Source organism: Neopsephotus bourkii, unplaced genomic scaffold (assembly GCF_033783945.1).
Source record: "Neopsephotus bourkii isolate Nb327-2 ecotype Australia unplaced genomic scaffold, CSIRO-AGI_Nbou_v1 NB_1031, whole genome shotgun sequence".
Taxonomy (NCBI): Eukaryota; Metazoa; Chordata; class Aves; order Psittaciformes; family Psittacidae; genus Neopsephotus; species Neopsephotus bourkii.
This window is the reverse complement of record NW_026901520.1, coordinates 85,138-371,655: the sequence shown is the minus strand read 5'-3', so window position 1 is coordinate 371,655 and position 286,518 is coordinate 85,138. Positions and strand designations below refer to the sequence as shown.

The window sequence follows — 286,518 nt, the reverse complement described above, 5'->3', positions numbered from 1 at the left end:
CAGTTAAGGAAGCCCCAGGCCAGTCCTGTACTCACAGCACTCCTTGTAAATTCATTTTCTGCAAGTTGCAATACCACAAATAGAAAGAAATAAAACAATAACCAGATCTCCCCATTTCACCCTTTCCAGATACAAACCAGCTGGCTTTCTGTGCTCATTTGTAAGGACAAGACTAGTCTCATTTCACCAGATGCAGGCTTTTTAGTCATGAGCTACAGGCAATTCTGAGGAGGAGACATCAACACCACTTTGGTGTTGCAAAAAGGCACAATCTAAGGCAGCTGCTGCAGAAAATGAGCCACAGCGACAGGCTCCACTGGGTTGTGAACAAAAATAAGATATTTTCCATCTGTGAGTAGGTGGAAAGCAAGGGATCTCAAAGCTCCTTACACTAGAGCAGGAAACAGAACATTAACAGCGCTAAGGAACAGAAACTACAGAGAATTCTGCCACATTGATGGGTTTTGAGATCCTGCCCCAAATTATTCAGGCATTTTGTTGGGGAGTGGGGGTGACGCAGGAAGCACATGGATAAACCCCAGGACTTTTATCTTCCGAGTGAAGTCAGAAATTAGCTACCCTGTAATAACAGGATTTCCAGGTATCTCCAAGTGTTTTCTGTATGAAGTATGGCACACGTTACTCCAGAACATCATTAAGGTCCATTAATTTACCCACTTCCCTGAATTTCACTGCGTTGATAGCAATGAAGAGCCCTGCACCAACCTTCATCAAAATTCAAAGCTTTGCGATTGAAGATTTTGCATTTAAACCCTCATCACAAAAGATTATCCACTGCCTGCTTCAGAAAACAACGTTAAGGGACCTAATTCCACAAGGCAAAACCTGGGTCCTCGCCCCTGATAACGAAAACAGAGGGAAAACACGAAGCTCTTTGCTTCAAGCGCCCAAACAACACAGAGATGGAGCGGAACACCCAGATCTCCGCAGAGCTTAAGTTTAAGCGAAGGTGTTTTCGAAGCAAGGGAGTACTCTGAACTCCGGCCGAAGATGGTGGTACGTGTTTATTAACCAGCAATTGCCCTGGCGAGGCAACAGCGCCGGCCACGATTTTTGTTATCTAATTAGATTAGCAAGTGGCAGTTATCAAGTAAACAAACTACACTCCACATAATAAACAGATTTCTTAATCAACTTCGCGACGGTGCCCATGGTATCGGATACAAGCGCTTTGGAGCGTCGCACCGGGGTTAACGGAGAGCAGCAACCTGGCTCGACAGCGCCGAGGCGCACAAAGGAGCCCAGAGCAAAGCTCTCGCCGAGGAGAGCGGGGCGGGCACGGCTGCACCGCGCGGGGGAAAGCAGAGCCCGCTCTCTCCTCGGTGCCGAGGTTTCCGGCATCGCGGACCCGTTTCGCTGCGGCGGGCTCCGGGCTCCGCAGCCACCGTCTCGGCCACGGAAGCGGAGCGGCCTCTGCCCCTCCCGGCGCTGCAGCGGCGATGAGGACCTCGGAACCGCAGATCCCCCTATAACCTCCGAACCCCAGCTCCCGGTTCCCCCGTCCCTCACAGCTCCGGGCCCCCGGCGCCGCCCACCCCCGCCCGCTTTGTTCGCCCGCTGGGGCCGCCCCCGCGGCGGGGATCGGTCCCGGCAGGCCCCGCGCCGCCCCCCCCCGCAGGACCCGGATGGAGCCGCAGACAATGAGGACGGCGCCCGGGGAGGCCCCGCCGCGCAGGCCCCGCTCCCGCGGGGAAACGGGAGGGGGTGGTGCACCCGGCGGCGCCTCGGGGGAGGGGGCGGCTCCCCCCGCCTCCCCGCAGGGACAGCGGCCGCAGCGGCGTCCCGCGCTGCGCGCCCCGCCTCACCTGCGCGCAGAGGAAGGCCGCGGTGCGCCCGTCGCTCCGAGCTGCCCCTCCGCCCCCGCTGCTCCTCGCTCCGCTCCGCGCCCGCCGCCCCGCTCGCTCCCAGCGCCGCAGCCCGCCGGACGTGAGGTCACTTCCGCTACCTGCGTGACCCCACAGGCACCGCCCCTCTCCCCGGAAGCGGTGAGGGGGAATGCCGGGAACTGTGGTCCGGGCCGGCCGCCATTTCGCGCAGCGGCGCGGGGCACGCCGGGAAGCGCAGTCCCGTGGGCAGGACGAGCCTCCATCTTGTGGCACCGGCTGCGCGGGAACGAGCGGATACCGTAAAGCTAACCGCTTTCAGCCGCACCTGGCTGGGGAGGGCCCCGATCCCTCTGGGCACTGCCGCGGGCCGCGCTACCCAGGAGGAGACCTGCCCCATCGTGCCCTGCCCTCCCTCGAGGGCTCCTGCAGGCTCCCTGAGGGGACAGCACCGAGCCCTGGGCTCCACCGAGGGACAGGCGATTGAATACCTTGTGCTAAACGCGGCCCTCGCTAACGAGATGTGTCCGCACTGGACTCACGCACTTCTAAACAGCGTGTAGTAGGAAACGGGACATAATGGACGCTCTTTTGTAGGACCATACTGAAACCCTAGTTACAAAATGAGTTGAAAGAACAGTTTTTAATCTCTCCTTTGTCATCCCCACCTTTTTTGTTAAGGTGGAAATGACTCCTTCAGACAGGACCTGCTAAAACCGCTGTACAGCGGCAGTGATCAGAGCCATGTCCTCCCCATCCTCGCAAATGCTTTGCCTAAGTATGACCTATTCCACTCCTCTTAAGAGGAGTTAAACACCGCAGTTAAAAGCCCATTGCTCCATCCCCTCTGACTGGCTCTGGAGTTAGGCAGCACCACACAACCTCCCGGACTCAAACCCCCCTCGGGATGATGGACTTGTGGGATAACCCCTGCCAGGAGCCACCCACCGCAGGGCATGCCCCTGTGCGCAGTAGGTGAGGACTGCGCTGTGCAGGGGCCGGCAGCCTGGGGTAACGGCGGCCCCCTCCGTGCTGAGGAGCTGTGGGGGCTGTTGAGGCTCACAGCGCCCAGCCCCGCTCCACCACCTGCCAGCCTGGAAGGGCTCCTGTGCCGGGAGAGCGTGGGCAGCCCCGCCGGCAGCCGCGGGGCTATGCGAGGAGAGGGCTCATTCACACTTCTCGGCTCAGCCCTCCGCTTCCTTCCTTCCTTCCTTCCTCCTCCCTTGCAGTAAGGGAGAACCGGGTGCACACAGCCTGGGGTTTCTCAGGTTCTCTGGGGACAGGCTCCTGCTTACACTGCTTTTTATTGCTCACCATTACTAACTTGCTTCCAGGGCCTTCAAGGTTCCTCTACAGCCTGTCATGCACTCACTAAATGCTTACCTCCATGCCAAGTACAACCTTAGAATAACCCTGCAAAGATCATCCTTAAAAAAATCAAGCCTCCCATGCTAAAACTACTCATAGTTCACAGCTATTTCCAATTCTGTTTTATATGAAGTCCAACATGATACCTGGCTTTATAATGGAGGCTTCTCCTTCTACTTATGGTCCTGTTGTGCCTGTGCTGAACTGCACATACAGTGCAGAGGCAACAGCCTCCACAGTCACTTTTCCAAGTTGAAATTCATGTATGAAAGGTGGCATCTGAATTGCAGAACACCTAATTCATACTCCAGGCCTGCTGCTCCTCACCCCTGGACAGAGCAGATGCAGTTCTGAAGAGCGTGCAGCCTGTGGCAAGAGCACATACCCATCTGCCCTCAAGACCGAGTTATTCCAATGCCTTTTCATCAGAAATCAGCACAAGGCACAGAGCTGCGGACTGGTTTGGGTTGAAGGGTCCTTAAAGCTCATCCAGTTCCAGCCCCTGCCATGGGCAGGGACCCCTTCCACTGGAGCAGCTTGCTCCAAGCCCCTGTGTCCAACCTGGCCTTGAACACTGCCAGGGATGGGGCAGCCACAGCTTCTCTGGGCACCCTGTGCCAGCGCCTCAGCACCCTCACAGGGAAGAGCTTCTGCCTAAGAGCTCAGCTCAGTCTCCCCTCTGGCAGGTTCAAGCCATTTCCCTTGCCCTGTCCCTACAGGCCCTTGTAAAAATAAATCTCTCCTCATTACAAAGGTATCTTGCAGCAGCAGGTTTGGTTTGACTTATTTTGTGGTGTGTAAAAGCATCATGTTGCACGCATACAGGTGTAATGACTTACATACAACTCATCATGGGTCTGAAATAACAGGCATCCCTGCCACCACCCAAAACTGAGAGCTGGTAGGAGTGAGGAGTATTCTGACTCTTCAGTTGGGCTATGCCCCAACTCCTCTACACCTGGGAATTGTTTGTTTGGATACCAGACATGATGTAACATCCTCCTGCAGTTTAAACCGCAGCACTTACACAGGTACACAGGTTAGCACCTACAACAGGCTGAGGAGCGAGATCACAAACTGCACAGCTGCTTACAGGGCAGGTGGTGGTTAAGGAAAGGATACTTTAAAAATAAACCCCACATTTCCATGCGTTATTCTGAACTGCATGGTGTAAGGAAACTTAAAATGCATGGGGGAGGTGGAGATCTTCAAAAGGAATTCTTATCTACCATCTTTAGAAAGGGGGATGACTACCAAGCACTTGACTGCTTTGAAGTCAAGTCCTCTGCTTGGCTGATGAACTAAGCAGCGTCTTGGAGGCAGATGAATGACAAGCATCATCATCATGAACATGAGGGGGCCAAGCACATCCCTCTGCAACATAGTCAAAACAACTGACCCCAGGGCTGCTGCTGCTGCTGCTGCTCCGTCAGGGGCATAGGAAAGGTGGGGAGGAATTTTAAGACTGCATCTCTGCATTGCCTTTAATTGATTTCACACAAATACACACAGAATTTAGCACAACTGATGAGCACAGCGTGCAAAGCAGTAACTTAGCTCTGTGAAAGGGCAAGAATGAGTCACTGCAGGGTAAGATTCCCTAATTTGGATGTGCCATTTGAATAAAATCTGCACCACGAGCTGTGCATTAGCACTGCACCACTATGGAGTCCCCAGGGGAACTGCTGCCATCGCAGTAGGAGATATCTAAGTTATACTTTACTGTTGCACAAAAGGGATCACACCTTCCCTTTCTGTGAGGATCCAACAGCAGGAAGTTGGAACTGGAAAGACAAGTTATCAAGACTTCACCTCCACAAACCCATCTTGTATCTGCTAGAGGTATTTGCTTAACTAAATTAACCATCAGGGTTCAGCCTCCAACATCTGAAACCCCTTCTTTGGCACTGAAGCTTCCCTCAAGTTCAGGCTGGAGGAGGCAGCCCTAGCCCTGCTTATCCACATGAACATGCTGTGTCGTCAGCTTCAGCTTTGACGGAGATGCCATTAACAAATAAGACTGTCAGCAGAATATACCTGTCAGTGTTTTAACAAGTGATATTTTAATTTGTTTGGAACCAAAAGAGGTTTTAGGAAAGAGAACGAAAAAGTTATGCAACAAGCTGCTAACTCACAGGTGTTAAAACATGCAGGTTTTAAAAAGAGAGCTAGAGGTTCAGTGGGGTATCATGAACACAGGAGTCAAGAGCTCAGTAACACACTGGTTAACATGCCAAACAGCTATAACAAAGTACTGGCGCCTAGCTTTATTTATTGGTAAATCACTTTAGTAACCTGAATTCACAAATAAGCAGTAAATAACAAAAACTACAGATAAACACAGGTTACACATGCAAATAGTCCTGTCCACATCTCACATGTGCAGGTAACATTAAGAGCACAATTCTAAAGATTCTTGACAAAACCAGATTTTAAACAAAACTGGGTTTAAAATGCAGGTATGAAAAAATTACATGTGAAGAATATAAAGATACTTTTTTACAGTTCAGGACTCGAATGCTGCTTTTGGGTGTACTAGAGATGTACGACAGCTACAGGATTCAAGTAAAAGCAGGAAGAGCTCAAGGAAATAATACTGGTCAGAGAAGAACAGGCATTTACTTTGCACTAAATATACACGGAGTAGCTGAATAAGAAAATCTATCAAGAGCTTAGGGGGCAAAAAAAGCACAAAGTTCTAAAGCTGACTAATTGCTAATTCTCCTATTAGCTATATAACAGCAATGACATTAAGAGAAACTGCAATTCAACATTTAAAAATGGAACTTACATTGAAAGACTTTTCAAAAGTGAAATGCAATGACAGCCTTACACTGGAAATTAAATACCTGCTAGGCTCAGACTGAAACATGGAATGTTCTAGAGAAACTAGAAATACAGTGTTACTTTTGATATTTTATTGAGAATGGAATTGAAAGACAATTTCTAAAGCTCCAAAGTAGCAAATTCCACTTAAATGAAGAAGTTTTCTTCCCATAGATGAGCCTCCCACAAAGGTGCAAGATTCTTTTCTTTAATAGCTCGAAGTCTCAAAACGAAAGCTTGCTGCCATTCTCACATGAAGAACAGATTTCTGTCATTAACTTAACTGCATATGCTTTTTGCTGCAACATTTAACACATGAACAGACCTATAATGCCTACTGTATCTCACTAAAACAAAAAAGAATACAGTATTTCCATCTACTACTGGTACTGCTTTTATAAAAGATTAACATTAAAAACAAAGCCACTGTTTTCCTTACATCCTTTCTTCCTTCCTTTTAAGCTTCTTTCTTTTGCCTGTGGTCTTCTGCCATTTTATCCAGAATTTTCTGTTAAAAGAAAGCAATCAGATTTTGGATATATTTAAAGAGTTTCTCACAGTCACAACATCAGTAACAGAAACATAAACCCAATTCTGAAGTTGTAACAGCTGTGAATATTAACTGCAAAGTTTGTAACTAACAGCCTGGCACTTCTCTGTACGCTGAAGTGGAGCTCCTCTGAAGCACCAACTTGTTACCATGTCACTGAACACACAGCCTGCCAGCAGGAAACACCGAGGGGCAGCCTCTGCCAGCCTCTCCTTCCCTACTGGCTGGCAGGCCCAGAGAATGACTTCTGATTGTGTTATGGCATCAAGTCAGTGACTGTGCCACTTACCTGGTCAGAATTTGTCATCTGTAAGATCAGGGACAAAACATCTCCCCTCTCTAGAGAAAGAGTTATTTGGAAGTTGGAGGAATTTGTTACTGCTTCAATTACATTTGGTAACGGTATCACTTCATCTCTTCCTTTACTCTTACTGCTCTCACAGTGACCAAGACTCCACAAAAGCTGCATTTCCACCCCTCCTTCCCTCCCCAGTTCTAAAAGCACACCAGTGTTAGGAAATCATTCAAGCACAGCTCGCTAGTTACTTGTGCCATGGATAAAGCAAATCAAATCAGGTGTAAGTGGTAAAGTTAATAACTTGGGATTACTTCCCCCACTTCCCCTTTTACATCAAGTCTTTAAAGTCCCATAACCAGGTACCTCAATGGAAAATAAAAAGAAAACAAAACACGCTATGTGGTGATGGATGAGGTGGGGTTTCTTACTACAAGACCGTGCATGGGAATTGATTTTCTGATCTGCTCCTTGACAATGTTGTTTGCTTTGTGCCATTTATTTGTGCCATCTGCCTTCCAAGGTCCTGTATTTTTGTAGGGTTCCCTATTATTGCAAGGGAGAAAGCAAAGATTTGAGTGGCATCTGCCAAATGATTTGGCATCTGAGGTGCCACTTTCCTTTCAGACCACCAGGGTCTGCTTTCAACTCAGTAATCAACTGGGATTAAGTCGCTTTATGTGCACATTGCATTACTATGAGAGTTTTGTTTAGGATTTCCCTTTCTCAGAGGTGGTATTTAAAAGCAGCTCACAGTACACAAAGATAGAGCAGCAGCATTATCACTTGTGCCATGCAATCATGTGATACCTAACCCAACTGGGAATTGTAAAACATGCTCACAAAATCAGAAGTTGCAAATATGGATGTTTTCCTTTTTAAAAGATATAAAAACTTCAGGTTAAGCTCTGTTGACTGGTTAAAACCACTCTCAAAGGGACAACTGGAAGGGATTTGAGTCATCTGTATTTATTCTGCATCACTACTGCTAAGCCTGGCCTTGACTGCAATTTGAATGCCCTCTTTAATCCAGGTTTAAAAACAAAAATGTTGGAGCCCATCTTTAAAATGTGGATCCTGTGTATTCTAGTCATGAGATGAGGTTTTGAAGAGGTCTAACTTGAGTTAGAAGTTACAGAATAGCCAATTTCCACTCCCTGAACAGCTTTTCTCTTCCTCAGTGCAGTCTCATTCAGATCTACTCCCCAGGAAAGAATCACGCCATTTAAAATGAACAAGTTTTTGCCTTACCTTCAACTTTTGATAATGAGGAAGGCTGCTGCAATGGGTCTTTTTTGCAACATCTTCATTTGTGTAGAACAGGGAACACAATTTGCAATAAAACCCTGTTTTGGGTACCACATAATTCACACCTAGAGAAGTAAACACCACAAAATAAACTAAGAGATCTACTCTACATCATTTCTTTTCATGTCATATGTTATTTCAGCTGAATCTTAAAACCATAATTCACTTTACATTAAAAGCTGCTTTATCTTTCAAAGTCCTTGGTTTAGTTTAGTCAAGCCAGGGCCTACTAACAACTAAGTATGTGCAGGCTCTTCTTGAATTTTAAAGTTTAAAGTCAGTCTTTCATCTTAAGGGTCCATTTTATTGGTTCCTTAAAAAGAACAACGTTCTGGGATCAGTTTTGAGTTCTAAGTATTTAGTATGAATCTGAACTATCACCACTATTGTGATTGGTGCCTCTAATTGAATCTGTGTCACTAAAATACACCTCTTCAATTTAATTTCTACCTAAAGGAAAGTGTTATGGAGAACTGTATGGAAATAAGGGGAAAAAAAGAAAGGAAATACTAGGGTTAGAGGAGGAGTGAAGAAGGGGAGAAGAGTGGGAAGCCCTAAAATGAAAGGCTCAGAGGCAATGTGTTGCCAGAAATAAAAGGCAGATGAAATGAGAAATGCTACTGCAATGCACAGAGACATATCTGAGAAGAAACGGAAACAGCCTTACCAACAGGGATGTTTGGCTGGTACGGCCCAATCCTGAATTCGTCTGGAACGAGAGCTTTCTCTTGGACACTCTTTGTTTCCTGTTCATCCTGGGTGTCTGTGTTTTCATGGGCATTTTTCTCGCTATCCTGTGTTGTTGTGGTGTCTGAAGCTTCAACGCTTTCAGCCTTCAAGTTATCTTCAGGTTTGGTTCCATTTTCTAGGGTTTCATTTTCCTGCTCTGCCTCCTCAATCTTGTCTACCTTGATTTCTGCCAAACTATCATCGTTTTTGGCAGCAGCTTTCACCACCAAGCCTGACTTGCGGAGTTTCTGATGATCTGAGTCTTCTTCATCACCAACCTCATCCAGAGTGACAAAGCCTTCCATGCTCCGTGGAAAGCCTCCCACGTAGCGCTGTCAAGAAAATGGTTTTCCTTACGTCAGCTTATTCTTAACATGTTTCCCTCAAACAGTTTTCAGTTTCAGAAGAGAAAGATCTTCTCCAAACTCCCTGGAAAACCACCCGAAGTTCTTCCTTCAAGACCTACCTCACTCACTGAAGATGTTACTCAAGCAGAAGCATCACAGGGCTCCCACTAACCCAGGATCAAGAGTTCTGTTTTAGAACAGAATAAATTCATGGGTTTTTTTTTTCATCAGGAGGGCTTGCTGTTTTATCATACCAACATCTGACCTTCTACTTGGCAATTTCAGCATTACTCTTTTTACTCTGATCTTACTTTTCTGAAGTCCTTTCAACAAGAGTATTTTAAGTGGAACTCATTTTGGAAACAAAGCTTGTGCATTCCCATCTGAGACTATTCCACAAGATTCTCAAACTCATAAAAGGTAAAACTTTACCAGATCAATTTGGTGCCCATTAATAACAGGGAAGTACATTAAAAAAACACAACAGAGCTCTTTTCCAACCAGTAGAAAACTTGGGAGGTTCTGCATTAAAGAACAAAAAGCCAACCCAAAAGCACCAACCACCCAAACTGTGGTGGTCTCTTAAAATCCAGCTTCATTATAAGACAGTGATTCTGTCTGAGTCCTGATTTTTGGGACACATTCCTGCCAGAAATACCAGTATTCCACAGGCTTAGCTAACAGCAGTCCTGAGTAGCACTGAAACAGCACTGAGCTGTTTGGCGCATCTGTGCTCTAAGGATACGGGTCTTCAAGGAAGCAAGCTTGGGTTTTGAGGGTGTTTATCATAACAGGCAGCCCACAATAAGAAATAATCACTGCTGGTAGGAGTCTATGTAACTAGCATCCTGCTCAAATGATCCTCCAGGGTCAAACCCATGCACCCTTCAGTAAGAATAAGGAACACGCATAACTTGTTTGCAAAATAACATTCCAAGTCAATAAAGATACTAAAACCTTGCATGCTTCTGCACAGAACCGAGTAGGAATCAAAAGAGCAGCTCTTAGGGCATAAAGACCCATGGAGAGTGTGGGGTTGGCTGGGAGAAAAAGGGAATTTGCAGCAAGCAGATGACTGAATACACCTTGAAATTATTCCCCACCACCACCTTCCACTGGAAATGGGCCTTGGCTAACTGCAAATGGACTTCCCTCCCTTTCCAGGTAAGCATAAAGCGTAGATGCACATACAACTTTGTATGCACAAATGTTAACCTCAAGTCCCAACACCTTTTTGAATGTCATCCTTCTGCTCTGTGCTCCAAGAGTAACTGCAGCCAATCTCACTCGAGAGATAGCCGAGAGATACTCAATACTCCTGGCTGCTCAGTGTTATTCAAAAAAGGGGAGAAGAAAAATGGGTAGAAGCCCCCAGGTTAATAGTTTTATACAGAAACAGGGATTTATAATCATTTCCATTTCCAAGTTGCATCCAATGGGATGTTCCTTCTTCTTCACAAGAGCTTTAGCACCTATTTCTCCTCAGACAGTTTGCATGCAAGTGTTTTAAAGACCCACAGAAGGAGACCTCAAATGGAAAGTACTGTGGTGTGCTACTCGAGCTAGACAGGAGTTTACACACTTGGGTACCTTGCTATACAATTACCTTCTTAAGCTTCTTCTTTGCTGCTGGATTGGTTGCAACGTTCCCCTCTGTTTTTACGGTCACATCATCAGGTGTGTCCTTTTTCTCTTCAGTAGTCACATCAGCTAAATTGGCAACATCTGCATCATCTCCTGCTGAGCTCCCACTTTCCAGCAGTGCTGCTGCTTCCTCCTCATCCACTAGCAGCTCATCTTCAGACTCCAGGAGTAAACTGGGCTCATCTTGGTCTGTCTGTGTAGCGCTTTTAGTGCCTGACGGCTCAGCAGCGTCATCTTGTTTCTCCTCTTTCACTTTATCTTCTACATTGCCACTTTCAGGTTTCTGAGTAGCATCTGGTTTAGACTTCTTATCACTTGGAGAATCTTTGCTGTCTGGAGAATACGTTCTCTTTCTGCAAAGAACAAAGGACACTTCCCTGTAAACCTTAAAAGAGCCCAGAAACCACGTTACAAAAAAAGTCAGGGTCTGTTTTTCTAGACAAGCCTGAAATATTGTGTCTTAGTTCAGCAAACGAGAGGTTGAGGGATCCCACTCTTCAAATATGCAAAGGGCTGCTGCAAGGAGGAACTGTCCTTACAAGACAGGACAACTGCTCATGGGTTTAAATTGCAGGAAGGCAAAACTAACCGAGGGCTGGAAAACATTTCCTGAGGAGCCTGAACAGGCCGTGGGACCTCATCATTAGAGGAAGAGGACAGGCAGCAAAAGAGAAACACTTAATCTCAGGGCACAACAAACAGCAGTCTGATCTCAGAGCTTGCCTGGATTCTTTTGTCTAATTTCTATGCTCTGGATTAGGTGTTTTCGTATTTCTTTAAGCAACACTATGCTTCAGCAATGGGACATTACCTGGCTTTATCCTTCTTCAGCAGTTCAACTCCCTTGTTTGGAATCTAAAATGAAATAGTAGAATGTGTAAGGCACAGCAGAGGTGTTGATAGAGGTGTTGCAGCACACAGACAGCACACTAGCCAAGCACTTCCAACTATCTTACTCCACAGGTACTCTCACCATGCCCTCCTACCAAGCAACTAAATTGCTATCATGTTAGACAGGACCTTACCCAACCAAAACCCCTATGTCTTTGTTGACAGCAATTATCAGGTATTCAGCACAAAACAAATGGGATACCCTGAAAAAACCATGCACAATTCCTCTTTTGCTTGTGAACCGGTGCAGTGTGGTGCAGGCAATGGCACAAATCAGTCAATCTGTTCTCTTTCTCCTTAGTAGTGGAAAAGCTTTAGCAGTTTCACATCACTTATTTACAAGTTACTGAACAGGAAATTCCATTTGTATGGCAGTAGCATGGCCAGTAATTCAGTGCACTGGCAAGTATTAGAATTTGCCCCAGAGTGTTAATTTCTGGTGCATGACCATGTGGAATCGTAAGATTTCTTCACCACCACAACACAGAAAGCTTATGCTTTTGAGACAGCGTGACAGCTCAGATTTCTCCTGCTTTTCTCCCTGATGTCCTAATCTGACAGAGGAGGTTTTGTAAGTACAGTATTAGCCTGGTCTTATGTCAGGAAAAAAAGCAGCTACCGGCCAACCCTTCCCTCCTTATGTGAGCTGCACATGCAAAGGTGCAGTTACAGATCTGAGCTTTCACAAAGCTTATTCTTAAAAATGAGGTAAGACAATCTACCTATCTAGGTAGTTGGGGTCGGTGTCCACAGTAGGAAACAAAAAGCTTTCTGGTGCTACAGAGAAAGGTTTTGGTTGGCATCCAACACAGGAAACCCATTCTGTTGTAATACCTGGTAGTTTAAAAAGGAGTCCCTAATGACGTTGTCTTTTTTTTGCTGTACACAAGAGTATATGTACAATGAAATGGATAAACCCCCCAGCAGTTGTGAAAGGAAAAGCCAAGAGTTAAGTGTACAACATATAAGTACATAGTTCTGCTGCCCAGCTGGATTTTACTCACTGACCATTTTCAGAAGGGGCAAGTGAAATGCCAAACATTACAGAGTGTTCTAAACTGAGACATTTTCATTCAAATCTACACCAATTTCTCCAAAATCTGAATTCTACTAGCTGGTTGGCTTGGTTGAATCTGAAAGGAGAAGTCTTGCTTTGTTCCAGGCCTCCTAACATCCCACTCACATCCAGTGACTGCACTTAAGGAGCCAGAAAACACTGAAGCAAATCCTTCAATTTTACCTGTGGCACTGAATTTCCAGCAAGAGACAGCTCTCTCCTACTTTATACCTTCAACTGCAACTAAAGAACTAAACCTACTACCTACCCTTAACACTAGTTTCTTGTATTTTTCAGACAGATCCACTTTCACACATCTGCCTTGGAACCAAAGCGCTTTGTTGGCACAATGCTCCACCATAGCTAAAGCATCTTCTCTGGTCTCCATCTCAATGAAAGCCTGGAAATATTAAAACACATTTAAAATTACTCTGAAATGCACAACATTCCTGCAGGCAAAGTTATTTAACTTTAAACACAGCACGTCCAGAGTTTGAAATGAAACTACAAGATTCAGACCCAACCTCTCCAAACATTCACAATTTACCAAAGCGCTTGATTCCAAATGAAAGGCTCCAAGGAGACCTCAGAGCAGCTCCAGTGCCTAAAGGGACTGCAGGAAACCTGGAGAAGGGCTCTGGACAAGGGCCTGTAGGGACAGGCCAAGGGGAATGGCTTGAACCTGCCAGAGGGGAGACTGAGATGAGCTCTTAGGCAGAAGCTCTTCCCTGTGAGGGTGCTGAGGCGCTGGCACAGGGTGCCCAGAGAAGCTGTGGCTGCCCCATCCCTGGCAGTGCTCAAGGCCAGGTTGGACACAGGGGCTTGGAGCAAGCTGCTCCAGTGGAAGGGGTCCCTGCCTGTGGCAAGGGTTGGAACTGGGTGAGCTTTGAGGTCCTTTCCAACACAAACCAGTCTGGGATTCTATGAGACAAAAAGCATCTGGACAATGAAACTCACATATTTGGTGTTTAAGTATCTGGGCATTCCAGGGTAGCCAAGACACTCCCCATTTTGTTATTTTTCAAGAGAAGGTGGGAGCATCAGCTCGTCTGTGAGCCCAGCTCTGGGAGCTGCTCCTCTGAGAAACAAGCCTACAGCACACTGAGTTTGCTGAAAAAGCTTTTAAAAAGTCATCTGGGCTAGAGTATCACCGGCAGAGAGAAGAAAGCTGTTCCTGCATCCAGCTTACACAGCAAGGGTACTTCTAGGACTCATGTACGTACACATCCAAAACATTCTACTAGCCACAGCAGGACTGCTTTTAAGAATCAGAAATCAAGGGCAAATGAAAGACGTGAACAGACTCCACTCTTGCACATTTCATAGGTGATGTTTTTTCAGCCTTAAAAACCCCAAGACTCCTAAAAATCTGCATAACAACCAAAATTAAGCCTCTATGGTAAATGTATCATCTTCACAGCTGAGGCCTGTGCTCTTTTTAAAGCAGCCCCCGTTCCAGTAACATTTTGCAGGAAGCTGATAGCCAAGCACCACCTACACAGACCTCTAATCATTTCCATCTTTTTGCTAGAGCAGAGAGGCTCCACATGTCCCAGTGAAAGGCAGAGCATTTCTCCACAGTGAAACACCTCTGTTTCCAGCCCTCAGGCCTGCCTGTCCCTAGGGCTGTTACCTGGCTTTTCATTCTCATGAGGATGTAGTTCTTAATTTTCCCATAGGGTTCAGCCAGTTTGAGGACTGCGTTGTCAGAGTAGCCCGAGTGAGGCAAGTTGCTGAGGTGAATCACACGCCCAAGCTCTGGTTTTGGGGGCTCAGTTTTCTGGTCAGGTTTCCCCTCAGGTTTCTAAAATCAAAGAGGGAATGAAGTTTTTTAAGGACATACTCCATAAAATATACATGGGCAACTGTCGCATACAGCTGAGGAGTCCATAAATTCAGACTAAATTAAACACGAGTGCCTCAGAACAGTATCTGCCCCAGATCAAAATTAGGCGCTGCTAAAACAAAAATGGTTTACCTTTATTCTCTTGTATTTCTGGGACAGGTGGACCCTCACTGGTTTACCAAACACCAGTGCAGGTGTTGTTGAGTAGTATTCCACTGCAGCCTGGGCATCTTCAGTTGTTGACATCTCAATAAATGCCTGAAATCATACAAATGACCAAACTAAGTGCTACTCCTTCAAGAATTCATACTTTTGTTTCAAATACTAAGCTCTCCCTTGCTTTCGTATAAAAACTGATGCATCAAAAGTGGAGACTGCTTTCTGGTTACAACGTTAGCAGACCTGCAGGGCCTGGCATGGATTTCACATAGTTTCTTCAGGTGCACAAATACAACTACTTGTTTACATTCCACCTAGATTTGGATTCAGAACATTCAATTGCTTCCTGTTCTTTCCCTCCTGTGGCAATACTGGCTTTTTCCACACTTCAAAACACAACACTCTATAACCCAAACTAAGGCCAAGCAGGTTTCCAGAGAGTATGAGAACAAGACAGGAATTTGCAAGCACAGGGTGTTTTTGAGCACTCAGCCAGTAAGCCCACCGAGGACACTGAGCAGTGCCAGCAGCAGTACTGAAGGGCCTCACCTTACCTCATTGATTTTGTTTAGGATCAGATGATTTGTAATTATTCCAAACGGCTCCACAAGCTGAAGCAGCTGGTATCTCAAGTTCTTTCCCCTCTGGAAGTCCATGATGTGAACAACTCTGCTTGTTTCCTGTTGAAGACAAAGCATGCATCACAGGATGGAAAGAAAATGTCTATCAGCAAACTCTAAATAGAGTCTGTCAAGGCTCTGCTCTACTTAGGTTGTATTTTTATAGTAGTAACCAAAATGAGATGCATATAATAAAAGCACTGAAGCTCCAGGGATTCCACAGAGGAGGATGCCTTGCAGTGCCAAAGCTGTCTGTGTGTTCACATCCCGCAGCTTCCTTGTTAACAGAATGTTTGAATGGGGTCTGTACAGTTTGGAAACTGTAATTCTGTTGAGTACATGGCACAGTGGAACCCCAGTCTTATTCCAGAGCTTCAGTATATCCACACAAATAAATCCTAAACCCTTGCTTTTAAGGACTTTATGAAAGCAAAGTATATAATATAAAACTGTAGTTTTCAAAAACCCCTAAACATCAAGCTTTTAATACTAACCACTCTGCCCTTCTGCATGTGTCTCGGTCCTTGCATATTTCCGTTTCCAGCTCCTAAGAAATGAGAGAAGGAGCAAGCTTAGTTCAACCTGTAAGACTGGTGTTAACGTGTCCCATGTTCACAAGTTCTTAAGAGCTAGAATCATAGATTAGATACAGAATCACAAAATCAAGTTAAGTCACTTGTAATACTAAACCAGAATGACATCAGATTTTAAAACCCAATTATTTCCTTACAGTCCAAAAACGATGTTTCAACAATCTTGTAACTTGAGGTCTCCCTTCCTCATCATTCTGTTCAGTTAACTTCACTGAAAAAGCTTGTCATTGTCTAAGCCCAACCAGTAACTCAGAACCATGCAGCTGCTTGCTCACTCCCCCCACTTCTTCCTCATTCAAAAGAGCATAACTCCCACAGGTTGAGATAAGAACAGTCCAGTAACTAAGGTATAACACAAAACCACCATTGCTACCACCAATAATCAGGAAAATAACAAAAGGAGAGATTAAAACTGCTCACCACCTGCTGACCGATGCACAGAGTCCAACCCAAGCAGTGATCTGGGTTGTTTGGGTAACTCCCCCCAGTTTCTATACTGGGCATGACATGCAGTGGTATGAAATACCCCTTTGGCTAGTTTGGGTCAGGTGTCCTATCTCTGGGCCCTCCTTGGCTTCTTGTGCCCCTCCTGACTGGCAGAGCATGGGACTGAAAAGTCCTTGATCAGGGTAAGCATTATTTAACAACTGAAAACATCAGTGTTATCAGCATTGTTCTCAGACTGAAGTTGAAAACACAGCTGCACCAGCTACTAAAAAGGAGAAAAATAACTGCTACTGCTGAACCCAGGACAAAGCTGCATTTACTGATGTGGAGAAATAGCTGAGAATAAGTAAAACCTGCTGGAAAAAACCCCACCTCTTCTGTTTTGGAGATTTGCCATAGCAAAAGGTCCCAAAGATGCGAGATCTCTTTAACCCTGATACACTTTTTAAGTTGGGGTTCTAGGTGTAGAAGACACTGCTAGATTTAGCCCAAGCCAAACACCAATTCTATCAGAATACCTAAGAAAGCCTCTCCAATAGTTGGGCTCAAAGTCAAGTCTGAGATGGTTTGGGAAGTTAGCAGTATTATTTTAATGAAATCTGGTATGAATGCATCTATCATCTAAAAATTCCTTTAAAGTATGTGCAATGCTTGTGCTCTCTCAGGATACCTACATCAGTTGATTAGCTTTGCTCTTTTAAAAACTATTTCAAAGGTAGGAAGTAACAACTTCAGGCAAATCAACTATTTTGTAGCCTGCCTTCATGCCAAGAATCCATCTTCCCATTCCCCACTTGCTGCTCAAATCTATTTGTCAAATTAATTTGAAACGAAGTGTGTGTGTGGGGGGGGAACACTCAGGACGTTGAATTCTTGCAAGCCCCACGAAAAACAAAACCCACCAACATGCAGCGATGTCAAATCAGAGGCAAAAACCTTCCAGACACAAAAAAATGCAAGTCCAACCCATGTGTGGATTAACCAAGTGTAGATAATAACGCAGCCAAAATGATGTGGCTGGTAGTTAACAGATGGCAGAAAGGGGGAAGTATGGGGTCTGTACGAGTCTTTGGCCAGGGAGGGAGTCCAGTATTTCAGTTGCAATGCTCAGAAAAATGTTTTAATTTATCAGTGGTTTAGAACAAGAAGAGCAAAAAAAGTATCAAGAACTTATGTCTTGTAGAAGTAGGTGCCAGCTGCTGCTACCTCTTGGCCCAACAGGAGGTCCTCCAAGGTGAAAGGGAGGTGGTGGTGGTCCCAGAATTCCTGGTGCAGGGTTTGTGGATTGCTGCAACATAAAGGGATCACCCCTAGAAAGAGGGAAAAAGCATTTAATTTTAAAGCAAGAAACTGAAGTCTTCATTCCCAAACCCCCTGATTTTTGCAGAGCATTTAAGGAGAAGCCAGTTTTAGCTACTTTTACTGGTGCTCTTTTGCTAGCAGAAAACAAAGGGAGGTATCAGTTTGAAGGGGAGGTGTGTTCTTTCACATAAAACATTACAAATGTCTTTAAAACTCATTTCTACTTACATCCCATGTCCTGAGTCACTGTCAGGATTCCATTCTGGGTAACTGAAAAGAAACAAACGACCAAAATTAAGAAAACTCGCCTCTACCTATGTAATAATTTTCCTACAAGTAGTGATCCCTTTCCACATTAACAGATTAAGTACACGGTAACTCTGCCCAATACAGGACCACCGCAGGAGACTTCTCTGCTGACAGAAGAGAAGTGCTGCTCTTAAAGAGAAGCTTCCTCCACTGCAGGTAACATGTCTGCCACTTTATAATACAAATCGTATGGAATGTTTCACAACAGAAATTGAGAAGCTGGTGTGACTACTACAAAATTCCATGTTTTTTTCAGCTGTTCAGATTGAACGTTCCATGTAGACCAGCAGGATTGAGAAGTTATGAACAGAAATCCCTTTTGTCCTGAAGATGCTCTTTTAAGATGTTTTACTCCACAAGAGGCATACACCATGTTTTCTAAGCCTGCTTTGTGCAACATAATTGACTATTAGAGTGCTGGAGCAGCTCTGCTATGGAAACAGGCTGAGAGGGCTGGGTTTGTTCAGGCTGGAGAAAAGGCAGCTCTGGGGGGACCTAAGAGCAGCTCCCAGTGCCTAAAGGGGCTGCAGGAAACCGGGAGAGGGGCTTTGGACAAGGGCCTGTAGGGACAGGACAAGGGGAATGGCTTGAACCTGCCAGAGGGGAGACTGAGCTGAGCTCTTAGGCAGAAGCTCTTCCCTGTGAGGGTGCTGAGGCGCTGGCACAGGGTGCCCAGAGAAGCTGTGGCTGCCCCATCCCTGGCAGTGTTCAAGGCCAGGTTGGACACAGGGGCTTGGAGCAAGCTGCTCCAGTGGAAGGGGTCCCTGCCTGTGGCAGTGGGGTTGGAACTCTATGAGCTTCAAGGTCCCTTCTAACCCAAACCATTCCAGGACTCCATGATTACAAGCTCCTACATGCCCTCATGCCACAAGGGTATTTACTGTACTCAGAATTCATACATTTCAAGCAGCAGTTGACAACGTCGGCTGTGAGTTGCTCCATTGATATGATGGTTCCACTCCTGCAGCAAAGTAAACAAGAATTAACAGCCCCATTTGGGAAGCCAGTTTTAACAAAGCAATGTTCTACAGCGCAGGACCTTCTGTTCTAAGCTCAAGTATCAAAATTCACAGATAAAATCTTTCTATAGCGCTTTCAAGAGACACTGAAACTGCACCCACCTCTTAACTCCTAACCTGGGTGAAAAGGTGTCTGATGAACAATGCCTTGAGATCTATGGGCTTATCCTGCCTCCAAGGTGCAAAGCTTACCAGGGGAACTGCTACAGCAGACATGCACATCACTGTGCTTGCAACTTTTGTAACTGGATACTGAGGTCGTTTTTGTCCTCAGTAACTTTAGAATTTCCTCCACTCTCTGCTTCATTCCTCAGGCTTTTAAAGGTTAACGTGAACAAGCACTCAGGTTTTCAGAACCATAAAGCAGCCAAGAAACTGCAAGGAATTCAGAAAGGAAAGACTGAATGAAATCAAAGTGCATAGCTGGGGACAAACCACAAGTGTACAGGAGAAATGTAAAAATATAGAACCATTTGAGTGGAATAATCGGGGAAAAAATGAGATCTAAATCAAGATGGCACAAAGCAGGAGTAACATCATTATAATTTAACCAAATCACCAGGTGAAACTCCTGGTTCTGGCTTTAGCACTAGAATGGAATGAGGGCCTTCTGCTTTCTCTTTGCAGACTTTTGTCATTACAAATGGAGTTCTTTATTCGAGAGTAGGGCAGGCAGGGAGACTCCTGCTTCAGCCAAGCACAACGTGCCACACCTCCACTTGCTTACAGTCTTACAAGTAACAGTAATAACTTGTGTTATACTGGCATCTGTAAAACTGTGACTATGGATCCTGCACCAGCAACTGTTTTCTGTCTCTTTTTCCATGTGTATTTCTGCACAGAACCCACAAATGATGTTTCTCCTAATCCCTCATCTTTCCTGCTGTTTAGTTTCCACCACTCTACATCCATCCCTCTGGGTACAAGGAGGGACTCCCGAGGCCTCCTAAGGGTTCCATATGCTACATGTCTACCCTGTACTTTCCAAAGGAGAAAAACCTGGATTTAACATCTCCCATCGTGTTGTTAAGCTACTTCACAATATTACTCCATAATACACAGAATATAACATGGAGCAAGATGAAACCTTCATTTATTTTTCAGATACAAGAACACAACTTTCTTGTTAACTGCACAATATCTAGGAACTGCAACTATAAATTAATAAATACAATGGCAATTAGGATAAAAATTCCCCAAGCCTACCTAGGATGCATTTACTACCCAAAAGAAAGTTTCTTCAGTTCAAGTTGCTAACTAGTTTTAGCACTACCCTCCAGAAAAGAGTTCTTTCAACACTAAAAACCCCTTTAAATTTGGGTGCACAACCTGTAAAGCCTCAGTGGCAAATTCTGGTAGACATAACATGCTTTGAAGTTATCTTAAATAAATTATAAGCTGAAGCAGAGGTTATCTGCAAACTAAAGGCAAAGTTTGGGAGATGTAATTCTCATGCCATTTCAAATGCCTTTACAGATCTGACATGTAACTTAGGATCCCCCCCGCAGAACAACAATGGCTCATCGACCTTATTAAGTTCTTAATGTGGAATTTCCTCCCTGCCTCTACCCAGTCTAAAGTGTCACCCCTCCAAGGTTTCAGGGCACTAGATACTGACAGATGCTGAACACAGTTAAGGTACATAAAATCCGAGCTGAGGTTCACAGAACTCAGATTACCTTTTGCCTCAATGGATACAAGCAAGAGGGCAAACTGTTCTTCAGAAAATCAGGCCAAACTTAAGCACCTAATTTTAGGCAGCCCTCTATTAGGGACAGGGCCATGCTTTCCCTTTGGGATGTACCACCATTCCGAGTGCTTAACCTCCAAATTCATCTGCTCGTGTTGCAGCAGCCTTTTTCCTTGGCAGAGAAAATCCCTCCACAGCTAACACCTCGCTCCTTCAGAAAGGGATCAGACTGACAGAGTGCCTAGAGAAACTGGGGCACAATTTATCTCACAATTAGACAGAAAACAAACTGGGCCTTAAAATATCCACACATTAATTGAAAGCAGCAGTTAAGAACATGGATAAATAAAAAAAAAAAAAAGCAGAGGATTAGGCTGCCAGTGAAGGGTGTTTATCCCCTTGTTCAGGCTTCAAACACACCTTGCACTGTCATACCCTTCCAAAAAATCCATATTTTTATTTGGAGGTGGGAAAAATGAGATTTTGGTAGTGCAGTAATTGTACACTGTCCCAGCTAAGAAAAGCATTCCCTTTCTGCTTTCCATACATTTTGGTTCAGATCAGATTACAAGTGCAACTGGATTCAATTTTGTGGGAGACACAAAATAAGATATTCTGTAACTGTCAGGTATGCAAAGCAGAGGAAAAAAGGAGAGAAAGAGAAAAATTCTTATGGTGACATGATTTCTGCTATTAGAAACAAAGCCCAAATGTGGGTCATAAGACACAGATGATCCAATCTCAAATATTTTATGGTGTACTAGCAGGTTAAGTCAAAGCATGTTCCTAAAAACTGGATGGGTTTACATGTTACAGAAGAAGTTACAGCCACTTCAAGTTATGCTGTCAAAAGAATTTGGTATTTCTCATACCTGGGAAGATATTTCACACTGGATTTCCTTTCAGCAGATCTGCATACCAAAGCAAACTAAGAAGCACGAGGCTTTAAAATAAAGTGCTAAAAAGAACCCTACTTACAGGATTACTGGTTGCCATCTTCAAGGGCCTCAGAAGTTTATGTTTTCAATCTAACCAAATGAAGTCCTGTTACAGACCTGAGCATGGCATCTAAACTGTTAACACTTAAAACCTTCTATGAAAATAAAGGTCAAATACAGGAGACAAGAAACCCGAATTACTGTGATTATTTTATATCGAAAGCAATTAAAGCAACACAAGTTCATAAACTGTCAGATCAGCTGGAGTCATACAGCGTGTGGCTCTAAGGCTGGTTTGATCGTTTCCTTGCAGGGACAGAGTAACTCTCATGTGTCAGATCAGATGTACAGAAGCAGCGCTTTTTGAGAGGTAACTGTAAAGAAACGGTTAGTAACAGCAATTCCACATTGTATCCATTTTACAGTAACAGCATGTATTATATGTGCATTTGAAGGTTAATCAGCTGCTAATTGTAAGAGGGACACTGCATTAGCCAATTGAACTGCCTGGTGTATACTGAAAACCAGCAAGATGAGTAAAACTGGAAAAGCTCAAAAGTGAGAAGGCTCTGAAAATAACATCTGGATACACAGGGATACATCTGGAGTAACCTGCTACCGCTGCAGAGAGCTGAGCTACTCGTGGCTAAACTAAGAGGGAAGTCTCAGCATAACCGAATATACCCGAAGATCCACTCTACTTGTGAGCCAAGTAAAGAACGCTACTAGGAACACAGTGCAGGATACTGCAACAGCAGACTGATTGCTGGGAGAGTCTACAGGGAGAGATGCAACATGTGACAATAAAAAGTGAGTCTGAAGTGTCTAAGAAAGTGAAAAAGGAGAAAAATGACGACAAATTTCAGCCATAGTATGAGATAAAGTGTTAAAGTGAAATTAAAAAGGCAAGAATGAGCTAATCTAAAACGTGGTTTTTACTTTTGCAATTAAGTTCCAGGGCTCTACATTAACTCTTTCCCTTTGGACAGGGAAAAAGCAGAACTGTGCAAGAATGCATCTTAACTACATACAAATCAGCAATCAAGACAGATGCGGAGGAGAGCTGAAACTAGCTTCCTGAACAGCACAGCAGATACACTGCAACCCCCCCCAAACCAACAAAACAATAAACACCCCACCCCAAACCTGCATGAATGCCAGATGTTTGGTGGTTAAGAGAACATGTAGATGTAAAATATAAATAAGATATCCCAGTAGACGATAGCTGTTTGACTTGAAGTTAAGCAATCTGGGCAAACAAAACACATTAATGTAAAGCCCTGGTTTACAATGTTTGTTAACAATTACCGTGTAAATAATCAAGTGCCTTTTTCACTGTCAAACCAACTTGCAGATCATTTCAAAAGCAACCAGGCTATAGAAATCATTAAGGAAATAGGTAAAAACAGAACAGATACTACAACGTAAAGGAAAATAGAAGTATCTGGTGCATAACTCACCTTATTAGAATGAACGGGCATATCACATATAGAGCACAGATGGGGATAACCCTTCGGTAAGAATCCATGGAAGTCTTCAATATTGCTATTTGGAGGAGCACCTCTCTTTTTCTCAAAGAGAGATCTCTCGGGACCAGGACCACGACCCATTCTCTCATACTCACTGTCAAATTTATGATAGTTATGCGAAGTCTCACCATAAAAAGATTCATCCCTACACCTTTCTCCATCTCTTAATCTGTCATCTTCATAATCCATTCTGTCATAATAACCAGATTCTTGAGAACGACTTCCATGGTCATAGTCAACCACTGGGTTGAGACTAGGACCACGATCATCAAAGCTATCTCTTCTAAAATGCCTTTTTTCTTCCCAATCATCCCTAGGTACTCTGTATGGTGGTTCCCGTGTGGATGATCTGCCATCTCTACCATAACCTTCTTCAGCTCTCCTCCTTTTAAGTTGTAGAAGGATCTGAGGCAAGTTTTCAGGAGTAATCTTGTCCTCGGGATAGCGACTCAGTTCATCTAAGTCTCTAGCAGACAGACCAAAGCTGGCCAAAATGTTAGTGGCCTGGTCTGCATCTCCACGGTGCTGAGAAGACAAAGGGAGTGGACCTCTACTTCCAATGTTAAATATAGACTGCAAATTATGGGAAGAGGTACTACCGGAAGACAGTGCACTATGAGATCCTTGTTGGTTCAATGAAGAACTCATTCCAAGATTCATTAAGCTAGCAAGGCGTGCAGTACCCTGGTTCATCCTTCCAAGAGATGCTGGCATATTTAAAGACTGGGTAGCAGCAGCAAGAAGGCCTATTCCTGCAGAGAGGTCACGCCCATGACCTTGTGAATCCCTACTCAGAGATGACTGCTGGAATGACTTGGACATTGTAGAACTACAGCTTGTCTACTTTATGGATCAAAAAATATTTCTTTTATTATTATTGTTTTGGTTTAAGATGGCTGAAAAGAGAGCTCACACTAGAAAGCTAGGCAAACTTCACTTCAAAAATGGTAACGCCAAGAAAGAGGATCAATAATGACTGCAGATCTTCTTCAAGCTGAGAAACACCAGACAATTCTGTAGAAAAACAAGCAGGTTTAGTCATAAATCCCTTTAAACAGATGCAGTTTTAAACTTATGCATCATGTTGATCTAAAAAAAACATTAAAAGATCTCAATCTTACAAGGCTTTTATTACATAACTTAACAGATTCAAGAGGCACCCAGAACCTACATATATTATTTCAGATAAAAACACAGCAGTGCTTCCTATACATACTGCTCCTCTTCCACAAAAAGCTACCTTCTTACTGAAGACAAGTGAATTTTGGAAGTTTGGGATGTCTGAGAGCATCCAAAGTTTACAAGCATGTAAGCCTTGATCTCGGGTTAATGGCTTTGTTTATACCCTACGTTACTATATAGAGAAGACCACAAAAAAAATCCCCGTAAGCCCACAGAATCCAAGATGACTTTGGCATATAACACATTTGAAAATGAAACCTATACCACCACAGAATAGGACGAAAGGAAGTTAAAAGTAATTGAAGCTTGGGCAAAAAGTTTCTGCTGTAAGATCTGGTAAATAAGACCAAACATAATATTCACTCTTTATGCAGTAAAATTCCAATTACTGATGTGAAGACAGATGTGAACAAGAAAACAAGGTTTAATTTTTGTGGGAAGTAAACAAGACCTCTTACTCAAATTGCAGTTATGCTGTTAACAGCACTTCAGAAGGGATTCTTTACTCTGTTACAGTGCAGCTCTGCTATCAGCCTGTACTCTCAGGCCTCAAGCTAAACAAGGTTAGGCTTAGTACTGGGATGGGAGTTCCAAGGAAAACCCTGCTCCAGCAGAAAGAGACACCAGGTGAGTCAGGAGATAGCACAATGCCCCCAGCCAGTCCTCAGGACAATGGTGTGGTGTTCCTGTTTCATACCAGCATGCCAATTCTTTGGTTCAGGCCCAGCACTTTGATACCATGACCACATGTGGTAGTTAAAGATCCTAAGATGTCACCTGTAAGAGTTACATCCGCTCTGTGTCCTACTAAAATACTAAGCTAGGATTTCAATATTTGGATCAACTTGAAGTTTTAACTAAACAGTATATCAATACCCACAGTATATTTTATGGTACAATGGATATATTGCATAAAATATTCAGGTCTTTTTAAGTGCAGAGTAGAAATACCCTGTAATTCTTCCCCCCATCCTCTTTCAGCCCTGGGACAGAGGCACAAAATTGAAAGCAATTCAACACACATGAAAACATGTCACCAGGAACACATTCTTGGGTCCCCCGTGCAGTAAAGCCCCTTTCAATCTCTGCAGTTTTTGTTTCTCCAGCACTGCCCCTCAGACACATGTAGAACACAGAACTGACTGCAAAAAGAAACAGGCACAAACTGCGTAGCTCCAAATGAAACCAGCTTCTAAGAGAAAAGGCATGCCTGGGGAGGAACGGGAAGGATAAAATGAAAGCAAGGATTTTCCCTTTAAGAGACCAGCTCTGCAGAAGGCAATTTCTCTTGTACTGGAAACGGAAGAAAAAAGGTCAAGGTTATGAGCAGGTCTCTATCCCGACTGCCTACTCAATCTAGAGTCCTGCTTCAATAACACACAGGGGGGGTTTTGACTTTTAAGTTGGATCACACTTGGGTTTTCTTTCTGGGTAGCAGCATGTTATAAAATTACTCATTTATGTAGAAAACCAATGAATCCTATGAGAGATACATAACTAAGATACTGCTTCACACAGTTTGCTACATACCCTGTTACCAGCATAGCTAAACTTGTATTTCAGCTATGCTTTTAAGATCTGCATACCATGGAGTCACTTAAAGTAAGCTTGAGTATGTAACATTAGGTTAAGAGATTGAGAAACATGGGGATGGAAGTTTAAAAGTGTCAGAGGCAGAGGACAGAAAGCTTCAGAGGAAAACAGTAAAACAAGAATACAGGGAGAGCAGAGAAGGCAATTCTAAGTGAGATAGCCAGCACGAGCTGACCACACTGAAGGATCCCTGAATAGGAAGCCTTTAAGAATTATGTTGCAAAAGTAAAGACTTGAGTTCAAACATGAGAGAAATACTAATATTCACCTGGGCGCCTGTTTTATCTTACACACATTCAGTAATCTTCAAAGTACTGAACGGTAATCCTACAGGTTAATCCTTACTCTTTCCATTCTTACATATAAATTCCCTTGTAGCTCATTCACACACTTACAGAATGGCTTAAAACTGAACTTACGAGGTTCTTCATAACATCAGGTATTCCAGAAGGCTTTATGAACCTGGCCCTCACAGTGATTCACAGCAGAGTCAGGAAAGGCACGGAGCATCCTGCCATTAATGCAAGGTCTTGCACCATTCAAGTTCTCACTAGATCAGGAAAGTTCTCCATTGCCCTTTCTCTTTGAACAGATGCTCACTAATCCTCCTGTCACAGCTTTCAATTGGCAATTCACTGTCTGCTGCGCTGCAGAGATTAGCAGATAACAAAACCTAGTCTGGCATGGACCTGGGTTGCAGAGAACCTGATGACATGCCATGAGGTGACCCCGTGTACAGAGGGAGGTTTTACATAACCAGGCTTGGCTGCTGCAAACACCCATAGGGGACAGAAGCAAAGGGAAAAATAAAACCAGGAAGAGGTGGAAGGGGGACACAGACAAGACAAGGAAACAGTGACAATCTTATGAAAAAGCATGAAGGGACAGTAAGACAGTATGATGAAGACAATGTAATATTGGCCAGTGAACTGCCCTGCACCTCATTAGATACTAGAGTGGAGTCCTTACAAAAACAAGAGTCCTCACAAAATCACTACCACATCACTGTCATCTTGCAATAGCTGTTGCAATAGCTACTCCTACCCCCCCACTCTTTAAGATTAGATGAAGTCAACAACAATGCAAAGTGGGGAAAACCTCTAAAAATCATACCAAAGAATGTTTAACTTCCACATGGCCAGGTTTAACAAATTATTCCAAGATAACGTTTCTTGCTTTGCTCACATTCTGAAAGCTTTCATGTCAGCACCTGGTAGAGACAGGCTCCCATGGACCCATGCCAGCTTTAAGCGAGTGTGCCATCCACTGAGTCACAGCAGCAAGATGAGTCTGACTGAACAAAGCTGTCTAAAGATCCAGACATGATTTAGCAGAGTACAGAGTGTTATGCTAATTGTTCTTCATGTCATTTCAGCTACCCTGGGAACAGACAGGCTTTCAGATATACATTTTTAAGAGCTGTGGACAGAAATTTGGCCATATTAAGATTTGAAAACATACAATATGAAGCAATCTTGAAACAAGTTGAAAGTCAAAATGTTGTTATTAGGTTTCCAAACAAATGCAGACAATGAAAAAACACCCACATTTTGTATCTACAAGTTGCAAAAGAATTTTCTGTAAAGCAGACAACAAAACCAAGAAATCTGAATCCTACAAGAATACACTGGGACCAAACAAAGGCCAAAATGAGGCCGATTTTCAAACCCTACAGAAGGTTTTTCTTTTTGTATAAAACTCATTATAAACTTCAGTAAAATTGACAGAACTGCCTCAATATAAGTGCTAGTTTTGTTCCTGAAAACAGTTCAATTCAGTGAATTCTTGGGACATGTTGATTGTGCTGCACATGACAACTTAAGATTATCATCTTTTGTGGAATACCAGGAGGCTGAAAATTGTTCCCTTGCTCCCTAATTGTTCTACTGACCGGGGTTCTTTAACCTGTGCATACATATGATGGCTTTAACATGAAGCTTGCTCTTAGAACTCATGTTTTCCCCCATTCCTCTTCCATTTGTTATAGGAAAGTCACCAAAATGAAAAATCCGTTTTCACCTTCTAGTCAGTTTCACTTTCACCTCAAAACCAAAATTTCTCAGAACACACACTCAATTTCACCAAATCAAGCTCAATTCTGTTATAAGCGTGAATTAACCTGCAAGCTGAAAAAACACCCTCCCAGTCTGTAACAACACAAGGCTTCTGAAGACCGCACACCCTTGGGAAAAAAGTCTCAGAGAAATCTCACATCCTGAGTTCTTGCTCTTTGGATAAAAACCTATGGATTCTTCTTCTCCATCCCTGTTGCAGGAACCTATTCTGCTATGAAGAATTCATGTGGTTCTTAGCAAAGCCATCTCCAAGGTTATCGGCAGAAGAGATCCAAAAGCTCAGCTGACAGATTTAGAAGGACAGCTCCCCATGTTGTGCTGAGAACTGATGGTGTGAAAATCGAAACTCAAAGGAAATGAGGAGCAGATGTCTTCCAGCTGCTGACTGACCAAGCATAAGGGATTTGACGTCTAGAGGATTACTTTAACTTGGACAATGCAGAAAAAGCCACTATCTTTCCAGAGGCGAAGGAGGAATTGTGTTGCAGCCTTACACAGAGAAAAGGCACATGACTGTTTCAGGTAGGAGGGTTCAGAGAGGTTTCACAAGCAAGAAAACAACCCATTGTGTTCAACTGATCTTCAAAGGTCATGCCCTCAAAATTCAAGCAGCACTGGCACACTGGATGGAAGTGCTCTTCTGGTGTGCAGATTAGCCAATCTGTTCCAGGCAGAACAACTGGAAGAGTTTCAGCTCTTACAATTATGTTCATCTTCATCTCAGTGACTTGCTTGACCAGAGGGGCACATAAAAACCTGAGATATGAAGTTACTATAACAGAGGACTGGTTCAGACCGGAAGTATTACATATAAAAAAAGACTTATTTATAAAAGGGGTATTAAAATGACTAGTTTAGCAATTAAAAATCTTAGAAGATTTACAGTTTTTTAAGACTTGAATGCACAAAAGAGCACTGTAAAAGATGCTGAATTCCTGTTTCTGCTCATTAGAGAATCTAATAAATTCCAGCAGCCTTCTTTTTGTAAGAGTACCTGGAAAAAGCACACTTATTCCTTTACAGAAACAACAGAAGTACAAAAGAGTCTAAGGAACAGTACAGAAATAATAAGATAGGCACAAAAATGTGCATTTTTAGAAAAGGAAAATAGAAACATCCAGGAACATATAGAGTAACTGCTGTCATGTGCACTCATTACCTCTATGGCTTCTAGACACTCTTTCCTACTAACTGCAAGGCTACTCTTGGCAACTACCTTTGAGCTCCAACTCCGCAATAAGGTGGATGCACACAGGTTCCAGCACTTACAAAAACTCCGTGAGGCCATCAAAGCTTGGTTCAAGAGAAGGGCTCTGCCAAAACCAGTCACAGTGGAATAACGTAGAATCTTAGGCTGGAAGATCTGGTTCATGCAGTGAGGATGCAATCGCTGTTCATTCACATCAGTGCTGCAGATGAACAACACCCTCACAGGCACCAGAACTTGGACATCAACCACAGAACACACCATAATTATATCCTAAAAATAACAGGTGTAGCAATTCAAAGAGAGACCAAGTCAGAGAGTTGATCACTGTAACAGAGAACCAGTTCTACCTTTGTTTTTTTTCAAGCAAAACAGAACACTTTTGTATTCTGCTGATTAAAAAGCTTCTGACTAGTACAGGGAACATAAGTCTGATGCCTCCAAGCATTTCCAGAGTTGGGATAAAATCACATTCTTTCCCAGCTGCGATCTTGCATGCGGTTGTTGAGAGGTATTCTATTGCAGAGGAGAATCAAGGGACTGTTTCGGTGCTCAAAATAAAACTCTTATTCAAGTTCTGACTCCACAATACAGTACTTCAACACTTGCAAACTAAATGAGTTCAGAAATATTGTGAGGAATTTGCTTTTGTTTTCAAGACTTGTTGACTCAGAGCACACACAGGAAGAACGCAGACAGCAGAGAGGCTATGAAAATGCAGTCATAAAGTAATAAAGGAACTGAATGGAAGTAAATTCTTCACAGTTTTCCTTCCAACAGCTTTCCTCCAGATTTGCTGAGCTACCCACAACACTTCAAGCATTACATTACAAAATACCTTCACATTCACCAGAACTCTCTGCAGAGATGGGTGCCAGTCACAGAGAAGGGCAATGGACAATATTTACATATTTATTTCCAACCAAATTAATAAGCATCTTTATTTAGGTGTAGTCCTGAACGAAGCAGGTGGCAATCACATCTCAGCTGTATGGATCGTCTTATCCATACAAGATCCATATAAACTCCAGAGAGTTTGGACTCTCAGAGACTGACCCTTCTTCTCCTTAACTGGTTTTTAGTTTTTACCTTTAGGAACATTGATATTCACATTTTAAGGATGGATTTAGGAATTCCTCTTGGGTGATTCTTCCCATCATTTTAGTGCTGGGATGTATGTATTCCCTAGGTATGTGCAAAACACTGGAAATGGCAGACAGCTTCTCTAAAACCAACACATGCAAAAGGCTCATAGCATCACCACCTCACCAGAATCGTGAGGAAGCAATCACAGTTCTTGCACGTGTTGGTCAGATTTCATCACCTTTACTCAGTGCACAACATGAAAGTGCTGAGACTGGGTTACCACTGAGCAGACACACGCACAGGCTCAAGTGGTAGCATCCTCACTCAAATCTAATTATTCCACATAATTCAGTAATGAATCATTATGTGGGTTTACTGATAAAATTCAAGACAGATCTTTCATTTCTCAGTAATACAAGTGCTAATATAGATCACACTACATTTTGAGCAAAATAATGTATGATTTTAATATACTGGTTTCAATGTATTAACATGTTTCAAAAGTCAGGAAGATTAAGCCACTGGATCAACATTCTGTATAAAGCAGCATCAGGAACAAACACTCCCTTTTCCTCTTCTGAGGCACGAAACCCACACAGACTGCTTGAAGAGACAGTTTTCCACAAGAACCACTCCCTACCTACTCTAGAAAGTCAAGACCACCTAACTCCACCAACAGCTCAGAAAGCCTGAAGAATTTAAGGCTGAGTAAAATGAATAAAGACTATTCAATTGTTTGAAACAGTAACAAATACTTTTTTCCCAAAGGTATGATTCATGGGAAGAAGCCTCACATTTAGAAGAGGGATTTTTCAGCTTTCTTTCTACAGCATAAATGCTTCATTTATCAGAACAAAGCAGCTCTTCAGGTTCCCAGAAAGTTCTTTACAACTTTTATGCTTCTTTTCAGTATAAGTGAACTTCAAATCTCATTATTTTGACTTTGGAAACAAAATATATACCTCAAAGACAGAGAATATTATTAATCCACCACAGGAGGGAAAAAGATATAAAAAACCCTTCACCATGATGTGTTACCACAGCTAAATCGTATGAAAGTGAAACTGAGTAGAAAGGGTCAAAGGGATGCTCCCACTGCCAGTGTTCTTAAGGCTCAATTCATTAATTGTTAATGCCAGAAAAACATCAAACCCGGCAGGTTTTGAGACTAACAGCTTTCAAACACTTTCAAGATTATGGATATGATGTTCAGCTTCCAAGTGCACGTCTGGGGGGCTGGGGAGGAGATACGCTGACTCCGAGGCTACCACAAGCGCTCCCAGGCCCTGCGTTGAAGCTCCACTCAGGGGGCGAAGCGTGGTTTTAGCTGGGATCATCCCTAAAGACACGTTTTACGTGCGGAAACACTGAGCAGCCGAGAGGAAACCCCCCCCCTCCCCGCGCTCAGCAAGCCCCGCGCCGGGGCAGGGGGCACCAGAGCCGCGGGGCTTTGTTCGGGCCCGATGGACGCCGCAGTACCGCCGGGCGGGGGCGCTGCGGGCGGCCGCGGGGCAGCTCTGGGGCCGCCGCACCGGGCGGGCCAGGGCCGGCACCTCCGCATGCGCGCTGCGGCCGCGCACCAGGCCCGTCCCCCCCCACCCCGCGGCCGTTCCTAACGGACGTTTTCCTCCCTCCCCCTCCCTCCCTCGCGGAGCGGCAGCCGCCAGCCCCGGTTGTTAACGTGGCGGCGGGCCGGAGGGGGGGGGCCGCAGCGCCGCTCCTACCTGCGGGCCAAGGGGCGGTGGAAAGGGACCGCAGCGGCGGCGGCGGCTCCCGTTCGGAGGGGGAGGGGGGGCGCGGAGGGGTTGAGGGAGGGACTCAAGGTGGGAGGGGGAGGCGGCTGCAGGCCTCGCCGCGCTCGCGAGAGCACGCCCGCCCGCTCACGTGCCCGGCGGCGGCCGCCCCGCTCCGCGCCGTTCCACTCCGGTCCGCGCCGCGCCGCTCGGCTGCTAACGACCGCCCGGTCCGCTCCGCTCCGCCCTCCGTGTGTGGATGTGGATGTGGCCCGGGAGGAGGAGGGGAAGAGAGGGGGGAGGCACCGGTCTCGCGAGAGGTGGGAGCTGCTCACCCTGCTCTCGCGAGATCCTCGCCGAGCTGCGCAGCGCCAGCCCGCCGCTCGTCCCCAGCTCATTGTCCGCGCGCTCCCGCGGGGGCAGATGGGAAGGCGCTTGGGGGCGGGGCCTAGCGGCTCTCGCCTGGCTCCGCCCCCTTCCCCCCCTCCCATCCCCCGTAGCGGGGGGACGCGGGTTCGCGGCGGCCCTCAGTCTTGGTGGCTCCGTCAGTGCCTGCTGGCAGCTTGCCTTCGCCGGATGAGCGCGGAGTGAGGGCCGGGGAGATAATTCTGAGGTCGGTGCCTTCTGAAACGCAGGCTTCCGCAGCAAGAAACTCTCCAGCCGCGGCAGATGAAAACCCGCCTCACACAGAGCCAGTCTCCCTCAGGGACCGTGTCTCCCGCTTACCGTTACTTGAAGCGGGGTAGCAGGCAACGCTGCCAAAATGCCTTAGTGTGTATTTGCCCGAGGTAGTAAGAATTCCTGGCTCTCCGGCCCCCAAAAGCGTTGTTACCTTTGTGACGAGGCAGACACTCGGGCCCTGACAACTCAAGCCTTAAGGGCTGCTCCCCTCAGCAGAGTGATGGTCTTGCCGTCCCTGAAATACCTAGTGAGCTCCCAGTGCCTATTGCGTTCATTAGAAGCTTCTGGTAAAAACCCCTACAGCTCATGTGCAAGGAGCCCCTTTTCATCTGAGCCAACATTGCCACCTTGCGCTGCTCTGAGGAAAGCTCACTTTTCCCCTGCTCCCCCTAACCGGGTAGGTTCCGTGACCCAAGACCAGCCGGGCAAACAGCTACCCGTGATTTGGAATCCTTTCGTAGTCAGTACCTTCCTTTCCAGTTTAACGTTGTGGCCGTAGAACCGGGGAGCTGCCGCTTTACAAAGGTGAGGGTGTGCGGCTGAATCCAGCCTCCGGGGAAAGCCTGCCTTTTGAATGGATCACTGCCTGATTTTTCTCCTCTATGCGCCTGGAGAGCAAAATCAAACCATCACACAGACGGTATTTTACAGAAAACCCAGGGCACCGGTACAAAATAGGTGTTGAAATCAAATGAAAGGGCTCAGAGAACAATTGCGAGGAATTCGGCTCCCTTAACAAGCCCAGGATAAAAAAACAATTAAGTGCTTGAAACCAAACACATAAATCGAAGTTAACTGTGCCTCTGCCCAGCTACTGCAGAGCAGTAAAAGCAGAGCAAAGCACCGTGATGAAATGTAAGCCATCCAGCCACTTCTGCCCAGTGAAAGTCATATATAGACTGCAAAACATACAGTGCTAATAAACAGACCCATAAATCATGCCAGCGTTGCCTGAGCAGCAAACTGGGTCTTGCTCCATTTCCCTGGCTTTATTTCAGCGCCAGTATTTTGTACGTCTTGAACCCCGTGGGTTCTCTCTCAATTTCCTTTGTCGCCCTTTGGTCCAGGCACCAAACTGAATCATGTTGTCCTTAATCGATTGCCTCTGTGCCGCAGACAGGGCCGTACAGCACTGACCATCACTGCCCTGCAAGCACGGCTGCTGCGGTAGGATGCAGAGCACCACTTCCCAAAGCCTGTGCTCGTGCTGATCACTGGAGAGCGTTTATGACATCCTTGTGCGGTGGTTTTTATTGCCAGTACGTGCACAAAGCCTGTTGCATCTGGGGAAAAAAGCAAAGCCCCTGCTGCTTCCTGAGAAGTGCAAGGCTCCCAATATACACCATGCCCCGAGCAGAGCTCTGCAGTTGTTCCCAAGCACTCTGATGGGATAATCTCGCCCCTGCCAGCAGACTTCCTCCATCCCTTTCTACTGCCTTTTTGGTTATAGCACAACCAGGCCTGCAAATCTTGGCTTCAGCCCTGAGATGAATGTAGTAGAGCTTTCTTGCAGGAAGTTTTCCAAGGAAATAAGCCAGTTGTATATTTATTGTCCATACAGCACAGGCTTTGTGTGCCTGAGCATATATTGTCCCGTTCTGATGATTTAGGGAAAGAGCTGGTTGAAAAACCTAGAGTCCAGCTGCAAGGCCCCCAAGCTTCCCTCCTGGGCCCGTATGGGGGAGAGGAAGATGCTCAGTACAGTATAAACCCATAGGAAACTTGTTATTAGCCTTGCAGGTGGAACTTGTTAATATAGAAACAGTAAAGTTATATTAATGAACAACTTCAGCTGAAAATACCCCACCCTTTCTCCAGTAATGTTGAATTCTTCAACAATTCTGTCTAGAGTATAAAAAATGCATATTCATTAATCAGTGGTATTCAAGTGGTGGAAAGGGCTAACACAGAATCGGAGAATGGTTCATCTAAGGACCAGCAGCATCAGGGACAGCTCAGAATCAGGAAAGCCGTGAAAAAATTCAGCACTACCTCATTTGTACTGACTTTGTGAGACACACACCTATTTGACATAAACCATCGGTAACCTGACATGCGCTGGTGCTTTATCAAAAGCCTCGGATTTATATCCAGCCACCAACCACCTGAATATGCTGATGCTGTTACACTCCTGCAGTGTACAGCAGCAGCCTCGGGCCCACACTTGGAGTTTAGTTCACATATAGAGGCACTTCATCTACAGCAGCACCTACAGCAGGGTAATGGCATTGTGACATGGCTGACCACCATTGAACCATGTTTTAAAAACTGAAAACGCAAGTTTTAGCCTAAAGAACTCCTAAGCTTGGATTATTTCACAAACACACAGTTCTGCATAAAACTGCACTGAACCCCATGGGTCAGGCATCTTGGTAAGAGCTCCCATGCTCTGATTACAGCCACTTTGGAGTTTCAACACCATTTTTGTCTAAGTGGAACATTTCTGTCTGAATGTGTCATTGCTGTCTCTGCCCTCCCCATCAGTTCTGATGTGTTTTACGTATTTACAACCTTTTCCAACTCCCCAGTTTTTAATGGGCTTCACCTCCCCCCAGGCCTAGGCATGGGAGATAACAAGAAATTCCTCCATCTTGGGAACTGAAGCATGCAGGGGGAATCTTGTGAACTTGTACTGGCTGTGCATGCAACAGAAACAGGAACACCACCCTAATTTCCTTGACAGAAAACTGTAGAAATCTGATGTCGTTCAGAGTGCTAGAGGAAAGGGAACCTTGGTAAGAATCTCCCCTTGGGGCAAAAGCTATGGTGGAGTTTGTGCACAGCAGGAGGGGCAGCAGCCTTCCTGTGCCCCATTCCTTTTCTGGCTTTTTTATGTGGAAGTTGTCCATGCCCATGGCAGGGGTTGGAACTGGATGAACTTTAAAGTCCCTTCTAACCCAAACCATTCTGGGATTCTATGACCCAACAGCATTAAGATACACTGAAAACCAAAATGAGCAAGTTTAAAATAAGTAAGTTTAATAAATAGAGGACATATAAAACCAAGTATTTTTAAACAAGCAGTAGAGGGCATTAACATTTAACAGATTGGACATGCAATTCTTGTTATAGCTTGCCCTGCAACCACCTTTGATGTTTCAAGTTCCTACATCAAGATCCTCAAGCTACTACATCCATCCTTCTCTGGTACTCCCATTTAAATTGTGGACAGCAAGTTTCCATCTTCTCAATGTCTTTCAAATGGGTATCTTCAAAGCAGCACGGAAAGCTTGTTTCTTCTGACAATAACTGCTGCTCCAGCAAACCCCCACCTACAGAGAAACATGCAAACCATTTGCCTGTCATTAAAAATCATACAGTTCACACAAGCATCTCTAAAGGCCCCAAATTCAAACTTTAACCCTGACCAGTTAATTAACTGACAATAATTTTTATATAAAAGATGCAGTATTAAACCAAATGTTTGCAACAGATGTTTTATTTTCTGACTGCAGATTGTCTGCATCCAATCTAGGATTAACTCCACTGAGGAGGAGTTACTCCACTCTCAAGCATGCAGAGCACTGCCAAAACCTGGCACCAGCCAGTGCCAGAACAGCACTGGCAGTGCCAGGAGTGTGTTGGCAAGCACTTTCCTCTCCCAGCAGTATAACACTATCACAGGCACTGAGCAGCAATGGGTAGCTGACTACTGCTGGGTCAAACAGAACCCAAAATTGGGATTTTAGAGGACAGAAAGATCCAGGAACACATTTTAACAGCTTTCCAATACCTAAAAGGGCAACAAGAAACCTTGGAGAGGGGCTTTGGACAAGGGCCTGTAGGGACAGGCCAAGGGGAATGGCTTGAACCTGCCAGAGGGGAGACTGAGCTGAGCTGTTAGGCAGAAGCTCTTCCCTGTGAGGGTGCTGAGGCGCTGGCACAGGGTGCCCAGAGAAGCTGTGGCTGCCCCATCCCTGGCAGTGCTCAAGGCCAGGTTGGACACAGGGGCTTGGAGCAAGCTGCTCCAGTGGAAGGGGTCCCTGCCTGTGGCAGGGGTTGGAACTGGGTGAGCTTTAAGGTCCCTTCAACCCAAACCAGTCTGGGATTCTGTAAGTACAGCCCCAAAAGTACACCCTCTGGTGATGTGGGCCTCGCTTCTAACACCCCATCAGGGCTTCCATCAGCAACAGGCAGCACTGTGGGCTTCACTGGATAAGCCAGCTTATTATTTGCACTGCAGAGCACCAGAGGCTGGCCCAACAGCCCTCTCACAAGCCCGCAGAGGCCATTTTGTCTACTTGGTAAGGCACAGCGACCCCTCTTTTTGCCCCTCTCCCCCACCGACGCATGAGAGGCCCCACCACGTCTCCAGAGGCTCCCGGGCTGTACCTTGTGTCTCGCACGTGGATCACCCCTTTACAGCTCCTCCACACAGGCACATGCTGGCTCCCATTGCTTCAGCCTCCTCCATAAGACGCCTCCTTTTGCTGCTTCCACCCCCTGCAAAGCTCGGGGCTGGCAGAAGGCAGGCCCCTGGCAGCACCAGCTACCCGAGGGCGGTCTGCTCCCTCCGGCCAGCCCTGCCGCCGGGGCCCTTCCAGCCACAGCAACCCCTCCGCACGTACAACAGCCGCGGACCGGCTGGAAGCCCTGAAGAGAGCACAAGAGAAACATCGCTTCAAATAGTCAATTAATTAAATCTGCATTAATAGAGCTGAACAGCTGGGAGCTGGAATGGGGAAAAATAATAAATCAAAGCGAATAATAACCTAAGAAATTGCTACTAAGCGGCACAGCCTGAACAAACCACCCTCCAGTCCCAGGCCTCGGAGGTTATCCCCCGGCGCGGGCACGGCCGCCGTTCAGCCATTAGTAACCATTACATACGATATAAAAGGGGAACATTTGGCACGGAGTTTCCGACCCACAGCCCCGGGGGGTGATGCTCCCCTGGTCTCCAGCATGGGTGTCGGAAAGACCCGTGGCGGCAGGCCCGGAGCCTCCACTCGCCGCCTCCCCTTCCCTCACCTCATGGCGGCCGCCGGCCCCAGCGCCACAGCCGCAGCCGCACCAACTTCTCTCGGCGGCGCTAAAGAAAAGGGCCGGGCCCTGCCGCGCCGCTGAGGTGGTTCCGCAGGCACCGCCCCGCCCGCCTCGGCCGCTCCCCTGGGGCGGGCCCGGACGCGGGGCCCGGGAGAGGCCTTCGGGGCAAGGCGGGGAAATAAACTCGGTAACGGCCGTAGAGAGGTTTGTGGGGGAAGGGACCTTAAAGCTCATCCAGTTCCAACCCCTGCCACAGGCAGGGACCCCTTCCACTGGAGCAGCTTGCTCCAAGCCCCTGTGTCCAACCTGGCCTTGAACACTGCCAGGGATGGGGCAGCCACAGCTTCTCTGGGCACCCTGTGCCAGCGCCTCAGCACCCTCACAGGGAAGAGCTTCTGCCTAAGAGCTCAGCTCAGTCTCCCCTCTGGCAGGTTCAAGCCATTCCCCTTGGCCTGTCCCTACAGGCCCTTGTCCCAAGCCCCTCTCCAGGTTTCCTGCAGCCCCTTTAGGCACTGGAGCTGCTCTAAGGTCTCCCCTTCAGGAGCCTTCTCTTCTCCAGGCTGACCCAGCCCACCTCTCTCAGCCTGGCTCCAGAGCAGAGCTGCTCCAGCCCTCACAGCATCTCCATGGCCTCCTCTGGCCTTGCTCCAACAGCTCCACGTCCCTCTTGTTCTGTTGACCCAGAGCTGGTGAAATCTCATGAAGGAGGAGAGGCAGCCGAAGCAGCATGGCTCTCCCTTTGTCTCCTCTACTCAGGGGCTGACAAAATGCTGGTGTCAAGTATTGGCTTGTATCTCATCACACTGTTCTTGTAGGAACAAACACACTGTGCTACCATCTCCACAATTAAAGGTATAAAAGTACTTTATAACAGAGCCCTGCTAATGCCCCAAAGATGCTCTGTGGTTGTGCTGGACTTGCAGCCCCTGGAGTACATAGGGCAGTAATGGCCACGGGACACAGGGCTGGCAGACACTGCATGGTTGATAAACTTCCCTTGGAGCACTTCACTGAATTCTCTTCCCTGTCTTGCAGCATTGCTCTTCCTCTTGCTCCAGGCACTCACTGTGCTGCACAAACACTACTGAGCCAATGTCCGATGGGATGGAAGGACCATGCTGCCGACCCTGCCACACTGAGGCTGGAGAAGAGCAGTGGTGTGGGGCAGGCAGCGATGCCCTGGGCACAGGCAGTTTTGGAGTGAGGAGAAAGGGAAGAATAGTGGCAGGAGCTCCAGACATCGCTTACACTGTGGCGTGTCCCATCCAGGCTGGTAGCACACAGATCTTCGAAGCACTGCAGCTCCATGCCAGTGCAAGCCTTTGAGCAGATGCACTGTGCCAGCAGGCAGGGGCTCATGTCCTGCTTTAACCCACCCGGCGCGGAATCTCTTGGATGCAATTCCTCCTTTATTCTGTAACCCAGCAATGGGTGACATGGTCTAGTGTGAGGTGACCCTGACCATGGCAGGGGGTTGGAACTGAATTATCTTAAGGTCCTTTCCAACCCAAACCATTCTATGATTCTATGATTTGCTCAAAAGGGGTTAAACAGGCTGCTGGAGCCTGTTGATTGCTCTGAACACAAATGTGCTGGGACATGGGGAGTTCAAGGAAGGCTGTGTCTAGACTAGAGGAGCTCTTCTGAATGCTGGCTGGGTTTTGTTTTGTGGTAACTTCTCTCTAATTCTTCTTGAAACGAAGCGTCTCAGTCCCTTCAGTCCCCAGCACAGCACTTGCAGGAGAAAGGTATTTAGCTTCCACCAGGCTGAGATGAGCAATAGGCTGAGCGGGGACCTCAGCATCAAGGAACAACGTGGTGTTTCCTGACACCAGCCTGGGGTACGGGGCAGGCCAAGAGAGACGAAACCACCATGAAACCAGGACTCACACTGTGGTGGACACCTCTGGGGTGTTGCTCCAGGTCTGGAGGCAGGCAGGAGGAGGGGCTGCCCAGGTGGGTGCTGTTTCCAGTCAGTGTGGCTGTGCTCAGCCCTGCAGAGCAGTGGTTCTGGCCACGATGCTGCAGTGTGGACTCCAAGCATGGCACTGCTGGGCTCAGCCTGCTTCAGAAGCCCCTTCTCATACCCCTGGAGAGATTAAGCTGATATGGAGAGCACACTCACCAGGAAGCTGTGACAGAAAAGGGCTTTAGTTTGAACCCACAGCAGAGCCCTTGTGTTTCACCTGATGGGACACATTCACCCAGAGTTCACAAATAACATGGAAGAATTTGCTTGAGGCCCCCCCTGAGATAAATTGATGCTCCCAGCCCAGTTTTGAGAGTGGAAAGCTGTGCAGGAACATGGGGAAATCCATGCTGTGAAGTGAGAGGCTGGTCCTGGCATCGAGAGTTGCTGAATTCTGGTATTTGGCATCCAGAAAGCTCTTGAAGTATCTCCCTGGTCCTGCTGAAAACATCTTACTACAAGAGGCATATTAATTTGGGGCCCACGCTGCGCTAATGAGTGGTACAGCTGCCAAACTGGAGCTGCAGCTTAGGGAGCCTGCTTCGGGTCTGGAGCTCATCATCCATCCCTGTCCGCGGGCATGTGCGCTCAGCCACAGGCGGTGAGACCTCCACTAGCAAAATCATGAAGTGCTCCCTGCATCTGCTATTCCCTGTCCCTTGACCATGCAGCTTTCCATCATCCCTGGATCTTCCAGAGATGCCCCATCCCTGGCAGTGTTTCAGGCCAGGCTGCATGGGGCTTGGAGCAAGCTGCTCTAATGGAACGTGTCCCTGCCCATGGCAGGGGTTGGAACTGGATGAGCTTGAAGGTCCCTTCAACCCAAACCAGGCTGGGATTCTGTGACTCTAAAGCAACTGACTCCACTGCTCAGCACCAGGCTCTCTCCCCTCATGCAGCCGTGGCTGTCCTGAGCAGAACGAGCCCAGCACTTCCCAGGACAAGGCACCCCTCATGCACCAGCATAGACACATCCAGGAAGAACAGCTTGGACTGAAAAAAAGACCAAGAAGCATTTGAGAAGACAGAGATGGAGTGGATGTTTGCCTAAGGCAAGAGACAGCTCCAGCAGTGCTTCACTTTGAGACAAGCCCAAGCTTCGAGAGCCCAGACTACAGGAGCAGCACCAAAAGACCTTGAAATGTCTCACTGGAGCACAAAGCCCTGGTGAAAACCTTCATTTGACTGGATCCCAAGTGAGAGAGGTCATAGCTGCACTGCTGTGGCTGGCCACGGATACAGAGCCCTGGGCAGTGTTTGAGGTGTCAGCTGGGGAAGGTGGAGCTGGGTCTCTGTCGCAGCGAGTTATTATTGTGCCCTTGGCACCCACGGAAAAACACAGGTCTGCTTCTTCAGCCTGGAAGAAGTGGCTTTTATAGCCATATAACTGAGCTAGAGAGAGAAATATTAACGGAATGAATTATTTCCACTCTCTCAAAGCAAGAACAGGGACTTTTCAATCACAGATTTTCTCTTAGCCCCTGACTTGTTAAACTGGGCTGCTCCTGGGCTACCAACCGCCTGAGCAAGAGCCACAACACACTTAATGACTCCGCAGAGGGCACCCTGACTTCCCGGCTGTCATCACAAGATGGCATTGCAGACCTAAAAGCCAGTCCGGCTCTGCTAATGCTCAGAGATCTTTTCCAGGCCCTGTGGTGTCCAGCCCCAGAAGAAGCTGTGGACTTAACCCTGACTGCTGAGCTCCTCTGCCGGCTCTCAGCCCCGACACTTGCTTTTAATCACATCACTTTAATGTCAAGGCTGTGCTTTAAGCACACAGCAAGTGGACTGCAAAGCTGCTGCTGTTATTCCTGTAAGGCATGAGCCATCTAATTGCACTGATTTAAGCTAGTTATAGTGTTGACAGTTAATGGCACGCAGGGTGCTTTCATCTTGTGCAACACCTCCAGCTCTTCCAGGGCCTCTCTGTCCTGAGGAGACTCTGCTAATCAGAGCAAGTGGTGAAGTAGTTTAAGACATGGCTAAATGGGCAAGTTCTGAGAGAAACACACCCCGCTCTTTCCATTGCAAAGCACTCTCTGATGTAGAACTGTCATTTGGTTGCATGAGAATGACTTGGGAAAGCAAGGATATGTCTCTCAGTAAGTTATAGCTTTAAAATAACAAAAACTTGCTATTCTTAAATGTTTCTTAAAAAATAAAGCTTTAAGTGCACAAAGCCATGATGCAGAGTGCTGTCCCCGCTGCCACCTCTGACCTCATGGGGATGCTGCCTGCCCACCCATTGTGTGACCCACAACAAACAGCCATGCTTGGTCCCATAGAGAAGCAGCTCCAGCCCCACACCTTGCTCCACCACCTCAGGAGAAGGCACCAACAATGGACTGAGCTCACACAGGGTTGTGCTCCCCTTCAGCCCTGGTTACTGATACCAAAGGAGGCAATGCTTCACCCACCTCAGGCTACCACAGCTGTACTCACTAAATGGGCAGTTCTTCTTTGCCAAGGACTATATGCAGTTTGGACCAGCCCCATTTGACCAACAGTGCTTATCAACCCTGACAAGCCTCAGCTGGCACCCATAGGATAGGAGCTTTCTTTCTCTCCTGAGTGATGCTGTGAGAGTGCCTGGCTCCAGCTCTGCTACTGAGTGTACCCCTTGGTTCCTGAAAGGACCCTCAGGCACATGTTGTAGCTGTATTTCCACCTCTCTTTTCTGGATGAGTTATGGACCTATATTGCAGTTGTACCTCCAGCTTTGCTCTTGGCTCATCTCCTCTGTCCTGAGTGGCCTCTGGATCTGGGCCATTGCAAGCTGCACCTGGGACCTGGTGTGCTCAGACCTTGTAGGACTGGGCCTGCTGCTGTGGATGGTGTTTCTGTTGAGGTCATCTTGGCTCCCCTTCCCTTAGGGAGCAGCCAGCCCTTCCTGCTGGGCCCATCATCTTGTTGCAGGAGAGTAAGTACAAAACCTGGTAATCTCTACGCCACCTCTGCTTCTCTGTGGACCTGCCTGGGTTTCAGTGGAAGGGAAGTGTTCTGCTATGGTATTTGGTGGATGTATCAGGAGATGAAGGAGCAGGGCTGGGTTAACATGTTCCTGTATGTGAGTGGGTGCTCCAGGCTTCATTCATCCCCCAGTTGCTCCCTGTGAGAAGCAGCCATGATCTAACTGCATGTTCTTCCCTGGCCAGAGGCCCTGCAGCCTGCCACCAGGGCTTAGTACTTGTCTGTCCTGATATATCAGTGTCTGTGCTGTTCCTCAGGTGAGAGCTCCCCCTGGCACCACTGCCCTGGGGATGGCAGTGGGGCAGGATCTGTTGCTGAGCTGCCTGTGGGGCTGTAGCTGGGTATGTCCCTCTGAGCAGCATATGAGCAGCTCCCTTCACTGGGGAGCTGGAGAGCAGCCTCCTTTGGCCCAGAGGAAAGAGCAAGCAGAAAAGCTGATATAAACCAAAGCCAATATGCCGATGGGGTGGCTGTGCCAGCACTGAGTCCAGTGCTGCTCCATAAGTGGCTGGGCAGGGGCATGCCCTGCCTTAACCTCCCTCCCTGCCTCCATCCCTACTCCCCTCCTGGGCAGTATCTTGCTGCCAGAGCCTGGGTTGTCTTGCTGTCCAGCATGTGCTCGGGCACATGAGCAGCCCATGTTGTTCCCCTCTGTTCTTGGTTGAAACTGCTGCAGTGATTTATTTTTCCAGTTCATCCCTGGCAGGGCCCTGGGGCTCTGCTCCTTCCCCTGCTGCACAGCTTCTCCCTGGCTGTATCTCCTTCTCTGGTGTCCCCTTCTGCTGCTCCTACTGAACCTCTGGTTTTTATCACTTCTCTCCCTTCCTCAGTGCTCCCATCCAGAAGACAGAGTGCAAACTGCAATTGCTGTTATATGGGGCCTTTCATCCAAGGGGAATGGCTTGAACCTGCGAGAGGGGAGACTGAGCTGAGCTCTTAGGCAGAAGCTCTTCCCTGTGAGGGTGCTGAGGCGCTGGCACAGGGTGCCCAGAGAAGCTGTGGCTGCCCCATCCCTGGCAGTGCTCAAGGCCAGGTTGGACACAGGGGCTTGGAGCAAGCTGCTCCAGTGGAAGGAGTCCCTGCCCGTGGCAGGGGTTGGAGCTGGGTGAGCTTTAAGGTCCCTTCAACCCAAACTGTTCTATAATCCTAAGCAACTTCCCTCAGTGTGATGCATGTGATCTGCTAATCTTATGGAGGAGGATCCCCTGGGACATAAGACACCTCTGGGATCTGTAGCAGATTGCATCAAGCTGCCGGGTCTCTCTCAATTGCAAATGTACAAGTGGTGAATTAGCTGCCTTGCCCCTGAGTGTGGGCATCGCATACTACAATAATCAACCACAGTTGCTCTGTTGTACTTGTGGTGGGGAGATTCTGGTCTCGTAAAGCCTAGCTTGAGCCCCAGGCTCACCTCTAGCCAGTGCTGGCACTGGGAGTGAGATGCTGTGAGCATGGCCCATGTACCCTGGGCTTGCTGATGAGCAGGCATGCAAGGAAAAGCACCAGCCCAGGATGTTAGAGATAAGTTCACTAGAAACAGCTTATTCCATTAAAGGAAGGAAAAAACCTATTCTTAATTAGGATGGAAACCCCCAGATAAGCTGTTTTTAAAAGAAAAAGCCTAAAAATATAATTTTTGCTTTGACTTGAAAACTAATTTTGCTCCTCAGACTGTCAGATAAAACACAGTTGAAGTGATGCTGCATTTCACAACAAAAATATCCCTTTTCGTCTTGAAAACGCTGAAATGGGTTTTCAAAATTTTCACCATTTACCTCCCTTCTAAAAAACTCTTGATTACATTTTTTCCCAACAGCTTTAATGGGAATTAACAATTCCACCTGATTCATGGCTGGATGGGAAGCAGGTGGACCCCACTGCCCCCTCTGCTCTGGGGCTTCCAGACAAGCCCCAGTTTAAACTTCCACACCATTTTAGCCTTGTCCAGGCACTGGAATTTATTTTCTTTCCTTCCCCCCCCTTCTTTCTCCTCTGAGGATCAGTTTTTACCAGTGCAGTCTCTCTACCAGGCAGAGAACTTCACAGTGAGTTGAGATCACATTGATTTCTTGAGGAAGAAGCCGCATACTAATTTTTCCTATATTGTTCCTATATGAAAAGCAGGAAACAGCTTGAGGAAGGCAGCTGGGTGTGCAGATTTGGTGTTCACCTGCCAGACATGGACCTGCTGCAGTGAGTCCAGAGGAGGCCACAGAGATGCTGTGAGGGCTGGAGCAGCTCTGCTCTGGAGCCAGGCTGAGAGAGCTGGGCTGGGGCAGCCTGGAGAAGAGAAGGCTCCTGAAGGGGAGACCTTAGAGCAGCTCCAGTGCCTGAAGGGGCTGCAGGAAACCTGGAGAGGGGCTTGGGACAAGGGCCTGTAGGGACAGGCCAAGGGGAATGGCTTGAACCTGCCAGAGGGGAGACTGAGCTGAGCTCTTAGGCAGAAGCTCTTCCCTGTGAGGGTGCTGAGGCGCTGGCACAGGGTGCCCATCTCTTTTGCTTGTGTTTGCTCTCCAGGATGACCTGGGGATGGCAGCACCCACTGCTCTTTGCCACCCAGTCTCCCCAAAAGCTTCACCCTGTGGTCTCCAGCAGGCCCTGCTGCTCCTGGGCAAGGCACATTTGGCCTTGTTGATGTTTTACAGGGCTGTTTTCCTTGATGCTGGTAGGTATTGTGAGGAGCAGCAGAACGCACTGTAGTTGGTACCGAGCAATCTCCAGGTAATGGGTGTCATGGCCACTTGTGCTATAGTGAAAAGGAGCTGCAAAGGCTTTGCTGGACAACTTCAGAGCATACAGTGCTGGGCATTGGTGATGGCTGATGACTCAAAGCCCATTTTTGCAGGGAATAACAGTTCATAACCATTTCCTTTAAGAGTGTGACACTGCTGAGATTTATGGTCTCCTTGCTTCTACCTTATGGGAAGTGTTTTACTAATAGTCCCTATTCTTGCTCCCAAACCTGCAAGTGCTGTGGTGTGGGGATGCTTTAAATGCAGTGTAGAGGAGGTGACAGCACAGGATGTGGCTCCCAACTGGAGCAGCAGAGTTGGGAGCTTCCAGGAGCTTTCCAAGACTCTGCAGTGTTGAGCCCTGTGACTGTATGCATGGTCCTGTCTGCTTGGACACCTGGAAAGGCTCCTGCTCAGGGCAGAGATCCCTGGCGATGCTGCTGCCCTCGTGGTCCCAGCCTGGTCCCCTCTGAGCTGGTGGCACTGTAAACTTGATGTTCCCTTCACACCGCTTACATACCTGCCAGGTCCCTCTGCTCTTGCTATAGGCTTTATTCTCCTCTCCTTCTAAATCATTTGTCCATAGCTTAATAGGAAAGTGGATTTGAATTGATCACCATTGCTGCCCTATCTAATTTAATCCAAACCTGATATCAAACAGGAGTGAGGGAAGCCCAGTGGGAAGCCTGCCTGTGGCAAGCCACTTGGCTGTGATGAACAGTGTAGTTAATAGCTTTAATGAAATGCTGGAGTCACACAGCACTGCAGGGCTCTCAGCATAAGGCAGAGCCTGCCCTTGCCCCGAAGCTGAACACCCGGGCTCCTCCAGGGCCAAGCTTCCTGTGGATGTGCTCCAGAGGGAAGGGAGAGCCATCAGGGACTGGCCACCCGCCGGGATCCCAGCCCTGCGCTGTGCCACTGCTGCACGGGGAGCAGCTCACCTGGGCACACTGGTGCTCTGCCCCTGGCATAGCCTCTCCACAGGCAGGGATGGCCCCTGGGTTCCTTACATCCCATGTACTGTTCCTGAGCTGCCGAGGGATGGATGGCAAAAGCCCTTGGATGAGTTCTTTATGTTTTTCAGACACTGACTGAAATTGCATTTGGGCTGGCGGTGATGAGAGGCTGTGAGATTCAACTGATCCTTCTGCCAATTCAGAGCTGATGTTGATCTGGCAGAACTGCTCCTACAGAAGCCCCCATGTCCCAGCACACAGAATGGGCATTTTTAAAAGCAAGCAGCCCTTGGCACCATCCCTGCAGTGAATGCAATTGTCTCACCTCCAGCTCCTGCCTGGGAAGCATCAATCCTTGAAATCAAGTAACTAGGGCCAGTTAAAAGGCAAGGGGAAGCTTTATTTGCTTTACTGTGACAATGAATCATACTGTGGTTCAAGCAATTTGGCTTGTGCTGAGCAAGGGCAAGTTTTGTATCATCCTGCCTGGGGGGGGACCAAGCTCTCCCTGCTGCTGAGGTGTAGGACTGGCCTAGCTGAGCCTAGTTCACTGTTAACCTTGTGAAGCTCTTGGCTGAGAAGGCACCAGTGCTGTTTTGCAGGGAATAACCCATTTCTCCTCCTCAACTCTCTAAATTTCCTCTTTTCAACATCCCTGCACTATTAATAAAGGAAGACTGAGGTGCCTGTGGCTCTGAGCTTGCAGGCAGCCTGTGTGAGCTGGGCAGTGGTACCTGTGGTCTCTACCTGGCATAGGAGAACAGGCATGCCGGGGCGCAATGCTCTCCCCATAGAGATGATCCCTGAATCCCACCCCATGCAAGGCTGACAAGCCCTGAGCAAAGTTTACCCTTAAAAGTAGGTATTTAAACACAAGGAACCAGCTGAATTCATCTGTTGCTGCTGTTGGATGCAGTGCTGTGGGATCAGTGGCTCTGTACCCGTTAACGCTTGGGGCCACTTATGATGCCCAGAAGTGGCTGCAAACAAAGACAAGCTGAAGTCTGATGGATTAATACTGCCTCCCACCAAAGCAGCCTGTGATCCATCAATTACCTATCTCTTAGTCCTTTTCTCCATCCTTTTACAATCTAAATAGCACATTTTATAGTCACTGCTAAGTGATGTGATCAACATCAATTACCTACTAAAAGAGAATAAAGTCTTGATTTAAAATTAAGTGCTGCATTTTTGCCATGTTCTTTATATGTAGCCAACAGAATAATTGCAGTGACATAAAAACTAATTGCACAACTCCACAATTAAGCCTCCCTCCTAGTGCTGTGATTGTCTTTAAGTACGTTGATGAAAAATTACTCCCAGCCCCAAATTACTCTCTCACACCCATCTTTTCCAATACCTTTGGAAAAAACCCTCTGCTCCAACAGATCAAACAGAAGAACTTGAAATGCAAAGGATAAGACATGCAGAGCGTGTTTCTAGTCTCTTTGATGTGTGAGTGGTTTCAGACAGCAGGATTAGGAAGGTATCACCCGAGGATGCAGCTGTGCTTTTCCCAAAGCAAGACCTCTCAGGCCACCTGGTGCTGTCGTGAGGCCGGAGCCCTGCTGCAACCAGAGGGAAAAGCCTCTTCTCTGGGCTTCAGAGAGGCCAGCCCTGCCTGCCTGACTGCCAGCCTTGGGTTTGGTGCCTGGAGGGGTTTTACTGCTGCTCCTGCTGTGCCTGACAGAGAGGGCTCAAGGTGGATTCAGAGGTGGCTGATCATCCAGTCAGTGCTGATCCACTTGGCAGGAAGAAGGGGAAGGGCAGGATCCAGCTCCCCTGCCCCCTTGGGGAGACCACAGCAGAGGTGGATGGATGGATGAACCCTGTCCTGAGCTGAGGGGGGAGGAGAAGGAAGAGGCTGGAGTACAGCAGTGCTTTCATGCATCTAAAGGCCAGGAGTTATGACTTGCCAGATATCACATAGCTGCCTGAAAAATCATAAGCCCCACTAAAAATCATAAACCTCAATAAATCTGTGGAGCACTCCTGATGGGCACTGTGGGCTTTGACTCCACATTCCAATTTTGAGGTGTTTACATCCAACCTAGAAAGACTGAGAACATTTCATTTACTGGAAATGAAAGCTGGGATTTGCTGACAATCAATTTCCTGCTCCAGGATCTTGTTGGGTGCCAGCAGCAGCAGAGCATGGCACATGGGTGAGCCACTGGCCTAGGGGACAGCTGCAGCTTTCCACTGCTCCATACCATCCCATCAGCTGTCACTGCTGCTGAGCAGCCTTTGCTAGATAATTAAGCCCTGCAGGTTTAATTTGGAGGCTGGCAGGGTGGTTTTGGCCACTGTCTGGTGTTCAGTGGAGCCCATGGGCATCCTGGCGCACCAGCTGCTCCTCAGCCCAGCCCTGATGGGGGTAAGGGTTGCATAGCTGTGGCTTTCCCACTTTTTCTGCAACGGCATCACCCATAGAATCACAGAATCCCAGCCTGGTTTGGGTTGGAAGGGACCTTAAAGCTCATCCAGTCCCAACCCCTGCCACAGGCAGGGACCCCTTCCACTAGAGCAGGTTGCTCCAAGCCCCTGTGTCCAACCTGGCGTTGAACACTGCCAGGGATGGGGCAGCCACAGCTTCTCTGGGCACCCTGTGCCAGCGCCTCAGCACCCTCACAGGGAAGAGCTTCTGCCTAAAAGCTCATCTCAGTCTCCCCTCGGGCAGGTTCAAGCCATTCCCCTTGGCCCGTCCCTACAGGCCCTTGTTCAAAGCCCTTCTCCAGGTTTCCCCTTTAGGCACTGGAGCTGTCACCGGTGGGAAACTCTTTGCCATCCAATTGTAACCAGCTCGGTGCTGTGACCCGGGGAGGCAGAAGGCAGCCACGGGCTCACTCTGGCCTGCGCTCACCGCAGTCCCTCTACTTCCAGCTTCGGTGGGTGCGGAGGAAGCGCACGGACCCCTCGCCACCTGTGAGCAGTACAGGCGGGCCGAGCTGGGGCAGGCGGCCCTGCGCTCACACGCGGCCCAGGGCCCTCCGGCCCCCATGGGGCTGTGGGGGGCAAAATCTGCAGGCGCGGGGAAAGGGGGAGGGGGAATAGCACGGCAGGGGGCGGGGCCACTGGGGCGGGGCCGCGCAGCATCCACCAGCTCTGATTGGGTAGGGCGGGGCCGCGGCATCGGCATAGGCCAGCGCGGATGGGGCGGGGCTGGGCGGCACCTGCGCAGTGCGGAGCGGTGAGTGGGGGGGGGGAGGGCGGCCGGGAGCGGGACGGGGCTGCGCTGTATTGACACCCCTGGGCCGGGCCGGGCCGGGCCGCGCCGGGCCGCGCCGCGCCGCGCCGCACATGGCCCGTGAAGGGGCTGGGCCGCCACCTCCCGTAGGGAACGTGTCCCGCCGGTGCCATTGCCTCGAGGGGAGCCGGCGGTGAGGCCTGGTCGGGGCCGGTGCTGCTCTTCGTGCATAGCGGCACGGCCCAGGCGCTGAGGGCGCAAGGCCCGGGCTTTGCGGCTGGTGCTGGTGCTGAGGTGATTCCCCCTTCGCTCTAACGCCGGGGCTCGGCCTGCGCCGGGCCGGGCTGGGCGGTGAAGGCAGTTGCCTGGCAGCGGTGTTCCGGAAGTGAGCGGCAGCCGGGGCTCTGTGGTGGGCGCCTGCCGGCAGGGTGTGGAACAAGGTGCTCGGCGGACAAGAGGCCCTTTCGCTGTGCGGGTTTAAACACGAGTTCAACCAAACGGGAGTGGTTTGGGTCCGCCTTGAGCACGAGGGCGGGCTGGTGACCCCGAGCCCCCTGTGTACCCGGGTGGCTGTGGTGTGGTTCTGCACTGTTAAAAGTGGGTTTATCTGCAGCGTACGTGCTTGGTAGTCGAAGGGTTGAGTTTTAAACTGCTTAGCTATATTGGCACAAGCTTGCATATGGCTCTCTTGCCGGGGAACTAATGAAATTACTGTTAAACAAAGCCAGGGAGTGAAAACTGAGCAAGTGGAATTTTGTATATAAACACTGTTTGGAATATTGCCTTCAGATGTTTGTGGTTGCCTAAGGCTCGCGTTAGAAGTAATCTTTGACAAAGCATCAACACTACCCACCTCTCAAGATAGCCGAGGTTTACACTGACAGGTTCTGCAGGCACACTTTCTGAGGGGCAAGTTAGTTATTTTTACAGTGTTTTGCTGCTAGAACTAACCCAGTACCAATAGGGTTGAGAGGCGAAAAGTATGGCTTTACACTGATAGTGTTTCATTCGCTTGCCAGAGGAGTGTAATCTGCATGGGCATTGCTGTGGGTTGAGCTGTCTGGGTGAGGAGGCTGCTGCAGCACACAGCCCTGGTAGGAAGCCTTCTAAGTGCAGATAAGTGTCTCTCTGGTGTTAGACACACCCTGTCGTTTACAGAACCTGGTTTCTGCTCTGTGTGAGCCTCTTGAATTAATTTGTGCTCTGGCAGTAGCATTATTAAAGGATGGACTTCCTTTGCTCCTCTGTTTCCTTCCGAACCCTGCTTTAAAATGACCAGCCTGGATGGTGTTGGTGTTTTCCACAGCCTCCAAAGCATTCCTGTGGTGAAAGCATCCGAAATACTGTCCCAGGCACTTTTCTGTGGAGGTGAGAGCAGTGTCAGCGCTCCGTGTGGCCACATAGTTACTGCATCTGAAGGGTTACAAACATGATCCTTTAAAAGGAATAAGCTGGAAACCAGCAGTTCCTGGTGAGCTGTCAGAGCAGCCCTTGAACCCACAGCTCCATCCCCGCACCCCAAAGCAGCACAAAACCAGTGTTTGTGCTAATGCTTGCTGCCTCCTCCCTCTTTATAGTTGAGAATCTCTTTGTCCTGAGCAATAAACGACCTGAAAACCTCTCCAGCACCCCCAACCTCTCTCTGCTTTTACTTGGCAAAGAGGTGGAAGAATACTTGCGTGCAGCTGAGGTCAAGCTGGGCCGGTGTGGCTCAAAACACACCTCAGCTACGCAGGGAGTATTTGTGAGGCACTGGATTATTGGGATAAATTTAGGGATAATAGTCAGCCTTTCTATGTGCTAATCCTCTCTGCTACTGACGCCCTCTCTGGCTTTTATAACCCACCTCTGCTCTCTTAACCACTCAGCTTTCCCCTCTGAGCAATGATGTTTAACTTGCACTCGTGAAGTAGGTGAATCAGCTTTAATTAGTGTTTGTTGAGCACTTTGTTGGTAAGTTCCCTATAAAGCTGGTTACTATTTCTTATGAGCACACAGATATTCTTAGCACCTGCAGTGAAAAATGACACAGCACTGGGGATCTTCTGGGAAACAGCCCCTGCAAGGAGACGGTGTGTGCTACCAAAGGCTTTGTCAGCTCTCTTCTGGCTTTGGTTCACAAGGCAGCTTGCTGCTAAAGTGCTGACTCAAATGCGCCCCAAAAACACTGGAGGCACTGGGAAATCTTCAGTGTCCCTGGAAGTCAAGCCCTGCTTTTGTAGAAGATCTGTAGCTCTTGCTCCTTTGCTGGGTTTCTTGCGGAGCCTTTGCTCAGGGTTTGGTGCTGCTCTGTGTGTGTGTGTGCCATCAGCTGTGCAGGCAGAGCGCCTCACCCTTGCTTCGAAATGCCTTGTTTCAATGATTCAGCAAGTGCTGCCTTAAGTTATCCTGTCTGGGGTAGGGAGGGCTTGGGTGGGTGATGACCCTTATGGGCTGCACCCATCATACAGAACTGTTTGGTTGTCAGAGGGGAAGGGTAGGGCTCTGTCCTTCCCTGTGGGCAGCCAGGGTCAGTATCCCTCCCCCTATCACACAAGCAAAGGAGTCTTTGCCACCAAAGCTGTGTGGTGGCAAATCAAACTGAAGAACTTTGTGAAGGGTAACGAAGACATGAATTGGAAGGGCTATGGCTGTGGTCATTCTGCAGTGCTGTGTGGGTGCCCTTTGGGCAGGATGAGGAGCTCTGTTGTATTTTGGGGAGAGAAGGCTGTTAATTTAGCTCAGAGTTGTCACCGCCATAGTGGTGTAGGGGTGGCCAGCCGGAGGATGCTAAAATGAAATGCAGGGCTGGAAAAGCCTCCCAGTCCATGCCCCTGTCTTGAGGGGAGATAACCGGCTTCAGACGGGACAGCAGTGGGTGTTAGTGCGGATTTACATGGGGTAAGTTCCCTCTGGGACTTGATGAAATTCCAGCCTGAAAGAGGTTGACACCTTGTCTAACTTGCCCTTACAGCGAATGAAGCCGGTTGCATTGTCCCTTGCCTTCATAAAAGGGCAAGCCCAATGGGTGGTTCTCCTTGAATGCCAAGAGCTGGTAATGACCCTGAAGGGAGCAGGGATGGAGAAACCCTTCAGCAGCTGTGTGGAGCTGTGTTTTACACTGGGTGAGACCCAGTCCTGGGCATGGCCTTGCAGTGCAGAACTGGGAATTTTATGTTCTTAAATCATAGAATCCCAGCCTGGTTTGTGTTGGAAGGGACCTTAAAGCTCCTCCAGTTTTAGAGGCAAACTAGAGCAGCTTGCTCCAAGCCCCTGTGTCCAACCTGGCCTTGAACACTGCCAGGGATGGGGCAGCCACAGCTTCTCTGGGCACCCTGTGCCAGCGCCTCAGCACCCTCACAGGGAAGAGCTTCTGCCTAAGAGCTCAGCTCAGTCTCCCCTCGGGCAGGTTCAAGCCATTCCCCTTGGCCTGTCCCTACAGGCCCTTGTACCCAAGCCCCTCTCCAGCTTTCCTGCAGCCCCTTTAGGCACTGGAGCTGCTCTAAGGTCTCCCCTTCAGGAGCCTTCTCTTCTCCAGGCTGCCCCAGCCCAGCTCTCTCAGCCTGGCTCCAGAGCAGAGCTGCTCCAGCCCTTGCAGCATCTCCATGGCCTCCTCTGGACCTGGTCCAGCAGCTCCATGTCCCTCTTGTGCTGCTGCCCCGGAGCCGGATCAGGACGGGGGGGGGGGGGGGGTTAGCTCTTCGGAGCTCTGGTGTCACAGTGCTGACACACATTGCATTTTACTCCAGTCCCTGGTTTTCCTCGGTATCACCTCTTGTCTAGAGAGCTTCCCCCCTGTGCTGCATTAGTGTGCTTGATCCTTGGTTTTGCTGTTTCCAAGTGTGATTCTCTGCATTGTTGTCTTTGTTTTCATTGATTCATGGGTGTTTTTGGACCTTTTCTTCAGTTTGTCAATTCCTATCATGACCTCTGGAGTGCTCCCAGCTCTTAACTGCTGGGCATCCTTTCAGCTTTTATAAAAGGACTTTATCTTTCATCGCTCAGGCCATTAATGAAAAGAATGAATAGAAGCAGACCTGGACTGAGCTCTCAGGGCCTGTACGTGCGGTTTTCTCCTGCTGTGACAGGGAATCGTTGATCCCCTGAAGTGTGTATGTGGAAATTGCTTTGTTGTGTGTTTTATTCCTTAATAATAAGCAGTGTACCTCATTAAGGTGAGCTTGTTCTTCTGATTTACCCTCAAAGTGTTGGATGGATAGAGTGAAAAGTCTGCTTTAATGTCATGGTGCTAGTTGGAGGTGTGATGGGTAGATCTCTCTAGGTGGGGATTTGTGCCCCATTTCTGAAGACTTAAGAGATTTTTAAGAGCTTTTAAAGAGCCTCATGTAACTGGGGCTTCTTGCTAGTGCTCACTAGGACTAGCATCAACTGAGAGCTCCCTGGGTGTCTGCTGTGGTAGCAGAGGGAATGCATGGGGGCAGTTTGTGCCCATAGCATCCTGCTTCCCATTGTTTCTCCACAGATCTGTCCTCAGTGGAGTTAGTCATGTTTGTGTGACTAAGGTAGTAAAAATACGTGTTCCTCCTCAAGGAATTCCAAGTTCCCCATGTGGTTGCTCTGCTCTGGAAAAAGTAAAAAGTTGCTTGCTCTGGACAAGTTACTTACACTCATTTTTATCCCCAGATAGCGTGCCGCTGTGGGAGCAGTTGCAGGAGCCTCCTTCCACCAGGGCTCAGTGTGGACTAATCATAAGGAAAAGGAGTTACCTTAGCTGAAGAAAACATCACTATCCAACCAGGACCAGCTCTGACCACCCCTGAGCTCTGTAAGTACCAGGCTGCTGTGTCCACCTTTTTGTGCTTTAAGAGCTCTGTCCCTTTCTGAAGTGCTTTTCCACCTGCTCTACCATCTTTGTGTATTGCTGTAACAGTGGGGTGAACTTTGGACCCCACTGAATTCAAGGACAACGCAGGATTCCTTTATGGTTGTCATCTCTTCGACCTCTCAAGGTTGGTAACTTGAGGTACGTGGCCACAGTTGTTCACTCAGGCTGTGCTTTGTGGGCATCAGCAATGGGATGGAGAAGCTGTGCCCTGTTTATTCTCCTTTAGTGGTCCACGGCTGATGGTGGGTGCCCTGAGTCAATTTCAGTTCCAGGGGAGAAAGTTCAGCTTCCCTGAAGCATTCCTGTGGTTTCTGTTGGATCCTTACTTTGGGGGGGGGGTCTGTGTGCTGTAGTTAAATACTAGCAGAAAGGTTGTGTTCCACCCCAGGTTATGCCTGAATCTTGGTGGTGGAAAAGTCCCAAGTCCAGTTTGCAAAGCCCATTGGGCTTTGTGAGGTGCAAAAAGCTGTATTTTATTCTAGAAGGGTGTGTGCTGATAATGCAATAGGATTTTCAGTCAGCAAGTTTGAGTCCTGATTATTCTGCACAGTCAGACACCTTGCCTGAGAATTCAAATGCCTGCTGTGGAGATAGGAAAAGGGAGGTGGAAGGATGACTTGGAAACCTGTGGGTCACTGGGCTGGGTGGGAGGAAGATGCCTGTGCTTCATCCAAAGGAGATACCGAGCCAGGTAAATGCCTTTAAGCATCTAAAGGAAAATGAGGATTTTTTTTTTTTTAACAGCTGCCTACTTTAAACCCAAATAGTTTCTTTAATGAGAGATTTTTAAAGGTTTAACTGTTAATTTTAGAAGTTTTATTTCAAGCATGCTTCCACAAAATTAACTTTTTCCACGCAGAAAGCTTTAATGTCTTCCGTGTTGGTACTCATTTGCAAGGAATCTATGCACAATTATTTCTTATGTACCAGTTAAGTCTATCAGCCAACAGATGTCAAGTGTAGCAAAAATGCTATAATAATATTATGGTCTAATAATAGTTATAATGATTCTAATTACCTGGCACGGCTTTCCAGAGAGGCAGGCTCAGGAATTAGTGCAAAGGAGATGTTTAACCTTGAACTGCAGAAGCAGGGCGCTGTCAGAGGTGCATGGGCTGCACCCCTGCTCCCTGGCACGCATCCCATTCCCTTTATTTCCTCCAGCAGACTGAGAGTAGCCATCTAGTCTGGTTTAAATGTTCAGGCCTCATTCTTGGTGTGTTCAGAGGTGACGAGCAGTGCTGTGGATGAGCACGTTTCTTGAAAGACCTGTGAATGTGAATGACCTGGTCATTTTTAACCTTGTGGTGTGTTCCTTCTGCCTGATGATTGCAGCCAGCACAGATTGCTCTCACCTCAGGAAGGCTGCAGGAGGCTCAGCAATCTTCATCTTTTATGCAGGCTGGTGGTGCTGCTTTCAAGTGTCAGGGAGGCTTTGGCACTTCTGCGCTGTCTGCTGATGGCAGAGGGGGTGTGAGGCTGTCCGGGTGAGCAGCTGGGAGGTGTTTATGCCGGTGGAGGCTTTGCTGTAGGAGGTGAGGAGGACATGTCAGGTAGGAGCCAGGACCTGGCTGGTGCATGAGTGCTGTGCTTCCTTCAGCAGTTGTTCCCTTACAGCCTTATCGGAGCCTCCATCCTACATGAAGGAAGGATGCTCTGTGTGCCAGTCACTCCCAGTACCCCTCTATCATCATGTTTTTTCCTTTAGGAAGAATCCTGGGCTGAATTTTCTGTATTCCATTGTTTTTTGCCTTGCTATGTGCTGTCTGGTGCTGGGGTCCCAGTGCTCATTACTATTGTAGGTCTGGTAAGGTGATGTGTAATGGGTTACCCTTTGCTGCAGCTGTATGTTTTAATGTGATAGGAAGTTGGTGTCCCTGATTAACAAAGGAGAATGCTTTCTGCAGAGGAAGCCTCACATAGACTGGACGTTGACAGCTTGCAATGATTATATGCCAGGTGGAATGGTTTTCCTCTAAATCATAGTTTCACCTGCTGATGAGAACTCATCAGGACCTGTGGGAACTTGGCTGTCAGTTACTGATCCCTGGCATGGGCAGCAGCTGTGAATCTTTTACTGTCTTCCTGTAGAATGGACCCAGAGGTACCCTTTTAAGGTTTTCCTCTTTATTTCCAGCCCACTTCTCCCAAGATCCCTGTGTGCCAGCATGCAGGACACCCTTCTTCAGGGCTTAGGGTGATGAGAGGTCTGCCTTCTTCAGCCTTCTGGGGAGGTTTGCCTGCTTGCTGGACACAGACCTCCACTGGTGCATCCCTGGAGGTGGGACCATCCGAGCTGCAGGGGACAGCCTTTTCCAGGCTCACAGGTGCTAACAGGCTACTCTTGTTTAGAGAAACCAACTTCTCAGAGTAAATTATTTGTCAAAGAACACTTGGCATCACCCCAGATGCAATTAAGGAAAAGAGAGATCTTGAATCTCTTCAAGCCTGAGCTGTAAGGCTCATGCAATATTCACTTGCTTTTTAATGTGCTGCTTTGCTTTGTTCAGCATCAGGCATTGCTGCTAGGATCAGCGCTGACTCACTGACCTGCTTGTGCTTTTACTTACCCTGACAAACCGAAGCTCCCTTTGCTTTTCTCCTCCCTGCAAAAGCACTACATTTCTCATCCTGCCACAAGAGCACCTTTCTGCATCCCTTTTCTTAGCTCATAGAGTCCAGATTTGCACTGCTCTGAGTTGGCTGCAAGGTTGCCCAGAGAAGCTGTGGCTGCCCCATCCCTGGCAGTGTTCAAGGCCAGGTTGAACAGGGCTTGGAGCAAGCTGCTCTAGTGGAAGGTGTCCATGCCTGTGGCAAGAGGATGGAACTGGATGAGCTTTAAGGTCCCTTCCTACTCAAACCGTTCTAGGATCCTGATTCACTTCCCTACATCTGGTACAGCTCTGGCTGGGTTTCCAAAAGGTGATCAGAGCTCCCCTGTGGGCAGAGGAGTGCTGGCACCTCCCCAGCTTGCCAGGCTGTGCCAGCCACCTCAGCCCCTGGATGGGGTGACATCCTCGGGGATGCTGCCTGTTCTCTGCTGCCGCTGGTGCGTTCTCTCTTCTTCTGGTTTCTGGTACACGGAGAACTGTCTCAATGAGGTCTAGAAGAGCCCTCTGGCACCTCTTTACCTCCACACTGCCTCCATGTCTCGTTTCAGACTTCACCTGTAAACTGTTTGCCTATGCTGAGCACCGTGCTTCTGAGTTTCACTCTGCAAGAATATGATTTAATTTGTAGATGTTTTTGGATGGTATTTGAATAATACAGTGTGAAGCTGTATTTCATTTACTGCAGTGATCACCTAATGCAGGCTGATTGCAAAGGCAGGCTGTGCACTACTGTGGGCTTTAATTAAATTTTGTTTTTCAAATAAGCATCAACAGACAGACAATAACAAATGGTGGACAATACGCATACAGAACAAAGTCACTCTTTTCCAAGACTGTGGAAGTGAAAATGTATAGCCCTTAAAATGGACTTGGCCTGCTCACAACTTCTGCTTTAGTGCAGTTACTCACTTGAGGGTTTTTTTTCCCCTCCTTCTTACTCTTAATTAAGTTTATTGATCTCTTCCTGCCCACAAAATAAACTGTTACACTATGGAAAGCTTCCATCAGGAGCCTTGGGTGATCTAAGTTCTGCTGCGAGCTCTGCACTTGGTTTTAAATGTTGCATTGTTGCTTAATGTGTTATGGCTTGTAGAGATGGGACCTCCTCAGGGTTATAAAACTGAAGGGCTTGTTCCTTCTGGAAGGAACAGGGGCTGGAGGGCTGGAGATGCTTGTTCCTTTGAGGGAAGAAGAGAGCTGCACTCTGGGAAGATACCCCCGCAGGCCTGATCCAGCTCTGGGGCAGCAGCACAAGAGGGACCTGGAGCTGTTGGAGAGAGTCCAGAGGAGGCCATGGAGATGCTGCGAGGGCTGGAGCAGCTCTGCTCTGGAGCCAGGCTGAGAGAGCTGGGCTGGGGCAGCCTGGAGAAGAGAAGGCTCCTGAAGGGGAGACCTTAGAGCAGCTCCAGTGCCTAAAGGGGCTGCAGGAAACCTGGAGAGGGGCTTGGGACAAGGGCTTGTAGGGACAGGCCAAGGGGAATGGCTTGAACCTGCCAGAGGGGAGACTGAGCTGAGCTCTTAGGCAGAAGCTCTTCCCTGTGAGGGTGCTGAGGCGCTGGCACAGGGTGCCCAGAGAAGCTGTGGCTGCCCCATCCCTGGCAGTGCTCAAGGCCAGCTTGGACACAGGGGCTTGGAGCAAGCTGCTGCAGTGGAAGGTGTCCCTGCCCATGGCAGGGGTTGGAGCTGGATGAGCTTTAAGTTCCCTTCCAACACATACGAGTCTGGGATTCTATGAAATGCCCATCTCTGGTGTCTGGAAGTGACATGTTCCCCCTCTGGCTTGGGGAGGTTGCTGGGAGGTAAAAATAATGTTGCATCCTGCATTGTTCTCCCCAAATCTGGAATAAGCAAGTGGCTCTTGAGTGCATTTTGTTCATTTTCTTCCAGCAAATGGGGAGGAATTAAATAGAAAGTAAATGCAGAGAAGCTTGGAAGGTCTGCTCTATGTCAGCAGGAGGCTGTTGGAGTCGTAATGGCACTCACAAGTGTTGCACTTTTACAAGTTAAAGAAATTCATCAGTGACAATGGGATTGGGCTCCTTTGGTTGGGTTTATGCAAGGCATTGCTTGAGGAGCAGAGTGAAGTTGCTGGCTGAATCATCCTTGAGTTCTGGCTGGTTTCTGGTACTTAGTGTGGGCTTTGTTCTCCCTTAGCACTTGAGAAATTTCCCATTGTTTAAAACAGAAGCAGCATTTGCTGAGGAGTTGGGTGCAGGTGCCCTGGGCTCCTGCAGCACAACAGCCCTTGGTTTCTCTCTGAAATCATTCCAAGTCAGACAGCTGGAAAGTAAGGAAAGGTAATACCCCTTCATCCTCTGATCAGAGGTGTGAGCTCAAGCCATGTCCTGGGTTGCTGGCTAAAGCTTTACCTGCCTACAAATGGACCCAGGGCCATGTAGTGGTTTGGCTGGGGGCGAGCACTGGCCATGCCTGGTGTTGGCTCTGCTCACCACTCCCTGTCATGGTTGAAGCCCAGCCGGTAACTCAGCACCACTCGCTCACTCTGCCCCTTTATCCCCCCCTCCTCCCGACAGGATAGGGGGAGAATGGAAAGGATGTAAATCTCATGGGTTGAGATAAGAGCGGTCCACTAACTAAAGCATAATACAGAACTACCACTGCTACTACTGATAAGGGAAATAACAAGGGGAGAGAATAGAAAACTAAAAGGGGAAAAGGAAACAAACAATAAACACAAGTGATGCACAGTGCAACTGCTCTCCACCTGCTGATTGGTACCCAGCCTGACCCAAGCAGCCATCAGTCCCTTCTGGATAACTCCCCCCAGTTTATATGCTGGACATGACGTGCTGTGGTATGGAATACCTCTTTGGCTAGTTTGGGTCAGGTGTCCTGTCTCTGCTTCCTCCTGGCTTCCTGTGCCCCTCCTCACTGGCCAAGCATGAGATTGAAAAGTCCTTGATCAGAGTTAGCGCTACTTAGCAACAACTCAAAGCATAGGTGTGTTATCAGCCTTGTTCTCAGACTGAAGCTGAAATGCAGCACTGCACCAGCTCCTAAAAAGGAGAAAAATAACTGTTAGAGCTGAACCCAGGTCACTGCCCCAAAGCTGTTGGGTGGGAATGGGAGCACATAAAGCCTGGGCGAGGCAGTGGAAGCCTGGCTCTCGCCTGTCATCTCTGCAGCTGTAAGTGCCTGAAAAGCATCGCTGTAAATGACAGACTTGTGTCTGGTAACCTCCTCCTCCGTGAGCTCTCAGTTTAACACTTCCTGCTTTCCGGTAACAGCCTGTGCTTTGCTGCTTGCTGGGAGGCAGCACCACAAGAGTGTCACAGCTCTCCTGGTGCACGTACTGCCGTGCTGATGGGCGAGATGCTCATAGGAAGCAGCAATCCTGTCCAAAGAAGGCTGGCCAGGTGGGCTCCTGTGCTTGATGCCAGTGCTGTGGCTGGAGAGGGGTCCTGGTACAGATAAAATGGTGTCTAAACATAGCTTACCATGAGGCATCAGATGCTCTTTAAATAAATTTTGGGGAATAAAATCCCCACACAGCTGAGGTTTGTGCTGGTGCTGCTGGCACCAAGGGGGATGCCCTGTGCCTATTGCCTTGTTCTTCCCTTGCTCATTGCTCCAGGCTGCCAGGTTTTCCCTTTTCTCGCTTCTTTTTGTTGATAGGTACTGTCACTCAAGGCTCTGTTGCTGGGTTTGGGGCAGGCAGTTATGTTTTGGTGTCTTGAGGCAGCATCCCCTGCTTCTCTTGTCCTCCTTTTGGCTCTCTTGCCTTTCTTCTGCTGGCTCTCTCTTTGTCATAAGCTGGTCCGGGAACCTTGGGGCTCTTGCATAGAAGTCTCTTTGGGGCCATTATTCTGTTTCTGTGGAAGGAGTGTTTTTTCTGGCTATGGCAGGGTTCAGGTGGCTGACCCCGGATGAAGCCTGGTGGCATCTGCAACATCTGGAGCCAGTGGTGGAGCCTGGGGGGGAGAGTTTGTGCTCTGTGCACATCAGGAAGCACTTGAAGTGGGTCTTTGCAGGAGTGATTTGGGTTCCCCATAGCACTGCCTGGCATGATTCAGTCTTGCAGATGTGCCCAGAGCAGGGCTAGGAGCTTGTCCCCTTGCCCAGTAGGAGAACAGAGGGAGAATGATGTGCTGGGGAGTCCAGGGCCTGTGCTTTAATGGTTCGTGTAGGACCATGCAGCAAACAGGCGACCCATGAGGGTACTTGACATAAGGTCTGGAATGACACAAGCCCAGAGCATGGGAAGCTCAGGAATGAGCAAAACCACCCTGGCTCTAGAACCATGTTAAAGGGAAAAAAGTAATGTGTATTTAGTTCTTGAGAATTCATTCAGTGAGCATGAGGCTGGCTGGGAGGGGAGGAGTGCTTGCTCAGGTGGATGATGATCCGTCGCAGCACAGTACCGCGCCAAGGCTCTTTGACAAACATTACCCTTCCTAATGTCTCTCTAGGATGAGTGAGATGCTGTGCCACCAGATGAGGAATGGGAAGTTCCTGGACTATGCAGAGCTTCAGCCCAGAATGATAACTTAAGCACTGAATTCCTTTTGATACTAGATCCAGTTGATGGCTGCCTCCATGGGAGCACTGCACAGGAACAGGTTGTGTTGTGCTGCTGTGTTTTAAAGGCGAGAAGTGCGCTGGTTCCTCAGCACTCGGATCTGACACCGGCCAGCTAGGTTTCTTGGATTTCTCCTTTGGAGTTTGGCAGCCGTCTGCTTCAGGGAGTACAGTGGCCTCACCAGGGTTTATTTGATCTGACACATGACAAATTGTTTCTGCTGGCGGGTAGCTCAGGCACAGTCTGTTTAGCTGGCACCGCGGCTGTGCGGGCACTGGGGAAGCTGGGGAAGGCAGCCTGCCCTCATCCTCCTCCTCCTCTTGGAAAGCATCAGTGGAGGGGGTGTTGTTTTAGCCCATCTCCTGTTCCAGCCTCTTTTCCTCTCGTTAAGTTGTGCTGTTTGCATAGATTGTCATCTTGCTCTGGAGCCAGGCTGAGAGAGCTGGGCTGGGGCAGCCTGGAGGAGAGAAGGCTCCTGAAGGGGAGACCTTAGAGCAGCTCCAGTGCCTAAAGGGGCTGCAGGAAACCTGGAGAGGGGCTTGGGGCAAGGGCCTGTAGGGACAGGCCAAGGGGAATGGCTTGAACCTGCCCGAGGGGAGACTGAGATGAGCTCTTAGGCAGAAGCTCTTCCCTGTGAGGGTGCTGAGGCGCTGGCACAGGGTGCCCAGAGAAGCTGTGGCTGCCCCATCCCTGGCAGTGCTCAAGGCCAGGTTGGACACAGGGGCTTGGAGCAAGCTGCTCCAGTGGAAGGGGTCCCTGCCCATGGCAGGGGGCTGGAGCTGGGTGAGCTTTAAGGTCCCTTCCAACCCAAACCAGGCTGGGATTTTGTGATTGTTGATGTTGGTTATGTGCTGGGTGTTCTTGCAGATGCTTGTTGTGTTTCTTCTTCTGCTTCAGTGTACAGGGCTGAAGGGAGCCTGCAGGTCTCCAACTGGGTCCAGTTGCTGTTAAAGACACTTTATTAAGTTGCCTTTTTTTAGGGCAGCCTTTTAATGCTGCAGTGAAGAGTGGAATGTTACATTCCTCAGCAGAATAAGAAGTATATGTCCCCTGTGAGATAATGTAAATACATTTTATCTGTTGTATTACCTGCTGTTTTGAGAATATGTTCCCTAAGCAATTTTAATCTAGTTTTCCAGAGTTGTCTCAGATGGGAAATCACTCCTCTTTGCAGCTTTGGGAATAATTACTTGTCAAATCATAGAATCCCAGACTTGTTTGGGTTAGAAGGGACCTTAAAGCTCCTCCAGTTCCAACCCCTGCCACGGGCAGGGACACCTTCCACTGGAGCAGCTTGCTCCAAGCCCCTGTGTCCAACCTGGCCTTGAACACTGCCAGGGATGGGGCAGCCACAGCTTCTAGAGATGTTTGTGAGAGACCATTTCACAGCCGTGTGCAGGGACAGACCCACTGATGTGTGCCCTCCCCACACAGCGCCCTAGACCCCCTGGGCTGGCTCAGTTCTCCTTCCCCTGTGATTCCAGAGGCAAGCCCTGCAGGCATTAGGTTTGTGGGCAGCTGGGGCACACCTGGAGCACTGGGATGAGGCAGGAGGCTGAAGGTCAGGTCTGTTCATCCACCCGAGTGGTGCTTTGCCTCCTGAAGTGCTTTGCCTGCAGTGCCTGGCTGCTGTTATGAAACAGAAATCAGACAGGACAATAAGGGAAGCAGTTTGTCAGCTGTGCCCCTTTTGTCCAGCCGCTAAAAGCCAGTTCAGAGATTTTTGGGGCAGTGCTGTTTGCTTTGGTCCTTTTTTTGCTCGCTCTTTAAGTACAGACCAGAAGAGCTGGGGACTGGAGGCCACTGTACTTATAATTTGGTCCTGAATAGCAGAATAAATGTGCCATTTAATGCATAAATGACAGGGTCCTTGCCTTGGAAGAAGTATGCAGAATGACCCTGATGCTGCCAGCCCTTTTGTATGTCCCTGGCCTGTTCTGGGTGCACTGAGATTTCTCAGTCCCTGGATAGGGGTCAGTGCCAAAGCTTGTCTCAGTGTGTGACATCTGCGATCGCTGGATGTCACCAGTTTCAAGGCTGTCATTGAAACAGCCTTGATTCACGTGGCAGCTTTATTTAGGTGGCAGCTGATGTGGCAGCTCTGCAGAGCAGTTTGTCCACAGTGTGGTAAAATCTGCTCGCGGGAGGGCACAGCTGAAGTCTGTGATCTCTGTGGGAGAAGACCCCTCCGTACGAATGAGACATTGGCACAGGGTGCCCAGAGAAGCTGTGGCTGCCCCATCCCTGGCAGTGTTCAAGGCCAGGTTGGACACAGGGGCTTGGAGCAAGCTGCTCCAGTGGAAGGGGTCCCTGCCTGTGGCAGGGGTTGGAACTGGGTGAGCTTTAAGGTCCCTTCCAACCTGAACCATTCTAAGACTGATTCTGTTCCTGTGCCCTGGCAGTGCTGGGATGGATTTGTTATCTTCCCACCTCATGTGGCAAGATGAGACTGTGCACCACCAGAATATGGAGGAAGTTGCTCAGGATATTCTGCTGTCTCACAGCAGAGAGAAAGTTGCTGCAGATACATCTTCCATCGGAGCTTAGAGTGTGAGTGACTGACGGCCTACAGTTAGCTCTTGGAGAAGGCAGAGAGACGTCAGGAGTTCTTGGCTTTGCAAATAACTGTACAGCAAAGGCCAAGAAATGAAGAGTGAAAAATCACTGTATCCTTTGCCTGCTGCTTCCCAGTGCTGGGGTGCATTGTGCCGTGTTTGCAGAGGCAGCATATGCAGTGGCAGTTGGGATTGCCAAGGAAAGGAGCCCTCATGGGCTGGTGCTTCTCAGCTGCTGAGATACATCAGTCTGAAATCATAGAACCCCAGCCTGGTTTGGGTTGGAAGGGACCTTAAAGCTCATCCAGTCCCAACCTGTGCCACAGGCAGGGAACCCTTCCACTGGAGCAGCTTGCTCCAAGCCCCTGTGTCCAACCTGGCCTTGAGCACTGCCAGGGATGGGGCAGCCACAGCTTCTCTGGGCACCCTGTGCCAGCGCCTCAGCACCCTCACAGGGGAGAATGGCTCTTTATAGGCTATTACCTAATAAAAACATATTCCTTTCAAGTGACTGTGCCTCTTGCTGTTGGCCCAAGCTGTGGATGACAAACTGGGGGCCTTTTCTTTCTGAACAGCAAGCTGCTGAGGTTACAAACATGGTTCTTCTTCCTTGGAAGAGTAGGTTGTGGAGGAGAACCACTCAAATCTGGTTGCATCTCTGTTGTGCTCCTTCCCCAGTCTAGGTTTTGGGTTGCTGGAGTGTGCTTGTGCTGTGGCTGAGGGTCAGTGGGACAAAGCTAAGGTTCTGCTCCTGAGTGAACCCCTCCACTCTGAAGAGCAGTGAGCCCAGTCATGGAGCTCAGGAGGGACCTGCAGGCTGGGAGCAGTCCTGTCCTGGAAGGTTTACTGCTTCCGTGGGTGTCTCTTTATGGTCTAGACTCATAGTTCAAATGTCTGCAGTGATGTGGTTGCTGGAGCCGTCCCCGGAGAGGAGCCAGGGATGTGGACCTGGGAGCTCTGGAGCGTGGTGGCCGAGGTATTTGCAGGAATGCTGTTTCATAACCTCTGGGATTCATGAGATGTACTGAGGCAGGTTCCCTGATTTGGTACCATGTTATAGGGCTTCAAGGTTGAGGAGCTCTTTGAAGCACCAATACAGCTTGTTCTGCCATGACAAGGTGGCAATAAGTGGCAGCGTGACTTCTCTTCCCCGAGGAAAACACTCTTTTGCACACATCACAAGCCGTGGCTCTGCTGCTGTGTGAAGAGACCAGACAGATCTCTGAGCCAGGTGCGCCGTGGGACATCAAAGTCTGCCTGTCTGAAGCCAAGATGCTGAGGAACTCCAGCTCAGTGTCCTTCATGCCTAGGCAGCAAAAGGAAGGAAGCCTTCTGAACCAGGAGCTGTTTGGAGAATCAAAGCTGTGCTTAGCAGAGGCCGAGGAGGCAGAAGGCAGGATGAGAGCAGGAAGGCTGCAGCCCCTGCAGGATGATTTGAGCCATCTCATAACAGCAGTCAGGCCTCTAGCGGGGTCTGAAACCTTCTCCTCTGCTCTGCAACTCTGGCCCCAGGGAAGCAGGCGTGCAGGGAGCAGTGCCTGTGCTTGGCCAGAGCCGTTCTGTGGTGCCTGAGGGGCTGTTTAGTTACAGGGATGCTGCACTGTCACATTTCACGCTGTTTCTTCCATACATTGCTAAAAGTAACATCTAAAATAGCTCAGAAAGGCAAAAAACCACTCCCCAAAGTAGAGGTGGCAGATGATGATGAACGGGGAAAGGGAAGGAATGGTGTTCTCTTTCAGCTTCCCTGACTGTGCGTTGCTTCTGCATTTGCAGCCCTTGGAGCTTTTTGCTATTTTAAATGTCCTTAGGAGAAAACCTGCTGAATGAATGCTGCCTGCTGCTGGCTGCCAGTTCCCTTTGGTTTCAGACTGGGGAGGCTCTTGTGCTCAAGAAGCAAGACTTGCTTTTTAATCTTGATGGGAAATGCCTGGGTAGAGGAATGGGAATTAAGAGAATTGCTTCTAGATGATCACACTGGCAGTCTCTGAGATCTCTCTTTGTGCTTATTACTGTCCCAGGGCTTATTTAATTCCATAAGAAAAGTATAATAGAACCCCAGCCTGGTTTGGGTTGGAAGGGACCTTAAAGCTCACCCAGTCCCAACCCCTGCCACAGGCAGGGACCCCTTCCACTGGAGCAGCTTGCTCCAAGCCCCTGTGTCCAACCTGGCCTTGAACACTGCCAGGGATGGGGCAGCCACAGCTTCTCTGGGCACCCTGTGCCAGCGCCTCAGCACCCTCACAGGGAAGAGCTTCTGCCTAAGAGCTCAGCTCAGTCTCCCCTCTGGCAGGTTCAAGCCATTCCCCTTGGCCTGTCCCTACAGGCCCTTGTCCCAAGCCCCTCTCCAGGTTTCCTGCAGCCCCTTTAGGCACTGGAAGACTGGTACATCCTCTAAGTGCTTTAACAGTACTTACGCAGTGAAAATAGCAAGTGTGGGTAATGCCTTTCATTCCAGCATGTGAAGATACAACTGCAGACCTTGGTGGAAGGAGGCCTGCAGTTCCCTTGGTTATAACTGTGGTGTCTATGTTGGGAGTTGAGCAACTGAGCCCCAGTGTGGGGAATGTCTTGTCTGGATTCACACTTGAGATTCAGAGCAAACCAGGAGTGGTCCTGAGGGAGCCTGCTTGGCAGTGGGTCATGTTCATCCCTAGACGGCTCCTTATTCCCCTCCAGAGGGGGGGGGGTTAAGATTTCTTTGGTGGGACATTATTCAGGTTGTGGTGCCAGTGGCTGTTGTGGCAGCTCCTGAGTGGGTTTGTCCCGTGTGGCAGGTCCCAGTGCCCCTCTGCCTTTTCAGCTGGGAACTTGCCACATAACTGGAAGCATGGGGTGATCCCAGCTTACTTGCAGGGGAGGTCCTGAGTGGAGCATTCCACTGGGTGTCCTGTGCAACTAATCCTGTGCCATGGCATGTTAATCCTGGCTGCAGAGCTGGAGCCACACATTTGCTGCCCACATACCATGGGGCTCCCTGCTGTGACCTGTACCTGTGGGTTGTCACCTCGAGTCAGAGCTGTCACCACTGCCGGGTGCACTGCGGAGAGGTAAGGAAATGCATTTTCATCAGCTTCCCAATTCACTGTTCCTGGCAGATGGATGGGGCTGCTGGAGCAGCCCTTGGCTTGTTGGGGCTGCAGCAGCAGGTGTCCTCGGCACAAGAGGGATGGCAATCCAAATGGGAAGCCTCTGGGCTGAGCTGCAGGGACAGGCTGAGATACAGACCTAGGGGATGGGTGCTTGTACTGTGGTGTGGGTGCTGCTGTGGGGTTTGTGGGGCTGATACATCAGTGTTGCTAGACTGAGCCTGCATTTTGCTTTGGGTTTTTTAACCTCTTAATTGAGTCCCTTTGTAGGGAAGCTGGCACCTGACAGGGGAAGGAGGTTGTTACTCGATGTGAGAGCCATGAGTGAATAGCAGGAACTTGGACAATATAAAAAGCTGTTTCCAGAGAGGCTGGGAATGTGCCAATTAAATCCTTGGCTCTCTCTGAACCCAGCAGCAGTGGGATGTGAAAGTGCTCTGTGACCTGGCTGGTGCAGTGCATGTTTTGTTTCCTGCTAGGCTCTCCACGCTTGGGAAAGCAGAGGGGGGGTAAAATAACCCCATGCTGGGTGCTGGCAGACTCCCAGGTTAGTCACAGCCAAAGCATCACCTTGTAAATAGAGGCTAATGGAAATGCTGGATCCATGTGTGGGGAAAACTGTCCCTTGGTTGTATGTGCTGTGCATGGGAAACTGCAGCAAGGAGCAGGGGACAGGTAGCGGCAGGAGGAGAGAGGTGTTCCCAGCTGGGGTTTGCGGTGATGGGAAGCATGAGGAAGGGGAAAGCCAGCTCACATGGCTGAGGTCAGGCTGCATTCAGGAAGATGCTTGTTCTGAAGATCCCTGTACATCCCTTATTTCATCCTTTAGGACTGGGCAAGTCCTAAATTGGTGCATATCAGCTCCCATGCTCTGGTATGGACCCAGAGGTGCTCGCTACCCCCCAGGCTCTACAGTGAGGGTGTCCTGTGTGTGCAGGTGGCTGCAGAGCAGCTGCCAGAAATACAGCTTCATGTGGTTTGATGATAGAGTACTGTGATCTCTGAGCTGTGCTGTGCTTTTGTGTGCTTCATCCTGAGCTGAGCAGAAGGTCCCCGTGTGGATCCAGGGCTCTCCAGTGTGGACATGCTGGCTGCAGCCCCTGGAATCAGGGATCTTGCTGTGTCCTGGTGGAGAGTGGTCCCTTCTGCCATCACTGCTGCTGAGTGGGGGAGAGGGTGAAGGCAGCCTGGCTTTGACTTGAAACCATCCAAGTACAGAGCTGAGCTCTTGACCTCTGGAGAGCAGCGTTTTCTGTGGATGCTGTTCCAGAAGGGATTAAGTAAGTAAATTAATAGACTAAATGATGGTTTATGTTAAGTTGTGTGAGGCTGTTTTTGTGGACAACAAGCTCAGAGGTGCTGTGATGGGATGAGCTTTACGGTCCCTTCCAACCCAAACTAGTCTGTGATTCTACAATCCTTGCTGTGTGGGTTCTCTGTAGGCAGCCAAGTATGGGAAGGTGTTCCCACAACTCTTCCCTTGTGTAGGAGTGTTTTTAACACACCAGAGCAGAGTCCTAGTAGGAGTAATGATGAGGAGCAAGCAAGAAGAATAAATGTTTTTTAAAAGCCATTTCCTAAGCGGTATCCCCAGCCTGCTCTGTATTACAGCTGCGCCCTCTCCGTGGTGTCGTGTGAGGTGTTTGCAAACAACCCGTGCTCCCTGGCCTGTCATTCACCCATGAGTGTGGGGCTTTGTGCCTGTATGGCACCCATGGGCAGGGGTTGGGGTCTCTCGGTGCAGTGGGTTCCTCCCTGGAGCTGGGGATGCCCACTGGAGGCACAGTGTGCTTTCCCCACAGCAGGACCCTGTGCTGCTGAGAGCATCCCAAATGCAGCAGGAGCACATACACCATCAGATCTCAAAGGAAGCTGCACAGAGCCTGCGCCAGTCCAGAGCAGTGGGACTGTACTCAGAGAAGTGTGTTCCTGCTGGTTTGTCCTGGGAGAACTGAGGACAAACAAACTGGGGCTCCACTGGGGGCATTGCACAGGTCCCTGGAGGTAGAAGCTCTTTGTTATGTTTAGTTTTGCTGTTCAGGACTCTTCTCCTGCTCTGCATAACATCATAGAATCACAGAGCGGGTTGGGTTGGAAGGGACCCTAAAGCTCATCCAGCTCCAACCTCCTGCCGCGGGCAGGGACCCCTTCCACTAGAGCAGCTTGCTCCAAGCCCCTGTGTCCAACCTGGCCTTGAACACTGCCAGGGATGGGGCAGCCACAGCTTCTCTGGGCAGTAACCATCCCCAGGGAAACAGGTAGGGAAGGACATGACTGTGAGCGTGGTGAGGCACAGAGGATGTGAGAAGTTGTCTTATTCTGTTTCCAGTTTCCAGAGGAAATCCAAGAAATCCTATGTTTCATACCAGAAGCCACATTGCACTGTGAGTGCAATGACCATGTACTGCCAGGGCAGGGAGAGATGAAGCAGGTCTTCTGGATTGAGACCTGCTAAGCAGGCACGTGGTCATCTGGGCTTGTGTCCACCAAATCATGGGTATTTCCAGGGTTTTCTTAGCTCTGTTTGTGATCACCAGGAGCCTTTGTGTCTCTGTGCCTCTGGGAAGAAGGGAGATGATTGTATTTGCAGATTGATCCTGCTCCTCTGTTTGAAAGCAGAGTTGTGCAGACCTGCAGAAGGGCAGTGTCCTGTGTGCCTCCTGGTAATCCTCTGTTTGTCCACAGCTGATTCTTCTCTTACACACAGCGTGAAGTGCAGATTCAAACCTCCTCTTTGCCTGTCAGTGTAGCTGCCGTCGTGGGATGAGGAGAAGGGGGGACTGCTGGCCACGGGGTGTTCCCCAGGTGTCTGACTGACACTGGTCTGTGTGCACTTCAGCAAGTCAGCAACAATGGGTGCTCATTCCAGACCTGGGCACCCTGTTGCTCAGAGGAAGAAAATTTGAGGTCAGCTAAATTCGCTCCCCTTTCTCTGATGGGCTGCACATCACTCAGCACATCATGGTTGGTGCTCTCGGCCATAGGTGCCAGTGTCATTGAGATGACATCCTGTTTGAATGGGGATGTTGTCTCGCCACTGATTGCAGGATCTGTCCTGACTGCCCCTCTTTAATCAGACATCCCAATTTCCACGTCTATCTTTAGAATAGTTTCCTTAACTGTTATTGCCCATCAAACTTTGGCTTCAGCTTGAGAGGCTGTGGTTGTTTGGAGGTCTCTGTGCCATGGGTTCAGCTGAAGGCTGCTTGAGTTGTGTTCCTCGATGTCTTTCAGCCTTTGATTGTTCTCCAGTGTTGCCCTAAGCTCAGTGAGGGGAGCTCTGTGATTGATTTGTGCTTGTACAAACAGCAGCAAGGTGCTGTGGTGCTTCATTACTGCTGGCCATCCTGATGAAGGGTGGCTGCACAGATACTCAGCCTCAACTCATTTGCAGACAATTCCTGTACTGCTCCCTTGATCCTTAGATGACAGCGAGGACTATCTTACTGTTCCTGCTTCCAGTTGGCTGTAAAGCCAGAGGAGGGGGCTCTCTGGGATGACTGTGCTCTCCTGGGACAGCAGATCAGAATCCAGATGGGGCTTCAGATGGATCTGTTGGAGTGGCACAGCACACACAGTGTGGGCTTTGAGTGAGGTTGTGGAAGAGTGGCATGTTCCCAGTACGAAGAGGTGTTAATGAAACATGTTCCTCATATTGACTGCTTCTGAACTGTTACCTATAGCTATGGGAGCTGCCTTCACAGGGCTGTGCAGCATGTACTGATGTGCACCTAGTAAAATCAGCTCAGCCTGGAGAAGGCAAGGCTTCGAGGAGACCTTAGAGCAGCTCCAGTGCCTAAAGGGGCTGCAGGAAACCTGGAGAGGGGCTTTGGACAAGGGCCTGTGGGGACAGGCCAAGGGGAATGGCTTGAACCTGCCCGAGGGGAGACTGAGCTGAGCTCTTAGGCAGAAGCTCTTCCCTGTGAGGGTGCTGAGGCGCTGGCACAGGGTGCCCAGAGAAGCTGTGGCTGCCCCATCCCTGGCAGTGTTCAAGGCCAGGTTGGACACAGGGGCTTGGAGCAAGCTGCTCCAGTGGAAGGGGTCCCTGCCCGTGGCAGGGGTTGGAACTGGATGAGCTTTAAGGTCCCTTCCAACACAAACCAGGCTGGGATTCTGTGATTATTGAGGAAAAAACCCCACTCTGCACAAGGGGAATTTGTGGATCTCCCCTAGCAGTTCTGGTGCTGCAGTTCTATGTGGGTGCTGCTGGATCCCAAAAACATGTCTTTAAATCAGAGCAAATGCTCCCCATGCAGGTGGGGTCATGGTTACCCCCATTTCTGCTTTCCAGACTGAAGGGTCTCTTCTAAAAATGCCTTGCACTCACTGGCAGTTGGGCTGCAAATCCTTTTGTGCCCTGTGCATGCATCTGCCTTGTAGCGAGATGTCAGCCCGCGCAGGCTTCTCCCCAGGAGCTTCAAACCCCCGTGTTTCACATGTTGGCTTCTCCTGCCTACCTGGGACCTAAGCAAGCTGCTAATTGTTGTGCAGATGTCATCTTCCAGGCAGGCATGAGGTTGTAGGCTTTAAAAAAGCTGAACTGTCGTTTGCTACCAGCCTTCTCAGTACACGTGAGCTCTATTTTTATGGGATTGTGCGTTTTCTTTCAGCCACTGCTTTGCTGAATTCCTTTTTCTTCTTTTTTCTTTTCATTTCCAGGCTTGCAGGTAAAGTTTTAGGGATACATCTATTTTTCATCATCCTACTTTTGCTACTTGTTTTATAACTGAAAAGAAACTAAACCCAAAAAACTCTCTTCTGTGTTAAAGTAGCAGTTTGCTCTAAGGTGAGCTGAGGGGGAGCTGTGTGTCATGGTCGGTCTGAGACTGGGCTCCTGACTGTGCCATTGGCCACAAGGGCACGTAGATCTTGGAGCTGGTGGAGTTTGAGCCCCTGAATTCTGTTCTGGAATTTGCAGCTCGGGAGCTTGAGTGTTGGTTGTGGCCTGGTTGTGCTTGGCAGTGCCTCAGGAAAGATGGAGGCTTCAACTGCAGGGTTTCTTTGCCTGTCTTCTGGAAATAGTCCAGAGGAGGCCATGGAGATGCTGCCAGGGCTGGAGCAGCTCTGCTCTGGAGTCAGGCTGAGAGAGCTGGGCTGGGGCAGCCTGGAGAAGAGAAGGCTCCTGAAGGGGAGACCCTAGAGCAGCTCCAGTGCCTAAAGGGGCTGCAGGAAACCTGGAGAGGGGCTTGGGACAAGGGCCTGTAGGGACAGGCCAAGGGGAATGGCTTGAACCTGCCAGAGGGGAGACTGAGCTGAGCTCTTAGGCAGAAGCTCTTCCCTGTGAGGGTGCTGAGGCGCTGGCACAGGGTGCCCAGAGAAGCTGTGGCTGCCCCATCCCTGGCAGTGTTCAAGGCCAGGTTGGACACAGGGGCTTGGAGCAAGCTGCTCCAGTGGAAGGGGTCCCTGCCCATGGCAGGGGTTGGAGCTGGATGAGCTTTAAGGTCTCTTCCAATCTAAACCAGTCTGGGATTCTTTGACAATGGAGCGCCAGGTCAGAAATGCAGGGTGGCACTTTCATGCAGTGTGAATTAAGGAGGAGATCTCATTGCTGAAGGATTCTGTGGGTGTCAGATGCTTCAAAAGCAATTACTGGGAATATCAAAAATCTCCTTGATCTGGATTGAGCTCAAAGACAGAGGCTGCTGTTCAGGAAGACCCTGGGTTGGGAGGTTTTGGAAGACGCAGAAGTGCATCAGATGTGTTGCTGTCTGTGCTCCCTGTTCTGCATTGCTTTTGGCTAAAGCAAAACCAAGCAGAAAGACAAGTAAGTGACAGAGTGGGGAGACAGACAGCAATAAAAGGGTGCAGGGAGAGGACTCCAGTCCCTGTGTGTCCTTGCAGTCTTTTGTGGGCAGAGATCCTTTGGTGGCAGGAGCTGGTGTTCGGTGCACCCGTGGGCAAGCTTTCTGTGGAACAGAAGATGATTGCTTCAAGAAAAGATCTGTGATATGATCCTGATGGACAACAAAGACAGAAAAAAAAGGGTATTTAGGACTGCATGGGAGGAAATTCTTTAAAACCTGGTTAGGAGTAGGAGCAGACTTGATGGAGGGATGAGTAATGAAGGAGTGTTTGAACGGAACTAATCAGTCCCATCTTCTTTCAAAAGACCTCATTTAGTTTAATTTAGCAGCTTGTAAATTTAGAGCCAATCAAAGGAAATACTTGTCGAGGCTGTGTGCTGGCAGGCTGCTCCACTGCCTAGCCCAGCGTGAGGAGCAGCGAGCTGCAGGCTGGAGGTGGATTGAAAGCCCCGTGTTGCGAGGCAGCAGGGGCACGTGTGAGCGTGGTTACACACGGAGCTGTGGGAATACGAGCTCCATGCCAGGAGCAAGACAAGAGCTTTGTTTCCTCATCCCTTGTTCAGTACGTGGTGTGTGGTCGGTTGAGGGGCTATGTGCCATGGGATTGCTTTGTGGTCCATGCAAGCACAGCCGGAGCTGGAACCCGAGCTCACAGTTTGGGTGAACCAATGCTCTCAGCAGTAGAGGAAGGTAGGAACGACCAAGTAGACCTTGTTGACTGCTGCTTGAAATTTTGTTTTCCTAAAGAGAAACCTACGTGTGGGTTTATCACAGGCTCACAGAATGGTTTGTGTTGGAAGGGACTTTAAAGCCCATCCAGTTCCAGCCCCTGCCATGGGCAGGGACACCTTCCACTAGAGCAGCTTGCTCCAAGCCCCTGTGTCCAACCTGGCCTTGAACACTGCCAGGGATGGGGCAGCCACAGCTTCTCTGGGCACCCTGTGCCAGCGCCTCAGCACCCTCACAGGGAAGAGCTTCTGCCTAAGAGCTCAGCTCAGTCTCCCCTCGGGCAGGTTCAAGCCATTCCCCTTGGCCTGTCCCTACAGGCCCTTGTCCCAAGCCCCTCTCCAGGTTTCCTGCAGCCCCTTTAGGCACTGGAGCTGCTCTAAGGTCTCCCCTTCAGGAGCCTTCTCTTCTCCAGGCTGACCCAGCCCAGCTCTCTCAGCCTGGCTCCAGAGCAGAGCTGCTCCAGCCCTCGCAGCATCTCCATGGCCTCCTCTGGACTCACTCGAGTTTAGATAAGCTCTGACCTCTAAGGACTGGTAGCTGTGTTTAATTTGAATTAACACAGCTATTTCTGGTCTCAAAATGAGGCACTGGCAGAAAAAGTCTTTGTGGGATTGCACTGATGTTTATTTTCCCCTGTAGTTGTTATCCAGGGCACTAACACAGTGATTTTAAACCACACTTGAAGGTCTCTTCATATTTCCCAGGGACAGATAACCCTGTGGGGTCAGTGTAAGGTACTTTGTCATTACCTGTCATAAACAACATTAGCAGTAAAATCATCAGTTCCTGCTGTTGGCTGCCCAGGGAGCCCCATATGCTAACACTTTGAGGTGTTTGTTTCCTGCAGTGTTGCACCCCTGAACCTGTGCTGTGTTGTATGATGTGATGTATAATGTCACCTGTGAAAATAGGGATTACAAACATGGTTCATTTTGTTTTCTCCTTTGCCTTTCAGACTGGTGGCAATGTCTCGTGGGGCTGGTCTCTCCACTGCTGCCAGACTCAACCTGCTGCTCTTGGTGGTCTCTGCAGTGTTCTCCTGGTCAAGCCTAAGCGACAGAGTGCCTGTAAGTGTTGCCTGCTCTTGCTGAGAGCCCTGCTTGCTAAGAGCTGTCCAGCCACCGGTCTCTGGTGGGGTGATGGCCTTGCCTGATCCCTCTGTGGCACTGAGCATGGTGCTGCAGCAGATGGTGAACCCCTCTCCTTCACAGCAGATCTTCAATACCAGCATTTCATAAGGGCTTCTTTCTGCTTGTCTCACCCCAGGCGACTGAGGATATGCTCAATCCAGAGGGTATGCAACAGGAGCAGTGCACCTCAGGCAGCTGCCTTGTTTGCTGAATGTCCTTTTTCCTCTTTGGAGTTATCACATGTTCCCCTGTGGCAGGAAGCAAAGCTAACAATGCAGTGTAGTGGCAAGAAGAGGGATGGAGGTGGTCTCAATTGGGTTCCTAGCTGTGCCTCTGAGTCACTGCAAGTGAGTCAGGCTTAGAAGAGCATCCTCACAGGTCCTTGTGTCCCACGTGCGTGGATTTTGCTACTTGTGTTATTTTGAAGCTGCAGTTGAGGTGAGCAGATGCTGTGTGCCCCTTTGCATTGTACAGGAGTGCAGAACTGCCTTGGGTTGGAGTCTGCTGCTGAGCCCCAGCTGCCAGTCCCTCTAGATAGGAGATCTGGAAAGCTTCCTCGAGGAAGCTTGGGCAGTACTGAGTTCTGGATTTCTAGTTTAATTAATGCTGTGCGTTAAAACAGGGGTTCCCCAGCAACACTGGCTTAAGGGATCACAACCCTGTGTCCCTGGACACACACTCCTAGCTTAGAGCTGGAACTTGCTGGGCTGTTAGTTATCTGATGCAGTGGTCTGGGGGCTGTGCTATGAACAAATACGAAGGACAGGTTACAGTATAAATACTAGAATCACAGTATCTCAGACTGGTTTGGGTTAGAAGGGACCTTAAAGCTTATCCAGCTCCAACCCCTGCCTCGGGCAGGGACCCCTTCCACTGGAGCAGCTTGCTCCAAGCCCCTGTGTCCAACCTGGCCTTGAACACTGCCAGGGATGGGGCAGCCACAGCTTCTCTGGGCACCCTGTGCCAGCGCCTCAGCACCAGCCTGTGCCTTGGGCCCACCTGGGGTTGTGTAGTGGTGAGGTAATGTATCTGTATTTCAGGAAGGGATGGGAGGAGGCTGGAGATAGAGCCTGGATTGGCAGGCAGCCTGACACCAAGTGCAGATGGAATTAATGCAATTTCTTCCCTGTGAGAGTGGTGAGGCGCTGGCACTGGTTGGAACTGGATGAATTTGAAGGTCCCTTCCAACCTCAACCATTCTGTGATTCAGTGGGTGATAACTCCTACCATGGCGCTCCATGGTGGTCCCAGCTCTCCTTTATTGCAAACAGGCTGCAGGTTGTCTCAAACACTCCCTGCTGAGGTTTTCAGCTTGTTGCCATTGATTTCAGGCTGTTGAGCAAGGAGGCTTTTTGCCTTTAAAGAGATAGCGGTTGTTCTTTAGAAAACATCTTTCTTCCTCCTATTTTAATTACAAAAACAAACCAAAAAGGCTTCTACCTAATTTCTCTGTAAGTGAAGCATTGCTTGTGTGTTGTTGCCAGTTTTTTCCAGAAATACAAATGAAAATGGGGTGTTGCAGAGCAACTGTGGGCCAAGCAGGGACAGGAACATTTAAATGCACCAAGTCACACCCTTTAATCCTTACTGAACATTTAGACCATGACACTGCTCTTAAGCAGAGCTGGTAAACATCAGCTATCTCCATTACAGGTTTCAATAGAGACCACACTCGGAGGCCTATTGGTAAATTTACAATAGCTTGTATAGTGAAGTCCCTCTTGGGTAATAATATAGCAGTGTAAATAAGCTAAATAATAACTGCTCTGACTCATTTATTTTTAGTCCTGTTGAGTGTTGGCTCAGAAAACGTTAACATTGATTTTCATCTGCAGAACCTGCCTTTTTATGGATATGATTGTTACTGAGCTTCCAGCATTTGTCAGGATTTTAACAATTTCAAGCCTCTGATGCACTAAGTGAAGGCAGGAGTTCAGCTCTGTTTTCCCATGCGTTTCCTAAATTTCAATCCCTTTTGACAGCTAAAATAAAAACATTCCATAGGTTTGTCAACCGTCTTCATGCGTTCCCACTGTCGCTGCTAATCGCACGCGTTTTGCTCAGGCTGACATTTCTCTTCCTCAGAAACACTCTCCTAGGCTGGATAATGGATATTTATATGCAAAGCACTATATTCTGCCAGCAAATGTGCATGCATTTTTTCTGCCTTTACTTCTTCCACTTCTTGGGAAGAACACGGCCTAAAGTTCCCAGTTAACCTCTTCACTGACTTCTTTTTTTCCCCAACGCAATCATTCTAAAGATTAATACCAAAACACTTCTCCAAGTGAGCTGTAACTCTTATGCTAATTGCCAACAATTAGGAATAATCTTTCCCTATAGGCTGGTGGTGTGAAATAATTCAGTGATGGCATTCGTGGCGATACTGGAAGCTGATAATACTCCCTGCAACAGGAATGGGGCTGTCTGGACAATTAGCCTGGAGCAGCTTATCTGTGAAAACCAGAATAACAAAGACCTGCTCCCCAAGCAGTTAATAGCTGGTGTGAGATAGCACGAGGTCATTACTTACTATTACTATGCACTCTCAATAATTGTATCCGTTGTGGTTTTACATGACTCCCACCAGCTCCCTGGGGAGATGTTCCAGTGAGCATTGAGGTTTCCCTCTCAGCAAGGATTTCTATTCCCTGCTTTTCATGCTCGTTTTTTGCCTTTGCCTAATGTTGTACCACTCGTGGTAGCTGATCTGTCACACATCTGCTATTCATAGAATCCCAGCCTGGTTTGGGTTGAAGGGACCTCAAAGCTCACCCACTTCCAACCCCTGCCACGGGCAGGGACCCCTTCCACTGGAGCAGCTTGCTCCAAGCCCCTGTGTCCAACCTGGCCTTGAGCACTGCCAGGGATGGGGCAGCCACAGCTTCTCTGGGCACCCTGTGCCAGCGCCTCAGCACCCTCACAGGGAAGAGCTTCTGCCTAAGAGCTCAGCTCAGTCTCCCCTCTGGCAGGTTCAAGCCATTCCCCTTGGCCTGTCCCTACAGGCCCTTGTCCCAGGCACCTCTCTAGGTTTCTTGTGCTGCTCTTACAGTGTAGGTGGTGATTGAATCGCTGCTTCATTGTTTTAAGGCTTGGAGGACACAGGGAATGGGTGGAGGGAAGGATGCTCAAGTTCTCATCGTATGGGCAACTCGGTGTGTTTTCCCCATGCCCTAATTTGGAAATAGCTGAACTATTTTAGCTGAAATCTTCTCCAAGCCTGAAATAAGTGCATTTAAGAAAAAAAAAAACAACAATACTTGAGGCGTTCCACTCGTGTGGAAAATTTCAGCTGGAAAAATTAAAAGTTTGACATATTTTTAGGCAAGGGAAAATGGGGTCTTACAACGTTATACAACCCTAAGAATAGCCAGGGCTCCTGGCTCTGGCTGAAACATAGGTGAGGTTCTGTGAAGCCTTCTTTGAAACCTGCTGCCTGTGCTGGCATCGGGACTAAAGCCGTGTTGCTTTGTTCAGCACAACTGTCATGCTGGTTATGCATGTTTAACCTTTAATATACTTGAAATCTAAATTTAACCATGTGGAAAGAATTTTGGATGTGAAAAAAGCCCTAAGAAATCTGCTGGCAAGGGAAAAAATTTTGTATTCTCAGCCGGCACTAAATTACCCAGATGCAATTGCTAATGAGCTGAATCTCTTCTATCCAAAAGGAGTTTGCCCTTACTAAAATAGAAGAGAGCGACATAAAAGATGACAGTGGGGAAGAGGCGGTAGCAGAAGATGATGTTGATCCAGAAGACCTGGAAGTGTTTTACCCCACACGTCAGTGGCAGACTCTCCGTCCAGGTAACACGCTGAGCATCCCTCTAAACCCCCTCCTGCCAGCACCGACAGGGCCCTGCAGAAACTCCAGTGCCTGTTTGTTCCCATGCTGATGGTTTCTATTGCTGCTGTTCTGACAAAGAGGTATGGGATCAGTGACCCCAGACAGGAGACCATCACCAAGCCACTGGTCACAGGAGTGGTTGCTGCAGTGCTTTCAGCTCCCTGGAGCAGGTCGAGTGGGCTGCCACTCACACTGGAGGGGGTGATGTGTCTCTGTCACTAGCTCAGAAGCCCTTTGTACCCTTGTCAAGGGACAGATTTTCTAACGTTTGCTGGCACATGGTATCCCAGGGCTGCTGTGCTCCGGTGTGGGCTGGGGAATGCTGCTCAGTGGCAGTCTGATTAAGAACTATCCATGTAACACCACACAGCTTTCTAACAATGGATTTTCTGTTCCTTGGCCGCTTGAAATCCAGCTTTTATCCCTATCTGTACATCCCACCAAAAATATCTCTTCGCTTTTCAGGGGATGGTGTCTTTTATTAGATGTGTATGGGATATGGATGGTGGGGGAACACCAACTGAGCAGGCTAGCTTCAGTGCAAAAACCCATGTGCTGGGAAGGGCTCTGGAGAGGCTAAGCCCATTTAAACACACCCAGCTGCCCGTGTGCACACATATTTTGGCAATTAGGATGATCAGTAAGCCTGCCTGCCCCTAGGGTCTTGAACAAAGTATTTAATCCACTTGTGCTATGTGTCCTCATGTATATGCAGGTGTAATACCTTCCCACCTCTGAAGGGTGAACTAAGTAGTAATTAATTTTTATAAAGCACTCTGAATGTAAGAGCTTTATCCTGTGCTCAGTATTATCATGGAATGAATAAATATGGGATCATTTGTCTTGAAATTTCTGCCAGATATAGCAGAACCACTTTTCCAAATGTAAATCTTTGTATAACAAATGTCTAGCAAAAGCCCTAAATTTCACAAAGCTGCAGTATATACATATATTCCATTTTTGTACCATTATGTATGGAAGACGTGTGGTGCCCCTGCTCAGTATTCAGACTGGCAGATCCCCACCACCCCTATTGAAGCAGAATATGTATATACCTGCAGACGTTAAAAACACCATTGCTGGTTTTCATAGAATCCCAGCCTGGTTTGGGTTGGAAGGGATCTCAAAGCTCACCCAGTTCCAACCCCTGCCACAGGCAGGGACCCCTTCTACTAGAGCAGCTTGCTTCAAGCCCGTGTGTCCAACCTGGCCTTGAGCACTGCCAGGGATGGGGCAGCCACAGCTTCTCTGGGCACCCTGTGCCAGCGCCTCAGCACCCTCACAGGGAAGAGCTTCTGCCTAAGAGCTCAGCTCAGCCTCCCCTCTAGCAGGTTCAAGCCATTCCCCTTGGCCTGTCCCTACAGGCCCTTGTCCCAAGCCCCTCTCCAGGTTTCCTGCAGCCCCTTTAGGCACTGGAGCTGCTCTAAGGTCTCCCCTTCAGGAGCCTTCTCTTCTCCAGGCTGCCCCAGCCCAGCTCTCTCAGCCTGGCTCCAGAGCAGAGCTTCTCCTGCCCTCGCAGCATCTCTATGGCCTCCTCTGGACTTGCTCCAGCAGCTCCACATCCCTCTTGTGCTGTTGCCCCAGAGCTGGATCAGGACTGCAGGGGGGTTCTCCCCAGAGCTCAGCAGAGAGGGAGAATCCCCTCCCTCAACTGCTGCTTACACTGTTGGTTCAGATGTGCTTTTCCCTTGCTCGGGTGTCCTGTTCCATGTTATTTTTGTAGCATTTCCATGTTGGGCATGTGCAGTGAAAAGCTTGTGGAAGTGGGGAGCTTGTCAGCGTTCATATAGAAGAATTTCACTGTCTCTTGTAGAGGGGTTAAATGCTGGCCTGTCTCTTTGTCTAGCAGCTACAGATCCTCCTTTCAGGTGTGTCTGCACATGTGGGAGGGATGTGTCAGGAAGAGGAGTCTTCCTTGGTCTCCACCTCCTAGCCTGGGCTTTGGCCTTCTCTTGGTTTCTCTGAAGTGAAATCTTGTGTGTGGTTTGTGGATTTTAGCATGTGTTCCCTGAAGCGAGGCTGGGGAAGCTGCTGTCACCACGAGTCCATCCCTGCGGCCTCTGACCTCGAAGGTTTCCCTCTTGCCAGCACAAGGCGATGCTGGGGAGGGAGCTGACCTGCAGGACAAGGGAAGCAGCCACCGTGGCTGTGCCAGGGACGTGCATGTTGCTCCTTTAGCAGACACGCACGTTGGCAGTGTGTCTAATCCAGTGGCTCTGCCTTTTCTGATGGTTTCTGCTGTGATTTCAATCGCCTGCAGCTGAGCGCAGTCCTGGCTGGTGCCTGCTCAGCACGGTGCTCAGAAGCTTGTATTGTGCTTCCCACTTCTGCTGGATGCCCCACACTGTGTTCCCTCGCATCTGTGCTGCAAATGGGGCCAGTTTCTCCTGGGGAAGAAAATGGGATTTAAAATGTGGATCTTCAGGTTTGAATTGTGGAAGGGAGCTCAGAGTTGTGTTTCTCCCGTTTCATCTTGTTCCCGTTCTCAGGATTTTTGTGCTTGTGTCCAGTCATGCAGTTGCTCATCTTTTATACATGGATTTCCTTTTGCTCTGCTGTTTTTCTAGTTCCCTGTTGCTAATTGCATCAAACTGTGTTTCCGCTGAGACTGCAGCAGTGTCATCAACCTGTAACCTGTCAAATCCCTCCACCAAATTCAATTGTTCTTGTATATGTAACACTGCTTTGTGCGGTTGCTCCCTCGCTGCCTACAGTGTGAGCTGGATTTTGATCAAGTGCTCTCTTGCACTTCAAGCACGCTTCAAGCTGCTGGAGGTAGCTGGATGCAGACACAGAGAGACAGTTGCCCAAAGAATTCTGCTGCCTGTAATCTGAAAGCAAGGAGCTCAGTTGTCTCTTCTGCCAGCCAGGAAGCTGATGGGCTGTCGAGAGGTTGGGGAAACTTCACAGAGTCCTTTAACACTTTGTTAGGTGTTGCTTTTTTCTCCCTTGGCACTAAATAATGCATCAGGGTTAGAAAGGATTCGTGCACCTTGGAAAGTCTTCCAGCACCTCTGCTTTACTTATTTTGAATGCAGAAGGCATCTGCAGGGCTTTTCCTTCTGTCCATGGTGGGAGTCCATAGGAACTTTCAGGCTATGAGTGGGATTGCAATGTCCTTTGAATGGATGTTCACACTCGTCACATCACTTCTCATGGTCAGGTAACAGCCCTACCACAAGGAATTCTAAGTTGTGCTTCCTCTGATGTTTTATTTCTTTCTGACTGTGCTTTTGCACAGGACAGGATGGTCCCCTTGCGAGCTGGAAGCTCTGGAGAAGCATGGCAGAGGTGACTTGCTTTTGTTAATGCCTGTGTTAAGCTCTGCCAAGTGTATGGAATCTGTCAGCACACAGAACCACCCAACCACTCTGCAAGGTGATGCATTATGGGTATGGCAACCAAAGGCTGATCCTTAGTCTTTGGGATGGCAGAGAAGAATGGAAGGGTTGGATGGTGTCGACAGTCATAGAGTCATATAATCCCAGGATGGTTTGGGTTGGAAAGGACCTTATGGTCATCTAGTTCTAACCCCCCTGCAGTGGGTAGGGGTGTCTCACACTAGATCATGTTGCCAAGGCTCTGTCCAACCTGGCCTTGAACACTGCCAGGGATGGAGCATTTACTTCTGTGGGCAACCTGTTCAGTGCCTCACCAACCTCACAGTTCAGAACTTCTTCCATCAATTTCAGTTTTCTTTGGGGTTCTGTTTATAAAAGCATTTCTTCCACAGTTCCAGGTAGCCTCAAATCTGCCTCTCAACATCCTAGAGCACATGAATGCCTCATTGCCTGGGAATTGGCTACTTTTGTTATTTGGATACCCTGTTTCCCTCTGTTTTGTTTAGTATTCCTGATGATGACTGAAAGTTGAATTGCTCTGACCAAGCAGTGTATCACTGACCAGCAGGCTTCCCAACTAGCATTAGGGTGGGAAGTGGTTCCTCTGGGAAGACATTGTGGTGAAGAGGAAGGATCTAAGAGGCAAGGGTTTAACTGGGAAAGAAAAAGGGAGTTAATCATCTCCTCCTCTGCAGGGCCCAGTACTCTGGGGAGCCTGGGCTGTACAGTGCTGCTGCAGATGGGCTCTGTCCTTCCAGTACTTCCTGCTCCCCTGTGCAGCAGAGACTTGCTGACAGTTTGAAGTTGGGAATTCACGTATCCAGTTTCCCAATCCAGATGGACCAAGCGAGACCCTCACCTGCCCCAAATACCAGAGTATTGTCAGTTTGCTCTGCACGCTTTCCATGAGAGAGGAGCCCACTGGAAAGGCTTCCTTTGTTCCAGAGCAAACCCTTGCATTGGTGATTGAAGTGATGCAGTGTTGGATCTCTTGTTTGGATCCCGTGTCTCCTGGCCTGTGCCTTTCGCTGTGGTTAAACTCCTGGCTTGCAGAGCTCTGTGCTGCTACCTGCAGTTACTCTATAGCATTTGTCCTGCTTGGAGTCATTTTCCTAAGTGCCTAATTATATTGCAGTTAAAAAATAAGAAGCCATGGCTGCCACTGTTGATCAAACTGCCAGAGCAGAGTTGATGTGAGCATGCTGTTGTTGCTGCTTCTGTAAAGATGAAACCATCTGAAGTTCAGCGGGGAGCTGATGATACATTGCTTAGCATTTAAATATCCACTGCTGCAGCTTCCACGGATCCTCAGGTGGCTTTCTCTGTCGGTAACTATCTTTGCTGTTCATGCTTGTCTCAGGTCTTTCCTTGCCTCATTTCCTGCGTAAACAAGGTTTTACATGTGAGGAAACACAGTTCTGAAAGCAAGTGTTGGTGTTGAGGTCATTTCAGAAGCTGTTTTGAAGGACTTGCTGTGGGTTTGGAAAGAACAGGGCGAGGGATGGGGAATGACTCGCTTGTGAGTCTTTGTCCTTCAAGAGGTTTCAGTGGCTGAAGGAGCCAGCACTGCTCTAAGCCCAGGAGAGGTTTGTGAAGCTGGGAGCAGAAGGTAGTGGCAGGAGCGACCCCTTTGGCTCAGGAGCCCAGTGACAGGGTCTGTGGGTGATATGATGGCTGGTGAGGATTTCCTACACCTTGACAGTGAGCATCTTGCTCCTGCTGTTCACTAGGGTGTCTTGAGCTGTGCTGGCTCCTGCTAATTGCTTTGCTGAATTAATGAATCTGTCCAAACCTCTGGCTTCTCAGTGACCCAGACCTATCTCAAACAGTTGTGTGCAGGTCTCTGAAATATTTATGTCAGCACAGTCAAGAGGGGGCTGTGAAATACAGCATTAAGACACCAGGGTATGCTCGTTTCTGCAAAGCTTGACGTTTGTAATCCAGGAAATAGGAGCCTCATCAGATCAGCACAGATTTGCATGACGAGGGAAGGCAAATGGGATTTGAAACCCCTCATTTATACCAGATGAAATGCTGCTTTTCCAGGTTTTTTATATAAAATAACTGGTTACTGATGTGCAAAGGGGAAAAAAAGATCTCAGCTGTGGAGTTATTATAATCTTCTCTGGCCAGTAAAAGCGAGAGCTGCAGGGTGATTGCAGCAGGTAGGAAAGGCCAGGCAGTCTTGAGAGCAATTTCAAATGTTCAGTGCTTGGACCTGCAGTTATGGCCACTAGTAGCAATCCCTCTGCCTGTTTGCCATCTGACCTGTTGCATACGAGGGTTTTGGTATCTTAAGTATCTTGTGCCTGTCCTCCTTTTTATTACCACCTGCCCTCATGCTCTCTCTGATTCCCCATTCTCCTGGGCTTTCCCTGATTTCATGCCTCCACTGATATCTCAGTGCCATCACAGGGTACACGGTCTCCTTGAGCTTGTGTTGAATTCCTTGGGCTTATGTTGAATTTCTCCTTTTGCTGAAGGTCTTCTCTGATAGAAGTGCCAGGGCTGAAGCTCCATAGGCTGCTTTGTCTCTGGTGTGTGACACTGGAGGGCAGACCTGTCAAACAGAGCAAATTCTCTCAAAAGACTTAGTCCTGTGTAAAAGGAGTAACAGTTTCCCTGCTGCTGGGAAGAGGGCAGGATTGGGAATGGTTGAGAGACACTGGGACAGTGTGCAGATGGGTGGTAACTCAAACCTCTGTTGAAGCAGGGAGTGCTTGAAGGATGTCAGCCTTTGGACATGGAGATATTGTCAGTATGAGCCTTTTGCCCTCTGGCTCAGTTGTGCAGATGAGGGCTGTGCTGTTACCTGTCTCCAGCCTTGCTCTGCATTATCGGCTTGGATTTTCTTCACCAGCAGGTTCCCTGAGCTGGGAAGTTGGAGGGCACCCTCCAGGGATCCACACCCAGTCCATGTCATGCTGTCTCTTCAGTGTGCAGACAAGGGGAGCAGGCTGGGCTTCTGGCTGTGAGGCATGGATTGATCTGGGAGCTGCTGCCAGCATCCCAACGAGATGCCAGTGCAGGTGATGCCGGCAGCATTATAGCCTTGGATCTGTGTAGTTGAAACACTTGGGAAGCATCATGAATGATAGTGGGCTGGGTCCGTGGGCACAAAGCTGACTTTTTCCAGAAGAGGCTTTATCATTCACACTGAGAAATCACAGAATCCCAGCCTGGTTTGTGTTGGAAGGGACCTTAAAGCTCACCCAGTTCCAACCCCTGCCACGGGCAGGGACACCTTCCACTAGAGCAGGTTAGTCTCACTCTCCCCTCTGGCAGGTTAAAGCTCCAACAGCTCCACATCCCTTTTGTGCTGTTGCCCCAGAGCTGGATCAGGACTGCAGGGGAGCCCTCCCCAGAGCCCAGCAGAGGGGCAGGATCCCCTCCCTCCGCTGCTGCTCACGCTCTGGGGGTGGAGCCCAGCACATGGGAAGCTGTAGCAAGTAACAGAAATTTATAGGCCAGTAAGTGGACGTGTACATTAAAATAAGTTAGACTTCCATTTCATAAAAACCACTCTGCTTATCTAATTTGACAAGTGCAGTAATGCAGTTTTGGTTATATATTTTGTGGCATGTTGTAAATGCAATATGTATGTGTATGTATAGGAAAATTATTATAATGTGAGACCTCGGAGCTGTATAGCTCCTGGTACTAAATCATTCCTGGGACCTGAGTGAAAATGTGTTCCCTGTGTTTTCTTCCTGCTTCTCCATGACCTGGCAGGTTTTGCATCCGTCGTTTTCCAAGCACATCCATGGAGGGTATCGGGTTCAGTATTTGTGAAATCACCCTTTTTCCCAAAATGGTCCATTTTTCCCCCAAATGTAGATAACCTTGTGCTGTCTTCTGTCATTTCACAAACTGCCAGTATCATAGAATCATAGAACAGTTAGGGTGGGAAAGGACCTTAAGATCATCAAGTTCCAACCCCCCTGCCGTGGGCAGGGACACCTCGCGTATCCTGACACTGCCAATGAGAAAAAACTCTACATGTCCTGTATGGATTGCCCAGGTTCAGGAGCAGGATGGGGCTAAGATGGGTTTTTGTGTGTTGGGGTGAATACTGTTCCTTACTGGCTGTGATGTTACTGGTTTCATTAAACAAGCTGGTTATGAAAGTCTGCTGCAGTGACACACGTACAGCCAAATACTAAAGGATGCTTCTGAGCGGCCGAGATGAAAGTTTGCAGCTTCACTGACACATAGTCCTGGGCTTGGATTTTGGGCACAACCCAGACAAGCGTGTAACTGTCACCAGACAAATGGTGACTCCTCTTATCTGCGTGCATGACTCTGGGCTCCGCAGTGTGTTACGGGTTAAGTGCAGTGGTTACGCACCAGGAGATGGAGGAGTTTGAGTCAAGTGGGGGTTTTTTTGGTGCAATAGGAGCAGGTTAAGCAGCATTTTTCAAAATATATTTGAACTTTGCTTTAATGGTGCTCTGCCTGGTGTTATTATAATGTAAATGTAGCATTAGCGAAGAGAATAAGTACATCATCTGTGTAGCAGGAGACATAAGCAGTGGGAATCGTTCACATGGTTAAATTTACATTGTTTGGAAGGGAAAAAGCGCTTTGAAAGAAGAGAGACTGTTTCCCAGGGAAGACATCTCTCATTCCTCTCTTTTATCTTCTTTCTGCCAAGCCAGAGATGCTGTGAGAGCATGAGCTCCTGAGAGATGCTTAAATGTGTGCTGGGTGATGAGGAATATCTTGCCATGGCTTTTATGTGCAAGTGGAGCTGTATTTTCTGCAATAACGTTAATAACCTTTGTGTGACTGTTTAGAAGGATGAACCTCATTAAAGAAGAGGTATTTAATAACAGGCCTATTTTTATCTCTGTCTTTATCTAGCAGTCTGCACATTTATTTCAAGCCTCTAACAGTGCCTTGGAAGAAAAATGGTTTCCCTCCTGAAAACGTTTTGGGAGTGCATCCAGCCTAGGTTAACTTGAATTTCCAAGCTGAGTATGTTCCTTCCTGCTTCCAGAGCAAACAAGCCATTCCGTGAGCTTGGGTTGTTTTCTGGGTATTATGGGAAAGTACTTTTCAGACATTTTGACTTGGGTTCCAGAGGCACTGAAATGGTTCTGAAGGTTTGACCAAATCAAAGCAACACCCTCGCACTTCAAATGCACAATCTTGTTCTGTGGGATGAGCATCCAGGCACTACAGTGCATGCTTATTTAGCCATGGCTCGGATTTCCATCCCCATGAAACACCAGAGGTTGCTTCTGTGGCCAGGGAAGTGTTGAACTCTCCCACCAAGGCATCATCGAAGATGCTGGAGATCAGGTGAGCTGCACACTGTGAGCTCCAAAGCTGCAGGGTATCAGAATCCCAGCCTGGTTTGGGTTGGAAGGGATCTCAAAGCTCATCCGATCCCAACCCCTGCCACAGGCAGGGACCCCTTCCACTAGAGCAGCTTGCTCCAAGGCCCTGTGTCCAACCTGGCCTTGAACACTGCCAGGGATGGGGCAGCCACAGCTTCTCTGGGCACCCTGTGCCAGCGCCTCAGCACCCTCACAGGGAAGAGCTTCTGCCTAAGAGCTCAGCTCAGTCTCACCTTTCCTGTCTCTGCGTTACTGAAACGGCTTCCTTTGGCATGTCAAGAAAGCTTCTGAGTCAAAAAGTAACGTACATCTCTACTTTTCCAGCCCTGCTTTACCAGCATAAGCTTGGGAAAGAAATGTATTCTCCTTGGGTCTGTCTTGATGTCTTGTAGAACTAATCCCCATTTATTGCAAGAACTCTTACAACAGTACATTCGTGTTTAATTTTTTATGTTGTGTTTACATTTTGGAAGGAGTAAGTGTGGTGCTGGTGGTGAAAGCTCTCATTAAGAACATTTCTGATTCAAAAGCTCTTTCTTCAGCCCAGAGATTCTTTTTCCTCTCTCCTGATTTTCTGCCTGCTCCTTAAGACTGCAGGAAGTTTTGCTGGGGTCATTCACTTGCAACAGGATGTTATATGAATACTGAATTAATGTATGCAGTCTGCCACTTGGTATTGCTTCTCTTCTGCTGCTGGAGATCTCCCAGGGCTGCAAAGACCTTGAAAGCTGCAATGCCAACAACAGGAATGTGCCTGTGATCCTGCAAAGTAAAAGGAGAAACATGAGGCCGTGTGTGTCTCCCAACACTGCAGGGTGTGAATAAATAGATCTAAACAATTTACATTCTAACCCCAGATCAGGTTTTATTTTTAGGATTTGTCGTTCAGCCCAAGTGAAACCTTTCCCTTTCTGTCTGGTGGCGCTTCTAAAAGTGCCTTTAAGTTATCACTGACACTGTACTTTAAGATGCATTTGCATTTTTGACATAATCTGCCCTGTGTCCAACCTGGCCTTGAACACTGCCAGGGATGGGGCAGCCACAGCTTCTCTGGGCACCCTGTGGTAGCGCCTCAGCACCCTCACAGGGAAGAGCTTCTGCCTAAGAGCTCAGCTCAGTCTCCCCTCAGGCAGGTTCAAGCCATTCCCCTTGGCCTGTCCCTACAGGCCCTTGTCCAAGGCCCCTCTCCAGGTTTCCTGCAGCCCCTTTAGGCACTGGAGCTGCTCTCAGGTCTCCCCTTCAGGAGCCTTCTCTTCTCCAGGCTGCCCCAGCCCAGCTCTCTCAGCCTGGCTCCAGAGCAGAGCTGCTCCAGCCCTTGCAGCATCTCCATGGCCTCCTCTGGACTTGCTCCAGCAGCTCCACATCCCTCTTATGCTGTTGCCCCAGAGCTGGATCAGGACTCTGGTTCTCCATGGTTTTGCATGAGGACCTCCTGATGCTTTGCACAGAGCTTGCCATGGTACGAGTCAAGCGCTTGTTGGCAGGGCTTCTCTCCTGTTCTCAGCAGGCTTCTGCTGAGCATGAAGGTACCTTCCTGCAACGGCTGCTCCATGGCTGCATCGCTTCCATTGGCAGAGAAGGAACTCGGATACCCTCCTGCTGCATGGCAGTGAGCCCTGTGGAGCCAGCACACCCAAGTGATGAGTATAGACAGTGTGTATTCACCAGGGCAGTGCTGGTGTAGTTGTTTAGCCCTGTTCACACCACCAAAGCCTTACACTGGGTGGAGATGTGTGTGTTTGGAGGGGTTAACCCCAACTGTTAGCTTGTCAGGTAGGATTTGCATCACTGGCAGCTGAAGAGAAAAACTGTTATTAAGTGTAATGTGGCACCTTGGATACAGAAAACATGGGGAGACAATAAATATAGACTTCCGCAATGTCATTTTATGGTGTCACTCTTCAGAATCTATTAAGGCTTAGCTGCAGTGCTGCCTGCAGCTTCTTCTGGTTAGATCAGTAAATTCTGTTCATTATCTCCAGCACTTGATTTGACCTACTGTGTCATATAAAAGAGGGAATATTGAAGGCATCGGGGCACCCCAGTTACCTTCTTTGGCAGCTGGGATTTTTGGTGGAACTCCAGGTTTTCTCAGGTTTGCTGCTCACACCCCAGTCAGTGCTCGGTTGTGTAGATGGACCCAAAATGTGAAGTGTTGCCGGATGGAATTGAGAAATGCAGGCAGTGGTGACCTGCCTTAATCAGCAGGAAGAGGAGAGCCATAGTGAGGAGGGATGCAGCTGTCTCCTTGGGGTGAGTTCCTATGTGGTTATCCCACCCTGGCACTGCTCTGGGATGTGGACGCTCTTGAACAGGCCGAGGGTGGCTGGAGGTGGGGGCAAAGGTGACAAGAACTTAACTGCAGAAAGGTGGTTGCTGAAGCCGCGGGCTCGCAGAAGAGTTTGCTGTCACCTTACTGTGGTGTTGCCACTCATTTGCTGTCAGGAGCTCGCTGCTTTCTTGGTGCTGAGAACTGCACTGCTGTTTTTGAAGAGCTCCTCAGTCTACAGATGAAACTGTGCCTGTTCGTCCCATTTTCTTGTCAAGCACAGATCCCAGCAGCAGCAGGTTTGTGTACCTTTACCCCTGGCCTCACTATTTAGCTCTCCAGGATGGAAGAGAATGAGTTCAGGCCCAACCTTCTGATAATTTATTGTGTTCCTTGTGCTTAAGGGCAGAATTTAAGTTGCCAAAAGCAGATGTTTGCTTGCTCCTTTTTTAGCTCGTAAAGTACTTTGTGCATGCTTGATTGATGGATGTCCCTGTTACATTAATAGTTGGGCTTTGCAGAAAGCTGTTATTACCAGGAGAATCTGGTGTGGGTTTCAGTTTTTTTTCTTGCATTGAAAATCCATTATTAATGTCTTTTTGAGGAAAAAAAGAAAAAGAGGCTTCAATTCAGGCATTTTACTTTGCTTTCTCGGGCTCCTTTGCAACTGTCTTCTCTGAGGCAGTTTTAAAATCAATATTACAAGTGTCCTTTATGTTTTACTGTGTGGTTGAGGGTTGCCACATCTTGCTGTCGATTTCTGATTGTGTTGCAAGACATTTGGGTGCATGCAGATTGCCACGTGATGGATTACTGTCATCCCAATCGTCACCGAGTTGGGAAGCACAAATGGGAAAGAGCAGCAACAGAAGTTTTCTGTGTGGGGAGGGTTTGCACGTGCCTCAAGCTCTTGTGCAGCAGCATGATGAGCAGTCCTGCTCCAGGGCTTTCCAGGCAGGTATGGACGTGTTTGTTGCTTGACCTGCCCATGGGCAGGCTGTTGCCAAGCCTTTTGTGCCCGGCCCTCAAGCCAGCTCCTTATCTGCCAGATGCTTTGGTTGCAACAATATGTAGGTGATCTGGATATACAGTGAATTGCTGCCAAATGGATTGGGTTTATTTTCTTTAAAATGCATCTTGTAGACATGTAAAACTTGCTGTGCTTTGTGGAGACCAGTTTGGGTTTTTAAGGACTCACAGAGTCATAGAATGATTTGGGTGTGAAGGGGCCTTAAAGCTCATCCAGTTCCATAAGCATGGCCACCTTCTATTAGACCAGGTTGCTCAAAGCCTCATCCAGCCTGGCCTTGAATTAGCTGTAGTTCATCCATTCATGCTGGGGAATCATAGAAGCCCAGGTTGGAAGGGACCTCAAGGATTATACGGTCCAGCCTTTCCCAACAAAGCATGACATAGATGTTTACCCTCTCCAATAGTGGGGAGTCACCACTTATCTGGAGAGATTATTCCAGTGGCTGATTGTTTTAATCATGAAGTTTTTCCTCATGTTCAGTCAGAATCTCTCCATCACCCCTTGTCTTTTCCATGGGACTTCTCGTACAAAAAGTCTCCATCTTCTTTGTAGCCACCCTTTAAATACTGAGCTTTAAATCCTGTGGACTAGTGCAAAAAGAAGGCAGAGACACTGTTGCTGTGTCTCTGGAGGAGCAGCGCAAGGTGTGGGTGTTCTGAACACATCTCCAGGGGACACAGGCAGCCCAAGATCTTCCTGGGCCCCCAGTGCTGCTGTCTGCTGGAGCTGGTTGTTGGGAGGGGTGACATGTACAACCGTGGGCAGGCTCTGACCTTGCTGCTGGGACCTAGTTAGCAATTCTGTTGATGTTCTGGAAAGGAAAATGTAATTCAGGCCACCTTCTCCTCCAAGCTGACCCTGAGACTCCGGGAGGAGAGCAGCTACTGAATAATTAGGGGCCTTTTTTTTTTCTTGCCTTTGTGCTGGAGTTACTGCTCAGTGTTGAACTGTGCTGGAAAGTGTCATTCGTTTCCTTGAGCGTATTGGTCCAAGTGTACTTTGTGTTAATACAGTGCCATAAATTGCAGGTTTATTAATCACAGCATGCCGCAGCGCATCACTGTCTCGCCTTATTCCGCGGGTGCTGTGGCTGGTCCGACCCCTGTAGCCCTGGCCAAAGAGTGAACGTGGTGGCTGGAGCACTGCCCTGTACTCCTGTGCTTCGTTTAGCTTGTGCTTTATGTTGGCACAGCTCTTACCCTGTAAGCTCCAGCAGCATTTGCCGGCACTGCCAGTACCGCGGGGAGCAGCCACACTGCTGTGGAGGAGAGCAACCAGGATGCACCCGGGAGGAAGTGGGTTTGTCACAGGGGAGTTTTGACACACCACATCCCTGCTGCTGCCGTTCCGGTTTGGGTCCGTAGGGGTCCTGGCTTTGCAGTGAATCCCTTGAGCCTGAGCTCCTGCGCAGGGCTGCGCTGCGGGATGTGCGGTGTGATGATGCTGTGTCTCTGTCTCCGTGGCAGAGCTTTCAGCCTTCCTGGCAATGTCAATTCTCCTGGCTGCATTCTAAAATTGCACTGAGTTATTGATTTATCTTTGAGAGGATTTCCTTCCCGAGGGACATTTCTCACTGGTTTAATGATTTAGTTCCTCTACAAGTGCAGGATCCGGAGCAGAGCAGAGCCACCCTCCTGCCCTGAGCCTGCACCCCAGGGTTGTGCTCCCGCCGCTTCCTCTGCAAGCCCATTTCTATTCCAAAGCTGGCATGAGGTTATGCTGCTGTTCCTGCAGGGACAACTGTGAATAAAGGGGCATTTTCAGCTTTCACTGTGAGTCTTGGACTAGCCTTTATGCTGTGGCACCAGTGTTGTTATCTTAGACTTGTTGCAAACAGCTCTGAGACTGGCACATGGGAAGCATGAAGCTGTGCCAGCATTAATGCCCCCAGGCTCCTGAGAGCATCTGAATTCCCTGAAGTGGGATGTGATGGGAGCTGGATCATGCAAACATCTCTTTTCCTAAAGGTGCAGCGTGCAGCCTCTGTTTGCTTTCTGCTCTTGGAGCATCTCTGCCCTTGGAGCATCTCTGAAAATCAGACCAGGCAAGTTCACTTACAATCTCATGCTTGTACTCCTGAGGAGGCAAAGCTAATTCTCTACATTAACTCCCACTTTTCTCCTCGAAGCCCAGAAATGGCAGTCCATGGGTTGGGGGTCAACTGGTGAGGCTTTAGGAGCTGGGCTGGATGTTTTACCTACTGTCTGTGGAAGGGAAGTGGCATGCTCTGTGTCCCTGGGTGCCTGTCTCCAGCCATGGCCCATCTAAAGTCCACCTCCCTGTGGGTTCCCATATCTAACACCACAGTGGATGTGGATCCCATCTCAGCTGCAGCATTCACGGTGAAATGTGAGGCTGCCCACGTGGTTATAAGCCAGCATCCCCTGGTTGGACCCAGGGAGAATGACAATTTATTTGCCTATGAACCAAGTGTGCCACAAATTCTTTCTTAGTGATCTACCTGTGTGATAAAACAGGGCCTTAGTGTCTGTCTGAAGTACTGCAGTGGTAACAAGTTTGACAATTAGGCTAATGTCACTTATGACTGCAATAGCTATAGAAACCTGGCTTTAAATTGAAGCTTCAAGAAGCACTATACCAGTGTTCTCTCCAAGGCTGCTTCTTATTTCAGTTTTTATTATTCAAATTCATTCTCACTATAGCTTGGCAGTGTAGCTGGCAGACGGGCTTCTCCAATATGTTCTGCTAGTCACATAGAATCCCAGGCTGGTTTGTGTTGAAAGGGACCTTAAAGCTCATCCAGTTCCAACCCCTGCCGTGGGCAGGGACACCTTCCACTGGAGCAGCTTGCTCCAGGCTTCATCCAACCTGGCTGCTGGGAGCTGCTCTAAGGTCTCCCCTTCAGGATCCTTCTCTTCGCCAGGCTGAACCAGCCCAACTCTCTCAGCTTGGCTCCAGTGCAGAGCTGCTCCAGGCCTCGCAGCATCTCCATGGCCTCTGGATGGGTTTGTCTATGTTGTATATGTTTTAGCTTTTCAATATCAGCCTTGCCTGAGTTATAAACACAGAAGCTGAAGACAGAAACAGAGATTCCTGAGACCTGGTCATGAAGACCCATTCTTGAGCTCCCCAGTCGTCCCCTTGGAAGTAGATTCTCTTTTTCCCTGTTTTTCCTCCTGTTGCACAATATTAGGTTTCTGCTGCTTTTTTCCACCCATGGCCAGGTTAGACCTCCTGCTTCTCACACTGGTGTTGATCCTGATAGATTATCCCTTCCCATAGAGCAGTTGTCCTTCTCATGCCTCCGTGTTGTTGGCTTCTTTGGGGGTGGTTCTCTCTGCCCTAACATTCATCTGTGGTGGCCATCTCAACAGTCAATATGGAGAGGAAGAGATGCTCTTTGAGAGTGACAGATGTGGAAGACCGCTGTGGTTAATGATGTTCTGGAGGTGTTAATCTCTGTCATAGTAAAGAAGCTGATGGTTCTCTGCTCAAAAAGGTATTAGATGCCTAAAATCCCTTAGGATAAATATCATTGTCAGTTCCTTTTGTCAGGTTCTCAATTCTCCTGGGGTCATCTCCCTCATCCTTCTCTGTCTGCATTCTGCATTGATCTTCTCTGAACCTAGATAAGCCTTCAGCATCCCAGCTGGGTTTTCTGGTGTAACAAATCCACCTGTGGGATGACAACTATTGAATAGGTTGCAGTGACATTATGAAGTAGTGTAGGCTTGGAGATAAATAACTTGGTGAGTAAGAGAGGGATTAAAACTGGCTTTTGTAAATAATCTTTCTGTTGCATGGTGACATGGTGAGACCCAGGGCACTGGAGCCTGGTGTGGTGTTTGACAGCTGAGATGGTCAGAGTGTGGCTGGACACCTTTGATCTCCTGCCTGGACCTTTGTGGGATTAAACTCTCTAAAGTGCTACAGTTCACAGAATCGAGCCCAGTATCAGAAAACAGATAAGTGCTTTGTATTGAAGCACCCAGCACATGCATCAGGCTGCACCCAGGGGGTGTGGTAGTGCATAAGAAGTGCCTGGCTCAAAGCTGGAGATAAGGGTTTGCTTATGAAGTGAAAACATATGTTCTTGCCAATTTTATGAGAGGGCAGCCCTTCCTCCTCTTTGCCTGCTATTATTTCTCTCCTGGTGTATTTTCTGCTGATGCAGTGCAAGTGGGAGAGAAGCCTTTGGAGAGAGGCAGGTGGAAGGGCACAAGCACTTGTTGCTAGGGGCCCTTTGCCATACGAAGCTTTCCTATATTGGCAGCAGCAGCAGAACTATCAACAGATGCTACAGCAGCGGCTCCCATCAGAGAAGCACCATATGTCCTCTCCCGAGCCCTCCTTCCCTAGGAGTCCTCCTCCCCAGGCACCTCTCTAGCATCCGCCTTCACTTCCATCGCTTACTGCCTCGGAGCATCCCAGGAAGCGCAGCACCTCACAGGAGGTACATGCTCTGCCCTGTGTGTGACAGCAGCTCTCTTGTCCTCATCTTGCTCCAGGAAGGTTGAGGTTTGGTGGGATTTCAGGCAGGCAGCGAGCTCAGGCTGGGCTATGTGTAGAACAATCTTGGCCACTGGTGATGGCAGGAACGAGTTAAACAGACACATTGCGACTGGGTCCCCTGCCTGTCACTGCGGGTTCACCTTCTTTTCCCTCCCCTTCTGCTCCCCCAGTGCTGGAGGCGAAGCCCAGCACAGGCAGTGGGTGGGTTTGGCAGGAGGGAGTAGGAGCCAGAGCATGGAGCTCATAGGGTGCTGCTGGTTTGAATAACCGGGCTCATGGTCCCCGGTGCTGGCGGATCAATGGAGGGAACATAAATACCAGTGCCATGGGAGAGCTGGGTGGGTTGTAACTGGCAGTGGTGAGTGGTTGTCCAGCTGAGTGTCCACATTTAACTGATGCTTTCACATGTCTAACCAGGCATTACTCACTGGAAAGCCCCTTCCTTGCGTTCCTTTGTTCTCCACTAGCTGCGGAAGGAGGGATTTGATTCTGGCATCACTTCTAAAACATTTTCATTGTATCTGCCAAAGGAAACAAATTGCAGAGAAGACCTCTCAGCATTAGGACAAAAGAGTGCCTCTAAATCCCTTTTCAGATAAACAAATGTTTGGGCTGTAGGCCTGATGGATGGTGTTTAAAGGCATGGTTATTACTGCAGCAAGCAAGTGGTTGGCATTGAAAATCATAGGATGCAAGAGAGAAAAGTTCTCCCAAGGTTTGCTGTGGGCATGTTTTCTCCCTGTAATCCTGATTGTGAGGAGCACTTGGAACCCCTAGTCTACACAGTGATCTCCATGGATTAGCCATGGAAAACCAGTATCCCAGCAAGCACCATTAAGTTGCTTTTCTCTTGCTAGATAAGAAACTGGAATGGGAACGACCCTTTCTCCGCACCCTGTTCACATAGGGTTCAAGCCCAGCAGAAAGCAGTGGTGCTGCTTTGGGACACGAGGAGCACGGGCAGGAGCAGGGACTGTAGCACTTTGTGTTGGGATGTGTCAGTGGGGTGATGTTGGGGTTTCCCAGGGATGGCTTTGCTCCAGCAGCAGTGCTGGGCGTTGAACTGGGAACAGCTTCATCTTGGTGAGCTTGGAAGCATTTCAGGTGGCTTCTGTCCACTGCACTGTGGACAAAGTTGGTGTTGGAGAAGATGACGTATTTACACATCACTGTTTTGACAGGCCAAATTGCAGGGTATTTATTAGCATAGCTGGGAATATTATATGAAGATTTGTCAGAATAACCAGGTAAAGCATGTTATGTGGAACATCCTTGATTTTGTTGAGGTTTTTTTAACTGTTGGTTCAGTCTGTCCGCAATTGATCCCATTCAGGCATTTCTGGAAGATGCTGGTGCGAGCGGCTGCTGAGAGCTCAATGGCTGTGCCCTGGGGATCAGGCTCTTCCTGCTGCTCGGTATTTGTCACATGCTCTGGGAGGCAGAAGATAACAGCAGGTTGAGTTGTGTGCTTGTGCTGTAAGGACAAAACTCTCATGGCTTCCTCCGTAACTGGATGAAGGGAAGGATGTCTCTTTATCCTTGTCCACCCTCTGCACACCAGGATCTTTTATCAGGGTTCAGTGATAGGATGCAATGATCATGATAAAACCAGCCTGACGCCACCATGACTTCTCATTTGCAGGCAGAGGCAGGCGGCCCTGGGAGAAGTGGGATGGCATTGGCCACAGTGGGTCATGGCAGGGGTTCCTCCAGTATCTCATCCCCTATGGATGCTGCAAGTATGCACTTAATGAACAGTTTATGAACATGGCAAGCACACAGTGATTATGAGAGAGTTTTCTCTATAATTACAGTAGTAATTAGAGCCCCTGCTATCACTGATGGCTTGGACATGAGAAATCAGAGGCAGTGACCAGGATGGGGCCTCTCCAAGGATGTGCTGTGCCTGACAGGCAGCTGTGGGTTTCCCAGCAGAAGTGCAGAACTAATGGCATTAAGAGATGCACACAGAGAGGCTTTGTAAAGCATTTCGTCAGCATTGTAGGAGTTTCTACTTGAATCATGGACGTGGGTGCCACAGCTTTCTTGTTGCTGGCACAGTGAGTAAGGTGCCCTGGGAAACACCGGGGGAAGCTTCCAGGCCTGATGCTGTTAAACCTCTCTGGAAGAGAGGATATATAGCATATTGATGACCTTGTCCAGTGGTGCTTAATTGGGAAGAGCAGTGAGTGCCGGGAGGCAAACTAATACAAAAGGCAGCAGATGAATGGAAAAGGGGCAGGAAATAGCAAAATGCGATTCAGGCTCTGGGCTTTCTCTTCCCATTCATAATCCATCTCTTCTTGACCTGTGCTTCTGCACAGCCTCCCTTCCTTTTGTGTGTAAAAGTGTTCTGTTTTGAAATAACAAGCAAGCCAAGGAGAGGCATGACTCACCCGGAGACAAAACACCAGACCCCGCAGCCAGGCATTGCTGTTTCCTTGCTCACAGTGCCAACCGGGATGCCGGAGCCAGAGCTGAGCCCCACCACACTGGGGCTGGTTCCTTGCTTTTCCTGAGCCCAGCATTCAGCATGAGAAGCGGCAGCGTCTTCTTGCAGCCAGGGCACTGTGCTCCTGTGAATCCTGTCCTCACCCCAGGGAGGAGCAGGCAGTGACAGTGAGCACCAGGGTGATTGTGTCCTATACCTGCCCAACATGGGATGCCTCAGTCTTTCCCAGGTACCCACCTCCTGGAGCTGGTGGTGCCAGTGATCATAGAACCCCAGACTGGTTCAGGTTGGAGGGGACCTCAAAGCTCATCCAGTTCCAACCCCTGCCACAGGCAGGGACCCCTTCCACTGGAGCAGCTTGCTCCAAGCCCCTGTGTCCAGCCTGGCCTTGAACACTGCCAGGGATGGGGCAGCCACAGCTTCTCTGGGCACCCTGTGTCAGCACCTCAGCACCCTCTAGTCAGGCAGCAGAGCTCTGCTGCTTCCTGCAATTTGTCTCCTTTGTGGGTTTTTTTAATCACTGCTTTATTAAAGGAGCAGGGTCAGTGCTATCAGATCACTTTGTGAGGATGCTCTGTCAGTCTTGTGCAGCCTTATTGTTTTTAATATTGCTTTGCTGGCAACATTCGTGGATTGATTTGCAGATTCTTCTGTTGCTTGTATCAGAATGTCCCTTTCCCCTCACTTCCCTGTGCTGAGAGAAACTGAGTAAAGAAAGGTAGATGTTATCTGATGCTTCTCAGATACCAAAGTGATTTCTGAGAGCTGCAGAGCCAGTTACTGACTCATAACTGTGGCTTGTTTTCGCACCATGGGTAGATTTATGTGGTTGGGGTATTTTGCAATGGTAAACAAAGGTGCTCACTCGGGATCTGCCTTGGTGAGCAGAATTGGCCTTTTTCTGCTTGCAGAAGCCTTCCCTGTGGACCTTTCTCTGCTGCAGAGTGGTGCAGGGAGGTGTTTCAGGAGCGGGAGAGTCTTGCACCCCTCATGGGCTTTCTCTGGCTGGGCAGGTCGATGGGTCCCAGCTCAGGGTCCATGGGGTGGGTAGCGGATGGGGCAGCTGCTCCAGGAGGGCAGGAATAGCTGTGTATGATGTGAAACCTAACTGGTTGTTTTTAATGCCTGCCTGTTGCTGTGTCATGGGTTGAGGCTCAGTCTTCCCTGCATGCAGAACTGTAAAACCCCTTGTGGCCAGCACTAAATGGGATAATGTACTGGAAAAGATCCAGGCAGGATGAGACTGTTCTCATCTGGGGAGGAAACACAGTTGGTCACTTGGCTGGTTTTGAAAGAGAGAAACAGGGTGACTTGGGTATTATTACGTGTTGCATATTCAGCACAGCAGCTTTCAGTTACCCTGCATATAACATGCCTGATTCTTGCCTTAGCTGGGAGCATGATGGAAGCATGTTCTGTTTTCCATTTGTTTATTTATTTATCACCTTGCGTTCACTCTCTCTGAGGCTTGATATAGGTATAGGGCTTCAGCAGTGTACACACAGCAGAATAACAGATAACTGTGATTTGGTTACGAGGCAATAATTTAAGTCGACAGGTTTAGCTGATAACATAAAACACAAGAGGGGAATAGCATTGGTTTATAAATGTCAGCAGAGCCCCTGTGAGTGAGTTGCTGCCTTGAAGCTGGCTCTGGAGCTGTTACTCCATCTAATGTATTATAAGAAGAAATAAACAGATGTCTGAAAAAGTCTGGCTGACCAAGATTAAAGGAGCAGGGCTATAAATTACATTCTTCCTCAGTGTCATGTTAAGGAACTCTCAGGACAGACAGAGCACGTCCAAGGAAGATGAAGGCAGGACCTCCGGTTGATGAGGTTTAGGCTGCAGATGCCTGGACACGTGGGCAGCAGCCAGGTGTGGGGCTGGCTTCTCCAGAGAGCAGGGAAAGTCAGAGTGGTTGTGTGGGAGAGCAAAACCTGCCCTGGTGCTTCCACAGCTGATAAAAGGATTAAATTGAGAATGGGAATAACACCCTCCTAGCAGTGTGTTGCTACAGGATCAGCATCTCTCGTGTGTGAAATAAAAGCTGTCACTTTGACATTTATTCCCAATAACTCCCATGTCATTTGTGCAGTGACAAGGGTTTTCTTACCCTCTGGAAGTACTTTACTTTTTGGCTGCAAGGTGAAAAGCTGAGTGAAGTGATTCAGGGGCAGGCGGGTGGCACGTCCCCACTGGGGACACTGGATGGTCTGCTTAAACTCCCTGGCTTTCTCTCAGATCCATGAAGTCAAACTGATGTGGTAACACATCTTCAAATCGGTTCAGTTGTGGTTTAAAGAATTCCCAAGTATGGGAAAAGGGTACCACTGGTTGTGGAGGAAGGAGTTCGCTGGCTTCCTCCTCTGCCAGTGATAGCCTGTTCTGCAGGGGGGTGCAGCTATTTCTACTCAGTGGGTAGTTAATGTGGAGGTGGGAAATTAATTAGAATGGAAACTCTTCTTTCCCTTTATAAGGAGCAAGGGAGCAGGCCAGGATCAGATCTGGGGTGTGGAGATCTCTGGGAGGTGAAGGCTGTTCAGCAACACGCACATGCAATGCTTTCTGTTTGGATAGACATCTTTTGTTTTTCTAAGGTGTCAAGGAGAAAAAAGGTCACAAAATTGCTTAAATATAAACTTGTTTTGATAGGTTTTTAATTAGTTTCATTTCCCAAATGCAACTTCATATGAACAATAAGTAAAACATTAATTTCTCTAGGAAAAAAGCTATTAAGCGTTCGAGTCTGTATTAACAGCACATGAAGCTGTGTAATTGCTTACATGCGTATCGCTCCGGTGCGTGCTCCCAGTTGTTGAGTAGTATCAAGTTAAAGGTATCAAAGAGAATCAGCTATTTTTAAGGGAAGTATCTGGAAGCTACATAGTGAAACATGATTAAAATTCAGGTTTTCCAGGTTGCTCATTTAAATCAGCATTTTTAATCACATTATTCAAGCCAACCCACCCTCAAACACACTGAATAAAGCTCTAAATACCCCAGACTAAATGAGACTGAAGACCTCATCCTGTCTCAAACATCTGGAATGTTTTGTAGTGACTACACTGATCTTTTTGCTGGAAACAGAGCTGTCTCTCTTGGTTTATTTAACAAAGCAGTGTGTTTGTCCTACTGTGGCGTGAACCTGTAGTGCTGTGCACAGGGGCAAGAAGAAGTCCCTGCAGCAACCAAAGCCGCTTAAATACATCAAGGCTGGGATTTCTGCTCTGGGGGTTGGATGGTCTTGGTCGAATCTCATTTAGGGAAGTGTAAAGAAGCAAAGTTTGTGTCTTCTCTGATGGCAGCCTCCTTAATTCGGTTGTGCTGGGTTTGTGTGCACTGGGGTTTGTGTTTTATTTACTGCTGGCTGAAAATAGAAGCTGTGATGTTGGTGAGTGGAGGGGTCCTTCGGGCCTTCTGGGGACTGCTCCCTTGCTTCCCCTTTGGTGTTTCTTTAAAGCAAAACCCATCAGCCCCCTTCCTCTCCCCTGGCAACCGAGTGCACTAATGTGGCCAGATGCACCCGGAGCACGACAGCCAGGATATACTGTACTGTGCTAATGGGGACAGTCATGTCTCTCTTGTCTGACAATTTAGGAGTTGCTTCAGTGAGTGCTGTGTGTGTAGCCTGGGCTGTCCCAGAGGTGTGACCTGGCAAGGAAAAGCACTGGCTGTGAGAGAGAAAGATCCAGCTCAGCCCTCACTTTCTCCCCTGAATGGTGTTTGTGCCTATGAATCCCACAGTCTCAGCCTGGTTTGTGTTGGAAGGGACCTTAAAGCTCATCCAGTCCCAACCCCTGCCACGGGCAGGGACCCCTTCCACTGGAGCAGCTTGCTCCAAGCCCCTGTGTCCAACCTGGCCTTGAACACTGCCAGGGATGGGGCAGCCACAGCTTCTCTGGGCACCCTGTGCCAGCGCCTCAGCACCCTCACAGGGAAGAGCTTCTGCCTAAGAGCTCAGCTCAGTCTCCCCTCTGGCAGGTTCAAGCCATTCCCCTTGGCCTGTCCCTGCAGGCCCTTGTCCCAAGCCCCTCTCCAGGTTTCCTGCAGCCCCTTTAGGCACTGGAGCTGCTCTAAGGTCTCCCCTTCAGGAGCCTTCTCTTCTCCAGGCTGCCCCAGCCCAGCTCTCTCAGCCTGGCTCCAGAGCAGAGCTGCTCCAGCCCTCACATCATCTCCGTGGCCTCCTCTGGACTCTCTCCAACAGCTCCAGGTCCCTCTTGTGCTGCTACCCCAGAGCTGGATCAGGACTGCAGGGGGGGTCTGCCCAGAGCGCAGCAGAAGGGGAGACTCAAGCAGCAGCATCAATTAGCAACAACCAATTATGGCCTCCTCTGTGTCCCAGCACAACTGCTGGCTATCAATATATGTTTGTCATGAATTGTGACCAGGGAAAACCATTGAATTTCCCACCTTTTCTACATGTAAACCCAAAGCTTAATGTATTCTGTGTTTTTCTGTTGGCAGATATTAGTGATCATGTATTCCTTTTAATGCAGTATTTCCAAACCAGCACAGCCTCGCCTCCGTATGCTTGGTATTCCACATACCTGGCTGTACTCTGCGGTGTGCTTTGATTTCCCTTTGGCAGCTGTACTTTATGCTGTCTACCCTAATCAGCAACTAATTCCCCCTTCTCTAGATTCCAGATCCGCTCCTGATGTGGAGCTTTAGTGCTTTATCAGGAATTGGCCTGGGAAGAAGGAGGGAGCTCATGCTCTGCTGGGCTTTGTCCTGTAGCACAAGCTGGCCCGGTTGCACAGGGCAGTGTTTGGAGGCTGGAGGTGGCATTTCTGTGAGGTTAAAGCAACATTTGTGTCTAAGGGGTGTTGATGGAGGGGAGAGTAATCAGTTGAGAATCTCCTCCTTCTGTTCACCATGTGGGACGAGGCTTTTATCTCTCCCTTGGGTAGGTGCGTGCGCCTTCACCGCATGTTACCTGAACAAAGCTGGAATAGCTCACATGCTCTAAAATAACCCTGCCTTTTCTTATAGGTCAAGCTGTTCCTGCAGGGTCACACGTACGACTGAACCTGCAGACAGGAGACAGAGAAGTCAAACTCCCAGACAGTGAAAATGGGAAAAGTGATACAAGAAAAGAGAGAAGAAAAAGGTACAGCAATGCAAAGCATTGGGGTGGCTAGGCTGTGGGATTCGTGTCTTTCATTGGAGGCCAGGTTCCCCAATGCACTCAGTTGCTGTCTCTTCCCAAGACTTAATAGCTGCTTTAGGAGTTCATCAGTGCTGAAAACACAGCCCTGTCCTTTGTGATACCTTCGGGGTGGCGGTAGAAGTGCCCTGAGTGCATGTTCAGAGTCACCTTCATGGTTTCTGATGCCACGACACCAAAAGTAAATCTGCAACGTGGCTTCTTTGTATGACTTTCAGTCCTTTGAAATACTTGAGCTTAAACTTTCTGAGCCTGAACTGTCAGAGCACTTGTGAGGGGCTTTGTTTGCTTTGACCTGAGCCAGTACCATGGTGTTAGCTCGGTGCAGTCAGTGGGCTCCAGTGATCATTTACACATCAGTGCCTGCTGGTGCTCTCCTTGGATCTCACATAACCTTCCTGTACCTACATCTTTAGATTTGTTGTCAAAGTCTCACTGGTGCTGACATTCCTTTTGGCACCCTCCTACCAAAGACAGGTTTATGGGGGGAACACTGTTTCCTCAAGTGTGGGGGATTTACCTCTGCTTCCCTTGCTCCCCCAGTTCCTCCTTTTCACAGCATGGAGAAGCTCTTCAGCTTCATGATGCTTCAACAGTCGGCTTTCCTTTTCTCTGTCTAGGAGTGTTTGTGGCTCAGATAAACACTCTCTGAACCAATGAGAGAAGCATAAAGAGCAATGCAACATGAGTCTTAGCACTTCTGTGTGATTTCTGCTCGGATTTACGCTTGCCTTAACTTTGTATATGGTGATCATTAGAAATTCTACTGTAAATCTCTTTGTTAAAACTTAAAAGTCCTTAGTAGTGATTTAGTGGCAGTGGTGGTTCTTTGTTTTTCCTGTGAAACATTTCCTGCTCTTCTGTATTGCAACATTAAATTCAGAGCCACAAATTAATATGAGAATCCCAGCCTGGTTTGGGTTGAAGGGACCTTAGAGCTCAACAAGCTCCACTCCCCTGCCATGGGCAGGGACCCCTTCCACTGGAGCAGCTTGCTCCAAGCCCCTGTGTCCAACCTGACCTTGAACACTGCCAGGGATGGGGCAGCCACAGCTTCTCTGGGCACCCTGTGCCAGCGCCTCAGCACCCTCACAGGGAAGAGCTTCTGCCTAAGAGCTCAGCTCAGTTTCCGCTCTGGCAGGTTCAAGCCATTCCCCTTGGCCTGTCCCTACAGGCCCTTGTCCCAAGCCCCTCTCCAGGTTCCTGTAGCCCCTTTAGGCACTGGAGCTGCTCTAAGGTCTCCCCTTCAGGAGCCTTCTCTTCTCCAGGCTGAACCAGCCCAGCTCTCTCAACCTGTCTTCACAGGAGGCTGTCTTCATAATCACCTATTTTTATTGTGTTAGGTCCTGAGATTTTGGGTCAGTGTGCAGATTATGGAGACTTTTTTGACTGTCGGGGTGAGGTGTCTGCAAATCACACACAAAATATAGCACTGAGACTCATCTCTTCTTGAGTGTGGAGGGGTTTTTTTTGTGTTTTAAGCGAGATGCTTGGAAATTCATCACTCTTAGTTCCTTTTCTCCTGACACTTTCCATTGCCAGTACATCACAATGAAAACATTACACATGCAAGTGTTCACTCATAACATGTTCTGTTTTTGTTTCCTCTGCAAGGCTGGGCAAGGTGGATATTGACTCAACTTCATTCACATCTCAGGAGCTCAAAAAGGCACTGGCTAAAATGAAGGAAAGTGAGAAGGCAGAACGAAAGGTAAGGAGAGATCACACAAGGATGTGAACACCTTGTATTACATGTCTCTAGAAATAGGACGACTAAAGTAACTGCTTGGGAAAGTACTGTGCAGACACATCTTTCTGTGGTTATGGACCCAAAATGCCTTTGCTAGCCTGCTGGTGATATATTTGCCTGGGAAACTCACCCCTTTTTGTCCTAATCCTGGATTTTGTGAGAATGGAAAATTTGTGTCCAGTTGCATTTTATTAACTATGAACTTCAAGGCCTTGTGCTGCAAGCTGCTACCAAGTACTTCAGTGTACTCTTACAGTTGAGGGTGATTCTCAGTAATAATCATCCCATGGGCTGCTGGGGGGGAGAGGGGCTGCAGTGGTGGAATGGGCTGGGATCAGCAGTTTACTGACAGGAGGGATGTGGAGCTGTTGGAGGGAGTCCAGAAACAGGCTGAGAGCTGAGCTCTAGGATTCTTGCTGTACCAATGCTCAATTGAAGCTATGGGGTCTTTCCTGTGAACCAAAGCTGGTATGGTCAAGAAGCTCTCCAGTGTGATGCTGCTTCCCACAGTTTCCTGATACCAATGTGATTAGACTTGAATGAATAATGAAAAACCAAGTCCCTTGCATGCACTTGTGTGAAGCCAGGGGCTGATTTCCTTTGTATTGTTCGGATATATGTTTGTCCTTTGATTTGATTTATTTATTCAACTGCCACTTGGTTCACAGGAACATCTGCAGACCCCCAGTGTGGACTGGACTGCAGCATGGAAGTGTTTGTGAAGGAAGTTACTTTGCTGCTCACTGATATCCTTGGTTTAGGTCTCAGTTGCATACCCTGGTAGTAAAACCCAAATGACCATGGTGAAGCATAGGCTGACATTACCTTGTATAAGCTCCGAGTTTCCTATTTAGTTACAAATAGTCCACAACCCAACGTAAAATAGAATAAAAGCACTGCTTCCAGCCCTCACCAGGCTTGGAGCTGGTCCCTAGCCACTGGCATGATACCTGGGGGATGAGACTCATCAGGATGACAGCCTTTCTCCCCTCTTCCCTCAGCAGTATTTCCTTAGGCCCTGGGTCCTCCTCCTGCTGCCTTGCTGCTGGCTCAGTCGAAGGAGAACTGCATATGAGTCAAGGCTTGGAGTTACAAGAAGTCTTTTTCCCCCATCTGGCACCAGGGCATTATTTCATTTTCTGCAAGTTTACTTATGCAGCAGCCAGCATCAGTAATGGCAGGCCTTGAAATGAGTGTCATTTAAATGCAAAAATTAGTGATCCTCTTTTATGTGAAAATAAGCCACTTTTTAACAAGCCCTGTTAGAGGACAGCTATTGTCCCAGCAACGGGGCTCAAACCAGCTACCCCTAATGCACCTAAAGTACTCCATATAAAATCACTCCTGCAGGGAGCAAGTTCATCCTCAAAGTAACTGTGTCAGAGTAAACTGAGTTACCCCAAGCGTGCTCCCATCACCACTCTTGCAAAAGCAGGTCTGTGGGGCTGCGGTGGGGATGGTGGTCTATGCAGCTCCATGGTACCTACAATAATGAGGCCAGCAGTCATTAGTGCTGATTATAGGGCTGCAGTTAGGCTGACCATGCTGTCACTTCCATCACGCAGGGATTTTTTCTGCAGTGGCTCCACCTTTGGCTGCTGTTCACACCCAGGGCAGTGCTTGCAGGGGGAGCACCGCATGTGCAAACCCTTGAGTTGGGGTCACTCCTATGTGAAAACATATTCTAATGCTTGTGACACAATCCCTTTCAAAAGCGGCTTTCTTACTTTCTCCTGCTCTTGGGGAGCCCATCTTGTGTGAACTCAGTGCTTTCTCTGTCCCCTGCAGCAGCAGGCACTGGCCCCGCCTGTCCCAGTGCCACCAGTGCTGGTGCTGGAGAATCAGAATCATAGAATCATTTAGGTTGGAACAGACCTTTAAGATCGAGTCCAGCTGTTCATCTACACAGTTTGTGAGCACTTGCAGGGACGGTGCCTGCAGCCCTGCCCTGGGCAGCCTGTTCCAATGCCTGAGCACCCTCTGGGGCAGGAATTGTTCCTCAGCTCCATCTAAACCTGCCCTGGTGCAGCTTGAGGCTGTTTTCTCTTGTCCCATCCCTTGTTCCTTGGGAGCAGAGCCCAGCCCCTCCTTGCTCCATCCTCCTGTCAGGCAGTTGTAGGGAGCGATCAAGTCCCCCCTGAGCCTTCTCCAGGCTAACCCCCCCCCAGGTCCCTCAGCTGTCCATCTTCTCAGTTCCTGCCAGCTCTGGGGCTCTCTTAGATCTCTGACAGCCTTTTCCTTCTCACCATGTGCCTTTCCACAGTTCTCTGTTCATTGCAGCCCTTGGGGTGCTGTCTGTGTGAGGGACATGAGCCACGCTGCAGGACAAGCTTATCTGCTGGCCAAGCCTCGTGGCGTGGCATTTCAGCTGCCCCCATCTTACAGCTGGTCCTCCCATTTCTCTTTCTGACAGATGCTGTCCCTGATGGTGAGTCCACACGATTCCCTTAGGGATGAAGCCATCCTGAATCATGTTAAGCATTGCCCAGAGAAGCTGTGGCTGCCCCATCCCTGGCAGTGTTCAAGGCCAGGTTGGACACAGGGGCTTGGAGCAAGCTGCTCCAGTGGAAGGGGTCCCTGCCTGTGGCAGGGGTTGGGACTGGATGAGCTTTAAGATCCCTTCCAACCCAAACCAGGCTGCGGTTCTATGAAGAGCTTGGGATGATGAATGCGTATTTGTACATGTCCAAGGAGAACTTGATGTTACTGGCGTGGAGTCACAGGGCAGTTCAGGCTGCATGGGACCTCAGGAGGTCTCCAGCCCCATCTGCAGCTCCAGGCAGAGTTGGGAGATCAGGGAAGTTGCTGAGGGCTTTTTGCAGTCAGGTCTTGAGAACACTGACTTGCAGGCAAATGGAGAACAGCAGTGATGCATGCCTCTGGCCTTGACGTTGTTTTGGAAGGCCCAAAACTGGTGTACAAAGCCCTCGGTGCAGGCCTGGAAAGTGCTTGCTGGTACCAGAGTGGGTATTTTACAGATAACTAGGCTCCTTGGCTTCTCAGAAGGACCCTCCAGCACTGCCCTGCACCTCTGATGCTCAGCAGTAAATCCTGTTTGCATGGACAACCAGGTTCCCTTCATAAATATGGGGCTGGGGTTTCTTTCTACATGTTTCTTGTCTCTCTTTGTCAGCTCCCTTCAGATCTGGTTTCCTCCTTTTGCTTTCAAGGCCCATGAAGAAGAGGTGAGGAAGAAGTTCCGGCCCATCGAGCAGCTGAAGGAGGAGTTTGAAAAGCTGAACGTGAAGATGGAGACAGATTATGAAATTATGGTGAAATTAATCAGCAAATTCAACAGCTCTGCCTCGACGCTGGATGAAAAAGTAGCGGCGCTTTATGATCTTGAATATTATGTTCACCAGGTAGCAAACGCATTAGTAACTACCATGTAAAATCCAGGGGATACAGTGTCATAAATGTGGTTTTATTTTTCTTATCAGTATCAGGTAATACAAATTGCTTAATTATCATAATCCTGGGACAATAACAGGCAGCAGAGGGCTACTGCAGGCTTATTTTATACCTGAGTTGAAATAAATCACTGCTTGTGCTGGTAGCGAGCAGTTTCCTAGGGGTGAGTGTTGCTTGATTTGTTGTCTGTTCTTAGACTGATTTTCTTGCCCTCTCTTTTCCTTCTTTTATACGTTTAATGTTACAAAATGGGGGTTTATCTGCCATTTTTTGGAATAAGTAGAGTGGTGGCTGCTAAGAAAAGAATTATCTTCTCACTCCTTCCACAGAAGGAGTCTGTGGCTGCAGGTAAGCGCCCATCCATCAGCTCACAGAAAATGTCTTTGTACCAGGGAAGATGACAACCACTCAAAAAGCTGTGTTTTGTCTTGGTGTGAGTAGGAAGTGGCATGTAGAGCCTCTCTCACAGCTGGGCTGGTGGTGCCAGTCACTGAAGGCTCAGGTGAATGGCGAGTTGCTGAGCATCAGCCGACCTGTGCTAATAGGCTCTGTGTGAGGTTGAATGTATTTCCTGAACCCTCACTTCCTCAGGTTTATGCCCTCTCCCTCTGATCTCTCTTGCTCTGCTTTCAGCTTGCACATCTCTACCTCTCGTTGGCTGCAGCTGCATGCGCAGTGCTTGGGTGGGTGTCTGAGCATGGAGGCTCTGTTCTACCCTGTGGGAAAGGACTCCTTGGGAAAGGCTTCTCCCTCCCCAGTGACTGGGAGAGTCTGGAGCAGACAGAGAAAGCTTCCAGCATCACTTTCAGTGACTTTATCATCAGGGTGAATGGAGCAACTCTTTGGAGATGCTAGTGCAAGACCTTTCACTTCTTAAAACACAGTTATGGTATTTTGGGGGAAGGTAGCTGAAGGAATGTGCTGCTGAGAGAGGGAGTCCATGCACCAGCTAATAGAGCTGTTTTTTTCCAGAGCTCTTTGTCTTGAGTTTCCACACTGAATCTGTCATACACATGCAGAGGCTTCCTTGCTGTTTATTCTTGATGCTTTTGTTTCACTGATGGCATCTGTCTGACTCAGAGAATAAGTGTGAACAATGGGCACCCAAAGAGCTTCGTATTTATACTCAGGGCTAATTCTGTCTGGTTAAGGATGCCAGAGCATCAGGCCAGCATGCTAAAAAGCAACCCCCAAACTCCATGGAATGCTTTGGATTCCAGTGTGCCAGTCTGGACTATTCCAGCATAAAATCCTGCCTGCTTGCAGCGTGGGATGGGACAATGTCAGAAAGGCAAGAGGAGCAGGGACTGGAGCATCAAAGGGAACCACATCCAGCATCAGAGGGGTCAGAAAGGGGGAATGGCAGGGAGGCTGGCAGGAGCACAGAGGACCCCTTTGTGCATCGATCACAGCGTTGCTCTGTGCCCGCACTGTCGGGGCAGATGGCTGGGCAGCACCTTCTCATCAGGCAGGAAGCTGATAAGAAATATGACTTGTCTCTAAGCCAGCATGGCTTTTCCTCCTCTTTCGTCTTCCAGCCAGTTGAATGCATCCAGAGCATTATCTCTGCTTGGTACTGACTTTAGCAGCACTGGCTTAATGTAATTACTGAATAGCAGCCAAATACCCTTGTGCCGCATAACCCTGGAAGGGCTGGACTTGTCAGAGTCCTCTGCAGTGAGCACATCCCTGCTGCTGAAGGATGGGATCCTCACAGGTGAGGGTGGCCCTGTGGGACCAGTGACAGCTCTGCTGCTCCCTTGTCCCCCACCTCCATCTGAATGGTAATGTGCCACAGCTACTGATGATCGCTCAGCTCTCAGCTGCCCTTCTGCTGTCTCCAGGGCACAAGATGCCCTGTCAAGTGGAAAATGCCATGCCCTGTAGGGATTGCAGGCAAAGGGTGCTCTCTGCTCTGTGGTGTGGTGATGAACATCCTGGAGCACTGGGACATAGAGCAGTGTGTGCCTCCGAGCTCGCTGCGAGGGAGCAGAGGGGAAGCTGTGGCCGATGAAGAGATGATCTCTCCTGCTCGTGAGGAGGCAGCCCAGGGGCTCTGTGTTTGCTCAGCTTTTGGTTGCCAGCTCTGGTTTGCTTCTTACCAGTCAGGATTCAAGTCGGCGTGTTTGGGAGACCATCTTGGAGAAGGAGCAGGAAGGTTTGGCTTGCACGGTTATCCATAACACATAAAAAACAAATGCAAATGTGAAGAGGCCAGAGCATAACTCATTTATAAACAGAATTCACGGTGCTTGCACAGCCGTGTAGAGCCAAGACCCATTCTTAGGCGTTGCAGGCTCTTTCTCTCAATTGTTTACTCTCCTTATCTTCCCCTCTCCCCTCCTCTGACATGCTACACCATTTCTCACTGCTAATTTCCTCTCCATCGCATACGGTTGACATGCTTCTTTCCTTGCTCTCATTTCCTAACATCTTCTCTCCTGCCTTCCCTCCCAGTTTTCTTTCTCTTCTGATTCAAAGCTGCTGCCCGCATAACTGCTGTCATATTCCTTCTTCTCCCACCCTTCTCCTCTCCCATTTTGCCTGTGTACTATACTCAGGAGCTCTTTTGATCTTTGGCTTTCTTCTGTGCTGATTTCAGTGGACTGAAGCGAGGCAGGAGCTGCTGCCTCACAGCATCCCCTGCCTCCTGGAGAGGTTAATAACTTCAGCTCTTTGAGTTTGGGGTTTCCTTGGGTTTGGAATGGTGAGTGAGGGAAGGAGCTCTCACAGCAGACTCCAGTTAAGAAAAATAAATACGTCTTCAAGATAAACTTTACAGCACAATTTCTATTCTGTGGCTGAAGTGCCTTGATGATGCTGGGGCTGACCTGAAGGATGCTGCTGCTATGAGGTTATAGCAAGGGTTGGTTTTACCAATGCTGATGCTGGATGCAAACTTCTGCTTGTCAGTGCGTTTGCTCTTGAGCAGAAGTCAATGTCCAATTCCAGCATTGAAACAGCCTTGGAGCTTTTACAGAGGCTGAGTAATAAAAGGACCCATTGGCAGCTGAAATTGGGTTGCTGCATAGATTTCTTTGTAGATAAAGATGGGCCTGCAGAAAAGCAAGAGGTCTGCAGGTCCATATTATAGGGACAATTAAAAGAAGAGGATCTGAAAGGATACAAAAGCTGCTGCAAATCCTGAATCAGCCCCAGCAGACCTGTGGAGATCAGCTTTCTGTCGCCAGCTCTGCAGAGGGACAGCAAGTGGCGGGTATTGTCCTGTTGTGGAGAAGAGATGAGCTGTAGCTCCCCAGGTTCTGCTTTGGTAAAGACATACCCATAGGACATAGAACTAAATAGCTTCCTCATTCTCTTGGGTGCCTAAAATAGCTGACTTATGGCCAATTTTGGTGAAGGTACACGGTTGAGATAAATATAACACTAAGCATGAAGTCATTGTTGACCGAGAATGTTCAGGCTGGAGCATGATGCCTGAGCCTGACATAGCTGCACACCCTGTGGTGTTTGTGCTGTCCCACCACAGCAGGGAAGGTCAGTGTGTCCAGCTGATAACTTGATTTTATGTTCTATTTCTATCTGCTAACATAAAATCACAGAATCCCAGACTGGTTTGTGTTGGAAGGGATCTTAAAGCTCACCCAGCTCCAACCGCTGCCACAGGCAGGGACCCCTTCCACTGGAGCAGCTTGCTCCAAGCCCCTGTGTCCAACCTGGCCTTGAACACTGCCAGGGATGGGGCAGCCACAGCTTCTCTGGGCACCCTGTGCCAGCGCCTCAGCACCCTCACAGGGAAGAGCTTCTGCCTAAGAGCTCAGCTCAGTCTCCCCTCGGGCAGGTTCAAGCCATTCCCCTTGGCCTGTCCCTACAGGCCCTTGTCCCAAGCCCCTCTTTGGGTTTCCTGTAGCCCCTTTAGGCACTGGAGCTGCTCTAAGGTCTCCCCTTCAGGAGCCTTCTCTTCTCCAGGCTGACCCAGCCCAGCTCTCTCAGCCTGGCTCCAGAGCAGAGCTGCTCCAGCCCCTGCAGCATCTCTGTGCCATCTCTAGACCATCTGCTGTTGTCTCCCCATCTTCCAGGGAGTAGAAATGTTGAAATCCTAAAACCATTTATTTTGCACACACTATTCTGAGTGTTCATCAGATTCCTTTTTAAACTGAAAAAAAAAGGAAGAAAAAAATCCTTGAAAACCTACATGCATCGATTCGACTTTGGACTGAATTCTGTACTTGAAGCATTTTGTGCTGTTTCTCTGGATCTTGTTTGCAAGCCCTTTGGAACTCTTCTTAATCTCCTCTCCAAGAACAGATGGCCGCTGTGATTTGTGCCTCGTTAGCCCCACGTCTGGTTCAAGTCAGAGACTGAGGAATCCCCACTAGCATTTAAACTTGTCCCTACTGGCACTGAGTCCAATATTGTCTGCTTTAGCTGTCCCAGGGGGAACACCCTTGCTGGCCCCTTTAAGCAGGCACTGGCTTTTCATTGTTGATGGTCCTCATGAGCAAAGCCCGGAGCCACCCATACTCTGCTGCCAGCAGAGGTGATGCTGCCTGTGTGCTGTGGCTGCTGGCAGGCTCTTCAACAGCCCCAGCTCCTGGTGCTGCAATTAGAGCATCAATTAATTAATTGCATTTGCAAAACAAGCAGTTCCCTGGGTTCCCAGCAAAGGCCTGCTGAGAGCAGAGCGAGCACAGAACTGGTGGGGTTTCTAACATCATATTATTGACCACAGTTTTGACATCACCTGGATACTGCAGTGTGTGTCGAGCATGGTTTTGATGGCTAGTCAAAGCACATGAGTGTTCAGTGTGTGGTAACAGCCACCTGTCAGTAGACTGTGCTTCTGCAACCCTGACACCCCTGCTCACAGGCACTGCTGTATGGAATTCAAGCCATAGTCGTTCCCTCTTTGTAACTGCATTTTCAGACTGAGCCCTGGTTAGCCCAGGAGGGAAGAGCTGCTTTGCTTCCTGGAGCAAGGCGCTCTCCAGGGCTTGCTGTGTGGAGTCTGGCTGGGGGTTTCCTGCTCATGGGGACCTGCTCTCTCCCCATCAGGTGGACAATGCTAAGGACTTCCTCTCCATGGGTGGACTCCAGCTGGTGATCCATGGGCTGAACAGCACCGAGCCCACGCTGAAGGAGCACGCTGCCTTTGTCCTGGGCGCCGCGCTGTCCAGGTGAGCTCCGGTACCCCTCGTGACACCCACGGTCCCTGTGCATCTCCCATCTCTGGAGTCATTCCTAACAGCAGGAGCTGATGGCTTCTCTCACCCTGCAACCCCCACACTGTCTTCTCACCTGCCTAACCCTTCTCTTGCAGCACCGCTTACCCTGGTCTCCTCCTCAGTGAGTCCTCATCCTGCTTGTTAGGCTTAGCCAGAAGCAATTGGATGTGGAAGGTGTGGTTGTTTCTTGATTTCCCTGGGCTTCTTGTTTTTATGGAGTTTGAGAGGAATAATCCTGCCTTCCCTTCTCTCCCCTTGGCAGCCCACTCTGGGGGAGGATCTGGAGGATGGTGCTGGTGTGAGCACCCCAGGGAGCACCTTTCTCCTCCTGTTCCTTTCTCCTGAGCTGCTTTTGGATAGCAAGATGCTGATTTCAGAAATAGAGCAACTCCTGTGGTCTTTGGAGGGGGGTTTTATCCCCGGGGACACATACCTCAGACCCCAAAGGGGTGTCCATTAGACATGGTGGGGTCGGCAGATCTGAAGGACATTTGTGGTTCACTGGAAGGTGGCTGTTGCCCAAAGCAGCCCAGTCTGCCTCATGCTAGGGCACAGCATGCAGTGCTGCAAGCAGAACTGTGTGAGCAAGATGGGTTTTATTGGTGATCTTCCAGTTTTATGGGTTTGGGGGTTTTGTGGGGGTGGATGTGTGTTGCACATGGACCGGCACAGAGGCTTTAGAAATGTGTTGGATGGACCCAAACTTGAGGGTCAGAAGTGCAGAGGTGATCATTGAAAGTCAGGGCTGTTATTATCTGCCTATTTCTGTGCCTAAAAATAGTCACCTCTCCACCATTATACATTATTTATCCCTTAGTTTAATATATAGTCTACAAATCTACATTTCTTTTGCAATCTTCTATGCAATGCAGTTGCTCCTCAGCACATGTGAAGGAATATGGCCTTATGGACAGCAGCAGGTACCCAGATTTATACCAGGAAAGGATCCAGTTTATAGTCTGAAACAGAGCTTGCCTGATCACAAGATGCACTCTTTGACATCAGAACACAAACCTGCTCTTCATATTCTGGCATATCTTAATGTTTGAAATAATGTCATTGTTTCTTAAAGTTCTTTTAATAGCATCTAGGTTCTTAATTATATGTTTCATTAAAGAGAAGAGCACGCAGAGGGTCTGGAAACATTTGCAGGTAACTTGCAAAATGACAGGGGCTATGAAATTGCTTCTTAATTAGCTAACGTGGCGTGGTCAAGACTGAAGAAACTTATGGGCTTATGATATGAGCGTGTAGCAGTGCCTATGAAACTAATGCTTTTGTATAGCATCCCTCACTTAATTGCAAGCACCCTTCTTTGGACAGAAATAATCTCTTGAATAATCTCAGAAATAATCTAATTGTATACAAAATACAATATTAAAATAGTGCTTTGGAAACTTTTAGACTGCTTGTCTTAAAGGACATTCTGACAGATGGTAATTTGGGGTGGTTTGGGTGATGGGTTGTCTGAGAGCTCAGCTCCAGAATGTGAAGAGTATTATGTCTGCGTTTTGGGATTGCTTTTTCCTTGCTGTATTTGAGCTTTCTCATCAGACACCTCCATGCCAACTTGTCTGTTTTGTGCTCTATGCTTAATTTGTTTGTTTGTACATTTCTCTGCTTACTCTGTGCTCCTTTTAAACTGCTTGGGGCATTCCAGGTACTTCACACTAAGCATCTTCTCTTGCCTTGTGCTTTTTTGAGGGGTTGTTGCTTATTTCCTTCACTCCTGGTTGTTCCCTGGGGCCTCAGTTTGGTTGTGGGACTCACCAGTAAATGCCTAGAGACGCCGCAGTTCACTGGGCGGTACGGGCATGACCTGATCCATACTTGTGTGCTTGAGGCTGATGTCAGGTCCTGCATTGAATGCTGAGCCAGGTGATGGTCTGCTGCTCACCAAATGGGTCTGTGGCCACCTCCCAGGTCACTTCAGCCAGGTTGGCTCAGGCTGGTGGTTTCAAGCCAGGCAAAGCTTCCCAGAGGAAATCAGGGCATGATCATAGCAGCTCCTCAATGCAGTCTGGGAGGTCATTAACTCTTGGCATAGCTGGATCTGGCAGAGGGAGTCTAGGCAGCAGAAAGCCACCAGACCCTGGGACGTGCTTGGGGCACATCCAGAACTTTCCAACTCTTAAAAATATCCAGGTCTTCTCCAGATTTGCATTGTCCTGACCTGTGATCAGGCAGTGAAGCAGGTAAGGGATGGAGCAGGCAGCTGCATCACACACAGTCTTGCCTGCACGCGGTCGGGCTGGGATGTGGCCCAGAGGTCTGGCAGTGCTGAAGACTGGTTTGGGATAAATGGGTTTTCAAGTGGATCAGCATCTTGAGCCAACAGGCTGGGTGCCTGGCCAAAATGTTGGATCAGCAAAGGTAATAGGAGGAGAAACAGAAAGAGAAGGCACAGCAGGGGCAGCTGAAGATTTCTCCCTCCTCATATCACTCCTATTCATTTGGTTTAAATTGGACTTGAAAAGCAGCCTTAGCACAGCCTAGTTTGGTCCTCAGGGTCCTGGGGTCTAGCGACCAGCGTGCTGCCTGCACTGATACTGTCCTCCAGACATTCATCTTCCTCTGTCTGTGAGCCTCTGCTACGTTAAGAGGGTGACCTGGTAGGGGAGAAATCAGTGTTTCAGCTCTCGTTTCTCTTATGTGTCCTTCATTTTAGGTGTTTGGGGTTTAATCGCTGAGTCTGTGACCAAATCAAACATTGTTCCATCTGGTAGAGTGTTGTGAGCAGTGCCCTTATTGCAGCTCCACAAACCTCATCCACAGCCTTACTGGTTTTAAACCTTTAACAAAATGTTTTCCATTCAGCAGTTTACGAAAGTAAACTTCATTTGAACAATCCTCAACTGCTCTGATTGCAAATAAAAGTTAAATGCACTAACAAAAATAATTGCTAGGCATGTGGGATTGTACATTTAGGTATCCATAATTCACTAACAGTATGTGCCAATACACAACATTATCTGGATTTTCAGTGATTGCATTAGCATAAAAGCATGTTAGCATTTATCTGGTGGTACTAACATTTAAATATATATAAGTATAAAATATTAAGATAGAGCATTTTGGAGGCAAGTGAAACTACTGTCTGTAAAATGTTCCTGCATATTTTTGAAGGTACACTCCAGTATCTTTGGATGACAGTCAGCATTCGCACCATTGGGTCCAAATATTGCAAAAATGTCAATGTTTTATGCAAAGAGGAGCTATATTAAGCTAAAAAAGATTGCTGATGAGAGAAGTGTCTTCTGATGTCCTCTAAGCTATTTACAGGCAGCATCTTCCTTTGTTCGTAGCCCAGCCAGGCCTCTGCGCAATCTCTCTCTCCATGTTTCACAAGACAGGATATGTTAGCCAGAAAGGATTATGCTTGTGATTAAAACCTCAGTTTGGAAAAACTTTACCTCCAGGAAATGTTTTTCCACACCAATAATTTGAGCATTTCAATATTTTGTAATAAAAGGATTTTTGTAATCAGTTTAGGAGGGAAGAATAATTTATGTCGAATGCGTTCTTGAAGCTTTGTCCTAAATGCTCCCTTTATGCTTAGGGGTGAATTAGAGGTGAGGATGGAGAGAAGCTGAGCCCTGGGATCTTCAGGGCAAAGTGAAGCAGTTTGTATTCCATGAGGAGAGGACAGGCAATGCACAAGGTGAGATTTCAGCATGGCTACAGTGGGGATACAGGAGGAAAGTCATTTGTATTGCTGCGTTGAGAGACTTGTGGTGGCCAGTGGATTTGTGGTGGGTCTGTTGCTTGCCCAGTCCTTTAAAAACCCCATGTGCTGTTCAGACTGGGTAGCTGGAGACAGGATTTTCAAACTGATGGTCCCAGCTTGCATTTGTGTCTGTCCTAGCAAGACATCGGGCTGTCCCCAGCACAGCCTCTTCCACTAAGCCCACTGCTACCAGGACCTCGCTGGGCCCTCTTTTGGACCTAAGTGATGAAACAAATGTTACAGGACTTGGGAGCGAACTCACCACAGGTAACAGCCCAAGCATCATCTTGCAGCAGCACTCAGGAGTTTGCTAGAGATGGCTAGGGTCAGGGTATTGCTTGTCTTAACCATTTCCCATAAGATTAAATCCCTGAAACTGGGCCAGCGCATGAGAGCCCCTGCAGTCCTGATCCAGCTCTGGGGCAGCAGCACAAGAGGGATGTGAAGCTGTTGGGGAGAGTCCAGAGGAGGCCACAGAGATGCTGTGAGGAGCCAGGCTGAGAGAGCTGGGTTGGGTCAGCCTGGAGAAGAGAATGCTCCTGAAGGGGAGACCTTAGAGCAGCTCCAGTGCCTAAAGGGGCTGCAGGAAACCTGGAGAGGGGCTTGGGACAAGGGCCTGTAGGGACAGGCCAAGGGGAATGGCTTGAACCTGCCAGAGGGGAGACTGAGATGAGCTCTTAGGCAGAAGCTCTTCCCTGTGAGGGTGCTGAGGCGCTGGCACAGGGTGCCCAGAGAAGCTGTGGCTGCCCCATCCCTGGCAGTGTTCAAGGCCAGGTTGGACACAGGGGCTTGGAGCAAGCTGCTCCAGTGGAAGGGGTCCCTGCCCATGGCAGGAGTTGGGACTGGGTGAGCTTTAAGATCCCTTCCAACCCAAACCAGTCTGGGATTCTATGAACATACCGATCACTGTTACTCATGTTACCCGGCTCTGAGGGTTGTTCAGAGCTTACACCATTTTAGTAAAGCAAAGAGGCCTAAAACATGTACCTGCTTTTCAGAAGAGCCCTGAGCTGCAGCTCTGCTGCCTCCCTGCCCAGTGCCGTGCTGGGCTGCCTGGATAGTGCTCAGCATCATCATATCTGGCTTTTGTCCATTCTGCCTCCTCCCCTGCCGTTCTTTGAGAGGAGGGATGGGCAGTGCTGTCTCCCTGCCCCTGCTCTATCCATCAGGATTTCAGTGGTGGCACATTAGTACACACCTTGTGTGTTTTGTCAGAGAAGCACCAGCTTCTTCAGGGTGTCTTTGTCAAGAGAAAAACTCCCCCCAGATGCAACGATTCTGGGTTAAGTCCAGCTGCACAGTGGAACTGTTGACGCTCGCTGTTGTTAAATAACATTAAGGCCCAAGCAATAAACCCAGGAAAAGTAAAATTAAAGACCTTGCCTCGATGCTGTCTTGTAAGGACATGAGAATTTCTGGGCAGAGAAATAAATCTAGTTAGCTTAACAAGCACTGTCCCTACCCATTTATTTCAAATCCATCTTCATGTTCATCCCTTCCTCCTCCAGCTTCTCCTTTTACATCCACCAGTCTTTGCCCACTCCTTTACCCTTTCCCCCTGGTTTTTGCACTGGTTTGCCAGCGCTGTGTTTGCCACCTCCCCACTGCAGTAATTCCAGCTCGACTCCCTGCCCGCTTGGAATTTGTTGCTTTGTAGATTGTCTCTTCTATTTTTATTTGAACTCCTGACTTGTGTGGAGTTATCAGCCTCACTGCACTTAATTCCCAATTAATTTGATTGGGTCACCTCATTTTTTTTCCCGTGTAATGATAATGAACTCAACCTATTTAGCCTTTCCCCATTATGAATAACCTTAACAAAAACTGCAGTGCGGTAGGAAACTGCTTCATCCTTGTGGTTAATTACGCAGAAGAAGAAATCCCTAAACATTTTTCAGCATCTGAAATCTAACAAGAAAGTGTAATTAACTATGAAATAGTGAACTGGCGTCCTTGTGCTCTCGGGAGGACGGAGAGGGCAGACCCCGCGAGAGGAGTTCAGAATCCATGGGTTGCTCCTGGTTTTGTTTCCAGACATGCTTTGGTGGGTTAAATGCTGGGGTGGAAGGCGGCAGGGTTGAGTGCTTGTGCCATGCCAGGGATGTTTTCCACAGGTGCCTGCAGCTGCTAGGGAGCTGTCATACTGGGGTGGGTGCATTAGCTTCACCCTGTGGGAGGGCTGGTTTAGGCTGAGGAGTGTCACTTCTGTAAAACATGGGAGTTCTGGAGTGAGTTACCCCATTAGCATCTCCCAGTACCTAAAGGAGCTGACAGGAAACCTGGAAAGTGGTTTTGGGCAAGGGCCTGTAGGGACAGGCCAAGGGGAATGGCTTGAACCTCCCAGAGGGGAGACTGAGCTGAGCTCTTAGGCAGAAGCTCTTCCCTGTGAGGGTGCTGAGGCGCTGGCACAGGGTGCCCAGAGAAGCTGTGGCTGCCCCATCCCTGGCAGTGTTCAAGGCCAGGTTGGACACAGGGGCTTGGAGCAAGCTGCTCCTGTGGAAGGGGTCCCTGCCCATGGCCGGGGTTGGAACTGGGTGAGCTCGAAGGTCCCTTCCAATCCAAAGCAGGCTGGGATTCAAATGGACTGAATGGGTCAGGCTGGTGGCGCAAGAGAGGACAACGAGGTCAAGTAGTGAGGATGCCCATTGCTGAAATTGGAGTGTTTGGCCTCACGTCTTCAGCAGTGAGCAGCCCTGCATGGTTCCCCCAGGTGCTGAGCACGGTTGCATCTTCTTGCTTATCACAGGGCTGATCCTCAGCTGTGCAGATAGTGCTTCCTTCACACAGGCATGAATGCTCCCAGAGCAGTCCCCTGCTGCTCACTGTTTTAAGACCTGTGTAAGGTGAACACGCAGCTCTGGGGAAGAGCTGGTGCTGCCCAGGGTCATGAGCAACAGGAAGCTGCTCCAGCCATGCTTAGCAGTAAGGTTGGTGACCCAACCTGCAGAAAAAAGCTCAGCCAGGTGATGCATTATATAAAACACATTGTTTCTGTCTCTTCTCACTTAGTAAGTGCTCTCTGCTAAAGTGTTTGAGTTACTGTGGTGGTTTCGTTGGAAATATGCATTCAGACTGGATATCCAGTCACTTCTTGCAAAAAAACCTCATCCCAAACTTGCTGTTTCTCAGTGTCGACCTGGTTTCATTGCTGGACACAACATGTATTCCTCTGCCTCTTCAGTCACTATTTATTCACCCTTATCACTCTCCACAGCTACCTCAAAGGAGGTTGTAGCAAGGTCAGTCTCCATCTGTTCTCCCAAGTAACAAGTGATAGGACAAGAGGAAATGGCCTCAAGCTGTGCCAGGGGAGGTTTAGACTGGATATTAGGACAAATGTCTTCATCAGAAGAGTTGTCAAGCACTGGAACAGGCTGCCCACGGAAGTGATGGAGTCACCATCCCTAGGGGTATTTACAAGATGCATAGGTGAGGTCCTTAGTGACGTGGTTTAGTGGCGAGCTTGGCAGTGCTGGGTTAATGGTTGGACTCGATGATCTTAAAGGTCTTTTCCAACCTAAATGATTCTGTGATTCTATGCTCTGTTTATCCTTTCGACTACAGCCTGTGCACTCAGCTAATGGCTTCACAACCTTCAAAGATTTTTCCTACCTCACCACCTACATTATTTTCCTGACCTGCTGTGACTCTCCCATGTCGTGTGTTCTCTGCATTTCCTCCAAGTAATAGGTGCAAAACGCTCCACAAAGAAGAGGCATCTGCGTCTCTTTAATCAGGCGTACAGGGGGCTGGAGCAGCCCATTGTTAATGTGTTTCAGAAGGGAGGTTGAAAAAGTGCCTTGAATAGAACAAAGAAGCAAAGAATGGGAGGAAGATGAACAATGAGAGCAGGAAATGCGGGATCCAGCCTCAATTATGTACCTGCTCCCAGCAGGGTTTGGGGTGGACAGAACTGACCCAGCGATTACATCACAGCTTTTGTCTGAGCTTGGATAGGAGGACCCAGATCCCATCTCCTCCTCTGTGGGTCCTGCTGTGTGCACCCTCCTACCCCTTCCCTGATTGTGGCTTTTGTTGGATTTAATTGCTGGCAAGGCTGTATGCAGCCAGCATGCAAAGAGAGATCCAGGTTTGTGGTCTGAATGGCAGTGGCTAAATCAGGCTTTCAGAGAGTGGTCCTGGGGGACTGCCCTCAGCTCCCATCGGCTGTCTGCTGGATTTAGCCTTATTTACTCACCAGCCCTCTGTTCTTCTCCTAGTGCTGAAGAGACAGGCAGAATGCTGAACCCAGAGCTTGCATTGGAGGCAAAATAGCAAGAGCCAGCAGCTGCAGGCTTTTGTGGCATCTAAGATTGTCCCTTGCCTCTCCTGACTAGGGGGATCAAGTCCCAGCCAGGAACCTTGTTGCCAGGTTGGCATCTGCCAGGTTAATTGTTCTCCTGACGCAGTGTTTTGCTAAGATTTTCCTCTGTCTGTCCATGTACTTTAGCATTCATTGAAACAGTTGGTTATTCATCCATGAAGACAGTTCCTCAGGTCCTCCAACAGATTGCTGCCAGCCTCAGCCCCTTCAAGGCTCTCCAGGTGTTTGAACAGGGTGATGCTGTTCTGCAGAGGTAGAAAACAACCACTTGTTGAAAATTAATCTTGCTGAACTCATCACCACTGTTGGCTCCTCGCTCTTCCCTCAGGTGCTGAAATCCTTTGTCTTCTTCTGAGCTGGATTTTGCTTTCTCTTTATTTTGGATGACCCTATTTCTGCTTAAGAGAAGATGTCTGTCAGGGGCCTCGGAGCTGCCTGGCATATCTTGGAAGGGAATGGCTCACTGGTTTAGCTGGCTGAGAAGCTGTGCAGACCTCTGATCCCAGCCAGTCAGGGCAGCTGTCTGTGGCCATGAGACATCTCCAGGGAGCTGGACCAGTGGGACAGCTTGGAATCATCACCCAGGTTGGAGAAACACTATTGCAGCTGCTTCCACCAAGTCTTATCCCCTTGGTGCCACTGCATGAGCCCTGAATAGATTTGAAAACTAATTTGCTGCTCAGAGCATCAATAGATACACGTCACTTGTCCTTTCTGCTGCATTTAATGAGTTTCCAAGGTACTGCAGCCAGTTCCAGAAGGCAACCATCAAAGGATTGTGTCTTTGCTTCTGTCAGAAGTGTCTAGCTGCCCCTCCAGCACACTTCAGTTCTAGCAGATTCTCTCTGGTTTTGTGTCTCATGAATTTAAGTACATGGTATAATGTCTTGCAACCATCCTTTGCAGACTGTCTCTTCTCTTTTTAACTAAATGCCCTGAAAATAGGGGATGGGAGGGAGAAAGGGCTCTTCTTGCAGTCAGATGGTGTTAGCTGGAGCCCAGGTGATACGTGTGTATATGTCCTGTTGCGTTCCTTCTCTCCGCATTCATGACTCTCTCAGTCTCTTTTGTTGCCCAGCTGTACCTGATCCCCTCTGTTAATCATCCTGGAGCTGGCCACTGCTTTGAGCATCCCTGCCTGTGTCATTCCTGCTATCACCCTGGTGGGACCATATCCTTGTATGGGTGAGGAGTGAGTGAATGGGTTGGTGCTGGACTGACAGCCTGGAGACAATGGGCACAGCCCCGTGGTGGCTGCTTCGAGGGAGAAGTTGTTAATCCTTACTCCATCTGCTGAGATCAATAATTAGGGCTGTTGCTTTGTATAAATCACCAGATCAACATAGGAATTGCCTTATTAAAGCAGACAGGCAGGCCTGGCTGGTCGGAAAGCCCCCATGGCTGGATTTTGCAGAGGTAGGATCAAAAACCCCAGGGTGGTAATGGGATGGTGACATGCAGGTGAGGTTTCCCTAAGCCTTAAGAAGCTAAAACCTGCCATACATGATGAACCACAAGGGTTCTTGGGTGTTTTATCTATGCCTGTCAGTGCAACAGAGGGGGTTGAAAAGGGTTTCTGGATTCCGGTCCATGCCTGGTGCAGCAGGGTGTCTGCTGCCAGAATCCCTTTGCACGGTGGCTGCACAGTGGGTTTCTGATCTCCCTCACCTTCATTTGGAAGCAGATTGTGTTACATTTCCATACATACTCTGTCATAAAACCCCGTAAATATGATTTTAGTGTGTTTGCATGTCCTGTAATGAGCAGGTCACCTCGGTTGTTTCCCAGATCAATACCCCTCTGCTTGTACTTAAGAAGATCTTTTTCCAAGCTGAGGAACGGTAACAGCTCTGGAATTCTCTGTAAAAACTGCATTTTCTTCTCACATGCTTCCTATGGAAATCTGTCTTAATTTCAGTTCAGCTCGTGTGTGAACACACACAGTGAAGCATTATTAGTCCCTCAAGGAATAAAGACAGATGGAGCCCAAAATGGAATTGGCTTTGTGATTAATTGGAACCTTCAAGAGTGGAATGGAGTCAGGGCTTGGTCCTACTGCATCAGCATCTGGAGATCAATTCAGCCAGTGTGAATCTCTATGAGCGCAGTGAGGAGCTCACTGGGACAACGTCAGTTGAGTCCGTCCTGGATTGTCTCCTTCGGGGTGGGACCTGTTGGTGGGGGAGGACACAGGGAGCAGTGTGTGATTTGGGGTGACAGAGGTTGAGGGGTCCTTGGGGTGTGATGATGTGCTTCAGTAACAAGCTGCTATTTCTGGCCTCGAGCTTCCTACAGCTGTGCACGATGGCTCTTGTGTGACTGCCGGATGGAGAGCAGCGCTGGGAGGAGGGGATGTTTTGAGGCATGCTCCAAAACACTTGGAAATGGGGATGTGAAGGTGTGGAAGTGGTGTGGGGGAGCAGTGAGTTCAGGCCTTTGTTCCATGAGCAACCTGAGCAGTTTCCAGGGGGCTGTGGGTTCACATCCTGCCTGTGAGATGTGGAGAGTGGACCAGCCCCTCAAAAGGGAGTAGTGGAGAAACTCCAGAAGATGCTGCCTGTACTGGCTTCAGCATTAGTGGATGTTTCTGGAGTGTGTAGCTACGGACCCTTACCATATTTCTACCATGCCAGCTGGAAAGGAGAAAGAAAAGATGATACAGAAAGGAAATCTTCTGTCATGTTTTGGGAGCAAGTCCTCCCCATGCAAACTGGCTCAAAAAGCTCAGCCCACAACCTCACTTGCATGGTTAGCAAGTTCTGAGCAGCTATGGGCTTGGGGAGGATCCCAGGCTGGTTTGTGTTGGAAGGGACCTTAAAGCTCATCCAGTCCCAACCCCTGCCACAGGCAGGGACCCCTTCCACTGTAGCAGCTTGCTCCAAGGCCCTGTGTCCAACCTGGCCTTGAAGGTATTTTTAAGGTATGCAGAGGTATTAAGGTATTCAGAGTGGAAGAGGGGCCTGTGACTGTGAGTGGGCTTGGCAGGTCTGTGCTTCCCTGCTCCTTTGCCATGCCCTGAGAGAAGGGGTAGGTTGGACCAATCTTCCTGGTGCAAAAGGGATGAGAAGCAGCATCTATCAGTGCACATCAGCTTGAAGAAGGTGCAGAGGGACACAGCTAGTCCAGTCTTTTCCCAGGCACCAGCACCCTTCCCGCAGTGCAGTAGCAGCACTTTGGAGTTCAGGACGTGACTTGGACCTCACTAATTGTCCTAATGAATGGGAGAGCTGCTGCAAAGGAGCTGATACTGCAGATCAATGGGGAGCTGAGCAAACACATGAAGCATTACGCCCAGCACCTCACAAAACATCCATTGTTCACTTATTCTGACAAGTGCAATTTGATTTTTATTATCCTTGCTACGTCCTAGCATGGCAGCAGATTTGCCAGGGTGTATTTTGTCAAGGCAGGAAGGGTCCATGGCATGAGCTTTCTGCAGGACCCGGCCTGGAAATCATAGAGAAATACTGTAAGGCTGCTGTGGATTTTCTTCCCTTTCCCTGGGGACTCCAGGGGCTGCAGATCAGCGGATTGTGGATTAGTGGATCAGGAATTAGAAATGCTTTTTTTCATTCTTATGTTACACACTAATGAACTGACAAATTTAATTTCTCTAAATCCAGCTCCTTCAGCTAGAATAGGTGAAGTCTTCTGTCTCTTTGGGTAGCAGGGAAAGGCTGGGTCACGGTCTCTCTGGGGGACACATCATCCAGATTCAGTTCTTTGTCTTTAGCGTGTGGCTGTTACAAAGGTACAGCCTATTTGCAAGGAAGAGCTCATCACTTGGGGGTGGTTGCAGAGCAGTGTGGTAGCCACTGGCCACGTATTGCCTGGCCAGTGCAAGGAGGTGAGCTCACCCCGGGAGCAGGTCTGCCGTCACGGTGGTGGCTCCAGTTTTGGTGCCCGAGTCCCCTGGTTGGGACTCAGGTGTCTCTACCAGTTCTTCCTGCTGAGACACCCTTCTATAGCCCTGTGCTGTTCCCTGAGGGGTGTCTCTATAGCACAGCATGTTTGCTCAGCTCCAGGTGTCCGATGTGCTTGGCTTACATCTAGTATGTATTCTTGCCCTTGGGCTCATTCTTGTGAATGAAGCTGAGGTCTTCCTCCCTTGTTTGGATCCATCTGTGGGAGGGTCCCAGTGCTTTGAGCATCCCCTTCTGCTGTAATGGGCTGGGATTTCTTCAGCCTGAAGAAGAGGAGGCTCAAGGGAGGCCTTATTAACTGTGTTCCAGTATCTGAAGGGTGCCTACAAGAAAGCTGGAGAGGGGCTTTGGACAAGGGCCTGCAGGGACAGGCCAAGGGGAACAAGGGGGAATGGCTTGAACCTGCCAGAGGGGAGACTGAGATGAGCTCTTAGGCAGAAGCTCTTCCCTGTGAGGGTGCTGAGGCGCTGGCACAGGGTGCCCAGAGAAGCTGTGGCTGCCCCATCCCTGGCAGTGTTCAAGGCCAGGTTGGACACAGGGGCTTGGAGCAAGCTGCTCCAGTGGAAGGGGTCCCTGCCTGTGGTAGGGGTTGGAACTGGATGAGCTTTAAGGTCCCTTCCAACCCAAACCAGTCTGGGGTTCTGTGATTCTATTTGGGAAACACCAGTGCCAGTGGATGCACAGACTGCAGTGGGCTCCACGTGCCTCTCCTTCGGCTGCACTGTTCTTCAGGTCCTGTGGTACACACCTCCCTGCCCAAAACCTGTGCCAGGGATAACAGAGCAGGAAAAGGCATTTGTATCATTAAAAGCCTAACGGACCGCTCTGTGGGACCCTATCTGCAGGGGGAGAGCAGCTCCATCATTACCCAGTCATTCTTCAGAGCTTTAAATGAGAGCTAAACAAAGCAGCTTTCCAGAGCAGGCTTTATTAATTCACTTTGTGAGGCTCAAAGTGGGTCTGACACGCGGCCGCCTCTCGTCGCGAGCCGCCAGCAGAGCCGTGGGCCGGCGCCTGCCGGGGCAGCCAGGGCGCTGGGACATCAGTTCCTCCCCTTGGCTGATGAAGGGATTTTGGGCTGTGCCCGTAATATCTTGATTAACAATTAACATGGTGGAACTGGAAAATACATCTCACTTCTCCCCCTGAGCCCGACAGGTGAGGGTGTGTGTTTCCTGGTTGATTGCTGCGCCTTGTTACAGCCTATTTACGACTGATTGAAAAGTAGAGGCTTTGTGTGAAGAGAGACCTTTAATCTCCTGGCAGAGCCAAGTGTGTTTCCCTTCAGGAAGTGTTCCTTCTCTCCTGCTTATCTCTAACCCCCACTTTAAACCTGAACCTGGCAGAGACCACAAAGGAGACAGGATCAAAGCGAAAATAATTGGGATCACTGGCTTCTGTGGGCAGTCTGAACCGTTATTCCTACTTACCAGCTAGTTATTCCTAAATAACTCTTGCGAGAGACAGTTCAGCAGTTGCACCATCTTCTTGATGAAAAGCTCTCACATGTAATAACCATGGCAACAGTTGCTGAGGGCCAGCGCGGTGAGGGACGAAGATGTACTCTCTAAAGGACAACGGGCCTGCCTTTACTGGCAGATGACACAGCAGAGCACCAAGGAGGTGATGTACAGTGGGCTCCGTGTGCTGGCTCGTGTCCTGGTGGGCACCCAGCCTGCAGGGGTTGCAGATTGCCCCAGTGCACCCAGTGATGCTTCATTAAAGGTGGGCATCTTCCTCTCTAGATGAAAGGGGAGCTCCTGACCTGAAAGCCGGGGGGGAATCGTGGGGCCACTCAACTGGGAGGGAAGGGCCAGGGAGGGAACCACCAGAGGCACCACCTCTGCTCTCAGGGTCGCAGATGATCTTCCAGGGTTTGGCTGCTCTGGGAAAGACTTGTGTCTTTCTGCTGTTGATCTTCATCCAGCCTGGTTGGAGCCAGCAGCAGTATTGATAATAAATACTTGACACGTCTAATTTCAGAGCTGCTTCTTTGTAAGGCATCTTTTAAGACAATGTTTGAAGCTCTGTAGGAGAGGGGACAGAAGTGACGTGGTGTTACAGGTAGAGGAGCTGGTAAGAAATGGGGCATCTGACTTGAAAAGCTGGCCCATAGTGCGCGACCAGGGAGAGTGCAGGAACCAGCTGAGCCAGTGGTGCCCACTCTGAGCTGGAGAGGGTTTGCTTTGAGGATCCTTCATCCCTGGATCATGCTCTCGCCTTGCCCAAGGGTCTTTGGAGTCCTCCCAGTTAGAAAAACCCTCTTCAAATGCTCTGCTCTTAATCTTGGCTGGGAAGCCCCTCGGTTTATGGAATCAAGGGTCCTCAGCTTTGTGGGGATCGTGTTGTTTTTATTAGGCAATATTCTCTCTCTGTTGTCTTATTTAATCAGTCTTTTTACAAGCCTGAAAAGTAAAAGGAGGAAACTCTTTAATGTTCACCCGAAGCAACAAAGAGCCTGCTGAAAGGCAGCTTTTTTACAGCTTTCCGAGAAGGAGGCAGTAAATACTCCACCTCTGCTTAATAATAATAATAGGCAGGCTAAGTATCTCTAAAAATACAAAATAACGTGGGCTTATTTGGAGTAGTCAACATCCTTATCAGCCTGCTGCCATCGCTGCAGACAAGTTTCGCTGGAGATTCTGGGCATGATTTTCAATGGCTCGGAGCAGCTGTAGCTTCTTTGACTTCAGTGAAAAGTCTGAGTGCTTGGCACGGCAGCAAACCAAGCCTCTTCCTTTCTGCTTCAAATTGGGTCTTGATTCTAAGTGAGATGAATTTTCTCCTCCTGATAATTCTGTGCATCTGAAGTGATTACAGCTCCGCGTGAGTGCTCTTTTAGGAGATTTGAATGCAGCGTTTTCTTCCGTCTTAAAAAGGTTCCTTCAAGCTTTGTGATTCGGGGGGGGGAGGGATAAATCCTGGTGGAAATTATCACATCTTCCTATGCAGATTAGAGATTAAAACTTTTATAAACCACAGACGGGGGCTAAAGCAGAAAACTGCCATTGAGGCGAGCGGGTTTTGGCTGGTGCCAGCATGCTGCTGAATTCTTATCTGGCGATGGAGAGGCAGAGCGAGCGAGTGGTATTATTTGGAGTTCTTAGAGAGTGAGCTTTAATGTTTGTTAACTCCACTAAAAATAGACGCCACCCTCTTTTCCTAATAGGCAGCATTTGTCACACTTGATTCATTTCCTCTCCCAAACTGAGTTCCTTCATGAATATTCATCTCTACTCCCCAGGAATCTGCCTGTCCTCAGAAGTTGTACTCACCCAGACCTGCCCGTAACAATACAAGTCAACCCTTCAAAGCCCACCGAGTACCTGGCTCCATCCCGCACAGTGTTGTGATATCAACAGCTCTCATTGATTTCTACCTTCTGTGAGCTGTGATTGCTCGTTATCCCTCTCGATGAGACCCTTAATGAGTCTCCCATTCCTGTTGTCATAGCAGCACTGAATCGCCCAGTATGGAGAAGTCTCTTGTCACTGTTGAGATGGGAGGATCAGTTTAGCAGTCTTTCTAGTGGGGATTAGGCCAAAAGGTCCCTGCTGAACTGTGATGAATGCAGTTTCCTTCAGAGGATACTAAAACTTGGTAGTTACAGAAAATATCTGAAGAGGGAAGCTCTGCATGGTGAAGAAAGGGAGAGCAGTCCTTACAGACCTCTTCCCATTCATGCTCAGCCACCACTTAAGGCAGGGGAAATACAACCAGGAATGCTAAAGTATGATATGAAGCAGTTTATTTGTGGTTAAGGAAGTCTGTCAGTACCTCAGACCTTCTAACTGTAGAGGTCCAAAGCATGTCAAAGGTCCCTGCTACTGTTACACTCCTGTTGCTGCTGGAGTGGAAGAAATCTGCTATCTGGTGAGCGCTGAGGAAGCAAAGGGCTGAGGTCATGGTTGGACTTGTTGATCTTAAAGGTATTTTCCAACCTCGTTGATTCTGTGATTCTGTGAAGTTCAGGTTAGATCTAAGGAGGAAGTTCTTTACTGTGAGGGTGGTGAGGCACTGGAATGGGTTGCCCAAAGAAGTTGTGAATGCTCCATCCCTGGCAGTGTTCAAGGACAGGCTGGACAGAGCCTTGGGTGATACGGTTTAGTGTGAGGTGTCCCTGCCCATGGCAGGGGGTTGGAACTGGATGATCCTAAGGTCCTTTCCAACCATAACTATGTGATGATTCCGTGATTCTATGATGTGATGCTGGAGGAACGTGAGGCCAGCAGAGGTGCTTGGCTATGGGCCTTGAAGCAACGGGTGTGTGAGGAGGTGTGCACGGAAGGCATTGGTAAGATCTTGTGATAGGTGACCATGTGTTTCACTCAGCAGGGACCAAGGAGAAGACTTGATGCATTGCTTTTCAGGGCACTGGTATGGGTGATGTACCAGCTGGCTGGGTGAAGGGGTTCTGGTAGTCACCCACACCTTAGCAGTGCCTTCCAGCAGGTTTTCTCCCTCACAGTCAATCCATCCTCACTCTGCCCACTGGGTTAACACCTTTCAGCCTTGCTAATTGTTAAAGCAATTCAAGGACTAAAATTGATTGTATCTGAGCAACATATGGCCTGCTGGGCTTCTGAGGACCACCCTGTGGGCAGACTTCTGTTGCCAGTAGGCTCTTTGCCATCAAGGAAGACCACGATGACATTCAGCAATGTGCTAGAAGAGTTTTATAGGGGTTGCTGTGGGTGAAGAATGCGTGTAGGAGAAAGAACGGTCTTACCACACCTTTCATCCTGCAAGTCCTAGAGTGGCTGCCTTGCCCTGTTGTGGGGAGATGTAGCCACGTTGGTTGAAGAGGGTAAAGAGAGGCAGTGTGCTGAGCACAGCTCAACCCAAAGGAGTGATTTATCAGTGAGGATGCCACCATTAACTGGTAGGACCCATCCAGACACCAGGTCAGCATCTCTGTTCTCACACAGAGCAGCACCGCATGGTCGTTAGGGCCAGTGGTCGTATGTCATCTCCAGGCATCAGAGCTCATCAGCAGGCTGGCTGCTGCCTCAGCACAGAGCCAGGGAGAGGGGCTGGCTGTAAACAACTCCCTCTGTTTCCTGCATGCCCAGAGACCTACTCTCTGGATACCCAGGGCTGTCCTTCGTGCCTGTCACTGGGTTTATTCCAAAACTGAAATGTAGCCCGAATAATCTGCCACCTAAGCATAGGCATGAGTGGTGGTTTTGTAGAATGGAAAAGCAAAAATACAATCCTTTCCCCCTCAGTCTCTTCCCCAGAATGAAAAACTTCACTGGCCAAGCCCTGCAAATGAGGTTTTGGGGATTTTTTTGTGTGTGCAGCGAGGAGCCAGATTTCTAAAGGCTGGCTTTCAATTTTACAGGCGTTTATTATAGGCATGAATAATTGCTGGCACTGTGCTACCACTGCTGTTGTTTGCTCTTACGGTTAGGCCAATTACATATGTAAGCCCCAGATTTACAAGCAAAAGCAGAACTAAAGTAGCTTTGTAGCCTACATTTCAAGAACAACTAATGTGTAATGTGTTGGCTGTAGGTCCCCAGATTTGGGCCATAAAACACAAAAGTCTATTGCCATAAATATGTGGATCCAGATTGTCCAAGGCATTATGTGACATGTGCTGTCACAGCGCAGCATGAAGGACATAAACATGGATGAGTATTTGAGGACCGGAAGCTTGCCCAGCTTCATCCCATGGCAAGATTTGTGCTGTATTTAGGGAGTTCACAGAAGATGCACACAAATGAGAGAGAATTTGAACTGAACTTAATGTTTGTGCAAGATGGCCTTAAACAAAACGTGGCCAAGTCCTGTTTTCCAACAGGAGAACTGGTTTGTCTCTGACTCTTACTGCTCATTGAGCCCTCCTGGGGGAGAAGCAGGTGAATCCATTGCTGTATTTCCAGTTGATCAGTTGAGATCAAACTGAGATGTTTTTTCTTGCTTTCCCACCCCTGGCAGTGTTCAAGGCCAGGTTGGACACAGGGGCTTGGAGCAAGCTGCTCCAGTGGAAGGTGTCCCTGCCCGTGGCAGGGGTTGGATCTGGATGAGATTTAAAGGTCCCTTCCAACCCAACCCATTCTATGGTTCCTTTGCACAATAGGCAGAAGAGGAGTGGGAAGGAGATAGGTCAGTGTGACGACTGATTCTCCATGGAGTGATGGTTTCCAGACAACTGCTCAGACAATTCCTGTTGACCTGGAGTCTGCATTGCCCAGCCTGAGGAATGTCTCCTCTCACTGTGCTGGTACAACTCAATACCATCAGCTGTGGGGTAAGGTGAAGAGCCAGCCCATATTGGAGGGGAGGATAAAGAGCTGTACTCATCCTCTTGGACTGGTGGCAGGCTGGTGTCCTTGCTGCTGGGGGAGTGGGAAGGGAAGGATGTGAGTAAGGACAGAAGAAGGTAGGATGTTTGTGAATGCTGATCTCATCATCACAAATCAGTAATGGATATTGTCTGCAGGAGATAATAGCAGCTCTGCTAGGGAAGGAGGCCAGTGTTTCACACTCCAGGGGATGGCCAGGGGAGGATGAGGCACTTGTGTCATTAGTCATTAGCGTGGAGCAGGTGGCTTCTCATCTTGTAGGGTTTGTGTAGCTGGAGGTCAAGGCAACCTCCATTGTGTAAACCACCTGAAATCAGTCTCAACTGCTGTGTGCTGAGCTGATGGGTGCTGGCAAAGAGATGTTCTACATCAGCTCAGACAGGTGCTCCCACGTGGGTTCACGAATGTCTGTCTGGGCAGGAAGCATTGGTTTAGGACCATCGGCTCCTGAAGTGGTTTCCTTACACACGTACAGGTCCTGAAGGCAGACCAGCATGCCATCATCCCCAGGTCTGGCAGGCCTCAGCCCACCTGGCAGCATGCACCATGTCCTCCACTGACCCACTGGGCACGGCTTCCCTCTCTCCTCGGTACAAGGCAGATGGGAACACAGACCCCTGCTTGTTTACAAGGCTGTGACTGACTGGGTTTTCCATCCCAGCACTTCCTGACAAGTCTTCTCTCCTCCTGTGCCTTCACAGCACTTGTGTGAACTTCTGGTTGTGCCACCTTCCCCTCCTCTCTTAGCAGAGTCTAGCAGTGGGAAGTGATCATCACAACTAACATTTGCAGAGCGTATGTCTTTCCACAGTTCTAGAGCCTTCAATAGATTGAACCCTGCTTCCTCCTTCACCCTTCACTTCCAAGCTGTTTCTGGATCCAGGCATCTCAACTCCCACAGCCACTCTCAGCTCTCAGAGCTCTCTTCTGCCTGGTGATTAAGCCTTTATCTCCTGCCTTGCAGAACCTGCCTCTGATGCCTTTACCACTGCTCTCCATTACACAGACAGTGTTCATCTCAAGATCCTTCCAGCTATTTCCAACCATTTCACTTACAGGCTAAGTCCTGTTGGCTCCTTCATCCATTGTAGCAGATGATGGCTTTTCTCTTTGCCTTTAGGGTCATTAAAACTTAATTAGCATGTCACTTTCTTTGTCAAGGTATCCGTTCCCCCCATCCATCAGTGATGTAGGACACTGCTGAAATTTCCTTCTTCCTGTATAATTATTTTATACCCCTGCATCTTTTATGCAAAATGTTCCCTTCTGAAAATGCTCCATCTCCTTCCTCCAGCCCTTTCCAAACATCCAGTTTAGCTGTGGTACCTGCTGCAGGTTTGTTTCTTGTAGATGAAGTGAATTCATTGCACGATTACCGTGTTTTATTAGCTAGCTTGCTTGTTGAAACTCCTTGACAGCTTGATTCAGGCATTTGTAGGTGTTTTCTTCACCCTCTCTCTGGTGACCCACGTCAGCTGGCTCCAGTCTTCCTACATGAGTGTCCACCAGAGCTGTCTATCCAGGCTCCATCTCCAACCAGGGGAGAGAATTCACGGAGCTCTTGGAGCGAGCCCAGAGGAGGCCATGAAGATGCTGCGAGGGCTGGAGCAGCTCTGCTCTGGAGCCAGGCTGAGAGAGCTGGGCTGGGGCAGCCTGGAGAAGAGAAGGCTCCTGAAGGGGAGACCTTAGAGCAGCTCCAGTGCCTAAAGGGGCTGCAGGAAACCTGGAGAGGGGCTTGGGACAAGGGCCTGTAGGGACAGGCCAAGGGGAATGGCTTGAACCTGCCAGAGGGGAGACTGAGCTGAGCTCTTAGGCAGAAGCTCTTCCCTGTGAGGGTGCTGAGGCGCTGGCACAGGGTGCCCAGAGAAGCTGTGGCTGCCCCATCCCTGGCAGTGCTCAAGGCCAGGTTGGACACAGGGGCTTGGAGCAAGCTGCTCCAGTGGAAGGGGTCCCTGCCCATGGCAGGGGTTGGAACTGGATGAGCTTTAAGATCCCTTCCAACCCAGACCAGGCTGGAATTCTGTGACTCCTCTAAAAGGCAAATTGACAGGGGTCAGACACCCCATCTCCCACAAGGCAGATCATCATTTCTGCTCACTGCTGGTGACTGTGAATTCCTCAAACACTTGACAGAATAGAACAGCCCCTTTAGAGGGAATCTAAAGCCGTGGATCATAGATTTATCTTGTGGATTAGCCTGAGCATGTCCCATGGAAATACAGGAGCAGTGACTGTGTGTGTAGGGATGTGCAGACCACAGGCTGGAACACGTTTCTGAGGGAGGCCAGGCAGCTCATCTCAGCTACATGTCTTAATTTTTAGTGTCTGGTGTTAAGTGAGATGAATCTGACACTTAAAGCGGTTTGGGGAAACGTTTCCTTCTTATTTTGTATTTAGGAAATGGAAAGGTATATAGTGAATGTTTGAAAAACAACAACAGTAATAACAGTAATTATGGGGGGGTGCAATTTTCCTTCATTTTTAAGTGAGGTTGCTAGAACAGCTACTGCTGTGCTGATATTTGGCAGGGACAGCGAGCCAGTACCCACTTGTTTCTGCAAAACGCGGTTGGATTTTTAATGACCATCAGCAACACAACCTTGATTTTTAAATGTCATCCTAAATGTAGCAGTTCCAGCCTCCTCTGCCTGGCATGTGGGTGTTGGAGGAGGCATGAATCAGAAAGCAGAGAGAATCGCTGGGGCTTTGTGTGAGTCCTGAGTTTTCCTTGAGGGCTTTCCACCTGGGAAGTGGTTTGGGTTGGCTGTGGCCCCGTGGCAGCACTCCTGCTGTCACTCTCCCCTCTGTTAATGCATAGCTTTGATGCAGAAGGAGTTCACTGGGTTTCTGCAGGGGCTGGTGTTCCACAGGTCATGCTTTCTGTTTATCAAAATCTGATAAAGAGACCAAAACAGGTGTCCCAGCTTTTGCAGGTGCAGCTTTTCCATTCTCTCTCTGGCTGGAAGCACTCCCCAGGCTTCACTTTTAGAGCTGAAACCTGTGCTTGGCATTCGCAAGACGGTGATTTGCTTTTGTAAGTGGAGCAAAGTCTCGTTTTTGGAATCATGACTCAGTGAAACAAACCTTCCTTTCTCCAGTAAAACGATTCTAATAGCGCTGTGAAACCCAGTGGGACTGGGAGCAGCCGGAGTTTAAAACATGACATTGCAGTGGGCATGATTCTGCCTGTGATCCAGCAGCTTCCCTTGCCCGTGGAGAAGTGGGGTGGGTTGAGATGTGGCATGGTGGCACCCAAGGGTGCCCCAGGGCATATCCGTAAGGAAAAGGGGTGGGAGATGATGGATTTGCTTGGTGTAAGGCACTGCCTCTCTCAGTTACCGGAGGAACACAAGGAGCTGTGGAGCAGATGGCAGGGTTAAAATAGGACAGTGCAGCACGGAGATGCTGCTGGAAGGGAGAGGAGTGAAGCGCCTGTTCTCACACCTCGCTTTGTGCCTCGTGGAGGAGCTGGAGAGTGCCGGCACTCGCTGGCATTCCCGGCAGGGACACGGCAGGCACAGGCTCTCTCTTTGTTAGATTATTAGCATTTGTCTTAAAGAAGAATCAGCTCAAGCGAGCAAGGAAACAAATAAAGCGGGTAACACTGGGAAGGCTTAGCCTCAGGCCTCCTTTCAGTGTCGCTCAAGATTATTAGTGGGACGGATTATACAGGTGCTGGCTGCTGCTGGAGAGCACCAGCCCAAGTGTTAAGGGCCCAGTGGTTAACGCTGAGGCTTTGCCCTTGCAGTGCTTTCAGACAGCTTTTTGCAGTGGTTTTCTGTTACCTGAGGTGTGTGAGTAGATTTGTGGGAATGTTTGAGTAACTTCTGCGTGCCTGGAGTTCTGCTCAGTGCCGCTTGAGACCTCATGGGGATGCTTCTGTCCAGGGCTGCCCTGCCCCGAGCTGCTGGTGCAGAAGGCTCTTGTGCAGGGGACCTGCAGCAGCACCAGCAAAGAGCATCCTAGGCTGGTTTTGGAGCTGGGATGCTGGGGGCATGCAGGGAAAAGGAGGAGCAGGAGGGCACAAGCCCAGCACTCTCAGTTTCCCCATCTATGTATGAATCATGGGGTGCTTTGAAGTCCCTGTGATGAAAAACATGGGATGAGCTCAAGGACGTGGTATCCTACGATATTGTTCTTGTTCCTTGCTGTGGTGTGGGTTTTCCTAAGAGAGATCAACACAATTTTGGTGGGCTGTGGCTAACATGGCATGGAAATAAATGAGTTCTGCTTGAACTCATAGAGAATTGCTCGCTTTTTAGTAAAGCAGCCTCTGATGAAGCAGATCCTTAGGCATCAAAAAGCATTTGAGCTCTGGTAAAATAACAGGCTTTCAGAAATGCCTAGGGAGTGTTTTGTAAGCGTGACACACATAGCTATAGGGTTGATTTGTGCCTCAAAATACAACACTGGTTGGGGTGATTGAACACGGGGATGTCTCTTTCCGTGTACCATGGAGCCCTTGCTTGTACCTACCTGGAAGGCTCATTCATTCAACAGGTTTCGCTGGAAGAGAGCTTACAGAGGTTCCTTGGTTGTTGCAGAAGGCTCCTGGCTCACCCGGTCCAGCCCTTAAATCACAGCGCGGTAACAGACCCTCCAGAGGGGCTGCATGGGCCCGTCCTTCACCATCAGCAGAACAGAGAAGATGGGGTAGTCTTGATGGGGCTGCCTGGTACCCTTTCCTGTGCAGGCTTCTCCCTTCCACTGGAGCAGCTTGCTCCAAGCCCCTGTGTCCAACCTGGCCTTGAGCACTGCCAGGGATGGGGCAGCCACAGCTTCTCTGGGCACCCTGTGCCAGCGCCTCAGCACCCTCACAGGGAAGAGCTTCTGCCTAAGAGCTCATCTCAGTCTCCCCTCTGGCAGGTTCAAGCCATTCCCCTTGGCCTGTCCCTACAGGCCCTTGTCCAAAGCTAGTTTCCTTTCTTAATCACAAATGGTTTGTGGATCTTTGGCTGAGCTTTAAGCGGAGCTGACATCTGAGGCTCTTGGAAGCGGAGCTCCTCCACTTGCCCTGGTCTTGGAGGGAGCTTCAGGTGCACCAGCCCCTCCAAAGCAGACCAGTGAGGCACTTGGCTGTCAGCAGTGAGGTTGTGTAGCTGGGGGGTATGTGCTGGTACCAAAATAAAGCTCAGAGGTGGCAAAGCCAAGGGGTCAGGAGAAGAGGGAGACTCCAGGGTGTCCTCCGGAGCCTCACAATGTGCTGGGGAGGTGGGATTCCCGTCTGTGCTCACTTTGTTCCTGTGTGCAATCTCCAGCCTGTTTTCCTGTACCTTTATTTTTCTCTACAGCTATAAATACAGCCTGTCCTCTGTTGTTTGTGTGTGTTCAGCAGAACAATCTGGCGCGGTTGATTTCATTACAGCACCTAAGATTTTATTGTCCAGAGCTGCTTTTCACTCTTCTACTCTGCTGTGTGGTCAGGTGAGGAAGAGGAGGGGCTTCACTGCCACTCAACTCGGTCCCTCTGTTCACATTGCTCCTCTCTGTGCACTTGTGCTTTGGGCAGCTCCTGCCTTTGGTTGACTCAAGGAATGCCCCAGCTCTGCTGCCCACCCTGGTGATGCTGGGACAGTGGGTGCCAGCTGGGGGGACATCCTGCACCCCTGTGAGGTGTCTTGCTGCGGCAGATTGGCTTTTCTGTGCTTTTATTTCATTACTTACTTTTACAGCCCTTTGTATAAATCTAATTATCCACCTGTTATGCTACATTACAGCACTGCAGCTTGTCTGATGTGGCTTTTTTCCCTGCTCCAAAATCCTAGCTGCCTTACCCTTGCCCTGTCTGGGCTTAGGTGATCCAGCTCACCTCCTCCCAGTGCTCCCAATGGCTCTTTACCTTGGCCACACCACGAGAAGCAGCTCTGCTCTGCGCTTCCACCTCAACATCCTTGTGACTGCAGAGGACCAGGAACTCACACTAAGTAATTCCCACCTACATCACCTATCCGAGAGCAGTTTTCCCTGGTTGAACCCAATGTCACAGTGTCCCCAGGGAGTTTGGGGTGTTGTTTGTAATGGGATGTTACAGCCTGCTGGCTTTCAGGAGGGATGCTGGAGGGCTCTTGAGAAGCTCAGCTATCTCTTGCTGGTGCCTGGGACACAGATACATGCTTGATAGCAAGCCAAGGTCCCTCCAGCTTTTGCCAGGCAGTCTTCCACGCTATTTCTGCCTCCCTGGGTGACTCATGCTCCTTGGTTTAAGTGTCACATTAGCCCGTCAAAATCACAGTCACGTGCTCACCTCCAACTTATTCTCTGCAGTTCTGTTCTCCTCTTAGCAACAAATACTCAATAACCTAATTGCTCATTAAAAGCCATACTTGCATCTGTGTAATCCATTATGTCACGTTGAGACGTGTTGCTCTCACAGGAACACTGCTGCTCCCCCGCTACTGCAATGAGCGCCTGGCTTGGTAGAAAGTGAGAAGGCAGCATGGCATTGAAGTGGAGATTTTCATCTTCTCAGGGGTTATTTTATGTCTCTCCTATATTCTGTGCTTTTGAACATCTAACATTGCTTTTATGCTTCACATCTTTCATGCGAAATTGTTGTATTGTGTTGCCTATTGAAACCCAGTTTTCCTTTTGTCAGGTTTCCCCCCCCTCACCCCTGCTTTCTTCTTGGCTGTATTTTGATTGGCACGAGTACTTAGGGCTCCATTTTCCTGGGTGGTTTTTAATCTCCTTAAGTCATAGCTCTGAAGGCCTTTGTCTGTAATAAACTCAGCTCTGAGCTGATGCTTGGAGAGCAGTCTTTCTAGGCCAGTTCTGCTGCATGCAGACCTCAGTGTGGGCTTTGGGTGTCTGTGCTTCATCCCTTCTCCTTCCAACTCCAAACAGTCGCATGCAGCCTTGTTGGGGTTGGGGTTATTTTATTATTACCTTGTACATCTCATACTGTGTGTGCAGATGTCCTTTTCTATAGCATGGGACTGCAGTAATGGACAGCCTGTGTTAAACACGGATTTTTATTTTACGCACCAACCCCTCACTGAAGCATCAGTTGCTGGTATCCCATGGCAGAGCTGGGTGGTTGTTTCACAGGTTGAGAGGGCTGCAGAATTGTTTCTGTTGTATTCATAGAATCCTAGGATGCTCTAGGTAGGAAGGGTCCTTAAACCTCCTCCAGTTCCAACCCCTGCCACAGGCAGGGACCCCTTCCACTGGAGCAGCTTGCTCCAAGCCCCTGTGTCCAACCTGGCCTTGAACACTGCCAGGGATGGGGCAGCCACAGCTTCTCTGGGCACCCTGTGCCAGCGCCTCAGCACCCTCACAGGGAAGAGCTTCTGCCTAAGAGCTCAGCTCAGTCTCCCCTCTGGCAGGTTCAAGCCATTCCCCTTGGCCTGTCCCTACAGGCCCTTGTCCCAAGCCCCTCTCCAGGTTTCTTGTCCCAGTTTTTCTTCTCTTAAGAGCAAAGGTTGGAAGGAGACGTGGCCAACCGGTGCGTACCTGGGAAGTCTTGGATTTGGAGCTGGCAGGGCTCACAGCAGCTGATAACACTGTTGTTTCTGATGGGGATAGTTCATGCCATAGCCAGTACTTTGAATGCCACAGGTAAAGCATATTCTCCCCATGTGTCACTTTTCACTGGGACTATTTTAATGCTGTTCATTTCTTTCTTAAACCTGCAACCTACAGTTCAGTGGTGCAAGGATTAACAAGCTGCTGATCATCCTGCCTCTATTTTCTGCCCTTATTCAGAGTCTCAGATTTACAGCTATAGTCTGGCCTGAAATTACTGAATTCCAGTCCAACCTTTAAGCATTGACATCGTGATGATCAGTTTTATCTCTCCATCTATTGTCTGTCAGGAAATTTTAACAGGAATATACTTACAAGAGCTGTCAGAAATCCTCCAAAGAAAGGCCTCTGCAAAAATCATTGGCCTTTCCACGGTGCCCTTCCTTGCATAGCTTTGGCTTTCCAGGACTTACAGAAACGACCTTTTTCATTGCCTTTCAGATTCCTACCCAGGTGTGATGAGGCACAAGAAGCCAGGCAGGGCTTGGAGCTGTAAAGCCGCGTTTCAGACCCAAGCCAGAGCCTTGGTGCACTCTCATTATGTTCATTAGCAGTTTTTAGTGTGATAAGCGGGGAGGGCAGGGTGAGCCTCGCTGCCTGCTTCTGATCCTCAGGTTATAGCTCAGCCTAAAGAGACTGTACTAAATTTTTTAGGCTGTTTCACAGAGTTGCAGACTTTGATCCCTGGCTTTGATTTCCCAGGTGGCATCGCAGAGCGCAGGTTCTGTCGAGAGAAGAGCCCCATTAAGCCCTGTCCAGCCCCGTGATTATCTTCCCTTTTCACCATCGCACCAGGCTTTCATCAAAGCCCCAGCTCCCAGCCTGTGCCCTGGGGGGGCGGATGCAGACAGTGGCCATGAGAGCCGGTGTGTGGCCACCAGCGCAGCTCCAGCCAGGGCAGGGGAAGTGCTGTGCTCAGCACCCTGCTCCTGCCGGGCAGAGCATCCCCTCCACTGCACTCCCCCTCTCACACCTCTTTCTGGGCTTTGCCTGGCTTCAGCAGGGTGCTCAGAGCAAGGAGGTGACCCTGGTTTCTCTCTAGGGTCTGTTTGCTATAACAAGCAGGCCACATAAGAAACGCTGTCTGTGTCCTCGTGGGTCCCCGGGTCCCTCTGCACCACTTGGCTTTCCTTTGCTCAAATGTAGTTTAAATCTCAGTCTAATTTTGCTGCCGTATTGCAAGTTCCCACCTAACTCAAGAGCTGCTCTTGCCTCAGGGCTCTGATGCTGCTTTTCAGTCTTCCCACGTCCCTTGCATGTGCGGCCTGGGAACACTTGAAAGTCTCTCCTAAATTTGTATGTGTGTACTTGGGCTCATCCTATGAGCAATGGGGTGTCTGTCTCTTCATGGGTAGCACTGATAAAATCCCTTGCTCAGCAAAACAGGAGCTGCTTCCATGGAGTGAGTTTGCCAGTGAAGACGGCAGAGAAGCCCATACTGGATTTCAGGAGCACTGTGCTGCTCCTGCTCCTTAACATGCCCAAAACAGTGTCCAGGGAGAAACAGTCCCATGAGCAGGTCCCTCACATCCTGACAGCAAGGTGCAGGGGAATGGCAGCACGTTGGGGATTGCAAGCTGCAGCCCATGGGGAGGCTGTTTGGAGGGCTCTGATCCATTGTGCTGGTGGGTCCTGTGCCTGCTCATCTTCATCTTGAGGTCTTGCTGCTTCCACAAAGAGCTTTAATGGAAGAGAAAAGGGGGAAGGGTGCAAACGCTTGTGGGAGGTGCTGGCTCCATCCCTGCCTTCACCACCCGCCAAGGCAGGACCGGCCACCAGGCATGGGGCACTCTGACAGCGCTGATCACTGTGCCTCGGGCCCTGGGTTTATGGCTTCTCCTCCTCTCCCCATGCGCTGTTGAGGCTTGTGGGGTTCTGGCAAACCAGCCTTGACTGTGATAATGTCTGTCCCTCGTGGGAAGCTGTAACTCCAACGCAGTGAAATAGAAGCTGGCAGAAGATGGAGCATTTCCTTGTGCCGCTGCAGCAGGCGGGCTCCGAGGGGAGGTTGCTGCTGGCTTCCCCTCCCCTGCTTCTTGTGTTCTCCCCTCTCCATGAAGGGCATGGTGACCCTCCTCCAGCCACACAGAGGGAAACGTGCTGGGCTGATGGAGCACTTCCATAGAACCACAGAATCCCAGACTGGTTTGGGTTGGAAGGGACCTTAAAGCTCATCCAATCCCAACCCCTGCCACAGGCAGGGACCCCTTCCACTGGAGCAGCTTGCTCCAAGCCCCTGTGTCCAACCTGGCCTTGAACACTGCCAGGGATGGGGCAGCCACAGCTTCTCTGGGCACCCTGTGCCAGCGCCTCAGCACCCTCACAGGGAAGAGCTTCTGCCTAAGAGCTCAGCTCAGTCTCCCCTCTGGCAGGTTCAAGCCATTCCCCTTGGCCTGTCCCTACAGGCCCTTGTAAATGACACCTTTAATTTGTACTCGGCAAAGTCACGGTTCCAGGAGCTTTGGAAGGAGGCAGCAGTGGGAAACATGAGTGGTGTTTGTCTTGTGGTCAAAATGGTGCAGCTTCAGCCTTACAGGGTGCTTGTGGTGATGTGGGTGGCAGCCCCAGGTGAGCCTGCCTGCAGAGGTCCCTGGGAGAAGGCAGGAGCATCAACCTGCATTAGTATTGGAAAGCACAGAGTAGAACTGGATGAGCTTTAAGGTCCCTTCCAGCCCAAACCAGGCTGGGATTCTGTGATTCTATGGAAGTGCTCCATCAGCCCAGCACGTTTCCCTCTGTGTGGCTGGAGGAGGGTGACCGTGCTCTTCGGGAGTAGAATGAGGGATGGATGGATGTGATGGACATGGGCATAGGATGGGACAGGGCTTCAGCCGTGTAGGGAGGACCACATCTGGAGGGGATGTGGTGTGACCCCACAGTCAGAGGTGGTCCTCCCAGGGCAAACTGGGGCTAATAGAGGGCAGTGGGGTCCCTCTTGGGAAGCTGCTTTATCTCGAGCGCAGCACTTGTGTGGAGTCCCCATAGGCTTGTGGCTGTTCCTCACCCGGGTTGGAAGCGGGTTAGTCTCATCTCTCAAATCTCTGCCATCACTGCAGCATCACGGGGTCTCACTGGAGATGGATTCCATGCCTGCCCCTGTCTCAGAGCTTCATTGCTGGTGCCACCATTCCCTTATCCATCAGGGATCACCGCAGGCTGAATTTCCCATGTGAGTGCTCCCCAGTCTGTCTCACTGTATTCAGTTCTCTGCAGGCTGCTTTGCCCTGGGCCTGACAGTGCAGTTTGCACAGATTTGGGCTGAGTGTATGATTGTTTTTGTTGGTGGGAAGCCTGCACTATTGATAGTAGGCGTTAAACACTGAGAAGTGAGCAGTACTCCTGCCATCCGGGAGGGCTTCCTCATCTCCAGAGGTGCTCCTTGGCTCCTCAAACTCCATGGGTCAGAGATTTTAATTAGCTCTCATCCTGCAGGCGAGCAGCCAGGCGAGCAGCCAGTTCAGTTCATCACTTGTGTCCCTTGCTGTGAGAGGTTTTATTATGGATTGTAGACAGATGTGGCAAAGGAGCTTGGATATCCCAACCTTCTTGAATGGCACCGGGAGGTCTCCAGCAAGAGGAGATCCTCTTCCAGTGCAGGCACACTGAGAAAGGTGCACGCTTGCTCTGGTCTCCCTTGCCCAGAGTGACTGCTGTCAGTGACTGCTGTCAGTGACTGCTGTCAGTGACTGCTGCTGTGCTGAGGCTGGGCAATGACCGCATCCTGGAGCGCGCCTCAGGTCCCAGCCGGACCCAGGCACCAGAGGCCAGTTTGCTCCCCGGGCCGCTGCAGCCCGTGGGACCGTGCTGTGGTCATCCCCTCTGCAGGAGCATCCTGAAGCTCCTGGCTTTGTCCGTTCTCCCTCCTGGCCTGTGCGGGCAGGGCAGGGATGCTCCTGTGCTGGGCAGGGCCTGCGCTGCTGCAGCAGGAGAGCCAGGAAGGGGGAATGGGAAGCGGCTTCCAACAGCCCCCTTCCCCTGCCTGGAGGTCAGCCTGGTGACTGCAGGCAGAGCCCCACATCCCAGGGCTGCCAGTGACTCCTGGCGCTGGGGGGTGCAAAGCCTGGGTGCAGCAAGGGGGGGTCCTGGCACTCGGCTCACCCAGATGGGCTTAGTGCTTAGGTGGGGTTTAACGGGGAGCTGCTTCCTGCCCAAATCCCTTTGTCTTACGGGTTCTGTTGTAACCCTGCCTCTGTCTCTCTTGTCTCTTGGCTGGTGCTTGGCTCTGGCTGCTCCAGCAGCTGCCTGGTGGCGGTCAGAGCTGCGGGTGTTCTGCTGCAGCAGGGACGCGTGGCCTTTGGCCGGCTGCAGTGCGATTGCTGCCTCAAAGAGGAGCAAAGGCTCAAGTGCTGGAGCTCGTCCTCAGAGCACAGGAGGCTGTGATCGGGGATGGAGGCTGTGAGAGCCCTGCCAGAGGGAGCCTGGAGCAGGTAACCTCTGCCCACCGCCTTCACAGAGGTGCTGGAGGTGGGGCTGTGAAGCATCTGCACAGCCGGTACCCGGGGCCATGGTGAGCAAGGCTTGGCCTTGCCTGGGCCAGGGGCAGCTGCTCTTGTCCAGGCCTGGGGGTTTAGCCTGGGTCTTGAGACAGGAGAAGAGTGCTTGCTGTGAGAGGTGTGTGTGTGGTGAGGCCAGGCACGCTTTGAGGTGGGGGCACCAGGACAAGCAGGGCCGGTGCTGCAGCAAAGGGGCCTTTGAATAAAGGAGCACACTGGCAGCAAGTGAGGAGCACGAGAGGGGAAGCAAGAACTGAAACGGAAAAGGCAGTTAAGGATCGAGGTGATGGGAAGAGAGGATCCATAGCTGCAAGGGAAGCACAGGGGAGGGCTCCCTGCCAGGGTAAGACAGGAGGACACGTGGTGGGGTGGCACTGGTGGCTCTGTGTGCCCTTCCCCAGCCCCTGCCATCCTTTCAGGCTGCATCAGTCATGTGCTGTGTGCGGGGTGGCCTGCAGGGCCTCACACCTCCACAGCCACAGGCTGCCAGCACTGGGAGAAGGGGGATGCCCTGGGGTCAGGCATCGTTTGTGTCGCTGTGCGTCCATCCCACCCTGCCGTGCCTGCTCTGCTGGTGACCTGCCTCTGCTTCGTTCCCTGCAGCAACCCCAAAGTCCAGATAGAAGCCATCGAGGGGGGGGCACTGCAGAAGCTCCTGGTGATCCTGGCGACGGAGCAGCCCCTGCCTGTCAGGAAGAAGGTGAGAGCGTGGGGAGGCACCTCTGGGGAAGCTGCTCTGGTGCTGCAAGCGCTCCCGGGGGCACCACCGGCACCGGGAGCCCGCAGGCCCCTGCTCTGCTCAGCCAGCCCCGGGGGGGGGGACAGGGCTCGGTGCTGCGGCTCCTCTGGGGGGCAGCGCAGCCCCCAGGGGCTGAGGGGCACGGAGCGGGCGGTTGGAGGGAGGCGCTCGCTGGAGCCAGCGCCGGGTCCTGCCCTCGGTGGCTCCGGAGCGGGCGGAGCAGCGCTGAGAGCCCGCAGCCAAATGTGCAGCCCTGTCCGTCGGGAGGGGGGCTCCTCGCCGGGCTCCCTGGAGCATGAGATCTCATTACCCTCGCTGCAGCGCCCGGTGCCACCTCGGCTTAGGGGCTGTGCCGCTGCCTGCTGCTCCCCAGTGACCTCCTGCGAGAGGGAGCCAGCAGCTCACTCCCGTCAGTTCACCTGCTGCATGCAAGCAGTGACCTGCTGCTGGTGGTGCAGCACCACCGGGCGCCCCTTTAGTCCGTGGTCAGAGTCCTCCGGTGAGGGAAAGGCCCAGGAGAGGCTTTGGGTTTGGCCATGGGTGTGAGGAGGTCCCAGCTTGAGAAGTGCCCCATGGGATGCTCCATCCTCAAAACACCTCCCAGGAGTGGCCATGGCTCAACCCAGAGCTCGTTTGGGGTGGGAGGGGGTGGCTGGGTGTGCAGAGACCCTCACCAGCATCGCTTGAACCCCTGCGTGGTGGGTGCGGGACAGCTCTTCCCAGTGAGCCCAAACCCGTCCCACAGGCACCCACTGGAGAAGAGGGACAGGGATGCCCTCGGTGTTGTCCACATTCACATGCAGCCTTATGAGAGCCTCTGAGGGTGAAACCCCCTTCTCCAGCAGGACAGAGGCTCGTAATTCCCAGTTCCCACACTGTGCCTCCCAGCTCCCTCCAGACCAGGATCCCAAGCACAGGTTGCTGCCCCAGCCCCTCCCCATGGCTCCCGCTCTGGGGCCCTCCCTCCCCGGTGCACAGCAGAGGGGCCAGAGGTGCGTTTCTTCCCTCTGCTGTGTGCTTCAAGCAGGAGCCGTCCTCGAGTGCCCCGGCAGCAACTCGGGAGATGGGAAACAGGAGCAAGGGGACAGGGGAGCTGCTGTCAGCTCGGATCTGGCCCTGCGCTGCGGGGATGTTCCCTCCGTGCGAGGAGCCGGCTCCGCTCCCGCTCCTCCCCGCTCAGCAGCAGCGCTGCCCTGGGCGCTCAGCCCATCCCCTCCGCAAGCCAGCGCTGTCACAACCACACCGGTGGAAGGTTCGGCTGCTTGGCCCCCAGCTGCCCCCGGGTGCTCGCCCCGCGCTGCTCAGGCCCAGGAGGGATGTGCGGGGCTCTCGGTGTGTGATGCTGCAGCAGCACAGACCTGGCTGGGGGCTGTCCCAGGTGTTGTGGTTTAACCCCAGCCAGACAGCTTGTTCACACACTCCCCCCCCTTCTTGCCCTCTCCCTACTCTCGGAGGGACGGAGAGGAGAATAAAAAAGAATGCAGCTCCCACGGGTTGAGATAAGAACAGTTTAGTAACTAAGGTATAACACAAATCACTGCTGCTGCCACCAGTAATAGTAATGATAAAGGAAATAACAAGGGAAGAGAATACAATACCCCATCACCAGGTGACCGATAACTTGCCCCCCCCAGCCCAACCAAGCACCGACCGATACCTCCTCCAACCCTCCAGTCCCTCCTAGCCCTTCCGGGTAACTCCCAGTTCCCTCCTGGGCATGATGTGCTGTGGTATGGAATACCTCTTTGATCAGTTTGGGTCAGGTGTCCTGTCTCTGCTTCCTCCCGGCTTCCCTCCTCCCTGGCAGAGCATGAGGCTCACAAAGTCCTTGGCCAAACCAAAAACATCATTGTTATCAGCTCTGTTCCCAGCTGAAAGTCAGAACACAGCACTGCACCAGCTACCAAGAAAGAGAAAAATGACTGCTACTGCTAAACCCAGGACACGGGGACACATCCTGGTGGTGGCCTCTGGCCACAGGGGTGCAGGGGGAGGATGGTCCCCAAGTGTCCAAATCATCTCGAGGGGGTCAGGCTCTGCTGAGCGGTGCTGGACCCCCCTTTGCCCTGCGGATCCCATAGCCAGGCTCTGTACTGAGGACTGGGGGGAGTGAACCGCGAGGAGAAGCAATGGTGTTTGGTGCTGGCAACGGGCCCCTCTGGTTGATCCTTGAGCAGCCATGGTGACAGTGGAGGTTGGAGATTGGGTGGAAGTCACCCAGGTTTGGGCAGCCTTGCAGCACCGGGAAGGGATACAGGGGACTGTTGGAGATAGCCCTCAGCAGGGAGCGGTTTCAGTGCACAAGTGGGCTGGAGCGCGTTCCTGCTGTCCCCATGGCGTGCCATGCAGAGAGGCACGGGGCTGATGGACCTCTCTCCCCTCCAGGCACTCTTCGCGCTCTCCTCCATGCTCAGACACTTCCCCTACGCCCAGCAGCAGTTCCTCAAGCTCGGCGGCCTCCAGGTGCTCAGGAGCCTCTTCAGGCAGAAGGGGATGGAGCCCCTGCACGTCCGTGTGGTGACGCTGCTCTACGACCTCATCATGGAGAAGGTGAGGAGCCGGGAGGGAGGGACGGGGCCGAACGGGACCCTCACCCCCTCACTGAGCACAGGGGCTGTCGTGCGTCCTCACGGGGTAGGGGTGAGGAGGAGCCCATTGACCATGGGGGCTCCTGGGACGGGTTCCCTCCAGCTGCAGACACGAGGGCCTGGGAGAGCTCAGAGTGAGCTTAAACCACGTGCCAGGGACTGGGGCCCAGCCACTGCTGCCCTGCCCCTGCCCCTGCCCTGCAGCCCAGCCCCAGCCAAGGGAGTTTCTTTCCTTGGATTACTGCTGGAAATGGCAGTTTGAATCCTGCCTGTGCTCACCATCACTGCTTGCTCAGTGTGTGTGTGTGTGTGTGTGTGCGCCTGTTCTCCAGGGGATGGAGATTAATCCTCTTTCTGTTCATAGCCAATTTGTCCTGCAGGTAATTACTGCTGCAGTGCTGGGGTCTCGGGCACCGCAGAGCTTTGGCTGTTCTAAACCAGTTTGTTTTCCAGGAGACTTTGTAAAGGTGCAGATTCTTTTAGCAGGTCTGAATCTGTTCAGGTGCTGGCTCTGACGTGCAGCACTCACAGAATCCCAGACTGGTTTGGGTTGAAGGGACCTTAAAGCTCATCCAGTTCCAGCCCCTGCCACAGGCAGGGACCCCTTCCACTGGAGCAGCTTGCTCCAAGCCCCTGTGTCCAACCTGGCCTTGAACACTGCCAGGGATGGGGCAGCCACAGCTTCTCTGGGCACCCTGTGCCAGCGCCTCAACACCCTCACAGGGAAGAGCTTCTGCCTAAGAGCTCAGCTCAGTCCCCTCTGTTGGTTTGCAGTGCGAGGCGAGCAGCCCGTGCCGCTGCAGCCCCACCATGGCCATCACTGCAGAGGCCACCAGCCGAGCAGGGAGGATCCATTGAGGAATCCCATGTTACCAACAGCCACTGCACCATGTGGGCCCCGCTGGTGTCGGGGGGTGCTGGGAGGTTTCCTGGCCGCCCCCTCTGGCCCCGGTGCTGCTGGGGGCAGGTCCCTGCCTGCCCTGGCCCCTGCGGGCACCTTCTGGTCTCAGCAGCATCCCTGAGGAATGCCGGTGTCTGGGGTTCTGGCCAGGCTGGGAGAGGAAGCTCCGGCTGCAGCTGGAGGAGGCCGAGCTCTGCCCCCATCACAGGAGCAGCACAAGGCCCAGCAGCTGTGTCTGTGCTGCAGGAGCAGCTCCAGCAACAGCCCCAGAGGCTTTACAAGTCTTGTGCTGAACTTCTTCCCCTTGAGCCCCTTCCAGCCCCACGCGAGACTGAATCCATTGGGCACCAAGAGGCGGGCAAACAGCCCCTGTGGGTAATTCCATGTCAAACACAACCTTGGCTTGGTTTTCTGTTCCGAGTGACCCTGCAGGGCGCTGTTCACGGCTGTGCACCCTGCTCTCCCGCCATGTGTCACCTCCATGACAAGGGCATTAATCCGTGCCCCATCACTTCCCACAGATGCTGCTGGAGGACTCGCAGCACGGGGACCACCTGGAGGAGAGGCTGCAGCAGTACCGGCAGGTGCAGCTGGTGCCGGCGGTGGTGGAGCAGGACTGGTGTGTGGTGGTTTCCAACCTGCTGGCCATGCCGGAGCACGACAGCCGCGAGAAGGTCCTCAAGATGCTGGGGGTGCTGATGGCCTTCTGCAGGGAGCGCTACCGGGGGGACCCGGCCCTCAGCACCGCCCTCGGCCTCCTGCGCAGCGAGTACGAGGAGCTGGCGGCGGAGGAGCAGCGGGAGGGGGACAAGGACGGGTACTTCAGGGAGCTGCTGGGCTCTGTGAACACCATCATCCAGGAGCTGAGCTGAGAGCAGCCCCGGGCTCCCTCCGCTCCAGGCACTTCAGGGCACCAGTGGCAGTCTGCATGGCACCGGTGTACCGGCACCTCTGAATAAACGCTGGATGCACTGAGCCCCCAGCGCCGTGAGCGTGCCAGCAGCCTCCTTAATGCAGCCCACACGTGTGGGGCACGGGTCCTTCTGTGGGAGAATACAGGGAGCTGCCTTGGAGGGCATGAGGTAAAGCCTCAGCTGCCACTGCCCCAGCCTTCCGTCCGCAGGGTTATTTGGGGTGGGAAGGACAGGGGGATGCGGGGCTGCCCGTGTGGGGCTGCTCTGCTGCACGGGTGGAGGTGTTTGTTCCCACAGCTCTGCTCTGCCCCACGGTGCCCGGCTGTGCCTCTGAGCTTGGTTTGCCTCTGGATGAAGCATCCCAGCACTCACACAGCACCGTTTGCCTATGGATTGCTTTGTGCTGGTACAGGGGGACAAGCACTGGCTGGAGGGGCTCTCTGCACTAATCCAGCCTTGGCTTGGAGCAGGCCGATCCCTGCTTCACTGTTTCAGCCCTTCCTGAGGCTAAAGTATTTCTGGCAGCCACTTCCAGCACATCCCTTGTCACTGTTAAGCAGCAGGGCTGATCACACATTATTGAGGAGTTTGCTTTTTGTCCCCTCTCAGGTTTCTGTTCAGGCTGTTCTGCTGGGATTAAAAATGACTGTTCTGTTACTTTCTTCTCCTAAATGCATTCCTCAGCCCGTCCTGCGGGGCTTTGCTGTGCGGGTTAAAACCAACCCAATGGCAGGGGCCAGGGCAAGCTTGGGCAGGAGCTTTTCTGCAGGAAGCCTGAATCCCAGAGCAGGGCTGGGGGTATCGGCACAGGGATGTCCCTGGCCCCATCACTGCTGCACCACTGGGCTGAAGGAGCTGGGGCAGGTGCAGCTCCTGATGACAGCGCGAGTGAGGAGGGAGCCAGCAGCAGCTGGGGCAGCCCCCTCCCTTCAACCCCCAAAGGCAGAGCCCCCTTTCTCATCTCAAATGCCTTGGAGCTGTGAAGCTGTTGAGCAGCAGCAGCAGCAGCAGCGCAGCTGAGGAAGGGCAGAGCGTTGAAGGAAGCAAAGTAAATGTAAAGTAAGGACCTCCTGGCCTGGCTCTGAGCCCTTTGGCAGCGGAAGGCACTTGCAGTGCAAAGGCTTTTTGAGGCCTTGGGCAGCCTGCTCCTCTGATGCTGCTCAGTGACCTTCACATGGAGCTGTGCTCAGCCCCACATCCTCCCTGCCCAAAGGGCTCTGCTCTGGGAGGGGGATGTGCGGGGCACCCTGCAGTGGGGCTGGGGCTTGCTCTCCCACCTGCCCTCGGGCTCTCTCTGGGGAGGCAGCTGCACGGGGGTGCTGCTCTATCAGCTTTGCACGCTTGGGTGCCTTGCCCCCTCTCTGCACCCATCGTGCCCCCCAGCCAGAAGAGCCCCTGGCCCATGGCTGCCCTGCCTGGGGCTGGGCTCTGCGCCGGCAGCAGCAGAGCTGGGTGGGCAAAGGGAGAGCTCTGCACGTTAAAGGCATTTGCTGAGCAGGGTTAAACCTGGGCCCGGGAGCCTTCACACGCAGTTAAAGAGCACAAATTCAACGTGGCTGAATTGAATTAAGAGCACTTGAAATGTGGAGTAAGCCGGGCTCCCGGGGTTTAACGTGCTTTCACTAATGAATGCACTTCACAAGACAATGTGGGTGTATCTTCCTGTGCAGGCAGGGCCCTGGGGCAGGCAGGGGGCTGTTGAGTTGGGCATAGCCTCACCGGTGCTGCCATTCACAGCAGCACAGAGAACCCCAAATCCTGTTCAGGAGATGGTTTGGGATGTCTCAGTGCCCTCCTCTTCACTGAGAAGCGATGCTGAGCTCATGGGGAGGCTTCAGCTCATGGCTCACCATCAGAGGTGGTGCTGGGACCCTTTCCCACCTCATACCCACACAACTGTTCCAACAGGACGCAGTTGCACTCCCTCCCTCCAGGGTGTTCCGGCTGCACAACCCCTTCCCCTGTGCTTCACTGCATCGAGCAGTAATCACTGCAATTCTTTCCATTCCTCTAATAAAGCTGAAGCTTCGCTGGTGTCCGGACCCCCCTCACCATGCAGCTCAGCATCACTGTGGAGCTCAGCATCACCCCTTGATGTGCTGGCACCACACAGAAGGCTGAAATTACCTGACACTCTCTTCAACCAGGCCTGTAGTGATAGGATAAGGGGTGATTGATGGGTTTAAACTTAAACCAGGGGAGGTTTGGGTGGGTATAAGGCAGAAGCTCTTCCCTGTGAGGGTGCTGAGGCGCTGGCACAGGGTGCCCAGAGAAGCTGTGGCTGCCCCATCCCTGGCAGTGTTCAAGGCCAGGTTGGACACACGGGCTTGGAGCAAGCTGCTCCAGTGGAAGGGGTCCCTGCCCGTGGCGAGGGGCTGGAACTGGGTGAGCTTTAAGGTTCCTTCAACCCAAACCAGGCTGTGGTTCTACAATTTGACCTCTCCAGACACAGACACACTCCTCCGAGGAGCAGCTCTTGGGTAGCACCGTGCTGGGTCTGTGGTCCCTGGCTGCTGCCCCTCGAGCTGCCCCTCAGCTGCACCTCCAAAGCAGCTCCCATCAGGTAGGGCCCAGTTTCCCTCTGTTGTTCCCCTGATGCTCAAAGTTTGCAGCACAAAATGAACTGCCATTTATTTAAAAGCTAAATACACATCAATCTGCCTGTACATCCTAATGGACAGGGTGGGGTTTAGAGCGCATTAGTGGATTGGATTTTGGGGGGAGTAATGAATGTATTTTGGAGGGAGCCACTGCGCAGCCTGGGGATGTGACCTTCAAGACAATTATATTAATACCAGGGGAGAAAAGCCTCGTATTGTGTAAAAGCAGTTAAATAATTACAGCTAAAACAAGCTCTACAGCTTAGCTGCTCCATTAACCCTTTAACATCCATGGCAGCAGAGGTTCTTATCCTCTGAGTGTGTTAAAGGCATATGAAAACCATAATTCAGTTATTAATTCTCTCCTCAAGAGGCTAAAATGCTTGAAAACACGATAAATTTGGCCAAAATCCCCCCAGACCTATTTAGCTGAATTCTGCTCCATGTGTTGGTAACACGACAGCAATAACCTTGATACAGTAAATTACAAGCTGATCAAGGTAAATAAAATTATAACGTAACATTGCCAAGGCTCGGCTCTGAAATTTAGATGCAGTTTAAAACATTAACTACAGAGCAGGCTGCTTTCCATTTTAATGGATGCTTTATGGAAACAGCCAACGCGACTTTGACTTCTCCTCAGACACCGGACTTCATGGGCACGTGTAAAACACACTGAAATCCATAACGTCTAAATCAGACAGCACAATTACACCTTGTAGCTACAGTAACCACAAATAATGCATGGTCTAGAATGCAGCCTGAGCAAACAGCTTTCCTGGGTGCCTCTGGAAGCCCAAGGCAGGATGCAGAGCAATTACGAGGAATGAGCACAAAGCTGATTTGCATCTCAATGGCCGGGGGGGGGGAGCGGAGCCCGCTCCCTTCGCAGCACCACAATACACCAGCTGGGCAAAGCAACTTTATTAGTGTCCCACAGCAAAACACAGGAGGATCCGCCCGCAGGCAGCCGCTCTCCCTCCCGCTGTCACACAGGGGTAAGCAGCCGCCTCCGCATCAGCCGTTTCCATGGGTTTGCTCCGGGTGCTGCCCCAGTGAGGCTGCTGGCAACGGAACCCGGGAGCGCTCCGCATGCGTGTGGCAACAGCCCGCGGGCAGGGAAAGGGAAAAGCGAAGGGAAGCGGCATCACCGAGCGGCTGTGCCACCAGGAACATCTGGAACGCGACCCTCTCCCTCCACAGCCACAGGGAATGGCGGCATTCCAGGTGTTCCCTGGCTGGGCACGCGTCTCCTGCTGCATTTCCATACTCCTCCGAGCACACAGAGCTTGTTCCCTCCTTTCTCCACCCCAGCAGCAGGAACGCGCTAATCCACACAATACGTTCGTTAGTTTCTCTTTGCGTTAAAGATCTAATTCCCTCACTGGATCGCAGCCTCCGAGTGGCATGAGTCAACTGTCAGTGTTAACCGTTAGTGTTACTGTCAAACCCTCTTTGGTTACAGAATGGTTTATTTAAAGCAGGATTATACAAAACGATTTTCAGCTAGAAATACCCCCCTGAAATCTAAAAGCCATCTAAAGGAACACACTCCCGCAGGCTGAAGCTACGCTCATCGATAGGAATTAGAAATCTGAGTTGTTCCCCCACAGGATCTAACAAGAGTTATCAAAATTATATTAAGGAAATACGTTTTGAGGAAGGGTAAACTTCTGACAAATCCTCGGAATATTAAAAGCAGAGTTCTGGAAGGAGCAGTGGTGGGCTAGAGAAAGACAGGACCGAGACACAGACCTCGCTTTAAATACTCTCCATGGCCTTGAATTCACTGAGGGCCTGCACCGGGTTCACGTGTTTCTTCTGGGATGCTCTCTTGATTTTGGTTTGGGTTTCGTCCTGTTTCTCCCTCTTGACCAGGGGTTTCTTCTCCGGAGCCTTCATCTTCCAAGAGACAGCGGGAAGGTTGAGTGAAGCCATTCCCTGGGACTTCTGGTACTTGGTGGATGCCACATAGGAAGCCTTCACGGTTTGCACCACTGCATTCATCAGGTTCTTGGCTGCTTGGATAAGGGACATGGCACTGTCCACCTGCCAAACGGTGACACACACGTGTTACATGGCATGCATGTAACATGCAACACAGCATTCCAGAAAACACCACAATCCTGAGGGGGAAAAGCACTCAAACACTGATTTTTCTGGGTTTTCTTTTGAAATCTGAGGTTCCAGATTTAAGGAGATGTTTTTGTTTAGGCACTTAAGTGGTGAAAACCTGACTCGTGCCACCAGAAATAAAGGGCAGTGTTTTCCCACATCCGTGCCTTTTCCATATTGACACTGACAAGATTTGGATTCTCCTGTTTGCTTTTGTGACTAAGGTTTAACAGTAGCTTATTCTCTAATGAAATTAATAAAGCTGCAGTAATACCTTCATCAGTGATAATAAATGCTTAAATCTCCCTAAATACTCAGCTGCATTGGAAAGGAGGGAACACAACTGCATCTTCAGGGCCTTGAGTCCTTTCCAAGCTGGTTCCTGACTCAGAAAGAGCAATAAAATGAGAAACCCCCATTGCCAAAGCTTTACCACATGGCAGAGCTGAAGAGCCAACACTGGGGCAGGGTGAAAGAAAAAGGGGAGGCCCAGTGAGGTGACCCCACACTGCAATTCCTGTGCTGTAGCTGTCTAAGGAAGGTGCTGGAGGAAGCCTTGAAGGCATTGCTTGTGGAGCAGTGAACCAAGCTGAGCAGGGGGGTGGCTGCTTTTCTTACAGTGCTGGGACCCTCCTTTCCATCACGCTGTGGGCTGAGGACCACAATGGGAGATCCGATCTGTGCCCTCCAACACACCAGTCAGCTGCTTTCCTCTCCCCCATCAATACACTCAAAACACTTGCATTGCATTTGACTTATTTCCATGAATCTCCACAGCAGGAAGGATCACATTAACTGCAATGAAAGCAAGGAACTACTTCCCTGAATGACTTGTCAGATTGCTTAGGGGACAAGCTCTTGCTGGCTTGTAAAGCTCTGCTTTCATGTTTCTGTGGTAGCTGGATGGGGCAGGATGTTAACAGTGAGATTTTCTGTTAGACAGGCAAAGTCCCTGGGCTGCCAGAGGTCTTCACCTGATCATCTGACAGGAGCTGAACACTGCTGCTGGCAGTATTTAGCCCCAGTGGACCGGATCGTAGGGAAGAGGCAGAACCAGGAGATGACACTACAGATGCCAGCCTGCTCATACAACTAATTCATGGCAGAAGGGTATGCAAATTTTGAAGACACTGACTAACTGCAGTAAAACCCTGGAGTATGTATTACTGCATGATGACACATCTACTGCTTTGACAGCCTGATGCCTCCAGCCTTCCAGCAAACAGGACATCAGCACGCACCAGAGACACACAGCAACACGATCTGCAATTCTAGCTTGTTTGCAGGGAAAAAGATGCACTGTAAGTTCAAGCACCTGAAATACCCAAATGGCAGAAGGCATAAAGCTTCTTCTATTTGCTTTCCAGGATTCAAACAGCAATAATGGACTATCGGCCGTTTCTGTCCCTCCTTCAAATCTCCCACCTCAGTCGTGACATGGATGGGCAAAAGCACCAGTGGCCAAACACACCCATCCAGGGCAAGGAAGAATGTGCCAGAAGAAATGAAGCATTTAGCTCCACCTCCCTCCCCCCAGATATCCATCACACAGATTCCTCTTAGGAGGAAGCATTTCATGAACTACAGTGCAAAAATTCTTTGCTAAGTAATGGCTAGAATGAGGAAGCAGCCTGGCCCGGGGGCAGCTTTCGCTGTCATCAACCAGAGCAGCCACTAAAACTCCCTGCACTCCTCAGGGCACAGCTATTTTGAAATCCTACCATCTCTGGAGCATTGCAGGACCCCAGCACGTTCCATGGCTGTGCAGAGATGTGGGGTAGGTTTAGCTGTGCTGATTTAACCTCAGTAAGAGTGAAAACCAGGCTGGAAAAACAGCAGATTACACAGAAGTCAAGTGAATCTGTCTACAAACGCTGCTGAGTAATGAGAAGTGAAGTCTGTGTTTTCCCCCCTTTCAAACAGTGTTTCCTCCAAGAACAACAAGGCAGCACAGGCAAATACTGCTGCATACATTACAACTTTGACTGAATGCTCCAGAATCTCTTGTCTGTATTCTATAATGTTTAGCATAAAAGCTTGGCTTGGAATAACTGTTAACCCTGGAAATAAAACTGCATGAACCAGACATTCTACAAAAAAGCCTCCAGCCCAAACTTGCTGTTTCTCAGTGTCGACCTGGTTTCATTGCTAGACACAACATGTATTCCTCTGGCTCTTCAGCCACTATTTATTTATCCCTACCACTCTCCACAACTACCTGAAATGAGGTTGTAAGGAGGTGGGGGCTGGTCTCTTCTCCCAGGTAACAAGTGATAGGACAAGAGGAAATGGCCACAAGTTGCACCAGGGGAGCACCGGGGGAGGTTTAGACTGGGTATTAGGACAAATGTCTTCCCTGGAAGGACTGCCAAGCACTGGCACAGGCTGCCCAGGGAACTGGTGCAGTCACGATCCCCGGAGGTGTTTGAAAGATGTGCAGATGTGGCACTGAGGGGCATGGTTTCGTGGTGGCCTTGGCAGTTAACAGATGGATCCAGTGCTCTTAAAGGTCTTTTCCAACCTAAACAATTCTGCGATGTTGTGCCACAGTTCATACATACCCCAGACACAACCAGCTCCCCTCCCAGGTTCTGAACTTCAGCCTTCACTTTGCTGCAGATGTTCAGCTGGTGGCAGTACAGGGCGATGCGCTGCAGGTAGGCCAGGAGGTCCTGCTTGCACGCAGAATCAGGGCACTGGGGAGGAAAGCAAGGTGAGGTTTTACTTTACAATCACGAAACTGGAACAGAAATCATTTAGGCAGAAACCAGACAATTCCATTCTGTAACAGCCAATGTGCTCCAGAGAGCATTCCCCTTTCTGCTGAGCCTTGGTTTTCAACAGACAACTGAGCAATAGATGGGCATCACTAAATACATATAAAAAACCAGGAGCAATAAACACAGGCTATCAGAACAGAACCTCTGGGGCTCCCTGCAGCTGCACAGCTGCCCCTGAGCTCCCTGCGAGGAGGAGGAGGTACAAGAGGAGGAGGAGGGCTAGCTGACCTTTCCAGAGCAGGTCTGTTCACTATGAGCGGTCCCAGGACACAGCAGCAGTGATCTGACATCAAGATCTCAAGTTGCAACCAGCAGATATTACCAAACCCAGCCTCAATTCTCCATCCTCAGTATTCTAGGCTAAGAAATTATCAACTCGACAGTTACTCAATTACACTGGCAGAGGAGGTATTTTCCTCATTTCAGCTCCCGATTTCTCAGCTGTGTGGAAACGAGATTCCTCACCAGGCATGAAATAAAGGTTTGAAGGTGCTTGCTGAGGCACTCATCTGCAAGATAAAAGCAACTGTTTCAGCTCTGCAATTGAAATGCCGTTCCGAGAGCTGCTTCTCAGGCAGAAGGGAAGGGCCATCCCTTGCTCGCAGAGCCGAGCACGAGGTGATTAATGAGCCAGGCTCAAAGTGGATTTCAAAACAAGAGGAGCCCTGCTGAGGGGCACAAACAGTCCAAACCAGGAGCTGCAAGCATAAGACAAAAAGGCCACAGGAAGCCTTTTAGTGCCAGTGCCAGTCCTCTGGTATCATTAAAAAGGCAGTGATCACGGTGGCCAGAATCACTCCTACAAGGAATAACGGGGCTGTCTCACACTTACTGGCACACTATGGCTGTATGAAGATCAGTGAATAAAGCTGCTGGCATGCCCTGAACCAAAAAACCTTTGCCCACCAGACTTTTGCGCTGCTGATGAATAAACCCAAGGGCACGTGTGCCATGGTCCTGGGGTGCAGCTCCCAGTGCCTAAAAGGGCTACGAGAAACCTGGAGAGAGGCTTTGGACAAGGGCCTGTAGGGACAGGCCAAGGGGAATGGCTTGAACCTGCCAGAGGGGAGACTGAGCTGAGCTCTTAGGCAGAAGCTCTTCCCTGTGAGGGTGCTGAGGCGCTGGCACAGGGTGCCCAGAGAAGCTGTGGCTGCCCCATCCCTGGCAGTGTTCAAGGCCAGGTTGGACACAGGGGCTTGGAGCAAGCTGCTCCAGTGGAAGGGGTCCCTGTCTGTGGCAGGGGTTGGAGCTGGATGAGCCCTTCCACCCCCAACCAGTCTGGGATTCTATGATACTGTGCCCACGTTCTGGTGCCTGCAGGTGAGGACACCCTGCTGACAGCATCCACATGGGGTATTTGCTACCCACAACGGCTCATCTGCCAAAACAGACATTTAACTCTGAAAGGATGGTGAGTGTAGCTAGTAAATATGTTTGTTCTATCCAGGGCCAGACCAAGTGGGTTTTCTAAGCCAATGTACTTGAGCACAGCAGAGGTGAAAGATCTGTACTATATGCTGCATACAGAGATGCCCTGTATGGCAGACTGCTGAGCTGTGATCCAAGGCAGCACACACACATACACACAACGTGAGGACATACACTACAATGGGATTCTTGGCAAGTTGGGACGAGCACGTCATGCTGTGCAGCACAGGCTATGGAGACTGGATGGCTTTGTGGGCATCTGACCCAGTGTGACCATAAACTGACTGAGATCACCTTCTTAGTTCTAAGGAATGTAATGAAACACCCAAAGTACCTGCAGCTCTTATGCAGGTACGGTGCTTCCCACCCAAAGTATCTGCAACTCTTATGCAGGTACGGTGCTTCCATCAGTGAAGTGAAACCCACAAACAACAGAGTAGCAGAAGCTTGCAGGTTCATTTTTTAAGCTAATCAATATTAGTCAGCAGTACAAGATGTTTTTGAGAAAGTCCACAAATAGCACTGGCCAAAGAGCTAATGAAAAGCTGAAATTACCATTTGGGAAAAAGCTCTCCATCTCCCAGAAAGCTCATCTAACAAAGCCAACGGGCGGCACAGCAGCACGCTGAATGGCACGCTGACAAGTGCACAATACGGCACATCAGAAGGACCCTGAACAATGCAAGGAGCTTTACAGGCTCCAAGTTTATGGAAACTAGGTAAGGAAAGACACTCGCAAGGAAAGAGGCTGCTGCATGTTTCCTGGTGGCTGAGGATGACAGCAGAACATTAGCAGGGGAAGGATGGGATAGGAAATATTATTCAGCTGTATAGATCAATTTGACATGAGCTGGAAAGCCACATCCTACCCTGTGTGTGCTATTTCGACAAGCAGAATAGAGAACTCAGTCCAAAGACAGATGACGCTTAAAAAGAGATGTAACACAAGATAAAAAAGAACATCAACAAAAGGCACTGCGGGTGCCTGTATAAGCCCTGTCCTTTCCTATGCAGGAACACTCAGATAAAACCTAAAAAACCCTAAAGGCAACAGTTTCAACACTGATAAAGAGAGATTACATTATTGTATTAACCTGCAACATCCACAGACACAAAACCCCTGCCTGCAGAGCTGGCTGGGGAGGATTCCCACAACACACTCACAGCAGATAGCTGCACTGTAGACAGGAACAAATGTGCACTGGGGACACCCCCACCTCCCCAACCCACCAAAACGAGATGCTGACTCTGCTGAGAGGGGAGACTGAGCTGAGCTCTGAGGCAGAAGCTCTTCCCTGTGAGGGTGCTGAGGCGCTGGCACAGGGTGCCCAGAGAAGCTGTGGCTGCCCCATCCCAGGCAGTGTTCAAGGCCAGGTTGGACACAGGGGCTTGGAGCAAGCTGCTCCAGTGGAAGGGGTCCCTGCCTGTGGCAGGGGTTGGAACTGGGTGAGCTGTAGGCTCCTTCCAACCCAAACCAGTCTGGGATTCTGTAACTCTGTGGTGGTTGTTGGAAAAGCTAAGCTGGTTGCTTCACATCAAATCCAGCATCCATCCCAGACAGAGCAAACGCACACACATTCGCTTCCTACTGCCCCAGCTGAGCCTTCAGAGCAGCAGAATCACCTCTTTCTCCCTTTCTGTAAAGAAAAGGAGCAGGGAAAGCCAGAAGAGCTCTCCTGTGGTACATGCTGATTAAGACAAGCACACAAGCCCTGTCCCCACATGTCTGGTAGGTGTAAGAAGCAACTACACTTTTCTTCCTCCCACAGCATCTCCTGTTTAGGGTATAAACAGTAATTCACACTGAAATACCCTTGCCAGCCCCATGTCACAGCTGGGCTCAGTACTCTGGTTAGAGAGGCTGAAAGCAGGCACACAGGGGAAGCAGAGGCAGTGGCAGGGAGCACACACTTGGACCAGCCTCCACAGAGCATGGACCATTTGACAGCAAGAGGCTGCTGGAGCATCTTCCTGGGGAGTGGGGCAATCCCTGTGCTTGCCCCCAGCTCCTTTCAATGTCATGCTCAGGTACAGATGTACTCTCAACCTCCCAGCACTATCAGAAAGAAAAAGCAACAGTTTTTTCTTTTGCTTTGTAAGTATTTCAACATCAAAAAATAAATATTAGGGAGGCTCATGATGCTGCAAATCATCTGCGTGTGTGTTGTACTCAGAAGCGCTTCCTGTCCCCCCACTCCAAACAAGCAGAGTGCTGCTTTGAGTGAAAGATGGAATACCTTTGGGAAAACCTGCCGGCTGATGGCTAGACACTTCTCACCACACGTGAAATACCTTGGATAATAGCTTTTAGAGCTTCAAAGGAAATGTGCTGTAAAAGCGCCTGACGGCAGGAGTTAGGAGTTCCTGACACACTAACACGAGGGGTCATGATTCACCCAGTGTCGCATGGCAAACAGGACATAAAACCCCATCCATTTGTTAAAAGCCCGTATTAGGCACAGGAAGGCATTAGTGCTCTGCTGAAGTGGTTGCATTGTATGTCCCTTGCAACTGTCAGACACTTCTACATTAACAAGTTTCTAAAGAGTATGTAAGCACATCTAATGAAATATGCAAGCTCCAAGTATTAGTGAAGTATGGAGAAGGAAAAAAAGGCTATATCCTTGTCAGAATGACTAACTGTACAGTCCTGCTTATATTTATCTTCCAATGTGTGCTTAACCTTTTACATTTTTAAGGACCTTACTTAGGCTAAAAGGAGCCATTTCGTTTTCTCCTGTATTTTGCAATGGCTTGGTGCAGAAAACCAAACACCAGCTTTGCATAAAACATGTGAATTAAAAAGGAAAACCGAAAAGGCATTGTAAACCTTCAGCCCAAGCTCCCCTGAGCTCTGTAACACAAACTGTTCCTTGCTTCATTTACCTACAGCAGCAGCACACCTGATTCTTCCAGAAATATAGTTGTCAAAATGCTCTAGAGCAAGGAGACCCAATTTAAAAAACACATTTCAACATTCGCTCCCCACTGAACCCTCCTCACTCCATCATTAATAAATAAGGGTGAAGACAACATCCTCTGGATGCAGCATTTAAAGAGAGGTCTGCATTACAGAGACTGACTTCCAAAGTGACACAGTTTCATTTCATACCTTGCCTTATGACTTTATATTCAGAGAAGGACTGCAAAGCAGGTGATGGCTGTACAAAACAAAGTTTAGGCCATGATCTCAGACTTAACCTACCTGCATTTCAGGGTTCCTCTTGAAGGCAGAGTATTATTACTAATGCTGATGTTCCTCTGCAATTTGGGTGCGGACAGAGACCAAAGGTGCTTTTGCCTGGCCCAACCCAGTTTCTGAAGTGGCTCAGGACAGGCAGATGAATTGCTGGCCATACTCATTCAATCCTATAAGAATCCTTTTCAAACACTTCTGTACATGTAGCACAACACACGCACACCAGCTTGGGACAGCATAGCAAATACTGGGTCACTACATGCCTTGATCAAAGTCTTCATCAAATTCTGACTGGACAATGAAAAAAAACCTGGAGGTTTGACAATCTCCCCATTCAGTCTATGGGGCACTTGAAAATTGGTAATGTTAAAAAGCTGCCTCAAAAATAATATGAAAGGCTGTGCAACAGAGCAACAGGCCACGTGCAGTAATTATGGTATTGCCTGCATAGTCTGGTCACTGCTTTGGAAAGTCTTGGGTGTATTCCAAGCCAGACAGAAGCAACATGAATTCAGTGTCAGTCCTGTTCAGTTACAGAACTGGCCTAGATACTATGTGACATGAAGCAGTGCTGGCATATTGCTACCTTAAAATGGGAGGTGCTTGATTTAAGCCAAGGAGCTGCTATAGTGTTACTGCTGGGCGTATTTAGCTGCTTACACTGCTTAGGGTGGCAGGAGATCAGCAGGAAAGAAAAGCCTAGAATTTTCCAGCAGAAAATCTGGAAAATCAGTTTAAAAGCCCCAACCCCTCAAAGCTAAACATATTCTGTTCATCATGTCTGCAGTACTTAAATATCTCCTATTGCTCATTTGTGCTGGAGGCTTATGAGCATGGTTTGTGACTTACATGGTCAGCAATAGTCCGGCCCAGCTTGTCCATCCTTGACCCAGCCTCAGCAATCTTCTTGGCTGCACTAATCACATCTGATGTATTTTTCAGTGGACCTTTACCTCTGCAAAACAGAACAGAGTCTACCTTCTAGCACCAGAAAACTGGAAGAGTGAACTATTCCCTTTTCTATTCCATACAGTACTGAAAGTGATTCCTCACCCAAACTGCATGAATAAGGTTGCACAGAACTAGGCAGGTGTAATCATTACAACACCTTCATTTTTAAGACTATGTCCGCCTTCCAGCACCTGCCCATATTTAGATTAAACCCAGGAATAAAAACATCTTAAATTTTACTGTTTTAAGCACCCTAATGACGATAAGAGATAACATTTTAGAAGACAGATTTGCAATTTTCATGGAATGCAACATCAAGTTTAAAAAATTGTGTTGTATAAAATCTGGTAAATGAATTTCAAAAGGCATCAAAAACCCTCTCTTTCTTTTGCAAATAACTGTACCAGGAACCATTTCTGCAGTACAGCAATATTGAGAGCCCATAGAATTTAATGTTGTAAAGAACTGAGCAAATATATGTATATATATTCCTTGGGACAAAAATCGCCCTTAAGAAAGAAAGAAAGACAGACAGGCAATAACTGCTGTGCATCCATAGATCAATTTAAACAGTTATTACCACCCAGTCACTGCATAGTAATGCATCTCCTGAGTTAATACAGGCTTATAATAGGGTAACATTTAAAGGGAATTATAAGAAGTCAGACTCTTAAGACTGCTAGCAAAAATATTTCATTGAGAGACCAGCATTCCAGGCAGTTCTGAGAGAAGGTGTTGTGAACATGAATGAAAAACACTCACCTGGTGAAGTCTGTCATTTCCATCATAATCATACACATTTGTTTCGCCAGAACAATTATGTCATTACCGCTGTCATCCCATTTGGATACTTCAGCATCCAATTTACTCTTTTCTTCCTGGAAGCTTGCGACTTGCTCAGCAATCTTCGCTTTTTGCTCTTGAGGGAGCTGAGCCATGATCGCCTGAAAGAGAGAGTTTTCTCACATTGCCATTGGAGAAGGCTTTTTGGAACATTCCACTAATAACCAATTTAAGTCATGTGGATGGGGGATAAAACTTTAATAGCAATCCTCTACCTAGAGGCTTCACAGAACCATTTCCTTCCATTTTGAATCAAAGTTTATGCTTTTTCTGAAGAAAGAGTGCCCAGAGAGACAAGCTGACACCTGAAACATGGGCACTTGCAGGATAACACTCCAACGAGCTTGCCACATGTTATCATCCCTCGAAGAAAATCTGCATGAAGAGGGGGACTTGCCTTTTCTGTAGAATTTAAGAGTTTTAAAAGGAAGTTTCACTTGGGTATCTTTCACTCTTGCAATGCACAGAAGAATTACTAGGTGTCTCTTCCCTGCAGGAACCTAGATGTACTGTTTTGAAACATGCATACTGAGGAAAGAGTAAGTGAAAATGAAGAGTATGTGCTTACTCCTGAATAAAATCTATCAGACTAGGTTTACAGCCTGCATGAGACTCAATGTCTTTGCCTTCATAAATACAGGGAGCATTCATGCCTCCAGGAGCAGGTGAAAAGGAGTCTTCAGTACAAAAAAGCCTCTGGCAGCAGCTGTGCTGTAAGGTAAATTAGAAATGTCTGCATTTAAATAAAAGAGGGGAGAGGGATACAGGAAAAGAGAGCGCTTGTAGAAGGCAGGAGAGCACAAAAAATACTCTCAGTTAGTATAATTCCAAAGCCGAGGTGGCAAAAGGGCTTTGAGGTCTAGTCCTTGCCTGGTTTCAAGCTAGTAGAGCCTTCACAGGAAACCTTCCATGGCACTTTCCCCAAGAGTGTAAATTGTTATTGATAAAGAATGGACATGTCAAATAAAAACAGAAGGGAAGGCCTGGTTTTCCTTCAATGTACTGATCTTACGTTTTCAGCTATTAATGATTCTATATTGCCAATCAATGCTTTCATTTTTAACAGTTATAGGAAATGCAGTTAATTTCAATGATTTCATTTTTAAGCTGCTCTCAATGGCATCTTGATCAATGCTCAGTGACCAACATGTGTGTGAGAAGCCATTTTGTAAAAGGTTCTGGTCCATAAACTTAGGATTTGACTATTTGAAAATAACATTAGTACAATGGAATGATTTGCCTATCTCCCTGCAGAAATTCACCTAATTGAATGGCAGTGCCTACAACATCTGCGATGTCCAAGTATAAAGTACTTCATAGAAATACAGAACCCCAGACTGGTTTGGGTTGGAAGGGACCTCAAAGATCATCCAATTGCAATCCCTGCCACGGGCAGGGACACCTTCCACTGGAGCAGCTTGCTCCAAGTCCCTGTGTCCAACCTGGCCTTGAACACTGCCAGGGATGGGGCAGCCACAGCTTCTCTGGGCACCCTGTGCCAGCGCCTCAGCACCCTCACAGGGAAGAGCTTCTGCCTAAGAGCTCAGCTCAGTCTCCCCTCTGGCAGGTTCAAGCCATTCCCCTTGGCCTGTCCCTACAGGCCCTTGTCCCAAGCCCCTCTCCAGGTTTCCTGCAGCCCCTTTAGGCACTGGAGCTGCTCTAAGGTCTCCCCTTCAGGAGCCTTCTCTTCTCCAGGCTGCCCCAGCCCAGCTCTCTCAGCCTGGCTCCAGAGCAGAGCTGCTCCAGCACTCGCAGCATCTCCATGGCCTCATCTGGACTTGCTCAAGCAGTTCATCAGTATTAAAGGATTTTGATCTTTCAGAATATCCAAAATAACACTCAGATGTTTCTTACATCTCTCAGACCACTGCATGCTTCATTTCACTTAACCTCTTCTTTAGAAGAAAACTGGGAACAAAGAATTCCAGTTTTCTGATCCAGTATTTTCACCTTTGACTCCTCCCCCACCCTGCCCAATATTTAACTGGGATTTTCAAAGCCAACTGAACTGTTTCTTGAAGGAAAGTCACTGTTTTAGAATGCTCTGATTTCTTCCTTACCCTTGCACTTTGTCCAGCAATAAGCTGATCATCTTCAGTCTGAATACTTGTTCTGCTTCGGACATCAAAGTCCTCAGTCTCAAAGTCGGAATCATCCAGCTCTTCAGGAGTCTGAGGAGAGAGTCAAACAAGAGAATTCATGGCTCTAAAAGTCAATGGGAATATTGTTTTTCAAGCAGAGAGAATGGAAATCAGTGAAGGTAAAAATCGGTCCATGTTTTCAACAAAAAAGATAAATAAAGGAATGCACCCAGGGTACACTCACGTGTGACTGTACACTGTCAGTACGTATGTTTGAGTATATATGCTTGAGTGCTCACGTTAAATGCACCAGGATCCTCCAAATTTCAAACCAGGTCCTAAGCACCTGAGATCTGTCAGGTCACGAATGCACTCAGGGTTTGAAGCACAGGAAAAAAGTTCTTGCAAAATGAACTGTATTTCTGCAACTTGGTTAAATGTAAAAGCTTCACTTGAGATGCTGAAACTAAAATTACACACAGCTCTGAGGGCTGGTTCAAACCCACCATCGTCTTTAGTACAATTATGAATCAAAGCACAGGCTAAATTAACAGCAGCTAAACTGTATCAAAATTTATTCTTACCCCCAGGAAAAGATGAAAATTTTTAGCTAGTACGGGCCAGCTTTTATGCTGTGGGCTAAACACATCTGACCTAGTTCCTGCTTGCCTGGGATTTATTTTTGCCACTGCCACTCTACAGCTGGCGAACTTTTTATGAAGCTTATCAAGTTTAAATAGCATATTTGTCAAAATACTGCATCTTTGCTTAGGGTGGCACTTGATGGCAGTTTTACAGAGCTGGGTCAACAAAGACCTCCACCGATAAATGCAATACATTGTGATTAACAGATAAGATGCAAATAGAAGTCCTTATTCTTCAGATTTCTTTCCTATCATTTGAGTTTAACAAACTTGTTTCGCAACCCAGACACCTTGTGATACAGTTAAAATAGAGATAGGTACGCAAAATAGTTGCCAAAAAGCAAAGGAGATCATGCTGATAATCAGGACTCAGGATATTTCAGCCACCATCTTCTCTCCGTGCCTTGCAGAACAGAGTATGCCCTCAAAATCACCATAAGGACATATATTTAAGAAATAACAAACATATACATAAAAGAAGACAGTTCTGCTGCATCTTTAGAAACTGTTTATGACTCCCAAGCCCCCTTCTCTGCCCATCCACCCTAAATCCCCAAAAACCTGGAGTATACAAAGTGTAATTCTGCCTTTCAAGCTGTCAAGGGCAAAAACTCCTCTGGGGAAGATGAGGGATTGCCTGGGGAGCAGGGAGGAAAAAGCAACAACCTACAGATATAGATTTTAGTTCTGAGAATACACTGCATGAACACAAAAATTTGGTGTCTGAGTGACTTTTCCTTCTGGTGCCTGTAAAGAACAAATGCCACTGGACAAAGTCTCAAGTGCATCAGCTTGTTTGCTCCACTTTTGCTCAGCAGCATCCCCCTGTGAGCATGGTTCCTCCTGTGGGCCAGTTTGAGACAAAGCCGTGGAGAAGCAGTGGCCTGGAGGGCTCTCTTATCCTAAATCCATCCTACACCTTACAGCCTTTGGAGAACAAATCCTAGCAATTTAACTTCTTTATAGGTCACTGCTGTGTCACTGGTGAGCTGCCGTTAGCTACTGGCAGCGGCACTAAAGCTATGGCACCCTGACATCAGAGATGCAGCCGCGCGAGGGGCAATGTCAGCACTCCTGGCATCACCACCTCAGCTAATTACTCACAATGTGGAGCTGGCAGGCGTGCCATCATGTCCTGCATAAGGAGGACTTCAGCAGGGGGTGAATCAGATTAGTTTGTCTGCATAGCAGGAAAGCCTTGATATCTTCATCTAATGCTGGTTGTCTATAACTCCTGAGCTTAACTTTGACAGAAATTATATGGGGAATTGTCAGCTTTTCTTCTGATTTCTCATTTGATTCTTTGCTTTAAGCAGAAAACATGGAAGATACTGCTGCAGTGGTTACTATAATCATGTATAATCTGGAGCTGCGCTGTCCTTAATTTACTTATCACCAAAATGTATCTGCCATGGTTACCAGTCTGAAAGATGAAGATGGTGTCTCTGCAACGCATTTGTTTGAGTCAGAGGAGGACAAGGGAAAAAAGGAAAAAGGAATAGGCCCCTACATTTGTTTTTGCTGTGTCTGGCTCCTGAGCATTTTTACCAAGCTTCATTCAAGAAATGTGTCACAGGTCAGCCTCAATCAGAACCTCCTTTTCTGCAACCCTTCAATCAACTGCAGGAGCCCTTCTGCGTCTTCCCTGCATGCCTTCTACCAGTCTAAGGCTGCCTGACCTACCAGAAATTAGGACTTCCAAGTCACACTCACAGCACCTGAAACACGCCAGCACAGGAGAGACAAAGCCTCTATGAACTGCTCCCTGTTTACTGAGGTTAGCCCATTAACGAATTACACGCTCTAGGAACCAGAGGCTGAACTCATCTAAACCCGTTTATGACTAACTAGCATTAATTCTCAAAATTTACTTAATAAAGAGCCATCAGGCTTTATTTCTCAGCTCTCAAATGATCAAAAAGCATCTATAGTTATGAATCTACTTGCTGTTGTTAAATCAAAGGTCACTGATTTCAGCACATTAACAAGCAAGGCATTAACATGATTATTACAAAGGATGCATGAAGGGTATTTAGCATCACAACTCTGGCTATCATTGCTGCTCAGATCTGTTTAATGAATTTGAATCAAAACGTACTTCTGAAGCACTCCGCAGAGTGATTAGCAGTTTTTAAGACTCTGAATGTTAATATGAGCTAAACGCAAATTTCACGCTGTCTGCTCTCAACAGAACTGATGCCTGTCAGCTCAATAAAGGCATGGAAATGAGTGGAGAAATAGAAAGCTGTTCCAGTCAGTTCTGCTCACCCGGATCATCAGAACAGCTTTCCTGATGTCTCGTATCCCATCATACACCAGCCGCGAGGCATCGATGAATTCATTCTCATCCATGGGCTGAGCAGGGTCTGAACTCAGGGCTTCCACAGCAGCTTCTACTTGCTCAGTAAACCGCGGCATAACTGAAGGAAGAACACCAAAGAGCAGTCAGTGCCCACCCCAGTGCCACCTTCTACTACACACTCCTGTAAAAGTCATGTGTGTTCCTTATTGTTAATTATCATTGGAAGCTCTGAAACAGTTCTATTTACATTCAAAACATTTGTCATCAAAACTGCAACTCAAGCCTTGGTCCACTGTCTATTCTGCTGTTTGGTCTTTTCCCCTTAGACAGTGAAAAGTTTACCCCCACCTTCTAGTGGACAACAAGAAACACCTGGAGAACCAGTTAGAAACTATGGGATAGAATATTAAGCATTTGTTTAATGTTCCCTGCAGATGTACATGATTTTTTTTTTTGGGAAAAACCAGCATTACCATCACAAAGCTCAAGTTTAACAAGGGACTGGAAGAGGGCAGGTTGCCCTGCTGTACTGCAGTGACTCACTGCACCCTGGGAAGGACATCACAGAACCATTTACAGTCTGTTCGCTTCTTCAGTGTCACCCTTGATTCTTCATCAAAGTAATTAAAGCAAAGCCAACAACTAATAGTTGGTGCAGCACTTACTGAAGTAACCAGAATCATTCCTTCCTTTGTGTAGATGTTACCAGCTAGCTCACAGGAAACACCCTCATTTATTGCTTGGGTGTGGTGGACTACAAGCTACAATGCTGCTTTAACAGTTGTGAAGATCTTTCACAAAATTTACCCTGAACTAGGACACAAAATTTATTCTACTGGGCCAGTGGAATGTCTGGAGATGGAGAGGGCTGGAGCTCTGCTCTGGAGCCAGGCTGAGACAGCTGGGCTGGTCCAGCCTGGACAAGAGAAGGCTTCTTAAGGGGAAACCTCAGAGCAGCTCCAGTGCCTAAAGGGATCCAGGAAACCTGGAGAGGGGCTTGGGACAAGGGCCTGTAGGGACAGGCCAAGGGGAATGGCTTGAACCTGCCAGAGGGGAGACTGAGATGAGCTCTTAGGCAGAAGCTCTTCCCTGTGAGGGTGCTGAGGCGCTGGCACAGGGTGCCCAGAGAAGCTGTGGCTGCCCCATCCCTGGCAGTGTTCAAGGCCAGGTTGGACACAGGGGCTTGGAGCAAGCTGCTCCAGTGGAAGGGGTCCCTGCCCGTGGCAGGGGTTGGAACTGGGTGAGCTTTAAGGTCCCTTCCAACACAAACCAGTCTGGGATTCTGTGATTACATGAATGTGTCATAAATCTCTCTGTATCCTGAACACTTGCAGAGCCTGGTACAATACTGCAAGATGACCAGCGCACCTTTCAAGCCGTAACTCACTGTTTAGGATTCATTTATTGGTGTTCTAGCTTTCTACAGCTCAAGAACAGCAAGTACACTCAGGGAGACCTTGTGCACTGCTGAATTTTAAGCCAGTCAACACAGCAAAATTACATTTCTCATTTTGCAATAGCTCTGCAAATAACACACTACTTTCCATTACAGTGTGTCCATTGAGTCTTTAACAGATTTCACAGGTACATTTAGTATTTGGTTGCCCAGGCACTTGCAGGCAATATGAATTTAGGGATCTTGGAACTAACTGACTCTTACCTGTGTTGGACAGTAACTTCGTGGCTTCCAACACCTTCTCAGTGTAGACTCCAGGCTCATAGTTATCCATTTCCGAAGTGACAACATGAATGACTCTAGCAGCACGTCCTCGAATTGCTCCAGCTGTGCGGTCTAAACCATCAACATCTTTTTCTTGGAGAGCAATGACACATTTGTTTACATCTTCTAAAATATGATTCTCTGGTGGTAAAAGAAGGAGCATTTAGATGGTAATATCTTCTTTTCTGCTGCAGTCATCAGCATGGCAATTTCTCAGTTTGTGACCCGCTCTATAAACCTCCAACGAAATGCTGTAAAGCATTAATTTTTAAGCTTTTCACAACCAGCAAACAGCTGCCCTTCCAAACTAGGTGTCAAAAAGTCATCAGCAGCATCCACACTTCTTGCCTCTGTTTGTCCTTGATCTTACCAACAGAAAAGCTGAGTTCAGCTGAATTCTCCCCTAATGTGTTTCTTCCCATTTCCTCCCCCGGACTGCCAAAGCCCTTATTCCAAATACTTCCAAACCACTCCCCCATCATTCCACATGCACCGGGTGATGAGGCACCCTCCTCTGCGCCACACCTCAGCCACCCAGTGCTCTAATAGACTGGGGCACTTGTTGCATGTTTCTAGCTTCCTACATAGTGTTTTCCCACAACCACACACATACCATCAGAGAACATTAAGCTGTTAGTCCTCCCCTCAAACGTCAGACATAACACATGCAGTGATTTACACAGAAAGCGCTCCAGTGACAGAGTACTCATTGCCTCTTGAGAGAACATAAAATAAAGCCAAGACCTCTCTTTGTAATTTACTTTCTGAACACACATTTTCTTTTTCGCACAGAGATATTTCCCTCTATCACGTCCAAGAAGCTTGCAACGAGTAAAACCCCCCAAGAGAAGTCTGAAAATGCCTGAAGAAGTTGGGATCTTGATTTGGGGAAGCACATCCAAAAGGTCTTCCAAACTCTGTTAGGAGACCTCTTTAGCACATCAGTACCAAGGCTTTGATACTGACATCCAACAGCAGCATTTGGGCTTCGTGGTAAGAAACCAATCTGGAAGCATTTCTGTTCTGTCACTTAAAATAGTTTCCAGCGTTACTAACCATTGACTTAATCACACTGCACTGCCAATCCGTGCCACTGAAGCGGCTTTTATTCCCTACACAGGTAGTAAAAGAGCCATTTTGCAAGAGTTTGTAGAGCCGAGGAGCACATAGAGTTGAGTGATGGAGGATTTGTATAAACTGGCTGAAAGGATTGCTGCTGCTGGAAGTGTTATGCTTCATTTGCATAAAATTAACAGAGCCAGGTGCAGTACTGCAAGACTTTGGTAAGCAACCTGGGCACAAAATACACTTGTGACATACCTCAGAAGCAACTCAGCCTGAACAAGTTCAGCCGAGGGCAGAATGTGGCCCTGAGAGAGAAGCGCAGGTTCATTAGTGATTTGACAAGTCAGTGAGCAGGCAGCCAAGGTACAAGAGATGCAGCAAGGAGCACGCAGGGTTTGGGTATTTAAAGCAAGAGACAGACATCCCTGTAAGGTGCAAGAGTAAAAAGAAATCGGCATCGGGCCAAAACACAGACTGTTTATTGCTTGAATTCCTTAATGAATAAATTAAGCCGCCAACCATTTAAAAGCCTCTTTGGATTATAGGAACTTTAATAAAAGGCATGGACAAAATGAAGATGAATATTTAAATGCTTGCTGATCATTTCATCCCTTCTGCAGATGTGAAGTGGCCAGAAAGACACTTCAAAGGCAAGGTAATCTTCCACGGGGCAGGGACCATCAGGTGCATCCACTGTGGTTATACTCTCCAGCTGGATGATAACAAATCAGATCTGACACTGTTCTGTGTGCTTGTATATACACACACTGCTACCTGTCCTACAGGCATGTGAACCCCAAGTGTGGGGCACAAAATGCCATCTGCTGAGGTCAGGACAGCAGAAGAGCCCAGGAGATGCTGACACACGGGTTCACCTCCAGCACCTCTGGGGATGTGGGAATGCTGCATCAAAGCCAACAGCCTTCCCATGGCTGGGCAGGAGGAGAGTCTCACAGCAATGGAATGGAACAGAGAACGTGCCCATGACATGGGGGTTGGAACTGGATGTGCTTTAAGGTCCCTCCTAACCCAAACCATTCTGTGATTCTGTGATAATACAAGCAACAGCAAAGAGATCTTGTTTTATAAATAAAAAAGGCAAAAAGTGGTGTCTCCCCCACCTAACACCTTCACCTCCACCCACCTCCCCATTAAAGGGATTAAGAAAGCCTCTTCCATACATCACAAGAAGTCTGCAAGGGACCTGGGGGCTACAGGAGAGCAAAACCTAAGTAGTCAAGAGATCAAGCACCACAGATGCGCTTTTCTGCTGTGTCCCCTACGAAAGGTTTTAGAACAATTTCCATGCTGAAGCTGGTCCCCCCTCTCTTGACAGAGGCACTGGAGGAACCAGGTCAAACAGCAGTGTCAGTAGACATGGTTATGGAGCAAATACTTGAGTGTTCATACACTTGCAAATAAAGTATTCATCTTGTAATGAAGGAGGACAATCATCAGGTTGAGCAATATTCATCTGGAGGCTCTCAAGATGAAACAGCTTTACTGTGAAGGACATCTCTTGCATAAACCTCTGTCAGTGGTGGAGGAACAGAAAGCAGCAAATGGAATGGGTTTTTCAGGGGGTTTCAAAGGAGATCTAGGTAATTTCAGAACACTGAATTTGACAATTACACGGTGCTATCAGCAACTGCTCTAAAGAACAGAGAAAGTGGGCACGCAAACACAGCCCGAGTGCTTAGGGAAGGCACTGATGAGAGGGATAAGAATTACAGAAGGCACAGAAGAGCTCTGAAATGAGGAATAATGGAACAGGCAAAGCCTCTGCAGTCAAGAAAGAGATGACTAAATGTAGACGGAAGTCTGTGCATTTACAAACAGCACGAAGAAAGCCAGTGGGGAAAAAACCTTTTTCACCATCATCTATTACAAGCAGGGGCATAAAATGAAGCAAGAAGGCGACACTGCAAAAACAAGGTGGCTCTTCACAGTTCAGCTGTGAACTCTGCACAAGATGATGGAGATGCCAGTGGTTTATGACAGTCAGAAGAATAACTAACGCAGGCTTAAATGAGAAAAGTCTGTCAGGGACTGTTCAGCAGGTAACACCTCTGCTGCTGGAGCTCCCTGAGCTGCAGATCACTCATGGTTGGGAGCTTGTAGGAAAGATGTTTAGGCTACAGGACTGCTCCATTCATTTCCTATGCCCTGACAATTAGCCACCACAAGACTGTTGTCCTAACTCAACAGGGCCCTTGTGCCATGCCCTCCATAAAATGTGGTATCCTGCAAGCTTATCTACAGCACTGTGCATTTAATATCCATCTTCTGTGACATTCTGCTATTATCTAAACCCAACCTCTCTTTCACCAAGCTTTTACCTGTGGATAATTGATACAATTCTGAAGCATAAGCTGCACAATGAAGCATAACTTCATGATGGACAGCACAAGATACTGTGGGAATGTGGTGAGGGCTTTTGAAACACAGACACAGACTCACAAGAGCTCTTTTAAATTCTGCTTACATCCCAGTTTGTAACTGATACAAACTGACACAAGCATCCTAATAACCTCAAACAGAACCTGGTATAAATCATACCCATCATGATTTGATCCAGAGAGATGTTTAGACTTTTAGCAGATGAATTGGAGTTGTGGCATTTATATGGAGAACATTTATCAAAGTTCAAACAAACAATATTTAAACCAGTATTTATGTCTTTAATACTTTCCTAACATCTCTTCAACAACACAGCACATACAAATAACTGCAGGATGCACCTGAGCATCTGCAGGAGTCTCAAACCACAGCACTGCCATGATGCCATGGCAGTGGCAAGCACACGCTCTAGCTGAGCTCACCCCTGAGTCAGCCTGCCACTGCCCCAGAAAAGCAGCATTCCTGCTTACTGCCAAGCCCTTGACACAATTCAGAGCAACCCAGCAGTGGGACACCTCAGAAGCACAGTACCCATCTCCTTGAATGACCTAGAAAGGATGCAGACCACTCGGTTCCTGTGGCCTGACCCACAGACTAACAGCTTTTTCTCTCTGAAATATTTTGCACATTTGTGGGCAAACTCCAAGTGGAGCCGTGAACCTCAGCACAGAGTTCCCTCTAAATATATTTCCCCAGAAATAGGTTCCTCATAGCTGTGCAATTTCAACTACTGCTGCAGCAACAAGCATGCAGACAAACAGCCAGGACATTCAACTGCCTATGAAGTTTATGCTGACTTACTGCAAAGAGCACTTGTATTCAAAACCTACAATATGTATGACAACACAGGTATCCCACTGTAGAAACACTACTTGGGTGGGGTTTTTTTAAAATAACAATACAAAATATGTTCTGTTTTTTTTTAATTCAGGACCTTAATTTTTCATCTCCATTTTCTAGCTGTGTGGACCTGCTACTTACGACTCAACACATCTTCCTGTGAAATTTCGCTTCACATCTGGAGTTTTTAGGTCATTTGAGATGCTCGAGCCTGTTCACATCAGAAAAATTAGACCCTCAGTTGGCAGTGGTAATGTGTGACTGGTACTGCAGACAGAATTCCTGTGGTTGTATCACTGACTAGATCAGAATTAGAGGATGTGGAAAGAAAAACGTCCCCCTTGTTTCTAGGTCACTGCAGCTAATAGTGGGTCTTTATCAGTGATGCTGATAAAACAGATCATCTTGGCAAGCTCTTTGCCAAATGGAATTATTAATCTATTATACTGATCTAATCTTTAAAAACGTCACTAAAGCTGACATGGTTGAAGATACTGACAGAACATTTCTGTAGGAACAGTTTTCTTTTAATTAACTTGTCTGACCATGGTTTGAGATTCAGTTTTGTTTATGTAAGAAGAGTTTAAGGTGAATGAGGGATCATTGTTTTTACTAGTGCACAGCTTGAACACAAATGTGCTCTGTTTGCCCCACTGTTACCGGTGAGGTCTGTCTGCAGTAGCTAGGTGGTAACTCGTCACTAGTTCAGCTAAGCAAGTCAGAAGCTTGAGATATAAAGTGCTGTTTCTTCATGCCAAGATCTCCTGCTCTATTTTCACACATCGCTCGGGAGAAGATGACACCTACCAGGTGAAGGGTCCCAACAACTTCCAAAAACCTGGGACGACTCCAGAGCACGTGTAGCAACCACCCATTTCCAGGAACAAGCTCAGTTACAAGCAGGATCATTTCCGAGATCGACCCCCTGGTTACCTGACACAGCCAAGAAGTCATCAATGGAAGTGATGTCATCGACAGCATCTGTCAGCACACGGACTTGCTTCTCCCACTGCTCTTTGAAGAGATCCATGTTCTCCTGAGCCAGCTTGCTTTGGGGTTTAGCAGCCAGAGCCAGTGCAGCATTAATGACCTGTAAAACACCTCTGGATATTTAAAACATACCCTTAACAAAACAATTCGTTTCCATATATTTATCCAATGAACTCAGCAGCAAACAAAACAAGTTTAGTAAGTTTTCAGGAACTTGATATTTAAACACAAAAGTGGTTTATTCTGTTGTTCTCATACCCAACTCATACTGCTTCACATTTATTATGGTTAGTTACTAGGAGCAAAACACTTGGCAAGTATTCACAAGAGCTAGCTTCACCTTTCTTCAACAGCACATGTTAAAAAGGTGTTGCCTTCTGAGTGCAGGTTGGGCTGCTAAGTATTTTAGACAGGATGACATTTAGTACACTGGAGGCTGCAATTCTTAAGCTACTTGCCAGAACCAGAGAAAAGAAGGTCAAAAAAGGATTAATTTCACAAAGCCTGAATTAGAAACAATATGCAAATACAAAATTAAAGATAAATTTTGTATTTATCTTCTTTTCCTGAAATCTTTACTCTGTACCTTGACAATAATTGTTATCACAGAATCACAGAATGGTTTGGGTTGGAAGGGACCTTAAAGCTCATCCAGTCCCAACCCCTGCCACAGGCAGGGACCCCTTCCACTAGAGCAGCTTGCTCCAAGCCCCTGTGTCCAACCTGGCCTTGAACACTGCCAGGGATGGGGCAGCCACAGCTTCTCTGGGCACCCTGTGCCAGTGCCTCAGCACCCTCACAGGGAAGAGCTTCTGCCTAAGAGCTCAGCTCAGTCTCCCCTCTGGCAGGTTCAAGCCATTCCCCTTGGCCTGTCCCTACAGGCCCTTGTCCCAAGCCTCTCTCCAGGTTTCCTGCAGCCCCTTTAAGGCACTGGAGCTGCTCTAAGGTCTCCCCTTAAGAAGCCTTCTCTTGTCCAGGGTGAACAAGCCCAACACTAGAATATGTTGAGATTTTTATTATGTGGCAGAGCCAGACTAGCCAGGGAACAGGAGAGAATACTATTTGATGCTCCTCCTGAACAACCCCTACTAATTTTCTCCAAACCCTAACACTGTAATTTACACCAGATCCTTGTTTTTCTGATCAGAACAAACGCTACACATACTGCAGGGTAACAAAGCTTATGCTGTGCCAACTAATCAGTCTGTTAAGTGACCAAAAAAGCACCTCTGAGTGTGGCAAGAAAGCACATCTCAAAAAAGCCTGCTCCTGTTCCTGCTGTATTGTGCTCCAGCAGAATGACCTGGAAACACGCCAGATGTGAGAATCCATCCGCAATCAGACCAACACAACAATCTTAACCTTGTTTTCAAGCACCTGAGAGTTAGAGCTAATTAACTTACAAGTTCAAGGTGTAATTTTTCTTCTTTACTTTAGGACTGTATTAATTTCACAAAGTTGCCAGACAAAATACGCAAGCACCAGATGTTCCTCATTTTCCAAAATCCACTTTCTCTACCTGCTCCATTTAAAAGTGTCATGAAGCATTGAAAAAAATATCTAACTCACTAAACATGGAAATGATGGTGATGTCAAACATATCACGATGGCACTGAACAGATCAGGCAGAAGAGGCTGATTCTCTCAAGGGATGCTAGAAATTAGCAGTGACTGAGGAAAATCCCCAGAAAAGCTCTACTGCTCTCCATGCTTCCATCCTGCCTCTGGAGATGGAGGCTGCAAGTCTGGGTCACTAATCAAAATAAGCTCGGTGCATTTGATAACACTGACAAATGTGAGAAACAATTTGGTATGAGGGGCAATCTGTTCAGGAAACCTGTGGGATGAAACATGCCTTTCAAGTCCCCATTCTCCATGAAGAACGTGGGGTCCTCTGCAGCTTCCCCTTCGTCAGAGCAGCCACTTAAGTCCTACCTTCTTGTCTAGGCAGCTGCACTGACTGGGTTGTCCCTCCAGAAACAGACCTCCTGCCAGCCATGGTCCAACGCTGCCCTGCTCCCCTCACTCCCGCTGCCTGTTAAGATCATGGTTCTCAAGCCCCCCAAAAAGCTCTGCAACACCCAAGAGATGATATTTAAACATTTAAAATCAAACAGAAACAGAGGCTTTAGAAAGGGAAACATGTCCTCTGCTCAAGAGCCCTGATTCTTTTATCTAATCACTGCCATTTCCTGCCCCAGCCTGGCTGATGTAGTGAGTTAACTCTAGATATCCAAAGTTTTATATCAAGATGAATCCAAATAGTAAGTGTCCTGGAAACAAAAAAGGTAAACTTGTCAACGCCCCAGAAATCTGCTCTCAGCTTTTTTCCTGCTAGTAACTACTGAGACAGAGAAAATGGTGACACCAAGAGTCAGGACTTTGTCTCCTGCTCTCTTCTAGCTGCCTGGGCTAATATCGGATATGAAAACATCCCTTCAGAACTGAGACAGGTCAGCATTAATGCAAGAGAAACATATGGCCTGTGTACCTGTGTGATGTATGTCTGGACAGCAGCATCTGTCTGAACAATTAATCTCTGTCAGCAGCACATATCTAATCCCAGATGCCCACGTTAAGCAACTCTTCACAGATAAAAGAAGAGCTGTCATAGATAGAGGGCTCAGCAAGTGCTCAAGAAACTCAAACAGGGCATCATCACCAAATGCAAATGCAGGAGGAACAAGCTGCACCATTGTCCTCCCACCAGGCAGCTTACCCAAGTGAAAAAAGGGAATATTTTATATAGTACAACAGCAAAAATGCATGGCCAAGGCAAATGTATTCTTAAGAAATGGCCAAGCAAAGCAAGAGCGTAAGAGCTCCCTTACACACAGACATGTCTGGCATTTGGAAAGCAGCCAGCAGCACTAGAGATGAGGACAACCTGGTGGGGAAATCAAAGGCTATCAAGTGTCACTGCAGAGCAAAAGACAAACCTACAGCTCAAGAAACCCATACAGGTATGTGTGTGCTCAGGGGGAAATCCAAGACAGCAGGTTCAGCTCCACAGCCCTTTACTGTAGCACGTACTCTATCTCCATGTGCAAAGTGATCACAATATTCAGGTTTAGCAGGGGTGCTAAAACCCTTCACTCCATGTACAGCTCAGTATTTACACGGGTGAGTTATCCCAGACACGTCTCACATGTCTCCTTGAAGGAATGTCCCAGGGATTACTGACCATACCCCTCCAAATTATCTATTTGAGTAAATACACTCTTACACGATGCCCTGTATTCACTAAAGAGTGACTGTTGCATTTTCTGGCAGATGCTTAGATAGACAAGGGAAAAGGACAGAGATGCTGGATCTCTGCTGAGCTCTGGGGAGACGCCCCCTGCAGTCCTGATCCAGCTCTGGGGCAACAGCACAAGAGGGACGTGGAGCTCTTGGAGCGAGTCCAGAGGAGGCCACGGAGATGCTGCGAGGGCTGGAGCAGCTCTGCTCTGGAGCCAGGCTGAGAGAGCTGGGCTGGGTCAGCCTGGAGAAGAGAAGGCTCCTGAAGGGGAGACCTTAGAGCAGCTCCAGTGCCTAAAGGGGACTAAAATGACCCCCCTGTTTGGGTAGGGGGAAGGTACTGATCAAAGTACACTACTGCTTTTCCAAGAAACATGAACTGTTAAGCAATTAATATGAGTAATTTACAGGAAGGATATATATATATATACATGTCAAATAATAGGACTAACAAGTCCAGACTACCTGTAATGTAGCCAATTCCATGTAAAACATTTGGTACTTTCAAGGAAATATTCTGCGTTTCAGAGCTTCTCAAGATGCTGCCAGAGCACTGTGATCACAATGACTCACTGAAGTTGTACAAAGAAAAGAATCAAACAGGGACATTTTGAGACTATCCAGAAGGAAATGAAGCATGGCACAAAAGCACACTATTTTTATCGGTGCTTTGTTTCATGTAGCAATTGCAATGTTCAACTCAGAAAGCCCAGTGCTCAACAAGGAGGTTCCAGAGAGTTGCTTGGAGTAGCTCACCTCCACCTCGGAGCTTCCTGCACCAGCAGCCAGGAGATGGGGGAGGCTCAGAGTTCAAAAGACCTGCAGTGGATGTTTCAAATCCTCTTCTCATGTCTTTCATGGGAAGAAACTGCTTGGTGGGGGTTTCATTTTAATTATTGTTATTACTTAATTCTTTTCCAATTTCTCTATTGAAACTAAAGATGGCAGACTGAATTTATGTATTTATACCTTTGTAGAACAATGAAAAGTGACTTCAAATGCTCTCTTAAAAAATACACTACTCCAGGACAGAAAACACTGTAACCTCAACTATACTTGAGGGTAATTTCAAGCCACTGGGTCACTTAGAATTCACGTTTTTAGGCTTAATTTAGGATGGTTTCCAGGCTCACCTTTATAACAGCCCATGTAAGAACTGATAGAGGCTAGGAGAAAGGTCTTATACTTGGTCGTGGTTCTACAAACAACAATTTTGAACACATTGCTGGCAAGGCTGAAGGAAGAACGTTACTTGTGAGAAGAAAACTACCGCCTATTTATGCTGCACTGCAATCCCTAGCTCTTGTGCCTTCAGACAGTCTCCGTGCACACGGTGTGTGTAAGCCACACAACTCTCCATTTCAGTGGCTATGAGCTTCCTGGGTTTTGACTCAGACTTTTAGATGGGGATCCAATCACACTGCAGGATAAAGTCTGCCTCGAGAAGAAGATCTAAGAGCAAAGGCAGAAGCAGTGATCTCAGGTTTGCCTTTGTGAGCAACCTCAGCACGAGGCTAAGTGAAAGCATGCTCTTCTTCAACCTGCCAAAACTAGTACTGCACCCCCAGAGTGTGAGCAGCAGTCGAGGGAGGGGATCCTGCCCCTCTGCTGTGCTCTGGGCAGACCCCCCCTGCAGTCCTGATCCAGCTCTGGGGCAGCAGCACAAGAGGGACCTGGAGCTGTTGGAGAGAGTCCAGAGGAGGCCATGGAGATGCTGCGAGGGCTGGAGCAGCTCTGCTCTGGAGCCAGGCTGAGAGAGCTGGGCTGGGGCAGCCTGGAGAACAGAAGGCTCCTGAAGGGGAGACCTGAGAGCAGCTCCAGTGCCTAAAGGGGCTACAAGAAACCTTGAGAGGGGCTTGGGATACGGGCCTAGTGATGAAATGGGGCTTGGAACTAGATGACCTTTAAGGCTCCTTCCACCTCAAAGCATTCTAGGATTTTACGACCATGCACCACCCCTCATTCTCTCCTGTGGTATAGATGGCTAGTTGTAAGGTAGAAGCAAAAGCATGATTCTCTAATCACAGCTTTCTAAATGATCAACAAATGACTTCATGACCTCACCCCCAAAGCTGCCACAGCAGCTGCGCCCAGCCAGGACCATTCCCTTGCCCAGGCTGGACTGTAACACCCCTAGTGTTTCGGTATTGAAGAAAGCATAGCTTGCCTACTGGTAGTTTGTAAGAAGCTGCTTGTGATTTAATTTTACATATGCCAGATGTCAAAGTTACCTCCAGCATTCACCCTACTCATGTCCCCTTTCCTGCTCATAATTGCATTTTTGCTCCGAGTGGAAAAAAAGTTTCACAAGCAGAACATTTAAGTCATTTCCAGTTACATCCAACTCCAGGTCTGCATCCCATCTCTACTTGGTGCTAACCCTCTATGTAGCTCAATACAGCAAAAAGCACTCTGCGCACTCTGATGAGCTGAATGCCTGGAAGCAAAGCATACAGAAGACTGTTTTACATTTTCCCTAGCTATAATGGCAGCAACCAGCAAGTGTATGGAGGCTGATGCACCAAAAGAAGAACGCAGAGTTTTTGCTTTGATTTTCCATACTTTGTTGCAATGTATAAACAGTACTTTGAGCACTTTCCTGCAAAACTACACACGGGTACCTCTGCAGACTTATTTATTCTTCTTGTTACAGTTCTACAATGACCCCCAGATACACATTCCATTGAAATAAAATGACTTTCCAGTTTAGCATATATTAGTATCAATGTATTTACTGTTTGCTTATTGTGACTCGATAATTATCAACTCCCCATCTATGCAAAAAGCATTTTTACTGCAGCTGAAGACTGATACTGTAGTCCCAGGCAATATAGAAGCTGCAAGAATTTTGATGCCATTTGTTTTGGTGTCTGTGCTGCTTCACTTTGCATTTCACTGACTTCGAGTGCTGAAGCTTTGGGGGTTTCAAGGATTCTATGTCCTTCCTAGAAGCTGTTCTGCTACTGCACTCAGATCACACTGTGCCTGTGATGAAAACATTGGGTCCTCATGCACTAAAACACCTCCTTCTACAGAATTGAATCCTTTCTCCTGTCTTTGCTTCTTTTTATGCATCAGTAAGTGCTCCAGTTTCTAATACAGTTTCTTGGATGGCCACTCCTGTGCCTAGAGAAGGCTCCTTAAGGGGAGACCTTCTAACAGTCTTCCAGTGCCTAAACGGGCTGACAAAAAAGCTGGGGAGGGGCTCTGGACAAGGGCCCGTAGGGACAGGGCAAGGGGAATGGCTTGAACCTGCCAGAGGGGAGACTGAGCTGAGCTCTTAGGCAGAAGCTCTTCCCTGTGAGGGTGCTGAGGTGCTGGCACAGGGTGCCCAGAGAAGCTGTGGCTGCCCCATCCCTGGCAGTGTTCAAGGCCAGGTTGGACACAGGGGCTTGGAGCAAGCTGCTCCAGTGGAAGGGGTCCCTGCCCGTGGCAGGGGTTGGGACTGGATGAGCTTTAAGGTCCCTTCCAACACAAACCAGTCTGGGATTTTATCATATAAAACTACAACCCAAGTGTTAAGTTTTTAATGCAAGTATTTCTACCCAATGCCAATAAAATGCTTCAAGCACCTGTAATTAAACAGTCTGGAGATAGATCTGCTAGTTAGTACATTCAAAAAATCTGACAGCCTTTCAAAGAGAAGAAAAAAGGGGAAAACTGTTCTGTGTGAAGTCTTCACTGCAAGAGAAAGGAAATTATCTCCTTCTCCAGAAGCCACCTGGGAACTGGCAGTAATTGGGGACTCAAGGAGGAGAGCAAGCCTGACAGTCACGTTTGGGTCTGGTTGACTTGAGAAGGTTGATTGGAGAGGTTTAGTTTCTCTACCGTGCTGCAACTTCTAAACAAAAGGTTTTGTGCTATATGGAACCTCTACATGGGATTCCTTGTGCTGTGGTATTCTGTCTGTCTGTGTCAGTAGGTGTGATCAGCATATATAACCATCTGCCTCATCAGAAATCTATAAGCAGCAAATTGCTTTTCAAGCATTTCAAAATTGGAATGCAAGGATGTGGAACAGCAATTATTAATATAAGATGCTAATATGAGAAGAGCCAATTTATTTTTATATTTAAAAAAAATGTAATTTAATCCAAGAATTATCTGGAGTCTGTTTAATGGGCAACACTCACTTGACTGTGCAGGGGCCGTTGAGCTATGACAAACACTCTGTCTGTGCTAAGGTGGATATAGAGGGAGCAGGGAAAGGACCGGCAGAGATGTTGCCTGGTGCCCTCAAGATGTTTCTAAGGAGGATGAGCTATTTGGGTTGAGAAGAAAGGCAACCAGCACTGGCTCAGAGGCACCCTGCCTCATGGATGGGAGAACAGGTCCTGTGTGTCCACACCAGGGAAGTGCAGGTCTGCTGCTCCTGAAGGCTACTTCACAGATGTTAATTCTCGAGGGCAACTGGCTCCAGCTTTTGCTGGCAGAAGCAAACACTGGGAATTCTAATCCAGCAGGATTTTCTAGAACTCTCGGCCTGCCTGCAGTGTGGTTAAAAGTCTGTAGATGAACTTCATGGAGGCCTTAAGGAACAAGCAAGTCAACGGATCGCTTGTTAAAGCAGCTTCAAGTGACAGCAGACTGTCACATCAAAAGGCTGGAGCAATACTCTTTCCTTTCAAGAGCTGTACTGGGGCATTTTCACTGTTGCTTTCTAAACACCTACAGCTTGTATGATCAGACACACTCCTATGGTTAAGCTCTCAGACATCTTTAATGCAAAATGCTGTTACAAAACAGCTTTTGCAGGCTCCCAAAGCAAGTATTTCTTGGAAGCAGAACTCGCAGTTACGAGCGAGGATCCAGGTTTTCAAGTGGAGATAAACAAAATCTTTTGCTAATTTACCATTGGCAAGCTCTGTGTTTAGCAAGGAGGCAAAGAAAACTTCCCCCAGCGCTCCGCTAGGCAAATGGAAGCACAGGCAGCTGTTCCAAGCATTTCACAGCAGTACTTTTCCACTGCCATTATGAAAGACATCTAAGCATTTTTTGTTTTAAACGTTTAACCGGAGTGGTGGAGGGCTTTTGTCCTTCATCTTAACCCATCACAGACTGGCCTGTTTCCACACCACCCAACAAGGCATGAAGCTGCAGGTAACTCCTACGAGATGCTGGATGAAGTTGGTACACTTTGATACAGACTTTCAGCAATGCATGTCCTCAAAGAATTCACAGAATCACAGAACGGTTTGGGTTGGAAAGGGCCTTAAGATCAGCCAGTTCCAAACCCCTGCCATGGGCAGGGACACCTCACACTACTCCAATTCAAGCAGGGTTGTAAGTTCACAAAGAAAAGCACCAGTGACCCCCCTAATGCCACCTTACTCCTCCCCTGTAAACCCAGACTAACACAAGTCACCCCGTTGGCTACTACAGAGCAGGCACAGCTCTTCCTAACCGTTCTTTCTGCATGATCGAAAGGGAGCTTGAAATATTATATTAAGTCTTAATTTCTGTGTTAAGTGTCTGGGAACTCACAAACAGGAAGGATGATGCTGCTCCTGAGGAAGAGCCGATTTACAGTAACGACCACACTACACAAACATAACTCCTTGGTTTTGTACAGACTTCCCAGATGAAGAGTTTTCCACATCTTTTTCCTTGAAGAACTAGATTTTAAACCTGAGAGTGTGTGAAGATGATAATGGCAATGACTGGTTTCTTGTTCAAACCAAGTCCTCCCCAACCCATTTGAAGTGCTGCCTGTTCCTTACTCCTGCTGCTGGCTCAAAAAGGCAAGTTACAATCAGGGACTGAGTAACTGCCTTGAAATACAGCTTTTATAATTAACTCAACAGCTTCATTTCTACAGAAATCATTCTTTAGCCAGGAGTCTCCCACTCCCAGACTGGCCTCAACTCAGCTAAGCTATTTAAGAGGGACTCAAGTGCATTAAATTTCAGTTTCATCCTTTCAACCACAGCAATACCTTGAATTAAATTTCATACATCGTATTTCTGTGTGGTATTGATATAGTCACTTGAGTTTCAGAGACTATTGTAATTACTGATTGACTTGACTCATTCTGAATCCAGCATCTTCCTGGAAAAAAAAAACCCACATCTAAGCCAAAAAAACCCCAAAGCATATAATGTTGGGTTTAATCTGTATTTCATGCCTAATTCACATGGTTATTCAGCACAGACACCTAAAAGGATTCAAGAAGCAGCTGTGAATCTCATCAGGAATAAACTGCAAAATAGACAGATAATTGTCTGAAAAGGAAAACAAAATCCCACTATGTTTCCTATCTGGAAGCATTTAGAGATTATACAGAGTAACCCAAGTTTGGGAACAGTCAGTATCGTGGTTGAGGATGACAGCATGCTGAGTCGCTTATCCTGTATTGTTAGGAAGAAACCCAGATGCCATCTGTAAAACAGTTCAGACAAGTGCCCCTAATTATCTCTCAGGATTCACAACATATTTAAATACTCTCGGGGCATTAAAGAATCAACCAGAGAACATGTAATGTAATATAAAAGCCCTCTTTCAAGGGCTATGAACATCTATAGTGTCATTTACTAATCTCTTGGTGACGACCCTGAAATTAAGGCAAGACTGTGCAGTTCATCTGAACTGCAGCTTGGAAGTTCAGTTATGTGACCTTTGTAAAGCCACAACCCATCAGTTATAGCCCTCGTCCATTTATAGATAATCAAAGCTTCCAATGTGTGTTAACTATATTATCCATAATCCCTGAAGTCAGAGGTTAACAACTGCACTTCAGGAGATGTGACTAGAGCTTGGGGACTACTGAACAGAGTTTGTTCATTATTTCACGTCGACTATCATGCTGTTTATTTTTTAAAGGAGTGGGTTTAAATAAATAGGCAGTTGTTGGAAAAGCAAAGCAAGAAGAGTAGGAAATACACACAGCTTCGGCAATAGGGAGGGAAAAACACCCTGACAGACTTGGACAACTACCAGAAGCATTTAGATTCACAGAAAACCTAACTTTCTTAGGATGCTTATTTTCAAAAGCATCAGCATTTGTTTGGAGTAACATGCAGCAGACACCCATATTCTTGAAGATAACCACAAGAAATCATTATATCCAGCCTAGTTAGTTACGTTAGGAAAAAGCAAGCCCTTACACAAGACTAGATGCATTTTTAAAAGCTTTTTCTTCCACATGCTTTGCTCCAACTGTAAAAATTGACCTTTGGTTTTAACAAGCTATAGACACCACTTGCCCCAGGGTTGGGAGGCAAAGACCTGCACAGCCAGCAAAGGCATGGGCAGGAGTGGGAACCACAGAAGTCCACCCCAGGACAACAAAAGGTGTCCTAGATAGTATTGAATGTTTTATGCTTGGGTGCCTATCTTCACCTATTGAACAGATGAACAGTGCTACTGAACAGCACTGACTTACAAGTAAAAGAAAAGGTAAAACAGACCCGTTCTTCACACTGTCTTCCCTTCCTGCTGAGGCAGATACCAGTGAACATCTCTCTCTTCCTTTTGACTAGTTTTCCCAATATATATGGGAAAACCTGAACAAATTCCAGATAATCCTGAAACAATTCACCTTTTTTTTCCTAGAATGCCATTCAACCAGTTTTTCTGAGTATGTACTTTCCATTAGCTCCTTGTTACCAACACCAGCTTATTTCTGTGGCTTAGATCTGAGTTTCCTGTTGCTTTAAAAAATGCAAATTACAAGAATTGAATGTGCACTGTAGTCTTCAGGGGTTCAGCCAAGTATCTAGTTGTTGACATTTAAAACATCAGGGCTGTCAAAATGCAAGAGGATAGCCTAATGCTTATATAAGCTCTATTTCCTTGTTTCCATTAAAATGTTACTAATTAAAAGGTAGTCTCAGCCAGGTTTGAGCTCTTCACACATAGCCAGCTTCCTACTCTATTGAGAAGATTTTTTTGGTGGCATATTTATATTCTACTCAGGCAAAAAATAATATATCTATAATTCATCTTACAGCCTGCACAGGAGCAGTGGTAGCATCTTCACAAGACATCTTCCTGCAGGATGAATGTGTGCAGTAAACCACTGAAGCTTTACTGGTTTACTGTCTTGCAGGCTACTAGAATACTCCAGTCAAATGAAATCAGAGTTCTTGTGTAAAAAAGACCCCATTCATATCATTAATTACTGTTATGTATTTTAAAGTTTCTAAGTCTTGATGACTACTGCATCTCACTCGCTACACAGCAGCTCCAGGTGCCTAAAGGAGACTGACAAGAAACTGGGAGAGAGGGGCTTTGGACAAGGGCCTGTAGGGACAGGACAAGGGGAATGGCTTGAACCTGCCAGAGGGGAGACTGAGATGAGCTCTTAGGCAGAAGCTCTTCCCTGTGAGGGTGCTGAGGCACTGGCACAGGGTGCCCAGAGAAGCTGTGGCTGCCCCATCCCTGGCAGTGTTCAAGGCCAGGTTGGACACAGGGGCTTGGAGCAAGCTGCTCCAGTGAAAGGTGTCCCTGCCCGTGGCAGGGGGTTGGAACTACATCATAGAATGGTATCACAGATCATCGTATCATATCATCATAGATGAGCTTTAAGATTTCTTCCAACCCAAACCACTCTAGGATTCTACATATTAAGGTAAAAGTCACGTTCTGCAGCAAGTCCACAGAGCCACAAAGAGGCCAACACATGTACTAAGCAGGACCAGTGCCCAACTTATCGGAGTATGTCTTAAGTTCTTACGCTCTTCATTACCTGGGGACACAGGGCTTCAAGCTGGTTGGCTGACATGCGAACCAATTTCACACCTTCTTCATTGTTCGAGATGGAACAGGCCAAGTTGGCAACCTGTGTTAGAGGTGGGAGAAAACAAAACAACTGTTAGAATTGGGGTTTATTTCCCTCAGTAGGAACCTTTTTACTTGTCCTCGACAGTTACAGATCAGTAACCCATCATGAAATACAAAGCATCCACATTCATTCAGTTCTAACCAATTTGGAAAGTGCTGATGACATCTGTTCCTTCTCTAGCCATGAAACCATAACACATCCAATCGTAAAATCATAGCCATTTAAACAGAACAAAGAGATCCTTGTTACCATTGGTTCTGGTAAGTTCTCTCTAATAAAATGTACAAGAGCATCACTGCAGCACCTCAAGTGATAGTTATACAGCCTATTCCCACTTGAGTGAGACAGCAGCAACCACACAATTAAAAAACCCAATCCAGCTCCCATGCACCTGAGGATTAAATATTCTGATGTCTGTAGGCACAGGGATGCTGCCTTTTCCTTGGAATGTTTCTATATCCTACTTTGCGCCATCCCAAAAGCACTTGGAGGCTCACCAAGCAACTGGCCTATGCAAGCATGGTGGTGTTGCAGAACTCTGGCTGTTTTGCCAGTGCTGCACAGAGCAAACCTCTGCAGCAGGATACGGGTATTTGAATGCTTGAGGTACTTCTTATCTAGCAGAGACTGCTGTATCAGGCAAGGGCTCCTCTAGAAAGCCATTTATGCTGTGACTAATCAAATAAAACCATTTTCTGGTACAGGCGATTGTGAAGATCCATCAACAAGTCTTCAGAATACAAATAGCATCTTGTGGTGCTAAAAACTTTGCTCCAAAACCTTGACCTGCCGCACAGCAGCATCCTTAACTAGGTCATCTTGAACAGAGATGGCCTTCCATAAACACCTGCCTTAAGAGCACAGAGCAAGGGGACAGCACAGAAGTTTTTGGTAATTGAAGGTACTCCTCCTATCAGAGCTACTCTCAGGGGAAGGAAGTCTGAAGTAAGTTACATTTCCTAGTTGACAGGTGAATGACAAGCATGTTATTCTGAGCCATTTGAACACAGAAAGGTGTAAAAATAGCACAAAGTGAACTGAGATGAACACTGAGTACTGTCCTTTCAGAGAGAGCAACCTGCAACCCCCATCGGTAAATGTGCTGTAGAAGCATCATCACAAGCCAGCAGGCTCTCAGGTAACACCAGTGAACCAGATTTCTCCATATATACTTTTCTCTGTAAGCTGGGGAAATTCCATTCTCCCTTTAATTAAACTACCCTCTGCATTCATATCCAAGTCATTCTGAAGTAGGAACTGCAGCTACATCACATGCTTTTCCCCCTCCCCAAGCCATTCCCTTATAACGATGCTCCCACACAGAATACATTACTGTCCCACAAACCATCAACCACATGCCAATATACTTGAACAGCAGTTTTCATCAATTCCATTATCAGTCTGGGGACCAAAAAACAAACTCCCATTGCAGAGCACACAGCCCCTTTCTCATTCTGGTTCCAAATCCAGTTACAAAGGATGAAACCAGTGCACTGTCAAGAAGAGAGGTATGTCTTCAGCACTGAACAACCAAGTAAACAGATGCAACAGCATATATTTGGATGTAAGCAAACTGAAGTTGAAAGAAAGACTGTGCAGCATCAACAACAGAAATCTCTTCCAGCTTTCTGGAATTTTACAGTGCTACTCCTCAACTTTCTTTTCCACCAGACTTTGTGGACAAGACCTACATACTAAGAGGTGGAGTTCCAGCAAGCCCTGAGTGTAGGGCTGGGCTGTGCAGCTCACACCCCCTTATAGCCAAGGCTCTCTTCTCCCTGCTGTCGCCACGTCTGCTGCAGGCTCCAGCTCAGCTCCTCTCTTCAGCACATCACCAAACAGCTGTACTCTTTAGAGAGCCCCAGCAGAAAGGGACCTTACTCTGCACAAAGGGTTTTTTCCCCTGTAGATTTGCTGTGTCTTAAATCCCTAGTTCACAGTGAGCTACAGTATATTATACTTCTGTTTAAAGGCTCAAAAAACCATAAGACAGTAAGATGCCATGATTTAAAAGTCAAATAAAGACTTTGCTGTTGTTTTAAGCACAGGTTATATTTTTGGGAAACACCCATTTGCCAATATTTTTTATGGTCCATATTTCCACATCATTTCTACCCCTGCAGCAGCAGTTACAATCTCTAGGAGCGAGGAGAACACAAAGCTCTATTGAGTAGGGACTGAATAAAAGCGACATTGAAGCACCACAAAATCAGCCTCTCCGAGATCTGGAGATGTTGCGCTCTCTCTCAAGCCAAGTGTGATGAATCAAGCACAGAGAAACCCCACTCTGTCTGAATACAGAGAGGCAAAGAAGTTTACAATGGAGTGTCCCCACTGCGGCACAATGAAATTTCGCTTTTTTGCACAGTCATTTTTGAACCGTCATTTTTCCTCTCAATACCCCGCTAATGGCAATTCTCCTTTAGAAACTGCCCGACTGGGGCTGCCAACCCTCATGAAAGAAGTGTGTGTGCTTCCCTGACTGAGGGTCTTTGGCAGTTTAAGACAACCCAACTGTTGGCTGCTACATCCCATCCTACTGCTGCGTCTCCAAAGCTCGACACTTCATTTCAGCATGCTCGCTCAAAAGAAAGCTATTCGCTTTGGGGGATTAGTTGCCCTGCCAGATTAGCACACAAACTTCCCGGCAAACTGTGTGTGAACATCAGAGCAAAGCAGGGCCCTGGGAGCAGCAGAGATGACTTCAGAGTGCTGCAGACACGGCTGTAAATTCACCGCAACGCAACGTTTACTGCGCCTGTGGGAAGGCTCTGCTGAACTAGTGGAAAACACTCACAAACCTCTTCAGATGGGAAGTGTAAGAAGGGCTATGTCAACTAATTAATCAAGTTGTAAATGGCATTACAATGAGGTATTCCAAATTGCCATTAATTATCAGGTGCCCTACAGCATGGATTCTAAAACTGCATGCATCACCTAAGGTGGATGGTTGTATGAGTAAGAAATCCACTATTAAATGCACCTGAAAGAACCCATCATCATTAACTCCTGGGTGATAGCTGACAAACAGCTTCAAGCTCCCTGTTTGTAGAGAGGATAGGGTACTCCTAGCCACTAATTTGACAGGTATACATAAGGTTTTGAAGCCGAGGTGATCAGCTACAGCCACATTTGTTATAAAGCACACAGAGCACATGGAAATCACACATTTCTAAACCCTCCAAATAAAATAGAGCACCTCAAGCGAATAAGAATTCCCCTTAAATCAAATGTAAATGAAGCAGTTTCTCCAGGTCTCCAACAACTGACATAGTAAGTGGTCAGACTTGATTGAGAAAGAACACCACTTGTGCTTGAGAGTAAAACAGCAATTGAATTCCTGCTGCATTTGTTCATTCTTACCATTCAAGCCCCTTTACATAAGCAGTACTAGCACAGGCATCAAAGGAGACAAAAAAAGTCGCGAATAACGTAATCAGCCATAACAAGCAATCTCTTGAAAAGGTTGAAAACACACTGGGAATGAAGACAGAGCAGAGGAACCAGACTGACACAGCTCACAGACCTCTTGCAGCAATTTAGAAGCATTTTTTGCTGCAGTATCAAGGCTCTCTTAGTTCTTGGGGGCATACAGCCATGTCCCAGAAATGGCTTCATCTATCCCAAACGACAGGATGAACCCAAAACAGCTGCCAATGTTCAGATGAATGAGCTTAAATTCACTCCCAGTGGCAAATGCACCAAGTGTCAGTGAGAAGTGCACAAGCACAACCTGTTCTACAAACTGACCTAAAGAAAAACTCCAAAACTGGACAAATTCACCTGGAAAGTGGGATTTTGAAACTCAAATCTGGTTGATATTAACTAAGACATCAGAGTAATTGAAGATGACATGATGTCAGCGACTCTGGTACCAGCATGACCCACATGGAGCACTCCTGTGGGGTATATGGAGAGGTTTTACCAAACCAGGGATCCTCAAGGGAAGCCAAGAAAGCCAGCTGGAGCCTGCAGCTCACACAACAGTCACTAGCGGGGTCAGGAGCAACGGTAGCCAAGTGCCCTCATGTATATAAAAGAAGACCTTGGGAAGCACCATGAGCAGGGGGGTGAGCAGGGCCTGGCATGGCAGTTCACCCAGAAGGGTGAGAGATGGCCTCATGTAACAAGTGGAACAGAACAACCACAAGAGTGATGGTTCACCCAGCTTGGAGGTGGCACCGAGGTTAAGTCAGCCTATGCTCTATGTCAAAACTGCTTCCATAAAGAGAAAGAGACAGGTCAATGTCATAGGAAAACCTCTTCTGAGGGGAGCAGAAGGCCCGGCATGCAGATCAGACTCACTTCTTAGGAAGCCTGGTTAAAGACGTGAATAGAAACCTTCCCACCCTGGTACAGCCCTTGGATTATGATCCAGCATTGTTTTTTCAGGTAGGCAGTGACAGCGTTGCAACAAGAAGTTTGAGGGCACAAGAGCAAGACATCCTCCTGCAGCATGAATGGGCACAGTAAACCACTGAAGCTTTACTGGTTTATTGTCTTGCAGGTTGCTAGCATATCCCAGACAAATGAAATCAAGAGTTCTTGTGTAAAAAAGACCCCATTCGTATCACTAATTCCTCTGTTACTTATTTTAAAGTTTGTAAGTCTCGATGACTACTCCTGCATCTCATTCGCTACACAGCAACTCCAGGTGCCTACAGCAGGCTGACAAGGAACATGGAGAGGTTTAGACTGGCTATTAGGGAAAACGTCTCCACCAAAAGGGTTGCCAAGCATTGCAACAGGCGGCCCAGGGAAGTGATGGAGTCATAGAGTCATCATTCCTGGAGGGATTTAAAAGGCGAGCAGACGTGGTGCTTAAGGACATGGTTTAGTGGTGGCCTTGGAGGTGCTGGGCTCATGGCCGCATGCAATCTTAAAGGTCTTTTACAACCTAAATGACTCTTAACCCAATGCCTCCTCCAAAGGTATAGAAACTGGTTCCTTCTAGAGACAGGCACCATATCTCAGTGCAAAGGTCAGTCAGGAATATATTATTAGCAGGAAGCTGTAATTCCAATATAATAAAATACTGCACCATCTGTCACAGAGCAATTCCATCTTAAATTCTAGTTATTTTGATTCTTCAGAAATTACTGATTTTAAATCAGGAAAAAACTTGACATTTCTAAAGCAGTTTTTTCTCCTCCCTCAGTGACAATTTGTTAGCCCATGTTTGTGGCTGGCAGCTCTTGTAGACAACTGCCTTCTCTGACAATAGGCAGTTTTCACCTTTTTCACTTGAAATGCATTTTTGATTTCTTTTCCAACTTGAAATTCATTCAGATAACGACTAAGGAGCCACGTCCTCCAGCAACTGAAAGCCTGCAGTAGCCTAACAACATGGGTTGGGGGTCATCATTAAGCTTCTGGAATGACACTGTTGCAAATAACTGAGAAATGCTGCTACAGCTTTGTACTTGTTCAAGTGTCTCTGCACTGACCCAGCTTAGGTAAAGGGGTTACTTCACATGGAACAGTTTGCTGGAGGATTGACAAATTGCTTTTTCAATAAGAGGAAAAAATGTAAGAATTAAAAAAGGGAACTGCAATTTCTAACACATTAAATCTTTTCCAAGGATTTCAAAGGCTGACAGTGGAAGTCTGTATTAAGGTGTTTGCTTTGTGCACCTGGATTCACTTCAGAGAAGCAACACCAAGTTTTTCTTCCTTGTTCACAGGTTGTGTTTTTAGGACAGCTTCTTCTGGAAGTCAAGTACACAAAAGCCTCCCAAATGGCTCCTGGATGCAATCACCCAACACTGAATGGTGCGACCCAGAGAAGGCTCTGTAATGTGTTTATTGCTGCATAATTTAAAGCTGCCAGAGCTGCCTCTGTCAGAGCATTGTTATAAATAAGGATTATATATCACTATGTAGGAGACAAACATACACTAATTGAGTTCTAAGAGCCTGACTACTCTCATTTCAAACTGCACCTGTGAAAACAGCACTGGAGGAAGAGTTTTCAGACTCTCTTATGACAGAAAAACTTCCTGGTTTAACACTAACCGGTATCCTCTCAGAACTGATGCTCCCAAACCCCTCTGCAAAAAGAACAAAACCTTACCCCCATTTATACACAGCTACTTTGGGAATTTCAAACACAGCTTTTCAAAGGTGTTCCTGGCAGTTTGATTTCTGATTAAACTTCAGCTCCTTGCTCTATTTTTGCTTTTCATTTTATGATTTCTCTGGGAATGCAAATTCCCATTTTGAAGCAGCTTAAAATCACCCATTTAAAAAATAAATAAATAAGCAAAATGGACAGGCAGCCAGCCATTCAACGTGTTCCTCTTGAGGAGCTGCTAAAGAAAAGTGGATCTGATACTCTCACAGAATTCAAATACAGAACATCTGCTTTCTTCCTTCCCTATATTAAGACAAGAGTCCAGATTCGCTTGATGATGGCCAAAGCCCATTAAATTAACTCATCTGCAGAAACAACTGCTCTGGCAAAACTAAGTAGCAACTGAGGGCTCTCCGAAGAGATGTGTCAATTATGCAATTTCCATCCTTCTTTAAAACAAGGCTTTTATTATTCAATAAGCCCATACATTTATTAATTCACCTGTACACTACACTAAGTATTCAAGACAAATGTGAGCATTTTAACATCCAATTCTAAAAGGCAGTGCATGAGGGAAAAGTCTGCATCATGGCAATAATCTCCTATAAAGACATTAGTTTTGCAGAGGCAAAGCTAATTATGAATTACACAAAACAGATTTGATGCTTTAATGCATGGAGGGGTGGCAGGAGGACTTTGGTTCAAGTCCATAGGGACTCTGGAGCAAGTTACTGGGAGTCGTGCTGTCAACTACTCTGTGATTTTATGTGGTCTAAGTAGTTCAAGTGATTGCAGCTCCACAGAAGGTACCTTGCAAGAGTTAACAGAATCCCAACGTATTAACTTAAAATAGTAAGAGTCTTTAATAAAACAAGCCCCACACAGAAAAACTCCAAAGTACTGAGGGGAGTGATGGACTAAAATTGAGATAACTGCCATTTCCTGAGCTCTGCAGCCTCACACGCAAGATGAGGGCAATTTTAATTTCAAGTCTGGTTATAAACACATGGAAGGGAAATTTCAGCTGGATGGACCAAAACTAGCAAGCAAAATGTTTTTAAGCCAAAAGTTTTAGACAATGTAAAATGAGGGCTTCAGGGGTTTATATCTGAACAGGCTGGCAACTGATCAGAGACAGTATCACAGTATCACAGTATGTTAGAGATTGGAAGGGACCTCAAAAGATCATCTAGTCCAATCCCCCTGCCGGAGCAGGAACACCTAGATAAGGCTACACAGGATATTGTGTATATTCTGCTCCCCTAATATTAAGGCACTTGCTCAATCTTTTCATGGGTAACCACCTTTATTTTGGGATCAAATCTCAAGACTTTCACCTTTCAATTTGTATGTGTGTCTGAAATTCTAGTAAGGGGATACACCTCTATGTTTGGCTCTCAACCTAAATAAGCTGCCTCCAGCTACCTAGTGCCAGTCTACATACAGCTGTCCAACACTGGCAAGCTCCTTCCATACCTGGAGTAAATGTCTTCCTCCAACAGAATGCACCCCTACGTGTTGTCCGGGTTTCACAAAGGAGGTCTGTAAACTGTTTTCACACAGTTGGGCAAACCCAGAGTTTGTGCACTGTGACAAATCAAACTGGCCTCCATTTCCTTAGCAATAAGTGCAAAATGAAAAGAACTGCTCTCTGTTGCCAACAGGAGAGTTTTTCAATCAAAGAGGGGGAAGAGGTGTCTGAAAGGAACTAATACATCTATAGCATAAAACACACCTACGGTAGTAAAAGTGCTAGCAGCACAGGAATACCTTTATTTCCAGACTGGTGGATTATCCTTTCTATAGGCCTGACAGACAGCAGGGCTGGTAAAGAAATTCCAGTGTGCTACGTGGGCACCGTGCCCCTCATAGATGCAGCTGTAGCAGCAGATGTAACTATTGGCACAGGAACTATTCCTTCCTCAGACAAACAAGTGAAAGCCATGAAATGTTATAAGCACAGAACACATTAGTTACACAACTCAATCTGAGCAACCATGACAAAAATCACACTGCTGGAATACAACGTAGATCCGATCTTAAAAGCTAAACCTTTGAAAGTGAATCCTCATCTTAGATGCTTCTTAGCAACAACAACATTTTTCTTTCAAATAGAGTGCTCCTAGCAGTGACATCTGGGCAGTGCCTGAAGAGCTACCTTATGCAAAAGAGCATTTATGTTTATCAAAGTGGAAATGAAGACAGGCTGAGAGAGCTGGGCTGGGTCAGCCTGGAGAAGAGAAGGCTCCTGAAGGGGAGACCTTAGAGCAGCTCCAGTGCCTAAAGGGGCTGCAGGAAACCTGGAGAGGGGCTTGGGACAAGGGCCTGTAGGGACAGGCCAAGGGGAATGGCTTGAACCTGCCAGAGGGGAGACTGAGATGAGCTCTTAGGCAGAAGCGCTTCCCTGTGAGGGTGCTGAGGCGCTGGCACAGGGTGCCCAGAGAAGCTGTGGCTGCCCCATCCCTGGCAGTGTTCAAGGCCAGGTTGGACACAGGAGCTTGGAGCAAGCTGCTCCAGTGGAAGGTGTCCCTGCCCGTGGCAGGGGTTGGAACTGGATGAGCTTTGAGGTCCCTTCCAACACAAACCAGGCTGGGATTCTGTGAAATAGTAATTTTTTTCTCATCTGATTTTGCTTATCACTCAGAGCATACTGCATTATGCTCTCAATAAAGGATTCCAACTTGGTGCCTATTATTAGCTGTTGAAACCAGGTTTTGGTGATTCAGACAACTGTTCATGGCAAGTTTAACAGTAATTATAAGTACATCATGCTCTTGAAGAAGGCGGCAAAATATTAAAGGAACAAGCTCTACACAGACTTCAGGCAACTCCTCAATGACACTACATGACTAATATTCCAATATTACTAATGACTAAGATGATGAAAATCCAGACATATATTGAGGCTTTTAGTTATGTATCAAGAACTAAAACATTTATGCTGCATCTATAAAAGCTGTACTCAAAAAGCTACTTAAAAATACTGTCTGAATTCAGATTCGAATACCTGGACAACAAAATGGGCTAGGACTCCATTGCTTTTGATCTCCCTCTGAACGCATCATGTCAACAAAACCTATACTCAACTGTGCTTACACTTCATAGAATCCCAGCCTGGTTTGGGTTAGAAGGGACCTTAAAGCTCATCCAGTCCCATCCCCTGCCATGGGCAGGGACACCTTCCACTGGAGCAGCTTGTTCCAAGCCCCTGTGTCCAACCTGGCCTTCAACACTGCCAGGGGTGGCGTAGCCACAGCTTCCCTACCCTCTTTTACAGACCTCCCCTTCCCCAGGTGCTTCTGTTTCCAAAGGAAAAATGAACACAGTAAATTCAGGGCTGGGGGGAGGGGGGGAAGTACATTTTCACCTCCAGCTTCTACACCCTTCACATCTCCCTTGGCTCAAGTGTTTAAAGATGAAGCCCCACACTCTCAAAAATCACCCAATGACTGTTCCTATGGAGGAGGTATGGCAGAAATGCCTCTCCTCCATGTAGCAGCTGCTAACAGGGATGATTTTCAGACAGAATGTCCCCAAACACCTCAGCTGCTGTCCAGCTATGTGAGCATTGAAACTCAGCTTCAATCATTTCATCTCATTCTCAGTTTCACTGTCAAGATTACTGATTACTTTGCTTCTCCCATGTCTACTTACAATGATACCTGGACTAGCCTCAATAAATAACCTTACAAGAACAAAAGTTATCCTATTAAAAGGTTCCCTTTACATTTAGAATGGTTTTGGCTGGAAAAGAACTTAGGGATTACCTAGTTCCTTATGTACAATGTATTACTTTTGGACATCCAGTTTTGCTGGATAATGGAAGAACTTTTTTCTGCTGAGGCTTTCCAACTTTACTGATTATGAATGTAAGGGAAACATGTTCTACAAGAGGAATTTAATTTACTTATGAATTAGTTGACTAATTAAATGAACTTACAAGTAAAGCACATCGGTACTTGAAGACTGTCAGACTTCAGAGGTCACATTAGAGCTATACCGGCCATTTACTGAGGATGTTTGTTTTAAATTGCTGTCAAGGTTATCTACAGACAAATTACAGAAAACGTGCTTTTGGAAAAGATGCTTTGCTGTTCACCTTAAAATGGGAAATAAGTCTGGAGCTGGACTAACCCTGCTTCTCCAGACCACAGCACAAGCACGTTTTCCCTATTAATACACAATCACCTTAAACAATTACCCTGGCTGCTCTGGAGGAAGGCTGAGAGAGCTGGGCTGGGTCAGACTGGAGAAGAGAAGGCTCCTGAAGGGGAGACCTCAGAGCAGCTCCAGTGCCTAAAGGGGCTGCAGGAAACCTGGAGAGGGGCTTGGGACAAGGGCCTGTAGGGACAGGCCAAGGGGAATGGCTTGAACCTGCCCGAGGGGAGACTGAGCTGAGCTCTTAGGCAGAAGCTCTTCCCTGTGAGGGTGCTGAGGCGCTGGCACAGGGTGCCCAGAGAAGCTGTGGCTGCCCCATCCCTGGCAGTGTTCAAGGCCAGGTTGGACACAGGGGCTTGGAGCAAGCTGCTCCAGTGGAAGGGGTCCCTGCCTGTGGCAGGGGTTGGGACTGGATGAGCTTTAAGGTCCCTTCCAACCCAAACCATTCTAGGATTTTACGCAGTAAAAGACAAACTTGAGTTTGCAGATTTTCTCCCCTGTGCATCAGCTTACTGAACAGGAAAACCAGGTGCTCAGACACTACTTTGCCAACAGATAATGACCCTTACCTGGAAAATTAAGAGTTTTGAGAGATAAATAAACCCAAAGTTCAGAAGAACATTCCAAGTCAATATTTGATTTGGGTGTCAGTCAAGACCTATGCACTTCTTCCCTCAAGAGACATCATCCCTGCCTTTTAGCACTGATACACACCTTTGCTAGCAAACATGAAGAAAGAATACTTACAGAATGAGCCAAGCCAGTCCACTCCCACCTCTGAAGATGCTGGTTATATAAACTCGTATAAAAGTTAATAAAACCTTCAGAAGTCAGGTGGCCAACAGACATAAAGGATAATCTTGTGAGACCAGATTTATTGCTGGATCTGCTGGACATTTCCATTCTATGCTTCATTTTTAATACATGTCTCAGAGGCACAAACTCTAAGTGCATCCTGTTATCGCAAAGGTAACTAGCTATGCTCCAGCTAAGCTCTCTCATGAAGGCAGGACAGAAAAGCCCCAGTTTTTCAAAGCCCTCTCTGTGCCTCATGCCCAAAAGCTGGCTTTTATTTCAAGTCCAAGCTTTGCTTTACCCACTTCAGATTTTTTAAAAGCCTCTCACATACAAAAACCTGCTAAGGCTCCCTGAAGAATATACAGGCTGCAAGTATGGGCAAGTCAGGAGAAATCGCAGTGCAATCATTGTGAGCGTGTAAGGCTCTGGGCTTTTGGAGAGTGGCATCTTTAGACTGAGGTCTGAAGAATTACTCTAGGACATCAGGCTAGACAGGCAGGGCAACAGAAGGGGAAAATGTCAGTGCGAGAGGCTACAGATAGCTTACGGAGCTGCAAGTGCCCAAATGTGATTCTTTCCGAGCAGATAAATTTGCAGCCTGCATCTGTTCATGGGTTTTCACTGAAAATGAGAAAATCATCGCTCCATATGCAAGACTCAGCCCAGTGCATTAAAAAAGGCACAGGGCAGTCTTTTCAGAGAAATTAAAGCAACTGGGGAAAAAAATAAATGGATGCTTATGAAGCATCACCAAGAGGTTTCACCTCCATGATCCGAGCAAAGTTTCTATGAGACTTTAAAATGACATTTGAGAGAAACACAGGAGCCAGGGCTGCTGAGTTCCAGAGGCAGATCAGATTCTTTACTGGTTTTAAGGAATTACAAACTCTCCTTTTCCAAAAGATTCCTCAGCAAGCAAACAGCTACTTGCTGATTTTAACCTGCACTCTGTCCTTACCTGCCTCTGAGCTACCTCATTTCTTCAGGTTTGAAAAACTTTTCCATTAAAACTACCCAGTATAAACCTGTGACAAACTGGCAACCTAATTTTTACTTTTCTAAAGCATTCAATAATGGAGGAAAAGCTTCTTCTTAACATTGATGGCTTTTGCACTTCCCTGTTCAGAGAACAGCCAGGAGTGTCACGCAGGACTGGTACAAAGGGAAGTGGTGCACAAGCACACATCAAAGACTGGGACGAACAAAAAGCCCATGTGGGGCTAAGTGACATCAATAGAAATGAGCATCAAGCTGCAGGAGAGCCTGGTTGCTTCTAGGGAGGAATATTAATGGAAGAAGGCCACTGTGACGCTGTCTTTGCTCAGGAGCAATGTTACAGGTTGGAAAGCTATGGTAAAAACCACGGGAATGCAAGGCAGTACTTTAAATCCGTAATTTAGGAAGACTTTCAGAGTTCACAAGTGAACTGAACTTTTTCTTACACTGGTTCCCAAAATGCTGCCTCATCTGTTATTCTTGTGTGCTGCATGTGAATTGGCTTCTCAATATCCTAAAATAAGATTCATAGAATCACAGAATCCCAGACTGGTTTGGGCTGGAAGGGCCCTTAAAACTCACTCGGTTCCAACCTCCTGCCCCAGGCAGGGGCATCTTCCACTAACTAGACTGTTACTACAGAGCAATTTTGGAAGCTATCTTTTAAACACATTACTGAACCGAGTCAAGTCTCACTTTACTATTTTCCCATTACCCAGTTTTCAAAAGGCAGGAGAAGGGGGTTAATATTTTACTATGTCAGGACAAATAAGATGGAAGCCCTTTGGGACATGGCTTTGGTATGGTTCCTCCAGAAGACCCAGACCCAGGATGCAAGTCAGATTTCTGTGGTTATTGCACTTTCGGCCAAATTTGGCTGCCCAGACTTCAGGGAGCACAAAGCAGGCAGTGCTCTGCTGCCAAGACGAGAACGTTTCACAGTAAAATTACCGAAATCATGTGCTTGCATCACTTTATAGCCACTTGGAGGGCCTGTAACCACCTCTGCACTGCAGGAGCAAGAACCCCCTGTGCTAACCCAGGGCAGAACCAGCACTGCCACTCATCCTGACCAGGCAAAACCTGCAACAGCTCAGTATGAAAAATAAACTAGATCTGTATCTCAGAGTCCACTCTAGTGGCTGGTTGGCCCAGGGAAGCAGCACTGGCTCCTCTAGGTCACAGGCCAAAGGGGTATTAAATCCAAGGTGTTACACCTCTCACTATTTCAGATGAGGATGTTCCAAGTTACCCAGCACACAGCAAGTCTCTTGGTGTGCATTTCTTCCCATCACTTTGCGTTAAAGGACACGTTCTCTTCTACATCTAAATCAGAGGAGCCTGTCAATCACAGCCTGATACACAACACAGCTCCATTCTGCACCACAGCTGTTTTGTCACATTTGATGTCTTCAGTCACTCAGCAGCATTTCTGAGGGTAGTTACGATAAACTCCACAGCACACTTATCTTCCACTGAAACAGATAGAAGCAATCACTTCTCATCTCACCAAATGGAACATCTTCTGTTCTGCTCTTACACAATCTTTTATTGTTTCTGCAGATATCTGCAGTCAAGTTTTCTGCCCAAGAGCAGAATCATATGGGAACTTGCAAACATCCTTCTCCATTCCGGCAGAGACACACCGAGACATTGTAAATGCAACCCAGCCCAACCTGTCTTCCTTCACAGTAAATCTGACATCGCATACAACTCCACAGTGGCTCTCTATCCCCTCGAGACAAGGGCTCTGCAGGAGTACTATTCCCCTTCTGTCAAAGTTAAGCGTATGTATTAATCCATCCACATTCATGGAAGAGGTTTATAACCCATCTAGATCATGCTATTCTATAGCTATAGTTACATTTTAGACAGCAAAAGCAATAAGCAAGCCTTCAAGAAGCTGTTGCAGCAGCATATCATTTTAGCTGAACCTTTTGATGCCAGTCAGAAATACTGTTGAATGCAGACTTTAAGGGGAATAGTCCCACTTGAAAGACAAGACTGCTTGGCTGAATAGAGGTTCCGTAAAACCCATTTGCAGCATGGCATTTTGCACACAAGGTAAGGTCAGTCAAAGCCACTCATACACCAGTGAGGACAGCCACCCGCTGCTTGTCAGCCAGCACACATGTTGCAAAGCAGCAGGGAGGAAGGGCTCCCCTCGCAAGGGAGGGAGAGCAGCTCACAGACACAACAGTGCAATTACTCTTGTGGAATTATGCTGGTAAACTCCATGTGGACACCACACATCCAGTGAAGAGGTGGCAGAAGCACAGCAGAACAGGCACCGCTACTGCTACCCCAGACAATTTCTCCTGTAAAAGCCCTAAAAATAATTTTCTAGATAAATTAGGCTTGCAAGAGGAAGAAGGGAGGCCTACACAAAACCTGGAGAGGGGCTTGGGACAAGGGCCTGTAGGGACAGGCCAAGGGGAATGGCTTGAACCTGCCAGAGGGGAGACTGAGCTGAGCTCTTAGGCAGAAGCTCTTCCCTGTGAGGGTGCTGAGGCGCTGGCACAGGGTGCCCAGAGAAGCTGTGGCTGCCCCATCCCTGGCAGTGTTCAAGGGCAGGTTGGACACAGGGGCTTGGAGCAAGCTGCTCCAGTGGAAGGGGTCCCTGCTTGTGGCAGGGGTTGGAGCTGGAATTTAGAATAAAATAACTTTGAAACTACATGAAGATGGCATTAACACTGAAATTCAGCAGGGCAAGAGGGAAGAACGAAGAATTACAGTTTTTCATTGCTTAGATAGCAATTCTTGAGGAGCTGGACTCCATGCACCCCAGACTATGGGGCAGTTGCTCACCACACTCAGAGCCCCTGCAGCTTTAAAGGAAGTAGAAAAATATAAAACTGGTTGGGGTTGGAAGTGACCTTCAAAGCTCCTCCAGTTCCAAGCCCCCCTGCAAGGAGGAGGGACACCTTCAACTAGATCAGGTTGCCCAGAACCACATCCAGCCTGGCCTGGAATGTCTCCAGGCATGGCGCATCCACCACCTCCCTGGGCAACCTGTGCCAGCGTTTTACCACCACAGTAAAATATTTCTTCCTCACATCCAACCTCAATCTCCCCTCTTTCACTTTAAAACAAAAACCCCTCATCCTATCACACCAGCCCCTGCTGAAAAGTCTCTCCCCATCTTTTCTTACAGTCCCCTTTTAAGCACTATAAGGCAGAAAAAACACTCCCCTGAAGATTTCTCTTCTCCAGGATGAACAACCCCAACTCTCTCACCCTTTCCTCACACAGGAGATGTTCCAGCCTTTGCAGCTTTTTTGTGGCCCTGCTCTGGACCCTCTCCAACAGGTCCATGCCTTTCCTGTACAGAGGACTGCAGAGCTGGATGCAGTACTACTGAGCAAGATTCAGAAGCTACTCTTACTGACGTTCAATAAGTCTTATTCTTGAGTAACTGAAACCTTTCAAGTTGTGATGAGCCCAGAGACACACGGACTCAATTATCGGACTCAGTGATACTAAGAGAGCAAAGCTACATAAACCAGGACCTTCTTGCTTCCAGGCAGCGGCAGAGGTGAAGCTCCCAAGCTGGCTGATGCCTCAAAGCACACCAAAGCGCTCAGGAGGAGGTTTTGAAGCTTATTCCTAGTGGCATGTTTCTTCAACAATACCTGCAGATGTTTGTTCCTTGCCATTTGGCATCAACAGGCACAAAGCTCTCACGCGAAAACAATGGCAAAAGGACAAAGTAAGCAAGATGCATCCATGAACACAGGGTGGGATCTTACAGTGCTCTTTGCAAATGCACTACCTGTTGGAAAACTACCTTTAATAGTAGTAATAAAAGCACTAATGACCTTCAAAGCATTTCAGTTAAGGCAGATTGGTCCCATTTAAGCTGGTCTTCCCACTGCTTAGCTTTAGTCTGTGGTAACAGCAGCTTGAGAGCCCTCTGGGTCTAGTTAGAAAAAGGTGCCAGGGATCAGTTTTGTTGTTGTTATTGCAAGTTTTGTGTTTGCTGTTTGCTCTTTACACACACACAAACAGGTTTTCCTTCTAAAAGTCTTCACAAAAAAGGCCTGTTTACGTTCAGTGGTGTTTTACTGAAGAGGCAAAAGCCCCCAGCTTCAAGCGAGGGGTCAAACTGCACAGCAGGACAGTCATGCCATCATCTCCCTTTCTCTACACCACTATCTCCAGTTAACAAATTAAGGTAACAGCATAATATACATTGTACCAAGCCTACAACAATATGGGTTATGCAATATTAGCCGTTTCTTTTTTGTAAGCTTAAACATTAATTATTTAAACATTAAATTGTCTTTAAATTCATTAAAATAAAATTTAAAAGGCAAATTTATGACAGAATTTGCTTTGTTTCACCAGAATTGACAAATGAGCTTTCCTTACTCTTGCCCTAATTTAACTACTGATAATTCCATTTTCGGTTGTTCCATCTTACCTCAATCAATTTGTTGGCATGCTCACGGAAAACCTGGGCGTATTCTTTCACTTCCTTTTCGTTCCCGTTCTTGGCAGCTTCAATCAGCACTAAAAGTGGAACATTTGTTTCCAGAAAAGAGTCTGATACATGGTCCATAACAGCTTTGCGGAGCTAAATAAATATAAAGGAATGAGTTATTTCCCCTTTTACTGTATTAATATGTAAAGCTCAAAAGTATTTTTGTCATTGATCCTTTTCTCCTTTGTGTGACCAAAGCTTTCCCTGCCCTAAGTCTTTTTATACACTTTTTGCTTCAATTTAAATTAAATCTCCTTAAAAAACTGGATTAGTTATGTAAGTGCAAGCCACCGGTTTGGCCACAAATATTGATTTCGCAGCTCATATTGGCTTTGTCTGAGTAAATTTGCTGCTTTCCCTCAGCTGATTAAACAACATGCTGCTTTAAATTTGCTATTTTTCTACTAGAATAAAAACAGTTTTCAACAAACTTGATCCATACTCACATTTACTTGTAAAGGGGAATCTTGCTTTAAAAAACCAAATGAACAATAGATGGATGTTATATAAATACACTCCCCAAAGAAAATAGGCTCTCTGAGATGAATGCCATCAGAATTATAAACCATACTTGATAATGTTCAAAATCCATAAAATGAGAGTTGGTTTGGATGGGGTTTTTTAAATCTCTCCTGCCATAAGGCTGATTAAGAATCCAACATCCTCACTACACGTTAACATTTCCACCCCATGCTACCCAGTGAACCAGGCACTGGAAACTTCTAGCTTTTAATTCGCTGAATACAAGCACACAAGTCCACTGCTCACTAGAAACAAATCAACGGAGAACACACTTCCAAGAGGGCAAACAAGCAGAAACACACTACTTTGTCTCAAGAAGCACCAATTTCATATATTAATCACCTGTCTACGCAAGTCTCGGGTCTTTTTGGTCATTTTATCAATCGCGGAGTTCAACGCATCGCTTCTTTCTTTGCGTCCAGCCTGAAAAACAAGAGACAGAGGTTAACTATGTCTCAAAATAAAACCAGTATTATTCAAGTACCTGTCAGCTTCTTCAGGTGATTGTGCACGCTAGAAATAACATCTCCCCCTCCCAGTGTCTCACTCTCTTCTTGCCTGGATTGGGCAGTTCAGTAACATCTGACATCCTGAGATTCTACCTTTAACACTCTTCCCTTTTACTTAAGAAGAAAAGGATGGTTTCGTAAATCACAGAATCCAGACTGGTTTGTACTGAAGGGTCCTTAAAGCTCACCCAGTTCCAACCCCTGCCACGGGCAGGGACACCTTCCACTGGAGCAGCTTGCTCCAAGCCCCTGTGTCCAACCTGGCCTTGAACACTGCCAGGGATGGGGCAGCCACAGCTTCTCTGGGCACCCTGTGCCAGCGCCTCAGCACCCTCACAGGGAAGAGCTTCTGCCTAAGAGCTCAGCTCAGTCTCCCCTCTGGCAGGTTCAAGCCATTCCCCTTGGCCTGTCCCTACAGGCCCTTGTGCAAGTATGTTCTCCAGATGTCTCTTTGTTTCTAATAGCTGAAGACCATATTCATCTTCTAAGTTTCAGATCTTTCTTTTCGGCCTGCCCTGCCAGCATCCCCTTAGCTGGCACTGCATCCAGCCTGGAGGAGCCCTGCTTCAACCCTCATCTTGTACAACCTCAGCTGCTGAGATCCCCATGGTCAGTGGGTTGCACACAAACCTCTTGCATGCTGCCTCCAACCTGCAGGCACAAGCAACATGCATGCACAGGGCTGCACATCTGATGCAACAGTGCTCTCTCACACCTCCATACCATGCTGTCACAGGAGGCTGCTCTTGAGCAGGCAGCCAAAAGCCAAAAATCAATTATCTTAAAGGTAAAATCCTTATAAAACATTTGTCAGGTATGATATCCAACATCTCCAGCCAGTACCCACGCCCGCCCGCTGAGGGCTGGAGTTTGCCAAAGTTCAATACAGCAAGTTTCACATTGCTAAAGAGAGGGCAAGGGGCCATGAAGCAGTAGCAGCTTCTCTGTTTTTAAGCAGACACCGGGATCAAAAATACCCTGATATGTATCAAACTGAGCATGTCAGATAAAACAATGGTGGTGGTCTGCTTTTGAGGGGAGTTTTCTGTATGATACAGCTGCTGTTACAGATTTGAAACACATTTTATGCAACCACAATCCAATTTCTGAACTTCTAAGCCATGATCAATATAATTATCCTGTTGAGAAGAAAAACCATTTAGCAGCACTAAAGCAAGGGTATGCCAGTTATCAATTCTCCCAGCGACAGCCTGGTGTGAAATACCTGGATGAGCAGCCTTGAATCTAAACCATGGTATCCACTCTACAGCAGGAATAAAAATTAAACAGAATTGGGGGGGAAATCAGGATTCTGTAATGTCATTTTAGTTTAATGAATTATTGAAGATTTGCCACCTGCCCTGATCAAGCAATTTGATTCTCATCACAAAAGGTAACAGAGAAGTGACTGAAATGAAGACCAGGAGCTTGTTCTGACAATGCCACGGCCTTCAGCAGAGCTGGCACTGGCCTGTTCTTCATTTTACATTCAAAAATCAAAACTGAAATCTCTAAATAACGTGAAGGTTAATGCTGTTTATCCACTGAACGTTTTGCTGTGCCCATGCTTGGTGGATATGAAGACAGAACATGGTTAGGTTGAGAGCCCTGCTCAGCCTGCATTGAACGTGACCACCGTGTCCCACACCGTAGCTCCGGGCGCTGCCTGCACCCCAAGGTGGGACCAGGCTCCTCCTCCAAAACCCTGCCAGCAGGAGCTGGACCACCTAAAAGCCTGCTCCACGTCACAAATCTGTAATCACAACTGCTTGCCTCTTTAATGCTTTCACACCGGTTTACCCACTGCAATGTGACCATTCCACCGAACACACAGCACCCCGCTGTACACGTTTGTTTCTTCTTCCAGGAATATCTTTGGATCCAAGAGATATGCTCATCCATTATGCAGAAAGCTGAACGCTCAGCTGTTCCAGGAAGTGCCATTTTACTTCTCCCTGGGTGCCCCTACGTTACCACTTTAACATGAGGCAGGAGCATGCTTGTGAAGCGCATCTACCCATCGCTTCTGCTTTGCCATCCCTGGCTTCACTGTCCAGAACAGCCCCAGTACACAAGGAACAGATACTTTCAGATGAGAGAACCACCAAGAGATGGCTTCCACTAATGGACACTGAGCACATAAAACCAGACCACAGCCAGTCCTATGTGAAAAGCACATAATGCACCCATTACAGCCTAAGCAGCACCAATTTCATTCTGTTGAACTGTTCCTATTAAGCCACACCACATACCAGCACAGAAAGAGCCGCATAATCTAAACCCATTAGATTTTAGCAAGGCAGCTTCAGTTTATTTCCACCTTGTTGGCATTCAGAGATTTTAGTACAGCAGCTCGTCAAATGTAGTAACAGAATTTCCTTCTGAAGGTTGCAACATAAAAGGCCCTGCTAAGTCAGCTGTGGTTATTTAACAATTTAGCACAAATAACACTGCTCCTTCGTTAGGGAGTGGGATACAACAGCACAAACAGGATAGATGCCCACACTGGTGTCCTACAGAGACCCTGTTATCATTAACATCTTAAATCATCACAGGCAATTTGAACCTGGCCCGGAGACAAGGACAGGAAGTTGTCCATTTGAAGTTTCTCGACCTTTTCTGCATCAAATGAAATATAAAACATAAAACATAAAACTGTAGGACCAAATACACCCTGTCAGGTACAAGTGGAGGCAGCCAGTGGGACAGTGGATGCTGGAGCACATGATGACCTGCACAGCCTGTGGCTGCACGAACCCTCCAGGGAACAAGATCATTCTTGACCACAACAGTCACTTTGTCCAGGCTCCCACATACCCCATGAGTTTCACCCAATGGTTCTACCCTACAGCTCAACAAGCCCTGTTTGAGCTGGTGTCTCTCTCTCCCACAATAAATCATGTTTTAAAGGCTCCAAGTGACAGTTTACCACCTCCAAGTTACTTGTTCCAGTAGCCAATTTCCCTTACCATTAAAAATAGGTCTTTGTCACTAGTCTAAACTTCCACTGAGAAGTAGTACCCAGACTGGTTTGTGTTGGAAAGGACCTCAAAGCTCATCCGGTTCCAACCCCTGCCATGGGCAGGGACCCCTTCCACTGGAGCAGCTTGCTCCAAGTCCCTGTGTCCAACCTGGCCTTGAACACTGCCAGGGATGGGGCAGCCACAGCTTCTCTGGGCACCCTGTGCCAGCGCCTCAGCACCCTCACAGGGAAGAGCTTCTGCCTAAGAGCTCAGCTCAGTCTCCCCTCGGGCAGGTTCAAGCCATTCCCCTTGGCCTGTCCCTACAGGCCCTTGTCCCAAGCCCCTCTCCAGGTTTCCCGTAGCCCCTTTAGGCACTGGAGCTGCTCTAACGTCTCCCCTTAATGAGCCTTGTCTTCTCCAAGCTGAACCAGCCCAGCTCTCTCAGCCTGTCAGAGAACCCAACTAACAACCTGGCAGTGCAACACATCCCAGCTATCAGCTTCTCTTATCCACAGGATTAGTAGGACTCACAATAGTAGAGCCTGAACATTCAGATTACTAACAGGATTTTTAGATATTCAGCCCCCAGCTCTGTGAGGGAACCACAAGCTCTGCAGTCAGAAAGCAGCTAACAGATTCCGCAGATTTAACAGGGTCATGTTGAACATGTCAGTCATTTTGCAGTATGATGCCACAGCTCTGCCCAGTATCATAGATAATAAAGTTAGCTACAGTGCAAATTTAAGTTAAATTAAATCAGATCTTTATCAAAGAGGCCTGAATTGGTGTTAAAAATTGCTTGTTTCCCCCACCCCTCTGCAATCTCTGCTCTTCCACCACCATTGCTCCCTGCTTGGAAAACAACACAAGCAGTAACTGCTGCATCCCTGCCGCTCCAGCTCACACCGCTATCCCCACTGGGGTTCGTTATAATGTTTTAAAGCAAAGAAGGGGATTTGTATAGAGGGAGGCAGTGGAATCACCATCCTGTCACAAAGCATTCCCTCTGTAGGCCTCCCATCAGAATCCAAACAAACAAAAAACGGAACCAAGTTTTTCCTACAGCTACTGATCTAACACCAGCTGATTTATAAAGGTAGCAGAGCATGGTGCTGGCAGTGCATGAATGTTGCCAGGATCAGCAGCACATGTATTACAACGAGTTATTCACAAAGCCATGTTTTTAGAGGTAAGTTACAAACCCTGTCATTGTTAATCTCCATGGTTCACCACCAGTTTAGGTTAAGGTAAAAGCAGAGAGAGAAATAGGGCTTCCTGCCCTGCACCACCCCTGTAGAGCCCTGTATCCCTCCTCCCCAAATCAGCACCCAGATGTGAGCCAGATGTGCCACCGCTGTGTGACTGAGCACTGCTCTGCCCTGCCTGCCACCCACCATGCCATTACCTAAGTAAGATGGGATGAAGGCAAGTTTCTGCTTCAGGTAATCTGCGAATTCCTTGTCTCTGGAGCTGTCTGTACAACAGGCTGCATCGTGGCCAATGATGGTGATTTAATAGGTGACAAGGAGAGTTTGGCACCCGCTCCTCTGGGCAGGCACTGCAGAGGCAGTTGCCCAGCCGTGCTTTGTGGGGCAGCAGGAGATTCAGTGCTCTAAGTCTGTCACTTTTTGCCTTGCCACCTGGCCTAACTGCATGCCTAGGAAGGATAGCCATCCATACCTCCTTTTTCATTATATTACAGCGGCAAATGAATTCCAGATATTATAGTGCTGATTCAAGACCAGGAAGGGTAAGCAGCCAAGTATGACATGTGAATTTCCGTGCTGTTTTCATATCCGAGATCTGCTGGCTGAGGAAACAGAACCATGCACTGGTTTGTAGGAGGAAGGAGTCTCCTGCAGCAAGGCCATAGCTCAGCTGAGCATGGGGACTACCATGGCATCACCTAGAATCTGAACAAAGCAGCCTGGGCTGCTGGCCATACTGCTCCCATCCCAGCATGCCTCCCCAGTGCCAGGCTGCAGCCACGGCGGCCCTACAGCACCCATGGAGAGGGGAAGGCTGGCTCCTGCACTCACCCTGCCACAAAAAGGGATTAAAATGTGCAACCAGAGCCAGGGACAGAGCTGCCAGACAGAGAAGTGACGGTCACCATGCTATGCAGCAGCACACGTGTGCCCTTACTCCCATGAAGACAGCGACACCCAGCCCGTGGCGCCCTGTCCCATCCTGTCACTGCCTTCACCCAAAGGACCTCTGCAGCTGCCCTGAAGAGCTGGACATGCCTGTGGATGATGGATCACCTTTTCTCTCCTATGTCCACTTCTTGGGGCTCACTGCTAACCTAGCTCCATGGCAGCACATCCAAGTGACAGTACATGCACAGCAGTGCTACAGCCACACCTCTGTGCTTGTCACCTTCACCTCACAGACTTACCAACAACACAAAGGCTGTTAGCAAAGAAGCAGCAAAGACTCCTGTGATCCCCAACATGGTAACATCCAGCAGAAATTAAGGCAATCATTCCTTCAGGGAAAAGGGTGAGCTGTCTGTCCACATGGGGCACACACGTGCTGCAATCCCAGTGCCCAGCCTTGCCTGCAGCTCCAGGGCTGGCCATCCTCTGAGCCCACAGCACAGGAACATCATACAGCCCCCGTGTACATCAAGGAAAATTAGCTTATTTGTTGTTCTTAATACACTAGGAAGGCTTCCACAAGATGTCAGCCTAACTAAATGACAGCGCTAGCCTCAGGGTGCAATTCTGCTTTTCCAGTGTGTGGGTTTAACAGGAAAACCAGTTCTGCTGCTGCTGGGAAAGCAGGGCAAGGGAGAAGCCCCCAAAAGGTCCTAGCATGCTTATTCCTGAGGCAGGCATGCCATGTCCCCTCTCCATGTTGCACATAAGGATTCAGAAGGCCAGGTTGGACAGGACTTGGAGCAAGCTGCTCTAGTGGAAGGTGTCCCTGCCTGTGGCAGGAGTTGGAGCTGGGTGAGCTTTAAGGTCCCCTCCAACCCAAACCATTCCGGGATTCTATGATTCAGGCCAGTACTCAGAAGCACCCGTTCCGGCACAAGCTCCCAGATAGCACACACATATACGTGGTCTTCCTCCACTTGCAAGTGAGTTTTCAGTCTCAGGAGAAACACAACTGCATGACATTTGTGGACAACTGGGGGTTATTCCCAGCTAGTAACATCCTGACACCCAGGCAGCACCCGAGGAACAACATGAACACTACTGCAGAGTTCCAGACTTCAGAGAATCAGACCACACTTTCAGTACTATCTGTTGTTTCACAACAAGTGCACATATAAACGTTTCCCTAAGAAAAGCACCCATAAAGTTCACATTAACAGTTTCCCAAACAGGAAACTCGCTGGCAAGGTGCTAAATAGCCCTTGCTTGGTTACAGGCCAAAGAATGGAGTGCTTTAGAAAGGCAGCAACCTACCCTGTTTGAACATTAACTCTTAACTCTGTGCCAAATTACACAATCTTGATGTGGGAGGATTCTACCAACAGATACGATGCAAAAAAGCAAACCCTTCCCAAAAGATAACAAATTTCACCCTCCTGGTAACAGCAAAAAGAGGGAGCACAGGAGAGCAGCAACACTGGATTTTCTGGCTATTGTCATTTTAAGTACACCCTTTGGCACCTTGTCTTTAAATACTACTGTATTTAAGTGTTATAATTCAAATCAACACTTCGAGTGAGGATCTGCACTGGGGGAGCTGCCCCCAGAAGCACAACCACAGGCACTCTGGTGTGGTATCTCCATCCAACAGCTGGCAGCTAACTGTTGCCCAGGTGGGATTCCAGCTCCTCTACTTTTGGTACCATGAACATGAACCATGAAAAAACTCTTTAAATTGGTTTGTTCTTTTCAATGTTCATGTAAATTCTTTGCATGGATTTCTCTCACTCTAGAGCAAATGTGGGAATATTAAGTATGGCAGAGCAATTCAAAAACCTTATCTAGTATTTCCTGGTTTGCTTGATCATTAAAGATAGTTACTTTCCTGATGAGTTGGAGCGAGGTTTTGTAGTTTGCTTTGCTTTCTGGGTGGATTTGAGGTTTCCTTTCTTGTCTGTTTTTTAAAGAGTTCACCTTCTCCCTTTACTTCAACTCTGCATTTCCCTTCAAGCCCCCTCAAGACAGGACAAAAGAAGTACCACAGGTTGTATTACATGGGAGAAGCAGGCAGAAAACAGCAAGTCTTAATATAAATAACTACCTCTATGGAGCCAAAGCTTCTTAACAAAAGATAATAACTACTTAAATATCTTCCATTTCATGAAATTCATCACCTCCCTCCATCAGCACATAAAGCTTGTTATCATCAGCTCATCCCATATCCTGAGGTCATAGAATCCAGACTGGTCTGGGTGGGAAGGGATCTTAAAGCTCATCCAGCTCCAACCCCTACCACAGGCAGGGACCCCTTCCACTGGAGCAGCTTGCTCCAAGCCCCTGTGTCCAACCTGGCCTTGAACACTGCCAGGGATGGGGCAGCCACAGCTTCTCTGGGCACCCTGTGCCAGCGCCTCAGCACCCTCACAGGGAAGAGCTTCTGCCTAAGAGCTCAGCTCAGTCTCCCCTCTGGCAGGTTCAAGCCATTCCCCTTGGCCTGTCCCTACAGGCCCTTGTCCCAAGCCCCTCTTCCAGGTTTCCCTTCAGGTCCCTCTTGTGCTGCTGCCCCAGAGCTGGATCAGGACTGCAGGGGGGGTCTCCCCAGAGCACAGCAGAGACAACAGCAATGAACTTCTAAAACAAGCAGTCACACCGCACATTCACCTCTGGCCAGAGCCTGGCTCTGCTGCACCAGCACAGGCAGCTCTGCTGGTCACTGCCTCTGCAAATGCAGATTCCTGCAACTAACCCACCCAGCTAACTGTCAGGGACCTGCCCCACAGTGGGATGCTAACAGAGGTCATGTCCCCCATTCCACAGGGAGCACAGAATACCAGAATGGAGGCAGTGACCAGGAGGGAGCCCTCCAACCGCCCTGAGCCCTGACTGCGAACACCAACCTCACCCTTCCCTCTCCTGCACTCCAGTCCCCAGGAAAAAAGCAAGTACAAAAGCCACCGTTTGCAGGGGAAAAAATAGATTTTCTCGTTTCATAACTGCCTGCTGTCAAGCTGGATTCCAATTAAATTTTTCCTGCACCCGAACGCAAGCTTTGCTTTTTCCAGAACTTTCTCATCTCTTGAACTGCCCACCGCTGCCCCTCGCCCTGGGCTGTGTGCTGCACTTGGACACAGCACACTCACCTAAACCCCTGTCCTGTCTCCCCTTACCACTTCTGCAGGGACCACAGTCACACACAGTTACCAGGCAGAGCTTCAAGCTGCCAAACCCCTCTCACCTCAGTGAAAAGCCGGTGCTGACCAGCCTCCTCTATTCACACCGTGTTTATTTTGCATCTCAAAGTTCCTTTTATGCTCTGATACTTAAGAGAAACCGGCAGCAGTGAGCACCAAGGAGCTTCCAACCGCAGCTCTGCGCGGCTCCCAACGCCAACTGGCTCCAGCCAGCACGGATGTGGGGGGAGCTGGCGCTGCAAGTCCTCCCTATTCCTTCAGTCGTGGGGACGAAGGACTCCTGCTGTTGGTTTTTCTCCCCCTCTCCTCTTACCGGTGGTCTTTAACACGATCACAGTATGCACCACAATGCTTTAAAACAGCAAAGCTTCTGGAAAACCCAAACAAAAGGAACGTCACCAGGTGACGTCAGCCTATATACAGCCCTGTGTGGTCGCAGCGCATAAGCAAATCCATTCTTGTGCCGCTTCCCTGAAAAGCCTTTCAGTAAATGCACTCATGCTACTACAGGAGCTTCTCTCAGCAATAAGCCACCCATCTGCCATCAACAAGTTAGGACTAAAGGAAGCCACAGCCGGGGAAAGAGAGAACGTGAGCTTCACTTAAACAGCTGAGCAGCCACAGAGGACGGAAACTTGTATTAAGCCTCAAATTAAAGATTGCCGACCTGTCAGAGGAGATCAAGCCAGTGATTTCTAAAGGAATATTGCAAGAGAGCCTCGTGGATTCGATTTTGCACTAATATCAAAGGACACTGAACCCGGTAAATTATTCAAAGGCTGTCTTACATTAGAGCCTTTTACAGACTCACTACGTTGAGTCTAAAACTACGACTGAATGCAACCTCCAATGTACTCAAAAGAATGGGTAAGTTCTGCGTTTCTCTATACCTTGGGTAGTGAATGACTGGCTGGGCTGGAGAGGAGCCGGTAGATGCTAAAGGCAATTTTTTTGCACTGAACCTTATGAAAAAAAAAGATATGTTTTCCGATTTTGACACTGTAATAGAGCTAAAGACTGCTCCTCAGTGTAATATCCAAGTGTTCTGTTTTTCATAGTAAGTTGTTTCTTGCATTTAGAATTAGCTTGTCGGAAATGCATGGCAATGTTATCTGCAGTGAAATCTTCCACCGTGATGTTCCAAGTGTACTGATCAGGCTATCCTATCTTGTTGTTTTCCTAAATTATATTCTGCAGGCTTACATTTCAAGTGGCCATTAGGGGCTCGTATGCTGGCAGCACTATATGCAATGAGTATGGTTTTAAAAATGCTGCCTGCCTTGGGCATGGCTTGTCCACCAAAATGTCGCTGTGAGAAGCTGCTCTTTTACTGTGACTCTCAGGGGTATCACTCAGTGCCAAACACCACTGAAAAGGGCTCGCTAGGTTTGTCACTGAGGCACAATTATATTTCTGAACTTGAAAGGGATCAATTTGCAAGCTTCAGTCAACTTACTTGGCTTCACTTAGATCATAATCAAATTGCAACAGTCAGAGAAGATTCTTTTCAAGGACTGTATAAACTTAAGGAATTAGTCTTAAGTTCCAACAAAATCTTTCATTTGCCAAACACAACTTTTAGCCAGCTGCTTAACCTGCAGAATTTGGACCTCTCTTTTAATCAGTTATCCTCTCTGCACCCCGAGCTCTTCTACGGCCTTCGCAAGCTACAGACCTTGCACTTGCGATCCAACTCCCTGCGGACCATCCCGGTCCGCCTGTTTTGGGACTGTCGTAGCCTGGAGTTCCTGGATTTGAGCACAAACCGCTTGCGAAGTTTGGCTCGCAATGGATTTGCAGGATTAATCAAGCTGAGGGAGCTTCACCTCGAGCACAACCAGCTGACAAAGATTAATTTTGCTCACTTCCTCCGGCTGAGCAGCCTGCACACGCTCTTCTTGCAGTGGAACAAAATCAGCAACTTGACATGTGGGATGGAGTGGACCTGGGGCACCTTAGAAAAGCTCGATTTGACTGGAAACGAAATCAAAGCCATCGACCTCTCCGTCTTTGAAACTATGCCTAACCTGAAAACCCTCCTCATGGATAACAACAAGCTCACCACCCTGGATTCCAAGATCCTGACTTCCCTGATGTCCCTCACCACCGTGGGCCTCTCCGGCAATCTGTGGGAATGCAGCCCCAAGATCTGCGCTTTAGCCACCTGGCTGAGTGGCTTCCAAGGTCGGTGGGAGCACTCCATCCTCTGCCACAGCCCCGACCACACCCAGGGAGAGGATATTCTGGATGCAGTCTATGGTTTTCAGCTTTGCTGGAATTTATCAACTGTTGTTACGACCGTGGCTCCGACGTACGCAGCTCCGACTACCGAGTACCCCAAAAGAATAAGCTCTTCTCATTTCCATATGGGAGACAAAGAGATTCCAACTACAGCAGGCATGGTCGTTACCACCGAAGAACATTTCCCTGAGCCAAACAATGCCATCTTCACTCAGAGGGTAATTACAGGAACAATGGCTTTATTGTTTTCTTTCTTTTTTATCATTTTTATAGTGTTCATCTCCAGGAAGTGCTGCCCTCCCACATTAAGAAGAATCAGGCAGTGCTCAATGATTCAAAACCACAGGCAGCTCCGCTCCCAAACGCGGCTGCATATGGCAAATATGTCAGACCAAGGACCCTATAATGAATATGAACCCACCCACGAAGGACCCTTCATCATCATTAACGGCTACGGACAGTGCAAGTGTCAGCAGCTGCCATACAAAGAATGTGAAGTATAATACCCATATGCCATCCCAAATGAAACCAGATAAGTAACCTATTTTAAAATTGTAGGGGACCTACATCAGAGTCTAATTTTTACAGACGTTGACATAAAGCCTAATTTTCCAAGCTCCTTAATGGAAACATTGTTTATGGAGTGGTGCAGTATTTTTAAGTTGGTTTGGTTTTTTTTAAACGATAAACCCATACTATTTTCAGTGTTAAAGATGCAATGGATTACATTAAACTTGCACTCCTAATGTTGAAAAGTCTCAAAAGATGCTCACCTCAAACTCTGTAAGATGTTTCATGTTTATGTAATTCTATGATTGTGTGTAAACATTTAGACCTGAGTCTCCATATTTGACTTTTGCTACTGAAAGCAGTGCGAGGGGAAGGATGCTGGAGAGGGCACAGAGCTCTGCGGGGGGACATACGCTCCGTTTGTTCCACTGCAGCTGGAGGATCCCAACTGCTCCAGCTGGCTCCGGTCACTTTAAAGGCAGCCCTGGAGGAGGATTTTCCTCCTCTGATAATCTCACTCCAGTTAAAAATACAAACCAAAAGAAGGGTGGGGAAACAAGAAAGGAGCAGCAAAGGGTCCAGGTGGGAAATTCAGTGCATTGGGGAGTGGGAGATTTATTTTAAATGCAGTTTTCCTACCTGCACATTTGGTTTGGCTTAACTGGACCTTGCTAAAGCTCAGAGGAGCTACAGAAAGGAGCAGTTCACATGGTCACAAATGAGCAGGATGATCACAAATTAGGAGGATGGTCACAAATGAGCAGGAAGGACTCTCCAGGCACTTACAAAGTGGCAGCGCAGCTTGTTTAGGAAGGCTCAGTACAACAGGATCGATTTGAAATATTAAGTGCATTCAATTCTTATCGGCTCCCTGGTTTGCCTCGCTGCTGCTTTTCATGAATTCAGGCTAATTACATACGCCTATGAACAAACAGCATTTCATGTGTAAATACCCTTAATGCAAGTTTCTCTTAATTAAAAGTAAATATCAAGCGAGAGGGTGAGGAGAAGAGGGAAGGGAAGAAGAAGCCTCTCTTTGTCCCCCCGCTCCCTCCCCCAGCTGAGGCTTCCTCTCGCCTGAAAGCTATTTTCATGCACTAACTCCACTGGTTTCTCTGGAGACAGAATTAGCCCCTGTAATATAAGCTCTCACTTGTCCTCCCTCTTCCTAAATTCAAGGTAACTACCAGTTTAAACCCCCCAATCCCTTACCTTCTGGTAAATTAGGATAATATAATTAGGTTAGAGAATAGTTCACTGGAAAATGTTTCATTTCTTACTTGATGTGGGACAGAATTTAAACTAGTATATGTTTAAAGAAATCATATAGAAATATATATATATATATATACACACACACACACACACCTCATTCTTCAGGAGCAATCTGATTTCTTGAGGCAGAAGTACCATATTGCTATTTATACTCTATTCTGAAATTCTATGTAAATAGTTGCAGATCTATGCAGTGGTGCTGGTACTTGGGTGCCATAGGGGGAGTAAGGAGGAAGCTGCAAAGGATTCCAGTATTTTTAAGTCAACTGCTCCAATCTTGGGAACATTCGAACCAAAGCTAAAGGGACCAGAGGGATGGAAGGGTTTTATATATATATATACATGTATGTATAACTCAAAAAAACCAATGTGTTGTGTCCAATGCTGCAGTGTCAAACAATTCCCAGCACACACGGATGAAGAAATTCCTCACAGTGTTGCCATACCTTGACCAAATCAGTAATTGCAGTATGCTAATTGTATTGTACTCAACTACTCTGCAAACTTTCTGAATGGAAAAGAAAGCACTGCATAAAAATCTGTTTGCTATTTCACTCTGCTTTTCTATATCTGTATTACCACTTAGTGAGGTATTTAGGGTGCAATTATACAACAGTTTGATGTTTTATTGTGGAATGAAGTCGTCCAAGGCAATTCTAGCAAGATAAGTGACTTCTGTTCAGATTTTACATAAAGCTTTTTTCAGTGACTGGGTCTGAAGATATTAATTTGCATCATTTTGCTTTCACATCCAGTGCCCTTATTATGAAGCAAATTTTGTTTACTTCCTGTGACTCTGTACTTTAATGGAAAAGATTCAGTGAAGCCTAATGGTTTTCCATAGAGATATTTGAACCCTTGAAACTATTTATACTCCAACGAGCTAATTTACACACTGTAGGAAATCAATTACTGCGTTAAATTGAATACAATAAATGCTGTGGGGCAGGGGGACAGAGAGCAAATATTCTGTATGATTAAATTCTACGTAGGCCAGAAGGCCAGACCCAAGCTGATAAATACAAAAATGTACTGGTGTCCAAGGATATCAAGGAAGACTTGCCACATTCCTTACCACACCAGCTCTTCCCTTATGGCCAGGGTTTTGTTCTGCTCTGGGCTGGCAAGCAGGCATCACTGTGCAGCTCCCTTACCTCCAACATGATAGCCTGCACTGGGAAGCAGATACTTTGGGGGTGATTCTAATGTACACCTGTAGGGTACCCACAAAGACCGAGTTGTAACTGAGCTCATTAATTACACTGGCAGCCAAATAACCTGGCTACACAATCATCAACCATCAGCTGTCAATGCTGAACTCTGATGTCCTTAACTGCTTTTGCAAGAAAGAATTCCACCTCTCTCCTTCACACCCAGCAGAAACCCTGCTGAAAGGCAGTTCAGGAGGTACCATTCAGTCTTCCACATGGAAGTGAGAAGTGGCTGCTTGACTGAAGCGCCAAGGTTCCTCCCAACGAGGTGCTTTCCCAAAACTCTGTGCAGAGGCTCATTCCATCTTTATTAGTATACAATTATGCCCAAGAAAAGACAGATGTTCCAGCAATGCTGAATTTAATCCTCTTTTCCATCCCAGTCCCTCATACCAATTTCCCAAGCATTATAGCAAAGACACCCAGGCACCCAACTCCTTTCCCCACCAGCGTTCCCAGTCCCACTGGTCCCACAGTGCTACCCTGCCTCACAGACACCAAAGCAGGGTCCAGCAGACAGCCTCACACGGCACCGCACAGTTTTACCTCTGCACTACACAGGAGTATGCATCCAATCTCCCAAATGCCGTGGTTTATGTCTGCCATTTCCAAAACCATTTGTTGCCAGGTTCCAGGCATAAGCAGAGCAATTCTGCAAACATTACATTTAGGGTAACAGGTATCATAAAACTCATAGAATGTCAAACACTAGCAGTGAAGTCAGCTTCAATTCCCTTAGGAGAGACAGGGAACGGCAGGCAGAGCTTTACACAAGGACACAACCAGAGGCTGCTCTCTCTTTATTATTTCTTTGCTTTTTTTTTTTAAAGTTACTGTCTTCCAGTCTCAATTGCTTGTGACTCTTCCAGGAAAGGAGGGAACTGTAATAATGGTGTTACTGAACAGTCTTTGATTTATTTTATGGCACAAGAACCATGATAATTTGGTTTAAACTAGTAAGTGTTTCAGCTTGAGCACTGGCTGATGATGAGAGGCTGTTCATTTGCTCTCCCCAAATACCACCTCTGTGGCTCAGCCTCAGTTTCTACAGGTATTCTACAGGTGCTCCACCCCCTTCAAGCACAGCCTCACCCAAGAGGTCAGGGCCTTTTAGAAATGAGAACTTCTCCTGCTGCTCTTGAGATCCACGTCCCATCCAAAGGTCTCCTCCAGCCTCACTCATCTCCAGCCAGCTTCTGCTCCTCCCCACCCCTGCATCAGGGAAATGAAGGCCAGCAGTACCAGATCAGTTTGAGTCATCACGCTGGAACAGGTCTGAATTAATGCTTCCAGCTCCCCTCTTGGTAGTTGCTTTGCATTAGATCATGTTTAAATGCACACAACTAAGGATTACTCGATGAAGAGTGAAATGGGCTAGCGGTTAGTCTCCAGCTGAAGTGTACCTCTGCACAGGGCTCCCATCAGATGGAAACGTAATTAATACTGCTGCATCAATGTTTGGTTTTGCTTCCTTTCCCTCCAAGCAGAAGTTATCACATTTTTCAGCAATAAGCAAATCTAAGCAGCTCAGCTTTATGTCCCATTACCCCCCCTTACAAGCCAGTGGCCTACCGCTAACATGTCAAATCAGAAATATCCAGCAGCTTTAAACCAGAAACCTGCACTACACCCTTTATTTAATGTGTCTAAGTTAATTCCTGTACTGCTTTAATGAAAATAAAGTGGATTTAATTTTGTGATCTGCGTAGCTATCAAAATCCATCTGTTCAGACTTATGAAATCTACCCAGAAGCTGAGTTTCATCTTTCTGGTGAAGCTTTCCATGAAAATTAAAAGTTCAGTGAGAGATATAGGTTCCCCCCCCCACCCCAAAGGGAACAAGAAGGGAAATAACAAAAATCAAAGGCAGCTGCACAGCAGCTCCTCCATCCCCATGCCTTTCTTCACTACAAGAAGTCCCATTTGCTAGAACAGGTGCCAGGCTTTGCTTCTTAAGCCATCATGCTAGCAGGATGCTTTAAGATCATTTCAGAGTCAGCTGGATACTCAGCATTTCACATCCTGCATAAAAACCCTTCAAGAGGTATCTAGGGAAAGGTAACAGGAAGCTTTGATGGATAAAATCAAGCCTCAGACTGCACAAAACTTGCACTAAGGGCAAACATGGTGCAGTTGAGCACCTCTGGTGTGAGCACTGTTGAGCTACAACTGCTCCCCTTCAACCACTCCTTTGTATAAAACCCCAGACAAAACCAACCCCATTTTTCTTTTTCCTGATGAAAACATTAGCAAGTGAACTATTCTACTAGCTTAGCAACCAGAGATTAAAGAGAGTCCTCGATGCATTGTATTTAAATTATGTTTAAAGAGGCAAATTCTGGTGGGAGGGGGTGTAAGTAATGGAGGAAAACCAAGTGCAGTGTACAGAAAAGTTTTGTTATTAAAATTGTGTATACTGTAAAACTGAATTTGCCTCTTTCTTCCTCCCTTGTCAAACAGATGTCAAAAGCTCATTCTTTACAATATGTAAAGACCCATCTACATCCAAAGGAGACAAGCCAGGTTTGGGCCAGTCCATTTGCAACAATCATATCAAACACAGCACCTTCTGGTTTACTACAATAAATCATGGAATCACAGACTGGCTTGGGTTGGAAAAGACCTTAAGGCTCATCTAGTTCTAACCGCCCTGCCACAAGCAGGGACACCTTCCACTAGACCAGGTTGCTCCAAGGCCCATCCAAACTGGCTCCCGATGATGGTCTTGAAATGAGCTGGGCTCCATGGGTTCTTACTAAATAAGGTATTTTCTTGACTAGCAAATACTGTTTACAATAAACAAGATGAAAAAGTGAAAACCAAGGCCAAACTCTTACCCCTTAATACTGAATGCCCGTGAATACCTTCATCAGGGGCAGCAGCATCCTCTCCAGCATGCTGGTGCAAGCCCCAGCCTGACCTGGCAGTGGCTGGGCCTGCCAAGGCCTGTCTCTTGCCATGGGTGCTCCCTCAGTCTCCTGGCAGAGATCACCGTGACCACCTGCTGATCACGGTGCCAGCCTGGAGCGTGGTGTCTCCAGCAGGCCCACTCTGCCACGAGTTTAGCTAGGACAAACAATCCGTATCATTTAGAGATGTCAAACTAGCAAGACATCACTTCAGCTCTGAATCGCAGCCAGGCAGAAAGTGTCAGAAACACATTCCCTGGGCAAGTGTTCTGTATGTGGGTACCATAATGAACACAACGTTCAAAATCACAGTGCTTCAAGAACATGAGAAAGATTTCTCATTTAGAGAAGCGACAAGTTCACGGACACAACCCAAAAGCCTTGATACACCAGCTGAGCAAAATAATGGGTTTCAGGATGTTCCAGGACAATTACATCCACTGAATTGCCAGTTAAAATCACTTCAGTAACTGAGCCTTCAGCTGCGTTTGCTTCTCTGCAAAAGGTCTGGCTGGAAGGAGTTCTCAAGGGTTTTCAGTGTCCGTGGGCTACCTGCCCCTCAAATCCTGCTAGTATTTCAAAGTAGCACACAGTAAATCTATTCTCTGAAACTCTCAAAGAGACTAATTTTAAGATTAAAAACATCTCTCAAACATGATGTTTTCACAAGCAAAGGTAAAATACCCAAGAGAAAAAATAGTATTCTGAATATACTGTGCAAAACCTTGAAATGCAATTCGTAACAAGGAAATGTCATCATCACTTGCAGCTTACTTCGAAATGTAGGCTGTGTTAAGACAACTGCAAAAAAACTGAGACTCAAGAACCTGACCAGAGAGGACCACACAAATGAACTGCAACCTGCAACATAACTGGGGAAGCACTGGCTCCCTCCTTGGGTGAGTGTACAGGCCAAGGGACGGAATTCAGCACAAGTATACATCCACCATAAACCCCGATGTTAATATTCACTGTCCTCTGTTCATATGGAAAATAGTGATATGGAATAGTTCCCTTATCAATAACTTCATTACCATGAAGGTTCCAGGAAAATGATTGTACTGCAATGAGTTAAAGCTCTGTCACATTTGACATCAGGAACCACATGCTCTGGGGGTTATAAAGTTCTCTCTGTGAGGGTGCTGAGGCGCTGGCACAGGGTGCCCAGAGAAGCTGTGGCTGCCCCATCCCTGGCAGTGTTCAAGGCCAGGCTGGACACAGGCTTGGAGCAAGCTGCTCCAGTGGAAGGAGTCCCTGCCCGTGGCAGGGGTTGGAACTGGATGGGCTTTAAGGTCCCTTCCAACCCAAACCAGGCTGGGATTCTACAATTTTAAATGCAGTTCAAGTAACTTACCCCCTGGTTCCTCCCAACAGGCTCCATTACTTTTACGTTGAATCCTGAAGAAAACCAGGCATGAATAAAGTCCTGTCTGATTTTTCCACCAGTCCTTACCCCTAAAGAGTGTGCAGTGCACCCACTGTTCGATATAGGTGCATTATGCTTTATACTAGTTCAAAAAGCAGCCTTTTTTCAGGAAATGTCTTGAAGTAATCAGAAAGGTTCATCCATTAAGAAGGTTCTTAAATAATGAATGGGTCATAATTCCTTACAGTCAAAAGCAATTAATTTTCTGTATTATAATCAGGAGAATAAATCTGAGAAATCCATTCTAATGGCTCTGAATCCGAAGGTAGTGTTGCAGTTGAATTTTTAATCTTAAAATACAGGAGCAATGAGGACTTCTGCTGTTTAAACATACAATCTCCCACCAAACAGAACAGCTTTACTGCATATTTAATAGGTAGAACGGGTTTTGTGAGCCCGCATGAGATTAAAGGCAGCACTAGACACAGGAAACGCATTTCAAGTAGAAAGGTTCTTTCAAGACAGCTCTCAACTCTATAGCTACCAAAATTCTTGAAATATCCTTTATGAAGTGTACAAATGACTGCAGAAAAGCTTATAGCAAAAAGTAGTTTTACTTACAGGTTTGCGAAGAGCTAAAAACATTGATTGAGAGTGTTAATGCAGAATCCAGCTCAACCCTACAACGAGGATCCTTACAAGGATGCATTTCCTCTCTTCCCTTTAACTCACTCCTAAATAATCCATCACATACCCAGAACCTCTGCCTCAAAAGCCATGTGCTGTTAGCTGGGACTATCAATGGTTGCTCTCAAATACATGGCTTCAACCCCGGTATCACCTGAAGTAAGCACTTAGTAAAGCTAATGATGACACAAGCTGTTAACAGTGAGAACACAGGGAGGGGATGGGAACATGGATCACAAGTGGGTTTCCATCTCAGAAGGCACCACATAGCAGTTAACAGCCTTTCCAAGCCTAACTATTCTATGATTCTATATATGCATTCTCCTGCACTGCAGATGCTTTCAGAGCTTTGTCAACAACCTCTACATTAAACAAGTCAGATTTAGCTACCCAAGCCAGCTGAGCCAACCCAGAGGGAACATCCTTATCCAACACAAGGAACATCCCTCAGAATGCTCCCATAGCAGGACGCAAGCCAAGAGCAACAGAGTTGCGAAAACCATCCACCAGGCCATTCTGCTAGCCCCCAAGTCTAACCCCATACCTCTTGTTTAAAGAGATCTTAAAGCATCATCTCTGTTGTCCTCAGGATAAGACAACATGCTTCAGTAAGTATGTATAAGTCCTTATTGAGCCCTGAAGCACACCATCCCCAAACGCACAGCAACATCTGTTGTACCAAGGCCAACAGAGACTTCAAATTAACTCCATGCTTGAAATCCTGGTTGAATAATTTAAAGGTTAAGGAATTCCTCCTCAATCTTTCCAGACAGTCCTGAAGATGGGAATAGCTGCGTCACTGCTTCCAGGCAGGACTGGGCCTTGCTCAGCCCCAGGCGAGCAGCAGACGACTGCAAGGCAGAGCCCCAGCACAGGCAGCCAAGTTTGGTAACTCCTCATGACAGCTGGAAGCTCTGTAGGTATCAAGTGCATATCTTTAGGGTTCAGGCCTTCAAGAATTTAGCAGCTACAGGGCAGACAGTCAGGCAAAGCCATCTCTAGTTTATATTCTTCTCTATGGAAGACTGGTCTAGCTCTGGGATATCTATTAGCACCAGAGCAGCTGTGGAACTTGGAAAGGAGAGAGCTTTGACTACACAACAGATGCTTTTTGCTGGTAATTAGCATCCAGTCCTAAGATACCAGAAGCTTCAAAAAAGGTTCAGGTTAAACGTTTGGTAAGACTGAACTCCAACCTTATCAAAAAGAAAAAGAACACAGTAAGCTCGGCAGGTACTACGTCTCTAACATGACAAAACAAGAGGAACAGATACCTTTGACAAGTTACTACAGTCTAGAGTGACAGTTAACTTTTAAGAGATGTCTGCACATCCTTCACTGAAACTACAGAGTCACATGCTCCGTGTCCCATGGGTAATGAGCTTTTGCCAGGAATTACTCTGCCCGTGAGCGGAGAGCAAGTCTCTAGACCAGCTAAAATATGTCAGTTCTTTGGATGAGGGACATCTGCCACCCATAGCTAAAATAACTGAACAGCCACATAGTCCACAGCATAACATAATGCTACAGTGAAATCCGGACTGAGGCATTTCAGCTATTTACAGGCCACGCGTGCAACTTCAATATACCTTCAGCACTGGGAACTGCTGAACAAGATGCAAAGCCTCTTCCACTCCAAGTCTGGGATTTACCGGTGATGCAGGTATTGCTGACAAACCTAAAACTTAAGAGAAAACCACCACTCTGTTCCAAACCTGAGAAGTGTTTATGGAATCAATTCAAAGCTCTTGTTCCCACACTGCAGAGATGCACCTTTACCAGCAGGGATCGCGACAGCATCCACCGCCTGACACACAGGGAGCTCTTGTGCAAAAAGCACTTGCACAGAAGCAGTAATATGACAAGCAGAACTGGAAGGTGCAAGTGCCCAGCACCCTCCTCTGACGAGCTCAAGACCACTCCAGGACCTTCCCATGACTAACAGCTGCCTGACAGCACCCTGTGAAACATGGCAGGCAAAGAACTGACAAAGTGGAGAACGACTCCAGCACACCACGCAGATAAATTTCAGGGTTATTACCCCGTCATATCTAGAACTGTCCATGGACAACAATTAACTTGACAAAGCATGCCAATGAGAGTGTCCAGAGACACATGAAAAGGTTTTATACGACATTCAAATGAGCTGATGCTACTAGACTGCAGACTGCTTTCTTCTTCTTAGTGGGCACTCCATCATTTGAATATGCCACAGTAAAGCTGCATCATCAAGACAGGAACTTTCTGACACCTACTTTTACTGTCCATTTATTCAAAAACAGTAATCTTCATCAGGCAAATTAGAAAGTGATCATCAGCTTTAAAAAACAGCTTCAACTATTTATGCAAACCCAGCTATACTGCAGCACGCTGGGTTCACTGCAACTCCTCTGACTGCAACCTGCCATGGAACAGTCAGGATCAAAAGTTAGTTTGTACTCGCTGACCTCAGACACCCACTAGGGACCATGAAAATACAAGGAAACCACCCCAGAAAGATGGGGTTACATTACCAACAACAACCACCCCATTCCTCTAAAACATGAATTACCACATGAATTATCACAGAATCCCAGACTGGTTTGTGTTGGAAGGGACCTGAAAGCTCATCCAGTTTCAACCCCCTGCCATGGACAGGGACACCTTCCACTAGAGCAGGCTGCTCCAAGCCCTGTCCAACCTGGCCTTGAACACTGCCAGGGATGGTGTGTACACATATGTAATGAATAGATATATATATATTAATACATGACACAGTAAATCCACCTGAAACCATGTGAAATATGCAACCAGTAACCCTGGGTATTAACTGAAAGTAGTATTTGAAACAGTAAAAGTAAATTGAAGAAAATCCACCCACTAATGGGGAACTTGACCTCTGGAAGGCAGAAAAACTTCTGAGAATTCAGATTCAAGAAGGGTTTGGGCCTCTGCAGATGGGATTCTCCGCACAGAGGCAGTCTCAGGGATACAGATACTATCTTAGTATCAGACTTCTCTATCATTTAATGTTATCTAATGTTATCTATTATAAAAGCACATCAGCTCTGCCAGTATCATCTCCCCCTAATCCAGGTAGGTTAAAATTATGTGCCTACTACTTTAAAATTGCCTTGTTCTGAGCTCTTTCCTCCATTACCATTATCTGTCCCACACTTCAGGTACTTCCTGGTGTCTAAACAACCAGCTATCACTCAGTTGACATAAACCCATTGAAAAGGGTAAAATACACTAGAAATATTACTTTATTATAATTAGTATGTACTGTTTTCTACATTTGCTTATGCAAGGGCAATGTTTTGAAGTGCTGTCAGGATTAGGACTCAATGACACGTCCACATACCTGACACAGATTGCTCAGAGACACAAGGTGGAAGTTGTCATAAAGAACATGAACAGGTTTTGGTGATCTGAGCCAGGGAAAAAAACCCACACCCATTCTGAGCAGAAAAGAGAAGTTCTGACACAGCCCAGTTTCTATTTTGCAAGTGGTTTGGTTCTTTTCTTTTTGGTGTTCTTATCAGTAAAGGCCTATTTTACCAGTATGTCATCAAAAGAATTCCACTGCCTTTGAAATAGATATTTCAAATTAGTAACATATTTGTCTCTTCTTTAATATATATATTAAAAGAAACCTCCAAAAGCTTTAACTTCCTCAGATGAGAGCTGTAATTTGCAGCTTCACTCTGGCAGAGTCTGTTCCCTAACAAAAAAGGAAAATCAGGAGAACACACAAGTTAGTCTTCTTCCAAATTTCATAACATCCTTTAACTTTACTGGCAGCTAACCAAAATCTTCAGGACTGCTCCAAGCTAAAATCCATTCTGAATTCCTGCTACTTGCTCCAGAATTCCCACTCAAGAGCAATGCTGGGAGCACTGGAAAATGCTTGGTCTGGTTAGCAGGCACTGGGGTTGGTTTGTCAGCAGTTCATGTCTTAAGAACAATCAAATCTCAACCATATGAAGTGATGATGAATTTCATCCCCGGCCATGCCAGAACCCAGTTACTAACCTGTATAGCCATGCATCCATTCCCACATCCCTTGTGGAGGCGTAACTCCCAATTTCATTCAAAAATCTCCCCAGGCAACAGTAAGTCCTCTTTTAAGCAATAGTAAAATTAAACCTTTAAAGTTACTATCTAGTGATACCAAGGTATTTTTTTCATCCAAGAAATGAGTGGTATTGGAAGAGCACAAAGCATTTTTTTCCTGTTCTTTTCACCTGTGATGGGAAGGAGGAAGGACAGGATGAAAGATGTCTGTCTGATCTGGAAAATAACAGATTCTCACACATTTTGTACTACTTTTGTACCACTAGCAAATAGCAGAGCTACTAGTGTTCTCTTAAGGCTTATTCTTGTATCTAAAGAGGTTAACAGCATAGGTTTTATGATATAAAGCATACAGGCTCTAAACCTCTGCAACACATTTCCACCACTGAAGCAGAAATAACTATTCATACAGATAACTAACGGTAGGAAAGCATCAGGGTGCCAAGAAAATCATCCTGCAACAAAACGCACCTTTGCCTTCAGAGCTCAAAAGAAAACCAAAATTGGCAAACATAGGCTAATGAGTTTTCACTGAACTGATTTTTCCTAGTTTCCACTAAATCATGATGCTGGAGCAAAGTTAGGACTCTACGATCCAAACCTGGTGCCAGCATTAACAAAGCAAGCATACCTGAAACCATTCGTAAGATGCAAGAGGTTTATGTTTCTTGGTATCTTGAACATGTTTTCATGTTGAGCTCTAAGAGCCAGGTCAAAGGGCTCTACCTTGCACTTGGTTAAGTCTGCCATCCTTCAGGCAGCACTCTTCCTCCTGAGAGACTCCATTGAGATGGCAGTTCATGCCTAATCAACAGATGTCAGGCAGAGTGTTTAGGCTCTATTTTTCACAAGGAGGTGAATGTGCCAGTGTGACTGCTGGTTTCAGAAGTTCATTGTCGTTGTCTCTGCTGCGCTCTGGGGAGACCCCCCCCCTTGCAGTCCTGATCCAGCTCTGGGGCAGCAGCACAGGAGGCACGTGGAGCTGCTGGAACAAGACCAGAGGAGGCCATGGGGATGCTGCAAGGGCTGGAGCAGCTCTGCTCTGGAGCCAGGTTGAGAGAGCTGGGCTGGGTCAGACTGGAGAAGAGAAGGCTCCTGAAGGGGAGACCTTAGAGCAGCTCCAGTGCCTAAAGGGGCTGCAGGAAACCTGGAGAGGGGCTTGGGACAAGGGCCTGTAGGGACAGGCCAAGGGGAATGGCTTGAACCTGCCAGAGGGGAGACTGAGCTGAGCTCTTAGGCAGAAGCTCTTCCCTGTGAGGGTGCTGAGGCGCTGGCACAGGGTGCCCAGAGAAGCTGTGGCTGCCCCATCCCTGGCAGTGTTCAAGGCCAGGTTGGACACAGGCGCTTGGAGCAAGCTGCTCTAGTGGAAGGGGTCCCTGCCTCTGGCAGGGGTAGGAACTGGATGAGCTTTAAGTTCCCTTCCAACAGAAACCAGCCTGGAATTCTATGAGACAGCACCATGTTGCAACAAAGAGCCTCCACAGTCTCACCTTGTGGGTCTATGCAGATCCTAGAGATGTATCTGAATTGCTGATAAAAGCAATTAAACCTACAGCATTTCTTCAGGCAGCATGCAGGTGAAAGTGATGTTGGATCACCCACCATCACTGTGCAACCAGGTGAGGCCTGACCCAGGCTGCTCATGAATGACACCCAAGGAGCTCAAGAAGGGCAGCACAATATTTTATCAATACTTACAGCAGTTTCCTCACAAGGGATTTTGAAGAATGATGACTAGTTAAGCTTGGCTACAGGTCAATTCATCTCACTTGGGTAGATAGGAACAGCAGGATGGATGGGGAAATGTCTCAGAATACCAAATCAGAGGGACAAAATGCTTCTGCAGGAGTCACTAGGGAGCTGCTGAGGCCACTGAGTGATCTGTGAAAGTGGATTCTTTATTCTGATGTTTATTAGTAACCTTATGGAAAGAATATCTCAAGTTTTTCCTCTGCAAATTCCATGAACTCATAGATACATGCAGGAATGTGAGAAGCAGGCTTATATTTACACCTGCAGTCATTCTAAGAGCCTTGAAATGTTTTAGGTTTTATTATATTTTACATGCATGTGAAAGGCTTTAGAAATAGAACAACTAAAATTGGAACAACACAGACCCCTGCAAAACTCAAATTAAAAAGAGTGAGCAAAGACAGCATATGCCCTTTCCAAGAGGAAGAGAATGCATTATAAATCTGGGAATAAAGCCACCTAACTCCTGGCAAGACAGCTCAGAGGAACAGATAATAAAACAATCCTACCAATACAAGTCATAAGGCATTCAAAGCTAGAATTAATGTATCCTTTACTCATTATTAGACACATAAATAGCTTTAGTTTGTGACAGATTTAAGTATTTCCTGTATGAAGGGATTCAGCTGTCTTAACCAGCAATACAGTAACACAAAAACTAGGTACAAGCTGCCTCTGACAGGAAGCAAAAGGCATTAAAAACTGCAAACAGCCTCAAGCGCTGAATGTCAAGGGCCCAGCTACCGAACACCTCTAGCCTCACCAGCACCAAAAAACCCAAGTACCTCATCTCCACACATCCCAGTAACTTCACTTGCCTCCAAGGAGGACAAAATTGCTTGAAACAAGAACATCCTTGCAAGGTTGACACCACTGGCTGCAGTTAGAGAAAGGCAGCAACCTTATTCACATCACTGCCATTTACCTAAAGTACCTCACTGATGAACTGTGCAGGATTAAAAAGGCACAAGAAACATGGCATGCACAATGTCACTCTTTACAGAGACATTATCAAGCCTTTATTTACTAAGTTAACTCATCTCCAGTCACTCGTGCAGATAATGAGGATGCAAGAGTGGCTGGAAGTGTATCCGGAATTCCAGCACCAGCCTGACACATACAAAGTGGCTGCCCTTCTTCAAAAGGAAAGGGATGTCAAAGGAAATAAACCATTTAGGAGCAGTCAGCACATCTGAGGTGGAGGGGATGGCAGCAACACCTATGGTAAGGGTTAGAAAAGGAAAGTAAATAAAAGCAGAGAGCTATAGGATGCAAAGGTATTTCACATTTTTATTGTATCAGCACCAACATGTAAAGAAACCATTAGAGAGATGACTTAAACTAGCCTTAGATAGATGATGAAGCAGCAGCTATTCAAAACAAACAATGTACAGAACTGTACAATCTGGCACAGAAAGTAAGGAAATGGAATGTACCTAAGCTGACAGTGATCTGAAAAACCTAGCTGGTTAAATTCAGTTTTACATCAAGAAATAAGCTTTAACTGAATATACACTTGACTGCAGTCTGGTTCCAAAAACACCCTTCCCTTTAAACAGGCAGTGCTCCAGAAGTGGTAATATAACCAAAGTCATAGAACACCTTCACAAAATGCATAAAATGATCAGTGTACTGGAAATGACACCAGGAGCACTCCCAGGGGACACAAGTTCCCTATGTACTTGATGCAGCCCTGCTCTTTCAAAACCATTTCCTAAACACCAGCTGAGAGTACCCAGGATTTTAGTGTCGGGTGTGAGTGTGAGGAGTGGGGATGTTTCCCCAGCACTACAAAGTGATAGAGCATAAAGATTTAGAGGCAGTTTGAAGATTTCAGCACCTGTCACCAACAGCCACTCTTACATTCTCTGTGAGTAAGCCCTCATGACAGCATACGGGGGAGTATCAGGGCATGAAGATTTGCTGCTTAATCACTACCTTTTTCCTCTAGACACATATTCCTCATAGATCTCCTCGTTCATTTTGGTCACACTCCCCCACATTGGAGTCCCACAGCATCTCCATGGACAGCAGCAGTCACGTATGACCACAGAAGTAGGGATGAGCAAGAGGCCACAATGCCCCAGCAAGCCCAGGCACCAGTCTCACCTGCAGCTACAGGAGAGACAAGCCTGCTTCAAACCAACTCTCACAATGCAAGAGCATAGATTTTAAGTTAACGAAGCCTTCCTCAATTCAAAGATCCCTCAGGAAGAAACACAACCATGTTGTATGCCATTAACTCCAAAGGGGTCAACTGCTCAGGGATAAGGCAGAAGGGCTTTCAACTTTTTTCTTCTTTAAACACTTCAGTTATTTCTGCATTATCTACTCATTTCTTTGGCTTTAGTCAAGCCCAGTGACCTCCAGAATTGGGATTCTTTTGACGCCTGGAAACATGCCCAAAAACTCATTCTGCCTCTAAGGAAATTCACCATTTGGCATTTAAGGGGAACTGTATCAAATGATATAGCTGCAGTCCTATTTTGTACTTGACATCAGAGCTTTCATGTCACCTTCTCCCCCTCAAATGACTCAATAATTAAGACAGTCCTCAAAGGAGAGGTTCAAAGGCATGAGAGGGAAGGGTAGGCAAAGCTGCACCTTACACAAGCTTTTTCCTCACAGTCCATGAAGCTGACTGGTGAGGAGGAAAAGATGCACTTATGAACCCTTTGTAAAAAGGGAAGACAGATTGAGAGGACACATTAGGCAGAAGCTCTTCCCTGTGAGGGTGCTGAGGCGCTGGCACAGGGTGCCCAGAGAAGCTGTGGCTGCCCCATCCCTGGCAGTGTTCAAGGCCAGGTTGGATACAGGGGCTTGGAGCATCCTGCTCCAGTGGAAGGTGTCCCTGCCCGTGGCAGGTGGTTAGAATTGGATGAGTTTTAAGGCACCTTCCAACCTAACCCATTCCATGATTCTATAAAAGACAAGCTAGAAGGAAAATCTGGTGCAGGCACGAGAAGCAGAAGGGCCTCAGTGGCCCCACCACAGGCACACACCCACTGCCTCAACACCTCAGCCCAGCAGAGCTGCTACATCCATCAGCCTGCAAGACTAACACGTCTGTGTCAGCAAGAATTGTACCTCATCTCTCACCAGTTACTCTACTGTACAATCCCACATCACCCATGTTTCTTTTGCTCCACAGAAATACCTTTAGTTTTCAAAGCCTTTTCAGGTTTTTTTTCCCCAAAGAGCTCCCAGGCTTCATTTCCCAAATTCTTTCTGCAGGTTTCATAAAGTAACTGATAATGTCAATTCAAGTTATCATATTCACTAAGCCACAGATGACAGCACCCCAGGCGTACAGAAGAGATTCTAAGCTAAGAAGCAATTTTTTTCTGGCCACATATGGCAGCACCCAACAAATGGCAAAACCCTTTCCTTCTGACAGTCAGAGGTTAACATACAGGCAGGATGAGTCAATAATCCATGAGTGGCTGCACATCACACAACATTTGCGTTCAATCTGAAACACACAGACATTAAAGAAAACTACACTCCATTTATGAAAGGCACAGTTATTTGTGAAAGCAAGCCCAGAACCAGAAGACTTTGCCTTTCTATTGACCACCGCTAATTGTGCAAATGCCCTGGTTTTCCCCTTCTGGCCTGATGACCAAGGAAAACCTTTTATAGTTGGCACTGAAGAACATGCATCTTTTAGCACACCTCTGTGACGAAGCTGTTGGCCTGAAAGCCTATAGATTTGTTGCTGTTATAGTAAAGAAACCACTCAGAGTGCCAATTCAGCAAGTGGATACCATCTCCTAACTCCTGAAGTCAGTGTTTTCAAACAGCTTTGAGCAGAAGATTTTAACCCTAATAGTATGTAAGTTGTCCCTGCTCTTTTTCCTCTAACTCCTGTCCCTCCCGCTGAAGGGACATGTCCCTGTGCAGACCAGAAGGAAGCCAACATTTTCTCCTCTATTTCAACAGCTTTCCAAGATACAGCTTGACCCTCATCCTTTCCTCAGACACAAGGAGGATTAAGTCACTCTTCTGCCTCTATTTACATTCAAGAGGGCTGCCACTACTTGGATAAGCCACAAATGCTAATTATTCTGTATTGATTCAGTTGACTTTCTGGGACAAAGTAGCTCTAAAGCTCCAGGACACATCATGAGCATTACAGAACGTCAGCTTTCTTATAAAGGATAAAACAGGTTAAGCAAAGAGCACAGTCCAGATATCAAACAAATACCTAGAATAGAAATGCTGGGTGCTATAAGACCTCTATTGCTTGCATCAGGATCTATAAAAAAAAGTAAAGAGATATTGGAAAGCAATATAACAGTACAACCGGTTTTGCCTATCACCGGAGGACTGAAGAGGATGTAAGTGGTACCAGACGGTAAGGGGGACATGTGCGTGCATGGACAGCAACTGTCCTCATTCTCTCATTTCATTATCTACAGAATCCCATCTTGCAGAAAGATAGGAATTTAATCCAGAGTTTGTATTAGGTCAAGGTTTAATAAAAACAGGGAAGTCCAGGACTTGAAAGTATTTTGTTATAATGCAAAAACTGCAGCATTCCAACTTTGTAATAATTCCATCTTCCCTTTCCTCTAACAAGATGAAATCAAAAGCCCAGTTGTGTGTGTAATACTTCTGCACACTGAGAGCATGATCCTCCTGGAGGCTAAAAGACTGTTTATGCACAGATCAGTAGTCACTGTGCAAACTTGCATGCTCTGTTCCCTCTATACTCCTCAATTTTGGCTTTAAGAGAGTACTCAAGTACCACCAAATGGTGCTTCATTAGGGGCGACTATAGATTTCATCTTATGTAGGCAGATAAGAGTTCAAATATTTTCCTACAAAACAACAGAATTCAAATTAAGTGACAAAACAGAATTGTAAAGCAGGATCCATGCATAGCATTAGCACATATTTATGTAAAATGGTTTACAGCTCAAAAGTAAAATGCTGCTAAATGACAACTGCTGTACCACAAACAAGTGTGCACACATTATATCAGATCTTCCTTCCACCAATCTTAGTGAAGAAGTAAGAAGAGTCTGGATTTGTAATATTAGAAGATACTTAAGATGTGCTAACACTGGAGATAGACATATGTCTACAAGAAAGGACAAATAGGTATTTCATCAATACCAGCCTAAAGTGGCTGGGGAGGAAAGGAGGCATCGAGCAGGATGAAAGACTTCACTGCCACACAATGTATCTGCAAGACTCAGTCCTCAAGTTTAGAGACAGCATTAGACTTCAATTCTGCTGCACACCTGAATGGAGTAAGCACTGTGAAGGCAGTAACCTCCCTTCCTTTACATATACTAAGAGTCTATAACAGAAATGCTGAAAATTGTAGAAAGACTGCAAGGTTGAGTGCTGCTGTACAAGACAGTTTAGACTAAGCCCCAGCTACTGTCAAATTTATTCAACAGAAGTTATTACTAGCAATTTTGCACCAAACAAGCAGCAAAGGTTGAAGGTAGTGGGTAGAGAAGAGCAGTAATTTAAGATTTCAATAGACTGATGAGCTTGTGCTGGAACTTCAGGTGTGAGCGTTGGGCTTTGCTGGGTTTCTTTAAGTACGCATTAAGGCCATGACACACAACTGGAGGCTCCATCTGCTGCCCTCTCTCCCCTCTGAGGCTGAGCACACTCATGGCAGCAACTGTTGGGATCTCTAAACCAGCAACTCCAGATACACACTGGGATGAGCTCAGAGGAACTGCTGGGATGACAAGGAGCGATGAAGAGCTTTAATCTCCAAAGTTTACAAGGCAGATAAAGCCTTGCTTGAGCTGGCTTCTGTTTATTTCCATAGGTCCTTGTATTACTACCTAAGAAATAAAAGTTCTCAGCATGTCTTCTGAAAACATACCCCCTGCTAAGTCCAAAAAGTTGTTGGGTAAGAAATGTGGAAGCTCTTTCCTTGTGGCTCAAAAATGCCCAGCTGATGCAGTGTGAAATTCCCATCATCTTCAGGAGGCTTCACTCCACGTAAGATGAATTATTTATTCTGTCAGCCTGTAAGCATTAAACTTTAAAACTGTATCACTTCAGAAATATTTTGTTTTTCAAAAGCAGCATCTTTGTCAAACTGATAATGTCTATGGAAATTAGTGCCCAGCATAGCTGTCTTCACTGCACAGCAAAGTCCAGGACAGGAAAATCTAGCCAGGCTTTCAAACCACGTCCATCACATCAGCATTCAAGCATCTTAAACTGACAAAAACAATATTAAAAAAGAAAGTGTAGATTATCTCAAGGAGGAATTTTTACCAGCATCTTTATCACAAATAGGGATCAGTCTGTCATTAATTCCCACATATTTCCACAGAAAGAGTTGCTTTCATTAAAAGGGCTATGCAAGAGCCCCTTCAAATAGATAGCTACTTGTCGTAAATAAGTTTTAGAGTTATGTGAAGGTTCACGTGCATTCCTATCCAAGATTGGATTATTGATGAGAATACAAAGTTGTGGATCAACATTATTAGTAGACACATACACAAGGAAGACATCTCCATTCTGTAAAACACAAGTGTGTCAGGAGTAGAAATACCCTTCACTGGTAGTTCTGAAAACAGAATTGTTTCTCCGAAAAGATACTGAATAGGTAAGTTAGGCACTTTCCTAGACACTCATTTTCAGGTATCAGAGATGCTCAAAGACGTTGAGGGAAGAAAAGCAATAAAGTGCAAAATTAATACAGAGGAAACAGTACTTCTCTGAAGCAGTACATTTGCATAAGCACACTGAACAGAAACAGAGGGCAAAATCAAGTATATAGCAAGTTATGAGACCACCAAGTTTATACCAGAAGTGTTGAGACCTACTTCAGCTATCCCAAGAGCAAAACCGCACTGCCCAGCACATAAGAGCTCCTACTAGGCAGTGTAGTGCAGCAGCCTGGTGTTCAGCCACCTCACCTTCAACTGTGCTATACTACTGCAAATTAGATTAAAGTCTAACATTACAAGAAATACAACCATCACCCCTAAACAGACCCAGCCCTGATACTCAACCACTCAAGGCCAAGCAGAAGATAGAAACAGGAAAAAAGAAAGGAAATCAGCTGAAGTAATGTGTGCCTGGAACGCCTGCTCTGAAATCAGCCCCTAGTGGGTTTTCTCCATTTGCTGCCAAGCACCTCTAATGCAATCCAGACAGTCAAGGACACAGTCAGAATGTTAATATGAAAGCATTAAAATTCCCATTGAAATAGGACCTGTCAAGCTACTTTATGTAACATGATTTATCGTTTCCAAATGTAGTAACAAGGGATTTTATTGTACAAGAACATGTGGTACACAATGGGGCTCTGCATCCGCATTCCCCACAAGCCAAACTAGAATTTGTGACCAAGTTTATGCTAGTACATGTCTGAGTTACTGGTGTGTGCATGAAAGGGCAGCTGTATGCATTAGAAATTGATGGGGGACAGAAGAGACTTAAAATGAGAACTCTCTGCTCATCTCTGTGCATGGACACCTCTAATCACTGCTGTGAGTAGCTCTGGAACAGTGCTTATGGAGAGTAGCCCAACTGTCCCCATCCCTCAGGGCACCTGCATCAAGTAATAAAAAATGGGCTGTCAAAAGCTTAAAGAAGTTTTTACTTCCAGTCTTGCATGTCAGTGGGATAAATGATGCCTTCTGTAAGTTCAATGCAGTCAGAGAAGAGCAGAAACATCTGGTTAAGTTCCCACTGGATGGCCTGCACTTCCTAACCTGCAAACCCCAACTCTAGAACCCTGACCTCAAACCCCACTATCTCCTACATTTGCCATATTTAACAAAGCAACTAAAAATGATGCCAAGCTGCCCAAGTTCTGTGTTAATAACACCCATGGAGAGGTACAACACAGAGCACATACCTTGTCATGACTTAAAGTTTGTGGATTTTTGTGTCTGCAGACACATTTTTTTTACCTCGCCATTCTACAGCTTCCCATAAATGCAGAAACATTTCAGCTCTATCAGGCCACTGTTGTTTTTCCATGCACTCGCTTGAAGTAGTTTAACTGCAGTGAAAACTACATACATAAATTTGAGGCAGAGTTGACTAGTTCAGGACAGACAAGCAGACATATTGACAGAAATCATACCTCCTTTCTATGCTGGAAGAGGTACTGCACCAGCTGCCAGTGCAAAGACCGTATCTCCCTTATGAGGAAAGACTGAGGGAGCTGGGTCTCTATAGTTTGAAGAAGAGGAGATTGAGGGGTGACCTTATTAGTGTATATAAATATATATATATTTATAAATATATAAAGGGGGAGTGTCACGAGGATGGAGCCAGGCTCTTCTCAGTGGCAAACAATGATAGGACAAGGGGCAATGGGTACAAACTGGAACACAAGAGGTTCCACTTAAACTTGAGAAGAAACTTCTTCTCAGTGAGGGTGACAGAACACTGGAACAGGCTGCCCAGGGAGGTTGTGGAGTCTCCTTCTCTGGAGACATTCAAAACCCGCCTGGGCACGTTCCTGTGTAACCTTATCTAGGTGTTCCTGCTCTGGCAGGGGGATTGGACTAGATGATCTTTTGAGGTCCCTTCCAATCTCTAACATACTGTGATACTGTGATACTGTGAGTAAACTCGCAGCAATGCCAGAGAAGTACTCTGCTTCAAACTTTATTTGGAGCAAACTGCAACTGGTCGATGTCTACACACAGAAAACTATGGAGTTAGACAGCACAGACTGCTTCTGCTGTATTGTGTTACAGTGCTGCACTCAGGACCCTAGCTCTCTTACTAAGTCCTTTGTCACTGTAGTACTAATCTGGGACATTATTCAAGCAGATGCTTTGCTCTGCCCTCTTCTCCTGCCTAAGTCTGGTATCAATGTACAACTAAACTCAAACATGCTTTGATTTTCTGCCTTTCAATTCAGTTAGTCAAACACATACCAAGAATGCTTGGTGGAAACAGATCTGGACCTTGCCATCCATAAGTTACATTACAGCTATGACTGATGTGGTAAATTTACTGCATTCCAGATCCAAGACCTTGGACTACTCTGCTTCTACAGCACTAGTTAGAATCAATTATGATTTTTTTTTAAGCCTTCCTACTCTTGCTCTGCCATTCAGCACTAGCAGGAAGAATCAAGCTTATTCCAAGTAATGAAAATCAAATGCATACAGACATTTGTGTTTGCTATTTCAATCCAGGAGGGATCTGCAATGCAAGTTTAAAAAGGAAAACTGTTTTCTGTTGGAATCATGAGAAGTGAGCAAAAGCCATAATGAAAACCAGCTCTCCCAGGGTGAAGGGGAAGATGAAGGGAAGAAGCTAAAGAATCAGATGATACAATTAACAGATGAACAGCTGGCATTTTAAGGAATGTGGTTTATAAGCCAAAAGGCTGGGTAATAAAATGGCAGACGAAGTCCGGTGGACATGGTAGTAAATGGTACACAAGAGAAGGACCATCTCACGTAACACTCACAGATAGACTCCTACCACTTAGAAGCTAAATCCTGATGATACCTGTTTCAAGATACCACCTCAGTGCTCAGCAGCTATCAGAGAGCAAACCAAGCGTTAGGCATCCTTAACGCAGGACTGAAGAACAAAACCAGAAGATACCAAGACACTGTGTGAATCCTGAATGGCAGATGCAGATTTGGTACCCAGATTTCCAAGGGAATCTGAAGATCCAGACAAGGGGAGGAGGAGATCACAGAATGTACCTACACCAGCATTTTGGCTTGAATTAGAAGCACACTGTTAAAATCCACATCCCAGTCACTGCTACCACATGCAGTGTGATTCCCATCTCAGAACCTTCTTGGGCCACATAAGCTAGATTCTTAATGTATTCTAAACAAGGAGACAGCTGCTACCATAGCAGATACTAACTAGCACCCAGTTCACAAGACTAGGCTAAAATCAATGACGCAAACTTTTGTGTAACACAGATAAGTATAGGCATTGAGTCCTAACTCACTGCACAAATCCCATCCTCACTTGCCATGCTGTTTGATAATGAGGGAACAACCAAAGCTGAGGAGGTGATGAGTATCTTGTCTACAGCAAGGACCTAATAAAACTAGGATACTTCATTCTGTAGAAGAAAGGCTCTCCATGATACGGCTCTGAAGCAATGTCAGCGGTATACAAAAGAGCAGGAGTAACTGCTCAGGGTCTCTTCCTAGGTTAAGTGGAGGAAACATCTAATCATAGAATGGTCTGGGTTGGAAAGAACCTTAAGATTACCTAGTTCCAACCCCCTGCCATGGGCAGGGATGCTTCTCACTAGAACATGTCACCCAAGGCTCTGTCCAACCTGGCTTTGAACATATCTAACAGTACAGGCAGAATGCTGCTCTGCTTCCGAACAAAAGACGTTTCTTCACCTAGTACCTGTTTAGGAAGGAGAACTCCTAGCTAATGAACATTATGGATGCTGTAGGTTTATAATGGTTTAGAAAGAAACTACAGACTCATTGGTGTAAAGCACAACAAGAGCCGTTAGGTGCAGTCAGGAGTGCTAGCTCTGGAAGTACCTGAAGCACAGACTGCTAGAGCTTGGGGTATACTCTAGCTAAGTAAAACTACAGACTTCCCTTGTTACTGTCCTATTGTAGGATCCACTACTGACTACTATCAAGACACAACACTGCCACTAATGTACAAAATTTGGCCTGACCAAGCTGGACTACTCTTGACAATGGCAAGACGGGTGTGCTAAGTGGGAGGGGAAATAAAATGCACTCCAGCCTTAAAAAAGGGGAACCAAGTGCCATAACAAACTACTGAGCAAGCAAAGCTTGTCCTTCTTTCAGGGGGATAATTACAGGCTTCATCCCCAAGTGTCCTGGTTTCAGCAGGGATAGAGTTAATTTTCTCCCTAGTAACAGTGCTGTGGCTTGGCTTTAGCCTGGGAACAATGCTGATAACACACCAATGGTTTAGTTATTGTTCAGCAGTACTTACCCTGATCAAGGACTTTTCAATCTCATGCTTTGCCAGTGAGGAGGGGCATGGGAAGCCAGGAGGAAGCAGAGACAGGACACCTGACCCAAACTAGCCAAAGAGGTATTCCATACCACAGCACATCATGTCCAGTATAGAACCTGGGGGGAGTCGGCCAGGAGGGGACGACTGCTGCTCATTCTTAATGACATCACACCAATAGGGGTCAAGGGATCCTAAAATTCACTTGATTACTGAAAACTGTTATTCAGATAGGAACTGCTGCTACACATGGTAACCTGCAGACTCACAGGCCCTTGGGGACAGGCCCAAAGAGCCAGTTGAACTATGGCTCCAAACCACTCAACCTTGAGTACAAACTATCCAGGAAACAGCCTCTTTATTGCCAGAGATCTGAGAGAAAACTCAAAAGCCAGAGGAAGTCACTAAAACAGAAGGCATTTAAAACTAAAAGGAAATCTGCCTCAAGACATTCCTGTGCTTCAACCAGCATATTCCTCACTCGGTGTTCTCTCTGAATTTTTACACTTGGCCAATAAATACCTCTCATTCTAGCACTTGGAGAGGATTTATGATGCACTGCAAGTGCTGTGCAATTAAAAGATTTAATGCCTGATTCATTTCCTTCTTCAAAGGGAGACTGGAGAAAAGCAGAGCAGGAGATGGCTGGTTATCGTATAGCTGTGGGTATATCATACATATACATGATGTGACATTTCCTCTACCACTACTGTAAACGAGCACATCCCCACTCTTCCTGCAGTTGTATCAAACCTATTTCACTGTGTGGATTCCCAACTATTAGTCATTCTTCAGCTTAATCGTTGAGGGGGTTACAGTATGGATTTTTACACACCATCCCACTTTTCCACCATAATTTATCAATTGCTTTTTCCACTCCATTTCACTGAATTTCTAATCTCATTTCCCCAACTACACTGTCTACAATCATAACATAGCAGTGACTTTAAAAAATTCAGCATGCTCCACTAATTTCACAATGTGTTAAAAGAGATAACAGAGGGAACACATTCTTTCCATCTCAGTGTGATTACTTCCACTTGCCTATCAGAGACAACGGTACACAGTTGAGGAGGAGGATAGGAATTTCTGCAGTAAGAAGTCAACACTTTGCAGTTTTACACAGGTATTAACTAACCTGCAATGAGAGAAACGCCACCAACTCCTACGTGCAAGACCAAGCATTTACCTCTTCCACATTTTTAATTAGCATGTGGTGGATGTTTTGCTCTGAATCATGCAGACAGGGCTGCATCCAATCCAGCAGCACATTTGTTTGAGGGATTATTACAGATGCATCATATACTAATAAAACACCCTGCTCTGAAAGGAATTTTAAACGGCACAATGTCACGCTTCCAAGCTGCAGTCTTAAGTTCTATATAATGTCAATGCTGAGCACAAGCTACTTTCACAAGCAATTAAGACAGACTACATGAAGTACCTAACTCAGCCCGCAGGCTATATAAGACTTGGCTTTCAGCTTTGTTCAATTACTTTGCCCTTGTCTTTGGTAAACAGAAATCCTTGTTTTACTTCCTCTCTACCACACATGGCATCTGTTCTCCAAACTGTACCACCCCAGTCTGCACACAGCAGCCCTCAGATCTGTTTTACTCTACGCTAGTTTTCATCAAAAGAGTTGAAGATAAGCTGCACAACACAGCAATGTTCTTCAATAAATTCTACTGTCTAAACCAGGTATCTCTGAGGTAAGTTTCACTTCACACATGCTCAAAAGCATAAAGAAGACTTCGCCTCATGCCATTAACATTTCTTCAGCCAATTTTACTTGCTACAGTGCTACAAGTCACGTAGTTCACTGAAGTTGCTCCTATTTCTGCAACTTCATTTCTGAAGTCAAATACTATTATAGTATAGACATAGTCTAAATCTTATGATACCCCAACCTCACCTCTCACACAGCAAGAGCTGTTCAGATTAAAACCCACCAGGATGTGAACAAACAGGGCATCGGGAAGAGGAATGTCCAGTATTATATCATGATGCCCTCAAATGCAGAAGTTCATCTGTGTGACATAACACTTACTCCAACCATAGAAACATTATCAGGTTTCAAACACTGCGTGCACATAAAATGCCTGAACGCTGGAAAATAACTGCTCAGTCCAATATTTGTACCAAACTGTTCTCAGGAACTCTTGCTAAATATTTAACATCATACATCACCTCTACTGAAACTGAGTATCAACAGTAATTAACTTGATTCTGAGAATCTATGCCTTTAGCTAAAAAGATGAGGCAATTCAACTTCCCAAGCTTCAGCAGAAATGAAGTGCCACTTCCACATGCCAAGTCACCTTATGCAAACTGAGACGGAAAAACAGACTAATTCTACTGAATTTCTATACAAACCAATATTAACAGTCGTAAAATAAAAACAGTGCCAAAGGGCTAACACTGCATACTGCTAATAGTTGCTTGGAAGACTAGAGATCCATTTGAAGATAAAGGTCATTGATGATTTAAGTATGCCTGAACCTAGGTCTTGATAAACCTTTCAAAGACTACTGCTCAAATTCTGTTTGGGAACAGAACAAACAAGCTTTGAGCCACACAGCTCTGATTCCATGTTTTAAAGAAGTGCACAAACTAGACAAACAGACCAGGAGATACTCACATTCCCCATGTATTCTGAAAGCAGATCCTGCAAGGCCTGTCGCACTGCATTACACTCGGCAACTATACGTTCCCGTCGGTCATCACGTGTGCAGGATGAATCAGCCATCAGGGCTGCTCCGCTAATGATGCTCTCCAGGCGCTCTTCCAGGGAAGGCCTAAAACGTTCTTCACTGAAGGTCGATGGATCCACAATAATTTGTTTCTAGGAAAATCAAGAAATATAAGAATTGGTAACCAGACCAAGCAGGAAGTTACAAACAACATTTACAGCCCATCAGGCTTTAAAGGCAAAAACCACACAATTTTGGCATTGAGGATGATTTTCATGAGTAGTTTTGTAGAATGATTAAAAGGTTCCCCAGCAGATTACACTGCTAGTCATTTCTTGTGCTGCTTTGACAGCTGAACAAAACTTGGCCACAGGAAGCCTCGTTACATGAATGGCAAAATCAAATGTGCCAGCACAAATAAGGTTCAAAGTACAGAACTCTTCTTAACTGTATGTCAGTGCAGACATGCCTTCACTAGTTAGGTTGTCAGATGTAACTGTCCAATCATGAACATAAACCCAAGGAAAATAAACATCCAAAATCAGCCCTACATACTGTGCTCTGCTGTCCTAGTTGATCAAGTTTTTAACCTCTTCAGGTAAATACAACAGTGTTCTCAAACATTTTCAAAGTGAAATATCAACATGAATGTTTCAAACAGCACAGAAATCAATTTCCTCATGGCAGAAAACTATCACAGGTTTATCTTGACAGTATTAGCAAGCATGGCTCATACTGAGAGACTTAAGGCTGGAACAGCAGTACTGAAATAATCTGCTTTCAAGGTGCACATACCACCACGCATGGAAGCTCACCAGGAAGCAGCAGTGTGACATTTATCACCTTGTGAGGACTTGCACAAGGTTCATTTCAACAGGTTTGCAACTTAAGGAAAAATTACTTGGCCATTTCAAGCTTCGAGTTCTTTTCTGCTGCAAGGGTGGGAAGGGGAGGATGTTGCTAATTCTTTATAAAAGAAGCCCCAAAGGTTTTCTTCATAGAATCCTAGACTGGTTTGGGTTGTCTCCCTTTAGGCACTGGAGCTGCTCTAAGGTCTCCCCTTCAGGAGCCTTCTCTTCTCCAGGCTGTCCCAGCCCAGCTCTCTCAGCCTGGCTCCAGAGCAGAGCTGCTCCAGCCCTCACAGCAGCTCCATGGCCTCCTCTGGACTCGCTCCAACAGCTCCACATCCTTGTTGTGCTGTCGCCCCAGAGCTGGATCAGGACTGCAGGGGGGGTCTCCCCAGAGCACAGTAGGAGGAAGAATCAGTTTTTTTAATATGGGATTTTCACAACCAGTTTGTATGCCAGCAAGACTTCAACAGCAACATCACAACAACTGCTTCTTTCACCAGCCAGCCCATTTCGTCTCCCTTCAACGTTAACCATGTAGCCTTTGCAGAAGAATTAGAACATGGCATGTGTTCTCCAACACAGTCCCCACTCTTCCTGAAACTTTTAGCTATGCTCTCCAGAACTGTGCTATAAAAGACAGAGATGACGATTATCTTCTAGTAGCCATTTAATATTTTACCATCACAGTACAAACACTGGAGTTCCTGGAGACATGTGCATGCAAAGCCTCTTATTACCAGAGTGCAACAATACTCAGAAGTTAGCAGGAAATTAAGCACAGGGATAGTGTCTGCCAAGAACCTGAACACATTTGTTTTGTCAATCTCATATTTCACAGAGTGATATATGGCCATATAGAAGAAAGCACATTAAATAGTTTGAGGTAGATGAGATAATCCATGAACCTTGTAATAGTTTTCCAGTGCCTAAAGGGGCTGACAAAAAAAGCTGGAGAGGGGCTTAGGACAAGGGCTTGTAGGGACAGGCCAAGGGGAATGGCTTGAACCTGCCAGAGGGGAGACTGAGCTGAGCTCTTAGGCAGAAGCTCTTCCCTGTGAGGGTGCTGAGGCGCTGGCACAGGGTGCCCAGAGAAGCTGTGGCTGCCCCATCCCTGGCAGTGTTCAAGGCCAGGTTGGACACAGGGGCTTGGAGCAAGCTGCTCTAGTGGAAGGTGTCCCTGCCCGTGGCAGGGGTTGGAACTGGAGAGGCTTTAAAGGTCCTTTCACACCCAGACCATTCTGTGATTCTATGATTCAATTCTATGTAATGAAGTCAGTCCTTAAAACTGTTGCTATTACAGGACCTACATTCCCCTCCCACAGATACTGCCCTAGCCTTTGATTCCTAGGTGCTAACCTGAGGCATGCTCTTTAAGGCTTATGTAGCTGAACATACAACTGCTGGAATTCAAGAAAAGCAGAATTAAAACTGAAATTATAATCACAAAGATCAAGACAACCCTGACATCCCCTGTTACCCAAGAGATCACATAGAACAGGGAGAACTCAAATAGTACTTTGTCCTAGTAAAAGAAATACGGCAGAGGAAATAACAGAGGGCAGGAACAGAAGTGGTAGGAGCAAAAAGGTGATCCATATCTGGCAAAAGCCAAAAGTATTAAACACCTTTTGAGTGATGGCTTTGCAATATCAAATAAAGTTTTAGAGGCAAGTTACTGCCAAGGTGTTTGAAATTCAGAGGCTGAATCAGTGGCAGACACAGAACACTGGCTTCAAAAGGAAAGCGTTCTCAGTAAAAATGCATGGCTATCCTCAGTAACTCACGGAAGGCAAGATAAAGAACATGACAGATCAGTACAACACATCACTGAAATGACTCCATTCCCAACCATATTAAACTTCCCACTTCATGTTCTTCTCAATAGGTAGCTTGGGAAGTTTCAAATACATTATTCACCTTTAATAAATCACTTCTGTCACGCACAAGAATATATTACATAAATATATTATGAAATAATCAATTTCAAATAAACTAAGGGCTTACATCTAATGCAGCAGTAGGCTAACTGCTGCTTCAGAGTTAGTTTAACTTGACAGCCTTCAATCACTAAGAACCACATATATAACTTCCTATATTCCATCAATCCTAGTTTGGAAAAAGGCTTTTGAAAAAATAAGAGCCTACTTTACCTGAGACTTGCTGGAGTTCAGTAGAAAATGATTTCTCAGGCAATAGAAATAAAAGGAAGCTGTTGCTAGTAAATCAGGTGAATGAAGAGATGGAGTTACTTCTTTTTTTTTTACATCATAAAGGGTTTAAAACTTACATCAAAGTTGTTGAGAGCATAAGCCAGCTCTCCACCTCCACCCTGCTGCTGGGCAGCATCATCTGATGCAGTGGCTTGGGCTGCATTGGAGATGCCCGTGACGGCCTGCTGAAGTTGTTTGTAGATCAAGTCCCTGTTAGCTTTGTAAGCAGCTACATCTGGGTGCTGCAGACAGGCCTGGGATGCTGTGTAAAGAATGGGAACGTTCTTCTGCAGGATTCCTCTGGCTGCTGCCATCTGATCACGGTGACCCACATCTTTCAATTCCTATCAGAAAAATTATAGGGAAAAAAAAAAAAAGCATGAGAACATTCACATTTAACATCCATACACTGTCTCCCCACATCTTCAAAAGACAGGCAGGTTCTTTGCTTAGTACCCTCAAATCTAACTACCTTCTGACTGAGTATCTCTATTCTTAAGGCCGCAGCTATAGTTTCATAAAAACAAAACCTAAAGTGGGCCCTTCCCAACTCCACAATTCAAAATCTGAGGTTGGATTTTTGCTCCTTTACACCTCTGAGGACCAGCATTTTGAAAGCTGGTAACACCTGTAAAGCAGGATACAAGTTGCAAGCCCATGTTTTCTCCCCACTTCTTCCAGTTTGCATGACATCTGAACAGTCACAAAGAAACCTAAATCCTCAAAACAGAGCAACTTAAGTTTTTATGTAATTTAAGAACCAAACGAGTTTTTAACTATCAAATGAACAAGAGGCTTCCCCTGCAGTCTTGACTTGCACGTAAGCAGCAAGACAATCTTTAAATTAAACTCAAAGACTCACAAACAGAATGTTTTCTTTAATCACACCTAGAAGATGGAGTTTACTCTCCTCAGGAGACCTGGGTACTTCATTTTAGAAGAACAAGTATATCATCTCATTCAACTGCTTGTTCATCTCCAATGAGATGAAATTAATCCAGTGACTGTAATTACCTCTAATTTAGGATCAGTGAGCAAGTCCAGACCAAACACTCACTGCTGCAATCCTCTAAAGCACCATCACCTCCACTTTGGAACAGAAGCACTATGATTAGATAAAGCTTCTGAGTCCAGCATGAGCAGTAAGTTTATAAAAGGAAGAATGAACGGGGGTTTTAGCAGTATCATAATTTTACCTCTTAAATCTAACGAAGAGGTGATGAAAAAGAGGACTGTCTTACTGAGAAAAGGAAAAATAATCTGACAGCTCTTCAGAATGAATGGGTAACATGTGACCTCTACAAGATACACACCAGGCAGCAAGGGCACTGCAAGCAGGCTTACAGATTTAATACAACCACTTCCCACAGTGTGGAACGATCCATCACAGAGCAATTTAAGAACATTTATTGCATTGCCATCCCAATCCTACTCGCATTTCCCACAATCAGATTTCAGATACGTAACCAACTGGCCATCCATTTCAGACTGTACCCAGTTTATTTGCAGAGATGAATCTGCAAAAATCCCCCAAGCAGTGTCAGAGGTGCATAAGCAGTTTTGGTTTGCACATATCGGCAAAGCAAACAAACAAATGTTCTACAAGAATTATGCTGTTTGTGATAAATGGACTGCCCACATCTCTGCGTGCTTTTGAGAGCTTACCTACACAAGAATGAGTCACAACAGTGCTGTTGAACAAAACAAATTTTAAAACAAATTTTACATGCCATTTAAGGTTAAGCACAAGTTATCCAAACACAGAACACACACACCACATACAACAGACGATTTTAAAATCCCTTCTCAAACAGGTGTTTCAGTGCAAAACTAACCAGCACCAGCACTCGCTCTCCTCTTGGAAAGAGCTGTAATTCTGTGCTCAGCCATCACTCTTGCTCCCTGTTTAAATGGACATGTTCAGTCCATCTGTGCAAACCACAAAGACAGCATGGTCCAATAGTGATTGCACAAGGCACTGAGCCACACCTCTATTCTTTCCTTACCACCCCTGCACTGCTTCAAAATGGGAAGTGCAAGTTTTGAGAAGCAGCATCTCATTAATGTACTACAGCATTAGCATAAACAAATGCTACAAGAACAAATTCCACCAGAAGCAGTACACTACAGCTGAACAGACCTTCTGCTTACCAGGCAAGCTGAAACTCCTTAAACACAGCAAAGTGCAACACAAAATAGCAAGTAAAAGTATCAGCAGCAATGGGTACTGTCCAAAAGCAGCAAGGCTGCCTTACTTTCTAATTTTGCAAAACATACCCAGAAGAGCTGCCATCACTATACCTGTTGTCTTTTAGCTGCCATTATGTTAAGCTTGTCCACCTCTGGTTTGAGGGCTTTGTACTGGATACCCAAATCCTGCTCTGTGCCAGCATTTCTTAGTTTCAAGATACCTTCTTCCACCTAAAAGAAAATATATTCATACATTTTTCCAAGTAATACAGTCCACAGGTCAGGAAGTAATTCAGAATGTACTTCATAGCAGACAGAAAGCCATCTTCCTCTGCCCCTTTTAATTTTTGGAGAGGGAGATACTTCAAAGGCTGGTATCACTGAAGTCTTAGCTTCTACTTCAGAGCCACCAGCTACTTGGCTACCAGAGGCAGCCAAGTACATGCATTTGAGAGAATATGAAGGAGCCCAGAGCCCTCACAGCGTGGTGGCAGTGGCCATCAAAGTGCATGAGGAACATGCCCTTCAAAGCACTGCCACCCAAGCAGGCCCAGCATCAGATCTCATTTCATTGCAAATTCTGAACAAACCACCCACCCACCCTCTGGCTTGTGGGAAGATTTCCCCAAATATTTCACATTCATTTCATTTAGTCTACTGAAGCTACTCATCCCTACTAGCTCCAAGGGAGTACAGGTTATAAGAAAGCCAAACTGTTGCTCTAAGATGGAAAGTGCTGCTTATCCCCTGCAGTTGCAGACCACAGTGCTAAAAGTTCAGAATAAAGTACAACACAATGTCAAAAGCTACTGACAGTGAGAGTAAAAACAAGTGACAAACATCCACTGTACACATTTTGCTCAGAGGAAAAACCCTAAAAACCTCCCTGCTCCAGAAGTGACCCACTGACAGTGCAGACACCGGGGTCAGCACACATCACGAAACAAAGCCACTTGACAGAGCACGCCTGGCACAGCCAGCATGGCAAAGTGGATTGCAGCAGAAGAACTACACTTACTACTTTCAGTTGAACAAGCAGCTTGTAGACATCTGCCATGTCAGCCAAAATCAGCAGGCGGGTGACGGCGGAGAGGAGGGCCCGCGCCGCCCGGACCATGTTCCCGCGTTTGACAGAGGAGCAGGGGTCATCAGCAAACTCCCCCGAAGCGCTCTTCATCAGGTCACCTGTGCAAGGGGAGGAGAAGGTCTCACTTCAGAAACAGTGTGTGATGTGAGGGGCTGTAAGGATGCCTGGGCAAGCATTCCAAGTCTTGAAACAGAAAGTGGTTGCTTAAATACAGCCAGCAATTAAGATTGCGTGTAGCTACCTCTAAGTATGGTTACTACGAGGTATCGGGAAAGAAGGGCTTGTGCAAGGAGGAAGGGTTGGGAAATAACATTTTGGTCCTTATTTCGGATTGTAAAGGTGTTTTAGCATGCCAGAATCCTCTGGAGAGGCAAATCCAGCCATGCCTTTGCTATTAGATGTAGGACTGCAGCTCTTTCACAAACTACACTGCTCCCAAAGGTTATACAAAAGCTCCAAGTTGTGTGCATGTAGGAGTTAAGCAGGAAGCAGCAGAAAGTACTGTAACCACCCAAGGAAACGCCGCAGCTCATGGGACTGTAAACAACTCGGAGCAATGACCTGGCTGGATGCGCCCTGGGTTTGCATTCAAAGCAAGGCACCGCTGAATAAAACGCTTCAGCGTTTCATAGCCCGTGGCTCTGCATCTGGTGCAGTAAGAAAGAATTTGGGTTTCAGATGGTAACAATGCAATTGGTTAACAATAAAAAGCAAAGGCCATTTTACACAGCTACAGAAATTCCTCCAGAAGGCATTCAGAAAGCATAAAAGTCATGTCTGCACATAGTAAATTTTGGCTTTCTCCCCCTCCTTTCTAGGGCAGCACTTTGCTTCCAATACCACAGTTCCTACACAGCAGCAAGTTTTGGAATCCATATTATTATTCTTGGATCTCTCTGCATTTCAGAAACATTTGGTAAACAGTTAGGATTTAGTTTAGAAAATGCTAGGTACCCGAAGGCCAAAGATTTGTGGGCAGCTGGAAATGACCTGAAAGCAGGTGAACTGTGCTAGAACCTACTGCTGTGTCAGGGGCTTCCCAAGCCTGTATGAAAAAGCATCCATATGGCCAACCACCACAACAGAAATAGCGCATCTCAGAGAAGACAGGAACCTGAAGTAGTCCTTCACAAGTGAAAGCTGACAGTGCCACCCATGGAGCCCACTACACAAAATGGGGTTTGATTTGCAGCAAAATCTCAAGATGAGCAGTGGCATCATCCTGCCCACAGCCAGCATCCAGTGCAGCATACCCCCAGTATGGGAAGTGCTTCAATTTTAATGACTTATTTTTAATCTACTATTTTAACTACTCAACAATATCTGCAACTGGAGAGCCTGGGGTTAACCATGCCCATACTTACCATCAACAATTAATCTCTTGCCCTGCAAGAGTTTCTAGCAGCCCAAAGGCTCTCCACCTTCGCAGCTAAATACAGCCCAAACGCAGCTGCCAGCCTGCCCAAGCAACTACACCAAGATACTCAATTTTGTTCACATGCTCCCTCCTATGTAACACCCTTCCATCATCTTAAATAATATGAAGGGTGGCATATAACATTTTCAGATAAAAAATATGCTACTTCAGTACTGTGACAGATGAAAAGAGCTTCTGTCCAACCACATTCCAGCTATGACTATCAATCCAAAGCTATCCCTTACCCAACTTGGAGGAACACAACTCTATTTTAACAAGTGTTGAGAGCCTCAGATTTCCAGATGGGTGAAAGACGACACGTCTCCAATGCTGAAAAACTGCAACCAGCCATGAGATTCTAAACCCCCTACACAGCTGACATGACCCTTTCTTTATTCCTTCTGGAGGATAATAATAGTGAAACTTATGTCACGGCCACAGTATGAAATCTATTAACAATGTCAGGATTTAAGGATGTGTGCCAGAACCAAAATTCACTATAAATATTTCCTCCCTTATTTACTCCTATGTCAAATTCCCAACATTTCCAACTCCCAAAAGAGAAGGATGTTATTTTCATTTATTTCCTATTTAAAACAACTTAGGGAGGTGGCCACCCGCTTCCTCCAAATCTCAGAAATTGCTAACAAGGTTAAACCCCAAAATTATCCTCTACCCATCTCTGAAATTGCAACCTTACAAGCCAGTCCTGAAATAAAATGCTATTCCTTTTTATTTTAAGGACAGCCTTGAAAAGATTGAGTGAGTTTCAAACAGCTTGTCAGGGTGTCAAAAAGATAACCAGCTTCCCAGAATTAAAGGAAGATTATATTTAAAGTTGTTGAATATCTATTTTTCCTGCAAATTAAAAGAAAGCTTGTTTCAGGCTTCTTTTACAACAAAAAAAGCAACATGGGGCAGTTATTTTAGCTAGAATCAAAGGGAACTCTGCCCTAAGTGTAAGTGCGTACTTACTCCGTTAAGTGCACACATTAGCAGTTCAAACTGGATCAACCATCATCTTCTCTTTGTCAAATGTGAACCAGAGGTAAAATGCAAGTTTGAAAGCAGGATTTCAAGAGTTAAAAGAAAAGAGACTGTAGAAGAGTCAGACCATGAGACTCTGACTATACAGCTGGTACAAATTCTTATATGAGGAATCTGTTTTTCCAATATAACCTTAGATTTCCACTAGATATTATAAGGGAAAGATGATAAAACAGAGTTGAGAAAAGAAGAGGCAATGATAGCCACTCTATGATCTTGTCAATAAAACACTAAGAATTCAATTAAATCTAATGGAACAAAGCCCATTTCAGAAATAGTAAGATTTTAGTCCATGAAAAGAAAATTACCCTTTTCTAGTCTTATTCCCACCATGCCCACAGGGTCTGACAGCACTTTCAGGCAGCACTATTAATCCTCCTCAGCAGCACAGTACACACTGACCATGTCAGAGAGGGCTTGCTTTGTACCAACCCCAACAGGGAACTAGCAGGGAAGACAGGCAAGGCAAGGCCTAGAACACCCTGCTTTTCTTCCCAAGCCAGAGCTTTGCGTCCTCACATAGAACATATACAATCACAGAACGGTTTGGGCTGGAAGGGGCCTTAAAGCTCATCCAGTTCCAACCCCTTGCACAGACAAGGACACCTTCTACCAGACCAGGTTGCTCCAAGCTCCATGCAACCTTGCCTTGAATGCTGCCACGGATGGGGCAGCCACAGCTTCTCTGGGCACCCTGTGCCAGTGGCATCGCTTTGATGTGATCCATCACTTGTACCCCTCAGCACCTACCAGTTCAAAGCCCATCTCCAGGCTGCTTTGCTGGCAGCATTAGAAATACAATTCCATCATCAGGACGCAGTTCTGCCTGCGACTCCCCACCAAACAAAGGCAAACATGAAATTAAGAGTTTCAAGACCATACTATTCTGGACACTGAAGTGATATCTTACCACTAATACCACCTTCAATGTCCATCATGTGTCACAATAAGCTGCTGTTGCTTTCTACAATAAAGGACAAGCCCAGCAACTCTTTTTGCTGTATCAACATTGGAGCTGATACTTATGGCAAAAAAAAAAAAGGTTTGTGAATTTCTTAATCTTGTCTTCAATTAAATCCATATACTGCCTACAACACTCCTACAGTTTGCCAAGAGCTTTCTCAGAGCTCCCTTAGTTTATGGCTTTTCAAAGATCTCAAGCCTTTGACTAGAGAATTATTTCTGATACAAGTGGTACACTTCTAAGACATTTTTCTTGCAGGAAAACAACTCAGAACTCTTTGCTCCCTTCCATGAAATCAAGCTTGACGGTTACAAGAGAATTCAGCCTTTAAGAGCAAGTTATTCTGCAACTGGCCTCCCCCTGTTCCTTGGAACTCTTTAAGCCATGCATTTTGTGTGAAGGACAGCTGAAAAAACATTTTATGCTTTCAGAATTTGCCTCACTGCTCAATTCTGGAGAAAGCTTCCTTCAAACACAGGGTGCAAAGACACCACACTGCATCAGGAGGTTCACTCCCCCACATCTGCAACTGTGAAACACGATCAAAGTCCACAGGATTCACAAGAGCATTCAGATATTCTCTTACTGCAAACCCTAAGCACAGGCTTAAGCTTTTTAAGCTGTAATTTTTGGTCTTTCATTTAAAATTACCATAGGCAGAAACACAACAGTAACAGCATAGCTAATAGCCTGGATCCTTACACTAGCATGCAGATAAAACTACAGGCACCAGTACTGCAGGAAAACAGGAACAGCTTGGTCAGCCTGACCTGAAAGAAATCTCCTTGACCATAGAGTTTGCAAACTGTCTTGGTGCCAGTCACATGGGAAGAAACCGGTTCAGTCCCAAAGCACCTCCCAACAGCATCAGAAGAGCCAACCATTTCAATGTACAGTGAACGTCATGCTTCATAACAAAGTAAAACCCTACAAAGAACTTGCAACAGGGAAAGTAAGACTGGGCAAGACCAATATTGCCCCTTTTACCACCTAAGAAAATTCCGTTAGCAGAAATTAATGCAACAAACACCATTAGGATGCTGAAATCCAAAACATTCCCACCGGACTTTTTCCCAGTGCCAAGTCTCCTCTATAACCACAGCAGGATCTATTCTGAAAAAACGTTTTGGCTTTTGTCTCCACTACTCTGGTCAAAACTGTAAGAAGTTTCACTACTTCAAAAGAAGTCAAAAGTCCAAAGCTTTAAAGGGCCAGCAACCTTACTACAGGATATTTTATGAACTTGTTTAATATTTAAAGCAAGTTGTAATTTATTCTTCCACTGTAAAAAAATCAAGACGACTCTGAAGATCCACTTACACTGATTTAGTATGTAGCAGTGCTATCATTCATTCTAAATAACTCTTTTCCCTTCTTTGTTTTTACCCCCAACAAATGGGATTTTAGGAACAAGTGTACTCACCGAAGTCGTGCACCCTCTCCATCATCTTCTTGCTAGGCTAAAAAAACCACTTTAATTTCCTCTGATGGGACAAGTTATCTATTGTCCTAATCATCTTCATAACCCCTGCCTGCATTCATTCATCTTTTTTTATTATGGTAACTAAACCGCTCCCTGGTCTAAATAGAGGCATTATTAATTCTATTCTCCTGTCTTCTGCTGAAGATAAATGGTGCTGTACATCTACAATCCCACTGCTGCTGTCAGACACACAGATGCTGCCAGTTCACCATCACCCTGCTGCTGTGACCATGACACCCAGGTTCTTTCCTCTGCTTCTGCCTCCATGGCAAAAGGAGGCTAACGACACCAAAACCCACAAGTTTTGCTAAGTACACACACAGGCTTTGCACTGCACTTCCCTCATGCCTGCCATTCATAGATTCAAGTGGTCTGCCACGATCCTGGAAGCTCTTCTGAAGTGCACAGACTACATACAAACATGTACCTTGAGATTCTGTAGCTCTTTGCTTTTATTAGCACTAGGAGAGCTGCAATCCTCCCCTGGGCATTGGAGGCAGTCAGAATTCCCTCTATTGTATCTCATTTTTTATCATTTGCTTCTAATTTCCTCAAAGATTGGCTTGCTTTTTAATTTCCTCATGAAGAGTTGCTATGTTAACCTGACCAGACACTAGCACCGTAACAGGGCACAGCCCTGATCATACTGCCCCAGCAGCCCAGCATGCTGTGACTCCATCCCACAATCAATTGTGGCACCAGTTTTGCTCAGGCAACCCTTCAAGTATAATCCTCACGCACCCAGCTTCAGAAAGCAGGTCTGGCTATCCTCTCTATGCGCCAGACCTCATGCAAACTGCAAATAGTACAAAGGGAGGAAAAAGTAAAATGACATTAAGGTGGAAGGTTATTCCACTCCAGCACCACTCAGTTATGAACTCCACCTTCTCTGTCACAAGCTCAACAGAGCAGGGAGGTTTGAGACTACATGTAGACTGATGCCAAAGAAAGGGTCAAAAAGCAAGTGAAAGGGTCATCTTGAAGGTTTTTGTATTACAGTCTCCCCTTCCTACCAACTTCTCACTGTAAATGCAACTACAAACTCAGCTAACAGAACTTCTCAATCCTGAGGGCTGAGTACAGCTCCCTCACTTACTACTATTACAAGAGTCATTTGAAGGAGCTCATCTGAGCTCTGACTCAATTCTGAGCAGCCAGCAAACACCAAGAATTAAAAGCTTCAAGACAAAGCTTTGGTTTCTTTGGTGTTGGTGGTTGTTGTTCAATTAAGCCAACTCAATTAGCCCCTTATACTACAGCGTTATTATGCTGATCTTTCTTTGGTCTGTCAACCAGGCTCATCCAGAACTTAGAACCATTTTTCAAGTAATACTTCATCACTCTGCAGCTTCAGCTATGAACAAGTAATTAATGCTAATGAGCTTTCCTTTTCTTGCAGCAGCAGCCGTCACCATTAATACCAGTTGACTGAGTTTCACTGAAGCATAGAAAAAGCTCATGCCTGGAAGAATGATAGATGATTTATGAGCAACAATATTTACTAGTGTGCATTTTAAAGTAAGCCAGCTCCATTGGCTTTTCTTGCAGGTCTTCTCCAAGAAAGTAAAAAAGAGAATTACAAAAATCAACACTAGATGATGTGGGGGAGGAAGCTGGAATATTTAGTCAAGGTCCTCGCGCTCTGTTTGTTGCTGTTTGCATTTTGCATATTGGAGACACCAGGCTCTGTCAAGTCAACACTCAGCTCTTCCTCCTACAATGCTGTTTGTATGCATGCAAATACTGAAGAAGTTATTGGTATATTTGAGATGTAGTTTCAGAACATTTACAGAAATGGGGGGGGGGGGAAGTTTACTTTTTAGCCTAAACTGAGTTTTAAATGCTCTTCAAAGAATCAGCCCTTCTGCTCCTCTTCTCAATCTCTATCTGGGACACTCAATTTTCCAGTTCATATTACTCCTTGAGGAAGACAGCAAGACAAGCCAAGAATCTACATAAGCAGAGAGGTACAGAGTCATCAGAAATAACAGCAGAAGGGAAACAAGACATCAGAGCAAGTTCTACTTGCTCTGAAAATCCACAGCTTTACAAGGTACCAGACACATAACTCTTACCTTGCTTACGAACATCTTCCACAGCCGCTACCAGTTCCTCTTTAAGGAACTGGCTCTCTTTTGCAATTTTATCTCCTTTCTCCAGGAAATTCTCCGTTGCTTGTTCAACCGAAGCAGCCAGAACATGGGCCTTTTTAGAACGCCCTCGCTTCTTATTAGAGGGGCCCTTGTTGCTGGTGTTAACAAGTGTTGTTACCTAAAGACACAGATGGAAGGGAAAAAACAAAACCAAAAAGAACAAATTGGAAGTTCATCAATTTGACAGCAAGGCCACATGTGTTTTTACCTGCAGTACTGCCAGCTCCAAAGGTTAAACCCAAACAAGCATTTCCATATTACCATGCTCCTTTATTCCTCAGATGAGCACTATAAATTCAGCTAAACTGCTTACAGATTTTTCTTAACAGCAGCAGACCCAAAAACTTGATTTGAAGGACTGAGAGCTATTTGTATTTTTGACCAACAGCAATCTCACCTATGGGCCAGAGCTATTTGGCACCATGTAAGGAGCGACTAAGCTGGGATAATTAGTTTGGGATAGCTTTCCAGGTGAAAAAGACCCCAAACAAGGTTGAAGCCATCATCTACAGAAATCTAGCACCACAGTATCCTTCCAGTCAAAAACAATACTACAGCCAATGGACAAAATGCAGAGTGAAGGACTTCCTAGAGCTCATTACTTCCCAAAAACAACCAAAATGGAACTCTCCCAATCCTCCTGCAGATATTATTTTCAAGTTCTATGTCTTAGACTGAAACACTGCTAGGAGCTGGTCTCCAGTGGCCAGATGACCACCAGGTACTCCCTTAGCTCCCTTAGGGATCAGGATCCATCCTCTTCAGACTGATGTCACATAATCCATGCACACTTTTCCATTTGCATCCCTCATCTCTTTTGTGTTGAATCTAGGAAAAACGCATTCAAAGGTACTTCAGAGGGACATTAAATTACAACACTAATAATATAGCCCAAGGACTGCTGACATAAAGGTCCTCAGAGCTGAATCCATCTTCTCAGGAGGGTGATTCAGAGGGGGAAAGCCATCAGCTGGGAATATCACTGTCAGTTAATGGGAAGCATTTGTACTGGGTAGTCTCAGATCATCATGTAATACAAATAAAGAACAAGTTACAGCAAGGCAATTTACCTTCTGCTTTGTCTTTTGCCAGTCACATCATTCTCAAAATTTGGGACTGCCTGTTGTGCTACTTGAGGAGTAAGTCCCAGACACTGAACATGGACAAAGAGGTCCTATAAACATGTTTGCTCAGTTAACTTTGTGAAACTGTGACAATTTCTCTTAAGGAAAGACTCCACCAGTACCTCAGGCTAGAAAGCTATGCTGTAGATCACCCAACAGCACATCTCAGTATCTAGAGGGAGCAAACAGCAGGTATAGACAGCAGCTTGGTGATTAAAGGGATGTTAACACTGGAAGTAGAATCTGATGGTTGTAGTCTGTGCTCAGCAGGAGTTGTGTCCAGTTCATTGTCAGTTTAAAACTTTCATATTTCAGGAAAACAGTGCTAAAAAGGATGAGTTAACCATCTCCAGTGCACCTTCTCTTCGAGGCCTCCAAGAAAATCCCTTCCAAGAACCTTCACAGCTTACATTTACAAGACTTACTCTAGCTTCCCCTCATTCCTCAGTGCATGTCACTCAACATTATACACCATGCAGAAATAAGCTTTTATTCACAAAACCAGCATAACATGTAGGCAGAAATTTAAAGAAAGCATATCTTTTACAAGATATACTGAAACTGTAACAAAGGCTTATAAGGTCTCCCCTGAGCCTTCTCTTCTCCAGGCTGAACAAGCCCAGCTTTTTAAAGACTCAACAAATAAGCAGCACAGCACACCACCCAAAACACAGATTAGTTACTAACATGCATTTCTGCACTTTGAATCAAAATACCATGTCTTATTGGGCAGCAAAGCAGCAGAGTCTTTCTACACTCGCCCAGTAACCCCATCACAGTAAAACTGTACAAAAATTACTTGTATGCTTTTCTCCACCTTTAGATTTGTAGTGGTTTTACTTCTAGAGTTTATGTTTTGAACGTCACTTAACCAAGATAATACAGGTTTTGCCCCTTTTTTCCTACCTGTGTAACAAGAGGCTCAAGTAGTCTTTCAACTGCCAGTGTTCTTATCTCCAAGCTTTTGGGGTCCCATTTGAAGTTAACGTTGCCTGCAGTAACAGCAGTCATTTCTAGGAAAAAAAGAGAGCTACATGAATACAACTTCATTATTATTAATACTGCTGCAAAATATTTCAAAATGAGTTAAAGTGAAGGTTATTAAACACACAACACATCCATTTGGTGTAAGTTAAGGTTGTGCTGTCTCTGGAAATACCAGGTTTGGTTCAGCTGGCAATAGTTTAAAAAGCTGCCTGGTATGACAATATGCAGACATAACCATGTTTTGTTTAGAAAATAAAAAGAAGACCAAGTAAAAACTCGTCAAAACCTATTGAGAAGCCACAATATTTTTTCAGAGCAATGACGAGATGGGCAATGACAAGACAGTCTGCTCCTCAGTGGTCCCCAACCAACGGGAAAGGGTGTCACAGGTACCAGGGGCACATTACCCATGCAGTTGGAGGCTAAGGAAGCAATCCCTTCCAAATTCCTGCTGCCTCCCTCCAAGAGAGCTGTCCTGTGGCCTCAGTCCAGCTGGGATACGCAGCCCAAGGTCTTGGGGGAGCAGAAGGAAACACCTCAACTTCAACAGTACCATTAAGCTGCCACTGTTCTCAGCTCCACCATCAAGCACTGCCCCAAATGCTTTGTCAAACCAGGAGCCAGGTTCTAACTTAATTCACTCCTCCTACATCCAATTCACCTTTGGAAGTACAAAGATAAAATCATGAATATAAGCCTTATAAAGCCAGAAAATCCAGTTGGTTCATATTTAGCAGCTCACGTATCTATTACACTTCCTCTTAACATTTACATAGGAGGAAAAAGCAAATTTGCATGAAGAGATCTGTTAAAAGCTGTCACTGAGCTGTTCCTGCCCGTTACAGTTTTATATCAACATCCCAATGGAACAGCAAATATGATTACGGGGAAAGTTGTGAAACTACTAAAATAGCTCTGCTTTTGAAAGCATTAAAAGAATTAAAAATTATGAACTACCACCACAACCACCATTAGCGTAACACTGTGATGCTGTACTGAACAAAGGAACAACCAGAACCATCATCTCAGTTTAAAAATGGGTTTAAAGTACGCAGGTGCATACAACCAGTTCATACCACTTCAGGCTTTATAACAGATTCCACATCTTCCTGCTTTTGGTTAACCTCAAAATTCAAGATTAGACTAAACCCACATTGTAACTTTTTATTTTTAAAACCCCAGGAAGAGAACTACATTTCCAAAGTCTCCTTCCACCCTTTCTCCTAAGCACCTACTGCTGAAGTTGTATTAAAGCTTTTATCAGCCATATCTTTAAACCTTGCTCTGGTCAGGACATCGCCTGCACAGGATCCCCACAGACAGATTGCTCTGACAGCACCAGATGTCCCTGAGCTGCCAGCAGAGCACAGCGCCCCATTGTTTCTAAACAGGAGGCAAGCACTAATTTTGGTCACAAGCAATGTGGAGGATACATACCAACAACCAACCGTTTCATACCAGCACTCCAACACTAACAGTTAAACATGCAGAAACATCACAGCCCTGGCTGCTTGTTTCCCATTAAAGAATAAAAACTCTCGGGCAGGCACTCAAGAAGCTCAGCCCGAAAGGACATGAAGAAGTCAGACCATCATCACAGAATCACATTCTAGTTTGGCTTGGAAGGAACCTTGAAGGTCCTCCAGTTCCAACCTCCTGCCACAGTCAGGGACACCTTCCACTAGAGCAGGCTGCTCCAAGCCCCATCACCTGGCTTCACTTCAAGGCACCTCCATGACAGGCTGACCCCAAGCCATGCCATAAGCTTTCACACTACAGACATGAATCAATAGCTGAAGTACTCACTACAATGCTGAAATCAGACCTTTGCCCTGCAAAGCCTACGTGCTGTCAAATGCTGAAATACAACTTTGCAAGGTGCAAAGTGGGATTTTTTCACCTCACCTGCATTCAGCCTTCCACTTACACCCACACTGAAGAGAGAGAACTCAAAAAGCTACAAGCTTGAAAAGAAAATAGGAATAGACTGATCCATGCTAGCATACACAGAACATTTCTGACTGGTTTAAATCAAAAAGCTTGAAGGTGTCAGAAGGGTCCCAGCTCCTGCAGCTGTGGAAATTCCCCCCTCTGAGCTGAGTGCAGGAAGGTGGACGGCCACTTCCTCCTCCTCCTTCCTCTGATGCTTCCCACTAAGTCCTGTGAAATCACTGATTATCCTTCTACCCCAATTACCCCCTTCCTCTTCTGCTGGTCCTAGCTTGTGCTGCGGCCCAGACACTGGCAGAGGGTGAGCTGTGAAGTGCCCTTCACCTGCAGCAACACCCCACCTCAGCAAGGATTACACTGGTTTATTCCCTCCTGATTAGCTAGGGGTGAACACTTCCTATATAAGAAGCCAAGAAAAATACACTGAAAGATTTTATGGTTTCTGAGAAAACATAACCAGGGCTCTGAAAAGCCCATTAGGTTTCTAGGTAAAAGCTGTTTCTGTGTATTTAATTCTGTTATACCTCTTGTAGAAACAAAGTGCAGGACGAGGTAACCATGAGAAGATACATTAATTGTATTAGTAAGATAATGAAGGCAATTCATCTGAGAACACGTTAGTATGATAGCTCACAAATTGGCCAAAAGTAATGGTCTATAAAACCACTTAGTACGAACGTTATTGAAATTTATCTAAAAAGCATAACTTGATATCAAATACACTGTTTGGCAGCACAGGTATCATTTGTACAATGCTGTAAATATGTTTATTCAATTAAATGCCTGTGAAGAACACATGAACAGGCCACAGCTTACAAATGTGTGTGAGAATGAATGGGGCTGGTGTAGGGGACAAAAGGACAACTGTCATGGACACGCTGAAGCAGGGCTGCACTCTCACCAAGAGAACCCTGTGGAGTTCATCTTGTTGCTCGAAACACACTCTTCCAATACCTGAAGATGGCCTAAAATGACTGCAACCATCTGGACGATAGGGCAAAGGGAAATGGCTTTAACCTGACAGAGGGGAGACTGAGATGAGCTCTTAGGCACAAGTTCTTCTCTGTGAGGGTGCTGAGGCGCTGGCACAGGGTGCCCAGAGAAGCTGTGGCTGCCCCATCCCTGGCAGTGTTCAAGGCCAGGTTGGACACAGGGGCTTGGAGCAAGCTGCTCTCCCTGCCCATGGCAGGGGTTGGAACTGGATGAGCTTTAAGGTCCCTTCAACCCAAACCAGTCTTGGATTCTGTGATTTGTGGAAGGCAGGAGCAAGCTCTCTGTGGATAGCTGCTCTTGCAGAACTGCTCGTTGGCTGGAACAGGAACTGTGGAAGCAGCTGCTTTGAACTCTCCTTCCTCCAGCATCGTGTCCTTGCAAGTACAACAAGTCCCTCTAAAATATAACTGTACTAGTCTTGAATCATCTGCTACAATTATGAGCACCATCATAACCACTGTAATAACCTGAACAGTTTACAGGTAGTGTGCTTGGCTGGGAGCATGGTCTAAAGTTGGGTCTTCACATGTCTGAGCATTAGAAGTGCTGGTAGAGAGTTCCTGCTCTCTGCACTTCATGCTCTGTTTTCAGTGCATCTGGTTCAACTGAACTGTGACATCCAACTTTGCCCTGTGTTTCCACTTGAGCAGCATTGTAGCCATCTCCTCTTGCTATCCCTGGTTCCGCTTCACAGTTCCTGTGGTGGCATGGTGAACCAGATGGATCTCAGCCCACCCTCCAAAAATGAATCTCTCTTCCTCCAGCCAAATCAGTTCTTCCCCAGCTGGTTAATGGCTCAGCCATGGGGAAAGCTGTGCCAGTGCAGAGGGGGTGGGATGTGAAGACAGGAGTGAGTTCCTGGAGGGGTGTGGGAGGATGAATATTGGTTTTAAGCAGCTTTCCTGCTGCTTATGAAACTGGAGGCTGGGCAACCATAACTCTTTGTGCAGTGAGTGGTGCCTTTCTATATTTTCCAGCACTTGAGATTCAGCATCGCTTGCTCTCTTTCACTGTGTGCTCTGTGCTGCTTTGTCCATGAAATTCCTGCTTCCAGTATGTGCACTGCTGTGTATCCTGTACATGGTAGCTCTGTGGGAGGGAGAGCCCATTTCTAGACCAGCAGGGCCATCCCAGGTGCCTGAAACCAGTGCTACAGCAGCCTGAGTCTGTGTCCAGAGGACCTCCTCTGTCCTTTATTAGATGTTATAGTTACTAACAGCCACTGTGGGAATTGTGCCCTGTGGAAGAGGCAACAATTAAAGACTGCTACAATATTCTCACACTTGGTTTACTACCTGTTACCATGTTTGAGTTCAATGAGGTAGGAGCTTGTGCAGTCGAAGAATCCCAGACAGGTTTGGGTGGAAGGGACCTTAAAGCTGAACTTCCTGCCTGGATGAGAGGGTGAGATGCATACAGTGCTCCTGCCAAAAGCCACAACTAAAGACTGTAGTGTGCTCAAAAACTGGTAGCTCAAGGTTTTAAGAATAACTTCAGATACTTCCTTCCAGAATACTGGAATGTAGGTAATTTCTAGGCTTTGGCAAAGCTCTGCAGCTTCTTTGCAGCAGTGTCCTGAAGGCACTCAAGGCTTTTCAGAAAGCCCATGAAGGAACAGTATGCAGAGCTCACTGCTTGAACTCAACAGAAGTGCTCATGGTCTTGTTCTTCCAGGCTGCATCCCATGTGCACCTGAAGATAGGGCTGGCAGGCTCTCAGGCACTGCTGGGCCGGTATGTTCCAAGAGATCTGCAACCTCCCAGCCTCTGGGCCTGAGCAAATCTCTTTTAGGCTACACAGAGGAGATCTAAATGCCCATCTTCTATGCTGCAACTTAAGTCTCACCACCCTGTGCTACCTGAAGAGTCTTCTGCATGCTACCTATCAGTCTTCAAATTTTAGCCATCCTAACAGCCTGCTTTCCAAAGGCTTTTAACTACACTCGCTGTTCTCTTTCGGTTCTTAGGGAAGACAGTATTTTAGGTTATTAGGGAAGGTAGTATTCAGTGATCTCCTAACACAGCAGGGGCTAACTTGGGCCAAGCACAATTGCACACATGCTGAATTTGAGCATTATGCTATCCAAAAACCTAACAAAAGAAAACAGAACAAAAACACTGTATACCTAGGAAAACATTCTCCGTTTTAAACCCTTTCTGCTACCCACCTAGTCATTCCCATTTTGTGCAGCCGATTGTGCCCAAGGCACAGCAATATGTACTCAATCACATTATTTTGCAAATTACTTCTTTCCCTCCTATTTAAGTACTCAAGAGTCATTTTGAATGATAATCCTGTCCTCTACTATGCCTGTAGACTGTCTTTGGATTTTCTATGCAATGAGAACAGCCCTTATTCCACCACCAAATCATGAGGATGAAGCACAACGGGATTCAAAACCCAGCTTCATCTTCCAGCCAGAAAATGAGCCATCTTTCTTGCTCCCAAAGGAATTGTTTTGGTTTTGTTTACTTTATTACCTAACCCACCTGATAACAAGCAAGGATCCTTTACCCCTGCTGAAGGAATAAGACAAGGCAGCAGATGGAAGATCTGTGGAAACCAGGTTTCTAACACCATCTTCTGAACATCTGGCTTTCAAGAGGTTAAGGCACACTTCCTATTAAACCCAGCCCACATGCAAACATTTCACCATGGCCACCGACAGTTCAAAACTGCTTCACATATAACTAAAAGCATCTAGGAAAAAAAGTTCCATTCTTTCCTCTTTCTCTTCACAGTCTCCAAAGGAATTTGTCTGCCCCATTTCACAAATAAAGCAATAGTCCTCTCCACATATGAACAGCTGCTAGTCAAGGGTGTTTGGTATATGTGATGCTTTTCCAGGAGGATTTTAGCTGGTTTAACATCAGTTATACACAACTCAAACTAGATATAGTCACCATCTTCTAACACAGCCTTCAACCTTAAATTTTATCTGCTCAGCCACCAAATCCTCTCCTCCACCATAAATGCCATGATGGTGCTACCTCCTTAGAAATCCTTAGTATTACAATTAGAAATATTAATACAAACTCAGATGTTGCATTGACTGTATCCTTCAATTATCAACATTTCTGCCACTTGAGTATATTCACCTTTGCCGCACATTTTTTAACAGACCATAGTAAAAAGACTACATTCTGGTTCAGATAAGCCCATTTCTCACCACTACCATTCCAGATCCAGCTCTCATGATTCATTTTCATACTGTTTTCTCCATGTTGCTCTTGTGGAGGAGGCCCATAAAGAGGCATCTAAACCTGCTCATCAGAAAGCCTCATACGGCCAGTAACAGGCAAATACTTCTCTACTTCTCCCTTTGTTTAGGAAGTCTTTAGACCTTGCTACTGAGTTAAGAGATGCAACCTAACCCGAAGAACATCAGTAACGTTTGTCACCCTTTTCTCTTCCACATGGGTGTTATCCCTAACTGAAGATAGTGTGCCTATAGCATCACCTTTTCCCCGCTGGAACCAGAGCCCATGAGAGAATGCACAAGATTAAGATGTGACACATTCCAAAGCAGTGCATGCTACCTCCTAACAGCTTCCCAACTGCTATAGTACTGTGGATTCAAATAACTTCTTTTCATTCCAAAAATCAGGAATGCACTCTGTCACAACAGGTTGTCCTGACTCTGGCTTGGGGTGGCTATCATTAACAGGATGGAAGGCACACTCTGTGCAAGCAGCTTCACTGTGGTGTTCCTGGGACCACAGCAGGGATTTCACAAGTACAAACAAACTGGGTTTTAGAGATGCCAGTGCTAACAGCAGCCCCTTTGCCTTCAGTTATGTGTTAGGCTCTGATTATTTTCTTTTTGCCAGGATTGCTTTGCCTCAAAGGAGCCAGAAAGGAGGCACATGGCAAGCCAAATCACACATGAATTGGGCAATTAGCAACTTACTCATGTCACAGTAAGGCTCCAGTTCATGGATGACATCCTAAAAGAATGCAAGAACCAAACTCATGCTTACCCCCATTTAACTGACCAGATGGATATCCCAGCAAGTCCCAAAAAGTGTCCAACTGATTTCTGCAGTTTTCAGTTTCCAAAACTCAAGCAGGATGCCAACAACAAAGAAAACTGAGAGGGTATCAAGGCACTGCCTTAGAAGACATGCATGCTTCTTCTAAAAAAGAGAATCTCCTACGTAACTAAGATAAACTTTAACATTCTAGCTGCAAAACTTTGTATTTGGGAAAGGATGTGTCATGAGCTGCAAGCTATTATTAATAATAAATGGTTCATTCTGTCTTCACAATAACATTAGTGCATTTTATGCTGAAGACCTGCAAGACAAACACTGTGGAAGGCAACTTACAAAAGATGACCTGTTCTGATTTTGGAACTGCTGTACTTTAACTGCTCTTTGTATCAGGACTGTGACACTCTGGCCACACAGAAGGGCAACACACCTTCATTTTAAGCGTATCTTTCATGATCTTATCCCTGTAGTGATGGTAAGTTCAAACTCCCAAACTCCAGACCACTGACAGACGTCTCACATTCAAGCTGACAGCTTAACAGTTAGTGTTTTCAAACAAACCAAGGGGACTCAGCCTGAGGAAGGGATATAAGGCTGGTACATCTGCTGGACCACTCTGATCCAACAAAAGAATGTGGAGCTGTTGGAGCAAGCCCAGAGGAGGCCATGGAGATGCTGAGAGGGCTGCAGCAGCTCTGCTCTGGAGCCAGGCTGAGAGAGCTGGGCTGGGGCAGCCTGGAGAAGAGAAGGCTCCCGAAGGGGAGACCTTAGAGCAGCTCCAGTGCCTAAAGGGGCTGCAGGAAACCTGGAGAGGGGCTTGGGACAAGGGCCTGTAGGGACAGGCCAAGAGGAATGGCTTGAACCTGCCAGAGGGGAGACTGAGCTGAGCTCTTAGGCAGAAGCTCTTCCCTGTGAGGGTGCTGAGGCGCTGGCACAGGGTGCCCAGAGAAGCTGTGGCTGCCCCATCCCTGGCAGTGTTCAAGGCCAGGTTGGACACAGGGGCTTGGAGCAAGCTGCTCCACTGGAAGGGGTCCCTGCTTGTGGCAGAGGGTTGGAACTGGATGAGCTTTCAGGTCCCTTCTGACACAAATCACTCTCTAGTTCAACCACAGACAGCCCTTCCTACCTCACAGCGTCTCTTCCCACCCTTGAGGCAGAAAACTGCAAAGCTTCTCTAAAATCATTAAGCAATACTGCTGCTCTCTGAACCACTGTACACATTTCAGACCCTAGGGATATACAGTCAGAGGAGATATAATAATCAGGCTGTGGCTACAGAGCACAGCTCTTCCAACCCCAAACCATGCTAGCACAGGTTCCAGCTACCAACCTGAAGTTAACACGGAATGCAAGAAGAACCTCTTAACAAATTCCATTTTGCCACAAGTATTCCTCAAATAAGAAAAAGTTCGATAGAAATTAGCCTACTTTATCAGCTGGCACAAAAATTTGCCAGTGCTGCAAAATTAGTTCTTGCTTGGCTTGCAAAAACCCACTGATGGCTGGCAATAAAGGGAAAAGAAAACCTGGGTATTTTTGTTCTGATCATCTTCAGCACTCGAGCTGCAATAAAAAGTGCAGTTTAAGCTCAAGAGTCAGAAATAACCAGAACCTGACCTCACTCAAACCGCATCTTCATACCCAAATTGATATGTTGTTATGCAATACCCCTCAGTGCTTTTAGCTGACCACATCTTTAAGACTGTTAACGAAGCTTTGGATTTAGAACAGTCAAAAGTACACAAATACTGAAGCTGTTTGCGTTCACACACGTTTGAAGACACTCCTCTAATTAGAGATTCCATGAGACAATTTGCTTAAACATGGAGGAAATGGAGAGTCGTGTATTAAGAGGGCATAACTACCATATCCGTTCTCACTTGCATGCCCAGCACAGTAGCAACTAAAGACTACAGAACAAAAATTCAGTGTTGTAGGAGTGAAAGAAGTTTTTCATAGTTTTCTCCATTTGCAAAAGCTACTAAAAGAGCAGCACCCACTGAAGCAAAGCAGAACATGACTGTAAAGATTCTTCAAAGTAAAATGTTTTCTAAAGTTTTTCTATGAAAAGTAATTTAGAATTCCTTTTTCAGCCCTTCACTTTGATGCAGGAACTTTGACTCGGACTCTGCCAGTCTTATCTCAAGGTTATAAAACAATTATTTTTGAAGAAAAAAAAGTAACAAAACCCACAAGTGAGAAGGATGAGAATTTCATTTGGAGCCTGTGGCAACCTTCAGCAACATCTCTTTAGCTATAAACAGTGAATTAGTTTCATGGGAAAAACTGTACCATTACTGCATGGCCCCAGACTATTCTCAAGTTTGCAGCTCCACCAACACATCCTGCAGTTAAGAAGGAGAGATCACAAAAACAAACCCCAGGAAGAAAGACTGAACAGGAATGTAATGCACAGGCATTGTCTGGATAAATTAAGCATCTTTCTTCACAATGCCTGGCAGACAGGGGAAGGGGGAATGATTTTAAACTGACAGAATTGAGACTGAGATGAGCTCTTAGGCAGAAGCTCTTCCCTGTGAGGGTGCTGAGGTGCTGGCACAGGGTGCCCAGAGAAGCTGTGGCTGCCCCATCCTTAGCAGTGTTCAAGGCCAGGTTGGACACAGGGGCTTGGAGCAAGCTGCTCTAGTGGAAGGTGTCCCTGCCCGTGGTAGGGGACTGGAACTGGATGAGCTTCAAGGTTCCTTCCAACCCTAACCACTCTGTGATTCTATGAATATGCAGGGTAGGATACTCTAACACTCCCCAGTTCCCCTCCACACAAACCGTCAGTTGGCTGCAGATACTGAGAACAGAGGGCACTGGCCGATAAGAACTTCACAAATTCTCCAGAAGAGCCAAGTAATTATGAAAACACACTGGTGCGATGATTTTTGGACGCTCACCAGAGTTACCTGCAAAGCCACAAGCACCTTCTGTCAAGTGCCAACTTGCTGAGGGTGTGCAGTGGTGCATGAGAATGGCAGCTAAGAGTGATCTGCCCGGACAGGAACCATTTCCAGTCACTGCCTTAGCATATGGATGACCAATTAAAGCAACTTTTGTTTAAAACAGTCACTGACCCACCCACATTACATAAAAGCAACAGGAAGGAAACAAAAGCTTTTAGAGAGTCATTGCCTGGCTAGTCTTGCCGGGGGGGGGGGAAGGGAACAAAAAAAAAAAAAGAGAGATTTTAAGCTAGTAGCACAGCCAGCCACTTACTGAGTGGAAAACAACCTCTCTCTGATTAAAGACTTATTTTCCTCTCTCCACCCCTTCTCCTCAGCCCCAGGAACAGGAAACAAGACAAAGCTACTGAACAAAAAACAGATGAGCTAAGAAATCCTGTTCAATTGGCTCCGCACCAGCACCCTGCCTCTGGTTCTGCTGAACGCTGCGTCTTTCCCTGATAACCATTGACTTCTCCTTAGGCCCACAATAACATAATCAAATTGTCTTAGCCAATTCTGCAAACTAAGTAAAACAGACTCAAACACCTGATGGTGAAGTATTGATGCATAAAGACCAGAAAATAATTTTTTTTCCTTGAGGTTATAAGCTTTTAACTCTGCACAACTAATTTGCATTATTCTGGTTTGCTAGAAACAAACCTTCTTGCCTTTTTTGCTACTGTTTATTGCATCTTACATGGTTATTTCTTCTCCCTAACCTTAGCTAGAAAAAGGGAATAAAGCTACCCACACAATCATATTGCACCAGTACAAAATGAGAACACTGTCAGCAAGGATTCCACGAGCAGCAGAAATGCCACGGAGTAACAAGCATGGGCTATGCCCAGTCCCCTAAAAGCCTTCTCCGCATCTCCACTTTCAGGATGCTTTATGTCAGTTAGGAAATGGGTTTCCACCTGTAATTAAACACATCTTCCAAAAAGTGAAGTGGCAGGAACTACAAAGCTGTACTTTATACAGAAATCTAAACCACTCCAGCCAACCCACCCCCTTGCATTTTACTCTCTCACAACATCCTCACAAGTATGTTGTGTCCTTCATTTTACCTGTAGCTTGTGCAAAGCCATTCAACTCTCAAGAAGGAAGAAATTAAGCCTATTAAATACAATGAGAGGACAGATGTGCTGCACCGAACCCACCAGCACTGGGCACTGGCCACATCTGCACATCAAGGAGCTAGCCCAGGCTCCAACTCCTGCCTGGGAAGCTCTGACACTGTGGAGCTCAGCAGAGCACCTGAGGAAAGCAGGGCTACTTGTCTGCCCTTTTCTCATCTGTTATTGCTTGTTTTATTGCTTGCCTGTTGCTTTTTCTTTTAGGGATGGCTTTATACACCACCACCGCCCAAGGAAATGATAAAGGTAAGGGAAGCCAAAGGATTGTGGTATCAATAAAAAGAAAGGTGCAAGGGTCAGTAGTTATGACAAGGAACAAGACACCACCCAAGGGCACCCACTGCTCCTCAAAGGAGTCAGAGGATACTGCTCAACAGTGTGACAAGCAGTGGGAATGGAAACAGCCCCCAAGTTCCCATCTTACTCCCTCCTTCTGCTGCTGCTAATGGCAAGCTGGGCCAAGGCCAGGTGAAGGGCTTGTGGTTTAGAGCCTGGGCTAACGGCTAGATGAATAAAAAGTTGATGGGACTGGTACAACAAAAACCTTGTGATGACAGTCATGGGGACAGGACACTATGCTGGACGGACATCTCAACTATAGTCATCAGATGGCACCAAGCCCCCTGAACATGACTTCCAGTTTTATTGTTCAACTACTCTGCCTTTAAATGAATAATTTACGATGATTAGACTCTGAAACATCTGGACATCAGGTACTGATTGAAGTTAACTTTATGGTAAATTATATGTGAAGTTTATGTGAGACTTGTCCCTCACATACATGTTCACAGTCTATCACGAATTATGCAAGATGTCAAGCAACTCTTCAGCATCAAGTAGTGAGACTCACGAGGTCTTTAAGTCATGCTAAAGCAAATTAGCTTTACAAGTATACATTACAAGGACATGCTTGCAAGACATGGGTAAAGAACAGGGAATTGTACATCTTGATTACAGGACATGGAGTAATGGATTTAAACTAAAACTGTGGAAGTTCAAGTTAGGTGTTAGGAAGTTCTTTAACGTGAAGCTGGTGAGGCACTGGAACAGGATGACCAAAGAAGCGGTAAATGCCCCATCCCTGGCAGTGTTCAAGGTCACGCTGGACAGAGCCTTGAGGGACATGGTCTAGTGGATGGTATCGCTGCCCATGGCAGGGGGTTGAGACTGGATGAGCTGAAGGTCCCTTCCAACCCAAACCATTCTATGGTTAGTCATGTTCACATAGAGGAACACCCACTTGCACCTTCTTGCTTTTCAGCATGCCACCAGTTCTGTTCCCTGCTATTCAACAATTTCCAAATTTCTTATTCTAGTCAACTAAAAAACCCTATCTATGGCTTCAACTGAAGATCTCAAGAGCACTTTGCAAAGATGAATACCAGCCTGCTTGGTGTTATGCAGGTTAAGCACTGCTTTATACGCATACAGCTCAGCCTTGTTTATCTGAAAAATTAAATTGACCTTTTTGCCTCCGTAAAGCCATGTTGTTAGTGCAGCCCTTGTACAGACCATTCATTTCAGTGGATTGTCTGTGCTGAGCTTGTATCATCCAGAAAAAGACATGGAAAGAAGAATCTCCCCTTAGAGCCTTAGATCTCCCTAGCTAACACTTCCAAAACCACCCAGAGTAATGCAGTGACTGAAGACTCACTAAATACATGGAGGACTAGGAAAGACAGTGGAAGAGGCAGGGGTAAAAAGCCCACACATGCCATCAAGGCCACATGTCCCTAGGTAGTGTTAATTCCTACTCTGAGCTGAAAAGCAGCAAACTGAGTCTTTACCTAAATGAGCTCTTGATCTTGTGCTGAAGAACAGCAACGACAGAACTGCCTGGCCTATGCTCCCTCCCCATTTCCTTCAGTTAACTTCCAGGTAAAGAAGAACCAGACTTTTTTTCTCCTGATACTTCACCCGCTACCCACAAGCCCACTAGTTTTAGTCTCTCAAAGTAACCATTTGAAGTCTACTCCAGAACAAGGTGCACTAGTATGTTTACAACTTCTTCTACCCTAACTTCCACTAACTCCTCATTTGCTCTCCAACATCAGCTCCCCACAGAAATTCTTCTTAATACACAGATCTGTTCGTAACAGAGCACAGCCAGCTTAGAAAACTGGGTGCTGCCAGGAAAAAATAAACATCACAAGCTGAAGTTGTATCTCATGTTATCAGCTCTGAAAACTGCTGGTGGTTCCCCATCTTATTTGCTCTCAACCCCCTCACAGCCTTGGAAACAAAACAGAGGAGTTTAACTCCCTCTTGAACTGTAACACACATCAACGCTCCTCCTTGTCTCTGTCATTCCCCATATTACAACAGATCTATCGGGGAACTGACTGGCACCCAGCTTGGTTTCATGTTCTCAGCACTGCTCTACTCTCTACCTTGGTAACTGTTACTCCTTTGGTTAAGCCTTCACATCTGCATATTTAATAATTCCTGTCTTCATAAAGCACAGGGAAAAAAGGTTACTCCTCTGATTCACAAGAGCTATTTATAAACACGTGTCAAAGGACTAGCAGATGTTTTCTGTAGTACATCTGGGATTAACAGAAATAATGTAATCACAGTTGGAGTAAAGGTAGATGGCTCTTCCTCAAGAAGGAATTATGAATCATATTTAAGCATTAGATTTGCCAACAGAAGAGTCTATATTAACCCACAGCAGCCAAGAGACTTGAGTTAACACCCATTCACCCTGACTGGAAAAGTGTCAGTCATTCAAGGAGAGTTCCCCTTCAGTTGCAGTGACTGCATTCCTCCTGACACTCCTTCACCTCAATAAACCTGCTTGCACCCAGTTTTGCTCTGCAGCACAGCAGGTCACTTGCAGTGCTCAGCTTTTTAGCACATTTCCTCCAGAAAGGGTGCTGCTATTCAATTTCGTGGGCAGACCCTATTTTAAGTCTCATGCACTGGATTAAAATAGTATGAGTTAAAAGTAGTAATTATCAAACATCTGCACTCTCTCTAAAGCTGCAAGGCTGTTTAACCAACGCACAGCTATAAACTCACTGAATGGAGCTATTCCAGATTAGCTATAAAACTAAATCAGGGTGAATTCCCAGAGTAGTAAAGGATCCAAATCCTCAAGGTTATATACATTAAAGTTGTGCAGCACCAGTGGTTTTAGTGATTTCCAGTTGAGGCAGGACAGCAGAAAACAAAAACAGGCATTCATCTCCATGTTGGATGCCTGTCTCAGCATGGCACAGTCCTAAGAAAATAATACTCAATCCTCTTTTATCGATCATGTTTCCTTTCATGTCCAGCAAAGCCAAGATATACCAAGTAAAACTGTATACAGCGAGTACTGTAACAGAAGCATCAGGGCCACACTGGTCCTCCCTGCAGATCAGCCCCACTACCTATCCGTGATGAGCAGACAGGTTTTGCAGCTAAATATTTTTGCGAGCTTCAGTAATTCCCTACATAAGAAATGTAATTTAGAAATCAAACAGTAACAGTGGATATAATCTCAAGGCAGGGCTGAAGTCCCACTAAAGTGTATTTCCAGCTCATAAACATTTATACTAATGTGGCTTCCTTTGTGAGATCAGTGGCTTGATCTTCCCAGCTGCAGAAGGAATATACCCATGCTGCTGAAAAACACACAAATTACTTTTCTATTACACCTTTCCGTTAACTTCAGACCTGCAAAGAAGCTGAAAATTAACCTTAGCACTACACATGCTTGCACAGAAATGCTGATATTTCACAAAACTAAAATGCATTGAGAGGCAAATATGTACACTGGTATTTTAAGTCATCATTTGGGGGCACAGAATTTCTAATCTGTGCCCGCTGTGCTCCCCCTGCCACCTTGTGTGAACTGTTAATCTCTGATGCAGAGGCCTATTATTAGAGCTGACTGAAAAAACAACAAAGACTGAAGGCATGTGGTTTGTTATGAAAAAGGTATGGGCAAAGCCTTTTTAAAACTAAAATGTAATACGGCTTTGGCTGTTTCACCTAAGTAAAGAAAAAAACCCAAAACGACACTTCCTTGATATTTTAAAACCTAAAAACTTAATTTAAATGGTTAGTGACTCAATATAAAGTTATGCCCCTTTAAGCAGAAACTTTCAATTCAGTAGGGAGAAACAAGTCCTACTAAACACTTAACATGACCTTAGCACTTCAAGACAGACCAAAGGGTCCCTACAAGACCACACGTACTGCAAGGCAAGCTGGGCTTCCACCTTCATTTAAACATAAACGTGCCAACAAACCAACCCATGAGCTGGAATTAAAAAAAAAAAAAATACACACAGCCTTTAGCTAGGCTTGGAAGTACTTGGAGCTTGGTGTAGTCAGTGGGACTGAGGACGAGCTAGCACTGTGCAGCTAAGGGAGCTTCTCCCATAGCCCCAGCTTCCCCACTCATTTGTTTCCTGCGTTTTTCCCGCACTGCAACTCCAGCACCAAGATTATCTCTCCACAACCCCCATCACAAACAAAGGACAAAGAAAAAAAATAACAAAAAACAAAAACTGGGGGAGGGCAGCAAAGAGCTCCCAGACTAGTTCAATACAGATAAACCAGACATGCCTTGAGTCATAGCCCGCTGGAATGAGAACACAAGAGGCTAGTAGCCCAGACTGGGCAAGGCAGCGATCGATCGATCAGCCTTGCCAGAAGACACTGGTCACCTTCTGAGCAGGGCGGGCAGGCAGGCAGTGAAGTGCCCCTCGCTCACATCCAATTCCTCACTAAGTGCGTGCACCACACGCTTCCCTGAAAACTTTCAGCCTGAAAGATTTCGGGTGTGCCGAACTAGTATAAAGCAGTGAATAAAAACCACCTGATATGCACAGCTCACGGACCCCGGGCAAAGGAGAAGCAGGGACAAGGGTCACACATAGCCCAGCCCTTTAGGTTGAGACGCTCTCCCCGCTTTTTAGCTGCAAAAAGTAGCACGAAACTTCTTGCCAGCGAAGGAGAAGCGTTCACCTAACCTGCATACCAGCATATTAGAGGTGTGTGTCGAAAAAACGTGGCAGCGCCGAACTAAGGAGACGGGGCTGCTCCCGGCTATGGGAGGCTGTTTGTCGAGGATGGGAACAAAAACACCCTCTCGGGCGGGAGGGAAGACTTTCGCGTCGCCTGGACCCCACCAGAAGCCCGAGGCCGTGAAGACCGCACGGGGGGGGAAAGCAGCTCCTCGCTCTGCCCGGCTTGCGGCCGCCCCGCCCGGGCCCACAGCCGGAGCACGGCGCCGGGGCGGCCCCAGCGCGGGGCGGAGCCTCGGCACGCAGCCCTGCCGCCACCGAAACTTCTCCGGGAGCGGGGCTCGCCCGGCGCTGCCCCCCCGGAAAGCTGCTCTCAGCGATACTAAACACAACCGGCTGCCCCCCAACCCTCAGCCGGCCTCCAGTCCCCATCACCCGCACCGCCCCGGCACTCCACGGCCTCCCAGGCCAGGCCCGGGCCCCGGCCCACGCCCCAGCGGCGGCGGCACGGCCCGTTCCGCTCCGCTCCTCCCCGCAGCGCCGAGCCGGGCCGGGCCGCACTCCACTTCGCTCCCGCTCTTCAGGGTCCCGCCGCTCCTCACACGGCAGCGGCGGGCGGCAGGGCCCGGCCCGCTGCACCGCGCAAAAGTTTCCAAGTGAGAGAAAAAGCAGCGAGGCCGAGCCCGGAGCCCCCGCAACTTCACCGTGCGCAGGAGGGTCGCCTCCGCCGCCGCTCGCTGGGGTCCGGCCGCTTTGTCCGTGTCCGCCGGTCCCGCCGCCGCGCCCGTCCCGCTGAGGAAATCAGCTCTTCCGGGCACCTCCCCGCCCCGCGCGGCACAGCCCGGCCGCTCTTCCCGGCGCCGCCCGCCGCACCGCCCCCGCGCCCTTCCAGGCACCGCCCGCCGCAGGTGAGGCCTCGGCCCGGCGGAGGCGTGAACCCGCAGCACCTCAGCAGGGCACAGCGCCGGGCCGGGCGGGCTTGTTCCATGGGATCATGAAGACCCAGCCTGGTTTGGGTTGGAAGGGACCTTAAAGCTCACCCAGTCCCAACCCCTGCCACGGGCAAGGACCCCTTCCACTAGAGCAGCTTGCTTCAAGCCCCTGTGTCCAACCTGGCCTTGAACACTGCCAGGGATGGGGCAGCCACAGCTTCTCTGGGCACCCTGTGCCAGCGCCTCAGCACCCTCACAGGGGTGCTAAGAGCTCAGCTGAGTCTCCCCTCTGGCAGGTTCAAGCCATTCCCCTTGCCCTGTCCCTACAGGCCCTTGTCCCAAGCCCCTCTCCAGGTTTCCTGCAGCCCCTTTAGGCACTGGAGCTGCCCTAAGGTCTCCCCTTCAGGAGCCTTCTCTTCTCCAGGCTGGCCCAGCCCAGCTCTCTCAGCCTGGCTCCAGAGCAGAGCTGCTCCAGCCCTCGCAGCATCTCTGTGGCCTCCTCTGGACTCTCTCCAACAGCTCCACATCCCTCTTGTGCTGCTGCCCCAGAGCTGAATCAGGACTGCAGGGGGGTCTCCCCAGAGCCCAGCAGAGGGGCAGGATCCCCTCCCTGAGCTGCTGCTCACGCTCTGCGGGTGCAGCCCAGCACACAGGGGGGTTCTGGGCTCAAGCGCACACTGAAGCTGGGTCATGGAGAGCTTGTCATTGACCAACACCCCCAAGTCCTTCTCCTCAGGGCTGCTCCATTCAGTCTTCCCCAGCCTCTGTTTGTGCTGGGGATTGCCCTGACCCATGTGCAGGACCTTGCACTTGGCCCTGTTGAACTCCATGAGGTTCGCAGGGTCCCACCTCTGCAGCCTGCCCAGGTCCCTCTGGATCCCATCCCTTCCCTCCAGTGTGTGACTGCGCCACACAGCTCCGTACTGGCAAAGTTCGTGAGGGTGCTCAATCCCACTGCCCATGTTACTGACAAAGATGTTAAACTGTGCCAGTCCCAAAGGCAGAATCAACAAATTTTAGCTCAAAACTGGCTTTGTCTTCCTAAGGTAGCACAGGGCAAGAAAGGACTGTAGACAACAGGGGGGTGATGGGTGTTGGGGTTTGAAGGGGATGAAGAAAAAAACAACAGCTTAGTTCCTCTTGGCTTTGTGAATTGAAATCCTACTTACCTTAACCTCCATGTGCTCAAGGCCAGGTTGAATGGGGCTTGGAGCAAGCTGCTCTAATGGAAGGTGTCCCTGCCTGTGGCAGGGGTTGGAACTGGATGAGCTTTAAGATCTCTTCCAACCCAAACCAGTCTGGGATTCTGGGATTCATGAGATCTGTTGCTTTTAGGAAAATTCTTGGTTTCCTGCAACTGTCCCAAATAACAAGAATACAGAGGAGAAGTAATCCCAGAGGCAAAGTGGGGCCAGCACAGCTCCTCTCCAAAGAGAAGGAGGTTTTAGGAACTCACCCTTGATCCACAGAGGCACGTTTGCAGGGGGAAGAGTCCTCTTTAATGAGTAATTTGTTTCAAACGTTTCTTTGTAAAGTCTCAGTGAGCCTCTTGTGAGAGAGTGACCATTTTTATTGAGCAACAATTACTGTGTCATTTTTCATAGTGCGTGTTGAGATGGCTTTTAATACAAATGTCTCTACAGAGCTTACGCTTGTACTGGATTGTAAAAACAATTGAATAAATTTAATACATTTCATTACTCATTTGCCAGTGCTTCCGAGATACCTGAATCTACTCGCTCCATCCTTTGATATTAAACAAAATAGAGACTGGGCAACCTACCAGGAAGGGAGGTTTATTCAAGGTATGTGATTTAGCTGAGGGAGATGGACAGCCATGTGGGTTCCCGAGGGGGCTGTCCCCAGGTCAGGGTAACCCCGTGGTTCAGGACTGTGACTTTCCTCCAGGTCCCGGTTCAGTGGCATCAGCAGGACCATTTTTGCCATGCTCCTACAAGCCTTTCCTGCAGGACAAGGCAGTGTCCTACAGCGATGTAGATTGCATTTTTCCTTCCTGCAGGTTTAATCCTAGAAAAGGGTCCAAATCAAGGAAATAAATGGCATACCGTTGTTTTACAATCCAGAAAGAAAATAGGGATCAAAGTCCAACCTTGTCAGTGAGTGAAGCTAATCGAAAGTGAGATCTGTAATTATGATACTGACTGAGATACACATTATTAAAACAATATAGGTTCTTCAGTGCCTTAACAAATAGGCTCTCCTCTGGAAACACAGGGAAAATAGATTTTTTAAGCTCTTTGTATTTGCTGTTTGTACCAAACCATTAATATTTTGGCATCAGTTGCACCAGGGATTCAAACTACTCATTTCTGATCTGTAGCATACTCTTAGTAAAATTGAGTTTACACTTCAATAGTTTGCTTTCTTTCTTTCATTACTGCTTTTAATATCATGTCTTGGCCTCCTGCAGTGGCTTCCACATTCCACAGTTCTGCACATCTTGCACCCTTTCAGGACAAAATGTCAGATATAAAACAAATCATCCTTTTTGAAGCTACAAACTCAAAGGTAGAAGGCCTGAAATTGTGGAGAATCACATGTTCTGTACCACGCGGCTGCAAAGCAAAGGGAAAAGTAGATCAGCTGGCAGCTCTGCTGGCTTGTGGAGCAAGTTAAAAGACTCAGCAAACAAAAACTAATATGAGATAAAATAGAGCCAGCCTGGCTGAGATTGTCTCTTCATTAACATCTCTCTTGGAGCATGGTGGCAGGCTCTATCAAGGAGACTAAAATGCAGGGTGTTGTTTCGACAGGCACCCAGGAACAATAGCCTAACACTTCCCATCCAGTGCATGTCATTAAGACAGCGTCAGGCTGTGCAGGCAGCTTGAAATCTAATCCATTTTCTGAAATGAGAAGTTTTCTGCTTGACCCCGAGTCTTTATTTTAGCCGTGTTTGTGGGTTTGTAATCCTGCTTTCCTAGGGTTTTCAAATGCTCCTCTCGCTCCTTTTCACACGGTGAAAACCAAACGTAAGCCAGGGGAGAGGCCGGTTGAGGAGAGGCCGCCGCAGCGATACTGCATGTGGGTTGTTAAGTCATAAAGCAAACAACTGCCTTCAGTCTTACCTCTGTTGGGGCAATCTGAAGTGTAGCACGTCAGAGCAGAACGTGGTTGGTGATGACACAGTCTGGCAGCGTGTCCCCATTAGTCAGATCTGTGCGCAAGGGCAATCCCTGACGTGTGCCACCTGAGAACACCCGGGTGGGTGTAGTCACAGGAGGAAAGCTGCCTTTTTGCTGCTAAATCCTGAGGTAGCTTTGCGTGCCCCGTTAGGAAGGGCCTTGTTTATGTGGCTCCTGGTGTAACTACGTGTCTGCTAGTCCCCTCATACAGGGTCTAAACTGTTATGTTTCTGCTGGAACTGGATTTTCTATTTCTGTGACAACACTGCTGAAATGAAGTAGCTGCTTCCTGCATCCATTCATGCCCATTTCAAAATGTGTCTTCACTCTAAGTGCTTTAAGAGCAGTTTAGTTTTGTTATTTGTGAGGAAAAAGTGTGGAAAAAGAAGTAGTGGGGGCAAAGACAGGACTGCTGGGCAGGAGATGGCAATGGGAGAATCCAGAGGGAAGGAAATAAGAATGAGGAAAAGTGGAAAAGATGTGGAGAGGTGTAATGATGGTGGAAGGCGTTGCAGGAGAGCCTGAATGGGCAGCAGTAAACCAATAGAAAGAGGAAAAACTAAAAATACAATAAAAGAATCCCAGTATCCAAATACCAGAGGGATGAGCTGTCTGGAAGCTGATGTCATGCTGTGCAGCAAGGACAGCCCCAGGGCAGCCGTGCTGTGCCACCAGCTGCACTGACTGCAGAGGAGAAGGAGATTATGAATGCCCCATCCCTGGCAGTGTTCAAGGCCAGGTTGGACACAGGAGCTTGGAGCAAGCTGCTCCAGTGGAAGGTGTCCCTACCCATGGCAGGGATTGGAACTGGGTGAGCTTTAAGGTCCCTTCCAACACAAACCAGTCTGGGATTCTATGACCTGTGGCTCTGATGAAAAGGGACAAAATCAAGGGTCTGGCACAAACATCATCTCATGCATGCTATTGCATCAAGCCCTAGGGTCTCCCCAGCATTAGTTTCAGCTTTCCCATGCAGCTGGAGGGATCACCATTCCTCATCAGGGCACACGTACATAAGGAAGCAAGATTGTTTCCCAAGACCCAATTAGGAAACAACACCTGCACAGCTAGAAAGCAAGTCCCAGTGTCCTGGTGCCATGCATGCCTCAGGACTGCATTAGAAGGGGGAAACTTTATACGCAATGCTTTTGGTGGGACTGCAGCTACGACAGCTAAGCTGTATGGCCCTCACAACAGAGCAACCTGCTTTGATTAAGGGAGCCTCAGTCAGGAGGAGAACAGATTTACCAGTACACCTGCATCTAAACTGGGAGTCCTTCTGGCACTGCTGGCTGCCCAGGGATCAGACCTTGCTGCCCCCATCAATGCTGTGATACCCCAGAGGTCAGCACAGGCTGTGCCAGCCAGAGCTGCAGACAGATGTACTCACTGCTGCTGGGCTGATGCCTGCTGCCCACCATCACTGCCCGTCCTCTCCAACAAAAAGTGCTAGAGACTTGCCTCAGGAAGCCACTGGATCTCATCCAAAACACACCAAGTGCTCCTGGGGCCTCTAGAAGCAGAAGCATTCCATAACACCATGGGCACAGGGGCTGCTAGCACAGAGCAGCATCCCCCCATGCACACACATGACAGCACAGGCGCCCTGAAAAAAACAGGCAGAAACCACAGGGAGAAGTGATGCTATCCCAAAATGCTGACCATGATCTGGGTTCCCTGGGTGCTGCTTTGCCAACTAGGGAACAGCCTAGCCAGGATAGTTTGCATTCACCTCCGGTTCACAGAGCCTTTGTGTAATAAACTGCCATAGCCCCGGAGAAGGGAACATTCAGAAAAGTGCCCTGAGGCAATGCATAGCAGAAGCCTGAGAATCCTACTGCATGAGTCACTGACCTCCACACACGGCATCTATTTCAGCCTTTCATTAATAAGGTTTTACATCTCTATGGCGCTTTCCCTCCAGAAAGATCCTAAAATGCTATGAAGACTAAAGACATAGAGCACCACTGAAACGTGGTGCCCAGAGAGGTGGGACTGTGTAGGGAAGGAAAGGTTAGCCAAGGGCACTGGGGAAAAAAACTTCTTCATTTTAAATGCCTCTGTTGCATCACTGGATATTTCACATCCATGGAGGACAGACAATAAGATCTTAGTTTCTAAGGCACGGCATGAATAAATAGGCATTGTAGATTGCTTTCTTTACCCAGGGAGGATGCAGTGCAACACCAGTAGAGGGTGATTTTAATTTAGAGTGTTAAAAGACCACAACTTAAGTTACAAATTTAAGCCATCATCACATCAAAGTTTCCCTCCCTCCTAATAAGTTATTCCCAAATGCTAGGTACAAAGCAGAAGCCAATGAAGGAAACAAATCCCATGCTGATATCATCTGACCCCACACTCTGAGCACCAAACTCCCTTTCACACTCCCTGGAAGCTCAGCAAAGTAAAAGGTGGCCCCATGCACCAAGTGGGGCAATTGAGAAAGCAGCATAAAGACAATCCTCCTATCCCAAAGATGACATGGTCCCCAAGGGCAGCTAAGGCTTTGCTGAACCACCATGAATCTTCCTTTCTATTTCAAAGGGTTAAACCAGTCAAATCACTCTGCTGGGCTAACTTCCCTTAGCGGATGAGCAGGGCCTGGCTTGGCTAGATCAAGGGCAACTAAAAGGGCTGTCAGCCACAGATGACATCCCTCTTGCTAAGCACTTGACCAAAATAGGCTAGGAACATGTGGCCGCAAAGAGTTTTCAAAGAAATGTCAAAATTCTCTTATTCTCTGTGCAATTCCAACCTATTTTTTTCTGCCACTTTCTGGAAGAGATCCACAGGCATTGCCATGGCTAGTCATAAACATTCATTGCTTCCCGAGGAGAAATTGCAGGCAAATTACAGGCTAGCAGGCTCTTCATGTGCCTCTCCTGCTTGGGGCATGTCAGCAGTGCTGCATTCCCTTCTGCCCCCAACACATTCCACCCTGCTGTGTCCTCTCCCTGACAGACATTAATGAGCTGCCTCTGTAATTAACACATGCAGTGGGAGATGAGTCCTCAGTGCTGTCAATGGGATGCTGGAGAAATGCAGATCCTGTGCGTGCAGGGTAGGATCACTCCCGCCTTGCACATCCACCCAAGTGTCTCTGTTTGCCACACTGCACTTGAGCTCCTCCTGCTACCTTAGTCCAGAGCCAGGGCAAGGTCTGGCTGTATATGAACATCAAGCCTGTGGTTGCACCATATCTGATATTCCCTTCCCCATGTGTTCCTGCTGGTGCACATGTGCCATGCAAAGCTCCACGTCGCTTCTCTGGGCACACAAAGAGATGATGTCCTCACCTCCCAGCGCTGCAGGTTGGAGCAGAGAAGCACCCTTAATCCTTCATGTTCCAGTATTCCTGAGGAGCAAGTATTACTAGCAGATATTAATTATCCCTCTCTCATGAAAACAAGCATACAGGGAAGCAGGTTTTATACTGTTGGAGCAGGGAAACTGAGGCAAAGCAGGTTGGTGCTTGTATCTCTGCAGCATCTGCCTCAAACTCATACCTTCACCATTCCAAGCCCAGGACCACACTGCCTGCACTGCACCAGAAGGCCCTGAGGCTGGAAATCCCAGAACCATGTGGCTGTTTAGGTATCAAAATTTCATCCAAAGGGAGGAATCTTGTTGTCAAGGTGAAAAAGCGTCGCTACCGAAATGTGATCAAAGAGAGAGTTATCAACTTAAGTGTACTCAGGAGTCTCTGTTCCAGACAGAATTACCAACAAGAAACCAATCTTATAAGGTAGCTGCTATTGACAGGGAAATAAAAGGAATACAGTTCTTACCAGACAGACCTAAGTTGCTCCAAATTGCTGTCAGTTTGAAATATCTTGCTGGTAATTTGTTTCCAAATTCTTTCTCCCCAAGTTTGATTTGTTGCTGTACAGTGGATGATCTATTCTGCACAGCAACTCAAAGAGCATTCCCGTTGTCCTCTCACCCATTGTTTGTGAGCCATCACTTATGGGAGTTGGCAGCATTTATTATAAAGAGGGACATCGTTGCTTGAAAAGCAGATTTTGTGCAAGGATGTGGTATCTGCTGCTGTTACAAATGGCAGCAAAGATGACTGGGAGGAAAGTCATCAGGGAAAAATCACATTTCCTCTTCATCTTTGAGCTTGTCTGCATGGGCAAGAGGCCATGGTGCATGTCTGTACCTTGGGCTGGAGGAAGGATGGGGCAGCATTCTCTTACAATACTTGAATAAATCCTTTCACCAGGATCCTTTTTTAACGGGAAGAAAAATGAGCAGGGTTTCCCACCTCTTGTGCTATTGTAGCCAAAGGTGGAGCATCGCACCCAGCAGTTCTTTTTCTGCTCATTTCTGCCCTTTCTGATGTGAAGGAGGAAAAGGTAATGCTAACTTACAAAGCATCCTGCTGGGTTCAGTAACGTCTCCTACACAGTATGTCTGGGGGGTTCCCATGCCTCTGAACAAACACCCCCAGCTCTCCAGAAACCTGCTCACAGGGTATATTCTGCATGCTTGATATGAAAGTGTGAACATGAAACTGGAGTCTCACCTACCCATCTGGATCCATCCTGCCTGTATGCAGCTGCTGATGAGAGCAGTATCCCTGCCCTGGCTTTCTCGTTTGACAACATACATGTATCTTCTCCTCTCCTTTCCCTACTTCACCCACTTTGTCCAATGGTTTAAGCAAACTCAGGGGAATTCTAATTTTGGGATCAGGAGCTACCTCAAGTTAGTTCTGTGGCTTCAAAGCCTGGGCAGAACACAGACTCAGCCCAGTCCACAGGGCATGAGTTGCTGAAGGGCTGTCTGTGCAGCTTCCAGAAAATAAAGGGTCTCACCCTTCTTGTGTGTGTGGCTGCACTAGATAAAAAAGGAAGATAACACATATACCTGGTGCTTGCTTATTTCCGGATCTTCCTGGGGAAATACTGGCAGCTTTAGCATATTTCTGCTCACCAGCTTTTGGTGGCACCCGTAGGGAGCATGCCTGCGGAGAGAGCACTGCAGGCAGGTATTGGGCTCTTCACCCCCAGAGCTCACACTGGGCTTTGGACAGGTCCTGGTGCCATCCAGAGCATGGAGAGAGCCAGGAGCTGGTGGAAGGATGACACTCCATCCTGCTGGTTGTTGGAAAATAGTAGTTGCTGCAAATGCTGGAGAACAGCAGCAAATACAGTGGTAAGTTTGTCACACAGCTTAGCCTGACATCACATCGGGGAAAGCTACGCTTACGCTATTGTAACATCACTGAGAAGGCTGAATTAGGAAAAAAGTGAAGGAACATAAACTTCCCACTATTGTTACTTTCATACAGAAACAATAGGAAAAGCCAACTGAAAGGCCTTGAGGCTCTGAGCTGTTATTCCTCCCAGGAAAGCAGACATGTAAGACACAGGAACATGCTGAACCATGGGGGAGCTCTCTGGTGCTGCTGCCAGGGCTGGGACACCACGGGGTCCCCAAGTACAGGACAGTGGGGCTGCTTGGGAGCCAGCAGTTTCTCCTCTTTGAAGGAGCAGGCTGAGCCTTTCTGAGGTGACTGAATGCAGGCGTCAGCTAGGCAGGAACAGCACGAATCAATCTCTCACTGCTTAAAAATATATCTGTATATCAGAGCCAAACCCTTCCCTCTAGAGTCCTGTGGCAGAAATGGAAGTTTAGAATGCTCAATTATTTATATCTGAAATGCTGGGGAAAGACCAACCTCATCTGTCCTGCTGGAGCAGAATGTGCTGGTCCCCACCACCCACTGCTTGCACAATGCCCAAGAGTAATGAGGGACAGGATGATGAGGACCAAGGCCAGAAAACAAGGTGCAGGCACCCCAAAGCAGAGCTAGTTCACCCAGGGACATGGTCAAACCCAAATTATCACAACCCTTCCATGCCTGGGTGTTAATTATCACCAACTAGGTGGGGTGGGTGGTTCCTTAAGTACAGGTTTCTGGCAGGTCAGGGAGAAAGGACAGGTTTTGTCAACCCATAGATGTTGTGTCAAAGGGATGCTTTGGGGATTTAACAGCTTTAGGAGGGAACCTGTGGGAGTTCCTCCAGAGAGTTGACTCCCTCCACTTGCTTTTTGGTTTTTCCTTTCCCTGTGTTTTGGGATAGCTGTGGCTTGCCAAGCGGACGTCGTGGGGCTCTGCCTGGTGAAGGAAGAAACTTCCTTCATCTGTGATGATGCATGTTAAGGAGCAACAAGAAGAGATGAAAGGGAACACAAGCATGAGAGACCAAAGGACCTGAAGACAGCAAACATCCCATAACTGCTGGGCAGGGCCTGGAAGAATTTTGCTTTTCAACATCAATTAATAATTGCAGCTGTGCAGAGTCCCTCCCTTACCAGATTTCCCACTGTTTTAGCCTAGTGCTCATCAACAAGCAGTGGCCTGGGGACAGTGGTGCAGAGGGATGGTTTGAAGCCAAATGAAATACCTTCACTTGCCTAATTTAGACCAGAAGAAGAGAACCACCAACTCAAGTCCCTTCTCCCTACTTAAGAACAGACTCCATCCTCCAAGCTGTCCTGGGGAATGTGGTCATCAAGAGGAGCCTGAAATTCCAGCCTTTTGCTCAGCTGCTTTGTGGTGCATCGTTCTGAGCAGTGGTTAAAATCCACAAGGATAATGATGAGGAAAGTGCCTGTAACCATGGTGACCCTCTGCAGCCGCATCCCTCCCTGCTGCAGTCCCAGGGCTGGTGGATGTGGGGCCCCCTCTTGCTCCATAGCAAGCAGAGACTTGTACTGCCACCTGCATTTTGCAGGGGAAGGAAAGGGTGCAATTTGAAGCAAACACCCCAAAAACTTGGAGGTGGTCACCATCACCTGTGCCATAACAGGACCTGCCCAGCCAGATGCCAGCACAAAGCTCTTTTGATCCAGCTCTGAGACAAGTATTGTCTCATCCCTGGGTAGCATTGCCCTGCACCGGCTTCACAGCATCCATCCTTTTGCAGCATGATGCTCAGGTACTTGGGAGCTTTTGAGCCATGTCCTCCAGTGAAATCAGCAGCATTTGGCAGCTGAGGAGCTGATGGTTGGGCTTTCTATTAGGACAAAACTGTTCAATTCCTTCCCACCTCAGCACTGCCTTCCTGCACAGCTCCGTTAGTGAGGCCAGCGCATAGAATATTAGGGATTAATGAGACAGGTGATTAAACACACTTCTGCTTAAATTCAATCCCGAGAGGATGGATGTGGAGCTGCCCTGCTGCGAATTAAGCAATAAAGTGGGGAAAAGTGGAAAACATGGCAGGGAAGTGGTTCTGTTTCATTAGTGCTCTCATTACCTAATGATCCCAGCACCTCTGCTCACTTAAGGTGCGATTGCAAAGTGATTTTGGTAAACCTGTGCAGACTCTGGTCTCTTGGCACAGCCATGGTGCAACCCTCCAGGGCCCCAGCCCTGACGCAACTAGGGATGGGTGCTTGTGAAGTGCCAGCAATGGGATCAGGAGGGGAGAAAAAAGCAAAACACAACAAAGTATTGTCACTTTTTTGTGTGTTAATACTCTGTTTAAAAGGCTTATCTGTGCACACATTGACCTCCAGCACCTCCTTTAAACCCTTGTAGCTATATCAGCTTAACAGCTCCAAGGATGCATCCAAGCCAGCAGCCATGAATGTGGCCCTGGGGGACAGTGCAACAGGTTTATTATGGTGAAGAGCAGCAGCACATATTTTCAAGGCAGGCAGAGCCCCACAGTATTTTCTGACTGTTTTCAGAAGCCATCCAAAATCCTGTGCAAGTGTAAGAGCTGGGAAGAGCAACAGTAAACCCCTTCAAAAAGTACTTCAAATCCACAGCTCTCAAATGGCCCAGCAGTGGCAGCCAGGACATGATCCCCTCCTTACAGATGGGGAAACCAAAGAAATTATTTGCCTCGTGTAACCCAGGAGAGCTGGGAATGCAGCAAGATCCCAGATTAGGGAAATCTCAGCCCTTGGCCCATAAAGGAACTGTCAGATGTCAGCATCAAAGGCAATAAAATCGGAGCCATGCTGCCCAGCTGGCCTATGCCTTTGGGGGTGTCTTAATGCTGGCATGTCCAAGATGCAGTTGAGACTGCCCAGCACCATGCCCTCTGCTAGCAGCTTCAGTTTCCTTCCAGGATACTGGGATAAAAGCTTCCCATGAGCACCACTAACATCACTGACAGCAGAGAACTCCAAACCATCCATCTGCTTGAGAATCTCCACTGACCCATAGCCACAAGAGCATGCATAGACTGAGCTCCTTCCACCCAGGAGCAGCAGTGTGCTGCCCACTAAAGCACCTGGGTTTGTGCTCTTCATATCCTTGTCTGGATGAAGCAGCCCCTCATGCCAATCACCCAAAGGCTGGTTCTTGTTTGCACAAGGCTCAAATTCCTGTTTTCTCCCCAGCTACCTGGCACCAAAGCATTTTATCCACACCCTGGCTCCTGCTCCCAGCTATAACACAGGTATAGGGGACACCTCAGCAGCTCAGGAGTGGAGCAGCCTGCTTGTAAACTTAATATTACTTGAGGTTTGCTCAGAGCTCATGCCCCAGGTTGCGGTTTGATGGAGTGAGCCAGTCCCAAGTGCTTCTGATGGATATAAAAAGGATATGCAGTTAGATGTGCACTAAAGAAAGTATATTACCGAGTTAAATGACTTCAGTTTTACTAAGCTAATTAAAAGTGGAACAAAGCAACGATCAGATTAAGGTCATAATTAATAACTCTATAGGTTCAAATTATCCACTCGCCCAATAAATACCACATGTAATCAGAGCAAGCGGCTGATAACTTGAGGGAATTCATGTCCTGCTCAGAGGTCTTTGAGAGGCAAGAGCTGCCTTTTGACCAGTGACCTCAACTCACCATTTTAACCTTACTGTCAAAGAGACCCTT

The 286,518-nt window shown here is 47.4% G+C and overlaps 5 protein-coding genes, 1 long non-coding RNA gene and 1 other non-coding gene across 13 annotated transcripts in view; 3 read left to right on the top strand and 4 right to left on the bottom strand.

Moving 5' to 3' along the window:
* PAIP2 (poly(A) binding protein interacting protein 2) overlaps window positions 1-1,947 on the bottom strand; it is an 8,923-nt gene extending 6,976 nt beyond the window's left edge. The window contains exon 1 of the mRNA XM_061360579.1: window positions 1,827-1,947. The gene's annotated coding sequence lies outside the window, so the exon portion shown is untranslated. The remainder of the gene's footprint in view (window positions 1-1,826) is intronic.
* Window positions 1,948-5,252: 3,305 nt separating this feature from the next.
* Window positions 5,253-32,645, bottom strand: MATR3 (matrin 3). Of its 5 annotated transcripts, none has more exons than XM_061360575.1 (15): window positions 32,523-32,645; window positions 23,243-24,325; window positions 19,035-19,096; window positions 18,055-18,096; window positions 17,731-17,834; window positions 15,979-16,031; window positions 15,419-15,544; window positions 14,838-14,963; window positions 14,493-14,663; window positions 13,128-13,259; window positions 11,723-11,766; window positions 10,874-11,264; window positions 8,859-9,252; window positions 8,135-8,256; window positions 5,253-6,546 (listed from the first exon to the last, which is right to left on the bottom strand). In XM_061360575.1, exons 2-15 carry the CDS (start codon window positions 24,131-24,133, stop codon window positions 6,496-6,498), a joined length of 2,709 nt encoding a protein of 902 aa, XP_061216559.1. In that variant the 5' UTR covers window positions 24,134-24,325; window positions 32,523-32,645; the 3' UTR covers window positions 5,253-6,495. The 5 variants fall into 5 exon arrangements, with proteins under 5 accessions (XP_061216559.1, XP_061216557.1, XP_061216561.1 ...); XM_061360573.1 differs by lacking the exon at window positions 32,523-32,645 and adding an exon at window positions 32,179-32,300; XM_061360577.1 differs by lacking the exon at window positions 23,243-24,325 and having other exon boundaries at window positions 32,523-32,609.
* Window positions 32,646-36,323: 3,678 nt separating this feature from the next.
* LOC133216143 (small nucleolar RNA SNORA74) lies at window positions 36,324-36,528 on the bottom strand. The gene has a single exon (XR_009726565.1). It is a non-coding gene; the product is annotated as a small nucleolar RNA SNORA74 (small nucleolar RNA).
* Window positions 36,529-50,271: 13,743 nt separating this feature from the next.
* On the top strand, window positions 50,272-57,186 carry LOC133216131 (uncharacterized). The gene is made up of 4 exons (XR_009726563.1): window positions 50,272-50,765; window positions 54,295-54,436; window positions 55,898-56,031; window positions 56,361-57,186. It is a non-coding gene; the product is annotated as an uncharacterized LOC133216131 (long non-coding RNA).
* A 14,582-nt stretch (window positions 57,187-71,768) lies between these two features.
* SIL1 (SIL1 nucleotide exchange factor) lies at window positions 71,769-148,702 on the top strand. The gene is given in 10 exon segments (XM_061360571.1): window positions 71,769-71,857; window positions 74,781-74,892; window positions 78,627-78,762; window positions 102,708-102,825; window positions 104,497-104,593; window positions 107,803-107,994; window positions 113,060-113,181; window positions 144,135-144,231; window positions 146,656-146,820; window positions 148,281-148,702. Coding segments are annotated over 10 exon segments (1,464 nt in total). The 5' UTR covers window positions 71,769-71,783; the 3' UTR covers window positions 148,632-148,702.
* Window positions 148,703-152,727: 4,025 nt separating this feature from the next.
* On the bottom strand, window positions 152,728-257,647 carry CTNNA1 (catenin alpha 1). Its single transcript, XM_061360572.1, has 17 exons — window positions 257,519-257,647; window positions 255,411-255,606; window positions 248,356-248,522; window positions 247,449-247,568; window positions 245,225-245,491; window positions 242,035-242,238; window positions 204,026-204,106; window positions 203,102-203,254; window positions 186,558-186,650; window positions 174,575-174,731; window positions 169,277-169,477; window positions 167,583-167,734; window positions 164,650-164,760; window positions 162,509-162,690; window positions 161,645-161,750; window positions 155,950-156,084; window positions 152,728-153,322 (listed from the first exon to the last, which is right to left on the bottom strand). Exons 1-17 carry the CDS (start codon window positions 257,621-257,623, stop codon window positions 153,035-153,037), a joined length of 2,718 nt encoding a protein of 905 aa, XP_061216556.1. The 5' UTR covers window positions 257,624-257,647; the 3' UTR covers window positions 152,728-153,034.
* Window positions 212,028-217,258, top strand: LRRTM2 (leucine rich repeat transmembrane neuronal 2). Of its 3 annotated transcripts, none has more exons than XM_061360568.1 (2): window positions 212,028-213,315; window positions 213,646-217,258. In XM_061360568.1, the coding sequence occupies exons 1-2, from the start codon at window positions 213,312-213,314 to the stop codon at window positions 215,190-215,192; spliced, it is 1,551 nt and encodes a 516-aa protein (XP_061216552.1). In that variant the 5' UTR covers window positions 212,028-213,311; the 3' UTR covers window positions 215,193-217,258. The 3 variants fall into 3 exon arrangements, with proteins under 3 accessions (XP_061216552.1, XP_061216554.1, XP_061216553.1); XM_061360570.1 differs by having other exon boundaries at window positions 212,035-213,315; window positions 214,095-217,258; XM_061360569.1 differs by having other exon boundaries at window positions 212,035-213,315; window positions 214,074-217,258.
* Window positions 257,648-286,518: the final 28,871 nt, after the last annotated feature.

Coding starts and splice junctions, on each gene's coding strand:
- CTNNA1 (XM_061360572.1), bottom strand. CDS start 257,623: ATGACTGCTGTTACTGCAGGCAACGTTAACTTCAAATGGGACCCCAAA. Junction 203,255..204,025: donor CCCGAGACTTGCGTAGACAG/GTGATTAATATA, acceptor ATATTTATTTAG/CTCCGCAAAGCTGTTATGGA. Junction 164,761..167,582: donor AAGCTGTTCTGATGATCCGG/GTGAGCAGAACT, acceptor CTCTCTCCTCAG/ACTCCTGAAGAGCTGGATGA.
- MATR3 (XM_061360575.1), bottom strand. CDS start 24,133: ATGTCCAAGTCATTCCAGCAGTCATCTCTGAGTAGGGATTCACAAGGT. Junction 16,032..17,730: donor ACCTCCTGTTGGGCCAAGAG/GTAGCAGCAGCT, acceptor CTCATTTCTTAG/GAGCTGGAAACGGAAATATG. Junction 6,547..8,134: donor CTCATTATCAAAAGTTGAAG/GTAAGGCAAAAA, acceptor TTCTTTTAACAG/AAAATTCTGGATAAAATGGC.